This window comes from Castor canadensis, chromosome 7, assembly GCF_047511655.1.
Source record: "Castor canadensis chromosome 7, mCasCan1.hap1v2, whole genome shotgun sequence".
NCBI classification, from domain to species: Eukaryota; Metazoa; Chordata; class Mammalia; order Rodentia; family Castoridae; genus Castor; species Castor canadensis.
In genome coordinates this window covers 38,173,724-38,419,335 of record NC_133392.1, presented here as the reverse complement: position 1 = coordinate 38,419,335, position 245,612 = coordinate 38,173,724, and the positions used below count along the sequence as shown (strand labels likewise).

Genomic DNA, 245,612 nt, shown 5'->3' with positions numbered 1-245,612 from the left:
GGCTTCGAACCACAATCCTCCTGATCTCTGAGTAGCTAGGATTACAGGCGTGAGCCACCAGTGCCCAGCTTGTGAGATCTTTCTGTAATGTTGCATACACTTGCAGATCTTGTTATGTATTATTCCATTTGCAGATATACTATAATTTATCCATTCTAACATTGCAGGGCATTTGGACAGATTATAATTTAGGGCTTGTAAGGAAAGTGATTATGAAGCGAATCACCTGTAAAAGTAGGTGCACTTGAGAGATAAGTACCCTGTTACTAGGTAACCACCAAAGGACAGCTAGTTATGTAATTAATGGCTGGATTTGCATGCAGAATAGATGTAATAACTTGGCTGGATGCCACTTTTGTCCACATTGGTATAAAACCCACTGCTCTGAGCAGCCTGAGGCTGCGGCTGCTGACAATAGGGACTGGCTGACTGATGACTGCAATGGATGATAAAACATATAAACTCCCTCTTGGCTCCTGTTTGCACTCCAGTCAAAGGACCTGTTTGAAGCAGGGTATTTGACTCACAGGGCTATCTGAATATTGCTACTCTGACAATTCTTACATATGCCTTTTGAACATATGTACTTTCTCTTCTGAGTCAGGGTCTTGCTACGTAGCCCTGGCTAAGCCTGGAACTCTCCATCCTCTTGCTTTCCAAGTGCTAGGATTGCAGGTGTGAAACACCACACCTAGCTTGTATTACATTATTTCTGTTGGAGATCTACCCATAATTCAAAAAGCTGGATCAAAAGATGTACATTCAGCTTTCATACAAGTTTTCCAAAATGGTTGTATACTGTGCAGTACCAGTACTTACCAAGATCTTCCCTAACACCTGATATTTCATGCTCTTAAACTGTTTTCATTCTAGTGGGTATATATTGGAATTGCATTTTGGTTTTAATGACAGATGACAAAAGTGAGCAAAAGGGCCCTTCCCATCTTTTGAAAAGATGCCAGGCACACAAGACAGCTCAGAGACCTTAGGGCCCAAGACTAGCCAAAGGAGTTTTTCTTCCATTTACAGAGTCATTTGGGCCAGGTGTGGTGGCACACACCTGTAATCCCAAGTAATTGGGAGGCAGAGGCAGGAGGATCAAGAATTCAAGACCAGCCTGAGCAAAAGTAGTGGTGAGACCACCTCAAAAACAAAAGAAAAACCAAAGAGCTGGTAAATAGAGTGCTTGCTTACCTAGCATGTGCAAGGACCTGGATTCAGTCCCCAATCCCACAAAAAAGAAAAAAATAATTGGTTTAGGCCTGCAGTGAAGCTAGCAAGTTGAACTGTTTCCCTTAAACTTGAGTCCAAGTCATCTGAACCAAAGGTTTGGGCAGGAAAACAGGAAAAAGATGACTTGACTGGGGAGCCAGAAATAAACCCTGAGCGCGGTGCAGTCACAGCAAAGCCCTCTGTACCTGTATGCAAACACTGCCATCAGACTACAGCTACCATGTAATGGGGCAGCCTGATGACAGCTTTCAGTTACTGGTTCAGTGAACAGCAACACTCCAGCCATTTGTCTGTGGGGTCCCACTTGAATCTCATACTTCATATAAAGGTAATTTTAAATTGAAGACATTTGAGATTCAACATGTGCAGAAAGCAGTTTTTCAGATCTTCCTTTAAATAAAAGCAGGCACTTCTGAGAGAGACTGCTCCAAATTCCCCGATGGGGAAAGTCTTATTGGCCAGAAAGATGAAACCTACTTGGCACCTACATAAAAAAAACCACCCTCAATCCGGGCGCCATTGGCTCACGCCTGTAATTCTTGCTACTTGGGAGACTGAAATCAAGAGGATCAAGGTTCGAGGCTAGCCAGGATATAGTTAGAACAAAATGGACTGGAGATGTGGCTCAAGCGGTAGAGTGTCTGTTTTGCAAGCGAGAAACCCTGAGTTCAAACCGCAGTCCCACCAAAAAACAAAACAAAAACACCCCTTACTCTCACAACTCTACCTGTGGCGCCTCTCCTAAGACCCCAGACCCTGCTTGTCATTCCCGAAGAAATCTTTGATCTTCCCAGATAGGCCCGTACCTCCCCCTCCCTCTCGCTGATTGGGCTGGCTGTGTAGACGCCCATCTCCAATTATGGAGGGTACTTGTTCTGTGCGCCTGCATAGGCATGATGGACACGTTTTTGTCTTTGCTCCTGGTTCATCTTCAGTTAACCCACAGACCTCCATCAGCAAACCTACGTGGGTAAAGGGAAAAGTTTTTCCCACAGACACCCTCTGGCTCTCAGTAGGACCCATCAGTTTGGGTTGCTGTGACTCAGTCTCCTATTTGGTGGAACTGTTCTGAAGTATGGGGGTGTCCGGAAATACCTGGGCCAAGGCCCAGTTCTTCAGCTGAGGGCTCACCGGTATTTGCTGGTGATGGATTTAATCTTCGGGGAAGCAGGTGCCGCTAGATTACGGGCTTTAGCATCTAGCAAGGAGGCGGATTCAAACCTCACGCACAACCAACGCCAGGTACCCCGGCTTTTCTGCCCTAGAGTCACGCTGGTCTCAAAGGCACCTTCGCTTAGCTGCTCCCCTGCACGCCTCGAGGGAGGACCGCAGAACCTGTTTATTAGGGGCGAGTGCGGGGTCCAACTCAGACCAGCCCTCTGAAAACAGGGCTCCATTTGGAGCTCTTTTTATAGGATCAGACTCTGGAGGCCTGGGCATATTTCACTCCCCTCTGGAGGGCGTAAAGGTCTAGCGAGCTCCAAATGCTAATAATCCCCGAGCCGCAGGGTGGCGGCGCTTCAGGGCTGTGTCGCTGCGGGGAGCAGCGTGTGCGGAATTAAACCTCCTCCGCCCAGGCCCCACCGCGGGCCCCGAGCTGCCCGCGCTTGAGGCCAGGTGGGCGCCAAAGGGCGAGCTTACCTGCAAGGGCTGCGGCGAGGAGTAAACGGGCCACCGGGGGGAGGGAGAGGGACTCGCATTGGGGCACCAGCTGCAGGTGGGGTGCAGTACGGAAGGTTGGGGCTGCGAGACCCGTGAGAAACCAAGCCCCAGCGGCCGCCCCAGCCGCGCTCGCCCCGCCCCCGGAGAAGCCCCGCCCCCGGCCGGGCCCCGCCCCGCGCCTCCTTGCGTCCGCGGCAGGTGCGGCGCGAGCCCCAGGTTCCCCCGCAGCGGCCGGGAATTGAGTACCGTCCCCAGACTCCGCCCCAGTCCCACCGCCACCAGTGTCTGGAGTGGGCCGCGGGCACCGGTTGGTTCCGGGAACCACGCGTGATTCATTCCCTTAAAGGACAGGGCGTCTTGGCACGTCCAAATCGAAATGGAGTTTTTAAAGACCCATTTTCTAAAAAAAGAAAAAAATCGTGTAGCCTAGTGCAATTGTGAAAAATGAACAAAGGTGACGATGCTTATTTTCCCGCTAGCTTTTCTGGTTGTAATTGCGAAAATTGATTTTACATAGGCAAAGTCCTGGCAATTAGAGCTAGCAATAAAAACCCCAACTGCACGGGGCTGGGACTTAGCTCAGCCACGGAGAGCGAATTTTTCGCGTGCGTGTGGCCCCGGGTTCCAAACCCAGCACAAAAAAAGGGGGGGGGGGGGAAAAAGGCCAAACCCAACTGCACTTCTAAAGACCTTGCATTGAACACACGTGCACACGAGTCAATTAGCAAATCATTCCGTTTCAAATACACTTGTGTACTTTTTAAAAATGAGAATTACTTGTGTCAGAGAAAAGATGAACTTTGCTCTACTAAATATGCTGTCCAGGCATTTGTTGCACACACACAAAAAAAAAGTAAATCAAGCAACTTGTAATGGTCCCCAGATGCAAACCAGACACGCCAAGCTTATTCCTTAGCAAATGCAAAGGATGACAAGTGTCAGTACTTCATACAACTAGATTTAATAATTGTTATTACAGAAAAAAAGAAGTCCAAACTACAAAGTTGAAGCAGTTGTAAGCAACAGCTGCAGTGAGCTCCAAGTTTAGTCACAGAACTGCAGTTCCATACAAGCAATGAGTCCAAGCCCCAAAGGCAGAAGCTGAGTAGGGTTACTAGCAAAAAACAATCTAAGAGAACAAGTAATAAAAGATACAATACATTTAAAATTAGTTGTTAGTTGAAAAACAAATACAGAGATCTTAGCTGTGAACACTCTAAAAGTTAGGTCCATTGTTTTGACAGCAAAAATACAAATATCTAATGCTTTATACCCCAACAGAACTCTGACCAGGAAAGAAAAAGAGAAGTTATCCTGTGTTAGCACCCGAGTTTTCTACTTGTTGCAGTGAACTCCTTCCACATACAAATTCAAACATCTCTGAATCACAGATCCACTTCTTGACCCATTTTGGGGTATAAAGTCAACAGCATTAATTATAAAATACTCTGTGGTAAGATGGAACACTATTGCAGCTGAGATAGAGAAGTTTGGTTGTAATAAAATTAAAAAAACAGAAAGAAATGTTAGCTGACATACCATACAAACTAGTGAAAAAGCAACAATCTATACAAAGAAGCCAGTTTTAACACAAAGATACTTTTTTTTCACTAATCTGTGACTAATCTTTCATTCAAACCTTGCAAGTAGAGATGTCACAATACTCAAATATTTAGGTAGGAGCTTTACCCAGTTAAATGCCATTTTGTTGCTAATATAATAGATAAAATGAAAACTAGCAGTTATTTGCTAATTGCATAAATGCAGTACATCCTGCATTAGCCCATGCCTCACTAACAAGCTATAAAACACAAGATATAGGCAGAAATCTAAGCATACTCTTTATACCACTAAACAAGAATTTTTCCAATTGCTTTTCTTCTGTTCCTAATCATTTATTTGTAGTTAATGTAAAATTCCAACCAGTAGTACCCAATTTGAGTTAAATTTTACATCACAACTTGATCTAATCTATATATTATTTACAAAACTGAATACACAGAGCGTACCCAAGAGCCAACTCCGGACACGTTTCTCTGAGTTGTTGATAAACCTCACCTCCGCAGCAAGGGAACCGGAAGAAGCCACCAACGACCAGGGGAAACACACCACCTATCTAGAGCAAGTCATTGGATGTTCTGCTTACGCAACACCAGTTTTGCAGTTGTATGTTTCTGCTTTAATTTTAGGTGCCATTGCAACAACGTGCCTTAAGCGCAGTTTCAAGGTGAGGTGGGGGCTGGAAAAGCAGCAGTAGGAGGGCAGATAGATCATGCAAGGGGAGCCCAATGCATTGCCACAGAAGAAGCAAACAAGGGGCGTCACACCAGGGAACAGGCAGGGGTGTGGAGAAAGATGCAGCCTGACACACAGTGTCCATATCCAGTGGTGACACCTGAGGGTGCTTCCTCAGTGCTGCCAGCCAACCCCTTGTAGTAAAGGGACACTGGCGAGGCACTGTGGTTGAAGTCCATGCTACATAAAGGTGGTGTCTTCTCAGCGGCTTTCTTTGACTCACAGATGTGACCACTGTGTGCAGGTAAGAGATTCAGAGGGAAAGGCACCACCTCACACGTGGACAGCAATTGGTGGCAGATACAGATACACACACACACACACACACACACACACACACGCACACGCACACGCGCGCGCGCACACACACACACACACACGCACACGCACACGACATAATGAGGAGTTAGAGGAAAAGCATTGTTGACCTGGCTAGGTTTAAACCCAGTAGCACTCAAGAGCAGTGACTTTGTTATCAGGGCCACAGACTTGGCTGCACCTGGTGTTGTATAAATCCACTGTGACATCCCTAGAGACCTGTACTGTGACATCCCTAGTCTTACACTAAACCACTGGAATAAAGGAAAAGGCTTGTCAAAATGTCACATGTTCTGCTCATTCTGTCATTTTATTACCCAACTGTCCATTACATCTCCAATCACTTTACATAAGCAACCATGTTCATCGTTGTCACACTACTGTAAACCACATCGGCAAGTTAATACATAAAGCTTTGCATTTCAAAAAACTAGACACTTTAGTAACAATATTACAAAGGTTTTAGCTTCAAAAATAACTGAAAATGAAAAAAATAAACTTTTAAAGAATTAGCATCATAAAATTAATTTATTCCAAGTAAAAATACAAAATAATATTATGACATTGACCAGATATGAAAGTCCCTCCCAGAAACAACTCTATTAATGATTGAGAAAGCACTCCTTAAAGAAAATACGAAATAAAATGAAAAATATGTAAATATGTTTAATTTTTTTCTTAGCAAAAAATCTTTCTAAAAATAACAATGAAAATTTGTCTCAGTACAAAGGCTACATTACTATTGAAAAAATACCAGCATGAAGAAAAGGTACATATTTGACAGTAGAAAAATGATTTCAGTGAATCACAATGTCTAAAGTTCGCAATGAAAATAAATCTGCAATAAAGATTTATGCCTTTTTTCTTTTCTTTTTTTCTATTTTTTATACAAACAGTACAAACAGTATTGCACATAACAACAAATAGTCGAGGTTAGGTTATAGCCTTCAAAAAATCGACTAGTTCAAGTGTCACATCAAGGAAAGGCCACAGCAGGACCTGTGTTACCCGGGGCTTCCCAGTCAAGCTGCAGGTCACAACACCTCTGTGTTTTAAAAAATAATGTTTTTGAAGGACCCTCTCTTTTAATATAACATTAAGAACTTGGGGGACACACTTATTTACAAAACAAAAGGGAACATGTTATAATTTAATAAACTAAAAAAGTTCTCTTTAAAAAAATACAAACAGAAGAACTCTTTCACAATCCTGGTCAGTCGTGCACAATCAACGCTTGATTATAAATATACAAATGAAGGGAAAATAGTTTCCACCATCTACTCACAACTCTCAGCACCAAGTAGAGTTTAGTTTTTAACCTAGTCTTCACGACAATGTTTTTTTGATTTTTTTTCTTTTTTGCCTTCACTTTAGCTTTATGCTACACAATCTTCCAGCTTTTTATTATTTTTTTTAAATCTCAGTGTTATCTTAGTACATGAAAGAGGGGTGCTTCTTCAAAAAGTTTTGCTTCTTTCACATAATTAGGTAGATTTCTGTAGGTTAGATATGATCTTTAATATTATAGTTATAAAGCTCTAACTTCTTCATTTTCAAAAAACACAAATAAGCATGAAAAAAATAAAGTTACCCATCTGTTAAATCATTTTCTTGCAGAATTAAATTAATATATATTTTTCTGAATAAACTTACTTAGAAAATATCATTTTCTTTCCTATATTTCAAAATTGAGGTATTGCAAAAGATCATGTCAGTCAGAAAGCATGCCTTTTTCCTTAAAAACAAATAAACAAAAAATCTTCAGCCAACTTGAAAACAGTCTAGAATACAAAAAGCAGTAGTGCATAACAAAATTTCTTGTACAGATGAAAAAAACCCACAAACATAGAAAAAAACCTGAACAACAAACAAAACCACACCTGGGCTGGAAAAAGTAATTATTACCAAAAAGCCCAGAGGTAAGTTCAAAAGGGGAGGGTTCTAATAAGCATTTTTAATCCAGTAAAAAACTATTTTGTTTTTCCTTTTTGAAAACAAACTATAGATTGAGAGCCAGTAATTGCAACTAAATACTGGAGGAAAAATCAAAACAAAACCAAGCAATACTAACTTCAGACAGTACAAGGACATCACAGCACATAAAACACAGCAACTTCAATCTATTCTGCAGTGTCATATCCAGTCAGATTGTCCCCAGAATTCCAAAACATAGGAAGAAGATTTGAAAAGATTTACGTAGTCTCACAATCATTGTGTGTGTTTATATATTACTATCTGCAGCCCAAGAGTGAATGCTAAAAAAATGTCCACGGTAGTGCTAGCAGGGATTAATTGAATTCAAGCTTTACAGGATAAATCCAGGGAATTAAATAGCAAATTTCTCACCCAGACAACCAACTTTGCCCAGGCCATCTTATTTTGTACAGACATTTCTTTAGCATCACCATTATACAACTTCTTAAAGACGTGCCTAGATCATCAGTCTGACAACTTATCTCTAGATACTGTATATATTCTTAGTGTTTGTAAGCTAAAATGAGCTCTTTGGTTTTCTGGACAAGGTCTGAAGCTATGTAAAATGGTGCAAGCACTAGGAGATTGTAACTAAGAGCTCATGTGTTACTTAGTAATATACCAGTTATGAACTGTCAAGTTCATTAATGTCTGACACAGAGGCTTTAAACAGTTAAGTTTTTGATCACAGTTAGACATAATCACTTTACTATATAAAATAAATTGCACAATATATAACAGAGCACCGCAAAGTACTTCATCTACCATCCACAAATTTGCTTTGAGAATATCCTACACCTAGGTTTGAGACTGGTTGTAATATAGGTCACTCTGCGATGGGCTCTTCCCATTCAGAAGCATTCAGCTTACTGAGGCATGCCTTCCTCTGCTCCATTACCAAATCTTTGAATGGAAAAAAAAATCCTCTTTTAAAAAAATGAGTATTTTATAGCTTATATAGATTCTTAATTTGTGCATTGTGGGAAGGTTGTATACTAGACATTGGATATAAAATTTATTGCATGCAGCAACCTGATTAAGTAAACATGCAGTCAGAAATAGTGGCCTTCCACGGAAGCTTTCTAAAGTTTATTCTCATCTCCTTTCGGCAGCTGACTCTATCCCTAAATCACAAAGGTGTGTTGGTGGGTATTTGTTTTTGTTTTTAAGTGATACCTTAGCCTGAATAGAGTATTATGGTATTGACAATACCATTTTAATAGCAGCAAAAGCTATTGCAGCATAAATTTACTTAATACTAAAAGATCTAACCAAAATCCTCAGCAGAACAAAAATGAAACGTGAAGGGAAACTAAAGATGCAGCTTATGAGGTATGCTTACAAATGAAAATGGAGAGCAAGTAAAGGCTTATTTTCATCAAGGGTCACCCTTATTCCAAATGACCCCAACTAATGTTGCTGAATGGTGAGGACCTTGCTACATCTGCCACCTACTCAGGAGCATCACCTTTGGTAAGTCTTGTCCTAGGGCAACTCTCCAAGTTTCTGAAAATAAGTGCATGCTCCAGTTTAAAAACAATCAGAACAGCAATACAACAAACAAAAAAAAGTCACAGACATCAACCCGATGGCCACTGGTGAGAATGGCAGTCTACATATTGTCAAGAGTGACAAATTAGGTGTAAGAAATTAAGGTACCAAGCAGACAAGGTGTCAATCAAAGTGCAAATCAGTACCGTTATACACTCTGCAATTTTGCATTATACTGGACACTGAGTTCAGTAATATGACTGTAAATAATAATAGTAATAATAATAATAGTAATAATAAAAAGACCCATTTCTTCTTTAAAAATCGAGAACGAATGCACAGATTTCCAGAACACTGTAAGCCCTGAGGCAGTGCCCTCTCTTTCCCTCCTTGTTATCTACTGCAGTACTTGTGGCTGGGTTGGCCCTCGGCTCAGCTCCAGCGGAACGGGACATGACGAGGGCGGTCGCCTCCCTCCTTCACCAGCGGTTTGTGGAACTCGCGCCCGGCGCGGGAATGTATGCTCGCCCAGCAGTATTCGCAGTAATACTGCAGACAGGTGACGTTGGCACAGAAGAATGGGGCAAACTTCCCACCGCAGCGCGTGCCCTGGCACTCATCACACATCTGATCATCCAGCACATATGGCTTCACTTCCACCTGGACCCAAAGAGGAGAGATGGGGAAAGAACGGTTTAGCAACGCTTTCTCGTCTTTCTTCTTTTTGAGTTTACAGTAAGCTTGACGGTATGACTCGGTCAGATGAGATGAACTCTGCTAATCGGATGGTAGTTAGGAGGAGGAGCCTGGGAATCAGTTCTGAGCTGTGGTTCCATGCGCTCGGCCTGACTAATTGGAAAAGAGGAGAACTCTTTCACACACCTACTCATGTGAAACAGGTGCAGCAGCTCACATGACGGGGTGCTGGTGGGATAAGAGAGCAGCACATGAGCTGAATCCTGAGGCTGGACAATGTCTGACAATGAGGGACAAACAACATTTCAGAGAGAGGAACCGGTAAGAGGAAGGCCCACAGCAGGACAGGGCAGGGCACCGGTTTGGGGGGCTGTGTGGGCTGGAACCAAGCCTGGGGGAAGAGTCACACAGAGGGGAAGAGGTTGGAAAGGTGGGCTGAAGGGAAACACAGACTGTGAGAGTCTGGGCTTCACAATTTGAAGATTGAGGCTTTCAAAAACCCAACATGGGGCCTGGAGGTGTGGCTCAAGTGGTAGAGCACCTGCCTAGGAGGTGCAAGGTCAGGAGTTCAAACCCCAGGACCACAAAAAAAAAAAAAAAAAGCAAAAGCTCAGTACTCCAATACCCTAGAGAACACTGGGTGAGGCGATGGGGAGGCTGCTGAGATGTTACAATCCACTGTCATTAATAGGCTTTTTTTTTTTTTTTTTTGGACTTTCTCTATTGCCTTAATCTCTTCCAAGACTAGAAGTTTCAATAGAGAGTTTCTTATCATAGCTCTTTAGGGAGCATCTAAAAATCTAAAGGAGGACTGGAGGCATGGCTCAAGTGGTAGAGTACCTTCTTTGCAAGCATGAAACCCTGAGTTCAAACCCCAGTCCCACAAAAAAAGAAAACAAAACAAAGGTGGAGAACAAAATTACCACAATTTGACCTCAAGCCTTTCTTCAAGAGCCTCAGAGAAGAAACACCGTTATTAAACTTGATTTCCTCCTCTTAAGTGGTAGAAAAGAGCACAAACATGAGAAGGCTGGCCAAGTCCCTCCCACCATCTCTGGAGTCGCTCTGGGGAAGAGCAGCCCCTGTAGCTGAAGCCCAGCTCTCCTGGCCTTGTGAGATGTGTAACTGTGGGGCGGACCATTCAGCCAGCCTCTCCATGCAGGCAGGAGGTCCCGGAAAGGCATGAGTCAGGGCTCACCAGAGGGCATGGAGGGTGGAACGCAGGTGAGGGCAATGGGGCCAGACACTGTACTTTCCTGCTTCTCTTCCTCTTCTGAAGACCCTTTTAAGTCTGCTCCTCTAGTTTTACCTCTGCTGTGAGCTCCGGGTCCACAGGTCTATTTACTAGGCAGACATTTCTACTTAGAAGACCCTCCTGACAAGGCTTGTATCTGCTCCTGGCTACCCAGGGGGAAAATGTCTTCACTCTTCCTTTCTCCTCTCTCCCCATGCTCAACCTGAGAAGCTAGCAAGTGGGTTTCATCTCTGCAGTGGCTTAAGGCAACCTGTCTGGGTTCAAATCTAAGCAACATTAGTATCTGTATAGGCAAATTTCTCAGCCACTCTGAGCCTCTTTCCTCATCTGTACACTGGGGGAAAGAAGACTTCTACTTTCTAGGGTCCCGATAAAGAGCAAGTGGATTCAATCATAAAAAGCATTGCCTAGTATACCATAAGCACTAAGCAGAGCTGTTATTCCTACTGACTGCTTCCTCTGACACCACAGCTTGTGTCTGGACGTGTTCAGTATCAGTGACCTCTAACCTGGTCAAGTTCCAGGTCTTCTCTGGTTCAATACATCCATGTTGATATGTCATTAATCTGCTTCCATAATGTCCCTCTCCTGGCCAAAAGCCACTCAAATTCTCCATTGCCCACAGGAATGAGTTCAGCTGCCGTAATACAACAGCACATTCCTTCTCTGTGATGAAATACAAGCCAGTCTTCACAATTTGCTCACTCTCTCCCCCAATGACTTGCCAACTCAAAGTAATGGGCCTCAGTTTTCACTTGTACTTTCTTCCAACTTAAATGTCCTCCTTACCTTTCCTGCAGTCCACTGCAAAGTCTCATGCCCAGTCTGAGGCCCAGTCTTTCCTTTTTATTTCCTCACATAAAACTATTAATTTTAAAGAGAACAATTCAGTGGAATTTCATACATTCTAGACAACAAGCTGACATGCCATGACAGCTAGTGTTCCCAATGCTGGGTAATAAGTGTGTCAATCAATAAAGACAAGAGCATTTCTAAAAACTCTTTCTGGTCAGTAGGAGAAATTCAACCCAAGTTCACTATTTTTTTAAATGAATTTCTGAGGCTTGAGAGAATCTGGGGGAATAGGTCACCTCAAATAAGAATGATGAATGACTACGACAGCCCCACTTAAACAGTACATCCGGGACCCTCAGAGCTTTAGCAGGAGCGCGTTTAGAATCAGGACGAGCCAAAGCTTGAACTCATGCCTGGCGCTTGAAGAGCCACAAACTGAGCGTTCAGAGTAAACCGAGGGACCTCAGCAACAGTGCGTCACGCCACGAAACGGCGAGGGAGAGGGCAGTGTTTAATACTTGATGTTTCAACATTATTTAAAGAAAAAGTGCTCTTAAAAGTGAAGGGTTGGGTATACACGTCCCTGTTTCCAGATTTGGCCCTAGTAGGTCATTACCTGTCACCTGGAGCAAAAGGGCTTCTGGAAAAACCCATTTAATTTAATTTGGAGTGCTCAAAGCTTTTAAACATAATTTCTCATAATCTTCTTGGCATGTGTCCTAAGAGTACACCTGTCCAGGCTAAAAACCACAGCCGCCACCTTAACAGTGCCACTACATACCAAGTCTGTCCAGTAGCCAAAGCAGGTCCTCTACCAGCAGACAACACTAAAAATGTCTAAACACACAGGTTTAGTTTTTCAACTGCCTATGAGGTAGGAATCCTACTGTTTAGAAACATCCGACAGATGCCTGTGAAATTAAAGTACCAATGTGAAAATAGCTTTTCCTTAGCAACAAAGTTATCCACGACCTTTCAGATATAGCGAATTCACAGTAATTTTAGAAATGACCTGGGGTCAATTTTCTTTAATCTGTAGGGGAAATGATTTAGATTTTGTTTTATTTAGCTTTACACAGGAATGGGCCTTACACTATTTTTCATATTCTGATGACCTAAGGGATAAAAGATTTAAAATTATCCTTATGCTTTTCCATAATTCAGAACTTATTACTACATGGCAGGGTTCTGTGTCAATACCTTTGCTGTGTGTTTACAGAGTGCAGAGACCTAACTATGAGGCTCTGTTTGGTACTTTATTATATTTTTAACTTTTTTAACATATTATTGTACTGGGGGTACATTGTGACATTTACAAAAGTTCTTACAAAATATCTAAGTAAGATATATCATTCTCCTGTTTGGCACTGTAAGATAATTTTTTTCATGAAATGCAGAGGGTCAGTCAACAGAATCTCACATGGTGTACAGGTTTACCCCCTAGTCTGGATTCTCTACCCTCTTTGGGAATAGAGCTGGAGGTATGGATATGAACCAGCCCACAACCAATGACTAGCAGCAAAAGAATGTATCATGTAGAGAACAAAAGGCAAGAAAATTATTGTTGGTGAATGGTGTAACTGTCATGGCATCAACTCTCAGGGTACACAGAAGCAAAGCACCCTGAATGTGTCACAACTCACAGGTCTATTTCTCCACCCTATGAGGGGGTTGTACCAGTTCTTCCAAGTAAGAATAAGAACTTACCAAGAAATTGCTAACTGACTGATACCACCTGACCTCTAAGGCTTTAGCCTGAATGTTCTACTGAGATAACTACTTAGAAAACATAAATAAACCACCTCTATGCTCAAATATGAGCAAGAAAGATTTTTTTTTTGACAGTATTGGAGTTTGAACTTAGGCAGAGCTTTGCGTTTGTAAGGCAAGCATTCTACATCTTGAGCCATGCCTCCAGCCAGTTTTTGCTTTTTTGAGAATGGGTGTCTCTACTGCCCAACTTGGCCTGGAACTTGTGAACCCCCTGCTTCAGCCTCCAGAGTAGCTAGTATTAGAGGACCTTACCATTATGCACGGCAAGAAGAATATTTTAACCACTCTAAAAGAATTTTCATATCAAAAGTGATCACAGTTCTAAAGGAGAGAGATGAAAAGATAGAACAAGGCAGAAGAAACCAGGGCTCACAACTAGGAAGGAAAGTCATCATGAAAAGTTTCCTTCACTCTGTTCAAAGATCTTTCTTTTGTTTGATGACTCAAATTCCCCTTCAAAAAAAAAAAAAAAGCTATTTTTAGTCAAAGGCTCTGACCACCAGTGTTTTAAAATAAGCCTATGTAGGATTAGTTCAAAAGATGTTTGACTCAATCCTGGGTATTGATTTATTCCAACGGATCAAGCCACACTAGGCAGAGGCAAGGTACGGTCTGGGTTTCAGGAGTCCCAGAATAAGGCTGGGAGCAGAAGCAGTCTGGGAACAGGTCATCAGAGCTGACTCCTTTTGCTACTGAGTCATCTAATATATTCAAACTGTGGCTGAGGAGGGGCAAAGTTAACATCAACACTTCTGTTAGTATGCTTGCTGAGCCATCTTCATTTTCATTCAGGCAAAAAATACAGTGCCTTTGGTAGTATTCAGCAGATTCAGGCCCAACATGTTTCCAGTAAAGAGAGGGGGAAAAGATTAAATACGGGAAATACTTAAGGTGTTTGCAAAGAGAAGTGCAATGGGCAACAGCTCATTAAATGGAAACTATTTAAAGCAAATGTTATATACTAGGGCTTAGATTGGCACAACGTTCTTTAAATAAAAATGTAAGAACACCCAACTTGGCTAACTGAAAGTCAGTCAGTCTGATTCTCTCTGGTCCTCTTATTAAGCAAAGACAGAGTCAAGGGAACATTATTTGTCCAAACTTATTTTTACTTTTTTTTTGGTTGTACTGGGGTTTGAATTCAAAGCCTCACGCTTGCCAGGCAGATGCTCTAACACTTGAGCCACACCCCAGAACCTACTTTTCCTTTTTATATAGAGACATTTTAAATGCCAGTCTAGAAAGATGCAACAGGTAATCTCAAATAAGCAAAAGATAAAGAATTCTAAATAGCCAAATGCAGAGGCTCAAGCCTGTAATCCTGGCTACTTGGGAGGTAGAGAGCTGGGGGATCGCGGTTCAGCCTAGTCTAGGCAAAGTGTTTGCAAGATGCCCTCTCATGCAATGACTGGGTGCAGTGGTGGGTGCTCCTCATCCCACAAACAGGAGGACCATGGACCCGGCTGGTCCGGGCATAAAGTAAGACCCTATCTAAAAAATAACCAATGAAAAAAGGGCTGAAGGCATGGTTCAAGTGGTAGAGCAGCTGCCCAGCAAATGCAAGGTCCTGAGTTCAAACCCCAGAACTGCACAAAAAGAAAAGAAAAAAAAAAAAGGGAGTATACAGCTGCTGTTTTTTTGTCTCCCTCCAAATCCTCTGTAGATACAAAGATACGGTAGATAAATAGGACACACTTAGAAAAAGGAACTGAGGAAGAGAAAAACAACTGATTAAATTGCATGTGTCTAGCCAGGTGCCATGCTTATAACTGTAGCTACTTGGGAGGCTAAGACTGGGAGGATTGAGATTTCAGGATAGCCTTAGCAAACAGTTAGTGAGACTCCATCTCTAAAATGGACCAGTGGTGTAGTTCAAGCACGAAGCCCTGAGTTCAAATCTAGTCCCACAAAAGAAAAAAAAAACTGCACACTTCTCTCATGCAATTTGAGCAGAAAAGGAGGAAAAGATGAACACATAGTGTTTTCCCAACTGAGTTCCCTAGAACATTATTCCCAAGACATGACACATTCTACAAGAGCTCTATAAACAAAAACTTTGTGAAAACTTGTATAGTTTTCTTCTTAGATCTTTACAATGAAGATTAGCATGTAAAAGATTCTAATATGTTCTAGAGTAAAACAGGTCTACCTTTCTTTAAGCAAGCATTTTTAAACCCATCTGACTCAGAAACAGCTTTTTAAAAATAAAGTAACTATTAAAACACCCCAGAGACTCATGTTTTATGGAGCACAGTTTAGGAAACGGTGGTTTAGGGAAATTAATTCTAGGGACAGATTCCTGTGTAGGACAAACCTGCCCTCTGAGCTCCTCTTCCTATTTAAAAAGCTCAAATCAAACTGGGTATGGTGGCATGCACCTGTAATTCCAGCTGGGAGGGGAAGGATTCCAATTTTAAAATCAGTCTGACTACATAGTTTGAGACTTGCCTGGGCTATACAACAAGAACTTGTCCCAAAAATACATAAAAAATAAAAAATCATCAACCTCCCATCTTGGTTGAAATATTTAACGCCCTCCCTCCATCACCTGAAATTCAAATTAGATTGTCTTTAATAAACATCTTTCAGAAGAACCCAAATATTAATCATCCATAATATTATCAGTCCTACTATATATTGACAAAGTACTTTATAGTTTTCAAAAGCACTGTCACTTAGACACACACACACACACACCCTTCCTTCAGGCTATATAATAAGTGGTACAGTCCAGAACCCAGACTGGCTGATTCTACACTAGTATCCTTTCTTCTAGTGAAAAAGGTTCTATGAGCTGAAATGGGAGAGTGTAAGTGCATAATGCACTTGAAGTTATATAAACTTAACTTACAGATTTGTAGGAGACAACATGATCAAGTTGTGCTAAACAATAGTTGGGGTGGACTGAGGTTTTTATAAACAAATCATTCATGTCAATGTAATCATGTTTTTGCTGGACTAAGGAAGATTCAGCTGATTCTTACCCTTTACGTATTTTCTTACTACCATAGAGCAGATGGTAGAAAAATGGTCATGTAAAAAGATAACGCATTTTTCATACTACAAAAATGTTTCATGCATAAGTTACCTAGACTTGAGTAATAAAGAAAACTAGACTTAGCAGACATTTCCCATCTTAAGCATTCATTTGGGATCACTTCTAAAAACACCACTGAAATGAACAAAACTAGAACAGGTGCCATTTTTTGCTCTTGTCATATTAAATATTTTAAACTGAGGCCTGGCATCGTGGCTCATGCCTGTAATTCCAGCCACTTAGGAGAACATCGGAGGAGGATCACAGTCTGAGGCTTACTTCAGGCAAAAAAACTTGAGAACCTACCTGAAAAATAAACCAAAAAAGGGCTGAGGGTGTGGCTCAAGTGGTAAATCACTTTCCTGGAAAGTACAAGGCCCTGAGTTCAAACTCCAGTACCAGTTTGTTTTTTTTTAAACTGTTCCAGTTCTTCACAAAAACACTATTCAAAAGAATAAAAGTAAATTTTAACCTGAACTTCTATTCCATTTCAGGTTCAAAATCTTTTCATCATCAGAGAAAAGACATTGGTAAAAACACTTCTTTATAGACAAGACAGGAAAAAAAAAACCTTCAATCCTTTAAATGGAAAAATGTGTACCCCTGGTGCTTGCATCTATAAAAGGAACTTTAAAATCTCTCCACATGTGTCTTGGCTAACATTCAAACAGTATATTGGTAGATTGGCACCAATGTTAATTTTTTTTAGTGCCGTCTTCAACTATTTCATTATTGAGGACTGAGTATGAGTCAACTGTTAAGCCTTGGATATACTGCTAGGCACAAATGAACTAGGCCAGGCTCAGCAATAATATCAATTAACATCTGAATAGCCTAAGTCCCCAAAGCACTTCATCAGTCATTTTTTTTAAAATGTGAGGAACACAGACTCATGTCCTTACTACCTCAAGACAATGAATGGAGTCTCTAAAAGGTTAAGGACCTTGCTTATTGTCACAGCACGACTGAGAAAGGAGTCAGGAGTTGACTCATTTCCACATTCTCAAGCCACTACTCTTTTTTCGCTATCACAATGACTCTTTGGAGAGTGGAGATAGCGATGGGCATGGGATATATTCCTTCTTACATGTGTATGGTCACGCCCATACGTGCCCCACCATACTAGTGCTCTAGAGCACCTCTGATACCCATCACTGCCTCATGCACACTGAGGAACACGAACTGCTGGGCTGAGTATCACAAAACCTTGATATTGTCAACATAGGAACAAATTACAACTGGTTAATAACTAATGAATGAGATTCATAAAAGTCTTTTTCTTTTTGGTGGTACTGGAGTTGAACTCAGGGGGCTCCCCTTGCTACCACTTGAGCCATACCTGCAGCCATTTTGCTTTAGCTTATTTTTTCAGATAGAGATCTGTTTGCCTGGGGCCAGCATCTGATGGAGATAATCCTACCTGGGATCACAGGTCTTTGCCCTCATATTTGACTTACTTGTTGAGATAGGAGCTTGCTAACTTTTTGCCCAGGCTGGCCTTGAACCGTGATCCTCCTGATCTCCACCTCCCAAGTAGCTGGCGAGCCACACTGTAATTGGCTTAATGTAAGTCTTAACTGATTTTTCTTCAAGATGTTAATTTTTTTTCTTGGAAGTAAAAACTGAGATATTAATTGTATGTTTCATTTATAGTAACAATTTTCCATAGCAAGGGCCACTATGACACTAAAAATGTCATGTATTTTCACTAAATGTTATAATCTGTTGGAGTTGCATCGGTTCACACTAACTTCAGAAAGGTTTTACATCAGGACAATGTAAAAGTAAAAAGCAGAATCATAACTGCAAAAAGCACAGAAAACTTTCAAACTCATTTTGTTAGTATCTAAAATGACCTAGAGACATACTAGAAAATCCTCATAGATGTGCCTTTCAAGTATATGCTCATGAAAAGTTATTTGAAATATTGAAACATATAAAATTCAACGAGAGACCTATGAGCTCAGGAATTCTTAACCTAAGTTTGTGAGAAAAGGATTCCTGGACAAAGTGAGTTTGAAGAAACATCAGACCCTGGATGAACAGCATGGTTTAGGAAGGGAGTCTCCTGGGCAGAAGGAGCTCCTTCCTTATTTGATAGGGATCTTGATAAAGTCTCCAAACATCTACGATCTTCCCTACTGCAAAATAAAGGGTGCTGGATCAGGCCATGCCTAAGGGTAAGTCTAGGTTTGGTGAACATTTTTAATACACTTAACAGCCAAACCTAGTAAGTACTCTCAGCTAAGTAGAAAGGAAAAACTGCAAAGTGCCATCTGGTGGACAGATGAATATGAAATGCCAAGAGATGGTAGAAAAGGATTTCTTGTCTGGGCCACCTCTCAAACCACCAGCATTCATCTAATAAATCCCTCATTCGTTCATACAAACATAAGTAATCAATGTGTTTCCATTATGTGTCATATTTGGAGTATATAGGAACTAATCTGAAAGACATGCATTCATTGCCTTCATAGATTGTATAGTCTACCAGAGTAAATTAACAGTAAGCAAAGCCTTATTTCATTACAGTGGAATTTAATGCCACAAAGGAATAGTAGATAGTAATACGATGATCTACAGGATTAGTGCACACTCCAATGAAGAAAAGATTCCTGAAACTATTCTGATGAAGCTGAGACCTGAAGGAAAAGCAAGTATTAGCCAGGTAATAGTAGGGACAATGACCCTGAGAAGTAAAGAACAAAGCCAGTTGTGGTTGGCTCAAGATAAGGAAGGAAGAAGGAAAACCGAGGCAGACATGCATAGCGCATGAAGGGTCATTTAGGCAAGTTTGAGGATTTTTCCATATTTTTCTTAGCACATTCTATTTTCTTATCCTCCCCTTTAAAAAATCTTCCTTGCAATTTCAAAAACTGGGTTTCACTATGACTTTTTCATATATGCAAACAATGTATTTTGCTCATGGGGGGGCGGGATATGATCAACGTTTAAGGATTTTCACCTTTATCTAAAAGGCAGCAGAACATAATCAAAAGGTTTAAAGGTAAGGGTGACTTGCTTCAAGTCATGATTTTAAAAGGCACTCTGATTGCTTTGTAAGGGATGGATGTGGGATAAAGCTGAACGGGGGAAACCAGTAGAGAAGCCACTCTGGATGTCCAGGTGAGAGAGGACTAGATGTCCAATACCTTTGCCAGCCTTCCGTGGCTGCTTCTATTCCTTGCTCACCCATGTATCACCCTAATTTATTCAATAGAGTGACTACTGTGTGCCAAGCATTCCCATTTAGACTCATGGGCACAAGTGGCAGAGTCAGTACCATGGCAGTTCTGTAAGGAATTACCAGTAGAAGCCCATTCCACCTCTGTTAGTTCCTTCTATGGCTAGACAGGCCATAGCAATAAGTCATGATGTACAGATTCATCAACTCATTCAACAAGGGAGACCCTAAACATAGTTATGGCAAGATTCAGAAGTTTATCCTAACAGTTTGGGCTACTTTGTTTCTCTGACTTTGAAGGGCACAGGTTAAGTAAGTAGAATCCTCTCCCTATAATGAGCTGAGTGAATACAGAGGATAAATACAGGGGGAAGGGCACTTCCCCTACTGTTGTTATTGTGCAATTGATCCTCTTATTGCACACTTGAAGGCTGTGCATTAAAATACCTCTGTTCTGGGCTGAGATGTAGCTTGGTGGTACAGCGCTTGCCTAGCATGAGTGAGGCCCTGGGTTTGATCCCAGCACCGAAAAAGAAAAGACAAAAAAAAAAAAAAACAAAAAACCTCTGTTCTAAAACTGTATGGTGGTGACAGCTGTATGATTATGTAAGTATGTTAAAACATTTAATTGTATACTTTAAATGGGTGACTTGTATGACATATGAGTACCATATAACAACTCAATGAAGCTGTTACCAGCAAACTACTTCTTTCTTAATGATCATATTAATGAATAAGTGAAGTGACAGTAAAGTGTGCAATAAATGCTGTATTAACTGACATAGCCATATTGACCAGCCAACAAATCCCTAACAGTGATAAGAAATAAAATCTATAAAGCTTATATTTTCACCACAAGCTCCTCCATCTAAAAGCTAAGCAACACTAATATTAAATATATATATATATATATATATATTTAATATATAAACTCTCAAAAAGAGATGTCTTTTTTGAACAAAGTTGGTTGGATACAAAAGAGGTGAGGAAAATACTGAAGTTAATTTCTTCTTTATGTTCCTCCACTGATTACACAGGAAACCTGACAGCACACATCTCAAATAGGCCTTAGACTTCCATGATTCCAGACACTCAATGAACTGTCTGACCAGATGGCCAGGTATTGCTGCTCTATAGGGGGCCTCTCCCACTCTTCTCATGGGGTAAACTGTAAAAGGATAAAGGCTACAACAGAAAATAAGTGGCCCTTAAAATGCCATGGATAATTGTAAAAGTTCACTGGCTCTACTGAATCTATATTTATAATGTTACAGACAGCAAAGGGGGCTCTTTTCAGAAGAAAGGTAGTAAAGGTTGATAGTGCTTAAAATAGTCAAGGTCTTGGCTGAAAGGCAACTGGAGGCTCACATGAGAAGGAATGACAGTATGATTACAGCATCTTAGAATTTGCAATAGCAAAGAAAAAGTATTATGGGCAAAAGCAGATATAAGCCCTGGACTTTAAGCACATTAAGTTTCAAAATCTTCACTATGAAGACCATTGCTGGGGATGAGACAGATGCCACACCTCTCTGTGTGGGCACTGCAGGCTTAAGAGGCGGCTTACTGCTAGAAAAGATGAAGCCTGGTTTACTTTCCTGGTGAGAACCAGGAAAGGAGTTGAACCTTTATCATCTCTCTGAGACACCATTAATTCAAAGACTGTGTCAAAATTAGTCATTTTAACTAAAAAATAAACCACTACCACTTACTCTCAAGGAGTCTGTAAAATATTTATACTAAGCACTGGCTTTTGTAATTTGATCAGACACATATCTTAATGAAAACATGATCTTGCTGAATATGAAAAATTCACCAACAATTGAAATTTTCACTTTCTAAAAAACTTGTCTGCTACACAAAATTAGTGAGGGCATACATACTAACTTTATTAATTCCAATCCAGTCTATGCCTCAAGAACATCCTTTACTTGGAAGCAATAATAGTCACAGTAAATTGCATAGTCATGTATTCAAACTTGATGGTATTCTCCTACTTGCTCTTTTAATCTATTAATATAGGTTCCAGATTACTCCTATCACCACCCATTCCTCCAAATATCCAAATTGTGAAAAAAGCTAGAATTTAAGGGATTTAAACCCATGTCTACCTGCAAAACCAATGGAGCACACCAACTCTCTCAACTCTATCTCATGTCCCCTCTTTAGAGCAAAGGTTGTACACTCAATACCTATAAAGGCCAGGCAAATAGCATCTCTGAGCAAAATGGCAGTTAGTGTACATACACACATTTCATAGTTTCATGAGTGAAACTATGGGGAGCTGGAGAGGAGACTGAAGGAAAGAGGAACAGCAACTGTTTTTGGTTCCGATGATTGCTATGTGTGTTGTTGCAATCTTAAGAAACCAGATGCTTAAAATTTAATATATGTTCCTGAACATATACATGTGAATCCAAGTTAGTTTGTCTTTAGCGCACTCTGTAGGTCAAACAGGTCACTAGCTCTCAATCTTTGTTAAGGTATTGTTAGCATCTTTTGAACAGAAACTCATTTGATATGCTAAATTCTGCAGATTTATTTTCGTTAAGTGTTACATCACTCTTGGGATAACTGAAGCAGAAGGTTCATTAATACCAAGGGTGCTCTGTTTTTGAAGTAGCCCAAATGGACTCATGAACTAATGTCATGCAAGGCAGAGTTACTCACTTATGATCACAAGGTGCTTTTCTTCCCAGGGGCTCACAAAACAAAATTCTTTTCTTTCCCATAACAATTCTATCCTGAGTGGTTTCTTACCCGTTTGTCAATGTCATTGTGTTGAAGCTGCACAAAGCGAGCGCTGATGGCTGCAATGTAACTCTGCTGATTAGAGAATGCCACACGGCCAGCACCTTTGGGGTACTTCAGCTCTGGGTCTGTGTCAATGCCAGCATAGCAAACACCACCATACAAACGGTCCATAATCATTGCCAATTCAACTGCAAGAAAATAAACAGGGATTGGGATAAATACTTGGTAGGTACTCTTGCCTTGCCTGGGAGAAAGGAAGATCATACAATGTAATTAAGAAAAGCATCATGAAGAAGGTATACATTAGTGTTGTTACTCATAGGATGCTTTAAAATAAAATGAAAAAAAAAAATTTGCACACATCACAACCAGAACTTAAAGCAGTAGTATAAAAGAAATGATCTATGAGTAATTCCCCTGTTCTAATTTTTAACTGTTTAGCCCAATGGAATGGGCCCTTAGTAGGCAAAGCATTTCATTATGCTCTAACAAGTTATTAAGAGACAATTCAGCTAGGCATGGTGGCTCATGCCTGTAATTCTAGCTACTCAGGAGACAGAGATGAGGAAAATTACAGTTTGAGGCCAGCCCGAGACCCTATATCAAAAATACCCAACACAAAAAAGGGCTGGCAGAGTGGCTCAAGTAGCAGAGTGCCTGCTAGTAAGTGTGAGGCCCTGAGTTCAAACCCCAGTACTGGGAAAAAAACAGAGAGAGAGAGCACAAAAAGAAAAAAGAAACAGTTCTAGGGCTGGAGAGTGGCTCAAGTTGTAGAGCATCTGGCTTGCAAGTGCAAGGCCCTGAGTTTAAACTCCAGTACTGCAAAAACCAAACAAAACCAACAACAACAAAACACTTCCCTTTAGTGACCTCTGACTGAAATCAATTACTAAAGTCACATTGTTATATTAGGATTAAGCTATAGAAAGAATCAACTTCTTGTTTTATCTGGATATAAGGTATATAGATTTAAAGTAAACCTCTATTAATAAAAAATATTTTTAAAAGTATATTCTATCTCAACTGAGAAATTGCCATACTCACCTCTCCCACAGAACACTAGTACTGATAACGACAGCAATGGACATACAATGTGCCAGGAGGTACTAAGCTACTACATGTGCAGTTAAAAGCACACCCATCCTGCACCTTGCTATAGGTCCACAGGTCTGCACTCCTTGCCATGTTTCTTGCCTTTATATTGGTATATTTGCAAAATGCTTGTAGATAAGGCATCTGGAAGTCAGACTATTCCAAAGGTCTAATATTAAAAAATTGTTCCCACCATCAAAGTACCATGTAGAGACTTTAGCACTTACCTGCTTTGCAAATTGCCTGAAGGTAACTGTTTACTTGAAACTGGATAACACCTCCTCCAGCTACAGCCATTCCTTTCAGGCCATAGTACAAAACCAAAAGATTCAGCTCTACCCTTGGGAAGTGGCCCAAACACCCATTTTCCTCCAACACCTACATATGGTATTTGGAAAGGAAAAGACAGGGAAGATAGACAATGACCTGCACCATAGCTGGTGAGCAAACACTATCACCCAGAGAACTCCACAGGAATCTGTATCTGGGAGAAGGAAAGCACCACAGCCTCATGGGTCGGGGAAAAGTTCTGCAGTTGAAGGGCTGAATGGTATTAGAATACACCTCCCCACCCCCCAAATTTATACAAGGAGAAGGAAAGTCAAGTATTGCTGGTACCTCTAACATAAAACTGCAGAGGTGGTAAGAAAAACTGTTGTCATAAAACACTCTTTTTTTACTTAACTTTGAAATTGTTTTCTATACCAGATTGCCTAATATTGGTGATTATTTCTAAGAACCTATTTTTAATAGGAAGAATAACTCTTAACCAACAGGTAGTTTTTTTTTTAATGGTACTGAGGTTTGAACTCAGGGCCTATGTCTTCAGCCACTCCACCAATTCTTTTTGTGTGTAGTATGAGTGTGTGAAGAGTTTTGAGATTGGGCCTTGCAAACTATTGGTCCGGGCTGGCTTCGAGCCATGATCTTCCTGATCTCTGCCTCCCGAGTAGCTAGGATTACAGACGTGAGCCACCGGTGCCCAGTTCTATTAGGTAATTTTCAAGGGAGAAAATAGCTAGCAATAACTAGCCCAAGAGTAAGTGCTGTAAGTAAGACAGAGGAGCAGAAAGCCAGCCCAATTATCCCATTATAGTCAGAATTACTGAGTCACATAAACCAAGAGAGCATACTGTTTAGAGCCAAGTGGACTCTACTGCTGTCTTGGGGCAGGACCCAGGAATCCCATTCTTTCAAACAGTGCAACAAGAATTGTGCCCATAACCTGAATACCAAAGTTCAGTTGTTCCTCATACTTCATCCCCAACAACCTCTGATGGCTTAAGCTTCTCCTCATATAGTTAATGTTATTCCCATAACAGAGAACAAGAATCAGAAGGGAGAACTAATTGTTAATTGCAGTCATTAATGAATTTCTCTTATTAGTCACATGGGTTTAGTAAAGTAAGTGATCTCAGGGCCCTAGAAACTAAATACTAATTTTCCAAAGACCAGGTTTCCTCCGGGATAGAAAAAAAGAGGGAACACTTCCTAAGCCTGGTGAGTGGCCAGGAAAAGAATGCTGGCAAAGGATCAAATGGCACATGTCTTCCACAAAAGGAAGGAGATGAGAAAGCATCTGATTTTGAAAGAAAGTACACCAGCTGTAAGCTTTAAGCTTCAGTTGAGGAGGAGTAAACTGTAACCACAGGTTCTTCTACACCACAGTGGTCTCCAAAGGAAACTTAGGATTCTAATGAAGGTGCCCTCCAGAGCACAAGCATGCAATCACTGTGTGCTCTATCTGCTGGAAAATCATCTTCATGATTCAATGATGAGAACGAGACTTGACATTGCTGGCACGCAAGGACTTTTGATAGGAAGGAGAAATCTTCACTCACTTATGATTTTATGAAATTGAATATAAATAAATATTTTCATTTATGAGCTTAGATACAGTCATTTTCTTGGCCACTAGAAAATCTGCAGACATTTGAGCCAATAATGCTTCATTCAAGGGAAGGGCAATTTGCTGAGAAGCTGGCAGAAACCAAGGTGACTAAAGGAGTTGTTTAGAGGAGATGAAGAAATTTTCCTATCTCTCTGCCTTAATCTCTATTTTAACTACATAAGTCTAATATTATGATCACCTTTGGGATAAAGTAAATAGCAGCCAAAAAAACCTACTGTTTATATTTGGTCTTTATTCAACCAGTAAGTACCATGGAACATACTTCCTGTAGGCTGAACTAGGTTAAAACACCAGAGGACTGCCATGTAAGTGCTAACCAGAGTTTCTAGTTATGGAGAAAGAACAACCACTTTTTCAATAAATAATCCCCTTTTCAATAAAATATTATAAAAACAGCACTGAAAAAAACAACTAACTTAATCCACCCACTATGTATAGGTGACCAAAAGAAACACAGAGTAAACCTTTCACAAGTCCTATAAATTTCCAATCTGAGATTTCAAATTTTGTAGAAGATATAAAATTATTGACAAATGTCAGAATGTACAGCTACTTACAGAGACTAGGTTTTAAATGGTTCTTTAACATGAGTATCATTAGTTAATATATTTCCCTTCCTCTGACAGGAAGAAGTAGAGATAAGAACAGAGGCTACCATTTTGACTTCTTGAAGGATGGATAGAAAAACAGAAAAGCAGTAAATGTCTGGCAAGAGTCAACTAAAATCTTCATGAGTTCATACACATCTTGTGATCTCAACCCTGCTCACGAAATCTGAGTCCTGGATGAAGGACATATCTTACTGGGAATGTGGTAAAGCTACCCACTAAGCCTATGCCAGTCAGTCTCATTCTACACCACCCTCTGTAGAGGGAAGGGACAGAGTAGTTCCCAGGAGCACGTACCCCAAGGAAGACAAGGGCACCAGAGCAGGGCATACAGGTAAAGAAGTCTGGAGTTCACACAACTGATAGGTAAAGAGTTTACAAGGAAGTCAGGATGCTCCAAACCACTTTTTTCCCCGCTTCCTATCCAGACATAGTTCTCTGGGTCTGTCTGGTCACCACAGGGTGTGAAATTGACAGATCTGGTAGTCACACCCAAGGGTATTCTGTACTATGGACAAGATGCTCTGTACTCCTAAACTAACTCAAGTTGTCTCACAAACAACACTACTATGAGTCTAATCCCATGCTAGCTCATTGTGCCACAGATTGGAGAGTATCGCTGCATGAATCATGCATCATCCCCACAAATTCTCATTTGTAGTGACTATGCCTCTGAAGTTGAATCTGAACCCCAACTATGGTTCCTTGGATTTTCTCATTCTTCACGGAAATGTGAAAAGGACCTTAATTCACCAGAAGGGAAGCTATGATTCCACAACTCTTCTCTACCTTAGGGTTCTGTTCTATTATTTAATTATATTTCAATGCCAAACCTTAAGGCACTGTGCAAATATGGGATACTGAGAGCCAAATGGGGTGGCAAAGGAGCAAGGATTTTTGAGGGAAATATCAACACATTCATGTTTACACATTCTAAACTACAAATCTAGAAGTCCCATTTCTTCTCTTCAGAAATAAGGACAAAATAGGGGGAAAAAAGGGCACCACAGGATGACAAAGAAACCTTAATGGTGGACTTCCTAGGTTTCCCACAATTGCTGAGTTGGATTACAAAGGCCATTCACACATGTGCTTCCATTCTTTATCAAATGTTGGGAAGTTAAGAATATTTTTAAATAGATGGTATAAACATCCAAGAGTGAGACTGATAGTGTTTAACTTAATTAAATCATACCAAGATGACTGTTGTTCTTTAGACAATAGCCCAGATCTCAGCTTGATAAAGCAGCTTCTTTCTGTTCAAAAAAACCCTAAACTCAAAGTAAGAAGATCTAAGAAAGAATCCTGTTCATTTAACTTACTGGACCAGTTACTCCATCTGAAGTCTGCCTCCTTCTCTTTAAAATGCAAAGTCTATTGTCTACAATCAAAAGGGCTTTCATAAAGGTTAAACATAAACGAGAGCTCTATGTACATTGCCCAGTACAGAGTGGCACTCAAATGTTTAGTTTTGTCCAGGAGTTTATCTACGCCCCCCCCCATCACTACTAATAAATCTTTGCTTAACATGAAGTTGACCTGGTTTCTGTTCTATAAGGACCAATTCATCCCAATCTTACTTTGGCTGTATGCTAATGTTTCTCAATCTGTCACTGATATGGCAAAGTTTGACAGCAGCTGTGGGTAATCGGTTTGTTTGTTTGTTTGTTTTTGCGGTGGCAAGGAGGGCAAGGTAGAACAAAAATACATACCAACATTAGAAGGCCTTAGCCCTAAAGGCAATGCAGTTAATCAAGCTAGTAGGTCAAATCATTTTCATGAAATATTCATTTGGGACATTTCACAGTGAACTTGGGACTGGGTAAAAAGCTTCTACTGTTGAGAAACTTGATATAGCATGATATTTGGCCTGCTACCACTTCACAGAACAAAAAAGGATATGTTTATAATACTCCTATTTCCTAAATTACAAATCAGGATACAATTTCCAATTCATGTGAACCAGAATGTTTATACATAATGTCTAAAATAAATCCTAGAAATATTCAGGATAGATGTTCTCACATATATAAATATGATATATATCACTCAATATTTCTATCTCAGAAGTTTTTGCCTCCCAGGGCTGGGGGTGCGGCTCTGTAATAGAGTGCTTGCCTAACATGCATAGTGTCCTGGGTTAAATTCCCAGCACCAAAAAAAAAAAAAAAAAAAAAAGTTTTCACCTCCAACAGAAAAGCCATCCTCATAACAGTCACAGCAAGGGAGGAGAAGGCAAAGAAAATTAAAGAAAAAAGGAAAGAATTATCAGAGCAACAGTTAGGAAAGCCAGAAGAACCAAAAATGAATGAGCAAATGGTAGGCTCCAGGGATTCAGGAGAGCAATCTCTCAAGATTGATTTGTTCTTCAGGGCCTTCTCTGATAATTGCAAGAAGGAAGTAGTGAAGTGGAAGACCACTTTACATGCCTCTAATTAAAGAAAAAGAATGAGGCTTTTCAAGCCTGATCAAGGCTATGAGTGGATGAATCCCAAAGCTTAGTCACTGAGGCAGTTCTCTGACCTGATGACTAAAGCAAGAAGATGGGGTCAGAGAACCATGTTAATAAACCAGGGTAGCACATGAGGGCCAGACATTTCATCCTTTACTTTTGCTCAATGTTCTCCACCTATGCCCCAAGTCTGGCACTTATTTAATATTAGAATGAAGAAATAAGCATTTGGGGGGAGGTTCTAATGCCATAAGGATATGTAACAAGGCAACTTCTTGGACATTCAGGAAGAATTATTGCTCATATATTGAAATGAAAAATGGCAACATTCTCTTATGTTCCCAGGTGGTAGCAGACACAGAGGCAGACAAACTGTCCATTTCCCTGTATTGACTCTCTAAAGAGCATGCAAATTTGAGCCAAATGGTGGCATGCTGAGTTTACCTACAGCCTTTCCTGGCAAGGGATGAGTGAGGTGGGAGTATATACAGAGAAATCCGAACCTAAGAAACAACAGACTTTAGGCAAATCATACTTGACTAGTTACTGTCACTTATGCAAGTGACAGGAGGAAGGGACAACAAACAACAGGAATGTATATTATTTGACATAGACCATAATCAAGTGATAAGAAAGCTCATCTAGATCTAGATTTTTTCCGTTGACAGTTTCCCATTTTCAGGTTAATTTTTCTACGTCTGTGATTTTTTTTTTTTCCCAAACTGGAATTTTAAAAAGGAAAGATTGTCAAGGGGCAAGAAGAGACAATTTAACAAGCAACAGCCCAAACGCAGTCAGGACAATATTGTATAAAACAGATTGTTTTGTTTCTTTATAGAGATGACTGTGAAAATTCCAAGATACTAATGTAGATTATCTAGTCACCTAGAAACTAGCTACACTTATGAAAAGTGCTGGCAAGGGGGGATATTTCCATTAGACTAAGTGATTTCAGATTACTACCTACATCACTACAAAAACAAAAAAAAATTAAGTAAAAAATCTTAGTTAAAAAAAAGAACTTCAAAACTTATAAGAAATTCTCTCTAGGCAAAGAATAAAATGTCATTTCTGACTAGACAGCTGAATACAATTCCCATCTATTTGCAGCATCTTGCAGATACAGAACATTAAAGAGTATAATTTTGTGTTTTGAGTTTTCTTTTGGTGTTAATGTGATTATAGAGCAAATATGAAAAATGGATCACCATTGGATTAATAGAGGAAAAATGATATAGTGGCCCTTATCTACCCTTCCAAATCATTACAACAGTAAAAATAAAGGATGAATGATACAAAAGGGAAGTTAGTTTATAAACTGGAGTTTCTTAAGACTTAAAAATAGATGAGAAGTTAAATCCAATTCTGTTACATTATAATTGTGGAACTTTTTCTTTAGATTTTTTTCATATTTCCATCTAGGAAAAAAGTGAAGGGGGCTAGAATACTAAAACAAATTTGTGCTTGTAATTAGTTGCAAAAACAAATAGTAAGAATACCAGCAATGAGTTTTCACTCGTAGAATACATATGCAGTTAAAAGAATAGCAAGGAGGATTTTTCTCCCCTCCATAACACCCCCACTTGCAATTTCTTTTTTAAAAGCAGAAGTTTAACTTAGAAACAAAGAGCTACATTCACTACATTGTTCTCATTTGAATTAGCCCTTCCTAGACCTCATCCTCTGACTGCAGAAAAAAGGAGATGTCCCTGCTGCTTTGCTTTCTTTCTTCTGGCATGGTTTTCCATTAGGATGAAAATAAGATCCAACGATATTTGACTTTGTGAAATAGTGTAAAATTATAAACTCCATAGTCATAATATTTTTAAATTCTTCAAAATGGAATATGAGTATCTTTTTTGTTTTTTCAGACAAGGTCTCACTATGTAGCCCAGGGTGAGCCTGGAACTCTGATATTCTTGCATGAGTCTCCCTGAGTTGCGGGCATTATAAGAATAAGTGACTAAGCCCATCTTATGACTGTATCTGTATATTTAACCTAAAGTTATATTTCAAGTGTACACTGGAACTGGAATTTGAATAAATATATTGGAAATGTCGAGACACTTCCAGAATTAAGAAGTCACTAAAGTCATACAGCCAAATAACTGTAGATTACCTTTTATAATTGTTTTCATAGCTTGATTTTGTTGATCTCTGATTTTTCTTTCATTTTTTTTAGGTAGAACTAACACTTGCTTACAAATAACACAGAGGTAATGTATTTTTGCAATACAATGGCAATAGTAACCTTATATATTTTTTCTTTAAAAAAAAACCCTCATTAATTCTAAGTGCTTTAAATATTTTGTTTTTAGAGAAATAATTTTATCACATGCTACTGGCAGTAACAAAGATCATTAGGAGGATGATCCCCAGCTGCTTAGACTTGTCTTTATTTAAATACTGAAGCCATGAATGCAGCATCACTTCAAATTCTAGTCAATTTTGATTCTGCCCAATCTCAGCAACACAATTATTTCATCACTGGAAAAGAACTTAAAAAAAAAAAAAAAAAAAGGAAACTTTTATAAAGTCATAATAAAAATTCCCAACATGTAACTCGTTTCTTGAGTCCATGAGAGAAAATAGGAATAGGTGTCACTTGGGAAGAGTTAAGTTTGGTCCTCTGGGGTCAATTTCCAGGAGTGGCTTGGCTCATCACTAAGCAGGCACACAGCTTCACTGAGCAGATTTCTGATGGGGTGAATTTTTTTCGTCATATATAGTAATGCTGACTGGCATAAGAATGCATATTGTGGCAGTGGGGAGAAATGAACCAAGCCTTGTATGCACATATGAATAATAAAAGAAAAATGAAAAAAAAAAAAAGAATGCATATTGTCAAAGGGATTGTTGGGTTTTTTAAATATGTCATTAAGTAGGAAAGCACTAAATAGAGTTTATCCTTTCAACATAATGGCTTAATGAACTTCACCCTTGCACCGTAAGAAAACACAGCATTTTGGGAAAAAATACTTAATTGTGAAAAAGCCAATTCAGTGAAAATGACATGACAGCCTTCTTTTTGGAGATTGTGTATTGCTGACTGGAAACCTAGAACACATTTAAAACTAAACACATTGAGAATTTTGTTGTTGGTGGTTTTGTTGTTGTGGTGTTACTATTTCCACTCACCAGCTCGAAGGGGTCGTGGAACTCCCCCAACAAAGATAGTTTTTCTGGGGTCCAAAGGCTGAGAACCATCCATTACAAAGTCACTGTCACTTAGGTTCCATGGTCGAATTTGCACCTGAAAAAAAGTTGTTTACTTGGTCCTTACTTCATTTCCATCAACCCCAAATGAGAATAAGATGACTAAAGACAAACCCACTGATTGTGCATTTCACAATATACAAGACCCAAACAAAATCCAATTAGTTAATGCAATCTGCCTTAAGTGTCTTTCCACAGAACTCTTGGGGAAGCTACTCTAACTCTAGACATATACTATGAAATCTTCCCCATAAAACCACCTAAGATTTTTGTTTTTAAAGGCAGTGTTTTACAGGCAGATTCTGGGTTTTGGATCATATTCATTTTAAAATATCATAGACTGTTTAAAACCCATCACAGTATACCATTTAGTTTTTTAGGAGCCACCTAAGGAAGGGAACAGAAACACCAGGAATATTTTCTAAGAATTTTCTGTGTGTCTGGATTGTCAATTCCATTACTCCCCCCAAATTAAAATATTTAATCTTTCAGCAATATGATTTAACACAGATTAACACTCATTAAGTTAGAAAAGAATTACCAAAGATATCAAATACTGAAGCATATAGCACATCATCTAATTTTAGTCTGATTTTCCTAAATGAGGTTGGTTAAATAAAGGAAAGCCTGGAAAGAAGTAAAATTTTAAAGAACAGAAAAAGAAACCTCCAGGTACATTTCTTTCTACTAGGTAATTTTTCCTTAACTAGTGCTTAAATAGGACTTTGACTTGCTGCCCACAGTTTATACAGAAAAAAAGGTACTTTATCAGTTTAATTTTAAAACATATTCCTTTTAATTATAACTCAATTACAAAGAATAGTTTAAAACAAAACAAAACAAAAAACTAAACCAACAAAACCAAAAACCTCTCTGACCCCAAGAGATGAGGATGGCACTGCCTGAAAACCAACCAGTCAGGCAGGTGAGTGGCCATGTGCTTTGGGAACCAGCTGTGTGCAGAAGGGGGACCTGCTATCTATCCTTAAGGAACATGCCTGTCCTCCTTCCCCTCCCAGATTGAAACAGGAAACAAAACAGCTCAATTTTCATTTTCTTAGCAAAGGCAGAATTCTTCATTTTCCCATTGCTCAAGTACCAGCACTTAACACAAGAAAGCACATAAGATATTTTCTTCTGTGGCTTAGCTCATTACACACAGGAGTATTCCCACTTGCAATGCCAGCACTTCTGCCAATCCACACTTTCAAAACACTTTCATACTTTCTACTCTGAAACCTGTGTGGTCATTAGAAACAGTCTGCAATTCCTTAAGATTTCTATTAAATTCACTCCCCTGCTCCCAGTTTTGCCTTCTATGACACTGTGGCCCTCATCAGTCAGCCAAAAGCCACAAAATCTTATTTTCTTCTATAGATTCTGAAAACTTGGACTTATTTGCAATTCTGTTAACACTCAAGCATTTGCCCTGTCCTTTTTGCTCAAAAAAGAAAATCCAGTTCTTTTCTTATAAAATTTGATCTTGTTTGGCCACATCACACCAAATCATCCTTCACACAACAGCAGATTTACTAATACCATAAAGCACCACTTTTAAGTGCCTTCATGAGGGACCATTACTAACTTTTATTTAAAAATACAATAATTTCCTGATACCGTAAGAATGAAGATTCTACTGTCACAAATTAAAGAAAAAGGCAGCTTTAACCAGCTTCAATGATTAGGTGATTCTAATCATTACATTGACTTTAGTCATGGATCACTTTTGTCCCCCCTTAGGATGGAAGTGGGGTCTCTCACTATGTTGTCCAAGCTGGTTTTGAACTCCTAGACTCAAACAGTCTCCAGACATAGATATGAGCCACTGCACCTAGTTGGCCATGTATGGATCACTTTGTTTCAAAAATGAAAACATTTCCTGTGTAGTATCCATAGTGATCTGGTTTCAAAAGTACAGAAAACATAACCTCTGTATAGTTATAGACTCAAAAGTAGTTTGCAGAGATCTCAAACATTCCTGTTGAGAGCTTTCCTCATTGCCTTTTCTCCCCCCATCATGCCCTCCATCCCCACTTCATCACATCACACACAACCCATTCCTTTCCCCTATTCTTGGCATTACAGATTAGGTAAAAATACAGGAAGAGGGCTCAAGACGCAGTGCTGATTAACCCTATTCAGAAAATCCACACTTCCCAGCTGCTACCAGAAAACAGCTGCTCAGAGCTGCACCTCTGCAGAATTAAAGAAATGTCAACACAGGCCAACATCAGCACACTTCACACACTAAGCAAAAGTAATGTTGTGGTACTGTTTGTACCAAGAACTTCCACTCACACTTTGGTGTCACTCTAAAATATAAGCTCACTTTCACACACAGCATATTTCTTCATCTTCTTCATTTTATTTATTCTTGGACCTCAGAGCCTGACTCTGACGTTCTCTTTGTGGATGTACACTTTGGATATATATTTTTTTCTGGGCCTGATTTATTCACACACACACATACACACATGTCTTTATTCAATTATATCATACTTCATAAGCTGACTCAAATATTTTGTGGAAAGGGGTAGAGTATAAATAAAACAACTGTTTGTTGTTGCTGTTTTGAGATAGGGTCTTGTTATGAAGCCCAGGTCAGTTTTGAACTTGAAATCTTCCCACCTCAACTTCCATTTTTTTTTTAATTTATTTATATGTGCATACAGTATTTGGGTCATTTCTCCCCCCTTCCCCCCTCCCGCCCCCTCACTCTCCCCCCCACCCTCTCGATACCCAGCAGAAACTAATAAGCCCTTATCTCTAATTTTGTTGAAGAGAGACTATAAGCAATAATAGGAAGGAACAAGGGTTTTTGCTAGTTGAGATAAGGGTAGCTATACAGGGAGTTGACTCCCATTGATTTCCTGTGCATGTGTATTACCTTCTAGGTTAATTCTTCTTGATCTAACCTTTTCTCTAGTTCCTGGTTCCCTTCTCCTATTGGCCTCAATTGCTTTTAAGGTATCTGCTTTAGTTTCTTTGCGTTGAGGGCAACAAATGCTATCTAGTTTTTTAGGTGTCTTACCTATCCTCATACCTACCTTGTGTGCCCTCCCTTTATCATGTGATCAAAGTCCAATCCCCTTGTTGTGTTTGCCCTTGTTCTAATGTCCGCATATGAGGGAGAACATATGATTTTTGGTCTTTTGGGCCAGGCTAACCTCACTCAGAATCATGTTCTCCAATTCCATCCATTTACCAGTGAATTATAACATTTTGTCTTCTTCATGGCTGCATAAAATTCCATTGTGTATAAATACCACATTTTCTTAATCCATTCGTCAGCAGTGGGGCATCTTGGCTGTTTCCGTAACTTGGCTATTGTAAATAGTACTGCAATAAACATGGGTGTGCAGGTGCCTCTGGAGTAACCTGTGTCACAGTCTTTTGGGTATATCCCCAAGAGTGGTATTGCTGGACCAAATGGTAGATCAATGTTTATCTTTTTAAGTAGCCTCCAAATTTTTTTCCAGAGTGGTTGTACTAGTTTACATTCCCACCAACAGTGTAAGAGGGTTCCTTTTTCCCCGCATCCTCGCCAACACCTGTTGTTGGTGGTGTTACTGATGATGGCTATTCTAACAGGGGTGAGGTGGAATCTTAGTGTGGTTTTAATTTGCATTTCCTTTATTGCTAGAGATGGTGAGCATTTTTTCATGTGTTTTTTGGCCATTTGAATTTTTTCTTTTGAGAAAGTTCTGTTTAGTTCACTTGCCCATTTCTTTATTGGTTCATTAGTTTCGGGAGAATTTAGTTTTTTAAGTTCCCTATATATTCTGGTTATCAGTCCTTTGATGTATAGTTGGCAAATATTTTCTCCCACTCTGTGGGTGTTCTCTTCAGTTTAGAGACCATTTCTTTTGTTGAGAAGAAGCTTTTAGTTTTATGAAGTCCCATTTATCTATGCTATCTCTTAGTTGCTGTGCTTCTGGGGTTTCATTGAGAAAGTTCTTACCTATACCTACTAACTCCAGAGTATTTCCTACTCTTTCCTGTATCAACTTTAGAGTTTGTGGTCTGATATTAAGATCCTTGATCCATTTTGAGTTAATATTGGTATAGGGTGATATACATGGATCTAGTTTCAGTTTTTTGCAGACTGCTAACCAGTTTTCCCAGCAGTTCTTGTTGAAGAGGCTGTCTTTTTGCCATCGTATATTTTTAGCACCTTTGTCAAAGACAAGTTGGTTATAGTGTGTGGCTTCATATCTGGGTCCTCTATTCTGTTCCACTGGTCTTCATGTCTGTTTTTGTGCCAGTACCATGCTGTTTTTATCGTTATTGCTTTGTAATATAGTTTGAAGTCGGGTATCGCGATACCTCCAGCATTGTTCTTTTGACTGAGTATTGCCTTGGCTATTCGTGGCCTCTTGTGTTTCCATATAAATTTAACGGTAGATTTTTTCAATCTCTTTAGTGAATGTCATTGGAATTTTGATGGGAATTGCATTAAGCATGAAGATTACTTTTGGGAGTATAGACATTTTTACTATGTTGATTCTACCAATCCATGAGCATGGGAGATCTCTCCACTTTCTATAGTCTTCCTCAATCTCTTTCTTCAGAAGTTTATAGTTTTCCTTGTAGACCACCTCAACTTCCTGAGTGGTGGAATTACAGACATGTACCACCACATCCAGAACTGCTTTTTAATTATCTTTGCTTAATAATTATTTTTGAGAATGGAGAAAATTAGAACTCTATCCTAATTCAATACAAATTTCCATGGCAATAGCAGTTTTACATATATAGGTATAACATTGTGTGTGTGTGTGTGTGTGTGTGTGTGTGTGAGAGAGAGAGAGAGAGAGAGACAAAGAGAGAAAGACTCATCCAATATGTTGCGAAAGAGGCTATATTCTAAAGAGAAAAGGCCTCTGCACCTAGAGGACAAGTGTAGGGATATCATGCAGAAATAGTGAAGAGTTCCTTAAATGAACATGACATGAGTCTAGCACTCCTTGGAGTAACCAATCACATTTGCTTGTAAAAGTGACTCTAGGAAGAGGTACTGCAAAATCATTTGGGAAGCATCAGCCCTTTGGCCATACCATGTCCTTATAGCAGTCAAATGCTATAGGGCTGGACAGGTAGCATAAATGTGTCAGGCCACCAGGACAACTGTTAGTAAGTGGGGGGAGATACTGTACAGGCTAAATAAGTGCTAAATCTATCTTGTGAACTCTAGTCCATGATCTTTGGCTTGAAAGATTTAGTACCACACAGCTCACAATGGAATGTTTTCTCCCATAAGCACTTATAAGAGAAAAATACAAAAATAGTTCTTCTTTTTAAGTTTCTTTTTCAGTATATATTTCTATGGAAGGTCTCCTGAGGACCATGAAACCTACTTTTCGCTGAATTATTTGTCTTCTAAATTCTTATTCTCTAAATCATTAATCTATTTTATGTAACTGCCTATTTCCAAAAGTAAGATGTTTTAAGGATCTGGACAAAAAAATTCAAGCACAAAGCTTGCTGATATAAGTGAACTAACTCATACCACAGTGACTTTAACATAGGCCTTCAAGAAATCTACAAAAATGTATCACTGATAAAAGTCAACAGTTATTAGTGAAAACACTCACTTCCCTTTACAAGGTTTCCCAGTGTGTGCAGGTCCACGGGGTGGCGTGCCACACAAACAGAATTTAGCAAAAGCTTTTACATTATCTTTTCTTGGAGCTTCTCAACATGCACTGATCTATCTAAGATGAAGGAATTCTATAGGCTAGAAGCTTTTTAACCTAGCATTTCTGAAATTATTTCCATGGAATTTATTTTTGCCTAATACCTATAAATGTCCATATTTTGGATAATACTTCCCTATTACATTTTGTCCTTCAGGTATATCAAAATCTGGCATAATAAGGCAATGAGTAATTGAATGGAATGTTGCAGAAACTTCATGCCAGCCTATACTTTTTCTTCATTTAATTCCCGTTACTCTGACACAACTGCTTCCATAGTAAATTTTAGTAAATTTAATATTAGTAAATTACTAAATTTAAACATTAGATTGCTATCCAAAGAACTGAAAGTTTTCTGGCTAAGCTGCATAAAATGTTACCAAACAAGTACCTTTCAATAAAGAATAACCTATCTAATTAAAGATCTATATAAAAACTGAAGTTTCATCCTACTTAAAACTAGGAAAAAATATTAAGAAATGCAATATGGATCACTTATTTAAACAGAAAGGTATATGATAACAACTCTTACTAATAAGATTTTACTGAAAACTTACAAAGGCCTCCAAGTTAAAATTTTAAAATGTACTTTTGTTGTATCTTTAATTATAGGATAAGAGAAAACACAGGTTTAATAAGAACAAGGCTCTAGAATTCCCTCAGTTTAGACCACAAGTTAGTATTTAGATATTCATCTACCAATAATAATTTTGTCTTGTGCTCATTTTGAACATCTTACCCTATATTTCATCCTTGCCAAGTTCCCCCTCCTTAGATTATAAATATCCATCAATGAATATTCCACTACATAGTGTCTTCATTTTCAGTTATTAGTGAAAACACTCATTCTAATTCTTGTTTTTCCCAAGGCAATTCTAAGAGGTAAACTGTTCAAAATCAACAAGTACAATCTGATGATCAGCCCAAGTACCTTAGCCAGGACTCCCCAGCCCTTTAGCTATTTGTCCTCTTTCCCATAAAGTACATGGTTCAGAGCTCAGATACCGTGTTTGTGCACACACGTGTATACACACACACACACACACTTTTCTTCAAACTCCTACTCAGGCTCTTCAGGAAAAAGTCTCTATTTTTCTCTCCCTAATCCCACAATCCTTTCATCCTACATGAATCAGAAAAACAATACTGCAGAACCATCAGGATGCCTCTCCCGAACAAGCAGCAACATCCCAGCTCATTCTGATAGCCAGGATGAGTCAGCTAAACCCAGGTCTGCTGACATACACTGCAATAGTTCAGTCGTAGCAATGAACTCAGACCCACCCCAGCTGTCAGCAATTCTATTTTAAGCATCACAGACCTCACAGAATGACTAGTGTGTCCAGCAGTATCAGAAATAAACTAATCTGTGGTTTATGAGGCATCTTTATCTTTTCCATGGTATAAGGACTTGTTTTTATTATTAACCACCAATACCAACCACAACTAACAACAGTAATATTTGTGGTTTGGACTCCAAAGCACATTCAAATTTGGCATCTCATTTTGACCTAATTTTTACCTCATTGCCAATTTCCAGGGAGAAGTAGAGAGAAAGGAACCCAATAAATGAACCAGGGAGAAGTAGAGAGAAAGGAACCCAATAAACTCCAAAGCACATTCAAATTTGGCATCTCATTTTGACCTAATTTTTACCTCATTGCCAATTTCCAGGGAGAAGTAGAGAGAAAGGAACCCAATAAATAAATGATTGCCAATCTCCTGGGAGAAGTAGAGAGAAAGGAACCCAATAAATGATCAGAGTATTTGGCCTTGATAAGAGTTCTGAATCCTGGATAGCTCTGGGGCCACAAGGCAAAAAGCTCAAATATAAGTAGGCCACAGAGAACCTCATCAAAAGAGCCAGGATTCTTTCTAGAAAGGCAGCCAAAAGTAATTCTGGAAAATTCTCTCATGTTCTCCCAGGATCTGCCAAGTCCACCGTCTGGTTTAGGAAACAGTCCTGGTACCAAAAGGAAACCCCTGCTATCTGCACGGAGCTGCACAGCCTACCTGACGCAAGGCTTACAGCCACTTTGGGACCTTCAACAACTGATGATCAGTTCAAGCACAGAACTCTGTGTAGTGTTGCATAAGGGCCCACTGCAGAAATGAACCATGCATAAACCGAAATGGTTCATATGTTCTTGCACTCTGCTTGCATTAGTAAAGCCATTATCAATTAAATGCTATAGCCAGAAGACTCAAGTCAGCACTTTCTCTGCAAAGGCTTTTCCAATTGTGTCAGGAACATCTACCACTCTCCCCATGGACCACTCCCACACTTCAACTACCCCCTGTGATACTCCATCAGAGTGTCTGCAGCTCCTTAGTTCATTCACCTCTTTCCCGCCATTGGACTCAGGGATCCTCTAAGGCTGAGATCATATATCTTCTGCATGGGTCCCAGTTGCCCAGTACAGTGCCCAAATCCTAGTGAATGCTCTGTGCAGGTTTGGTGAATGAACAAAGGCCTACCTCTGGCACAATGGGTCCATAAAAACATTTCCAGCAGCTTTGTTTTTCATTTATTTCTTTTCTTTTTTGAGACAGGGTCTTGCCACATAGCCCGGTCTCTTCTTGAACTTGATTTCCCTGCTTCAGTATGGAATTATAGGTATGCATCACCACTACCAGCTAAGCAGCTGCCCTTCTATAGCTCCCAGATCACTTGATTCACTCCCTTGCAACACACCTTTCAGAGGCATGGAAATACAGGGTGCTGGTTACCAGTGGGCACCCCAGGACTGGGTTTAATTGGCACATATTTCTGATGCCAACCAGGTAACCAACTCAGTGGTCAGAATTACCTAATATTCATTATCACTTCTAATGCTTTCACATCTCTTATAAAGCATAAGTATAACAGCTGACACATTTGAAAGGAGAAACTGCTAGCACTTTTGAACATTTACATGTATGACTATGCTATGCATTTTACACACAGTCACACTTAAACCTCACAACTGCATGCCGTAACACCATGTTAGACATAAGGAAGCTAAGGATCAGAAGAGTGAAGTCATCTCAGGACTGAAATCCAACTTATCTGACCCAAAGTCCATATATACTCTTTCCTTTATAATAATGCTATGTACCCACAAGGCTCCCTGTGCTCCAGGCTACTGGCTGCCAGTCACAGCTTCCCAATGGGCTGAAAATGCATTCTTACTAGTAAGTGATTAGCTTCCCTCTAAACTCATTTTTGCCTATCTCCAATACACTAAGAAATGGCCAGTAGTATGTGACTCAGTGGTAAAGTACTTGCCTAAATGCCCAAGGTCCTGGGTTCAATACCCAAGCAGCCAAAAATGGCCAACAGACTCTTCTTACATCTATGAATAGGTCTAAGAAGTTTTGAGCAGTTAGAAAAACTCAAGAAAAATGATTTAACAATGAAACTGGCACTATATTTGGCTATTTTAAGATTGCCTCAAGCAATCTTGTATCCTAGCCACACAATTCTAGTATCTACATACATGTATAGTTTTCAGCACCATGGTACTAGAACAGAATAGTGTTACTGGCATGTTGATTACTAAAATTTTTGAGAGGAAAGCACACAGGAAAATTTCAAGTAACCTAAGTTTTTCCTGACACGTAGTCTAGTCTTTGAGAGCGAATAGACTATCTAATAGAATAATCCCATAGAAATCTGTACAAGTATATTCTCCAAGGCTGGCATGTAAAATGCTAGGTTAAACAATATAACACAAATTTACATATTGCAAGACTCTCAGAACATTTCCCAAATGTTTATTAAAGGAGAAAATGGATATAAGAGGCATAAAATATTTAATAAATTCCACTTGTTGTTATGAGACAAAAGTCTTTTTATCTACGACCCCTTCAAAACACTAGTTTTTGATGGGACAAGTATTCCTCAGAACACACTTTGGTAAACACTAAATATGATCCCATAAGGGTTAGCATTGGCTATTTTGCCCACTAGCTTCCATTTAGCACGTTGGAACTCAACATCATTTTGACTTCCCTTGAAAAAGGATATAGCTCCAGAGACTCATTCTGGACCCATTTGCAAATTCAGAGACTAAGAGCAAAAAAAAAAAAAAAAAAAAAAGGATTTATTATGAATAGGAGGTACTTTTTTCATTTTAGAGGAGGAATTCCTTCTATGAAGAAATTACTGTAATGGAAGGTACCCAAAAAATAAATCTTCTTAATTAAGATCAGAAGTGCTAAAGATTTCCTAGGTAGAATATTCCCAACATGATGATATGGTCAAGTCATGATTTTTAAGATGGAAACACAAAACCAGATTTGATTGGGCCAAGATAAAATTATAGTATGTCTTAGGACATAGTAGAAAGAGAATGATATAGTCTTATTAAATATACCACAAGTAAAAGAAAAATTGAGGGCGTCAATCAAAGTGCTTTGTAACTGAGCCTCTACCTATTTTTCCTTAAAAAAAAAAATTGTTTTGAGACAGGTTCTTACTACGTAGCCGAGGATGGTCTCAAACTCATGATCCTCCTGCCTTGGCTCCCAAGTGCTGGGATTATACCTGCACCACTCACCTGACTAACTTAATTTCTATTCTCTTTCATGCATTTATGCTCCAACTAACCTCCTAAATGATTCCATTAATCACACAATTCCCCATTTCTGTGTTTATGTTGTTGCCTCAATTAGTGATCAGCTTTCTTCCTTACACCATACTTATCAATTTTTATTTTTAAGTGGATGACCATGTTACCTGATCAAAAGCCTAAAGAACTAACCTTTATAAGCACACTTCAGTTTAGTAATATAGTTTTAAAACATATAGCAAAATCAATCCATGTTATTTCAGGATACATAGAAATTGTGATTGACTATAAATTTTAAGGAGGAAGCAGAAAACTCCTCTGACACTCCTTTCAAGGTTTTTCCTGTTCCACATCTCTAGCCAAAGTGTCCTAGAAGGTAAGAATCATTGACATCTTTTCAGGATACTCTTTTTTTTTTTTCCAGCTCTTATCTCTACTAGATTGTTCTATCAGCTTGCTATCTTGAATCTTAAGACTCAATCTATTCATACATTCAAAAAGGAGAGTTTCCTTGATGGGAATCTGCCTGCTTCATTGGAAGCACATACACAAAGCTTATATGAGCTATGGAATTCCTCTCGCTGAAGAGGAAAAAAGAAAACAAGTATCTAGACGCTTTGCAACAGCTCCTGTTCCTGCCAATTTCTCTCCCCATTCTTTAGAACTGAAGAGTCAATCAGGCCACAAACACAGTTCCTTCTGCCATCTTTTAGGATGAGATCTATATAGAACATGCTAAGTAGAGTCATGTAGTGGGAGGTAATCGCTGACCAAAAACACCTCCATAATACAACCTAATATCCATTAACTTGGGATTCATTTGAGTTAAAAAACAAACATAGTCCTGAACAAGATGGTTTTGAGGTAACTTTGTTATCAGGCTCTGCATTAAGAAAACAATCTGATTAACTTGATCCACTCAAAGGGAATGGGAGTTTGATTTGAGAGGAAGGGACAGGAAAAACAAAGGGTAGAAAATCTTCAAGATCATTATGGAACATGATGCATTTCTCAGGAAAAGTCCAAGGAGAGTCAGAAAGAATAAACAACCGAATGTGGGTGCTGGAATCCTGAAAGGCAGAGAATGAAAGCTAGCCAATTCAAGACACAGGAGCAAGGAAGAGCCATAGCACAAAAAGTGTGGTGAATAAGCTCCAAAGATTGAACTTGCCTATTTCCAAAGTCCTTACTTATTCCCAAAGGTTCAACCCAGTTCTCAATTTCTGTGGAACCATCCACAATGAGTTGGAATGCATCAGAACCTTGGTAGGAAGGTGTGACCAAATGAGGTTAGGAGTGGTAAATATAGAGCTAAAGCCAAGAAAGAGGTTTTAAAAATGGAGCCAAAAGAACTGGAATTCAAAATGGGATTCAGTTCATTAAAATGACAGGTTTTAGGGATTTTTATACTTTCCATTTTACGTTTTATTCAAAGTATTATGCTGGAAATTCTGAGTATGTCTAGGTCAAAGAAATGTATGTTTGGCAGTCACCATTCAGAATTCACCAAGCTCTAATAAAACTGCTTCACTTGAGCTCAGAAAATGAAAGCTGCAGTTAAGGCAGAATTTTGAAGAAAGAATGAAAGTGAGTTTCCCCATAAATATTTCCAAACTAGATCAGTACACTAATTATTTTCAAAAGTCCTCCAAGTCATGGGTAACACATGTGTTTAGAGGGAAAACACTCAACAGCAATGATGTTATCTCTACACCACCCATGTCTGCAACAATCACAGCTTGCTCCCCTTCAAGAGATGTCCTGTCCAGTGAGGGCCTGTCCTACAAAGCATATTATCTTTTCTCTCTTAGAGAGCCAGTGACATAAACCATCCAAGATACATAAGCCCCATCTGCTCATCTCTATTCTCCTCACCTTAATTTGAGAGCTTCTTTCCTTCTATGTACATAATTAATTCAATGTCTATCACTATCCCTCTATCTTCTTACACATAAAAATATATTTCTAATCATTTCCTATGGTGAATGGCCAATTCCACCTAGTTCACTCCCACTCCCCTCCCACAGATGTGCCAGTGACAGAGGCTCTGTGAGGTTGACCTCTCTGACATTTGATTCTGCCAAATTTGGCACAAACTTTCTAATCTCACACTCCTCCAAAGAGACATAAAGAAGTTATTTCATATTCATGATTTATACAGATGAAATACTGTACACTTACATTATAATCAGTTTTCATTTCTCTCACATCATATGCATTCCCTCCCACAATTTAAATAAACATCAAAATTAACAAAGATTCTTACTCTTTTTCCCACCTACTGTTTTCAACTGTTTCCTTATCCAACGTTGACATTGCTGTTATCAAAATTTGGCAATGGTAGCCAGGCACCAGTGGCTCATACCTGTAATCCCAGTTACTTAGGAGGCAGAGATCAGGAGGATCATGGTTCAAAGCCAGCCTGAGCAAATAGATCAAGAGACCCTATCTTGAAAAAACTCATCACAAAAAAGGGCTGGTAGAGTGGCTTATGACGTAGACCCTGAGTTCAAGCCCCAGTACCCCACTCCCCCGCCAAAAAAGGCAATGGTCCCAGAATTGGAAAATTACAGTGGCACTTGCATACTGGCTAAAATCCATATTTCTTTGTCTGCATTAATTATTCTGTTATGACCCCATATCCTTATTCTTTAATAATTCCTTCTTCTGCCTTAAACATTGCATTCTTCCCATTAATGGTGGCCAAGTACCATTCTTTTACAACCAATTGTGAACCCTTTTCTTAACAGATGTTATCATGAAGCAGAGCTCTAACCTTGCTGTCCTGAATCCTACATCACCATGCAGGACTGACAACAGCATACAGTTACATTTGCACAAGTACTTGGGTTCTACCAAATGCTTTCATATTCATTTTCTTCTCATGTGAGCCTCTCAATAACCCAGAGAAGAGTGATTATTCTTCCCATTTTCCAACTCAGGAAACTACAATTCAACAAGGATTGGATGATTCATTCATAGTCAACCAGATAAGTGATAAGAGGCAAGACTCAAGCAGAAAACTTCTATATCTAACCCCAACTTTTCTTCTCAAAACATTTCTGAGAATATACCTAGCTGCCAAGCAAGCCCATAACTCTAATGCAAGTTTACAGGGGCTGCTCTAAGCCATGTAATACATAGCTTTGATCTCTTGCCCATTCTACATAATTACTTTTCCTCTAGTCCCACTCCTAGCCCCAAGCTTTGACACACAAACTCACCCTCTCCCCGCCCCTTCCAACTTTTTACGGATTCCTACTTTTGCTACATTAACCAAATTCTTTTCTTCTGCTTTGAACATGGTCTTGATTCTTCTAAACAGATACCTCCTTCATTCAATGATTTACTCACTCTGGCTCAGAAGTCTCTTAACCACAAAAATCTGTACAAGCACACATTTGTTTACAGTTTCACATCCATGTCCTTTGTCCTTCTTCATTCCTGCCATGCTGAAATGATCTATTTTAGAATACAAGCTCCTGGCCTAAGAAGCTTCTATTTAGCTAGGTATAGGAATCATCCAGCACAATGCCTTACATTCAAAGGTACATAAACATCAACAGTAATGATACTGTCTAAAATGAATTATTCCTGTACTTGATATGAAATAATAAGAGACCAGCTGTAAAAAACACTATGAGCATTATCTACCTCAATTAAATTTCTGAATAGGAATTAGTGTTCAGGGCTGTAAAGTGGATGAAAAGGACACATTTGTTTACCTATGATCCCAAAAATATAACATGAAGTTCTGAGTACTTTGTTACTGGTTTCCCACCACCACCACCAGTCCAGCTGTACTACACAGCAAGGTCAACCTGAGTAAGGGGATTATAGTTACCAGCATTGCCATTGTTAAGAAGGAGATCAACCATTCCAAGTGGATCTGTGTTCTGGGAAAGCACTAGCTGGTTGTATCTTACTTACTGGTTTATCCTTGATGGTAGGGCTTGACACACAAAGGTACAGTTTTCCATCTTCTTCTAGGCAGGCATCTATCAAAGCTTGCACTGAGCTCTCCTCCTGGAATAGCAGAAAGGCATAGCCTTGGGGAGAACAAAAACAAAAGAGTAGAGGAGAAATCAGTAAACTAAACTCAAAATACCAGTCCAAAAATTATTTGTTGCTTCATTTTGACAGATTCTTACTAAAATCTAAGACACTCAAGTGGGACAAAGAGACTTGAGACCTTCCTGTGCCAGGAACTGTGTTAGGTGCTCACAGACTCTGTAAACTGAACTAGTTGGGTGCTCCAACATAACCTCCTTTACTTCTCATAACTACTGAGGGGAGCAAGTTCAGAATACCTCTATAGAATTTCCACAAAATAGGTTTCTTCATGATTAATGAGGACAGACAGACTTTGCCTAGGCCCAGGTCACAACTAGCAGCCAGGAATAAAAGAGCACTTTGTCCTCCGATTTCCACCAAGCAATTGACTTGACATATGCTACAGTGGGAATACATCTTGAAAACAGTATGACAAGTGAAAGAAACCAGACATAAAACATCATGACCAGAAAAAGGCAAATAAAAAAAAAATAAGCCAGGCATGGTACATGCCTGAAATCCCAGCAGTTGGGAGGCTGAGGCAAGAGGATCAGGAGTTCAAGGTCAGCCTGCACTACACAGAAAGAACTTGTCTCAAAAAAAAAAAAAAAGTCAGACATAGATTAATGATTGCTTACAACTGAGGGGTTGTGGGTAACAGGCACAGATTTGTTCAATCGTTCATTCATGCATTTAATTTATTTATTTGAAACAGGGTCTTACTATGTTGCCCTGGCTAGTCTTGAACTAATGATCTGCACACCCATCCAACTGGCACAGGGTTTCTTTTTGGGATAACAAAAATGTTCTGAAATTGATTGTGATCAAGGATGCCCACTACCCCCACTCCTATTCAACATAGTACTGGAATTCCTAGCCAGAGCAATTAGGCAAGAAGAAGGAATAAAAGGAATACAAATAGATAAAGAAACTGTCAAAATATCCCTATTTGCAGATGACATGATCCTATACCTTAAAGACCCAAAAAACTCTACTCAGAAGCTTCTAGACATCATCAATAGCTATAGCAAGGTAGCAGGATATAAAATCAACATAAAAAAATCATTAGCATTTCTATACACTAACAATGAGCAAACTGAAAAAGAATGTATGAAAACAATTCCATTTACAATAGCCTCAAAAAAAATCAAATACCTAGGTGTAAACCTAACAAAGGATGTGAAAGACCTCTACAAGGAAAACTATAAACTTCTGAAGAAAGAGATTGAGGAAGACTATAGAAAATGGAGAGATCTCCCATGCTCATGGATTGGTAGAATCAACATAGTAAAAATGTCTATACTCCCAAAAGTAATCTACATGTTTAATGCAATTCCCATAAAAATTCCAATGACATTCATTAAAGACATTGAAAAATCTACCATTAAATTTATATGGAAACACAAGAGGCCACAAATAGCCAAGGCAATACTCAGTCAAAAGAACAATGCAGAAGGTATCACAATACCTGACTTCAAACTATATTACAAAGCAATAACAATAAAAACAGCATGGTACTGGCACAAAAACAGACATGAAGACCAGTGGAACAGAATAGAGGATCCAGATATGAAGCCACACAACTATAACCAACTTGTCTTTGACAAAGGTGCTAAAAATATACGATGGAGAGATAGCAGCCTCTTCAACAAAAACTGCTGGGAAAACTGGTTAGCAGTCTGCAAAAAACTGAAACTAGATCCATGTATATCACCCTATACCAATATTAACTCAAAATGGATCAAGGATCTTAATATCAGACCACAAACTCTAAAGTTGATACAGGAAAGAGTAGGAAATACTCTGAAGTTAGTAGGTATAGGTAAGAACTTTCTCAACGAAACCCCAGCAGCACAGCAACTAAGAGATAGCATAGATAAATGGGACCTCATAAAGCTAAAAAGCTTCTGTTCATCAAAAGAAATGGTCTCTAAACTGAAGAGAACACCCACAGAGTGGGAGAAAATATTTGCAAACTATACATCAAAGGACTGATAACCAGAATATATAAGGAACTTAAAAAACTAAATTCTCCCAAAACTAATGAACCAATAAAGAAATGGGCAAATGAACTAAACAGAACTTTCTCAAAAGAAGAAATTCAAATGGCCAAAAAACACATGAAAAAATGCTCACCATCTCTAGCAATAAAGGAAATGCAAATTAAAACCACACTAAGACTCCACCTCACCCCTGTTAAAATGGCCATCATTAGCAACACCACCAACAACAGGTGTTGGTGAGGATGCGGGGAAAAAGGAACCCTCTTACACTGTTGGTGGGAATGTAAACTAGTACAACCATTCTGGAAAAAAAATTTGGAGGCTACTTAAAAAGCTAGACATTGATCTACCATTTGATCCAGCAATACCACTCGTGGCGATATACCCAAAAGACTGTAACACAGGTTACTCCAGAGGCACCTGCACACCCATGTTTATTGCAGCACTATTCACAATAGCCAAGTTATGGAAACAGCCAAGATGCCCCACCACTGACAAATGGATTAAGAAAATGTGGTATCTATACACAATGGAATTTTATGCAGCCATGAAGAAGAACGAAATGTTATCATTCGCTGGTAAATGGATAGAATTGGAGAACATCATTCGAGTGAGGTTAGCCTGGCCCAAAAGACCAAAAATCGTATGTTCTCCCTCATATGCGGACATTAGATCAAGGGCAAACACAACAAAGGGATTGGACTTTGAGCACATGATAAAAGCGAGAGCACACAAGGGAGGGGTGAGGATAGGTAAGACACCTAAAAAATTAGCTAGCATTTGTTGCCCTTAACGCAGAGAAACTAAAGCAGATACCTTAAAAGCAATAGGAAAAGGAGACCAGGAACTAGAGAAAAGGTGAGATCAAAAAGAATTAACCTAGAAGGTAACACACACGCACAGGAAGTTAATGCGAGTCAACTCCCTGTATAGCTATCCTTACCTCAACTAGCAAAAACCCTTATTCGTTCCTATTATGGCTTATACTCTCTCTACAACAAAATTAGAAATAAGGGCAAAATAGTTTCTGCTGGGTATTGAGGGGGTGGGGGCAGGGGGGAGAAATGACCCAAGCCTTGTATGCACATATGAATAATAAAATTAAAAAAAAAGAAATTGATTGTGATGATGGTTTTGTACAAGTCTGTGAACATACAGAAAATCATTCAACTGTACATGCTAAATTGGTAAGCTGTATGGTATGTGAATTATACCTCCACAAAGCTGTATTTTCTTTTTTAAAGCCCAGGATCAGATGGGTATGTTTTTACATGTTACTGCTGCTACTACTGCTGTTTCTCTAAGGGATAATCTCCTGGCAGAATATACAATCTAGAAATGTGAACAGTAGTTGCAGGATTTCCATGGATATAGCTTGTTTTTTTTTTTAATGCAATGTTTTTAATTGATACATAACAGCTACACATTTAGCTACACATTTATAGGGTACAAAGTGATAATTTGATACATGTATACAATGCGTAATTATAAAATCCTGGTAATTAGCACTTCCCTCTTTTTAAACATTTATCACTGTGCTACAAAGCCTCAAACTCTTCTAGTTCTTGATCAAGTACATAGGGCTGAGAATGATACTCAGTGATAAACCATGTGGTTAGCATGCCAGAGGCCCTGGGTTCAATCCCTACCACCAAAAATTAGAATAAAATATATAATAAATTATTGTGAACTATAGTCACCCTACTAACATGGCCAGTTTTATTCAGTTCAATTCAATATGATTTACTGAGTAACTGTTACAAGTGTGACACAACCTATGAAGTATGAGAACCCTAAAATGAGCAAAACCAAGTTTCTGCTGTCAAGAGACTTGTGTAGGAGAATAAGCAGGCATTTAGACAATTAACTCCTCACTGCAAAGCTGGGGGAGATGAGTAGAATTCTGACTTGGGAGAAAAGGCAAAGACTTCAAAGAGAACAACAGATGCTCAGGAGACCAACCTGGCACTTGTGGCACACTGGCATTCATGAATGGCAGCTGAGCAAAAGCCCATGTATCTAACCTCTTCATAACACTGATAGCTTTGCAAAACCTCTCATCTGTCGCCTTGACACCAAGTCTAGCTGCTGACCTCAAAGGAAATCATCATCAATACTGTTCTCCTTTGTGCACCATGTGCCAGAACAGTGTAAATGGTCAAGAAAGATAAGAAGCCCTACATACAGAAGATTCTTACACCCCAGACAAAGATGCTGAATTCATAACCAACTGGCTAAGAAACAAAGTTCTCTGGAATCTGGACAGGTAATAACCTGTCACATAATGACAATGGCAGTGAACAATGGCTATTCTTCTTTAGCCTTTTCTCCAACTCTTCACCCACTATCCAGAGCATTCAAGAAAGCACAGCAGGAAAGATCAGAGTGGCCTGGCCAATACAACAGGCAGAGCAGGAGATACCAACACACAGGAGAAGGCACCAAGATGAATGGGTGGGCAGATAGGTGCAAGAAAGAAACTGCTTAGGTATTAGGACCCAGAGCTGTTTTCTGGGCTTTGTTCCCTAGCTGGATGGGTCAAAGAATTCAGTAGGTAGCTAGGCAGGAAAAATAAAACCTAACTGCAAAAGCAGAAAAAAGAATGTATCATTGCTTCATATCCCCTCTCTTTTGCAAACTATATCAAACTATCACCAACTCCTGGGGAATCTATTTAGAAAATCAGTGTTTTCATTTAACATGAGGACATTAACTCTACTTGCCAAAGAGAATATTACAGATGAATATATCTCTAATATCACAAAAGAGAGATCTCAGCAAGTTCCCTCAAACCTGCCTGAGCAGGTTAAATGGTACAGATCTTCTACCAAGGGGATAAGAAGCATATTGGACATCTTACCCTTAGAGGAGAAACTGTCTGTTTATACATTATGCACAAACATATCAGAAAGACCTGGAAGGCCTCCAGGCTGACTGCACATTTCTTCCAAATCACTGCCCACCTTCTGTCATTCTCAGCATCAAATCCAGTTTTGAGTTGGCCTTGGTGATCAGAGGAAAGGGAGGCTGTCTCCCTATAATGCCTGAGTAGCCACCACAAAAGCATGCATGTTTTCACTTAGGCCCATCTCATAGATAAAAATGTCTACAATGACAGTAGACAGAATTAAAAACTGGGAGTCACAAGTAAATGGCTGTTAAAAATATTATTACTGAGAGAAATATCTACAAATAACTTCACCTTACCCAGGGAATATCCATAATAGGCTACCAACTTCTTTAGGATGGCTGTTTTACAAAAATAATTCTGTGTCAAAACAATAATCTTAACTCCAAGGTTAGAAAGCTGTCACTCTCTGTAATGACAATATTCTGTTAGCACTACAGATAAGAGATGTGGCTAAACGCCACTCTGGGATGAAGCCCAACATTTTCCTTCAACTCTACATTCCATCTGTGGCCTTCCAACCAAAACAAAATTTGCCAACACCAACAAGAATTACCCATACAGAAAACTTTATGATATCTTAGTATAGTGCCTGATACCTCAAGGTCAAGCAGACCCAGAGGACAATAAATAGAAAAAATTTTAAAATCAGGAAGGAAGAATACTTCAAACTTATTTCTCTTTTGATATTGACAAACTTAAAGTGAAAGTAAACAAAGTAGAAAAAGATTCCTTCAAGAATAACAAGATTTGGGCTGGTGGAATGCTCAAGTGGTAGAATGCCTTCCTAGCAAGAATGAAACCCTGAGTTCAAACCCCAGCACCACAAAAAAAGCCATAAGCAGGTGTGGTGGTACACACCTGTAATTTCAGCTGTTTCAGAGGCAGAGGCAGGAAGATCACAAGTCCTTAGTCTGCTTGGGCAAAAACAAAATACAAACAAAGGACTGGGAGCTGTGAGAGGATCCTAGGTTTAATTCATCATACTGGGGGAAAGAAAAAGATTAATGTAGGGCAGAAATTAAATCAGTGATTTACTAAATGGTTAAATTCCATGTGGTATGACACAGACTAGAAGTCAAAAGGTCTGGACTTGGGTACAAGTCCTAACATTTAGTAGTTATGGCAATAACAATTTTTTTTTTTACTTGTTTTGTTGGCTAACATGTGTTGAACCCTGGAGAATGTTCTGTGTGTGCTCTTCGGCTGCTTGGATGCAATGTTTGTACATATCTGTTAGGTCCACAGGTCTACAGTGCTTTCTTATCAGTTTTCTCTCTGGCAATAACAATTAATTGCTAACATTTATTGAGTATTTATTACACATCAAGCATGAATCTACATCTCTTGTATTACCTCATTTTATCTTCACACACGTCTATGAAGTAGACACTATGTTTAATTTTGTTTTACAGTTTGAGAAGTTGCACAAAGCAGTTAAGTAGCTTGCCTGAGGTCATCCATGAATATTAATTGAACATTTCTGAGTCTCAGATCTTTTCTCTATAAAATGAAAAAATGTGTCCAATTATCTTACAAAGATGTAGGTTGACAGATAATATATGTAAGGGTGCTCTGTAAACCAGGGTGTCAAGTAAGTGTTGATCTTTTTTTGCTGCATTTTTAATTTTGTGTATGATATGTAAAACTAAAGTTAAATCGTTGCACATGGTCTCATTATAAAAATCAGAATTTAAATTAATGACATGTACTTTCTACTTTGCATTTACAATGTTTGGTAAAAAAGGGAAGTAACCTAGATACTGAAGAAAGACCCTAATTGAAGTTACTTCCAGGCTGAATATTACCACAAACAATAAAGTGACAGGATATCTGCTTTCGTATATTGTTAGCCATTTCTGCCACGATTGACAGATGTAGTATTATTTGCTGATTTTAATAATTCTTTAAATAAAAGCTGATTATACCTTTGATGAAGCTTCTACTCATCACTTTGATAGCAGTTTCTTCTGTTAGTTTGAAAGGCACTAAAAAAAATTCAAAACTTACCCATTCTCCCTTGCACTCTGAGCCAATAATAGATAGCAGGATTATAAAACTCCTCCCAGTTTCACAAATGGTGACCCGAGGAGAAAGGGCTTTAGAGATGTGGTAAGCTTGGGAGGCCCTTAGCTCAGAGCCAGTCTGTGGGAGGAGGTGTGAGATGTGGAGGAAACAGGAGGAACTCCTGGCCACCGTCACCATCACAACACTGGGTTACAGGCAGAATGGATGGCAGGAAATTCCTTGCTTTCCTATGAGTGCCAAATAGTTTGAAGGAACAAGAGTAGAATAGTGAGGGCGTTTTAGACAAGCATGGACTGACCAATGCAATTTTCTTGGCAGAAAAGGAACAGGAAGGTCAGGGAAGGGGCTTAATTAGGATAATTCCATTTTATTTGGCTAGGTTTTGGAAGGGTAAATTTAATTAAAAGAATTTTTCTTTTAATACCTGAGAACACATTAAGAATAACAACCTCTAACATGTTCTTGGTTACCTTTCAAAAACAAAGCTTCCTGAGCTCTTTAAATACATAAATTTTCATGTTATAACTTTCTACTATTTGATCCCTAGAATAAGTAGCAATCACTACACCAAGTTTACTACCACACTATCGTGTACTTAGTGTTCACAGTGTTCCAGGTACTTTGTGAACAAACATATTACATCTGTCAGTTCATTACATCCTCACAGTAACTCTATGAGATAAATACACACCATTTTATAGATGAGGAAACTTAAGAGGCTAAAGGGATTTCTCAGATTAAAACCTAAGCCAGATCCCAGAGTCCTCATTCTTATTCATTAGTTTATACTGGCAAGATAAAAATTTCATTATCACTAATAAGGACTTGCTTTTCAAACATGCTTCCAATAGTGATAAGTACACAGTGTTTCAGTAGCAGTAATTCACTTATGCTTTCATCTAAATACTTTAAATCCTAGATATAACTGCTCCAAATCCCACAAAAATTATATTAAGTAGAGTTGAAATGATGAATTTCAAAATAATCAGGGGAAAGTTAGGTTTCATTTTATTTGGGTCAACCAAAATTTTATATTGAGCCAATATTTATATTGTTTTCAATGTATTTTTTAGTTGTACATTTAAAATTATGACTCTTTAAGCCATTAAAGAGCATATCTCATTAAATTAAAGCTTTGAGGAAATAAAATACCACCATCACAGTAATAATGGACTTAGGCAAGAATCTTATTGTATTTTGTATTCTTGGTACTCAGGATTGAACCCAGGGCCTTGTGTGTTTCAAGCACAGGTTCTACCACTGAGTTATATCCCTAGCCCAGGAATCTTAGATAGATTCTCAAACCACTGGGTAAACTTAGGGGAAGGGGAAAAAACAAGATATTCACATAATCTTAAAACTATCACTTCACAGACCAGCATTTGCAAAGAGAGAAAAAGGTACTTTTACAACAAAAGAATCTGGTAGACACTACCTTTGCTAAAGATGAAACTAAACATCAAACTTAAATTGATGCCTTGACCTCCTGTATTGTGAGCTCAAGTGCCATGCATGGTCTATGTAGCATTCCTGAAGATAGTATTTCACCTGAGTCTCATCATGGGGATAATTATAAATTAAAGACTATCCTATAAAATAACTGTTATAGACTGGCAATCCTCAAATGATATACAAAGATTGATTTTGGGTCTGGGATTTAAAAACAAAAAACAATTCTAAATGACATTACTAGAGCAATGTGGCTGTTCCTTGTTCTTGAGAGATACATGCTTAAGTATTTAGGAGTGAAGGGTCTTGATATCTACCCCTATTTTTGTTTTTGTTTTGTTTTTTGTAAGGCTAGGGGTCAAATGCAGGGCCTCACAGGTGCTAGGTAAGTGCTCTTAACACTGAACAATACTCATAGCCCTACAACTTACTCTTACATGGGTCATTGAGAAAAAAAAATTGAAAAGGAGAAACCAAATGTAACAAAAACCTAAACCTAACAATTGGTGAGCCTAAAATAAGGCTACATAGGTGTTCATTGTACTATTCCTACTACTTTTTTGTAGGTTTAAAATTTTTTCAAAATAAAAATTTATGAAAAAAATTAAAATTACAAACATAATGTCTTTTTAGAGAAGAGGATGATATATTCTCCTATTCTATAAAAAGGTGTGTGGGGTTTCTTTTCTTTGTGTTTATTTGCAGTGCTGGGGACTGGGGTGTGCAGTTTTTTGTTTTTTTTTTTTTAAGAGACCGAATAGTTCTGAAAACCAACAAATGCTTTGGGGGATATATATGTTTCAAATAACAACTACAAATGGGAAAATAATTCCAGCTTATGGGGCTGTGCCCTGACTGCTTTCATAAAATGGTGGGAGACCAAGGGATGGCTGGTTTCTGATTGAGACCAGCCCCAAAAGGGCTGGTCCATAACTTGGATAAGCAGAGAGCTCTCTCCTCTCACAAAGGACTAACTCTAACCAATGATCTTTCTAAAGAGACCTGAAGGGTACTTCTACAGCCACAGCTCCTTAGTTCAGACTTTTTTTTCTTGTACAAACAGTCTGTTCAAAACATTCTCTCTGACCTTGGCTTTCAGGTCAGAGGACTTACCTGGTTTGCCTCAGGAGATTTGTCTTTGAATTCAGTTCAAGAGAACCAAAAATATCTGGAAGGTGCAAGGCATGATGCTAGGCACTGAAGCTACAAAGATGACTAACCAAAGAAGAACCCTGCTATAGAAATACTCAGCCTGTAAGTAAATGATTAATAACATGGAAAGTGCTATGTTGGGAGTATGTCCTACAGAACACTAGTAAGAAACAAATGAGATTTATTCAAACATCAAAGAAAACTATAGAGCAAAGGTGATATCTAACCTGGGGTATGGTTACTTCTCTATGAAGAAAGGGTATTTCAAGTTTAGGAAAGAGAACAAGCAACAGCATGGGAAGGCCAAAGTGTTGGCTGACTTGGAGAGCAGTGGGCAGAGTTTATGGGTGAGAGCATAGGACTAGGGGTAAATGAATCAGCACATCACTCCCCACTGCCTACTGCCTAGAGAACACTGTGGGTCTATGAAATAGATCTCTTGTTTATTTTCCTCTTGGATAAGAACACCTGATCTTCAAGATATACTGAATACTACTTACGTGCCCTAGGCACTGCAGGGGAAAATGGACAGGAGCAAATCCTTATGCTCAAGAAATGTATTTGCTAGTAAAAGAAGGTCAGGAGGAATAAGTACATAGAGAACTCTAATCTTGGAACAATATATTAAAAATCCTGAGGATTATTTTTAAAACATATTTCTTAAAAGTTGAGTTTCACAGAAAGATTACATGAATAGAGAAAGTGGGAAAGACTTTCTGTAGGTGGTGGCACAGGGGACAGATCTAAATGGTGAAAACATGGAAAGGGCATTCCAAGGGAAGAAATTAGCCCAAGTTAAAGTGTAGAGATGACTCTGAAAATAAATACTGTCCAGATCCATGGATTCCTAAACACTTCCCTTCGAATTAGAACCAAACATATTTCTTTGGCTATACTTATTACACAGAGCTGAAAGAAACACATTTTGGCTCTAGCCTGTTGTACGTTTTCTTTCTTTCTTTTTTGTGGTACTAGGATCTGAACTCAGGGCCTTCACCTTGAGCCACTCTACCAGCCCCATTTTTGTGAAGGGTTTTTTGAGATAGGGTCTCAAGAACTATTTTCCTGGGCTGGCTTTGAACTGCGATCCTCTTGATCTCTGCCTCGTGAGTAGCTAGGATTATAGGCGTGAGCCACCAGCATCCAGCTCTGTTGTATGTTTTCTATTTCACTAATAATTGCTTCTTTATGGGCTTGTTGTTGATGAGCAGTGGTGGGGGTAGTTGGTAATGAACAACAAGCAAGTTGGCTGAGTAGAAACACTTTAGAGATGAAAACAGACAATCTACTTCCTGTGTTCTTAGTAAAGTTCTGCAGTCCAGGGCAGTGATTTGGAGATTTGGGCTTAAAATCTGATTCATTTATGTAATCACACATTCCCTATATAAAGAAGTTCTTGTGAAGTTTGCCCATCTGTCAGTTCTAGTCACAGTCAGTTCTAAAAAGCACCTGACCAAGGAAAACTGAGACTACACAGGGGATGTAGAAGGGAACTGGTCAAACCAGTTGGACAATTTTATTATTACCAAGCATTACATTTTTAGGAGGGGGAGGATTAGCATTATTGAACACTTAATAAACCTAAATCCTGAGTTGGTGCTTACAGGCACTGTCTCAGTTAATCCTTTTAACAGCCTAATCAGGAGTATTAACTCAGGTGAGTAAACAGGCTCAGAGATTAAGTTACTTACTCAATATCACACTGATAGGAACTATTGGTGCCCAGGTCTAAATCCACAAATTTAGCTCCTGTCCCACTGCTTGTCACTCACCCTCACTCACTTTGACAACTGATGAGTTTTACTTTACACCAGGAGATGCTTTTCTACAGACAGATGGAACTGTAATCCAGCCCTGTTCATACTCTGCCTGAGCTTTGGTGGTCTAATTTCTTCTCCTCTCTGGGCTTTAGCACTCTGATCAGTTCTTGCTACTGCCACCAGTGCATTTTCTCTGTGTCAGTTTCCCCATCTTAACACTGAAGTCATCCATTCTGTGTGAAAGATAACCCATGTCAGCTGTCAGCTTTCAGGACTCTCATCAGATCCTTCCAGCTAGCTTCCCATTTCTTTCTTTCTTTTTTATTTTTTAATTAAATCAGTGATACTGAGTGTCATTTCATTTCACGCTCAATTAACTTTTTATTTTCACTTTTAATGTTCTTCAGTATTATGGACTGAACCTTGGATTCCTTTCTTATCCTTACATAAACAGTCCTATTAACTGATTGTGGTGCTATGGAGCAAACCCAAAGCATCATACTTGCTAAGCAAGTGCTCTGTCACTGAGCTGCATTCCAGCTCCAGCTTCCCTTTTCTAATTCTTTCACTTGATACATCCTTTCTTTCACACACTTGCTCATAGCCTATCTAATTCCTGCTGGCAAGTCCTGAACAAAAACTAAAACATCTTCTTTGCCTCAGCCTGCCAAATTTGCATTTCATTTCAGTTTCTGAAATCTACTCTCTTTCAAAGAAGTCCCTAATCAAGAGTAGTTACAGTTTCTCTGAACAAAATAAGCACCTGCCTTTACCCAGCACCTCTGCTTGGGTACAGCACAGTATGTACTGCTGTGACCTTGTGGTACCAGCTGTTTCTGCTATTTATGTAGCTGCTCAAGCTTTGTCCTGTGGCCTGTATATCCCCAACACTTTCTCCTTTCTGTATAATTACTTAAACTACAAATGCTTTGCAAAGACTAACTTTACAACTCATCTTCAATACAATGCTGAAAAGGTGGGTGTTTAATACAAGTTTAAATAGAGTATAGGAAGATTTTAAAAGCAAAAATAGATGCTGCTCCATATGTCAAAACAGAACAAGACAAAAAGCCCACCCTTGTTATTATTTCCATGTTTTTACAAGAAAATCCTCCCTTGGAATAAAAACTGAAACAGAGCAAAATATTCAAACATTTTTAATTCATAACTAAAAAAAAGAGAAAAGAATATTACTCAAAAGATTACAAACTACAAAAGGTTAAGTACATGCTAAAATCCCTTGGCCCATCAGTTTATGTAACTTGGAAGGTAGAAAAACTTGGAATCTGAGCCTAAAACAACACTGACTTATTTCTACTCAAATTATACTACATGGGAAAAAGATGTGAAGCTTGAAAACTTTCCTTTCTAGAGCCAGAATTAGATGAACTGAAGGAAAATGAAATAGATGCTACACTCCAGCCCACTCCAGCTACACAATGACTTGGTTTTTCCCATTTGAAGTAGAATCCCCATTCTTGTCCCTCAACAGTATCTCTTTAACTGGCTGGCTCAAGGTCAATCTGAATCCCACGTGTCCTGTCTTATGCCAGGTTTGCAAACCATGCTAGTATTATATAAACTTCCACAATTGCATGATGGTCACAGGACCAGAAGGCAAGCCAGCCTGGCCAGTAAGGAGGAAATACATGATCACCAGCTGAAACAGTCACTCAGAAGTACATCCTTTTCTGAAAGTGGGAGGGAATCATCAGCACATACAGTCTGTATCACTCTTGTGTACAGAGGAATGACTGTTTCTATTCCTGTTGACCTGCCTGAACCTGGTTCCTGGGGACCAGACTGCCAAAATTAACACTAGCTGCCCAAGTAAGCTGAGGAGGGCAGCCTTCTTCATTCCACTGAAAGCATGGTTGACTTCTGAAGACAATGTCGGAGCCACATGGCCAATCTCCTACCCAACATCTGCAGCTTGCTATTGTTCTTTGCTCTGCCCGGAGGCCTCTGCCAACAGTAGTAGTGCAGCTATGCTCACTGCCCAGGAGTTGCCAGCTCCTCTCCCTGCCCTCACATGCTCTGTCCCCACACAGCAGGTGAGATTATAGTAGGATCAGGAGCAGCTGCTTAGTGCAGAATCAGGGATAGAAGACACAGGGTGGCGAGACATTTTTTTTAGTAGCTCCAGTAACAGTAACTTTGCACATATGATATTCTCCTAGGAGACAATGAGGGAGATTATGCTAATTGCATCTATCATTAAGTTTGTTGTCCCTAACTTTTTGTCCTAGCTGCCACGTTCACACACACGCCTTCCTTTAGTCAAGGAAGTGAAACTTTTTTTTTTTTTTTAAATTAAACAGTCAAGGAACCCAGAGCTCTATCATTAGGATGACCTGTGTTATAGCTGGGCACTGAAAGATAAACTGGACCAATCAGGTTCCTTCTCTCTGAAATTCAACTAGAAATAGGGAAATAATTTGAGCTGAATCATGGTAATGGCGGAACATTATTGTGCTCAAATCTCTGCAGCCTGCCACCCTGGTACAACCTCCATGGCACAGTTCCTGTCCTTGGGCTCCCCTTGTCACTCATTAATCACATCTGATTTGACATGGCACAAGAGAACCTCTGATCCTTACAGCCAAAGAAATCAACTACAAAGCAGTTCATCCGGGTCCAGAAATGGTGAGGTATCACCAAAGAGGCAGAACCTCATAGTTGAGATGTGGCTAAAAGGCAGTTCAGTGGGGGCCTGGCACAAGTGGTAGAGTGCCTATTTAGCAAGTGTCAGGACCCCAGTTTCAAAAAAAAAGAGGAGAAGAAGAAAGTTCAGACCCACAGCCCCAGTTTAATCCATCTCTTTAGAAATACTCCAGCTATGTTAGCGTGACAAACAGAATTCAAGGATTCAGGAAAAAGACAAGGACCATTTTGATTTTTGAGTAGCTATGAAAAAATACTGTGTGTCATATAGTTTACATAATTCCAGACTTATAACCTATAGCATAATTTATCAGATTATATAGCTTCAGTCTACCTTCCTTTGCTGATATACACCAACAAAAACAAATTAAAAAATCACCTCCTTTATTTACCAGGTAAATCTAAAAGCTGTGTACACTTATGAAAAAGACATTTCCTGTGTTAAAGATTTGATTAGAGTAAGATGATCTGTAAGGACCTTTCCAGCTCTAAAATTTGGTAGGTTTTACTCTCTGAGCAAGTAATGAGCTTGTTCATCATTTGTAAAGCTACAATTCATTCATTCAATGAGTATCTGAGAGTTGCTGATTCAGGTATATGAGATACTCGGTATATATACAGCAGTGAACTGAACATTAAAAAAACACCCTAGTCTCATTAAACTTACATTCTGGTCTGGGTAACAAACAGAAAAACACATGTAATTTTTTTAAGGTGATGATAAGTACTTTAAAGAAAAAGAAAATGAGGGTAAAAAGGAAATACAATGAGGGTAAGAGGAATAGAGGAAAAGAGGATAGAGGGGCTGCTATTGTAGGTAAAGAAGTCAGGAAAGATTTTTCTGTGATGACATTTGAGCAGAAGTCTAAGGGAAGAAAGGGAGTGCTCCATTCAGAAATCTGGGGGAAGAGAGTTTCAGACAAAAGGAAATACTGTACCACTACTGTAAGAGGCCTTAGTTGCCCTTTTCAAGGAATTGCAGAGTCAAGTGGGGTGGAACATGCTTATTATCCAAGCACTCAGGAGGCTGAGGCAGGAGGATCACAAGCTCAAGACTTGGCCTAGGCTACATGAGACTATCTCCAAAAGGGGGAAAATAAGAAAAGGAATAGCAAAAAAGTCAGTGCAGCCAAAGTGAGTAAGAGAGAGAATGATAGATAGAAATGTTAGAAAACACCCAAGCTTCAGAGATGAGACCTGAGAAAAAAAGATTTAAACGTTTCTAGTACAAGACTGATACCAATGTGGTCCCTGGTTTCTGCAGGGGTCTATTATATGCCAAACACTGAAGTAAAAAGGTAAGTTCACAGCTGCAATGTACCACATATCTGACTTGGAACTAAGCTTAAAAAAAAGAAAAAAACTTGCTACAGATGACCAAATTAGCATAAACTTCACAAAGAAATTGCCTTAGCAAGTCATGTGATAGCAAATTCAAAATCATTGAGAGTCTTCTTTTTTAACTCCAGTTAAGTAGCTTCTAATTTAGAGTAAAGAAAATAACCTGAAAGAAAAGGCCATATACATTCTGAAGGTACAGGTCAAGTGGTAGAGTGCTTGCCTAGCAAGTGCAAGGCCTTGAATTCAAATTCCAGTACCACAAAAAAAAAAAATGAAAAAGGCCATGTGCATTAACCGAAGTATATATATAGCCTAGATGACAAGTAAGCAAATAAACTGGAGCACAAGAATAGGTTAGGCAGCCTCTGAAAATACGAAATTTATATAGAAACTTGAGGGGAAAGGAGGAGGAAAGGTGAATTCAAAATTCTCTCTCTGCTACCATTATACCCCACCACACACACACAAATATGTATATGAATAAAGACTAGGAGGAAAAAGAAGAGAGATGATGGTTGGTTCTGCTGGGCAGGCAGCATTAGTCTTATTGTTCATAAAGTAACACTTGTTCAATGAAAACCAGATTACTTTGTTCTGGTCCTACTGCTTCATTACATTATTAAGGCCTAGAGTCAGGATAACAGAAATTCCTAGGATCTAGTATTTAAGAAGAAGGCCATGATAACCTCTATACCATGATCTTAATAGCTCTGCAATATCCTTTGGGCTGACTAGTCATTCTTGAATCTTCTTTCACAACCACAGACTCCACTGCAAGCCTTCTTCTTCCTCTTAGTTACTAACGAAACTTACTTATATCTGATCTTCATTTTCTTCTCCTTTCTTCCTAAAAAGATGAATCTCAAGAGATCACTACAGATTGTATCACTAGAGTATTACCTGTTTTGACAATGTGAACCAAGAATCTAAAAAAATGACTTCATTTGTCTAAACATTTCTGTTTCTAGAAGTTTATCTGAAGGAAATAATCAGAGAAAGGGACAAAGACCAACTTGAAAAATAGGTATGAGAACACATTTTAGGTTTGCAATAAGCCTAGAAATAACCTAAATGTTCAACCACATAGGGTTTCTTATGTGAGCTATGATACATCAGGCAGCTATTAAAGTGACATTGTGGAAGAGTAAGTAGTTAAGGACCTGGGAGAAAAATCATGACATACTTTAAGCTTCAAAAAGCAGGATAAAACACTGTATATACAATATATAACCAATTTTGGTTTCATAAGAGCTTTGAGAAAAAAAAGGCTGGAAAGATCAAAATGTAAAGAAATTATTAGCACTGGTCAGGTGGCCGATTTTTTTTTTTTTTAATTTTTAAAAGAACATGCTCTGATCTTAAACTCAAAAGTAAATGTCGCTAAGGAGAGAAAAAAAAAAAAAAGACAACAACAACAAGATGACTCTCAAGAGGTATATAATCCAACCCGGTCTCTGCTACTAAATTCCCTGATCATAATTCCAACTGTCCATTAGGAAGTTCCTCTTAGATCAGATAAGGACATATCAAATTCTACATCAAATCATCACTACATCAAAGTGGTTTTCCCTCTACTGACTCTCCTACACTCAACAGTGCCATGAATTGCCCACTCAGTGGACAACCCCATCATCAAATCTATCACCATCGTGATCCACACCATCACTAAAGACCTTTCTCCCCCCATTCTACTAATAGCTCACTGCTAATACCCTAGGTCTTCACAACTTCTTATGACCTTGACTACAGAAATCTAAATGGTTTCTCTGACCCTGACTAAAAAAATTAAAAAAAAAAAAAAAAAACTAAAACCAAAACCAAACCAAACATGGAAAAAAAAAAAAAAAAAAGCCTTCAACTGATACCTGGGCACTATGCAGAATACACCTTGCAACTTGTTATTTAATCTCATAACAAGCCATTCTTATTATCTGCATTTAGATGAAACAGATTCAGGAATATTAATAATTGGTCCAAGGATACAGATATGGCAAAATGTGGATCAGGAATTCCACTTAGGCAGTTAATGACAGAATCTGGATTTTTTGGGGGGAGGGTAGGGTTCGGGGGTGGCAGTACTTGGTTTTGAACTCAGGAATTTGTACTTACTTAGGAAGGTACAGACCATCAGAGCTTGTATACTTTTTTTTTCTTTTTTTTATTATATTCATATGTACATACAATGTTTGGGTCATTTCTCCCCCCTTCCTGCTCCTTCCCCTATCTCCCCAACCCCTCGCTACCAGGCAGAAACTATTTTGCCCTTATCTCTAGTTTTGTTGAAGAGAGAGTATAAGCAATAATAGGAAGGACCAAGGGTTTTTGCTAGTTGAGATAAGGATAGCTATACAAGGAGTTGAGAGTCTGTATTCTTGATGCTGGTTACACATCAAGTGTTAGGCCTGGCAGTCAGGCTTCCACAATACCCAGCCTTAATTACAGACTATCTGGAAGCTGGATCATGTCTGTAATCCTAGCTATTTGGGAGGCTGGGATGGGTAGGGTCACAGTGCAAAGCCAGCCTGGGCAAAACATCCACAAATCCCATCTTCCCCAACAACTGGGTGGCATGTACCTATCATCCCAAGCAATTTGGGGGTCTGAGATTGGGAGGATCCTGGCTCCAGAACAGTCTGGGCAAAAAAGTTTGTGAGACCCCATCTTAATGGAAAAAAGGTAAACATAGTGGTACATGCCTATCATCCCAGCAAAAGTGGGAAGCTTAAAATAGGAGGATTGCAGTTCAGGCTAGCCTAGGCAAAAAGTAAAAAGCCCTATTTCCAAAATATCCAGAGAAAAAGGGCTGGAGGAGAAGCTTAAGTAGCAGAGCATGTGCCTCGCAAGCACATGCCCTGAATTCAAACCCTAGTACCACCAAAAATAAATTAACAAATAAAAAGACTGTCTTGAACATGCCTACCTCTGGGTTGTTCTTATTCCTAAATGAGACTAGTACAATTAAGAACCATGGGCACTAGTGGCTCACGCCTGTAATCCTAGCTACTCAGGAAGCAGAGATCAGGAGGATTGCAATTCAAAACTAGCTCAGGCAAATAGTTTGTGAGACTCTACCTTGAAAAAACCATACTAGTATCAACTCAAAATGGATCAAGCACCTAAATATCAGACCTGAAACTCTGAGGTTACTAAAGGAAGGAGCAGGAAACACTCTGGAACTAATAGGTGTAGGTAAGGACTTCCTCAATACAACCCCAGCAGCCCAGCAACTAAGAGAAAGGATGGACAAATGGGACTTCATAAAATTAAAAAGCTTCTGCACAACAAAAGCAATGGTCTCTCAACTAAACAGACCACCCACAGAGTGGGAGAAAATATTTGCCAGCTATACATCAGACAAAGGACTGATAACCAGAATATACAGGGAACTTAAGAAACTAAACTCTCCTAAAATCAATGAACTAATTAAAAAATGGGCAACTGAACTGAATAGAACTTTTTCAAAAGAAGAAATTCAATGGCCAAAAAACACATGAAAAAATGCTCACCATCTCTGGCCATAAAGGAAATGCAAACCAAAACTACTCTAAGATTCTACCTCACCCCTGTTAGAATAGCCATCATCAAAAACATCACTAACAACAGGTGTTGGCGAGGATGTGGGGAAAAAGGAACCCTAATCGACTGCTGGTGTGAATGCGAGCTGGTGCAAACACTCTGGAAAAAATTTTGGAGACTTCTTAAAAATCTAAACATAGACCCACCATATGATCTAGCAATCCCACTCCTAGGGATATACCCAAAGAAATACAACACAGATTACTCCAGAGGCACCTGCACACCCATGTTTATTGCAGCGTTATTCACAATAGCCAAGTTATGGAAACAACCAAGATGCCCCACTATTGATGAATGGATCAAGAAAATGTGGTACTTGTACACAATGGAATTTTACTCAGCCATGAAGAAGAATGAAATCTTACCATTTACAGGTAAATGGATGGAACTACAGAACATCATTCTGAGTGAGGTTAGCCAAGCTCAGAAGACCAAAAATCTTATGTTCTCCCTCATATGCGGACTTTAGATTTAGGGCAAATACAGTAATGTGGTTGGACTTGGATCACATGATAAGGGGAGAGCACATTTGGGTGATATAGAAATAGGTAGAAAACCCAAAACATGAAAGCGCTTGATGTCCCTACTCCAGAGGAGCTCATACAGAAACCTTAAAGCAATAGAGGTTATCATGAGAAGGGGATCAGTAACCAGGGTAAAGATCAGTTAGAGACGAATCAACATGGGTCATAACACACGTGTCCACGAAAGCAATGCTAGGAATATTTCTGTATAGCTATCCTCAACTCAACTAGCAAAAATACTTTGTCTTCCTTATTATGCTTGTCTCTTTTCTTCAACAAAACTAGTGATAAAGGCAGAACAGGACCTGCCTGGAACTGAGGGAGGAAGGGGGGATAGGGTGGGGGAGGGGGGCAGGGGGGAGAAATGACCCAATTTCTGCATGTATGCACATGTGAATAAAAGAACAAAAAATAAATAAATAAATAAAAATTCTTTCAGGGACTAAAAAAATAAAATAAAAAAGGTGAATCCCAATGTAACCATGGACCTGGGTGATAACGATGATGCGTCCATGAAGGTTAATCAACTGTAACAAATGCACCTCTCTGTGGAGGGGTGGAGGGCATTCATAACAAGAGAAGATGTACCTACGGGAAGGGAAGGGGGGTACATGAAAGATATCTACACCTTCTCCTGAACTGTTTTATGGACCTAAAACTGCTATAAAAAATAAAGCCTACTGACAAATATATACAATAAATACACACACAAAAAAAATAAAGAAAAAACCCATCACAAAAAAGGGTTGGTGGAGTGGCTCAAGGTGTAAGCCTTGAGTTCAAACCCCAGTATGGAAGAAAAAAAAAAAAAAGAACCGTGGGCTCTAGGGTTAGTCTATTTTGGCTCAAATCCTAGTCCTACCATGACCTTGGACAAATCACCCTGTTCTAAACCTATTTCTGGGAAAATGGGAATAAACAAAATTGGAATAATAATGATGCCTCTCTGTGGCATTGGGAAAATTAAACGAGATTAAGCACAGAAAATAGTCACCCGTTCATTGCCTGGGTCTCAAAAAACCCCCAGTAAACATCAGCAGCTTAAATATTATGATTTCAGCTCCTCTGTTTTCCACCTTTCTTTTTCCTACCTATCTCTGAAGATCAAGGTTTTACACAGCCCAATAGTACTCTTCTGGATGTCTATTTTTCACTCCCTTGCTATTAACCATAAATTGACCTATATAATTATTATTACTATTATTAATTATTATTATTTTGTGGTATTGGGGTATGAACTCAGGGCCTCAAGCTTGCTAGGGACTTTACCACTTGAGCCACTCTACCAGCCCTGACCTCTATTTTAATAAAAATTATATCATTCATAATCTTTGCCATATGCAGGAGCTCCAGAGGAATTTTACTCATTTTTATCTTTATCACAACCTCTGAAGTAGGTAATGAAACTAAGGCACAGAAAGGCTAAACTACCTACTGAAGGTCATACAGCTAACAAGTGGGGGAACCTAGCAAGTCTATTTTAGGTCTCTTTGGGAAAACTGCAGCCTTCTCAAATCAAGAATGTGTCTTCAGGGGGTGGGGGCGGGGGGGAGAAATGACCCAAGCCTTTTTTTTTTTTTTTTTTTTTTCTTCTTTTGAACAACTTTGGAAATGGATTTGACAGTACATAATCAGTTCTACTAACCAAAGCTTTATTTGAAAATTTATTTTGTACAAATTGAATTATATAATGCTTGAAATACTTTAAGTCACTTTATAAGCAAAATGCATAGCACTTGTTTATACTGTAAAGTATATGTAAAATGCTTTTATTAATTTGAGAATAAACATAGTTACTAAAAAAAAAAAAAAAAAAGAATGTGTCTTCTCTAAGTCGCCCACAAGTCCAAACAGACACTTCCACAGACTAACACACAACAAATATTTGATGACCTGGCATTCCCAATGCTGCATGACCATTTGCATCATGACCCAAGCCCTCTCTGTGTGCATATATTCTGCTCCTTCACCATCCATTTTCAACATCTTTAAATTTCTTGTATCCATGCCATAGGAAAGATAATGACACTGATTAGAATTTCTGTATGACTCACAGTACACTATGGGATTTGGTTCATGCCTTAACCTTTGGAAGAATCTATCCAGGAGTCATAATTTCAACTCTACTATTACTAACTACAAATCATTACTTCTCATATTAAGAAGTAAATGCAGAAACCACAAAGCTAAGACTTTGTTTCAATTTTATCAATAGCTCTTTCAAAGTATTTTACACTGGTACTTCTATTTGACCTACCTCCATTCTCTCTTCACCCCAAATACAAACACCACAAATACTTTCATGCCTACCAGGGCAATAGATCAAGTTAGGGAAATTTTTTAAGAATTCTGTTTCTTCAAGGTCCTTCCACTTGTATCACTTTCTCCTACCTCACAACATTCAATCATCATTCATTTCTTTGAAGGCACTGACACCTCTTTCACACTCGTTTCCACATATAGTCTTCTGCTTGGAACTTGCTTCCTTCCCTGTACTTTATAGCTAACCCCTCAATTTTAAGTGCCATTTTCTCAGCAACTCTTTGCATACCCCCAATCTAAATGGATGCCCCTTTTAGAGTCTCTACAGCACTCTTTATTTTTCCTTTAGGGCACTTATCACAGTCTGTGATCATATTTGTTTTTGTGACTATTTGATTAACTGCTTATATTTATCTCCTCCAGGAATATAATCTTGTGGGGTCTGGGACCACATCATAAAGACAGACATTCTGACTTCCACACATTCCATGTTCTTGGTGGTGCTCTGGAGAGCACCAAGAGTTCACTGGCTTCTGTCCACAGACAAACTGCTCCTGGAGACTCTGCATATCCAGAGGGCCTTGGTGGCAGTGCTGCAGTGAGCCCCACTGTATCACTTCCCACTCTGCTGGCCCAACAACAGCAGATGTGCCTGGCCACTGTTTCTCTACGTGGATTTTAAACACTTCACAATCCACTGAAAAGGGTAATGGTTTTAGAAACCCTGCTTCAAAACTATACAGGTAAACCTGCTGAATGAATGGATGACTCTGACTTTTTCACTATATACTTTCTAACAGATAGGCCAAAGGGCTCACAGTTCATGTTTTTTTCTTTATGTACACAGAAGCCAAAAACGCACAGGACCAACCTAGTAACCTAAGGAACAGTACAATCAGCAAAAGGTAGCATTATTAGGAAGGCATTAAACGGTTTGAGGTGAACAACTTAGATGTTCCAACATTATAAATGATGGATAAGAATTCTCAAAGTTACTTTAGTCTCGGAATAATACCAAATTTCTTTAGGTTCTCCCAAAATAGGTCAACCTTCAGACTTTAGCTGAGAGCAAAACACAACAGGGTCCAATTGTCTAATAATTATTTCTCCTCTCTGACCTCAATCACCAAAAAGACAATCTGCTCTCAGAGGACACAAGCTTGAAAACCAGAATCAGGAATACTTTCTATTTGGCCTCTCACAGGTCCATCTCAACACTTAATCTCAGCTAGGAAATTAGGGCACCAGCACTAATGCCCTACAGTTAGTCTTATGTTATTATGCTGTTATAGTGGAGTATTTCCAAAAGCCATGAGGTTGTTGTAGGGTTGTTAAACTCTGTAGTACTCAGACCAATCCTAACATTTCTCTTCAATACCCAGTAATAAACTTAAGATGTTATAAATGTAACATATATACAGAGAAGGTAGGCAAGAATGGTGACCCAGAAACCATTGGATATAAAGTGTGACTCAAAGAAGCAAAAATATTTACTTTGGAAAAAAACTGAAAGTACTAAGGGATAAATGTCACAATGATGACTTAGTCTGTAATGCTTTATAAAACTCCACTGGACCAACAAAGTTTGCAGGCATTCGTTTCACATGACAGAGAAAAGTACTTAGATGGGTGTGGTGGCCCACATGTGCCTGCAATCCCAGCACTTGGGAGGCTGAGACCCAACGATCTCAAGGCCAACCTGCACTACATTCATAGTGAATTTCCAGATCAGCCTTGGCTACTTAGTGAGACCACGTCTCAAAAAAACCCACCCCCCCAAAAAACAAACAAATAAATAAGAAAGGAAGGGAGGAAGGGAGGGAAAAGAAAATCAACAAGGACGCATAGACTTCCTCTGAAACTGCCTATCTTCTCAACTGGATGCTTCAGAAGCTGAGTAATTTCATGGGATATTTCACAACAGGAGTCAACAAGTCTGTAAAGGAATCTGTGGGCCACATATAACCCTTTAAAAATATTAAAACTATCCTTAGCTCAAGCCCATGCCAAAATGGGTCATTTTCTGGCTCTGAAGGAATGCTATCTAATAGAACTGAGTCACATATGCAATTTAAAATAGTACCTATATTTTAAAAGAAACAGGTATGGTTAATTATATTTTATTTGATCTAATATAAACAAAACTGCTAATGAAATCTTCTACATTAACAACAAAACCCAAATCTTTGAAATCACTATACATTTTACACTTAACACCATATGTGGATTTAAACTAGTTACAGTTCAAGTGCTCAATTAGCTACAGGTGGCTCCCAAGAAACTTGAACATTCAGTTGAGACACGTAACAGGTTAATTCTAGCAATTTAAACTAACAAGGGGAAAATAGACTAACCAGTAAACAGTACTGCCACCAACGGCCAGCTACTTGGGAAAGATACACCTAGGTTACTTTGTGCCTTACTCCAATATAAATTCCAGACCAAAACAAGATGTCAATGTATAAAGAAAAATAATAAAAGCAACAGAAAAAAACGTGTAAAGCTTTTTTTTTTTCCTCTTGCAGTGGAAAAACCATTTAAAGCATGTAACAAATCTCAGAAAGCATAAAGAAAAAGACCAGTAAATTTACTTACATAAAAATTAGTGGTGGCACTGCAAAAAAAACATTAAACAGGGTAGAAAAGTAAGTAACAAATGGGAGGGAATATTTCCAATGTAGGTCAAAGTGCTCTTAAAACCTTAGTAATAAAAAGAAGCCTTTGCAAAAAAGACAAATACCCCAAAATAAATTGGACAAAGTAATATTTAACAAGATAAGAAAATCAATTGACCATAAGGGAAAATAAATGAAAAAGTGTTATTTTAACCATCAAATTGGTAAAAATTAAAAAGGAGTAATTTCCCTAGGCCATCAATAAACCTGTGTTTTGCAAACTGAGTACTACTAACAGAAACATAAATGTGTATGAATCCTCTTAGGAGCAGCTTGGCAATCTATATAAATAATCTCACTTCTAAGAAATTCACCCTGAAAGGTAATTACAAAAAGGCAGGAGGTGAGGGTGTAGTTTAGTGGCAGAACACTTGCCTTGATGTGCATAGGGCCTTGAGTTCAATCACAAGCACTTGGGGGAAAAAAGGGATCAAAAGATAAACAAGGATATTCACTGAAGCATGATTTATGAGAGAAAGCAACTTAAATACCATCAACAGGACTGATTAAATAAACTAAATTCATTAAGGGTAGCACAGATTTGTTATAGAAAGATGTTAACATTTCAGGGAAGTACAGGTTATAAAATAGCATGTATAATGTAATCCGCTTATATAAAATCTTAAATTTCACATAAATGTGTGTATTCACAAAGAGGATATTTAGCAAAATGTACACAGTGATCATCTCTCCCAGAGATAGATTTGGTATCATTTTCTTTGGACATGAGTATATACATGTCTATCTTCCTTTTTGTTTTCACAATGATTATCTGACCCCTTTTATGCCAGAGTTTCTTTTTTTTTTTTGCAGTACTAGGATTTGAACACAGGGCCTTACACTTGCTAGGCAAGTGCTCTACCATGAGCCATGCTCCCATCCCTGCCAAAATAATTTTTATAATCTTCTCAGCATGGTGATTTTTTTTGCAATTATTCCTTAGAAATAACTTTTATATATATCATTTTATAGAATGTATTATATGTCCCATGAGTGGTAAATGTATTCACTCACTCAAAAAAAACTGATACATCAAATACTGATTATCATTAAAAACATCTTTTACACTCATATTTATATAGTATAAGTATATATGCCACGAGGTCGTAAACACATTCTTTTACTGAAATAATCAGCATGATGGTTTTTATATTTTTGGATTAATATAAAATTAATTTTCTAATGTAAAAATTTTCTGAGCCGGGCATGGTAGTACAGATCTATAATCCCAACCAGTGGAAGGTGAGGCAGGAGGATCACAAATTAAGAGGCCAACCTTTAGATCAAAAAGAATTAACCTAGAAGGTAACACCCACGCACAGGAAATCAATGTGAGTCAATGCCCTGTATAGCTATCCTTATCTCAACCAGCAAAAACCCTTGTTCCTTCCTATTATTGCTTATACTCTCTCTACAACAAAATTAGAAATAAGGGCAAAATAGTTTCTGCTGGGTATTGGGGGGTGGGCAGAGGGAGGGGGTGGAGTGGGTGGTAAGGGAGGGGGTGGGGGCAGGGGGGAGAAATGAACCAAGCCTTGTATGCACATATGAATAATAAAAGAAAAATGAAAAAAAAAAAAAGAGGCCAACCTTGTATCTTACATAGCAAAACTATCTCAAAAAATGTTTTTTTCTAAGAGAATTAACAAAAGAATGTTCAGAGCAAACAAACAGCCCTCTACTTGGTAAGCAACTTTTTTCCCTGGTTATAGAATAGGGAGAAGTATAAGTAACAAAGAAACCTAACAAACCAGATATAAAAGGAAAACACTAGCTCTCCTCAGGTTAAACTTTAATTCTGTACAAGGCACTGGAAGGACAAATATTTTGACTTCCTCTTCTTATGGGGAGTATTGCTATAAAATAATACATCAAAAAATCATCCAGGTATCCCTGAAATCTAGTACATAATATAAACACAGAACAAAATGCTCTTAAATCCTAAACACTCTTCTGTGTAAACCTAGGAACACACCCAGATTGAGTGCCAGAGCAAAGTTCCCTGGACTCTGCAGAGATGAGGAACTATGAACAGACAAATAGTATCTTTTCATCCTCTCATAAATTATCTAAAGGCCTTTCCAAAAGTAAGAGAAAGATCATGTGAAAAAGCTTTTGCTTGAGTACCCTCTACTCCAAATAGGCTAAGTCACTTGACAGACAGATGTGGATAAAGACAATTTCACTAGATTTGCCAAGTCTGGGGCTTGTAAGATTTATAAAACCACAGGGCTAGGAAACACAAATAACATTGAAACAATCTTTGCCACTGTTGACATTCCTCAAAACCCTAAACCATTTCTGTCAAAAGACAAAAAGTTAATAAAAGGCATATACGTAACAGATTCACAGCATCACAGAGTCAGTGAAATGGGACCATGAACCAATCAGTGTGCCTGGAGGAAGAGCCTCATAATATCCAAATGGCCATCAGTGTTTAAATGTTTTCCTACTGAAGGAAAAAAGGCAACAGCTATTTCAGGAACTACAGACTGCCTTACACTGAACATCTTCACCAGCAGGCATGAGACGTTTTAAGTCATTACCTTTAGGAGGAAAGTACGACTTGCTTTCTGCCTTGTGAGGCCAGTCGACCACGAGAGGTCCAAACCTGCGAAAGCTGGCAGTGATCTCATCTATAGAACAGAAGGAACGATGGCAAAAGGGAAAAAACTGCAGTCAGAAGAGCACAAAACATGTCTTTTTATTTAAAAATTGGTTTTAGGGATATTTTCTAAAGTGCTTTTACAGAAGTTAAATGGACAAAGTGAAATACCATTGCATGGGTGTGCATTTGGTTATTCACTTTTAACCAGGGCAAAGCGTGCTTGTAACTATAATTCGTTTCCTTAAACTTGACATAAAGAATTTGTAAGAAAAATCTGGTATTAGCTAAGATCAACTCTGTGAAATAAAAAGGAGAATAAAAATAGGAATGTTTTCTGTTTTTAGAAAAAAGGCAAAGGTACTGAAAGTATTTGAAATACAGTTTCATTTATATGGAATCGCTAGATTATTATATGACTCTTGATGAGAAGTGAGGCAATAGAAGGTAACTATCTGACAATAAGAAAATGTTCAAAACCCAATGGTCTCTGTCTCTCGTATTTATACAACACACTTTGTGAGGTATAAAATGTATCAAAAATTGTAAGGACTGGGAATGGTGGCTCACATCTGTAATCCCAAGTACTGGGGAGACAGAAATAGGATTATGGCTTGAGACCAGCCCATGCAAAAAGTTCACAAGTTCCTCGGATCACTGTCCAAGTTGGCCCCAGTAAAAATGCAAGACCCTATTAAAAAAATAACTAAACCCAGGTGCCAGCGGCTCACGCTTGTAATCCCAGCTACTCAGGAGGCAGGGATCAGGAGGATTGTGGTTAGAAGCCAGCCTGGGCAAATAGTTCAAGAGACCCTCTCTCAAAAATACCCATCACAAAAAGGGTTGGCAGGTGGCTCAAGGAGAAGGCTCTAAGTTCAAGCCCAGATAAATAAATAGATCATAAAAGGTCTGGGGGTATTGCGTACAACTTTAACGTAGTAAGTCTAAGATAAAACTATTTTTAGAGATTTTTCTCCTCTCATCATGAAAAGATGGCAAAACGAGTCTGTTTTTAATATTTCCATAGCAGATCCAAACCTATTGGAATTAGAGTTGTTTTTTTCCTTTAAGTTGACTTTGTCATAATTTCATTTCATTCATACATTCAACAAACATTTATTGCCAACCTATGATGTGCTAAAATCAATACTTTAACTGGCTTTAGGCATACATGAAAACTCACTTTTCTTTTGGACTGGTAATATCTCAAAAACACTATTAAGAAAAATTCTAGTTTGTGTTCATTCTTTTAAAGGTTAAGAGGAAGAATGTGTTCTTCCTAAATAGATGTGTGTATTAAACCCTGAGGGTGCAGTGGGCACGTACAAAGGCTCTGTGGTCAGGCTGACTGAGTTTTAACTGCCTGTATAGATTCTCTGTGTACAAAACAGAGATGGTAGGATGTACCTCATAAAACAGTTATTAGGATTAAATGAGATAATGCACTATGAAGTACTCAGCATAATATTAGTCTTACAGTAAGAGTTTCAAAAGCATTAGCTCTCATTATTTTAAAATATACCAAAATGAGAAGCTTCTAGGAGACTAGTGCATTGCCAAACAGGAACAATAAGCCTGAAGTACGTGATTTATCACTTTCTCAATATTCAGATATTCTCCCCCACACACATTAAGATAGAGCTGACTTGGACAACAAGCACAAACCCTGCTTTTGTAAAGTCATTAATGAAATCATAGTACCTTCATCGATGTCAGGAGGAAGACCTCCAACAAACACCTTTCTAGAGTAGCGTTCTACTCGTTCCCCATTTTGACAGCGAGTGGGAGAACTTAGGCCAGATGACAAAGCCTGATCACCATGGCTATCGTCCAAGAAGGCGTCTTCAAATGGAAAGAGAGAAGATCGACCTGAAATAAATACAGGAGTTTCTATAATTAGAATGACTTTCCTGCACAATTAATGTTGTATTAGAATCTCACAGTACAGAGTGAAGTATACAAAAATATGTCCTTTGCTGGGGCTTTTCCAACAGAATCCACAACTAAAGATGACCAGAGCTAGACAAGTTTACACCATAATTTCTGTGCAGAGATATATATATAGCACTGAGAAAACTGGATTGATATCTAAGGAAGAAGCCACAAAATTATAGCTGTTTCTGTGCTAAAAAGTCACCACACTTTAGCATACAGGCTCTAACACAGGTGCTCAGAGTATATTCAGTTATTTTTCATTTCTTCAGGCATTTCTTAAAATATGTAGAAAAAGTAAAATCTTATTCAAAGAAATCTTATGTGCTTTTTTTTTTCCCAATACTGACTTTATTATTTATTTTGGGGGGGACACTGTACTGGGGTTTGAATTCAGGGCCTCATGCTTGCTAAGCAGTTGCTGTACCACTTCAGTCACTTCATCAGTCCTCTTATCTGTTCTTGTTGGTGACCTCAGAGGTTCAGTTCTGAAGACTAGCCCTGAAAGCCAAGGGAGTGTTAAACTGATGGCCGAGTTTAATAACCTCTAACAGGTACAGGACTAAAGATCAAGTTTCCCCTGTCATCCTAAGCTTCTCCAATTTGAAAATAAATACGGGTGACAATAGGAGGAAAAGCAAGTAAATGAAAACAAATTAATTAACTTGTGGAGTATAGATGTAGATATGGTTATGACATCTTAACCCTTTAATCTAGGCTGCATTTTACATTGTTCAAAAATACATGAAAAGAACTACCATATTAATTTATTGTTAGTTCTATAGCTAAAGAAAATTTATCACGCAAAGGCACCCATCCACTCCACAAAACTACCAGAACAATAACTGAGTTAGTCTGTTAATAAATATAACACAATAATGTGTGGAATCAAGACCATAAAAAAAAACAAAAACAAAAAACTGACATGAGTGTAAAATGGAATGTTTGGAGGTGGGAACCAGTAGAAGGGAGATAGCAAAAGGACAGGGTTAAGTGGGGATGAAAAGGATCAAAATACCTTACATGCATATATGAAAATAGAATAATGAAACCTGTTAAAATTGTCTCTAAAGGAGGGGTATGGGATAAAGAGTAATAGAGGAGGTGAATATAATCAAAGTCCATTATATGCATGCAGAGAAATATTATAATGAAATGTCTATACACTAATTTAAAAAAGAAAGGAAGAGTATATATATATATATATATATATATATATATATATATATATACACACACACACACACACACACATACCACACACCCGTATACACTTATAAGCACATATTATAGTGAATTCCTGTTATTAGCAGAAGCTGTGCTCCACAGTCATTGTGAGCACTGACTTACTGACCACTGAGCTGTTGCTTCCAGAGTTAATGCAGGGTTACATTTCTGTGAAACTCTGGTCACATTTTTACAGTATCACTGAAAGATCAATACTATTTAAATATACCATATTTATTTTTTATTCATTAATACTCAATGTTATACATCTTACATATAACACTGTACATCTTTTTTTTCTGGGGGCAGGGTAGGATGGTACTGGAGTTTAAACTCAGGGCCTAGTGCTTGCTAGACAGACCCTTTACCACTTGAGTCACTCATCTAGCCCTTTTTGCTTTAGTTATTTTTCTTAATAGGATTTCTCATGTTTTTGCCCAGGCTCGCCTAAACCACTATCCTCCTATTTACACCTCTTCTAGCTGGGACTAGAAGCATACATTACCCATGCCTGGCTTGTTGGGTGAGAGGGGTACAGCTAACATTTTTGTCCAGGGTGGCCTTGAACTAGGATCCTTCAGATCTCCACTTCTCTAGAAGTATATAACAACAATTTAAGGTATTTAAAGCCATTGAAGGGCTGGGCATGTAGTGTACACTGTAATCAAAGCTATTTAGAAGGCACAGGTGAGAGGATCACAGAGACCAGTGCAGGCAAAAAGTTAGTGAGATCTTATCTCAATAAATAAGCTGGGTTTGGTGGTGTGCATCTGTAATCCCAGCTACACTAGAGGCATAGGTAGGAGGATAATGGCTCAAAGCTGGCTGCTGGCAAAAATGTGAGGCCCTATTCAAACATTAACTAAAGCAAAAAGGGGTTGGGGACATTATTCAAGTAGGAGAGCACATGTATCACAAGCATGAGGCTCTGAGTTCAAACCCAGCACCACCAAAAAAACCAAAGAACCCCACCTTATTTAATATGTTGTTAATTCATTAACATTGAATTTCTGGCCCACAGTACTACATAGCCACACAACCTCCCATGAGGAACACTATATCCTCCTTGTGCTTAGGAACTATGAACAGCTCTCCAGCACTATAGTTAGGGTTCATTTTAACTCTGAAATCCCTAACAAACAGAACAAAAATGCAAAAAAAAAAAAAAAAAGATACTAAATAGACCATGACAAGGACTCTTGCTGAAAGCTGAAGTGGAGGCAGACTATACCCTTATTAAATATGAACTGAGAAACGTTCATATTTTGTCACTTTTTGCACATGTCCGTGACTAACCATGAACGTGGCATGGAGAATTGATTAATTGATTTGAGGGTTATAAATAAATTTAAGCAAGTAGGTGAATTCATAAATACAGAATCTGCCAAAAATGAGAATTACCTGAATATTTAGTGATATGTGTTAAAAATATAGACAAACCCAAAATAATACAGTAAGTCAAGAATGATGTTCTTCAAAGTTTCAAAGTACCTCATTCTAATTCCTATTTGATGAAATTTAATTCCCTTCAATACTTTATATATTTAGATTTTAATAAAAAATACCATATTTTTTATTTAAAAACAAAAACCCTCACCCCAAAATAATGCCATTTAGCACTACAAAATAAAATCTAAGTTTAAAACAGGCTGGTTGGGTTGGCTCACACCTGCAATCTCAGTTACTCAAGAGGTAGGAGGATTGCAGCTTGTGGCCAGCCCAGTGAAAAAAGTAAAATCCTATCTCAATCAATAAGCTGTGCTAGGAGGCCATAGATAGAAGGCCCACTGCTTGAGGCCAGCCCAGGCAAAAACACGACACTGGGGGTATGGTTCAAGTGGCAAAGGACCCATCTAGCAAGCACCAGGCCCTGAGTTCATAAATAAATAAAATAAAAACCAAAAAAAATCCAAATTATTTTCTGCTTGAAACTGTGACTTTCCGATAAAACATTCCACTAGGGTTCCACTCTAAAAATAAACTATCATGAGCACTGTAAGTTTTGAGGAGAAAAAGAAAAGAAAAATTTCCCTCTCAAATAAATTCATGTATTCTTCAAAGAAAAAAAATATCTTCCCCATTTAGTCTATCTTGTCTTTATTTCCCTGAAACCTAGGTTTTATGCCACAATAGCCATCTCTTTCAAACAGAATATAAATAGACATTTCTGTCACACACATACAAAAACAGCTGCTAATACAACTTTATTTAATGAATAACTTGGTGGTACAGATATTATTTTCATGTCAGGAATTAAATTAGAGGACTGGTGGGGGGGTGAGAAAGAATCAAAGAATTTTTTTTTTCTTTTTTGGCAGCACTGGGGTTTGAACTCAGGGTCTCATGATTGCTAGGCAGGCACTCTACCACTTGAACCACACTCTACCAGTCCACAAAGAATTTTCTTTCAGCAATTTTCAGCTTAGCTACAAAAAAAAAAACAGAACAAATTTGACACCTTATGCCACCTATCATTTTGTAGTCTGGCAAGACTACAAAAATTAGTAGTATTGCAAGAACAAACAATAGGCAGTAAATTCTCATCCCTTGATGTTTGTTTTGATCACTGAGGGTAAAAGAAATAGGTCTGTAGCAACTCCAGGCAAAATGAGCTTCCTGAGCTTCCAGAGCCATTCTTCAACAGCAGGCAGTTCCACCTTTTACGTGTGGTCCATGCTCAGTGACTCTCACGCCTGCTCAGGGGCAGGTTCATGTCCAAATCAGCCTTTCCCACAGAATGCTCCTATTCCCACCCTCCTTCAGCACTGGTAACCTGAGATGCTCAGAAAACAAAAGCTGGGGGAGATAAAAGTGGGAAACTAAACAATTTAGGAAAATACTCTTCCCAGAGATTCCAATCCACATTAGAAAATATAAGCTGTTCTACAGTACAGAAACAGTAACTTATACCAACACTGCCCAGATTTAAGTGAAGGAAGTCTTTAGTACAAAATTCAGTGGAAAATGCTTAAAGAAGGAATCACGGTCTGATGAGGGAGATGAGCAAGTACACAAATAAATATAAAACAGCTAAATACTAAAAGAAGTCAGGTGACACAAGAGCACAATTTAGTGCTGTCCTAGAAATGGGGAGAAAGACCTATAGAATGATTTCATGGGAGGGCAGTTGTCAGCAGAATCATGGGCCGGTGAGAGTTCTGAGTACAGGAAAAGAATCCACAGAGAAAATACCTTCAAAACAGCTCTTGATCTTTCCCTCCAAATAAGTTCCTCTCCAGCATTCCCTAAAATCTCATTAATAAGGACTATTATCCCCACCCAATTCAATCAAGAAATCTAGGAGTCATCCTTGACGTCTCATTCATACTTCATCGTCAAATCCAATTCTCACTAAGTAATGCCAACTCAAGCTCCAAAATAATTACTTGACTTCCTCCCTATCTCCAGGCCTAACATGCTGGTCCAGACCACCATATCTCTCCCTGGACTCAGTCTGGGTACATGCATATAGCCTTTGCAGTCCTTCTCAACACAACAGTCAAAGCCACTGTTTCAAACATTAATCTGAATATGTAACCACACTACCCTCTTCAAAAGCTCTCAACAACCTTTCTTCTACATCAGTTGCTGCCTCATCCACTTGCTCACTAACCTCCAATCGCACAGGCTTCCCATGTATTTCCTGATTACACTGCCTTTGCCACAGGTGTTCCTTTCCTCTTACCCTTAAACAAACACTCCTTTCTCAAATCCCTAGTTTCCTAATTAACTCCTAATTCTTCAGGTTACAGCTGAAGTCACTTCCAAAGAAGGAACTTTCCCTGAGCTTTTAGATTACGTGCGGTATACTCTTTTAATCCAGGAGAGCAGCCGGTACTCCCTCCTAACATTTTCCCCAGTTACCACTTTACCATTATGTGAGTTTTTCCTGAGTATCTTTTCCCAGCCACATTAAATAGTAAGATACATTAGAATACGGACCAATTCAATCTTCCTCTCCATTGTATTCACTTGCCCTAATTAGAGTATATTAATGAAACTCAAAAATGTTAATTGTGAGGCAATATCCACAGAAGGAAAACAGTATTGCAAAGATAATGCCATTAGAAGCATATGCTCAAACACAATATGTGGGTTTGAGAATGCAAGAAAGGTGACCAGAGACATGTCCTAGAAAATGGAGACCTTTCCTACTGCTTCTACTTGCTCAAGCATTGCCTTCTATACTTTATATAACAAAAACAACAAGAAAATCCCACTTTCCCAATTCAGTATTTCATTCCAATAGTGGCTTTTTGTGAACTACACTCATTCCCTAGAGACTATGACACTCCCATCAACTCCATCTTCTGTCCAGACGATGCCAGGATGAACTTCTCTGAGGTACCTCTGACCATGTTATATCTGAAATCCTACAATAGCTCTTATCACCTCCACCAGCAATTTGAACCCAGGGAGAGATGCACTGGTTGAAGAAATCCATGACCATTCAGATGAGAGATGAGAAAGTCTAAACCAGAGCAGAGAAGGAGTAGAAGCAGATGTCCAAAACATTCTTGAACAAATAAAACCTCCTTTTTCATGGCTAACATAACCACAGCTTCTCCAGAGTATTTTGGCAAAGAAAATAAAAAGCAAGAGTTGTAAAACTATGGATAATTTTCAAAATCAGTTATGGATAGTTAAGACATTTCCCAAGGTTTTAAAACCAAACCTCTGTCCTAGTACTTAAGAATATATAGACCTTGGCAATAAAGATGCCCTTGGAAATGAAACTGCTAATTGTTAACATATAAATGATGTTTCTCTAACTATGAATAGGAACTAAGAATGTAAGGCCTCAGGAGCCCAGTCCCCAAATCTACTAATCTGAATCTGGAGAAAAAGCTTGAAAATCTGCACTTTTTGCAGATTTCCTCAGAGATTCCTATGCTCAAGTTTAAGAACCACTGAAATGAATATTCTGTCTGCAGCAGGCAGCCACTGAAAGAGATTATATGAAGTATATGGAGCCTTGAGAAACTTCCAAGTTCAATCAAGTTAATAAGGATTGGGAGGCAAAAATCTATAATCCATGTTTATTATAATATGACTGCCTGAAGTACTGGTAGAATAAAAGATCTGCAGAAAGCATTTAAAAGACTGAACTGAAGACAGAAGTGGTATCACACTCCTAGAGACTGAGGCAGGAGGATCATGAGTTCAAGGCTGGCCTAGGCTATATAGCCAGACCCTGCCTCAAAAAAAACAGAATGGGGGTTTGTAGTTGTAATTCAGTGGTAGAGTGCTTTCCTACTATGCATGAGGCACTGGGTTCAATCCTTGCTACTGCAAAAAAAAAGACAGTATCTGTAGATTAAGAACCAGTAGTGAAGACCAACAAGAGACAGGAGGATTTTTATCATACTAAGTAGGATGACTCCTTTGTGGGACAGAATGGTTTCATAGCTTGAAAACCATCTATTTATCAATCTTTAATTATAACCCCCTGAAGGACTATTCTGTTAATGGATTTGGCACTTTGCTAATTGTGAAGGAGTGACTCTTGAATCAGTAGACAATCAGCCACTGATTGTATTTCCATATACATCCATCTCCATAAGTTAACACATGGGTGTTAAGTTGTCCAGTGAACCCTTGTGAGGCTGCTACTCATGTTATTTATTTGGTTGACATAAATCCATCCTCAAAACAAATCATCCCAAGGAAGACTGCTAAAATTTTAGTTCCTGGACATGCATTCTTAATAACTGAAACTTTAAGAAGCTGTACATAAACTGTGTCCCAGAAGAAGTTCCACTTCACTGACGGGCACCTCTCTGACATAGTTCTTTTCTTTCAGGAAAACATTCTCCAAAACCAAAATGTTTTAAATAAGCCACATTACCTATAAATCTGCCTTAGAACCTCAAGATACTTTCACAGAAAATATTTATACTCAATTTATATATTATATATATGTATTACACATATATATTGAATATATGTATTTCAAGAGGAGAGAGGCATCTCAGGTGCTGTAACTTGGCCACTTGGCATGGTCTGGTTCTCTGATACCTACTTTCAATTGCTACTCAGGATTTAGGTTTTAGTCCAGTAATTGGACTAGTAATCTTTGAATGAGGCAATGACTTAAAACTAAAGGCACCTTGAAAGAAAAGTGCCAAATAGAAGGCTTGTGAAATGCTAGTTAAGCAAAGGAAGACTTGTCCAAGACACTCCCTGTCTGCAAGGCTCCCTGTCCTGCACACAATGGGAGAGCAAAAGCCCATCGGCTCTGCTACGCTGCCAAATATGCTCAGGCCTCACCTCTGAGCTCTGGCTAACTCCCATTATGACTCCACCAGCCTCCGGCTACTTCTGGCCCAACACTTCCATCCCAAGCCTGACTTTTCAATGTAGTTCTTCAAGCAGTTCAGTAATCAGTCACTTTGTGGGTTTAAGAAAAAGAGATTGATTATAAGACATGATTTCCCCTATACCCCCAAAAATCACTCCATGGAAGCCAACATAGGTTTCAGCCTAATCTCCTCTGTGAGCTATGAACTAGATGAAAGGCTTTCACACTTCTGGAGATAACAGACTTCCTTTTATTACACAGAAATTTGTTGTTGGGTTTTTGTTTTTCATTTGTTTTTTTGGGGGAGGGTTGTGGGGGCACAGTGCTAGAACTTGAACCCAGGGCCTTTTGCTTGCTAGGCAGACACTCTCCCACTTGAGCCAGGCCTCCAGACCATCTGAGTTGAGGCCATGTCTCACTATATAGTTTGAGACCAGGCTGGCCTCAAACTTGAGATCCTCCTGCCTCTACTGCCTGAGTGCTAGGATTACAGGCATGAACCACCATGCCTGGCTCAGAAATTTTCTATAATAAAAGCAGACCTTACTTCATATTAAAATGTGACACATATTAAGGCATCACAAACCCAATGTGTTTGTAAGTGAATTCTTGATATCTAAACTTATTTTCTCCCATTATAATATGTGGCATCACCATTCACACATTTGCACAACCCAGGACCTGAACATTATTTTTTTAGTTTTCCTCCTTATTTGCCGCATTTAATCCATTAATATTGTATCACCTGTTAAATCCTACTGTTTTGTCTTCTCTAGAATATATCTTTAATTCATTCACTTCCCTCCAACCTCACTACCATCATTATTCTAACTTCCATTATTTCTTGCCTAGACTGATATCTCCTAATTAGGCAACACACTTCTCTTCCCCCACCTCTCCAAACAGCAGCCAGAGAGCTGTTTTATGTAAATTCAATCCCTTCACCTTGCTTTAAAGCGTCAAAGATTTCCTCTTGTACTTGGAGCAAGCTCAAAATCTTCCAGCAGCTAAAGCTAGCAAGATCACATTCTCTGTCTTCGTCCAAACTCCTTTAAGACACCCACCAAGTTCCAGCCATTCTAAAGTGAGTGTCCCTTCTTGCCTCAAGCCTTCTTTAAAAAAAAATAAATAACAGCTTTCTTGAAGCATGATTCACATGTCATACAATACATCCATTTAACCTAGGTCCCCCAAACCTCTCAATCCATAGGAAAGTATTTTCCTATTCTTTTTGTCTCAGTATTTTCCTATTCTGCACGGTACATAAAAATAAAATCATACAATATGTGACCTTCTGTGACTGGCTTCTTTCACTTAGCATAATGTTTTCAAGGTTTATCTATGTTGAAGCTTTTATCACTACTTTGTCTCAAGCCTTTTACATATGCAGTTCCTTTCCCCTCCCCCTTTTAAAATAGTTGTTATGTCTATAATTTCCTTTAAAACATTCTAAGGAGAGAATACAAGAATCAATACTGGCAAAGACGCTGATAATCACTGAAGCTAAGTGATAGGTACTAGTCCAGATTTGTGTATGTTTCAAAATTTCCACGATTAAAAAGAAATTAAGGGGACGAGTGATGGCCATACCTGTGATTCTAGCACTCAGAAGGCAGGGGGAAGAGGATCATGAGATTGGGGTCAGCCTAGGCTATACTGAGTTTGAGGTGAGCCTGAGCTACATAGTGAGACCCTGTCTCAAATTAAAAAAATTTTTTTAAATTAAGAAAGCTATCTCTCTATCCTTTGAGCATCTTTTTTTTTTTTAAGCTTCACTTTAAATATCACCTCTTTAGCAGTGACCTCCCTACCTTAAAGGGAATCCTCCACTCTTCCCTAGTACTTATCTCAACCTTTTTTTTTTTTTGGTTGTATTGGGATTTAACTCAGGGCCACATGCTTGCTAAGCAGGCACTCTACCACTTGAGCATCTCAACCAGCCCTTTTTTGTGTTGGGTATTTTTGTAAGAGGGTCTCCCAAACAATTTGCCAGGGCTGGCTTTGAACCTTGATTCTCCTGATATCTGCCCCCTGAGTAGCTAGGATTATAGGCATAACCCACCAATGCCTGACTTATCTCAACTTTCAAGAATAAAAATATTTGTTTCGTTTATTCATTGTCTGACACTGAGTAAGGTGAGAGACCATGTCTGGAGTCTAGTACAATGTAGACATGCAAACACCTAATGCACATTTTTTCTTTGCAGTGCTGGGGATTAAACCCAGGGCCTCACACATGCTAGGCAAGTACCTACCACTGAGCTGCAAAGTTCATTACTTGCATCGTGAAGCCCTTTTTCAAAAGACTGGTGTATCTGTGTCCAAGAGTCTCACCCTCAGTTTCAAAAGCCATTCATCAAGACAGCATAGAGCATTCCACTGCCAACTACTTCTCTCCAGTTGGTCCCATGCATACAACCACGGACATATGCTGTAAGCATCTGGTCGTGCCAGTCTCACTCCAAGCTTTCTTCTAAGTTGAATCACTTAGAATGCCTTGCTTCTCACTACTCTTCCATTTTCCAAATAGTTCCTGAAATTCTCTTTACTCACGAAGCTCTTCTAGATTTATCAGGAAAGGTATAAAATTCTCCTGGTCTAATTCTTGGTGACAGCATTCAAAACTTTCACATATATTCTAATTACTTCCTAGTCCTAAAAAAATGTACCAACATGTGTATGTAACACACAGAACATGAGTTATAGCTAAAGTTCTATTCTTAATCATAAAGTAACATACAGCACTGTTTACTTTTTAGACTTTTTTGAGCAAGTCTAGATGTTAATTGAAGAAAGAGATGAAGAATCTCTTCCATGAATAAATGAGCAAGAGGCATCTGTCAGTTCATCAAAATTATACTATGCAGAGTGGGCCCACATAAGTGTATGTGAGGGAAGAGAGTGGTAGATATGAGGTACACTTGCCCAATCCCATATGGCTATATCGTGATACTGAAGGATGACGGTCTTTCTCCTTTTTCAGCTTTGGGGATGAAAGACTAAATGATAGCATGAACTAAACATTTCGCCTGCCACTACTTATCATTCAGTCTTTCAGTGTTTCTTTCCTCTATCCCCCTCATTCCCTTCTTAATCTACAACTACCAAACTGCAGACTTATGGATAGCAGGCATCAAGTCATTCTAGGCACTACTTAGTATATAGCATTTGATACAAAGAAATCATAGCATCTGAAAATGATAAAGTCAAACTTTAAAAACAGATATGGAGAAGGCAATATGAAAAAAGAGCAATTTTTCAGGAGGTTAGAAACTACAGGTGATTTTATATTCTTTATGTTTAACATCTGACATGTCATTAGTTATAAAAATTAAGTAATTTTTAAAATAAAATTTTTATTAGAATATATTCTATATGGGGGGGGATTTGTAGTGATAATTTTGATTAGACTTATATTATACACTAATAATGTAACACTAGTTACATCTGCCCCATTGTCTCTCCCCCTCAGCCCTCTCCCCATCCCACTTAAAGCAATTGCAAGAGGTTTCTTAGTTCTGTTTCATACAGGCATATGAAATCCATCTACCCTATTCCATTACCTTAATCTCCTTCCTTCACCCTCCCCCTTCCCAATCATTTTTTTTTTTAAGAGACAGGATCTTGCTTTGTTGCTCATGGGGGTAGGGGGGCAGGAGTTGACTACCTCAAGCAATCCTCCTGCCTCACCACTGTGCCTAGCTAATAAAATAATTTTCTTAAAAAATATGATACCAAACCTCTGTTCTGCAGAGAAATGATGATATTATTTCAAAATGATCCTAACCAATAGGCATTTAATAAGGGCTAACTGTACCTGGGGCAAAATGTTAAGCACAAGAGGCAACTGTTCTCAAAGAACTTATCTCTGGTTGAAGAATCAGGGCATACAGAAAAGACAGGAAGAATGTAAGGCATCAGAAGTAGGGAAAACACTGTCTGCAAGGTCACTGTACAGGCTTCCTAAAATGGATGAGACTAGAATTTGGCCTGAACTAGTGAAATAAGATTAGTTCTTAAGATGTAGATGAGGATGGATGGTCAATACTTGGAAAGCACATAGAGTAGAGGAGGATGAGGTGGGGGAAAACTGGACATGAAGAAGCTGGTGAAACTGGAAGGGACCAGATCATGAAAAACCTGAGCAGAGAATGAGGATGACATGGACAGTTGTGTTTCAGAAACATGAGGAGGCAGAAAAGAATACAGTACACATGAGAAGGACAAGACCTGAGGAACTATAGGGGAAATCCTCACAAGATCTGGTGACTGATTACTACAAGGAGAGGAGAGAAGAGGAAAGGCCAGCCAGACCCTGCTCTCTACTCTCCAGATAGTCTCTATTTTTCATTTAAAATGGTTCATTGCCTATTCCATCCTGGCAGTGATCATATTTCCAGCAATTTGAAAGAAAGTATGGTATAAAATAGTGTTAATAATATTTCTAGGCTTTAACTTCTTAAATTTTAAAATAAGGCAAGACTGGGGATGAAGCTCAGTGGTAGAACAACTGCCTAGAATGTAGGAAGTTCTAAATTCAATCTCTAGCACAGCAAAGAATAACAAGAAGAAGAAGAAAGACAAAAAATTTATTGGACAAGACTGGTTTTATTACCTCATAATTTACAAATGAGGTAACCAGATCTAAGCAATAAGGCAGTGATTATAACCTAGGTATTTCCCTACTGTAGGCTTCCCCTAGCTATTTTGTAACATTATTTGAAAAAATTACAGATGTGGGAATGCTTTAGAGAAGTGATAGCATTATATAAATAAATGTTTTATTATTTTGTTTAGGTGTTACTAGGAGAGAATGCAGATATTACAGGGACTAAAGTGATTTTGAGGTACCTCTTTAAGAAAAAGAACACAAAAACTACAGGTGAACAGTTTGGAAGGGGCCCATTCAAGTGATGGCCCCTGAAAATTTAAGCTTAATTTAGTTTTAGGATAAATTTGCCTTTGGATGTAACAGAAAAAAAAAGTCATCAGCCAACCTAGTAAGATCAGTAATTGCAATGCAACCCCGTACAATTAATATATGTTAATTTTTTTATACTAGGGTTTGAACTCAAGGCTTTGCACTTGCTAGGGAAGTGATCAACTGCTTGAGCCACATCTCCAGCCCTTTTTGCTCTGGTTATTTTGGAGACAAGGTCTCATTTTTGCCCAGGCTGCCCTAGACAATGAGCCTTCTATTTTAGCTTCCTGCTGTCATTAAGATAATAGGCATGTGCTACCACCCCCATGGGGTCTCACTTTTTGCTGGGCTGACCTTCAACCATGATTGTTCTGATCTCAGCCTCCTAAGAAACTGGGATTACAGCTGTGAGCCACTGGTGCCTGGAGAAATATGCTAATTTAAAGAAAAAAAAGCATTGCCTTCCAAAACCAAGCCTCTACCTTCTAAATCACATAAAAAGAACATAGTGGATACAGAGCAAAAAAATACGTACACTTCGCCTTTACTTCCTCACGCTCATTCACAATAAGCCATACAACAAAAATTCCAAGGTAGAAATAATCTTTGCCATATTAGTATTAAAAGAACAAATTACCAACAAACAGCAAAAAAGCAATTACAATGAAAGTAGTAAGAATTACTTTGCTAAAATAATGAAAGTAGAACATCATACCATACAGTAATTGTTTTACACACACAGATATAAACACACACATACACCACACACTCATATTTACTCACAATGATGGCAAGCAAAAGATCTCATTTAAAAAAAAATTTACCTCGTCTCCGCCCATAGCTCCTGGCTGCATGTAAACACAGAAGAAAACCATGGGTATTTGTATCAAAATGGTGAATTTAGAAATAAAAAAATATTCACACAAACCTTTCTATTATTGAAATTATTAATCTGAAGATACTGTTCAACTTGACTGCAAACATATTATATTTAAAAAAAAAACCCTTTGTGAAATTACATGCTAAATCACAATGTTAAAGAGAAATTCAACTAGATGTCGCAGCCACTGGAACAGATACAATGGGTATTTAAGTGTCACAAGTCTTACAAGGATTTACATTGGGGCCAATTATCAATATTAAATATAGATAAGAATTTCTTTTTAAAAATCAGATTTATAAATCTTAATTTGTACTTTATATTACCACCAGACATCACTCAGGAAAAAAATTCATTCTAAATAACTAAAAACTGTGGCATATGGTAGGCAGTCTAAATTTCTCACTACCCACACATACACACACACACACACACACACACACACAACCCCTCTTTCATAAATTCCCCTGAAAATGTATAGAAATTTTAAATAGTTAGTTTTGCTTTACAGAATGTGTTTTTGGAAAGGTTTCAGTGATGTTTCTCTTATTGTCTCCATTTACCTTCCATACCATATCACAAATAAGAGAAAACACTATCTTTTACATCCATAAAATGAACTAAAATAGTAGATAGGGATTAAGATTATGGGTCCATCCTAGGCTATACTTAAAAACAGAGTACTGTGAAGATTTTCTTCTTCAAAACTCCAGGCCTACAGAATGCATTGTTGCAATGTTTACTACAGAGTTGGCTGCAGCATCATATATCACTAGGAGACTCTGTTACCTACAATGATTTTCAGAGTGCAAAATCTCTCAAATTTATTATTTCAAGTTCTATAAAAATAAATGAAAACTCCCTTTAGTCTACACTTTGAAGTGTGAAAAGTCACAAAATTAGTTCCTGAAAAAGGAGGATAACTTGGAGTCACATTTGTAGTATAAGATAGTAAGCAGTGAAGAAAACTATTTCTTCCCTAAGAAAAGTACCCAGACTTTCCAACTGGATTGCTAAAGTAACACTTGGTCAATCTCATCTTCTACTGCTTTCCGCTTTAGTTCCAACATCAAACTTGCCCTTAGCTACACACCTTTAACCTCTTCATTTTCCCACTATTCAATTAGTAAAAAAGGATTATACAGTTTAAGCCCTATTTTCCCCAATTACTCATTCCTCTCTTACAACACTCAATGAAAAAATCCTCTTCTGAATTTACCTAGCCATTACTGTTTATGTCATTTACAAAGGGGATGAATTCCAAAAAAAAACGCTTGATTCATTCAAATAATATGGGTGAATTAATACTAATAGATAACACTTAAAAAAAGAGAGAAGTTTTGACATCCCACCACTTCGTTGTCCCTTTCTCCTATCCCCAGTGATGTCATGTTGCCTGACAGCTCACTAAAAATCTGTATTTAAAGAGGGGGTAAAATCTATATGAATTACTCCTATCTTTCCCAAACAACAAATTCCCCCCCCCTTTTTTTTTTCATTGTCTCTGATTTCTGCCCAGATACTCAAGGAAAAAGAATATGCTGCAATACTAAGATACATATGACTTGACTCATTGGATTTGAGTACCTTACCTAAAGGATAAATGAGAGTGCTGCTCACTCAAGTCTTTGCCAAACATTCAGGCAATACAGAACACAAAGTAAATAGAACCAGACAGGTTTGAAGGTGGGGAGCGGCATCCTAAACTGAAAAGAGGGGAAGGACTACAAAAAGACATACTTGGGAGCTTTATTCAAAGTTTCCTTTAAAGTTCTTAATTTTTATAGATTCTTTTTGTTTTCCATTTCTGAACAAAAGCTGTAAGTTGGTTCATGACAGCCTGGGACTCTGATATCATAGAGGCAGGATAGCATATGAAAGAGGTAATCAATTTAAGTACTGATCTGAAATGCTTAGATTTGTTTTCATCATTCATTATTGAATTTAATTATGTGTACATTGTTCCTGATTTCAGGGTTTGATCTATGATCTCTATGAGGATTAATGCAGTGGCTAAAACTTAATTTGAACTGCCAGGAACACTTCCAAATTCTTCACACATATTAATATCCTTTAATACACCATACAATTTTATGGCATAAGTATTCTTTTTTTTTTTTATTCATTTATTCACATCTGTATACATTGTTTGGGCCACTTCTTCCCCCTCCCCCCTCCCCTCTCTCTCCCCCCACTCCCTCCTCGCTTCCAGGCAGAACCTGTTCTGTCCTTGTCTCTATTCTTGTTGAAGAGAAAACATAAGCAATAATAAGAAAGACAAAGCGTTTTTGCTAGTTGAGTTAAGGATAGCTATACAGAGAGATTCCTAGCATTGCTTCCATGTACAAATGTGTTACAACCCAAATTGATTCATCTCTGACCTTTTCACAAGTTCCTGATCCCCTTTTCATATGGACCTCTGTCACTTTAAGGCTTCTGTATTAGATGGCATAAGTATTCTTATTAGCTTTTTCTCTTGAAGAAAATGGGACACAAAAGGATTAAATATCTTAGCTACTTGGGAGGAGAATGGCAATTGGAAGCCAGATCCCATCTCCAAAATAACCAAAACAAAATGGACTGCAAGTGTGGCTGAAGTGGTAGAGCACTTGCTTTGTTAAGTTTGAAGGCCTGAGTTCAAACCTCAGTCCCATCAAAAAAAAAAGATGGGGGGGGGTGTAAATATCTTGTCCAAAATCACACAGGTAGGGAGTGACGGATTTGGATATAAATCTAAGAAGTCTGGCTCCAAAGTCTGCCATTCTGGCACCATGCAGTACTGTTAAATTCCTAGGGGACGAGGTCCATATCTTATACTCCTGGTTAATATCCTCTAATAACCTGGCAGGATGCTCTATACTGTGTTGGTGCTCAACAAATACAGCTTGTTAGTCGACTACAAACTAAAAAGACAGAGTAGAAAAATGATGGTCAATAGAATGATGTAGGCCAACACTAATGGCAGTTTAAAATTTGATCGAACTGCTTATATGAAGACTGCTGCAAATAGTCTAGAATCAAACTCTTCCCTTAAAGGTAATGAACACCGAGAAGAGAAATTTAGAAGTACAAAAGTAGTACTGTTGCCTGGGAATAAATATGAATGTGACTGGATATATAAACTTAACATGAGCCAACACAAAACGATCTCACAGAAAAACAAAATATAGGAGTAATGTGACTAAGTCATCTTTGACATACACTATGCTAAGATGGATTTATACCAGATATAACAAGATACAATATTCCTTCTAAGTTCTATCTATTTCCTCCAAGAAAACTTTTTTTTGGTGGTACTAGGATTTGAACTCAGGGCTTTGCACTTGCTAGGCAAGCACTCTACCATGTGAGCCACACCCTCAGCCCCAAGAACTTTTATTCTTTTTTTTTCTTTTTATGTTTTATCATTTAAGAAATTTTATTCTTAATTATCAATTATCAACATCCTTAAGGATAAAATTCTTTTACTGACTGAATTTAGTGTTCAATTAAAATTACATACAAATAATCTTGAGAAGTCACCTTTGGCTAGAGATGGTAACTAAAGGATATATTAAAGCATGCAGGGCTTCAGGGCTGTTGATAATGTTTTGGTCTTGATTGGGTATTGGCTATATGGCTGTGCTCAATTATAATACATTGAAATATAAGTATTTATTAAACATACTTATGATTTGTACTGCTTAGCATGTATGTTACACTAGAATAGTTATAAACAAAACACAATAAATATTTTGATTAGCTAATGGTTATAAAATTAATACAGAAAATGTAAAGTGCTAACACTTTTGTACCTTTTAAATTATAAATCTGAATAATCAAACGTTGACAAAAGCTGGCATAGTGACTCACTCCTATAATCCTAGCTAGTCAGGAGGCAGAGATTAGGAGGATTACTATTTAAGACCAGCTGGGGCAAAAAGTCTGTGAAACCCCATCTCAACCAATTAAAAGAAAAGTAGGTACTGTGTGCATGTCTGTTATTCCAGCTATACAGGAAGTATAAATAGGAAGATCACAGTCAGGCTGGCCTGGCCATAAAAGTGACACCCTATTCCAAAAATAATGAAATCAAAAAGGGTTGATGGTATAACTCAAGTGGTAGAGCACCTGCCTGACAAGTGTAAGGCCCTGAGTTTAAACCCCAGTACTGCCAAAAAGAAAAAGAAAAAAAAAAAGTGACCCCAATTTTTATTCTATCAGAATAAATTTAAAAAGGCATATGCATTATAGAGTAGAAAATCCTAGAGTTATTCCAAAACTAGTTTCTGTGGTCAGTGCACACAGTGAGCGGCATTCTCGTGTTAACAGGCTGGTGCTTGTTGGGCTTATGAGGCAACACTAAGACGGGTCATCTACTCCTCCTCAAGACTTGGCCTGTACTAGGTTTTACATACTTTTTTTGTTTTTGGTTGTACAGGGTTTGAACTCATGGCTTCACACTTGCTAGGCAAGTGCAGCACTAGGTTTTAAATGGCTGTACTCTTATACACCTGATTTCCTGAGGCAGGGCATGCTACAATGTGTTTTTTTGTTTTTTCTTGTGAAGACTTTGTTTGTAGAGCACATTAGGTTCACAGAAGAACTGAAAGGAGGTTTTCCATACGCTCAATACCCAGCTCATGCCTGTTCTTCCCCATTACCAACACCCCTCACCAAAGAGGTATACTTGTCACAACTGATAAACCTTATGTTGATATTTACTGAGGTATAATTGGCATTATGAGATATTTAGAGGTGCATCTTGAAATTTAAATCATTTAAAAGATCAAACTCTGAAATTTTTAAAAAGATAACTACAAGTGTAATGAACATTATAAACAGGAGGTCCAGGCTAAACAGCCTGCACAAGTGAAGAAAACAAACAGGGAGGTCCACAGGGAACAGGAAGTAAGTTTTCCTGCATCTTTATTACTGGGGTGAAAAGACACATTAGGAATTTCTTCCAAAATTCAATAAAGTCAGTCAAAATGACTTCAAACCTAATTTATTTACAATGTGAAAAAATATATATAACTTTTCTTAACAAGTACTTAAAGCAAAAGGTATCACGCTCAATCTGGAGTAAGAAGACTCTGTTCCTGGTTTTTGGTTCTATCACATCACCCACCCTGATCAATTTACATAGTTTTGTTTGTTTTGGTTTAATTTTTTTGAGGGGGACAGGGTCTCACTAATTAACCCAGACTGGCCTGAAATGCTCAATTCTCCTCCCTAGTGTTGGGATTTCAGGCATGTACCACCATGCCAGGATAACATAGCCTCTTGAATCTCAGTTTCTCCTATTTGTAAAATGAGAAGGTCAAAACAAACAACAATCTCCTGGGTCTCTTACCATGTTCATGTACAGCATCCATCCAAAACAGCTTCAAAGTTGAGTATTTTAAAGTATCATATCTCTCTCATTACTATTTTTTACTTTTAATTAGTCATCGTTTACAGTGTATTCATATCACAACTGTATATTAGTTTTTCTTCTAAATCTGTTCAGATAGAAAGAGCAACACTGGATCTTGTCTTAAAAAATTTTTAAATCTCAAAGATGTCTTCAGTCTGAGAATCTCAAAATAATTCCTTCACTATTTTTATTACACAGCTAAAAAAATTATTTACTTATATCCACTTGCAGGGAGCAAAATTAACAATGTGCTCTTCAATATTTGGAAAATTCCATTTGGAATTCTAGCAAAGCTAGCTCTCTTTCCAATCTGGCATAAACGCATCATGTGCTTGGCTCCCCCTCTGCCACTTCCTCTCAGCTGAGTCTCTCCCCAAGGAGCTCACACTCAGCAGAGCTTGAAAGGGAGTGGGGAGAGGAAGCTCTGCAGTCACACAGGAGTCAGCCCAAAACAAACATTCATACCAATATCCTTTCAAAACATTTCCTCTTTTCATTCAACAAATGCACTGGCAGTACTCAGTTCAAAGAGAAATAGAAGCAAAACCTTCCAAAATATTTCCAAGGCATTAGTAAGTGGGAAAATGTAGAAGATGGCATAAAGTTCCTAACTTCAGGTATAAGATATGTTTAACAATCAATGACCTTCTCAAGTAGGACAATGTCTTTTTTGTTGTTTTATTATTGTTGTTTTCTGGTGCTGGGAATCAAACCCTGGGCCTTGTGCATGTGTTCTACCATTGAGCTACATCCAGCTTCTTTTGTTTTCTTAAAGACATTAAAATTTTAAGTCCTCAAATAGTCCACGTTTTATTCTAGGACTGTTAAATTTAAAAATGTTTTTTGACACTTTGATAAGGAAGTTCGAGGTAAATAATCATCTCTCCCTGTCAGAGTGGAAGTTGCATTTCAGATTTCCTAATCAGGTCTTATAACATAGAATAGATTCTAATTACAACTTGAAAGACCTCAGAAAGAAATGGCACAAAAACTTTTACTTACTTTTTTCTAATTTTTTTTTTTTTGGGTGGTAATGGGATCTGAACTCAGGGTCTTGCACTTGCTAGGCAGGTGCTTTACCACTTGAGCCACTCCAGCAATCCAAAACCTTTAATTTAAATAATACTGAAGCCAGACATTGAGAAGCTGAGATCGGGAGGACTGCAGTTCAAGGTCAGCTCATGCAAGACTCCATCTCCAAAATAACCAGAGCAAAATGGACTGGAGGTATGGCTCAAGCAGTAAAACGCCTGCTTCGCAAGTATGAAGCCCTGAATTCAAATTCTAGTCCCACCAAAATAATAGTAATAATAATAATAACAATGCTTTGTTACTTATAAAACTACTGTCTGCAAAAAAAAAAAAAAAAATTCTGTGGTAGTATCTTCTCTGAAGAAGAAAAGTATCTTCACTTCCCAAATGTATCAGTAATAATATTTTGCCTGTGCCTTACCTCATCCAAACCTTACAAAAACAATGAGGTAATTATAGTTATATCATAACTGCCCATGTGTAGATTTTTAAACTAAGGCTAGGGAGATTCAGAGACTTGCTCAACTAGATGCCCTCCTTATCATATGGATGTAGAACAGTTCACCAATTTTGTAGGTGGGGAAGGAACATTTGGATTATTTACCTTTTGGGCTATCATAAACCATGCTGCCATCAACATTTACATACATGTCTTTGTGTGCACAAATGCTTTCATTCTTTCTCTTGGACAGACTCCTAGGAAAACTCTTGCATCATAGGATAGATTTGTTTATAATTTTTTAAGAAACTGACAAACCATTTTCCAAAGTGGCCATACCATTTTACATTCTAATAAGCAATATAAGGCACTTTTTAACGTGCCAACATCACAAGAGATGTAATAACTGGGAAGGGGCTATAGGCCTCAGACAAGATACATATTTCAAGTTCAGGTGACAGGTAGAAATTATCCAAAGTGAAAGTTTCGCACACAGAAACAGATAGGACCGTATCCCAGTACAAACACTATAGTCTACAAGATGATTTACAAGTGTGCTCTCTGAAATTCCATCAAGAAAGCAACTATCTAAATAAAACCAATGTAAGATAAATTCATATTTTGGGACTCTAACATGCAAAGAAAGGGAGATCTTAAAAAGGCAGCAATAAAGCTGATGCAAGCTACCATAAGAGCAGCTCACATTTTACCTAAAGTTAGGCACTCTGATAATTTTGTAAGATTCATGGATAGCCACTTTAATGATCATTATTTCCATTTTACAGGTGGAAATATCTGTAGGCAAAGAGGAGTTAAGAATGTAATCCTAAAGGAACTCAGCTTGTAAGGGGTGAAATCAGCTCTGCCTGATTCTGGACAATGCTTTGCAACACTATGCTAATAGACTGTTCCTCAGATTTCACTGCCTTCCAGCTGGCTTGGAAGACAGGTCCCTGGAACTAACCTTCTTATATTTGCTTGTTTTCCTCAGCCTATTTTTCTACTTGGAAAAAGTGAAGCTGATTAGTAAAAGAAATAAAGTGGATATACTGGCAGTGATCTCTCTTAGAGTAAAGTGGTAAGAGGCATTCTGGTTTTGAACATTAATTTGACCACTAATTTCATTCACTTGAATCCAACAGTTAGAGACACCAATATCCTTTTTTAAGGAAAAATATCAGTGGAAAAAATATCACTGAATCAAGGCATTAATACTATTTAGCAATCTTATACTCACAGTATAAAAACAAAAACACAAGCTACTATTAGTATTAGAAAAAGCTAGCTGAAAGGACTACTACTATATATGTAGTTAGAAGCACTGAGTAACTCCCTTCCTTTTCCAGTAAGAAAATTAAAATGTATTGCTGCAAATTGCTAATGTTTTAGGTGTAAGGGTGAAGATGAAAAAGCTATGGCCAGAATTATTAGAAAAGTTAAGAAAAAAAGTATATTAGCTGTTTTAGTGGAAAGAGCACATTGTTTCAGAACTAACCTTACTTTGGAAATACTGGACAAGTATCAGGTCTTACTGATGGATTAGCGTTCCCCGTCTATCCTTTTATATTCTACAACACTTGTGGACTCAATATTTTTAGGAAAGACCACAATTTGTGTGTCTTAGGTTCCAGCCCGAAAGCTGGCCTGCTAATTCTTACTAGATTCATAGTCTCAAACAGGAAAAAACAGTGTGTTTTTGGCTTTATGGAAACCATGCCAGTATTCCCATACCCTAAAGGTCTACAGTTTTACTGCTAATTCCACAGTTAGTATCCTACTATACTTTCCTAAACTTTCTTTTATATCTGCTAGATGACTTCAGCAATGGTGATTTTCAGTGAAAAGTCTATCTGGGAGATATGCACTAGGAATATCCCAGTACCGCAAGCAAAAAAAAAGCTGGGAAAGTAGTACTGACAGTGAGTACATGGTTATCTCCAGTAAAGATTTACGTTTTTGTGAGCCAAGGAAGTAGAAAAAGAATGGAAGGTTTTTGGTAAATGGTAGCTTCGTGTGGAGAATTAGAAATCATGGATTTGCATAGTAAAAAGGGGTAAGAAAGAAGCAACTACAGTTAACTTTTGTTTCCTTTTCATAAAAGTTTTAAGCACTGCCTCAAATCTCTGTAGTCTTCTTTTTTTTTTTTTTGAGACAGGGTTATACCGTACAACCCCAGCTGGCCTCAAACTCATAATCCTCCTGCCTTGGCTTCCAGAATGCTGGGATTATAGGCATGATCATCACACCCAGCTTCTCCTTAATTTTCTTAGTTAGTCCCTTCTGACCTGAAAATATAGTTCAACTTTAATCTAACAATAATCAAGAATTCTGAATTAATAAAATTTTCAAGATCTATGACTTTATCTCAATTATTCTTATATGAAGGTTGAGGGAAAGGAAAGAGAGACAAGAACAATAACTGCTGGGCCAATAAATGGAAGGCAGAAAAAGGAAGACAAAAAATATGAAGCACATGTGCTACCTACCTGTTACTAAACGAGCAGGGCTCAACTATACAAAAGGAAGTACTTTATCATAGACAATTTGTTGAAGTGGGCACCTCCCACAAGTGCCTCCAGAGGAGGATCATGATCACCTCAAATTAGAGCCAACTTTGAAAGGAATAAAAATGGCAAAAGCAGAAGCATTTGAAGATTAAAAGGTACTCTCCTATCTGCCATCAAGTTGCAACTATGTACAGTTCCTCATTTGATACAGGTTATCAACAAAATGACTCTTCTGGTACTTTGTTAAAAAATAACACAGAAGTCTTTATTCCCATTTCCTGGATGGGAACAGGAAATATTTCTTCATTTTCCCCCACTTCTCCCTACTTTATCCTGTTATATTAAAATTAATCCTCACTGAAACTTAAAAAAAAATCACAGCATATACATGCTGAAATCAGTCATTAAGATTACCTAATTTGTTCCCTTCTATCAGAGATGAGGGAATTGAGGCTAAAAGGGGATTTAAGCAACATTAGCAAAGTAGAAACTTCTTCAAATGAAATCTCTTATTTAAAAGCAGAGAACCCAGCACTTGGAGCCTGAAGCAGGAGGGCAAGTTTGAAGCTACCCTGGGCTACATAGCAAGTCCCAGGCTAGCTTGGACTACGCAGCAAGACCCTGTCTTAAGAAACCTAAACAAGGGCTAGGGGTGTGGCTCAAGTAGTAGAGTGCCTGCCTGGCAAGCACAAGGCCCTGAGTTCAAACCCCAGTTCAACAACAACAATGATAATAACAATAATAACAACCTAAACAAATAGAAGCAGTGGATTAAAATCAAATCAAAGACAATCAAAACTTTCATTTTTTTACAGTCACAAACTATTCCTCTTCCAGAGGAAGACTCACATCATGTCAAATTAGATGATTTCTCAAGATACACACTAATTACTTCAAGCAAAGAACACTACCTTACTATTCTTTTATATTCAGCTCTAAATCCCTTTATCCAACTGAAGTCTTTCCATAATTATTGCTGAAACTCAGCAAGGTAAGCATGTTTATAAGTTCGCATCTCACTACAAAAAAACTAGAAGTAGCATAATCTGTGAAGCGATCTTTGTCTTAGAAAATAGGAAATGAGAGGCATATACTATGGGATTTTTAATTGTCCTCACAACCTTCCCAAATGGAATACTAGCAATACAGAGAAAATGCACATCATGGATTAGGACCTGTATCATCAAGCACTGCTAGTGGTCCTCAGCCACGCTCCTTGGTAAGCAGGCTGCCTGTCAGAAGCAAGGAAATGTGAAATAATATTCTGGAGTTTGACCACAACCCTAGATTTACCCAACAAGTCTCCCACTTGTATCAAGAGTCAGCTTGTACAGTCTACTATCACTCCCTTGACAGAGGAGAAAATTTTAGTCCTGAGAGATTCAACGACCTGTATAGGTCCTTCTGACAAACAATTTCTGTCTAGACTGTCATTCTGCAAAGTTATTTGGTCTATATATACTAGGAAAGAGAGTTGACGCTGGCCAGGTATTTCTTCCAGTATTAATTAATGCAATGACTTTGCATTAATTAGCTTTTTCTTGCTATAGAACTTAACCTAACAATTACTGACAAAACCATTTCTAGCATGCAAAGATGTTAACACTGTATCACACAAATATCACTAATGGAAGACCCTGAATGTTCATCTGAAGTCACCTGTCAGCTATCTACCACAATGAGGAAATTGTGAGTAACATATACATTGTTGATTTATTCATTCACATTATCTACCCTACTCCTTTTCCTCTTTCCCTCATCTCCTTCCTTCATTATCCCACTCTAATTGTACAGAGCAGGAGTTGCAAACATTTTCTGTGAAGGGCCAGACAAAAGCCAGAGCTTTGTGTGCTCTGCCTTTGTAGCATAATGGCACACAGATAACCAATAAATGGATAGTTGTAGCGATGTTCCCATAAAACATTATTTACAAAAGCAGGCATTAGGCCTGTTTGCAGTGGCTGTTGTTTGCACACGCTGGTTATAGAGCAGCAATTTTTAATCTGTAGTTTATATCAGAATCACCTCTAGAACTTATAAATACAAAATTCTGGGCCCCTCTTTACAGCTTCTCATTCAGTGGTCTGGTGAAGGGCCTGAAACTTTGCATTTTTACTGACTTCCCAAGTGATGCTGACACTCCTAGTCTAGGGAGCACACTTTTGAGAACTGCTGATATAGAATAATGGTCTATACTAGTCAATGAAAGGTTGAAATGTAATGAAAAGTTAATTACAAAAAATGGAAACTATATCTTGCAAACTTGACTGCTAATTTTACAGAATATTTTACATGAAGACTTACTGTTAAGTGCCATAATGTTATCTGTTCCCGGATGATGGAAATTTATACCCATGCGTCCTAGAAAATAAAATAATTTAATTTTAAGCACAGAAAAAAGCACAAAAAACATTTCAAAAATCATTTCAAAGATATTACAAAATATAAACATTACAAAAAGCTAGAACAGATTAACTTATAGCAATGCTATCAAAGGCCAAAGCATTTACAATAATTTTTAAATCAAGTCATAAAACACATATATGAACAAGTCTTAAAGCCAAAGTCTCAACACAAAAGACAACAAAACAAAAAAGAAGCTTCCATTATAATAGTCTGAAATTTACACATCTCCCACATTCTGATTTAAACATGCCAATTTTCTGATTAAGCATTTTATTTATACAATCACTCACAATGCCCTTCAAAATTCAAGCAGCAAAATTTTTTTTAAAAAAGTTCAAATAAGCATATAAACCTGAAGCACAGAGAAAATAAAAAGATGCAGACTTCATAATGGCTCAAAAATGCAACATAATTATCAGAATGGCAAACTAAAGAAAGATGGTAAAATTTATATAACAGATACAGTGGAGGAAATGGCTTAAAAACCTAGAGTTCTTATGCTGCCTATACCACTAACTAGTCTTATGGCCTTGGGCACAATGCTAATCTCTAGATCTTTATCTTTATGTTTATAACAAGAGTTACAAACCTCTGCCCACACTGACTGGGTTCCTGTTTTTGTATATCTCTAAGAATCATTTTTACTTTTCTTTGTTTGTTTGTTTTGCAAGGACAGAGGTTAGATCTCAGGACCTTGAGCTTACCATGCAGGCACTCTACTATTTGACCCACGCCCCTAGCTCCATTTTTACATTTTTAAAGAGTTGCAAAACAAAACAAAAACAAAGAATATGTGACAGAGGCAATGTGGCCTGTAAAGCCTAAAATATTTACCCTAGAGATCTTCATGAAGTTTAGTAGTCCCTTGTCTATAAAATGGTAAACTGGATGGATTAGAGGCATGTCTCAAGTGGTAGAGCACCTGCCAAGCAAGTACTAACTTCAAACCCCAGACCACTCCACCTCCCCTCCCCCCCAAAAAAAAGATAAGTTGGAATCAGATGTTTCCAATGATGGGATAAGACTGAAAATGTAGACATTTGATGTTTTGTTTTTCTTTTTTTTTTATTTATTTATTGTTGTGCTGGGGGTACATTGTGACATTTACAAAAGTTCTTATAATATATCAAATACATCATAGCTGAATTCACCCCCTCTATCATTCTCTTTTATCCTATCTCCCCCTATTCCTAGAATAGTTTCAACAGGTCTCATTTTCTCATTTACATACACATGATGCTTTTTATTAATTATCGGAGACAAAGAGGTAGAGGTATCAAAAGAAAAATTAAACAGAGTCTGCTAAAAAATGTTCTTAATATAAGTTTTTGCGATCAATTCCTTCAAGAGTTACTGAAATAATAACTATTGTATAAAGCTAATATTTATGCACTTGGCTCTGCAAGGTTTTCAAGCCCAAATTATGTCCATGTTATCGTGAGATTCTCAGAAACAAGTCTTTTAAATAATAAATGCCAATTGTATTTAGCGCAAGAACGGTAGAAAAAGCTAGAGTTGAGGTAAAAGTGATTCGTTTTATATACAATTGCCAAGGGGTCGGTCATCATTTGGTAGTAAACTCTGCTATTGAGGACAATGATCAGCACTGTCAAGCTCTTCTGATCCACAAGAAAAGTATCATAGTCTGATCCACAAGAAAAGTATCATAGTGGACAGAACAAAGCAACTGCCTCAAAGAAAAAGGAGAAACTATGAATTCCTAGACAAATCATGTCTTTGTCTAACCAAGTTAATTTCTTAAAGACCACCATGTCAAGATAATCTGTGAAAAGTCATTTCACATTAAGAGTTAGTAAAGGGGCTGGGAGTAGATATCAATGGTACAGCTCTTGTCTAGCATGCATGAGGCCCTGGGCTTGAATCCCAGTACTATGGGGAAAAAAGTGAAAAAACCAAAACCCTCAAAAGTCTATCACTTGTATTGGTGTATAGGTGTGTGAGCATGTGTGTGTGTGTGTCGGGGGTGGGCGGTTAACCTATCATCAATAATTTATAGATTCTGATTAAACTGTTCTAATTTTACCATTAAGTATTATAAGGACTTCAGTAAAAATTATTTTTAGTTTTTATTATTTTTAAATCTTATTATGACAAAGATATTGTACCTGTCTCTGGTTTTGTGAACACAATTTTGCTATCATTTATAATATATTAAAATTCTTTTTCAGAATATATAATAAAATTTTCTATAGAAAAATGATGCCTGTTTTATTTTTAAGTATCTCATAGATTTTTCATATTTACTAGAAGCTGATTATTAAGGCATTCCAAAGAACAGCATATTGTTAAAAGATACATTTAATGTATCTATCTATGGAATTGCTCCATATGCCTTACTATGTTTTCATAATTCCTAAGTCATTTTAGAATGTCTGATGAGTGCTATCTCCTATCATCAGTTTGATCAGAAGAAATTATAGAAAAGTTTGTCACTAGAACGAGGCTTTGACTCGGAAGAGAGAACTTACATTCTGGTTTCAATTAGCTATATTAATGTTCTCTCCTTCAGTATCTCCAGACAATCAAGACCTTATTTGGACTTCTACCAGAAAATACTAACACCCATGAAAACTCATGTGATTTGCTCTAAACTAGCTTCATTATATTCTGGGGTATTCAAACTTTACAGTAAAGAGACAGTCACTGAAAATGTACTTCAAAAATCAATGAAGACTTCAAAATCACTACCCATTTAGAATTTAAGGATGTAAGAAGATCTCTTCAATCTTTGACCAAGGAATATTCAGAGAAAGGTGTGGTTCCTAAAAAAGATGATGGTCCCTAATATTATTAGAATAAATAAAGGGTTATCAAGGAAATTAAGGAAGCCCAAATTTAGGTAATCCTCATTCAACCTCTTTTTCCTGTCTATATTTGTGGTAAAAAATTATGTAGTTTACAGCCACTGCATCAGTAAGAAATTTTGTGTTTCTGGAAGTATCGATCTTCCCAAACTTAAAAGGATATTATCCATTTTGTCCTCCAGAATTTGAACACAGCTACATGGATCCTTTTGACCCTTTTTATAAGGTGTTAGAAACTTTCAGCTTGTAAAGATAAAACTGAAAGAAAGGTTAGTTATCTTCTAATTTACTATTCTCTATCCTATACTGATTACTTCCAATTCAATCTTTCTTAAGGAGCCTTAGGCGGTGTTTTGCAGATGGAAGGCATCACTAATTGCTGAGAAGCAAGAGTACTTTTGACCTTTCTGGTATTCCTGTCTTCAATGGATCTCTGGATAAAAATTAAGATTTTATAAGAAACTCTGGGCCAATGAACCAGTGATCTAAATATAATCTAATATTGTTCTCTAACTAAATGCATTTTTAAAAATAAAATCATGATTTCTTTAAGCTAGTTTCTTTACCACAACAAAAATTAATGTGTAGATAATACAGTGCAATATGTTTTCACTGTAGAAAAATTAGACAATATGGAGAAATGAAGATCATAGTTAGCATTTTGACTTACGCTTTTCCAGTGTAGGGAATGCGCACATGTGAGGTTTCTTTCCTATGACTGGAATAACTGGATAATTTTTTCCTTTTTTTTTTTTTATAACTTTTTTCTTAATGTGTTGTGCATCTTAAATTTTACACTTATTAAGGGATCTTGGAGGAGAAAGAAAATACATAACAGCAAGAGAAAACCCACTGCCAAATTCAGATGAGGCCATTTCTTTTTTCTTCCTTTTGTCCAACAAATATTGCTGTTTAATCAGCTGTGAAAATAGAATCAAGTGTGTGACATCTGGTGATTTTTGTTAACGCAGTCTGGTGCTGCCAGTGTGACATTTTGTCACCTGTCTATGGTCTGCTATTTTTAAGTTGCTCTTGTCAGCTGGTTATCTTTTAAGTATAGTATAAAATATAAGGTTTCAAAAACTGGAAGGCATAGTTGGTATTACTAAGTTAAATGGTGCAGTGGAAATTTGAGATTGTGACCCACTTTACCCACTGCATAGGACCTAAAAGATAAGGATTAGAAAGGATGGAGAGAAAGACTGGAGAATAGGGTTACATACGGTTATTTAGACTATAAAAGAAAATCACAGCTTCATAAGTAAAATTCACATTCATATTTCAAAATCTAGTTATAAAAATGACTTTGCTGTTACTCAGATTTACAGTCCAAATAAACCTATACTTCTGTGTCCCAAATAAAAATTGGAATATTTAATCATTGTAAAGTAATTATGAAAGTCATTTTATCTCTTTAGCAGTATGTACCTTCCTCTAAGCACCCTGTTTGCTTTAAAAAGTCTAGTACTTCAGAGAGCTCCACAGAACAGAATGTTGGTGCTGTGTTCCAGAAAGGTTATAAAGTAAAATGCATATTCTACTGGATTTTATTTCTCTCCAATTTTATCTATAAAATTGGAGAGGCATTTCTTTAGAAAAAACATTCATAATGGACTAGGGGTGTGGCTCAAGAGAAAAGAGTACTTGACTACCAGCAAAGGCCCTGAGTTAAATCCCCAATACTACAAACAAGAAAAAGTATTCATAAGGTATAATAATATGTTAAAAAAAAGCTCAATAAAATTTTTTTCATCCTTTAAGGAAATGATACAATCTTGCTACTATAATATTCTACATATGTTCCAAACAACCAATAAGCTCACAGCATGTGACCTGAGGACAATTCCTAGTTTCTTCACATCCCAGTGTTAGATTATTTTGGGTGACTTTCTTTTTTTTCTTGAAATAGAGGTCTATGTCCCCCATGCTGTTCTAAATTTGTGGGCCCAAGTGATCCTCCTGCCACAGCTGGGACTACAGATACGTATCACTGTGCCGGCCTCCGTAAATTATTAAATCCTTTGAGCCTCTGTTTTCTCACTTAGGACTGCATTTCAGACCATTTAAATAAGAATTTCTGAAGGTAGTTGTTATTGAAAGTTACTCCAGACATAATCTTTTTCTTTTATAACTGTCAGATGATTAAAATACTGTATTTAAAGTCAAGCGAGGTTGATATGTGCTTGTAGTCTCAACTACTCAGGAAGCTGAGGCAGGAAACCTAGGGGCTCAAGAGCAACCAAGCAGAATGATATCCCTGCTCCCTAAACACAAACAAAGAGACGGAACAGAAGAAGGTATCGACAATCACTTCTTGGTAACACAGAACAATTTATAGTTTCTTTTTTCAAGGTGGTAGGGGAGTGAACTGGGGGTTTAAGCATGCTAGGCAAACTATCTCTGAGCTACGTCCCCAACCCACAGTAGCTATTAGCTTTTATACAGAACAAACTGGTATGGGCTGAAGGGAGGTAAAAGAAATGAAACTGAGCAATGATTCAAGCAAAAGAAACAGTGTGCTTTTTTGGAACATCAAGAAAATGAAGTACATGTTTCTAAAATAAGGGTACCTAAAGAGCCCCCCAAAAGGAGGTCAATATTGTGAAAGCCTCTGTAATACTTAATTTAAACTATGATGAATAGAGAAAAATGTCTCTATAACAACAAAGGGGTGGCATTCATCCTTTGCAAGTTTCTGTCAATTTAAATGTGTTAAAGCACTATTACCAGAAATAAGCTATTTTTCCCTCAGACTTTCAGTGTACCTTTGAAAAACAAGTCCTTCAATATCAGTTCTCAACTGACACCTGCTCTTTTCATTTTTCAAATCTCAGTTCCATGAATGATGAAGGAAGAGAAAATTCAAATATATAAAAGTGCTTCATAGGTACTACCTCAAATTGGCCAGACCTGTTCTTCTCTTGTAAGAGAAAGATTGCACAGGATGAAGGAAATGTGACCTCTTCCTTGTTTTTACCTAGATACCCTCTATACAGTGCTTTTCCAACCACATGGGATCTTGCTTCCCTATAATCACATACTCTATCCATTGCACTGCAGTTGGTATTTCCTTATATATTGTAGAGTGGGAGAAATATGACTGATCAAACCTAATGACCAAGGGTTTTCAAGACAGAGGACAGCCTTATACTAGAAGGAGAAAGGGGTGAGTATCTTTTTCGCTATCTCCTATCCTACCTCTCCCAACACCAGAAAGAACTCTTCATAGCTATGACCAGAGTTGGATTTCCAGAGATCAGTCCCTTCCACCTAGGTACCATTCCTCCCTCAGCTAACCCAAGGATCTTTATACTTAGAAAAGAAATGGCAGTTTTCATAAGTTCATCATCATCAAACCCTTTCTCTTCTCTTTAAGGCATTCTCTCAAAAGAACAAAAGGAAAGTACACATAAGACACGGTAAAAGAACTTATTCTATTACTCTGTTTTTGCCAAGAACTGTGGTTTGAAACCTTTAAAAGGCCAAAGTACTAGTCCTTTTTTTTTATTTATTTAAATAATATTTCCATATATAATCAGTGCTGCAAAATAAGGTCTTTTGTTTCTTTTGTTTTGTTTTTCAGTGCTGAGGTTCAGACCTAAGGCTTTATGTAACCTAGTCAAGTGTTCTACCATTGAACTTCAACCCCAACCCACAGAAGGCATTCTTCAGATTGCTGTGAAGAAAGCTCAACTCAACTTTTACTCTATATTATTTATATCATGGGGGAGAAGGTCTCCTTGAAGCTGACCCAATATAAGTGTAAACGTAACTGAAAAACCATTAAAGCTTATTTACTTTACTAAAACAGAAGTTTTGTTATTTCCTGAACTTCCTATTCTGTCATCTTTCCTAATTACCCCTTTCATTTCTTGAATCAAAAGAACAGTTGAATAAAGGGATTTTTGTTTGCCTAATATATAAATTTCTTGGATGAACTATTACTATGAACATACTTTCACCACGTTTATGTTTTTTGTTTTGTTTTCTTTTTTGTTTGCAGTACTGAAGTTGAACTCAGGGCCTCTCGCTTGCTAAGCAGGCAATCTACCACTTGAGCCACTCCACCAATCTCTTTAAATACAACTTGAAGTACTTTATTCTTCATCAATTAGATATTCCCATTCATTACGTTATTCAAATACCTAATTTTAGAACACCAAAACACTTAGGATTTTTTTTTTTTTCTCCAAGCGATTTTTTAAAGTGACAGAGCTGGGCTCGGTGGCTCAAGCCTGTAATACTATCTACTGAGGAGGCCAAGATCAGGAGGACAGTAGTTTGAGGGCAACCCATAAAAGTCCACGAGGCCCTCTCTCAACCAATGGCTGGGTGTAGTGATGTGCGCCGGTCATCCCAGCTATGCCAGGAAGCACATATGGGAGAATCATGGTCCTGGCCCAGCCGGGCATAAAGCGAGAGCTAGCGCAAAAATAACCAACACCAAAAGAACAGACAGAGTGGCTCATGTAGTAGAGCACGAGACTGGCAAGCGGAAGGCCACTGAGTTCAACCACCAGAACCACAAAAAAAAAAAAAAGGACAGAATATTTACACTTCAATAATCACTACTTATCTATGAAGAATACAAAATTTTGACAACTTGTATCTAGAAGCTTCCAACGTTTAGTTCTAGCTTGGTCAGCAAGAAGTAAATCTCTACTAATTAAGAACATTTAATTTATTATAGTGGCCACGCGGTAGGCACATCACAACCACTTCCAGCAAAAAAATCAGATATCTGAGTGGTTCTAATACAAGGGACTTTATCTGATCTTTACAGCACTCTATGAAGTGTTTTATTTTAACGATGAGAATACTGAGACTTTGAAGAAGGTAATATGCAGGGGCAGATCTAGAATTCACACCCAGGTTGGACTGTCTACAAAGTCAGAAAAGCTAAGTCGAAATTTCATCTACTACACAGAAAATATACAAGATTTATAAGGATGTTAATAAAAATAATCTTTGTTATTTCTTAGTAATGAATCTCAGGTGGGCTTTTTAGCCTTCCTTTTTGTCCTTTGATATATTATTTGAAGTTCTTACAATGAGCAAGAATGTGTTTTTTTCTGAAGAAAAGAAGAAGTTGGTGGGGGGGGGGAGCACCAAGACAAAAAAACCCTTTGTTCTTATATTTTGAGACCCTCAAGATAGTATTCCCATATTCAAGAGGGTTAAGAAGATACTGGGCTGGTGGATACTAAGGTAGGAAGGTAAGAAGGAATAGAAGGAAGTGTTTCTTGACAAACCCACACAGAAGCCACATGGTAGGTAACCCAGTCTATCATGCTTCTCTTAAAGCGCAATCTACCAAGGTATTTATGTCTTTGTCCTGAAGACCCTCACTATGAATTTATCTTGAGGAAAAGCTATGTATGTATCAGAACTCATTCATGGCAGCATTACCTATAAAAAGAAAAAACTGAAAACAACCAAAAAGTCCAAAGTTAAGTCCTATCAATACGTTATGAAACTCAGAGAGAACCAGAGATAATGATAATTATATGGAAATAGAAAAATAAAGGGCGCACCATCACAATGTTTCTTGTATTTTTTTTAGTTACCTTTTTGTTCAATTTTCTCCATTTTAAAGCTAAAAATAACTTAAAGTATTTTCTTTAAGGAGAAGTGATGTCACTGACCACAGGAAGTAGTCTATAGGAAGAAATCACTGTGGGTAGTATGATGAACTGAGAAGTAACAACCATTTTGTGGCTATAAAAAAGTACATACTAAATGCCTTACAACTTATAAGGACAGCAGGTTTTTATAAATGAAACCTCATATTTGGTGCTAAGGAAACCTATATAAAGATAGCTGGACCTGCAATTTTTAAAAAAAGGCCATCTCAAATGGAATAAAGGTAATTTATATTACCCCATAGTGAGGTACCCACCTTACACTGTGCCAGTACCACACTTGAGGCATACGAGCTTCTGCTTTACCAATAAATACAAGATACTGGGAAAGTTATTTGTAGACTATAATCTAAGATCCTTTCATAACCTTTTACTGCAAGAAGAAAAGAATACCGACCAAGATAAAACAGATATGTATAAAGAACAAGAATAGAGTATTTTAGTATAATTAAGATAGGCTTACAGCTATTCATGATAAAGAAGAAAAACAAATACAGTGTCAGAAGATTCTAAAAATACAAAAATTCTGTAAATATTGTTTTTTTAACTTCATTGTCAGTTCGAAGTGAAATATGCTTTAAACTACCATGCACCTAATCTTTAACTGAAGAAACATGTGATAACAGTGACTAAATAGAACAATGAATAAATAAGGGGTTTTTCCACTGGTTGTGAAGACCTTAAAATCTACCTTTTCTCAAAATTCTTTATTTTCTTTACAGTCTATTTTAACTACTGCTTTTCACTGGAGAATGGATAAAGCAGAAGAAAAACATGAGTATGACAAGAAAATGATGAAATGGATTTCTGATGTGTCTTGAAGAAATGAGTATAAGATGTTCGTAGTCATATCCTACATTAGGGCCTAGAGAGAACCAGAAGGAATCAAATTTCTCACAATTCCAGAAGACAAATGATTTACATAAGATGGGCATCTACGTGGTAACTCTTCACAGTTTTCAGATATTTAGGTACTAACCCAGAGTGGATATTTCTACAGGTAATTTGTATTTCAGTATTTAAAATATCTTTGAATATCTAAAAAAGTCTTATAATCCATAAAAATAACTATCTGTAATGATGAATGCAACATCAACATCTATTCTGAATTTATATGTGCAATACTGGGAAGTCCTAATATTGTTAACCTTGGGACTTTCTGCCTAATGCATAACTCAAAATATTTACATACTTCACGGCATTTTCCTGTGTTTTAGCCTCAGACTACGAAAAGGATAAGTGACTGCTCTTAGGTCTTTGTTGTGATACTTCTTATAGTAGGGAAGTGATTTTACGATAACAAAAGGAAACCCTTTTATATGAAGCTTTCTGAAGTAGTTTTTAGAGGTAGATTTACTAACTCTCATACTTCCTTGCAGTATACCTGGACTTAAATGAATTATCCAGATTCAGCTGAGGATTCCAAATGCGCAGCCCCCAGAGATTTAAAATCTGGTTTCTAGTTTCATGCCATAACCATGATCTCAGCTACCTAAAACATGCTTCGTCCAGACTTTACTGATTAAATCAATCAACCTTGATTATTATGGGTAGCTGAACCCAGGTTAAAAAAGAAAATCAACTTTAAATACATTCCACAAGGCTTTACAGAAGCAAAACAAACAAAAAACAAAAAAAAAAAAAATCACAATTATTAAAAAGCTGATTTTTGCTTAAAACACCAAGCAAGGAATTGACATATGAATATTCCTAACCTGCAAAATGATTCCTCCACATTATATCAGCGAAACTCATTGGTGGGCCACTGGGAGGGTAGTGTTTACCTTTCAGAGGCTCATGATCAGTCCTTATCATATCCATTAAGGAGTTCTCCAACGAGTGCAAGTTAAAAGTGTCATAGGGCCTACTCCGGTCCTAAAATAAAAATATAGAACAAGACAATAAATAAAATTACTCTATAAAATTAATATATTATTTGTTTCCTGCGGCAGACTGATAATATGAATGAAAGTTACAGACAGTTCTAATAGCACAAAGTCATTCTTTTCAGTAAGAACAATGATTTGACACCATTAAGTTTAGGACAAGTTTCCATAATTCCATCCTTTCTCTTAATAGTCTATAATGTAAATGCCCCACTGTTTCAGACTGACTTTCTCTCAAATGGTCTAAAAAATAAATTGAAAAGAGTCAAGTGAACTGGCTTTGCCCTCTCCCTTCCACCTATTGCTTCCACTGTCAAGTGAATAGATTTCTCATCTTCCAGGATTAAAAACTCCCATCTACAAACAGAATTGCTTTTCTGAAAAATCAAAAGATGATGGGAATTTCAAGGTAACTGTAATGAATATCTTTAATATTTACCCTCCATCCTTCCACATGATACTGTTTAAAAATAAAAATAAAAATGGGGTGGGAGAGGGATGGCAGCATGGCTCAAGTGGTAGAGCACCTGCCTAGCAAGCTCAAGGCCCTGAGTTTAAACCCCAGCACTGCAAAAATGAAGAAAAAAAGATAAACATACATCTCAGTAAAATCAATCTCCAGTTATGAGATTATTTTCAGCACTTCCAATGGCCAACACTCATCAGTTATCTGTCTCTACCCTTGGACAGGAAAGAGACATGTAATATTTTCTTTAGTTCTCCAATTTTGGTTTCTATATAATTAAGGAAAGTCTTTTCTTTCTGCAGATAGATTGTTTTGCTTTGAGTCCACTTTATCAGTGGAAACTCTAATTAGTTAAGGAATAAAGCTGAATTTCTAGAAATGCAGGTTTATCTGTCCCCATAAGAAGCATTATATTCTTTGTCCAAAGAAAAAGCCAGAAATAAAGAAGTATGCTGAGGAGGAGGCAAAATAGCAACCTACTCCTGGTACTGACAATACCAGAATGAGTATTTAAGAACCTATAATCACAATGCACTTCTAACTATTGCCCTGTAGACATGAGGCCACTTCAGAACAGGCTGTCAAGGGAAGGGAATGGTAAGAAAAGGCTGTTTGTCTGGGTGTGGTGATGCATACCTGTAATCCCAGCACTCAGAAGCTGAGGCAGAGGACTGAAAATTTGATGCCAGCCTGGGTTACATACCAAGATGGTGTCTCACTCTACCTTACCCCTCCAAAAAAGCCTGTTTGATGGCATCCAAAAATCTTTCTAGTCAGGTCAGTCTATTTTCTCATTTAATTCTTGATATAATGTTACAAGGTAGGTAACAATATACCAATTTACATAAGGAAGGTGAGGTTTAGAGATAATTAAAACCCAGATCTAAACCCAAAGCCAATACTAAACAGTATAAAAATCTGTCCAAAGAAGTTGACCCCGCCTGGTGGAGTGGCTCAAGTGGTAGCATGCCTGCCAAGCAGGGTCAGGCCCTGGGTTAAAACCCTAGTATCACTTAAAAAAAAAAAAAAAGAAAGAAAGAGGAAAGTTGACCCAATCCATGAGGCAGTAAATGAAAACTTCTATAGAAGAATAGTATTGCATCTAATTACTGATGAAATGACATTCTTGGCAAGGTGGTAGTGAGTTCTTGTCACAAGAGGGTATCAGAGATTAGATGGCTACTGTCAGGAAGGTGATGGGGGAGGGGTTCATGTATCAAAATTGAATTGGTCCTCAAACCAGTCAAATTGTCAAAATCACATGTAGTTCTAGTTAAAACACAAGTTCCTGGGCTCCAGCTAAAACTCACTTACTCGTAAATTTAAAAGAAAGAATGATCAGGCATATATGTTGGCCCACACATAGTAATCCCAGCTACCTAGAAGGCAGAGATAGGAGAATCCCAAGGCCAGTCCCCAAGGGCAAAAAGCAAAACTCTACATGAAAAACAAACTAAAGTAAAATGGGATAGGGGAGTGGTTCAAATGGTAGAGTGCTTACTTAGTAAGAGCAAGACCCTGAGTTTAAATCCCAGTACCACCAAAAAGGGGGAAAAAAAAAAAGACAAAAGAAATGTTCCAGATGATTACTGAGAGCCACTAGACTAGACGATTCTTCAAGTTAAGATTTTACACTCATAATTCTGTTCAGTAAACTCAGGCATTAAAGTGAGTTCAGGGACTATAAGGACAGCAGAAAGCAATATACAAGCCTAGCCACTTTGCAGAGGGTCAGCTATGAAGTTTTCTGATGGTGCCTGAGAAAGGCAGTTGGTAGCTTTGCTTTTCAGTTTTGTTTGTTTTGTTTTGGTGGAACTGGGGATTATTTTCAAATTCTGGCTCTCCTTCTTACTAGTATGTCATTTTGAAGAAGTTTGTAAGCATTGGTTTTGTTAATTTATAAAGTGGGAATGATAATTCTCTCTTTCTGGTTATTTTCAGTACTAAATGACAGAATGTATAACAAGGAATCTGCACCATGGTACCTACTCTAATAGCAGGAAGTATACAAAAAGTCTTCTGTGATGCCACATCAGAGTACCAGACCACTGATTTTAACACATAGAGGGGTGGGGGCATGGCTCAAGCAGTAGAGTGCTAGCCAGGTGCAAGTGGCTCATGACTGTAATCTTAGCTACGTGGGAGGCAGAGATCAGAAAGACTGCAGTTCAAGGCCAGCCTGGGCAAAAAGTAAGACCCTATCTCAAAAATTTCCACCACAAAAGAAAAGGCTGGCAGAGTCACTCAGGTGGTACAGCACCTGCCTAGCAAGCACAAGGCCCTGAGTTCAAATCTCAATACAGTAAAAATAAATAAACAAATAAGTAAAAGCAGTAGAGTGCCTGCCTAGCCAGTGCTAGGCTCTGAGTTCAAACCCCAGTACCTAAAAAATAAATTTAAAAAAAACCCTAGACGTTTATGGATATTAACCTAAAAAGGTTCACAAATGCTGAACAAATAAAAACATACAACAGGTGAATGTGAAAGGCATGACAGAATTTGCAGAAGTTTCTTAATTGAACTTCACTACTCTAAAAGAGAATTATTTTCTCATTAAAATTCTAGTCGCGCCTCATCAATCTATTTGCTGCATGCCATGCATTCTTTTTAGTAAACAATGCTGAAATAACTGATTAACCAGAAAGCCAGCAAGAAATAGAACAAGGAGGACAGAAAAACAGGAAAGTTTGTAATGAAATTCAATGGAAATTATGCATAGAGAAAACCAAGCTACAATTTATCAATCACAAAAGTCACAAATGCCAATTTGCCTGTTGACTCTCTTTTCATAAGTTTTGTTCCCTACTCAAGGAAAAAGGAAAATACCTTTTTGTTTGTTTGCTTTTAACAAACTAATACTAGGAAGTATTAGAATATCCATAATGTCTGGTAACTGACTTTTATTCTTTAAAGATAGCCAAATGACAAATATTACCAGTTAGTTCTATACAGAAGCAGCTTGCCCCCAATGCATAAGCCTTGCCCTCTTTCTTCCCCTAGCTTGACTTAATAAATTTATCAAATATTTTAAACTACCTCAAAATGAAAGGTAACTTTTGTTCCCTTCTTATAAATTAAGCAAGTAAGTCTTGAGCAGATTATTACAGGGATAGTGAGTGACAGAGTTGGGGCTGGAATTCAGTCAAATTTAGATGTGCTCTTAAGGAACTTCATGGTACTGGCTACCCTGTCTTCCTCCTATTCTCTTTTACAAAGAGCACCCCCCCCAACTCCTTTAACCTAATCCTACCCAATCCGGAGAGGCCTCTTTGACCTAGCCCTGCCAACCAGGTAACCTGACACTTACTTGCTCTTGGTCAATTACCCTCCTTCAAGTGACAACTAGTTAACCTCAAGGAGCAGTTTTTGATCTACACCACAGTACAGCCCCAGCTATATGCCACCTGCCCCATTCCATTTATAGACCTTGTTCTTGGGAAAAGAGTCCAGGACCCTTTTACCTTTCTGGCTTATATTCAGGCATTTCCTCTCCTAGAGACTCGAAGTAGAAGGTAACAGGGGCCAACACCACCAGAAGAAACAAAAAGCTCTGGAACTAAATGATAAAATAGCTGTGGTGATTCTAATATGCTAGAGTAAGTGATCTCAGTCATGACTTTTAGCCATGACTTTGATCCTTATCACCACTCCACAAGGTAGGTATTCTCTCAGTATCACAGAGGCAAAATTGAAGCTCACAGTGATTATATAACTGCTCGAAGTCACAAAGCAGTCAGAAATCAGGATGCAAACCCACCTGTGATGCTCACATTCGTGCCAGTAACGTCCCAATGTTTCTACACTAAGTTGTGGGGCGCCCATGAACACTGAGAACTCAGTTGGGAAGAAACAGACACAGAGAGTACCAAAAATTAAAAGGTGGGTAGATAAAGGGCTAGGAAAGGATAAATGTGGTCATAATTCAGAAAAACAAAAAAGAGGAATTCTGGAAGAAAGGGGTTTTTTTGTTATCATATGATGTCAACATATGTGGATGAAACAGTTTAAAGTTAAATACATCTAACACATAAGAGAGGACTACCTTTTATTCAATATGTTATTTGAAAAGCTATTTATACTATAAACAGACAGTAATATATGCCTTATCTCTTTTCTCTCTCTCTTTCTGTGTGTGTGTGTGTGTGTGTGTGTGTGTGTGTGTGTACTGGGGTTTGAACTCAGGGCTAGCCCAGGCTGTCCTTAAATTCATGATGCCTCAACCTCCCAAGTGCTGGGATTACAGACGTCCACTAGCATGCCCAGTTTGGTCTTACCTTGGACACTTATTACATGATTAATAGATGAACTTACTCTTCTCAAACACACACACAGAATACTACAAAAAAGCCAAAGTCTCCAATCCTGCTTTCTCAAACTTTGGATCATTAAAACATCTGGCACGTCCTCTTGCAAATGTTTCAAAATACAGTTGGCCCTCCCTATCTGTGGATTCGGCATCCATGGATTCAAAAATATAGAGTAAAAATATTTGAAAAGAACTCCATCTGTATTTTCTTATTATTATTCCCTAAACAACACTGTATAACAACTATTTACATAGCATTTACATTTCATTAGACATTGTAAATAATCTAGAGATGATTTAAAGTATTCAGCAGGGGGGCTGGCAGAGAGGTTCAAGTGATAAAGCACCTGCTTAGCAAGCATAAGACCCTGAGTTTAAACTCCAGTGCCATCAAACAAGAAAAGAAAAACCTTTCTTGGGTTGGTGGAGTGGTTTAAGTGGTAAGAGCACTTAAGCATGAGGCCCTGAGTTTAAACCCCCAGTGCTGCCAAAAAGATAAAAACAATAATAATAATATCCACAGAAAATATATTCTGTTCTTAGATAGATGCCGTGGCTCAAACCTGTAATCCTAGCTACTTGGGAAGCAAAGACTGAGAGGATCCTGGCTCAAGGCCAGCCCCCAGCAAAAAGTTCACAAGATCCCATATCAGCTTATTGGTTGACATGGTGGCACATGCCTGTCATCCCAAGCACACAGAAAGTGTAAATAGGAAGATAGAGGTTTAGGCTGGCCTGTGTATAAAGCAAGACTCTACTGGAAAAATATCTAAAGCATAAACAGCCAGGGGCATGGCTCAAGGGGTAGAGTGCCTGCCTACCAAGTGTGAAGCCCTGAGTTCAAACCCCAGTACCACCCCCCAAAATTACATATATATATATATATATATAAAGTATATATATAATATATACTACTGTAAATTATTTTTTTCTCTAAACTCAAAAGCATATGTTCTATGTGTTCTACTGTGCTTCTAAGATATCTCTTTTAACAGATTATGTTCTTGCCTTTCCTGTCTACCCCCAATCATAGATCCATTTTTCCAATGAAGTCAATACATAGTAACTATATTAAAAGAACGAAGTAATCATTCCAGTGTACATTCTATAAAATAACTCTGACTTTCTCATCCGTGCACAATGGATCCCCGACCCTGATTTCTATTAAGGACATCACTAAAATAAGAATCCATGTATGTTGTCAGCCCTGAGTAAAACACAAGAGAGGTAATACATCTAAAAGTCCAACTTCAAGTGATTTCAAGCACAGAAATCTGCTTAGGAAATTCATACAGAACACTTAATAATGAATGAATACTAATTGGGGGTAGCAAACAATTAGATAAGTAGCAACGTAAAATTTCTAAGTATGACAAAGTAGAAGTCTAGGAATTTGTATTTCTAAACCAATTACTGCTGTTTCTTGTCATAACCTGTCAAAAACATGAAGTTTCTGTACAAAACTGAATATTACTGAAATGGTAAGCAGTCTGGCCCTAACTTTAAAACCTCTTCCAAATAAAGGAAAGCTTAACCTTATTAACATGAGAGGAAAGGCAGAAAAAACTTTTCAAATGTAGTTTCTTCTCAAGTTTAAAGTCCTCAGTCTAGGGCACATTTAACCACCACCAATGAGACTCTTATATTTGCAATACTGTGGAAAAGGTGAATCCGTACTCTCCTGCACTCACTCAGGGGCAAGTGAATACTCCCTTCATCTAACTTAAAGTCCTTATAAAGCTGAAGCCTTTCTTCTTTTTTTGTCCTGAGGGAAAAAAAATACCTGCTATGAATTTTACTATCTGTAAAATTGTTAAATGCTGTCTTGGATGCAACAAATTCTCAAGAACCCTCAGTAGAGCCTGGGATAAGATCAGAGCCTACACAGAAAAGAAGAATTCCTCAAAACTTTTTCTTCTTGAGAATGACTAATGCTAATTACTTTCATCACATTCCATTTTTCTTGCTGAATAACAGCAAGCCAAGCTAAACAAGGTTCTAGAAAGGTTTAAAAGACCAAGAGGTGAGGAGAGAAATGACCCAAACATTGTATGCACATATGAATAAAAGAAAAAAAAAAACAAAAAAAAAACCAAGAGGAGAGCTTCACGTGCTGAGGGATGCTCAAAAATTAGAAAAATTAGATAGCATGACTCAGCCTGGAGCACATTTCTGCCTAGTCTTCTGCTCCCCCTGAAGTTCCTTCACAGCTCTCTCCATTGCTTTTGGCCAGGCAGGTAGATAAAAGGCTCAGAATATCAGACACAGGGAAACATGGCTCTTGGACTCCTTTATTCACCTAATAAGGTTAGATCCTGCAGGAAGAATTCAAGAAGGCTCAACTGTACAAAAAGTACAAATGTCTACTGCTACTGCTGCTGCTGCTGCTGACTGTGGTAAACAGCTCATAGTCAAGAAGTAGGTATGTGGGCTGGTGGAGTGGCTCAAGCGCTAGAGCACCTGCCTAGCAAGCACAAGGCCCAGAGTACAAAGCCCAGAACCACCAAAACAAAAAAAGTGATCAGAGGTTGGGAGTATGGCTCAAGTGCTAGTGTACCTGCCTAGCAAGTATGAAGCCCTGAGTTCAAACCCCAGGACCCCCCCCCAAAAAATAATAATAAATAAATAAATAAATAAAAAGAATGATCAAGCCATTGCATTTCTGTAAATCCAACAGGCCAGTCTAGGTTCCACAGTGAGATCCTACCTCAAAAAAAAAGGTGATTATAAAAGTTCAGGGTATTGCTCAGTTGTATTTTGCTTACTTAGCATATATGAGGCCCTAGGTTCAATCTCCAACACTCCAAAAAAAAAAAAAAGATTCCACAGTTCAGTGTACTAGATAGAAGGCAGAAATGAGCCAGACCTAAGGATACATAAAGGGAAAAAGTGACTACGATAGACAGAGGCTTCAAGCTGGTGGAATGGCCCAGTGGTACAGCACCTGCTTAGCAAGTGCAAGGCCCTGAGTTCAAACCCCAGTACTGCCAAAAAAAAATCAAAATCAGAGACAGGCTTTAAAGAAATACGAAAACTAAAGTTGTGCCTTTCCTTGGTGATTGTGCACATGTGATTTTGAAAGTAATTAGCTGATGTTATTGCAAATCACCAGGCTGTTAGCCAGCAGAATGTTATCCCGAGCAGCTTAGGAGGCAGAATGATGCAAAGGGAGCTTGACCTTTGCTACCAAAACCTATCTTAGAATATTATGCAAAAGTCATGGAGTTCTTCATATTCTTTTCTTTGTACTGATCGTAGACATCAAAATCCTTCTACAACACAGGCAACATTCAGATACAATTAGACATTCCTTCTCCATCCCAACATTCTCACTCCAAGCAATTAGCACTAACATAATACTACTGTAACTGTTTGCTTGTTTTTGGGACTAGGGTTTGAACTGAGGGCTTCACACTTGCAACAAAGGTACCCTACCGATTGTGCCATGCCTCCAGTCCACTTTGCTCTTTTTGGAGATGGAGTCTCATTATTTGCTCAGGCTAGCCTCGAACCATGATCCTCCTGATCTCAGCCTCCCAAGTAGCTAGGATTACAGGTGTAAGCCACTGGCACCTGGTTTCTTTAAGACAGTGTCTCACTCTGTTGCCCAGGCTAGAATCCTGGGCTCAAGCAATCCTTCCACCTCAGTCTCCCAAGTAGCTGGGGCTACAGGTATTTCTAATTACTGGTTTATATACCTGCCCCTCCTCAATAAACTGTAAGTCCCATGTGAACAGAGATATGTCTTATTTCTCTGTATTCCCATTCCTAGCAGAGCCTGGCGCATAATAGATATTCAGCAATTTCTGGCTTCATGTTTAAATTGTTGTTCTGATTCTTTCATTTTCCAAGATTTTCCCTTACAACTAATAAAGAACTACATACTTATTATAATAGCTAAAAATATGTTGATTATCATGAAGAAAGCCAGAGCTCTCATAAATTGATAGTGGGAATGAAAAATGGTACAGCCACTTTTGAAAAGCAGTTTGACAGTTTCTTACAATCTAAGTATATGCTTAAGCTAAGTACAACCTAGCAGTCTATCCTAAATATTTACCCAAGATAAATAAAAGTACATATCCATACAAAACCTGTACATGGATGTTTACAGTAACCTTGTGAAGTTTTTCCAAAAAGCAGAAACTATCCAAATGGCCATACACTGGTAAACAGATTGTGGTATAACCATATAATGGTATATTATTCATCAAAAGAAATGATACAAGCTATAACGTGGATGAACCTTGAAAACAGTAAACATGAAACAAGCCAGTCACAAAGAATCACATACTACATGATTCCATTTATATAAAGTGTCTAAAATAGGCAAATTATCCACAGAGACAGAAAGAATACTGGTCACTGGCTAGGACAAGGGTTATCAGGAGCAAAATGGGAATTAACACCAATGTGGATGGGTCTGCTTTTTCTTTGTGATTATTAAATACTCCAGAATTGAATAATGATTGAGATACAGTTTTCTAAATACACTTAAACCTACTGCATTCTGAACTTTAAATAGACGAACTTTGGAGGAGGTGAGGAGAAAAAAAAAGATAAACTTCATGTATGTGAATTATACCTTGAAAAACCTATTATTAAAAAAAACAAAGGTCAGCCAGACATGGTGGTACCTTCTGGTAATCCCAGTACTCAGGAGGCTAAGGAGGAGGGTCATTGAGTTTGAGACCAGCCTGGGCTACATAGTAAATTCATACATAGTGACAAACTACCTCAAACAACAACAAAAAAGGAATTATAACACTACCTACAAATCATCTACAGACTTTAGGTAGGTACATACCACTTGATAACTTTTCTGAGCTATGACTCAGGGAAGGCAAAGGCAAAGTCTTGACTCTAGCTGTTCTGTTCAGGAGCATGAAAGGACCCAAGATTTAAACCTAAAGCAGACGGCAATAAAATTCCAAAGGCAACCCTACTGCTAGTCAAATTACTAATGTCATCCATCTTACTACGTGTCATTTACATGTCTAAGGATATCTTTAGTTCTCCTCCAGGAACCTAAAAGCATAACCATATTATGTACAAACAGCTTCCTGTCGTGTCTCCCATGGCTTCCAATGAGGTTTTGTTTGTTAGTCTCAGAGAATAATGTTCTATAGTGATGTCCTTCAGTGGCTAGCTCAGCCCATTTATGAGCTCCAGAATCTACCTCAAAGCATCACAGGAACATTAATGATACCTTTATGTCTACCCCACTGCTGTTCATTTCAACTACTGTTTGCCTCCAGTGGTTGGATAAGCTGTGCAGCAGAATTCGCAGATTCTTCAGAATCTGACAGGGGCCGCGACGTGAACGCTTCTGCTGTGGCCCCCTGTTATCCTCTTGAATTCAGAACCTGAGCAGCTGCCTTTATGCAAATGGCCCTGTGGCAATAAAACCAATAAACTGACAACATTGCCATCTTGGTTTAGCTGTCTTCTAGGGTCTTCACTCCTTTCAGAAACCAACAGATGATAGCCTGTCCAGTGTACACACAGATTAAGAGTCACTCCCTCGCCACCACTGGAGAAGTCACCAATGTACATGCGAGCATGTTTCAGTTATGGCTTTTTTTTCTTGGTGGTACTGGGGTTTGAACTCAGGCCTCATACTTATGAGGCAGGCACTCTACCATTGAGCCGATCCTCCAGTCATGTGAGCATGTCTTAAACCAAGGAACCTATCAGAACCAAAGAAATTCACTCAAAATTGATGAACAGGATTAGAGAAACAGAGCACATAACCTATTTCTCAGTTTCCAACCTCTCTCTTCTAGAGAAAGGTAAAGGGTAAAAAAAACAAAAATCCTACATCTAATCCAGATAAAATGAGACTTAAGATAAAACAAGACAAATAAAAATGGCTCAAGTAACAAAAAAATAATAATAGGATAGTATGTCAAAAGCCAAAACTTATTATTATTATTTCTTTTTTGGTGGCACTGGGGTTTGAACTGCTAGGCAGGGGTTCTTACTGCTTGAGCCACTTCACCAGCCCAAAAGCCAAAACTGTCTTAACCAGCTTTAGTATTTTTTAATTTGAACAGGCTGATTCCTTATCTGCCTACATGCACAACTCATTCCTGACATAAAATCATGCTGGTTTATTTTTAAAAGCTACTAATGTGCCCCTGGGAAAGGGAAATTGATGTGTATATGATTTGGATAATAGGCCTGTAGAACTGATTAAGTTATAGCTACCATGTAACACATAATTAATATATTCCAGACCCTATGGTGAGTACCTGATGAAATAGATATTATAATCTCTCACTTACAAATAAAGAAAGTAAATATCAAATTCAGGCCTTAATACAAATCAGGTATCCCTGAACAAGGCTACCTACACAAAAATTGTTATGTAAGCATTCTAGGAAGGAAAGAACATTTATAAACCTTTTACGTAATATCCCACACTTAAATGTTACCCCAATTAAGAGATGAACATGTTAAAGCATCTAAAAAGCAAAGCATCTTCATTTATTAAAGTATTTGGTATTTGGAAGTTTCCAAACTTTACTTTAAAATAAAGTTCTATCATTCTAGTAATGATATTTTAAGACAGTTTAAAGATCATAAAGTAAAATACAATAAAATTAAGGGAGGTTTAGTCATAATTTCCAAAATTCCACATCACAGAGTAGTTTTTAAAAGAAGATTATTTTCAAATGTTAGTGCTAACAAAATTTTGCCAAGTGTGCTGAGGACTGTTTTACTCTTTCTTCATTTATTTCAACATGTTTATTGGGAACTAACATTCCAAGCACGAAAGATTTAAAAAAAATAAATAAATGAGGCATAGTCTCTTGACTACAAGAAGCCATCTATCTATTTAACAGATAATTATTACCGAATGACACAGTATGTGCTGGGAATCATGGGAACACAGGAGAAGTCAAAAAAGGCTTCCAGGAAAGGAAGGCTAGAGGCCAGGATATGTCTAACTTCCTCCAAGAAGAGAATCTTCAAAGGGTAAATAGACTATAGGTTGTAAATAGATAACACTTGTTTGTAAATAGCAACTTATTTCTATGTAAATATACATTTACCAAATCCCTAAAAATTATTAACATTAAGGACATACTTTAGGAAACTCTTTCTCTAGGATAGTATTTGTGTATTAATAGTCTACCACAAAGGAGTTTGATTTTATGCTGGGTGCCAGTGGCTGATATCTGTAATCCTAGCTACTCAAAAGGCAGTGATCAGGAGGATCTCGGTTCAAGGTCAGCTTGGCAAAAAGTGAGACTCTGTCTCAAAAATATCCAACACATACAAATAAAGGGCTGATGGAATGACTCAAGTGGTAGAGTACCTGCCTAGCAAGCAGAAGGCCCTGAGTTCAAACCCCAATACCATTAAAAAAAAAAAAAAAGTTTGATTTTACTTTAAAGACCTTTTTTTGGTGTGGCCTTAAATCTTCCACCTGGTATTCAAATTTGAGATTTAAACGGAGCAATGTAGCCATCATCTGTTTTGCTAGGTACTCAATCTCCAGTCAATTCAGACTAAAAACAAAACACTTTCCTTCCATTGCCTTTTATACACAGTGTACTTTCAGCTCATAGAGTGTTTTCACACATACCTTTGCTCTTCTGAACCGCAGTTAAGATTTTCTTCTGGGCATTACTTATCCCACTTAAATATATCCCAGAACTTTTATTTTATTAAACCAACAACAGGGCTATCAGAAACTCTTGGAATTAAATAATAGCAGAATTGATCAATATTGGCTATGTGCAGAGTATTATTTTAAGCAATGTACCTGTTTCATTGCATTTTTCCTCACAAAAACTTATAGAAGTGAATACTATTATTATCTTCAGTTTACAAATGAGAAAACTGAGGCACAAAGGTATCACATAGAAAGCACTCAGTAGGGGGGAGAAATAACCCAAGCATTGTATGCACATATGAATAATAAAACAATAAAAAAAAAATAAAATAAAATAAAAAAAGAAAGCACTCAGTAGCAGAGCATTTGCCCAGCATTGGGGAGGCCCTGCAAAAGGATTTGATCACCAGCACTGAAAACAACAACAGCAAAAAGCTAAAGATATTTAACCAGATACGGAAGTGCACACCATAATCCCAGCACAAGCAGAGGCAGGAAGATCTTAATTTCAAGGTTGAACTTGGCTACATAGTAAGTTTCGAGGTCAACCTAGACTACAAGGCAAGACCCTATATCAAAAAACAAAAACAAGCTGGGTACAATGGCTCACACTACTCTGGAGGCAAAGACCAAGGAGATCATGGTTGGAGGCCAAACTCTGACAAAAAGTTCACAAGACCCCATCTCAACTAATAAAAATCTGGGCATGGAGGCACACACCAGCTCTATGTAGGAGGCTTAAATAGAAGGATAGTAGTCCATGCTGACTCGGGAAAAAAAATGTGAGACCTTATTCTCAAAATAACAAAAGCAAAAAGGGATGGCGACCTGGCTCAAGTGGTAACAAGTGCAAGATCCCCAATTCAAACCTAAGTACCACACACACACACACACAAAAAACCAAAACCCAAAAGCCTCTGAGCCAGGATTTAAATCCAGGCAATTCAGAGCCTTAAAACCACTCTGGACCTTTGTCTCTGGGTTGAGAATCATTCCTAGACAGCACTCCTAATTTCTGTTATTGTCTAACCATTACCTTTCCTCTCATTCTGGAGAAAAGGCTATATGTCCATGTGGGAAAAAAATGTACCTTCTTATGTTGTTGTTTTTTATTGATTAAGCTTGAATTCCACAGGAACAAAGTAAAATAAAAACATGAATAATTCCAAAACATTTTTTAAAACAATCTTTTTCCCATTCCTAAAAAATCTTATGTTTATTTCAATTTACATGTCAACCCCTATTTTGGGGAAGCATTCACTAAAGTGAAAAGCCTGAAGTGATGCTCTGCTTTAGAAAAGTAATTAAAGTATGACCTCCTTTTAAAGTGCAGCTGTCTAAAGTTTATTAAAGTGGTTTCAATTCACAAAAATGAATTATATTTCCCAAATGTGATGGATGCATTTACTGCCCCAAAAGAGATACCAATGTAAAAAAATTATCTAGATGAATGTAAGTATGTAAGCATAAAATTCATATTTAAGAATAAATACATAAGCCGGGCACTGGTAGCTCATGCCTATAATCCTAGCTACTCAGGAGGCAGAGATCAGGAGCACTGAGATTCAAAGTCAGCTTGGGCAAATAGTTCTCGAAATTCTATCTTGAAAAAAACCCATCACGAAAAAAGGGCTGCTAGAATGGCTCAAGGTGTAGGCCCTGAGTCCAAGCCCCAGTACCACAAAAAAAAAAAACAAAAAAAATAAATACATATACAATACTCTTTCTGGACCAAACTATCACTAGACCATATTAAAACTTTCTGGACGCAGAGGAAAAACAAGCAAAAAGACTGGCAGTATTATGATTATCTTCCTTCTCTAAGTCTATCGGTATGTACAATATTTCAAAAGCAAAGACTCAAAAGATTTGATGAAGGAAAAAGGAGAGAAAAGCCAAGAAAAATGAAAAGGAAAAACCAGAAAGAACTTTCTATTTATACAACTGTACACACAAAATAATCAATCTTCTCACTGGAATGACCAGTGGTAGCCAGCCTGCTGGTGCTGCAATTAGATAAAAGTAAAAAGACCTATCTCACAATACACTAAAAACTCAAATTTAATGGACAGGTTACTTAACCTCCATGTGACTCAACCTACTCATATGAAAAATGTGGATTAACAGTAATACTTATTGCAATAGATGTTATGAGATACATGTGAAGGTTGCCACACGCCATGGTGTGAAGTTTACATTGAGCTTCCATTATTTTCATACTAAAGTAGTAACAGACTAAGGTAAAGGCATGATTTATAGGCAGCAAATGGTGGAATTATCAAAGAAGGAAGTAGCAAATAAGTTGGGTTTAGCTTAATGAAACTGAATGTATATAAAAATTTGGCAACAATTATTTGGAAATAATGGAGGATAAGAAAAATGTTGGAGACCAAAAGAGGGAAAATACACACAGACACACATACTACATACTTTCACCACTGAACCATCAGTAGTCCCTTGGAAAACCTGAAAGCATGAACTCCAATGACTATATAGTATTATTAAAAATACTTTTCAGCCTGGGTGCTGGTGGCTTATGCCTGTAATCCTAGCTACTCAAGAGGCAGAGATCAGGAGGATCGAGGTTCAGACCCAGGGCAAATGGTTCACAAGACCCTATCTTGAAAAGAACAATCAAAGAGAAGGGCTGGTGAAGTGGCTTAGGGTATAAGCCCTGAGTTCAAACTCCATTACTAGGGGGAAAAAAAAAAACAACTTTTCATTTGAGCTAGATGCTGGTGGCTTATGCATATAATCCTAGCTACTTGGGAGGCTGACAGCAAGAGGATCACAGTTCAAAAGTCCAGCCTGAGCTGGTGAGACGCCATCTCCAAAATAACTATAGCAAAGTGGAGTAGAGTGTGGTTCAAACCATAGAGCACCTGCTTTGCAAATGCAAAGCCCTGAGCTCAAACCTCAGTCCTTCCAAAAAAACACAAAAAAACAAAAAACCCTTTTCATTTGAATAATAATGCTATGATTTTGGTGACAACTCATCTATGTGACTTTTTGGGGGTGCTAGGTATCAAACCCTACATGTAGCTCTTTCCACTGAGCTACAACCTCAGCCTGACAACTAATCTTTATAAAAATAATTTCATTTAAAATGTAGACATAAAACCCAAAGACTTCCGGCCATAGTAGCTCATACCTGCAATTCTACCACTCTGGAGACTGAGGCTGGAGGAATGAGTTCAAGACCAGCCTGGACTACAAAGAGAGACCCTGTCTCAAACAAAATAAAACAAAAACCTCACAGACAATATCTGTGAATATCTTCAAGGATAACAAACCAGAATATATGTAAAATGTTTTTGTCAGCAGTAAAGAAAACAACAGAGAGAACTAATTTTTAAAAAGCCAGGCCTATTATAACCTCAGCACTCAGGAAGCTGAGCCAGGAGGATCTTGAATTTGAGGCCAGCTTGGGCTACAATAGTGAAACCCTGTCTCAAAACACAAAAACTTAAACAAACAAACACACAGTGGCAGTACTTAATCATTTTAAGTGGCATGCACTTAATCATTTTGGACAATTTTTGTTGTTAGTGCCAAAATACTCTATAACTTTAGAAAATTTGATGAAACATTCTAAGCAAAAGCTTAGTTGGGTAGTCTATCAAGTAAGTATCCAAGAAAACTCTTATGCTGTTTGTAAACAATAGATTATGTCTCTATATGCAATGTGTATTAGTAACATCATGATAATGGAAACAAACACAAATTTATTCATCAAACTGAGAAATGAAAGGGAAACCACATGTTACAAAGCTATACTTTGACTTGTAGTACTGACAAACTGCCAAATCATGACATGAAACGTGATCTAAGTTCAAATTGTTCTGTATGCTCTAAATTAAAACTATACACTTTCCATTATGGTAGTCACTATCCACATGTGGCTACCGAGCACTTAAAATGCTGCTACAACAAAGTGACATGTGTTACAGGTATAAAATACATGCTGGATTTTGAAGGCTTAGTACAAAAAATGTAAAATATCTCATTTTTATATTTACATACTGAAATAATACTATTTTGGATACAGCAGATTAAATAAAATATATTATTATTTTACTAAGCCTGGGCTACCTAGCAAAGCTCTATCTCAAAAAAAATTAATTTTACTTTTTTTTTTTTTAACTTTTTAATTATTATAGTTGAGACAGGGTCTCACTGTGTTGCCTAGACTGGTCTCAAACTCATGGGCTCAAGCAATCCTCCAACCTCAGCCTCCAGAGTAGCTGGATCTATAGGTAACACCACAGTGCTGGCTCTTTACTTTTTAAATGTGTTACTAGAAATTTTTTAATTGTCTGTGGTCTATAGTCTATTTCTTTAGGCAGTGCTATCACAGATTTGACATAAATCTGCTTGAATTCCTATGTTCCAAAGTTAAGACCACAGACTATTCCAGCAACTAGGTCAGTTTACAAATTTAACCAATCCCTGTCCCAGTTTTGTTTATTAATAACTTCTACCCTAAAACCACTTTATGCCCCAAACCTTACTTAAGTGCACTAACTTCTTCCACCCCCAAGATACTCCTGAGACTCAGTCAAGCTCAGTAAGCTTCAAAAAGTCATCTCTGTACAATTAACAGGCTTCCCTAGTGATCTCCGCATGGGGCTTTGAAAAAAGTCAATGAATTAGAGTCATAAAATGAAGTTAAGTTGGGATGAGGGTACATTCAACCTTAGCAAACAGAAACCATAAAGTTCAGTTAGAAAAAAGTAATTTACACATAGTTGTCTGTCTAGTGATTTAAATTATCTAAATTAAAATCCATACTTGTGGGGCTGGAGGTGTGGCTCAAGTGGGAGAGCACCTGCTTTGCAAACATGAGGACCTGAGTTCAAACTCCAGTCCCACAAAAAAAAAAAAAATCCATACTTGTAGCAATCTACCTTATTCTGAAAGAGCAAGCCCTGTGGGCACTAAGGTTCCTGGTATAACAGAATAGGAGAATGCAAGTTTATAACTGCAAATTTAGAACAACAGGTAATATATATCAACCTCATTGATATATAAACAAATATGCTCTAAGTATATTTTTTAAATACACTTATTTTTATGATTTGAAACCCTTCATCTCATTAGGTCTTTAAAGCATAAGTAGATAGGATTTCAGGTAAGACAAAACAAACATGGCCATTTCTATTACTTTTTCTTTAGCCTCAGAACTCAGTGGAACACCATGCTTTTTTGTTTGTTTGTTTTGTATTTTCACAGTACTTGGGTTTGAACTCAGGGTCTTGAGCCTTCTAGGCAGGCACTCTACCACTTGAGGCACACCTCTAGCTCCTGGAACACCATTTTAAAGCCAAACAGCTGGGGTAAATCTCCTAGTCTACAGCTGACTATAATGAGGCAAACTAGCTGAAGTCCATCAAGTCCCCCAGCACAGAATAAATTACACTCTGCCATTTTTGACTCCAACCAATGGCCACATTTAAACTCCAGAATTATAGAAACATGGGCCATATTTATGAAAAGCTGTTATGGTTTCAATATGAAATGTTCTCCACAGGTTCATGTATTGAAGGCTTGATCCTCAGCTGGTGCACTATTTTGGGAGGTTCTGGAAACTTTAGGAGATGGGGCCTAGCTAGAGAAAGTAGGTTATTGAGGGTACGTCCTTTGGGGGAATAAATCTTGTCCTGGCTCCTTCTCTGTCCCCCTCTTTATGCTTCCTGGCCACCATGAGGTGAGCAACTTTGCTCCACCACACACTCTTGCTGCCATGATGTTCGCCTTACCACAGTGATGGAGCAAGCTGACCACAGAACCTCTGAAACCATAAGCCAAAATAAATCTTTCTTTTTAAATTGTTCTCCCAGGTATCAGTCACATCAATCAAAAGTCTGACTAACAAAAAAACTAAATTTATCCCCCAAATCACTAAAAAGAAAGTCTTAAAAGAGACTCAATTTTCAACTTTTTGCCATTGAACACATATTAATCTCAAGCAACACACAAATATTTTCACTTACGCCAAAACAGACATCCATTCTACCTTCTATGGTCTAAATGGCCCCCAAATTTGTGTGTTAAAACTTAAGCCCCACTGTGGTAGTATTAAGAGATGGGGCCTTTTCAGAAGTGATCAATAGACTAGTGTGTCTTTTATAAAAGGACAAGAGGGAACTGGTTTAGGACCTCTGTGCCCATCTGTCCCTTCTGCCATGTGAGCACATAGCATCCATCCCCTCTAGACGATGCAGCAACTATCCTTCTTGGAAACAGACAGAAGCCCTCACCAGAAACCAAACCTTCCACCTTGATCTTGGACATTTCAGCCTCCTGAACTCTGAGGAAATAAATTTCTATTACAAATTACCCAGACTGTAGTATTTTGTTATAGCAGCACAAATGTACTGACACAACTCAAACTTTCGCTTCAACTTTCGAAATGTTCCCAACATTAATAAGTATTAAAAATATTTTTTAAAGCCAGGTGTGTCAGGACATACATTTAATTCCAGCATGAGGGAGGCTGAGGCAGGAGGATTACAAGTTCCAGGCCAGCCTTGGCTACAGAGTAAGACTGTCTGAAGAGACAAATTTAATGTTTAAACATATTATGTACCTTATAGCTATTGAATTCAAACTCCAGTTAAGAGCATTGCCATATATAACACACACAGGAATCTCTACTATGTTTTTGGACTTGTGCTAGGTATAGTTGATGGCACAAATGATCTAAATTCTGTCTTTAGGAGCTAACGCACATGAATCAAAACATGAATGCAAGTACCAGATTGTGTGGTGTGTTAAGTTGCCATTAATAGACAAGCAGGAGCTAAAAAATACATGATAAAAGAATTTTGCACAAGCAGCCAGGCACCAAGCTGAGATTGGGAGGATGGAGGTTCAAGGCCAGTGGGGACAAATACTTTCTGACACCCCATCTCTAAAATAACCAGAACAAAGTGAACTGGAGGTATGGTTCAAGCAGTAGTTCCTGCTTTGCAAGGGTTGAAGCCCTGAATTCAAACCTCTGTCCCACAAAAAAAAAAAAAAATTTGCACAGCATAGATGATTTCTACTATAGCTCTCTCTACAGAACACACTTTTTCCACATAGATTGTCTTTTTACAGTAATGAATTCTGTGAGAAGTCATCAGGCCAGACTATTATATGCCAGGTAAATTATGCTGAACACAGTTTTTCTTTCTTTGATGGTTTAAAACAAACATCATGTCTTAGGCATCATGAATATTATGATCATGCCACAGGAGATTAAAAGGTTGGATTTTGAACTTGCTTATGATACTCTCTAAAAGAAATTTCTTCTGTTCAGTTTTATTTTACTCTCTCCCTAAGAAATTTAATATAAATCCCTGATGCCAGCTTGCCTGCCTATAGCTTCCCTGCAAAAAAGAAAGAAAGAAAAACAGGAATATAGAATGAGCAATTACTTGACTTCCTGGACAGTATAAAATGGCTGAGTTTTTGAATATTTAATTATTGTAACAAAAGCTGCAGCATCCTTTTACCTAGCTTTGTCCTCTTTTCTGAATCCTCTTCACTGTCTCTCAGCGTCCTTTGATGTCTCAGTATTCAATATGCTCTCCATTATTTATGTCCCTTTAACAGAATGTGTCACCTCAATCCCCTTGTCTACCACACCCTCCATTATATCACACAATGTGAAGGAATGCGTTCCCTATTGAGATTTTCCTCCTTTTCTTCCTCACCACAGGCCTTGAATTTTTGACATTACACTATAATTTCCTACAGGTCTTTTCTAATGTTCACATTTTAAGTTCAGATTCTTCTAAACCTAAATCAGAATGTCAAATATTCCATTATACTTTAAAATGAAAATCTTGTGTTAGCCCTGCATGATTCACTTGCCTTAAAACACTTACTCAGGAATACCATTTCATATTCTTGGCCACACCAGAATTGATAGGTGAAATAGAAAAATCTATATTGCCCAATAGGTGGAAAGTAGGCAGTAAGATCCAAGATATTAAATCTTTTTCTGATGTGCTCATGTCTTTGGAATGCTGGGGATCAGAGATCAAAGTATGATAAAAATCTATGTATTGGCCCCAAATCTGTTAAAATACTAAATTCATAATGCCTTTGAAAGTAGAATTTAAGATTTGCTATTCACCTAAAATTTAACTTTGCAGCCTGAAATAGTAGTATAATTTGTCTTTATTCTCTTAAAATCAATGCAAAGGTTAATTTGACAAACATTGCAAAATAATATATTTCATCAGCATTGTAAAATGGTTCAAAGTATTTAGATTGCGGTTTTTTTCATAGTATTGGTTAACTAGGTTCAACTATTTTGATAAGGTCATTACATAGATTTAAATAATAATTTTTTTTTGTTCCTAGATTTTTTTTTCCCTTTGAATTAGCACTACAGCAATGTAGTGATTGAAAGAGGTTCATGTTATAAAATAAGGGCCAGGTGTGGTGGCAGACACACACCTATAATCCTAGCACTAGGGAGGCTAAAACAGGAGTATCTCAAGTTTGAGGCCACTTGTGTTACATGAAAGAAAGAAAAAGGAAGGAAGGAAAGAAGAAAAGGAGAGAGAGAAAGAAGAGAAGAGAAGAGAGAGAGAGAAAGAGAACGAAAGAAAGAAAGAAAGAGAAAAAGAGAAAGAGGTGGGGTCTTTGGGGAAATAATTTAGTCAGGAGGCCTCTTTCCTCAAGAATGGGATTACTGCCCTTATAAAAGTGATGGAAGGGACTGTGTTTGTGCCTTCCACCACATGAGGACACAGTAAGAGGTACCATCTATCAAGCAAAGAGACAGCCTTCACCAGATATGGATCTATGGTATCTTGACCTTTGACTTTCCAGCCTCCAGAATTATGAAAAATAATATTTCTATTATTTATAAACCACCCAATCTAAGATATTTTTGTTCTAACAGTCCACGGGGACTAATACATTCACTTAACTGACTTTCCAGACCAACCCAGGAGTTCCATTTTTCCTATAAAAACTGTCCATAGCACACTCAACACCCATGACTAATAAGTCCAGAAATTTCTGTCCCACCAAATGAACTGTAAGGTTACCTTGAGCTGGTGAGGGTTTGCCCTCAACACTTTTTAATGCCACTATTACAATTATGCAATTGTGTTCATTCTTTCTCTCTCTTTGCCAATTAAATGATAAGTAATGTGACTGGTTTAGAAAAGGCTAGATGAGAGAGAAATCAAGTCCAATTTATTTAGAAAAAAGCTCTCAGGCAAGCATTCTCAGCTATGAAGAAAGAGAAAGAACCTTTTTTTGAGATGCATGAGTTTTACAAATCTTTTACAGGTTTATTGAGAACAATGTAGCAGTGCTTTTACTCACTATCTGTGGCTCTTAATCATTTTTGAGTTATGGAGCCCTGTGAAAATTTAATGAATGTTAGAGCTACCTCTCTACCAAGAAATAGGAACAAATTCACAACAGACAGTTCAGGTGGCTCCTATAACTTTTCCTCACCTCCTTACCAACTCACCAAAGCTCAGCAATTTATGGCTCTACAGATCCCAAGCTTCACAGCATTTCATCATGTTCACACCATTAAAAACTAAGAGTTGTATTAGTGCAGCAGAACTAAACGCCATAAGATCCAGTCTCTCCTTTGCTAAGATTTATTAATGACAGCTCATAGTAGCTAATAATATCCACTGACCTCTTAAGTGAGTTTATGCAACTTAAGGATGCCAGGTTTCATCTCTTTTATTATCTGTGATCCTCCCATATGACTGACTGGTTAGCAAATCTTTATAGTTCTTTGCAATGCCAGGCTGTAAGTAGTCATAAACAAGATGACTAATCAGCTAACACGTACTCGAATTCTCAGGGTACAATAAAAAACAAAATCAGGCTAGAGACAGAAAAAGCTCTTGACTTAGAATAGTAGTTATCTCTTCTCTTAGATCTAGTAATCTAATAAGTAGTCCATGAAGCAATCTGTCCTAATAAGATTTTCCTTCTCATGCATTAAAAATCACACAAAAGCATTGGTACGTAAGAGATGTCAAGTCACTTGTTCAAATATTCCAAACAATATAACTTTCCCTTCTTAAACTCCTTCACTCTAAAATCCATCTGGTTTATGTGCCATGAAAATTCTCATCTGTGGCTGTTAAGCACTTTCGCCCGTAGATCATTCTTCCCAGCTATCTAAACCGAAATCATCATAGACTCCTCCCTCTCCTTTATTCCCTAAGTCCAAATGAACCAGAGGTCCTTCCAGCTGGCTTAATTATTTCTGGAATCTGTCCCTTCCTTTCAATCACCTTATATCCTCACAATTAAACTGATTTCCCACCTGTGTTTGGATCCTGACACTCTATATCCTAGAGCAATCTTTCTGAAACAAAGATGTGATCACTCATCAACTTAAAAACCTTATAGTGGCTATGTTTCTCAGATTAAAAATCTCTCATGAGGGGCTGGGAGATAACTCAGTGGTTAAGTGCTTGCTAGCATACATGAGGCCCTGAGTTCAATCCCAGTACTGTTAAAAAAAAAAAAAAAAAAAAAAACTCTCATTGACTCAGATGAGTCAGGCATGGTGGTACATGCCTATAATACCAGCTACTTGGGAGGCAAAGGCAGGAGGATCAAGAATTTGAGGCCAAAGTTAGCAAAGTTAGCAAGACTGTCTCAAAACCAAAGACAAAACTAAGGAGGTGGGGATGTGATTCAAATGAGAGTGCTTGCCTAGGATGCTAGAGGTTCTAGTTCAATCCCCAGTACTACCACACACACACACACACAAAAATCCTTTAATGTGGGGTTAGGATAGAGCATGTGTTTTAGCATGCATAAGGCCCTGAGCTCAATTCACAGCAACACACACACAAAGAGACAGAGACAGAGACACAGACACATACAAATTCTATGCTGTCCTACTTGAGAAAGTACAAGACAGAGAATGCCAGAATGCCCTGTCCCCACTTCTCCAGCCTTGTCTCTCTCTCTTTTTTTTTTTTTTTTTTTTTTGGTGGGATTGAGGTTTGAACTCAGGTTCATGCTCACAAAGCAGGTGCTCTACCACTTCAGTCACATGTCCAGTCCTCCACCCTCATCTCTCACTTGCCTCTCTGCTCCTGGTCCTCTCTCAGCATGCCATGTTATTTCTTACCTGTGCAACTGCCTGTTCCCTCTGCTTAGCAAAAGAATCTTTGCTGCAATCCCTACCCTATTCCTTGGTTTGCCTACATAAGCCTACTCATTCAGCTCTAAATTAAATACTAAGATGCCCAAGGATATTTATGACAGTACTATAATTAATGGTTAGAAACTTAAGCAAAGCCCTGGGTTCAATCAAAAACAAACAAACCCCACACACACAAAATAAAACAATCCTTTAAATATGGAAACATTCTGGTAAATTCTAATGGATTTCTATAGTTAAATATTATGTAATCATCCAAAGTGTTTAATGATATAAAATGCTTAAAAAGTCATAAATGTATATATACAGTATGATCTCTACTATGTAAAGTACATTACACATATACATAAAATTGTAAGAGGTAACAGGCAGAAAATACACTAAAATGTTAAGAGTGCTTATCTCTCGGTAACAAAAATGACCAACAGTTTTTTCCCCTGCAAGTTACAGTGAATTAAAGTCAGAAAAACTTTGAAAACATTTTAAACTATAAAGACCTTTCTGAAGGTTTCCCAACCACACACACACAAATTTAATCATTCCTTCCTCTGATTCAAGTGTACATTCTCTTTCTTGGGCATATCACTTTATTTTAAGTCTTACTGTCCCATATTTTAATACAAGTCAGGTTGCTGTCTGAGGACAAGATATGACTCAGCTTTATCCCTATGTCAGACCCCTGATCAGGCAGGCAAATGTTTTAAAACTAAATTACTCTTACGTTTCAACGTACATGCAAATTGACAAAGAAGTGCATAATCAATCATCTGTAAATGAGAAACTATTGCCTAATTTATCATTGCCTAAAATATCTCAGGTACTGTCACAGACTTTGGGGATACTTCAAAACAAGATAAACCAAGCCTGGTGCTGGTGGCTCATATCTGTAGTCCTAGCTACTCAGGAGGCAGAAACAGGAGGATAGAGGTTCAAAGTTAGCCCCAGGCAAATAGTTCGTGAGACCCCCCATCTCAAAAAAAAGCCCTTAACAACAACAGAAAAAGAAGGTGGGGGTGGTAGAGTTGCTCAAGGGGTAGTACCTGAGATAAGATCTGTGAAGAAGAGATCTGGAGAAAGTTCAATGCTAAAGGTCTATTGGAAGTTCAGCAGTTGGAGAACTGAAGAACTGGATTTGAAGTCAAAAGACCTAAATTTACATTCCTGCCTATTATCTTACAAATTAAGTAACATCTTCTGAGCCTTATTTAGGGTAATAATCCCTAATTCACAAGAATACTTAAGGATTAAATAAAATCATGTATGTGAAAAAAGGTGAGGCCAGTACTTGGCATTCTGGTCCTCTGTATTTGTGTTAGCTGTGTCTGTTTGGAGACAAACTTCAAAAATAATATAATACCCCAAAGCTAGACTATACAGATTATGATGTTGAGCAAAGATGACAAAGTAAACGTAATGTAAGTTCCATCTCTTTGATCAGGGAATTCTAGTACACTTTTGCAATTAACAAAAAATACACCTAAACTATCCTTCTTAACTATTTATCTGACCTTAGGATTCCACTAGAAGTTACAACTGCTTTAAACAATAATGTGGTAAAGACTTGAATAGCCTACCCGTAACATCAAATGTAAACACAAAAACAGATTTATAATAAAGGATCCAAAACTCATCTCTCAGCTTTTCCCCATTATCTCATAAACTTTACTGGTCTTCACTATTGTTAATCCTCCATGTATCTAAGTTGTATTCCTCTGGTCCAAAAGTGGAAAGAAAATTTTCCACCAGAATGTAAAAGAGAGGTGCTTCTGGGTACATTCACTTCTTGCCTCCTTGGACTCCTGGAGTTTAAGTAGGGGGTTAACTTGTCAAATGGCTAAGATGTTTCCTCTGAAACATTCCCATCAGGAATCAGCTTCTAACCTTACTACATCTTTTTTTTTTTTTTTCACTTTACGACATTTTTAAGATAGAAAATCTTTTACGCTTTATGTTTCTGCTTTCCAGTCTCACATGCTAGAATGAATGACTTGGCTGATTAGGCCTACTATAATCTGCTCTTTGTTAACCTCTTAAACCAAAGAATTTTCTTCTTAATATTTCTAAGTTTTGTTATCAGAGTTATCCTGACCCTGAATTCTACTGAGTTCTATTATTAATAACTTGACTTTGAAGTCAGGAACAAACCAGAACACCATGACGGCTCATTCTTTAAAAGAATGAACTGATCAACAACGAAGAGAAAAAACGAAGAATTTAACTTATAAGATATAAGCTAGTGATCCTATCTAATGGCTGCCATAGCCTTTTATGTCAAAACAAAACCCTGCCTATGGGACTAGAGGTGTGACTCAAGGGTAGAGCAAATATGAAGTACTACAAGGCCCTGGCTTCTATCCTAGCACCAAAAAACCCCCAAAGAACTTGACTTACTTCTTAGCATATCAAACCTACAAATACAGTCTCAGTCCAGAAACTAGGGTGTGTCCATAAGGTCTGGAAACACAGATAATATTTTCTATTTTTACATACTGTATACTTCATAGATACCTTAAAGAAAAATATTAGAATGGAGAAACTGTCTCAAAAATGTTAAATATACAGTACATTACAGAGAAAAAGACAAAACTTTAACAATTTGGGGTTACCATTTTCATTCATTTAATGAAGACACACTGTCAGGGATTCTGGACGCTGGTTTACACAGTAGCACTGACCATTTAATTAGCTGTATTAAGCTACGGAAGATGAGGAGATTACTTTTCCCCCCAGTATTTGATCATGGCCTTGAAACGACTTTGAATGCTTGAGGAATGGAGCTGACTGTGTGATACTCTTGTACATACATAACAAACGTAATGTTTCCTTCCCAGTATCATCGCTGCAAACAACCTAAAGCCTGTCCTGTGCCCATCTCTGTTTTTCTCCTCTGAGATCTACCAAGAGGGATTTATATCATTTATTATTTCTGAAAATTATGTAATTGTGCCTCTGGATAGAAAAAAGTAGACCTTATTCCAACATGCTAAGTTACTGTAGTATTTTAACTCACTAGACTTTGCTATTTCAAGTTAAGTCAAAATGCAAATATTAGAATGGTTTCACATTAAGAAGTTTACATGCCCAGCACCTGTAAGGAACACTAAAGGATGTGAAAACTGAATATAGAAAAAACAAACTACAACAGTTGAAATAGGGCTTTGAACTCCACAGAACAAGCTACCCTCAAGGTTATGTGAACCATCTGTGGAAACTTTTGTGGGTCTGGCCAACACTGAAAGCACAACAGCCTCTTCAGGAAAGCCCCTTGAATGTCTGACTATATTTTCTCAACTATCAAGTTCCAAACTTGGGGCTCTATCCTGAATTCTACCTCTGACAAACACACTGACTAGGGCAGAGAGACAGGCAAAGCGTCCTGGGAATGGTAGCAAGGAGCTTTAAATTAAGTCTTGCTATCTCCAAAACTACCAAAATCAACATGGCAATCAGGAAATACAGAGTTTAGGCATTTCTCCCATCACTGAGTAAAATGTTCACATCAAGGAAAATTCTTATACTTGCATTGGTAAGTTGGCCACACACAGAACATATAGTCACAAATTTATACCATTTTTGTGACATCTTCAATCTACACTCCCTAGCTTCAAAGCACCATGATTGGCTTTCTAAAATAAGCGGACACCATAATATACAAAGTACCTTTCAGTATTCTCCATCCCTGCTAGACTCATCGTTTTAGACCCTCTCCACTTCCAGATTGTCATCTACTAGTCTTTTACTCTGGACTACTGAATATCAACAGTTCCCCTACTAAACCCTAACTCTTTAGACTGTAATTACAAGAGTCAGGCAGATATCCAAGAGCCATAACAGAACTCCTATAATATCTAATTTTCATAACACTTTGTCACATCCTCTCACAAAGGAAACTAGAAGGGAGGGGCTCTCTCTCTCTTCCCTCCCTCCTCTCCCTCTCTTTCCATTTTTATATATGTGGAAAAAGAGTCACTGGACAAATGACTTGTCCCTGATCAACAGTGACAGAATTAATGTTTTGACAATGGACCATGTATTCTTTATTCCAGATTTCATGGGTCATTCATTACCATATGCTTCCTCAGTAATTCCTCAGTAAAATCCATACAGCTTAATCAAACTTTTCATATTGCAGTAAACAAAGCATAATCTTTTGATACTTAACGATTGAATACCAAAAAACTCACCTGAGCCATGATAACCAGTTCCAACACCTTAAGCAACCCTTGAAAGACAACAAAAATGGGCTAACCAAAGGAGAAAGCTATGTTAAGTAGAAAATTGAGTCAGAAGACATTATCTAAAAAACACTACAATTCAGTGAGTTTTTATAAACTCACTGCAAGGTCATGAAGAGTTTACACAAGGCTGACTACTTTTCAACCTTGCAATTTTGAAATACACAGTGTAAATTATTAGATTGATGTTTTCAGTAGCATAGAAAATGTAATATTTCCTAACCAACCCCTTTTAAATAGAATATAGATAATGTGGCTTTGCTGGTATTCACATCATAGTAAGTTCTGTAACAGTTTGTGGGATTGTGTGTACTGTATGTGGTTTTGCATTAGATCAGTAGCTGAGGAACCAACTAGAGAAGAGTCTTCAGTTTAAATCCACATCATACTTCCCTTATTCAAAAGCAAGCATAAATTACATAATGTATATTGTTTCCTGAAAAGATTAAAAAAAAAAACACAGGAGCACAAACTAGTTGATACTGATGTCCAATAAAAATTTGTGAGTGTGCATATTTATTTTTTGATACCTTTCTTTTGGTGGTGGTGCTGAAGCTCAAACCTGGGGTCTCACTCATGCAGCACAAGCACCCTACCACTGAACTACATTCCCAGCCCTTTAATATCATTTTTACTAACATAAATTCATGTAAGAAATTCTCTGTAATAGATAACGAAACAGCAAACTTAACATTTAAGTAGACACAGACCAAAATTGCTTTTTACTTGGAGGAAGATTTGGAAGGGAAAGGATAAAGGCAGAGATGCAGACAGAAAACAGGAAATAATTTGAATTTTTTCTAGAAATATAATAATCAAAACTACATAAATTAAGTAAGTAAACCAGCTGGGAAAATGTTGACAATTATTGAATATAAGTGGCGGTGTACACACACTGTACTTTTCTTCCTCCATTTCTATAAATACAAAAAAATTGGAGCGGGGGCAGTTTAGGGGCTTGAACTTACGGATTTGCGCTTGCTAAGCAGGCACTCTACCACTTGAGTCATGCCTACAATTCTAAATACAAAAGAATTTGAAACCAAGGCCTCACATAAGGTCAAGTACAGAGTCAGTTAACTGATGTCCTAGAGATGATACAACTGAACATTTAAGAGGCACCAGCTCTGGAGGAAGAATACCTGGGTTCAAATCCAACTTTGCCACAGTAGTTTCATAATCTTGAGCAATAGCATAAATGTAATGACCCTGAATTTGACCCTGATAACAGACCACTACCTCAAAGGAGTTCCAATGAGAAACCACATGTGAAGTGCTTAACACAGGATCTGGCCCATAGGTAAATATTGAATTACCACTTTATTATAGGGACCAGATGCTCTGATTCTGAGCATACTATCAGACAGGAAAAAAGAATAAACAATATTATATTAAGGTTTGGGGATATTTAGATTGCATTGTAATTACATGCTGGTTAGCCTATTATAACTAAAAAAACAGAAAAAAGAATGACATCACACCAAATTTTGGGATAATGAAGATTGCACCGTATGAAAAATTGGTGATCCATACTGTACTAAGGTTATGCTGAGCCTGTGGTCACCATTACAGTAACAGTCATCCTAATATCATGGGTCACGCATTACGCTGAGTATTTTACAGTTTCTCATTAGAACTCATGAGAAGTAGGAACTATTATCATTTCCATTTTACAGATAAAGAAACTGAGGATCAGCATGTTCACAAAATTGTCTCAAGATTATAAAGCTAATAACTAATAGAGGTGAAATTTAAAAGTAGGCATTCTGTCACCAAAGCCTACTTCTGACAAAACCACCCACCCAAACTCAGGCAATTCACTTTACACATTGAGACTTTTATTTCCTACTCTGCAAAATGAATACAGTAGTCTTAAATATATGCTTGTAAAAGTCTCTTCTAAGCTTCTTTGAGCAATAATCCAATTTAAACCCAAATTTACTACATATATAAAATATCTACTCTAGTCCTCTAGGCTTCCCTGTTTCATAATAGAGAATAAAATATATGTGTAATTCTCCCAGTGGAATGTCTTACTGTTCTGGACCTCTGTTGGTGGGAATAGTGAGAGGTATCTCACCAAAAGGCCATCAGCCAGATAGATAACCTCACTAAAACAGAGCATGGTGTTGTATGCCTATAATCCCAGAACTCAGGAGGTAAAGGCAAGAGAATCACAAGTTTGAGAACTTCCTGGGCTATATAACAAGACTGTTTCAAAACACCTCAACTTAAAGATAATAATTCATTGTTATATAATATTTGCCAAAATAAATGATTTTTTTTCTGGTACTAGGGTTTGAACTTGTACTTACTTGGCAGGCACTTAAGCACTTGAGCCATGCCCCCAGCTCCAAATGTTTTAAAAAAAAGTTTTCAGAAATGTTTAAGACCTTTTCTCCCCCTTTTAGAAAAATGGAATTTTGTGTATGTGCTGGGTACTGAACCTAGGACCTTCTATATGGTAGGCACCCACTCTACCACTGAGCTATACCAAGCAAAATGACTTAACTGCACAAATGTACAACTCTGCACATAACTCAAGGTGTTCTGTTTTTGCATTTAAAACATACTTGACATAGTTATCAACACAAAACAAGTTATACAGAATTCCAAGCCAAGCACAACCAAGTTATTCCTCAAGCTCTAATTATTTTTTATTACTTATTTTATTTAATTTTTTGATGGGATTGGGGTTTGAACTCAGGCTTTCATGCTTTCGGAGCAGGCACTCACGAAGCAGGTGCTCTACTGCTTGAACCACACCTCCAGTCTATTTTGCTTTGGTTATTTTTTTGGAGATGGGGGTCTTGAGAACTATTTGCCTGGGCTACAAATCTCAGCCTCCCAAGTAGCTAGGATTATAGGAGTAAGTCATTGGAGACTGGCGTAATTTATTTTTTATTTTTTGGTGGTACTGATGTTTCAGCCCAGGGCCTCAAACTTGCTAGGCAGGTGCTCTACCACTTGTGCTATGCCCTGGCCCTATTTGTTTTTTAAAAGATAGGTAGGGTTTTGCTATGTTGCCCAGGCCAGCAATTCTCCTACCTCAGCCTCCCTAGTAGCTGGGACTACAGAAATACACCATCCAGCCTGTCTCCTCTGGCTCTAATATTGCTTTGAAACCTTAAAGATCCATTTTAAATAACAAACAGAAGTGAGGTCTACTGGGGGTGTAAGTCTTCCTGACCTAATAAATAGTGTTCAATTTTCAAGCAATCTCTCCTGTTTTATCCTTTTTTTTTTTTTTTTTTTTTTTTTTTGGTAGTACTGGGGTTTCATCTCAGGACTCAGGCTTGCTATGGCAGGAGCTCCTACCACTTGGGCCACACCTCCAGCCCCACTTTGAGCACTTTTGCCTACTCAATAGCACCACCATGGATGAAACCCACTAGAGAGAAAACTCAGTCCACTGTGTTTGGTTCTTACTAGCATCATTAACCAATGGTTTGCTGAGAAACAATCGGCAGTCCCCATCTACTAGTCAACATCAGGACTGGTGAAATTTTGTGGATTTGATTTCTTTCCAATCCTCTTTTCAGAAGAAAACCAATCAAAAACTAGTTGTATTCAATAACACTAGGTTATAGTCCCAGCTACTCAGGAGGCTGGGGTGGGAGGACTATTTGAGCCTAGGAGTTCAAAACCAGTCTGTGCAATATAGCAAGACTCCATTTCAAAAACAACAGTCCTATAATCCCAACCACTTGGAAGATGGAGATTGGGAGGATCACAGTTTGAGGCCACCCCTCACAGAAAATTAGCAAGACCCCATCTCAATAAGGTGGTTGTGGCATCTGTGATCCCAGTTATGTGGAAGGCCTTTGATAGGAGGATCACAGTTTGAGGCTGCTGAGGCAAAAATGGGAGACTCTACATTAAAAATAACTAAAGCAAAAAAGGGATGGGGGTGTGGCTCAAGTGGTAGGGCACCTGCCTACCAAGTGTGACGCCCTGAGCTCAAACCCCAATACCACCAAAAAAAGGGGGGGAGGGGAGGAAGGAAGGAAGAAAAAAAAAAAACTGGTGTATTCAGATTAAACTCCCAGAAAAAAAGATAACTAGATCTGTCTATACATACCATCAGCCATTCAGTACAAACTTAAGAATTTAGGTTATCTTCTAAGATTGGATTTGGGTAGGGAGTCTCAGAATAAAAAGAGGAACTGTTAAAAACAGATGGGCTCTCCTGCAAATACAGCCTCCCCTGCCCTACTTTCCTCCTATCTTCCTACCACAGTTAATCCCATCTTGCAGGGTCTCAAAAATGTTATTAAAATAAGCAAACTTTAGAAAAATGGGAAGAAATACACCTTAGTATTTCAACGCTTCCATTCCTGAAGGGACTCCTGTGAAAATTTCATAAGATCCTCTTCTCTTCATTTTCCTATACTGAATTTTGAGGTTTCATAGACTTTCTTGAACTTTTAAAAACAAAAATCCTTCCTCTAGCCCTGAGTCTTGTTCTTAATAACCCCATCTCCTCCTTCATAGAGGGACATCATCCCAAACATCTGAAATGTAAAAAGCAATAAAATGAAAACTCCAACTGAACCTGACACTTTACCTTTGTCAAATTGTTAGTTCTGCCATCTTTCAATACTGCACAAAGGATTTTTCTTTCTTTTTAAGAGACAGGGTCTCACTATGTAACCCAGGCTGGTCTCAAACTGACAATCCTCCAGGCACACACCACCACGCCCAGCTTCTCTTTCTTTTTTAACTGAGCCTAAATGCTTACAGATAAATCAATGCATATGTGAAGGATAAGTGCAAAAGCCCTTAGTGAACACACACACACACACACACACACACCCTCACCACCCTTTTCTATCCCAAGATGTCCAAGACACTGCCAACTGCTATAGCTGTAGACTGGATCAGAAAACAAGAACAGAAATAAGGCCACTGTCCAGTCTTTTTTGCCTGGGGCACTTCCTGGATTTTTCTTTCCATTTAATACCATGATACAAGACTCATTTTTCATTAAAGATGCAAGACTTTCACTTTGCCCAGTTTCAAATGGTGTAATTGATATCCATTGTCTTCTTAAATAACCCAACTCGGTGAAGGACACTGCAGCTTTAAATATTTCAGTGCTAGCTAGCAAATAAGACTCCATTGCAATATGGCTCTGAAGGTCGTGTCCTATTGTCTCTTTCCTCTCCAAAAACCAGTTTCAAAAGCCTTCTTTTAGGTAACATGGGACTGGCTGCCCCCAGAATTTCCACTCTTTCACTTCAGTCCCTTAACGATTCCGGGTGTTTATTGGAATCTCACACTCATCATTTTCCCAGCAGGGGCAATATGCTGATTGTTATTAATGATTCCAGAACCTTAGTGAGACATCAACACATGTGTTCACATTAGTTTAATTGAGCATATGCAACTATTTGAAATGGAACCACTCAAGGCTGTTAACCTCTTTAAGAGTAAAGCCTGGGTGGTTTGGGTGTGGATGGCTATCAGGCGGCACCCCTGAGCCTAGGATTGCATAACCTGAAATGTGTAGCTACTTAAAACGATAGGAATCTCAGCCTACTCATCCTGGGACTAGGCCGGCACCTTGCCATACACTTGCAGCTTTATTGTCAAAGAAGGTCAAAATGAGAAGCACAAACACAGTGAAAGAAAATAAATGAAGACCCTTTTCTACCTTGACAGGGGACATAAATACAATTCCCCAAGCAGTCACAATGTTCCCCCAAACTCATCCTTTCTCCTCCTCCTACCACCCGGAGTGGAACAGCCCCAGAGCACTGGTAGCTTGGGGGTTGGGGGTTGGGGGTTGGGGGTGGGGGTGGGGGTGGGGTGGCTGGACATTGCTGCCCTTTTGAAATAAAAACGGGTGGAAGGATTAAAGAGCAAGAAGGACCAGAAGCGGGGTGGCAGGATGGCGTGCGCAGGTGCACCCAGGCATTACCTGAAATGGCAACAGATTGTTACCATTATCGGTCCGGAAAGCGTTATCCTCCATCCAGGACTTGGAGGTGAGCGGGGCCGCACGAGGGAACTTGGGCGGCGCGATCACATTGCTGGAGAAGGGCTTTTTGAGTGGCGAGATGGGGTTAAGCGGGGAGGGTACCCCCACGCCCACACCCACGCCCACACCCACCGCCCGGCGAGGGTCCCGGCCCGCCTGCAGGCCGCCCCACGGGTTGGACGGTGCACTCCAGGCGGCGTTCACGCTCTGGTGCGTGTTCCAGCTGGACGAGGCCGATGAGGCGGCGGCGGCCGCAGCCGCAGCCGCGACAGCCGAGGACGAGGACGGCTTGCTGGTCATGATGGGCTGGTGGCCGTAGGCGGCCGCGCTCCTCTGCGCGTAGGGCGCCTGGCTAGGGCTAGCGGGCGAGCGGCGCTGCTGCGGGGGCTGCGCCTGCGGGGGCTGCGCCGGCTGCGCTGGCTGCGGCGCGGGCGGCGGCTGCTGGTGGTGCTGGGTCTGCGCCAGGCCAATCTGCGGGGAGAAGGTGCCTCCAAAGACTGGGTTGACGTGGTGGGGGAAGTTCTGGAAGAGCATGGTCCCGTTGACTGGGGTGATCCCCTGGAAGAAGCTGTCCTCCACCGCGTTCGTCGTGCCCGTGGACCAGGTGCTGCCGAAGGACGGCGACAGCGACGCGCCCGGAGCCGTGGGCTCCTGCGGCGGCGGCGGCTGCTGAGGGGGCTGATGGAAACTCAAGCCGGGCAGGAGCGGCGATTCCATCTGCATCTTGTCCGTGCCGTTGGGAGCCGGCGGCGCCGCTGCAGGGCTGAGGGCCGGCACTGCGCTGCTGTCCTCGGGCTTGGGGGTCTCTGAGGAGAGGGGCGTGGACGGGGCTTCGGCTGCGCTGGGCTCGGGCTGGGGCTGCTGCTGCTGCCGCTGCTGTTGCTGAGGCTGGGGCTGGGTTTTGCTTTTGTCCATCAGTAAATCATCCTGCATGGTTTGCGCAGCTGAAACGGGAAAAGAGAGAGATGCGTTATTGTCAATGTGATCATTAATGCCCCTCACAGAGCGGGCGGGTGTTTTACTTGCGAAAATCCAGTGCCACCGCCACTAGCCAATTGCGAGGCAAATCCATAATCTCCCATTTAGAAGAACAGGTCGGGCGGGGGGAGGGGGGCTCAAGCCAGAGCTCTAAAAACACTGTGAGAGCGTCTTCACCCTTTCGGATGTCTTGGTTCCTTTTCTGTATTAGTAAGAGATGTGCTTATAAGACAGAAAGACAGCAATTTCGCCACGTCTCTTTTTCCCTTCACCGGAACTCAGCGCGTTTACCCTGCAATGAGAAACTGATTCTGGTTCCTGTTTTTTCCCAAGCACCACCCTCCCCCAGTTATTTGCATACGTCAATAAATACTGCTGCGTCCTTCAGCAAGGTTAAAAAGACACTGCTCACGACCCTTTCTCCCCCTTCCCCGGGATCGAGCACTTAAAAAACAAACAAAAAAAAAGCAGCCTACTTATCCCTCTTGATTAGCAAACTGCCTTCTTGCCTTGGATAATTGTTTCATTTGGCTGCAGCGAACCACGAGGGAGAAAGTCTTTGGCATTTGTTAGAAGGACTCAGCTGCACAATCATTCTCTGGACTCTCAGTAGCTGCAGCTACTCCATTTTGTTAGGAGACATTTTAATTCTAAGACAGGTTTTTTAAAAGGTGAACACCTACTAACACGTTTGGAAGTACTTGCTTCTTGTTACTCTGAGGATTATGGTTTTCTGCTTATTCTCCAATTTTCTTGTCTCCAATACTGCCGCACAAGAGATTTCTTGGCTTCTCAGTGATTCAGGTCTCAACAGGAGCCTGAATATTTCTGTGCAGAGTGGAGAAATGATTCTGGTTGGATTCGAGGTGAGAGGGAGGGGGAGGGGGGAAAGCGGGAGGGGGGAGCTGTGAGCTGGAGCGGGGGCGGGGCTTTAAAAATGTATCTGAGATTTAAGTAGATAGAAGATAATTCTGGGGTTGCCAGATTTTCATTTCTGAATCCTCCTGCTGTTGCCTTGGTCACAAGACTTTGGCAAATTTAGAATCCATTCTTTTATTACTAGCATTAGCAGTGAAAGACTATGGTTTGACGACCCTGAATTACCATATGCTAGCAAAAGTGTTAAAAATAGAGGAGTACAAAGTTCCAAATTCTCATACATTGTAATTATAGTGCATTGCCATCACTGCTTCATTTAGCCATATAAGGAGTGTATGGTATTTTCCATTTCGCATAGAAAGGCTATATTCACCTCTGTCATATAGCCTGTTTTCCTATTCAAGGATGAAAATAGAATCACTCAAAGCCAGATTTTTATACATGTATTTATCACTGAGCTTGTCCCTTAGAACATGTTAATTGCTTTAAATACAAGAATATTATAGGGCTGAGACCCTGAAAATAAATATTTTGAAACGTTAAAGGAGCAGATGACCAAACATACAATTATTTTTAGATGATGATTCAGTACAATTGCAACAAAGTTATTAATATATTTAATACAGGTAATTAACTCATATCCTGGAGAAGCAAGCATCTTTCTCAGGACATTTGTGAAAGGGCATTCAGATACACACAGCAGCTCTGCCTTTGGATATCCTCATGGTAATAACTGTTGTAAAATGGAGATAGTATTGCTCCTATTACACAAAAGATGTCAGACCAAGAAATTAGATTAAAAGTAGTTCTGTTTTAGGAAAAACTATGATTAAAATGTTTAATAGATATTTTTCATTTCAAAGTTTCATGCACAAACAAAATAGTGGACTCAAGGAAATGCTTCATGACTACCGTACTCTCCTTTCTATTTCTTACACCCCTGCTTCTCCTCTTCCTATTCCCCTGGAAAAACAAAAAAAACAAAAAAACCCTGCCAATAAAACATACATCACATCACGAATTTCCAGCTCTACCAATAAAACCTACTTAAGATTGCTTTTATGTTCCTCAATCCCTTGATCTAAAACAATGGCTTTGATCAGTATTATAAAATACAACACAAAAAGGCAAATGAACCTTGGATTCAGACAGCACAAAGTTCTATTATTGCCAAAGAAGATGGTCATAGAAAGAGACATTTTTATACTTGGTTTAAGCAGTGCTGCAGTAAGCCATTATAATTCTGAGATTTGAGTTGCTTCCAGTGAGCCAGAATTGTCTTTACAATAGCTATATCATCATGGCTGAAATATGCATTTGATTATAATTTTAATATCACCCAGCTTTTCTTGTTGCTTGCATTCAATGCTTTTTGTTAATACTTTTAATTTAAACTACATGCTGGTAGTGGAAAAATTAATACTGTGTTATAGCAAAGACGCTAAAAAGTAAGCTGGACTCAATATTTTACAATGGCTGTAATAAATATATTCATTGAATTTTAAAATGTTTTAGCAGGAACACTCATTTTTTTTCTCAACATTCCTTAAAGATATATATTTCACTTTCTGCATAAATTCACTTGGTCAAGGTCAAGACCCACCTTTAATAAATAAGACCTTTTAAACAAAAAGTAAGCCATGGATTAAGATAAAATTCACAAAGTTAATATGCATTATCTCTCAATAACTGCCTGTATGGTTTGTTTGATTTGAAGTTTTTTGGTTTTTTGGGGTTTTTTTGCTATTAACAGCAAAGTCTGAGAAATAGATACCTCTTTCCCCTCCCCCACCACGCACACAATAGATCGTCTTTTACATGCATTAACCCAATTTCAAGTTACAAATTCGTAGTAGCAGTTACCTTTGAGTGTCCAGTTTTTAAAGATCGATAAAATTTTAAAGTGTACAGTATTTATTTTCTTCTTTCAGGTTGATTATGTGACCGCTCTGGCAAAAGCACTTTGACAACTGTAAGAAGAGAGGGCATGCGCACACAGGGAACTGTGGGGGCTGAAGTCCTTCATGAGGTACTCTGCTCGATTTAAGTAGTTCAGCCAGGAAAGGAGGAAGCCTCGCAAACACAGACTTCAAGGGAAAGACGTTGTGCCCAGATTACGTTACAACTCCTAACCAACCTAAGTCAGGAGTTGTTGAAATGAAAAGGAGGAAAAATAAACTGGTTTGTCAACTTCATTTAGGAAGCCAGGTTACAAGAGAAACTGCACAGACTAAATAGACCCAGCAGAGCTACCTTAAATTGTATTATAATGGTAATGACTGTGCAGCCAGCAATAGGAACCCTACCTGAGAGAAAGAGATTGGGGTGAGGAGGAATGGGCAAAGGAAGGAGAACTACTGGGGAATGATAAACACTTAAAATCTGAACTTACTTAAAAGAAACACTTTTAATATGGAATGAAAAATACCTTAATATTAAATGTGGAGTAACCTTGGAGGCGTGGTATTTTTACACACAAATTTCTGACCCCCTAGCCACCAAGATATCTTTGTATTTGAATTTTCAATGAAAAAGCAAATCACTTATTGTAAGATTCTACCTGTTAACTCATTGTTTTTACTTCCACTATTTATACAATGACTAATCAAATAAAATTCAGTTCTTTCATATTAAAATATTTGGTGAAATATAATAAATAACTTTGATATATTTATTTTATTTTATTATTCATATGTGCATACATAACTTTGATATATTTAGTGTTTAACTGCATTGGACAGTGACTTCTTTGAGACAAAAGGAAGATACAGCTTCTATTTACAAAAAAAATGTTAGTGTCTAATTTTTCCCATTTTAACTTCTTGATTCCAAGGCTGGAATTTCACAACGTATTAACATCAACTGTTTTTATGTACATCTTCTGAGAGTAAGAGCCAGTTTGCTCATGTAGGCAGAAGATAATATTTCTTGTGGGATCTGGTTCAGTGCCATTCACCCAAGGGGTTCAGAGTAAATGTCAGTTGATGACTAGGCTGATTGAACTTGGAACTGAAAATGTTAAGCATCATTTAAAACTGTCTTAATTTCCTATTTCCCTTCTTCACCAAGTAGAATTAAAGTATTAACAGGGAACACTAATTTGCCCCATGTAGTAGTCTTTATGTCTAGAAATTCCTAAAAGGCAGGAGGGGCATTATTTAAGAAGAAAAGAGGCCAGGTGTGCTGGTACGTGCCTGTAATACCAACAATCAGGAGGCTGAAGCAGGAGGATAATGAGTTCGAGACCAGCCTGGACTACACAGTGAGACCCTGCCTCAAAAAAAAAAAAAAGAAAGAATCAGGGCTGGGTATGTAGCACCATGGTAAAGTACTTCTCTAATGTGTACAAGGCCCTGGATTCGATTCCCACCATCCCCTCCCCCACAAAGAGGAAGAAAAGAATTTTTCATTAACTTGCCAAAAACTCTGTAAAATAACTAAATGCTTACTTATTCCTGCTGTACTTTTAGCTTATACTCCCAATTTTCTCTCCTTTTTTTTAAAACCCTCCTAAAGAAAATCTGACTTCTGCCCAGGAGCTGTGTTTAACCTTTGCATTCTGCAAGGATCAATTTATGCTAACCTTATTCCCAAACACTTTGCTAACTTACCAAACTTGTACTACATTTTCAAGTACTCTAAGGAAAAAGAGAAATTCCCTCTTTAAATCCTTAGAACTTTAAGAAATGATGTTTTAATCACTTGAAATTAGTATGCTAAGATTGTATCAGTAAAGTAGAAAAAATTTTAAGTAATTTAGGTGTGCTTGAAATGGTTCCCTTGAACATTTATTAATTCACCTGACCCTAAGTGCAGATCTACTAATAATTCTCATAATGGAGAAAAGATAAACTCTGGTCCTGATCCTTGATAAATGATAATTAGCAATGCCCACACTTAATGGAATTTTATTGTATTTGAAAATGAACTAAGCCCTATTCTTCCTTTCCTAAAATGAACACTCAAATTTAAAAAGAAAATAACTCAAACAGAAATTTGAAGGTACAAATACATTCCAAGCAAACAACAAATTATAGGAGGACCCTCAACATGGACAAAGTTCTTCTCTTCTGAAACACTGTTTTGTATTTAACCAGAAAGAAGACACTTTTCAGGTCACAGAGCTTTACTATAAACCCCTTTTGAGTGGTCACTAAAGGCTGTAAAAATAGACTTTGCAGAATTAACTCACTGAAATATTCATGGGTCAAATACATCTTTCCTGGGCTTCCGTCCTTTTTCTCTCCTTACTTGCTTATAAGCACCTTGCATGGTACTTATAAGTCTGGGTAGTTTGTGGTTGTTCCATATGTATGCTTTTGGTTTTTTTGTTTTTTTGAGACAGGGAGTTGCTCTGTAGCCCAGGCTGGCCTCAAACACAATCCACTGATCTAAGCCTTCCAATTTCTGGGATTACAAGCATGTACCAACATTCCTGGCTTAACATATACTTCTTGAATACATGGATAGATAAATGAATGGATTGATAGATGGTAGTTTTTTTATTATCTAAAAAAGCCATGGTTTGAGTATTAAATTATACTTCATTTAGGACAATTAGTCTTCCATCAGCTACAAAAATGGATATAGAAGGGAATGGTATAAAAAATAAAAACATTTTAGCCTTTATGATGTTCAGTAGGATGAAGATTATTTGATTTATCCTCATGAAATAACAATCATTAAACAATAATTGAACAGGGAACTTTGTTCCCAGCTAAGAGTTTGCTATCTAATAAAGGTATTCACCCTACCCCTCTATAGAATCTGCTTCTCCAAGGTTGCAACAGCCACTTTGAGCTAAGGCCAAGGGATGTTTTGTTGGTCTATCTTCCTTGATCTTGGAGCAACATTATATAGCTGACCACATTTTCTGATCATATCCCTTTGCCTCCTTTCTTGGTTTTCTCACATTTGGGTTACACAGGGGTTCACCTCTCTCTCTCTCTCAATCTCCCACCACCATCCTTTGCTGACTGACTTTAAATACCTGAGTTTCTTGTTGGTCCATTTCAGGCCCACTTCCCTAATCTCACCCTATGTGAATGGCTTTCCCAACTGTAAGGAAAGGACAAAACCTATTTTATTGGTCTGGAGGAGTGGCTCAAATGGTAACAGTGCCTGCCTTGCAAGCATGAGGCCCTGAATTCAAACTCCAGTAGTGCCAAAAAAGACAAAAACAAAAACAAAACCCATCTTATTGATGGCTATATTCCCACCACCTCTCATTGTGCCTAGCACATAATAAATGGTATTACTCAAAGGGTAGTTTTTATTCTCTAAAATTGTAGTTCATTTAGTGAGACTGAGTTTCTTTTGGTTTGTTGTTATTTTTGCAACACTATGGTTTAAACTCAGGGCCTCATGCTTGCAAGACATGCACTTTTACCACTTGAGCCACTCTCCCACGTATAGTTCATTTACATTTAGAAGGGCAACTACTCTTCTATCAGCTGTAAGAGTAGATATGAATGGGAATGGTATAAAAGAGAAAAATATAAATTGAATTAAAGTTATAATTACATGCAAAGGGCCAATAATGCCAAGGTAATTTAACTGATAAAAAAAACCTAGAAGACTTATACCACCAAGTGACTGTGTGGTTATTGGCATAAGGATAAGCAAAGACAAATGAAACAAAATTTAAAGTCTAGAAACAAATTGAGGGCTGTGGATGTAGCTCAGTGGCAGAGTACCACCACGCATGTGCAAGTCCCTGGGTCCAATTCCCAGCATAGCAAAAATAAATAAATAAAGACAGAAAAAACAGATGCACAATCTGTGGTCACAAAAGTGATGAAAACAGTAACACTACGGTGGTGAAGGATGGTCTTTTCGAGAGGGTATTGGAAGACAGGGTATCCATATGGGAAACAAGTCCTTATACTTACAACAAATAAAAATCTATTCCAGATTGATTGGAAGCCTAAATGTAGAAGGTAAACAATAAAGCCTTTAAAAGAAAACTTAGGAGAATATCTTCCAACATTAGGGTAAACAACAATTTCTTTTTTGTTTATTTGATTTATTTTGATGCAGGGTATTGAACTCAGAGCATCCTTCATAGTAAGCAAGTGCTCTTCCATGGATCTATACCCCTAGTCTCAACAATTTCTTAAGCCGGTCACAAAAGCAATAACAATAAACGAATTTTTTAATAAATTGGACTAATTAAGACTATCTAGCCAGGAATGGTGGCACATGCCTGTTATCCCAGCTATTCTAGAGGTGAGGATCATAATGTTTGCAGTTCAAGGCCAGCCTGAACAAAAATTTAACCCTATCTCAGCCAACAAACCAGGCATGAACATGTCATCCCAGCTACAAAGGAGTAACAGGTAGGAGGATAGGAATTTGAGGCTGGCCCCAGGAAAATTGCATCCAAAAAATAAACTGAAAGTAAAAAGAGCTAGGGGCATGGCTCAAGTGGTGGAGCACCTGTGTAGCAAGCAGGATGTCCTGAGTTCAAATGCCAGTTCTGCAATTAAAAAAGAAAAGAAAAAAATCTTTTTTCCCCATGAGCACTTGGGAGGCTGAGGCAGGAGAATGGAGTATTCCAGGCCAGCTTGGACTACATAAAAGACCCTATCTCCAAAACAAACAATAATAAAAATCCTTACCAAATGACAAGATTGTAGTGAAAATTCATAGAATGGGAGAAAATATATGGAATATGTATTTTTTCAAACAAAACTTGTAACCAGAATATATATAAAAGAGTCTTCCAAATCAGTAAGAGTAGACATCCCAAAGGAAAATAGGCAAGAGGCCTCAACCAAAGATATTCAAATGGCCAAAATAAATATGACAAGGTATTCTACCTCACTAATCATGGAAGAAAGACAAACTAAAATTAGAATGTTTTTTATAGAGAAATAGTGATTGGCAGGGGAGATAAAAGGTAACTTAAATGTCGGGCACTGGTAGCTCATGCCTGTAAATCCTAGCTACTCAAGAGGGCAGAGATCAGGAGGATTGAGGTTCAAGCCAATCGGGGCAAATAGTTCACGAGACCCTATCTCGAAAAAAAATCCATCACAAAAAAGGGCTGGTAGAATGTCTCAAGGTGTAGGCCCTAAGTTCAAACCCCAGAACCACAAAAAAAAGGGGAGGGGGAGAAATGTAAGGGATACCAGTAATACTATCTTTTGAGTTGTATATGCCTACACTGATGTGTTCACTTTAAAAATTCAGAAAACAGGACACTCAGTCACCTGCTTCCTGTATACAGCTTCCCCCAGTTTCTCCCTTGGCAATGTTATAGTTATGGAGTTTAACCACTATCCATTTCCAGATTTTTGCGGGAAGAGGATGGGACTGAGGTTTGAACTCAGAGCATTGCGTTTGCAAAGCAGCCACTCTACTACTTTGAGCCCACTTCCAACCCATCTTGTTCTGGTTATTTTGGAGATGGCATCTTACCAACTATCTGCCCAGGCTGACCTTGAACTGTAATCTTCCTGAATATCAAATCTTTTTTGCTAAACTACAAGCACCTATTAAATGAACAACTTCTCTAGGATCCTACAATACACCTCTTCTCCCACAAATGTGCTTGTGCCATCATTCTTGGTTGGCTTATTCTATTTAATGGCACCAACATCTATGTAGTCACTCAGGTTAGAAATGTGTAACATTCTGTCCTTTCCCTTCTCCCTCACTGAGACACAAGTCTAAGTGGTCATGAATACTTATTGATTCTGCCTCCTACATTTCTGATTGCATTCTCTCTTCTTCATTCACAGATAGTGTAACACTCCCCCCGCACTATGACTTTAATATCTCTTATTTAGTACCCTTCACAAATATGGCCTCCATACCAAATCCTGAGTAATCTTTCAAATACCATTCCTAAAAGCTCTTTACCATATTATGGCCTTCATGAAACTCTATCCCCTTATAGAAAGGATAAAAATACAAACTTCATTTTACCATCATGTCTCTTTTGCCTGAAATACCTTTCTACCTCCCCCACCCCAACACATCCCCAAGTGGTACTGGTGATTGAACTCAGGGACTAGGGCCTAGTACTTGCTAGACCTCCACACCCCTTTCTACCTCTTGATGATATGTTCTATTCACGCATTAGAACCCACGTCAAATTTTGGAAGCTTTACCTATGTAAGCAGAATAGCCCATTCTCTTCTTTATACAGCTTTGTAATACATATTTCTAGTACAATATTCTTCATGTTTTAGTGTAATATTTTATTTTTTTAGTGGTACTGGGGTTTGAACTCAGGGCTTTACTCTTGCTACTCAGGCATTCTACCACTTAAGCTACTCCGCCAGGCCTTTTTTGTGTTGAGTATTTTTAAGATCCTCCTTGATCCTCTTGGTCTCTGCCTCATGAATAGCTAGGATTACAGGCATGATCCAATGGCAGCAGCTTTAGTGTAATTTTTTTGTTTACATGTCTGTCTTTCCTAAAATAGCTCCAAGGCTGGGATATGATGGTTGTAACACAGATACTGGGCCTGAAACAAAGATGCTGGACCAAATTGAAAAATAAGGCTATCTTTTGGCCCAATCTATAGAGGCTGACAGCATTTAAAAAATTTTTATTTATTTTATTTACTTATTTATTGAGGCAAGGTCTCCCCTATGTAGCCCAGGTTGCTCTTTTCTTAGCCTCCTGAGTGCTGAGATTACAGATGTGGACCACTACACCCAGACTGACTGTACTTTTCTAAATTAACATTAGATGAAGAGAAATTCATTAAATGAATTTCAAAAACACTATGTTTAATGAGACTATCTTTAACGAAGATAATCCATACTAAAATGTGGTATAATTAATTTACCCTTTCTCTCATTGCAGGATGTTTGTTTTCAGATTTTCATTATTTTCCAAACTCATTGTTTCCTTGTGCCATATTTCTAAAGAAGAAATTACTCAATTGGAAGGCAAAACATAAGGGTCTTTGATACTTATTAACAAATCATTTAAGAAAGGTTGAAGCACTTAATACTTCCACTAGAGATGAGTTTTAAAACATGAAAACCATGAATAGTATACAGAGCAAAGGATAATATAGTTCCTGTTCTGATAACTAAACCATATAGAAAGGTCTTTACTCTTCTGACATACCAAATAGATTAAGTCCCTTTCAGCATCCTAATATACTTATTATTCTGTCATTCTTCTTTATCACTGTCACATGATGATGAAACAGTGAAGATAAATTTATCTACACTGATTAGCTGGAGATTCCCTTCTATGATACATGTGTCATAGGAGAAAAGATGAACAGCTTCACTTATGTTCTGTTTCTAGACTTCAATTTTAACTAATTTCAAAACTAATATATACGTGTATATTCCTGTATATATGTTCATCTTTCTCCCAAATATTTTATTTTTTTTCTGGTACTGGGCTTGAACTCAGGGCCTTGCATATCCTAGACAAGGGCTCTACCACTGAATTATACCCCTACTGCTTGTTGTGTTCATTTTGAGTCTCAAAAATGCTCAACATATCAGATATTCTTATATAAAGTTTGCATGCATCAAAACATTTGTGAAGATGCAGCTGAGCACTAGTGGCTCAAGCCTGTAATCCCAGCTACTCAGGAGACAGAGATCAGGATAATCACAGCTCGAAGCCACCCCATCACAAAAAAGGGGTGGTGAGGTGAGTGCTGGTGGCTCATGCCTATAATCCCAGCTACTCAAGAGGCAGAGATCAGGAGGATTGAGGTTCAAAGCCAGCCAGGGCAAATATATTGCAAGACTCTATCTTGAAAAAAACCATTGACAGAAAAGGGCTGGTGGAGTGACCCAAGGTGCAGGCCCTGAGTTCAAGCCCCAGTACCACAAAAAAAAAAAAAAAAATGAAGATGCTAGGGGTATAGCTCAGTGATAGAGTACTTGTCTAGCATGCCCAAGACCCATCCCCGGCACTACAAAAAAAAAAAATCTGTGGGCTGGTGGAGTGGCTCAAGTGGTAGAGTACCTGCCTAGCAAGTGTGAGTTCAAGCCCCAGTATCACACACACACAAAAAAAAGGAAATATGAAAAGAAAATCTGTGAACTTACACTGACATATAAATTTCTACTCATTAAAAAAAAATGCCTCATGCTTATTTTTAAATTTTATCCAATGCAAGTTAAGTCCTCCTCATCACAATGTCCTCTCTTTTACAGTTTCTTTCTTTTTTCTTTTTTTCGCCACGGGGTCTTGCTATGTAGCTCAGGTTGGCTTCAGACTCTTCATTTTTCCGTCTCAGCTTCCCAAGTGCTGAGGTTACAGATGTACACCATCACGCCTAGATACAGGACTATTTTTTTGGGGTTTTTTTTTTTTTTTTTTTTTTTTGAGATAGGGTCTCAAGCCAGCCTGGGGTTGCTTTAACAGTGATCCTCCTGATCTCTGTCTCTGAAGTAGCTAGGATTACAGGTATAAACCACAGGCGCCCAGCTCAGACTATTTTTAATATAGCATACCTCCCCATTCAGTTAACTATGGTTTGTTCATTTTCTTACCCTCATTATGGTAACTCTGTTATAAGAACCCTCTGGAGACTGCAAAAACTACAGAGGTTTTTTTTTAGAAAACATAGTTAAGCTTTATATGGGTCATTTCTTCAACCCCTATAGTGTCATTTTATATTTTAAGTTATTGCAACTCACATATATATTTGTTAATTTAAATTTATAAATATATGTTTCCACCCACAAATATAATATATATATATATTATGTGAAAGACCATGTGTTCTTTCACAAGACTACAGAGATGTAAACTCTACCTAGTTCATGTTTTAAATTATTCAAATTTCCTGACCGTTCCAACCTTTTATTTTAAATGCTGTTCAAAAAAGTTGTTCTCACAACATTAGAACCAAGAGGCACCTATCAAGGACCAGGCTTTAGAGGGAGTATCAGCTTTCAGTCTCTATTCCCAATATTATACCTGGGATTTTGAGAATTTTCCCAAGAGCTCTCCAGCTATCTGTTAGATAGCTCCACATACAAGCTTCATCATTCACCATTCGCATTATCTATAGGATGAATCAACATTTATCCTAGTATTTATAGGGCTCTCTATAATCCTAACTATGTTTTCAGATAGTATTATCTTCACTTCTTCAGGCAAATGGGTTTACTCATGATCCTGAACCTTGCTGATGTTATGGGCCCCATATGAAATGCCTTCCAGATCCTGTTTATCCTAATCTCTTCTTTCTTAAAGCCAAGCTCAAATGCTAGTTTCCTAACAGTAGCATATATTTACACTACATACTTAATTGCTTTTTATTTCTGTTTACCTTTTCTGATATAATTATGTTAACTCCCAAACTATAACTCTAAGCTTCTTGAGGACAGGCACTGCAATTTATTTTTAGTTCCTTAGGGTCAGATAAAATATTTTGTCTAGAGCTTAATAATAGTAGCAGCTAACATTTATTCTAGGTCCTTTCCACTTTTAATTCATTTAATCCATACAATAAACTTATGCGGTAAATACTATTATTGTCCTTGGTAGCTGGTGACCAAATGAAAACTTAGGTGATATACCCACCCACAGTCACAAAGCTAGTGGCAGAACTAAGGGCCTAATTTCAGATTTGACTCCAAAGATGTCTTTTGGTTAGTGACTCGTAGATGCAGGTCCTCTTCTACTTGATCCATGTAGCCCTGGACATAGCTTGGGCTTCAAAGGTATAGAAAGAGGTCACACTGCAGTTCAGCAGCTTCTCTTACAATGACCTTTGCCTGAAAACCAGAGACAAACTTTAACTAAAGAATTCCAAATTCCACCTATGGGCAAATCACTAACATTCAAGGATGTCCTAAAATCAGCTGTCTTCAAGGAGATGACTTATCAAAAGAACTGATCTTAGGAACTGGAGGAGTGGTTCAGGTGGTAGAACACCTGCCTAGCAAGCGTGAGGCCCTGAGTTCAAACCCCAGTACTGAAAAAAAAAAAAAAAAAAAAAGAACTGATTTTAGTTTTCACAGAGCAAGGCTAATTTAAGCCTGAGATAATGGAGGAAAACTTTCTTTGTCACAATCCCTGCTTTAGCAGCCAGCAATTAACAGATTCTATACAGAATGATGAGTCATAGGGATCATCACAAGGGGAAGGGCAAAGTCAGTATGTATATCCAGGTAGCCTTTGGATCCTTGTATTTGAAACCAAGTACTGTTTGTATAATAGTGCTTTACCTTCACTGAGGGAATTAGATTTCTCCAAACTCCTTCACTTTTATTATCTCACTTGATTGTTCACAGCTGGTGCAGTGAATAGATAGCACAGACAGAGCTCCTACCTTCATTTCTCCAGATTGTACAGTGCACCAGCACCAGAAGGCTCCCCATGGAGGACAGCAGGCTGAAATGTAGCCCATACTCTTCTCACCAAGCTCATGAAACTTAGTATCTGCTAAGAGCTGCATCTGATTGAAGGAACAATTTTTTCCAAAGTTCCACAACAGGTGATTGCTGGGATATCCAACAGTGGGAAACCCAGGCTTACAAATGTTGTAAGACACTGTTAATAAGTGGTAGATCTGGGACTGGGGTATAGTTCAGTGTAGAGCATTTCCCTAGCATGTGGGAGGCCCTGGGTTCAATCTCCAGCATGGGGGAAAGAGGGGAATGTCCAGGATTCGATTAGATTAGAATTCAACCCTTCCAATTCACTAGTCAGAATGTCTTTTTAAATGATTTATACTAGAAGTCATCCAATGGTTCAATTTAATGTAGGTGATCTCTGTTTTCTAATGTTGCAGACTAGCATCCTGAGCTTGTGGCTTTAACCAGTCAAATCAAAATACAGAGGGTTTGTTGTTGTTGCTCTTATTTTTTTTGTTTTTTGGGAAGCTCTGAAGTCACAGCTGTTCTATTCCTAAAAAAGGCAAGAAATAGATTATATGTGGCAAATGTCCCAAGAGAGGATACTTGAGATGGTATCCTACCACTTTGAGAAAAACAAATTAGACCACCAACCCCAATGCTAATGGATCATGACATCACCACAGGAGGGGAGGTCAGCATTATTTATATTATAGGAGGTGATGTGTGGAAAAGGCCATGAGATATAAAAACCTAATTATCTACATATATATTAACACTAGCACTTCTGAGCTGCCTTGGTTCTGAGTGATAACAATAACAAATATTCAGATGTGGTGGCACACCATGGTATTCCCAGCTCCTAGAGAAGCTGAAGCAGGAGGACTGCTTGAGCCCAGGAGTTCAAGGCCACCCTGAGTAACATGAGACCTCAAAAAAAAAAAAATTAGTTGTCATCACATGTACATGATATCTGACATAGCTAATAATTTCACACAACCCTAAGAGATCTATACTTTCATTATCCCCATTTTACAGATGAAGACATGGTGGCTAAAATAACTTTCTCTAGGTTATAATGTAAACAAGCCAGGATTCAAACTCAGGCAATCTGACTCTAAAGACCATGTTCTCAGATTCTCAGTCTCTGTTTCCTCTAGAATAAAATGAAGAGAACATTAACAACTGCACTATCTAAATAACCAGAATTAATGTATATGAAAGCATTTTTAATAAACTTTAAGCAATAGAGGTAAATGTATGAAATCTAAAGGTAATACTGATATGCAGTTGGGCTACCTGGAAATTCTACACCCAAGTATAGGTTCTTTGTCTCTTCCTACTTAACATCAGGATGCAAAAGTTGCGTTAGCCCCATGCTTCTTCTAGAGGAATACTGATCTTGTTATCCAGATTTACTCTTTTTTTCTTCTTGCTTGGTGGTACTAGTGTTTGAACTCAGGGATTCATGCTTGCTAGGCAGGTGCTTTACTGCTTGAACCATGCCTCCTGCCCTTTCTCTTCTGATTATTTTGGAGAAAGAGTCTTGCTTTTTGCCCAGGGTAGCCTGGACCTTGATCTAACTATTTTAAGCTTCCCACTGTAGCTAGGATAACAGGCGTGGGCTACCATGCCCAGCTTTTTTTCTGTTGAGATGGTGTATCATGAACATTTTTTGCCTGGGCTGGCATAGAATCACAATCCTCCCAAGTTTGGCCTCCTATGTAGCTGGGGTGACTGGCACACACTACTGCACCCTTGGTTGAAATTCAGGTCTTGAGACTTTTTACTCATGCTGTCCTCTTACAGAGAACTTCTGATCTCAGCCTCCCAACTAGTTAGGATTACAAGTGTGAGCTACCAGCACCCAGAGCACTGTCCAGATTTCTTATCCCACCTCTTCCTATATCCTGTTTCCTACTTATGAAAGCAGAATATACAGTTAAACATGGTCTTACACTGCCAAAGGATGCAGATTTTTGTTGCTTATTAGTTTTAAAGTTTTGTGTATTGAGAGAATTTGTTCATTATCTGGTAAGGATGATGTTCATACTAACTAGTATGTCTGATCACTTTGTCTATGTCAGCATCCAGGTAAGAACTTTTTATGTCTTAGGAATTAATCCTCATAATAATCCTAAAATATGAAGCTATCATTCATTTCATTTTTCAGATAAGGAAACCCAGTCTTATAAATGATAAATAATACTACCTAGTGGGTAAATAATCTCAGGTCTGTTTTTATTCCAAAGCTTAACTCTTTTTTTATTTTTTGGTAGTACTGAGGTTTGAACTCAGGGCCTCATGCTTGCTAGGAGGGTTCTCTACCACTTGAGCCACTCCACCAGCTCTTTTTTGTGTTGGGTATTTTGAGTCTCACCAACTACTTGCCCGGACTGGCTTTGAACAAAGAGCCTCCTGATCTCTGCACCTCCTGAGTAGCTAGGATTACAGGCGTGAACCACAAGCACCCAGCTCAAAGCTAAACTCTTATCCCTCACCTATTACCATACCCAGGCACAACCTACAGAGCTAACAACAGTGTCTACATTTTCATAACAATCACACTTCTGCCTCTGGCTGCTTCTTCCTTCGGTGACCATATTTTTTCCTATTTAAATGTTAAGGCCAGCAGGCTATAGTGGTACACACTTATAATTCCAGCTGAAGATGGAGCTTTCAAGGCCAACCTGGGCTGTATATTGAGACCCTGTCTCAAAAAAACAAAACAAACAAAACAAAAGGTTAAAGCATATGGTTTTACAATTTGAAATAAATGAACCCTAGTGGTTGTTGGACCTTTACCTTTCTTTCCCCAGGTCAGAATACCAAGAACAAGCCTAGTAATGTTGTTCCCAGTTTCTCTTTTGAAACCAGGCCTGGCTCTCATTATTTCAGAGTTAAGTCCATCTCTCAATGAGAAGCCTCCACTTGAAAGCCTTACAGCCTCTTACTAAAACCTCAATTAGCCTTATCCTTCTAAAAAATTCCTCTCTCAAAAAGATGAAAGGAAGAAAAGTTTTCTCTTAAAAACAGAAGGCCTTATGGTATCCCTTTGAAACATCCCATCTCAGCATCCCTGGCTTCAAGCAGGCAGACAGGGGAGGAAGAAAAAGAGAAGTGTATCTGTTCTCTTAAGGGAGATGTATTGTTTTGTCTCTCTTTTTTAAAGTGGTTCCTTTCTAAAGTCAGTTTGTACTGTAGGTCCTCCTAGAGAACACAAAAAGAAAGCACAAGCTCTAAACTTCATATGCAGAAATAATCTGCAAATTCATTCATTCAACACATTGAGCATTAGGCTCCCAACACTCATTCTTCCGCCTCTCTTCCATCTACATGCATGATAGAGAACTCTAAAGTAGTAAATAAGAAAGACAACATCCAATGAAAACATTATGTTCTCAAGTATGAAAATGGAAAAATAAGATATGTTGAAACTTTTCCAGGAATGGGGGAAGGGGGAGATAATGGAGCAAGATGGAGGGGGCAAATTCAACTATGATATATTATAAGAACTTTTGTAAATGTCACAATGTACCCCCAGTACAACAATAGCATGGTAATAAAAACAACAAAAAAACAAGATCTTCTCACAAGGAAGAAAAGGAAAAAACTGATTGCTAAAAAAACTAAAATAAAATATCAGACAGATGTATTACAAAGAAAAAAAGGGGGATATGATTAAGAGAATCAGGTAGGGTATTTCCATTAAATGGTCATGAAAGGCTTTTTCAATGAGGCTGGGAGTATAGCCCAGAGGCACAGTGTGGTTTAGCATGTGCAAGGCCCTGATTCAATCCCTAGCACAAACAAACAAACAATAAATAAATAAATAAATAAATATGAGGTGAGGCATGTGCAAGGCCCTGATTCAATCCCCAGCATAAGTAAATAAATAAGCAAGCAAGCCGGCACCAGTGGCTCACACCTCTAATCCTAGCTACTCAGGAGGCACAGATCAGGAGACTGAAGTTTGAAGCCAGCCCTGGCAAACAGTATGTGAGATCCTATCAAACCCCAGTACCTCAAAAACAAAAATAAATAAGTAAATATAAGGTGATGCTGGAATTAAAAGGAGCATCCATGTAAAGACTAATGGTGAAGGATGCAAAGGGAGCAACTAATGTCAAGATCCTAATGCAAGAAAAACACCTTTAGAACTAAGGTTGGCAACTTCTCCTACAGAGTCATATACATAGGAAATATTTTAGGCTTTGCAAGCAACATAAGGTCTCTAATTGCACAGTCATCCTTTCTGTTGTTATTGTTCTTGTTTTACAACCCTTTAAAATATAAAAATCATTCTTCCCTGGCACTATAAAAATAGGCCTCCAGTAAAATTTAGCCCCTGCCTTAGTTTTCATACACACACACAAAACACACCCCTTATAGAAATATCCAATCCACTGCAGCTAAAGAACAAGTGAGTGACAGGACAAAACAGGAGCCACATCATGTAGGAAACTTTTAGGCTGTTAAGAGTTCAGGGTGTTTTTAAGTGTGATGGGAATTCCCTGGAGAAGTTTGAGCAGAGGCAAGACATGATCTGATTTATGTTTTAAAAAGATTGGCTTGGCTCTGTGTGAGGAACAAACTGTGGAGAGGCTAAGAGTGGAAACAGAGACACTAGGTTAGGAAGCTGGCTATTATATCATCCAGGCAGGAGGGAATGTGGAGACAGGGAAGGAAAGAACAGAACAAAAATTGAAGAGAACACCTTTAGTGAAAGTTGTCTATCACAGATGAACAAAATCATGGAAGAATTCTTTTTTTTTTTTTTTAGTCATGGGATTTGAACTCAGGGCCTACACCTTGAGCTACTACACCAGCCCTATTTTGTGATAGGTTTTTTCGAGATAGGGTCTTGTGAACTATTTGCCCAGGCTGGCCTCAAACCTCAATCTTCCTGATCCCTGCCTCCTGAGTAGCTAGGATTACAGGTGTGGGCCAGTGCCCAACTTCAAGAAGGATTCTTGAAATTTTATTTTAAAAATAAAAAAAAAAAGGTGAACTAGAGGTGTAGCTAAAGCAGTAGAGTGCCTGCTTTGCAAGTGTGAAGCCCTGAGTTCAAACCCCAGTGCCATCAAAAATAAAACAATAAAATAAAAAGTAGTTTAAAGAGTTTAGGCTGAACTATAAACAGTATTAAGTTTGATTTGTAGGAAAATCTTGGTTGATTTTTTTTTTGATCCTTGAGTTTGAGCTCAGGACTTATGGTTTATTAGGCAGGTACTCCATCATGTGAGTCACACCTCCAGTCCTTTTTGCTGTGATTATTTTGGAGATAGGATCTCACTTTTTGCCCAGGTGGGCCTAGACTATGATCATCCTATCTTATGCTTCCTGATGTAGATGGGATGACAAGTGTAGGCCACCATGCCCTGCTTTTATTTCTTTTTAGATGGAGTCTTGCAAACTTTTTTGCCCAGGCTGCCTAGAACAGCAATTCTCTCAATCTTAGCCTCCCAAGGTGCTTGGCTCCTTGGTTAATTGAGTTTTTGATATAAAGACATTTCGCTTTCAGGAAGATGATATTTTTCCCCCTCTCTCTTTTATTCTGGTTTTGTTCCTTTCTAAATGCACAATAAAATATGCTCAAAATGTTCCTCTAATTTCAGAGTGCATTTAGTAAACCAAAAAAATCTGCTCTTTTAAAATCTGAGAAACTTCAGACTTCCTTGACAACACACCTTACTCTCTCAAAGTTTTCAGGATACGCAAATAAGGTCTCACAATAACCAAACTCATTTTCTTGTTTCGTCTTTGATAAAAATACTACCAAGAATTTTGGAAAGTTCATTAAGTTGCCTAGAAACTAAGTTCAAAAACTCCCTCCATTCAAAAATCCAGAACAAAAACAAAAAAAGTTCATCAAGTACATATTTAACTTGGGCATTTTTGAGAATATTTATTAAGATATTGTTTAAAAAGGTTTTTTGTTTTTTGAGGTTTTTTTTTGTTTGTTTGTTTTTTTCTGGTAGTCCTGGGGTTTGAACTCAGGGCCTTGCACTTGCTAGGCAGATGCTTTACCACTTGAGCCACGCCCCCAGCCCTTTTTGCTTTAGTTTTTTAATAAGTTCTTGCCATTTATGCCCAGGCTGACCTGGACCTTGTCCTCATATTTATACTACCTGCACAGCTGGAAAAACAAGCGTGTGCCACCAAACCCAGCTTTTTATTAGATGAGATGAGTACTTGTGAACTTTTTGCCCAGGCTGGCCTCTCAATCCTTAAGTAGCTGGAATTACTACTGCACCCAGCTAAAAGTTTTTTTTACAAAAAGAATAGAAAACAACACAAAGAAGTTCCAATAATACCAACCATTAGGGATAAGAAGATTAAATTAAATGGAGAGTTTCACAGGTTGAGTTTCTTGAAAACACATTGAGACCAAGATTTTTAGGCAAGTGATTTACTGGGAAGGGCATAATTAAGGAAATGCGGAAGTTAGAAACAGTCAGAGACAGATATTGGCCCCTGGTATGGTTGCAAGTGAGTATTCAGTTGATCCTGTGATGAGCTCTGGAGCTAGAATGGGCCCTCAAAGTTTGTTCTCAAAAGAGGCAAGGAAGCTGGGCCTTCAGTCACTGGCTGTTGGCCTGGGAGCATAACCTTAGGTGAGGCAGCCTCTACATCCTTAGGCAATGCCTAAAGAAAATAAGGGGGAAAGCGGGAGCCGAGAGTGCAGCTCAGTACTAGAGTGTATACTTAGCATCCACAATGCCCTAGGTTCAATCTCCAGCATCATTTAAAAGAAAAAAAGAAAGTTCATGCCATCAACTCCTAAAATGCCTAGTAGCCATGAACAAGAGATATGAACTGGATCTCTACAGTATCTTCTACAGAAGGATACTCAATCTCAGTTGTATTGCTTTTTTTTTATCATAAAAGTAATATTTTACCATGGGCGTAGTGTTTTATTAAAATTGTGAATTTTAATATACTAATATACTAACTAGCATGCTAATCAGTAATTTCTTTAAAATACTAATTTATGGGACTGGGACTGTTCAGAAAACCAAAGGCTGCATGTTTTCTCTCATATGTGGAATATAGACCTAATAAAAATACAAGCAATATTATGAAAAACAGGTCATGCTAAGAGGAGGTCACATGTGAGAGGGGGAGGGTAAAAGAAGGAAGTTAAGAAGGTGAATATGGTTGATGTACTTCAGTACAAGAATGAATACAGAATTTTTAAACCTGTTCATTTACCATAAGAAGGGGACTAAGATAGAAAGGAGAAAAATAGAGGAGAGATGAACCAATTCAGGTTTTAACACATATATACATGGAAATGCCAACAAGGAAACTCCCTGTATAACTATCTTGTTTAAGACAGCTATCTTAAACAAACAAAAATGTCATTTTTTTTTTCTTTAACAAAAATGGAGAACAGGGTGCAACAGGTCCTATCTGGGGGTGTGTGGTACCAGTAGAAGGGAGGAAGGTGTGGGGAAAGGGTATAGGAAGGTGCTAATATTGTGTACACATGTATGTAAATGGAAAAATGAGACCTGTTGAAACTATTCCAGGTATGGTTGAGGGGGAATAAAGGAGAATGATGAAGGGGGTGAATTCAAGTATGCTACAATGTACCTTCAGCACAACAATAAGTGAGGGAAAAAAAAAAAGGTTGTTCAAAATCAAGCTAGAGAATATGGGACAGAAGCTACATGTGTCCTGCAAAGCCTACAGTATTTAAATAAGTGTTTCTTTAGGCCCTTTACAGACAAGGTTTGCCAAGTCCTGAGAGCCTCTTATGTTGTTTACTAGAGCTTAATGACAGACTTACACCAGGAAGGCTATTTGATATTCTAACCAGAAAAAACAAACAAAACTATACAACCTAAGCACTTTTCGTTGGTGACAATGTAAAGAACCCTACTAAGGCAGGGCTTAAAGTGTGAGTGCAATAAACACCAAGTTCAAGACACAGATTATGGGTGGAGAAAGAGAACTGGGGAGACAGGGAGGGAGTAAACAGGACCCTCCACCTATAGTGATTGGGTTTTTTTCTTAATCTGAGTGTGGATACTCAAATGTTTGTTACAGCATCACTTATAACTTTGTATAAACCCGGAATATTTTGTAGGAAACAAAATGAAACAAATCAAAGGAAATAAAAGCACACAGAAATTGTAATATTACCTAGCTTTATTAAACAAACAAAATAACTTAAAAACTTGAATTTGTTGAATGTACTATCAATTAAAAAGAAACCTTTATGGCCAGATGTGGGCCACACCTGTGATCCCAGCTACTGGGGGAGTGGAGATGGGGAGGATCTCTGTCGGAGGCCAGAAAGAGTAAAAAGTTAGCAAGACTCCCATCTTAATCAATATGCCCACAGTGGCTTGCACCAGTAATTGCAGCTACCCAGGAAGCCACAGGCAGGAGGATCTTGGTCCAAGGCCAGCCTCTGACAAAAACGTGAGACCCTATCTGAAAAATAACCAAAACAAAAAAGGACTGAGGCCATGGCTCAAGTAGTAGAGTGCCTGCCTAGCAAGCACTGAGGCCCTAAATTCAAACCCTAGTACTGTCAAAATTTTTTTAAAAAGCGAAGGCTCCACTCAAGTGGTAGAGTGCCTGCCTAGCAAATGTGAGGCCCAGAGTTCAAAACCCAGTACCACAAAAAGGAAAAAAGAGAGAGCCGGGCACATGTGGCTCTGTAATCCTAGCTACTCAGAAGGCAGAGATCAGGAGGATTGTGGCTCGAAGCCAGCCCAGGCAAAAAGTTCACAAGACCCTATCTCGAAAAAAAACCTTCACAAAAATAGGACTGGTGGAGTGGCTCAAGGTGAAGGCTCTGAGTTCAAGCCCCAGTACCGCAAAAAAAAAAAAGAAAGAAAAAAGGAAGGAGGGAGGGGACGAAAGAAGGGAGGAAAGGGAGGAAGGAAAGAATCTTCAAAATAAGTAACTATTGACCTATTGTAGTGATTCCTAGCTACTCTGGAGGCCGGCAAGGGCAAAAAGTACAGGAGACCCCATCTCAACCAATGGCCGGTCACAGTGGTGTGTGGCTGCATCCCAGCTATACCTAGGAGGATGGCAATCTAGCATAAAGTGGACCTATCTCTAAAATCAAGGGGCAGAGGGCCTGCTTAGCAAAAGCAAGGACCTGAGTTCAACTTTCAGTACCACAAAAAAAAAAAAAAGGAAAGTATTAATAAAACAAAAGGCCCAGAGTGCAGCTAGTGTCACTGGCTAGATAAGTCTAACACCAAATTTCCTCTCTGGCACCTAGTTTAAAAACCTGGCCATCATCTTTGATATATACACTTCAAGTCATACAACCTAAAAAGTTTGTTGATGCAGGCTTTTTTAAAATAGCCTTTTAATTTAGAATACTTTTGGATTCGCAGTTGCTATTGCAACTTTTAACAACAGCAACAAAAACAGGCACACAAAGTACACATACACTAATACACTGTGGAGAGCCCCTAAAAAGTTGAACAAATCAATCACTAATTAAGCAGCAGTTTCAACAGTATGTCTTCCTCTACTAGCTCATTTTTTTTCTTTATTCATTTATTCATTTGTGCATGCATTGTTTCGGCCATTTCTTCCCCATCCCCCATCCCTCCCTCTTCCCCCCCAACCCCCTTGCTTCCAGGCAGAACCTATTCTGCTCTTTTCTCCAATTTTGTTGAAGAGTAGGGATAGCTATACAGAGAGATTCCTAGCATTGCTTCCATGCACAAGTATAATTACAACCCGAACTCGTTCATCTCTACGAGACCTCTTCACTACTTCCCAGTCACCTTCCCACATTGACCTCTTGTCGTTTTAAGGTTATTGTATTAGCTCCTCTGCAGTGGGCACATCGAACACTTTCAAGTTTTGGGTTTCCTCCCTTTCCCTATTCCTCCTGTATGTGTTCTCCCCTTAGTGTGTGACCCAAGTCTAATAACATTACTGCATTTGTTTTAGATCTAAAGTCCGCATATGAGGGAGAACATATGATTTTTAGTTTTCTGAGCCAGAGTAACTTTGCTTAAGATGATGTTCTCCAGTACCATCCATTTACTTGTGAATGATAAGATTTCATTTTTCTTCATGGCTGAGTAAAATTCCATTGTGTATAAATACCACATTTTCTTAATCCATTCATCTCTACTAGCTCATTTTTAAATTGAGAAGTAGGGTGTGGGGTAGTAAGCACCAGTATTCTCAGCTACCAGGGAGACTGAGGCAGGAAGCTCACTTGAGCCCAGGAGTTCGTGGCCAGGCTGGACGAGATAGTGAGAACCTCCATCTCTTTAAAAAAAAAAAAATTATGGGGGTCCTGGGTATGTGGCTCAAATGGAAGATGCTTGCCTATAGGCGCTGAGTTCAATTCCCAGTACCAAAAAAAAAAAAAAAAATCTGAGAAGTTACTTGGAAATCAGGAAAGAGTTGAACACCACCCACACACCCTCCTCCCAAAAATTCTGTCCTTTGGTCTATGAACAATGACAGATAAAGAGAAATCAACTTGCAGCAGATACCTACAATAACTAGTTTTGTTCTTCATGAATGCCCTATGTTAAAATTCAGGAATGTTTATGTGTTTAGCAGAGGTGAATAAGATAGCACATCTAGAAGAGTTAAAGAGAACTAGAACTAGGGATTGATTACTTTGAGGTGATGGAGATGAAACTCCAAGCACTAAACCTTCTGTAAAGTACGCAGCCTTATTCCCAAACAAACAAATTGTAGGGAGTAGCATATGCAAGTGACACCCCAATATTTGTTGATATTAGTTAAAAAAAATAAGAAAGTAATTTTCAGTAAAGAATGATGATCAAGACAAGAGGTGTGGCTCAAGTATTAGAGCACCTCCTTTGCAAGCATGAAGCCCTGAGTTTGAATCCCAGTTCCACCAAAAAAAAAAAAAAATCAAATTTTTCTTGTGAACAGCAGCTTTAACTCTAGTCTCTAATACAAACATCCTTCTTTCTCCTCACAAACAGACCCTAATCTACCTCTCACAGCAACTGGTACCATTCTTATCCAGCAGAATACAGGGAACCAAGACCCAGACAGCTTTGATCCCCTTGGGGAAGGCAAACAAATTCCTATGTTGAAAAAAACCCATCACAAAAAGGGCTGGTGGAGTGGCTCAAGGTGTAGGGCCCTGAGTTTAAAAGGGCACCCAGCACCAAAAAAAAAAAAACCTGCTGGAAAAGTGACTAACGCCATTTCAACTTTTATCCAACTAGTGATTAAACTTGAGTCTTTTTTTTTTTTTCATTTTTCTTTTATTATTCATATGTGCATACAAGGCTTGGTTCATTTCTCCCCCCTGCCCCCACCCCCTCCCTTACCACCCACTCCACCCCCTCCCGCTCCCCTCCCTCAATACCCAGCAGAAACTATTTTGCCCTTATCTCTAATTTTGTTGTAGAGAGAGTATAAGCAATAATAGGAAGGAACAAGGGGTTTTGCTGGTTGAGATAAGGATAGCTATACAGGGCATTGACTCACATTGATTTCCTGTGCATGGGTGTTACCTTCTAGGTTAATTCTTTTTGATCTAATCTTTTCTCTAGTACCTGTTCCCCTTTTCCTATTGGCCTCAGTTGCTTTAAGGTATCTGCTTTAGTTTCTCTGCGTTAAGGGCAACAAATGCTAGCTAGTTTTTTAGGTGTCTTATCTATCCTAACCCCTCCCTTGTGTGCTCTCGCTTTTATCATGTGCTCATAGTTCAATCCCCTTGTTGTGTTTGCCCTTGATCTAATGTCCACATATGAGGGAGAACATACGATTTTTGGTTTTTTGAGCCAGGCTAACCTCACTCAGAATGATGTTCTCCAATTCCATCCATTTACCAGGGAATGATAACATTTCGTTCTTCTTCATGGCTGCATAAAATTCCATTGTGTATAGATACCACATTTTCTTAATCCATTCGTCAGTGCTGGGGCATCTTGGCTGTTTCCATAACTTGGCTATTGTGAATAGTGCCGCAATAAACATGGATGTGCAGGTGCCTCTGGAGTAACAGTCTTTTGGGTATATCCCCAAGAGTGGTATTGCTGGATCAAATGGTAGATCGATGTCCAGCTTTTTAAGTAGCCTCCAAATTTTTTTCCAGAGTGGTTGTACTAGTCTACATTCCCACCAACAGTGTAAGAGGGTTCCTTTTTCCCCACATCCTCGCCAACACCTGTTGTTGGTGGTGTTGCTGATGATGGCTATTCTAACTGGGGTGAGGTGGAATCTTAGTGTGGTTTTAATTTGCATTTCCTTTATTGCTAGAGATGGTGAGCATTTTTTCATGTGTTTTCTGGCCATTTGAATTTCTTCTTTTGAGAAAGTTCTGTTTAGTTCACATGCCCATTTCTTTATTGGTTCATTAGTTTTGGGAGAATTTAGTTTTTTAAGTTCCCTATATATTCTGGTTATCAGTCCTTTGTCTGATGTATAATTGGCAAATATTTTCTCCCACTCTGTGGGTGTTCTCTTCAGTTTAGAGACCATTTCTTTTGATGAACAGAAGCTTTTTAGTTTTATGAGGTCCCATTTATCTATGCTATCTCTTAGTTGCTGTGCTGCTGGGGTTTCATTGAGAAAGTTCTTACCTATACCTACTAACTCCAGAGTATTTCCTACTCTTTCTTGTATCAACTTAAGAGTTTGGGGTCTGATATTAAGATCCTTGATCCATTTTGAGTTAATCTTGGTATAGGGTGATATACATGGATCTAGTTTGAGTCTTTTTTTTTTTTTAAGTTTTTTGAGATAGGGTCTTGCTATGTAGCCCTGGCTGGCCTTGAACTCATAATCCTCCTTCATCAGCCTTCCCAGTGCTGGATTCATAGGCATGTACCACCATACCTGGCAAATATCTTTTTTTTTTTTTTTCAGTATTGGGGATTGGACCTAGCGCTTTGTGTGTACTAGGCAACTACTGTACTACTGAGCCACACCCCTAACTCTCTTTAAGTCTTTTTTCAAGAGATAGAGGTCTTACTATATGGTCCAGGCTGACCTTAAACTCCAGGGCTCAAGCAATCCACCTGACTCAGCCTTCTGAACAGTGAGGACTATAAGCCTGTGACACTGCACCCAGCTTGAGACTTGAGTTACTTTTGACCCTTTCTTCTCTCTTATCAAATGCTGTGCTTCCTATTATAGGACAGAAACGGACCCATCTATCCTTTTCTGCCACCACCACCAGTTCTGGCACCCACCTCCATCTCCTCAAACCTAAAGTGTTCCCAGTCTCCAGTTTGTTACTGGGGGTGGGAGAATGCTCACAGTATGCCTTAGATTCATTCTTCAAATAGTCTTTGAAAGTCCATGCAAAGCACTATGGAAATAACATTGAGAAAGGAATCATACATCTCTATCTTTTAAGATGAACATTCATTTCTGAGTGAGAGAGATGTTAATTAGTGCCATGATAATCTTAGAGCAATTGTGATGAAAGAAACTGCTATGAAAAAATAGCAGACTTGTGAAGCTATATGATGATGGAACTTGCTGTAGTTGGTGAGGGAGGGGTTTTCTGGAGTAAAATGAGCCTTAAAAAGCAAAGGATAAAGTGCAAAGGAAATATGTTCCATGCAAAGGGAATTCTATACTTCTTTCTACCTTCGGGTTCTAAAGGAGGAGAAGGTCTAGTGCATTCAAGTTACTAAAGAAGAAAGCCAGCAGCTAGGTGGTAGAGCACAGAATACAACTGAGAAGGAGGGGTAGAAGAGGAGGGAACCTGATAAGGTGTGCAAGGGTAATACAAGGACATTAAAAGTGACTTTTTTTTTTTTTACTTTTTAAAAGAACTTTTCATTTTTAAATAATTTCAGAATTTTAAAAATATACAAAAATGAATTCTCCCATGCTTGTCAACCATGTTCTCCAAATGTTAACTTATGACAGTATAATAATGAAAGCCAGGAAATTAACATCCATTCAATACTATTATCTAATTTGCTGACCTTATTTTACCAAATGACCCATTAATATCCCTTCCAAAATTATAATCTTGGATCACATATTACACTTAGTTGTCAAGTCTCCTTAGCCTTCTTTAACTGGGACAGTTCCTCAGTCTGTCTTTCATGACCTTAGCACTTTTTTTTTCTTTTTTTTTTTTTGGTGAAAGTTTGGTCTTAACCTTAACATCCTGCCTAGCCTCCTGAGAGTGGGACTACAGGTATGTACTACCACATCCAGAACCTTGGCACCTTTGAAGAGTAGTAGCTAGTAATTTGGTAGAATGTGCCTCAGTTTTGATTCATTTGATGTTTCCTCATGATTAAATTTAGGTCATAGGATTTTGGCAATAATACCACAGAAGTGATGTTGTAACTTTCTTATTATATCATATCATAAGGAACATGATATGGATTTGTCCCATCATGATGATTCAACTTTGACCACTTGGTTAAGATAGTGTGCACTAAATTTAGCCCCCATAAAAATAGCTAGTATTTTTTCCCTTTTACTTACAAATCTTTGGATACTTTCTGACTATGTAAATATTCTGTTTCTTAACATTCATCCACTAATTTTAACATTCCTTAATGATTTTTATTTGCACCATTATTCTTGTTAGTTATTCTATACTTGTTCTGACTTACTCATTTATTTTTATCAGTACAGACTCATTAATTCATATTTATTTTATAGGTTATAATCCATTTCTATTCTTATTTATTATGTTGTTCAAAATGTCCCTGGTTTGGCCATTGGAGTCCCTTCAAGTTGGCTTGTGGGTCTTTTTGACACACCCCCATTATTTTGTGAACACTTCCCTTTCTGGAACCACAGATGTTCAAGGCTCAGGCACTTTTCCTGCCCAAATCTAGACACAGCAATTCTTCCAAAGAGCCCTTTCCCCCTTTATTGGAAATAGTGCTGGACATATTCACTGGTTCTGAGATGTCATTGCTTAACACAGTCTCAGCATATAATGCTAGAAAGTATATGCATGAACAAGCGTGTGTGTAACTATGTCTGTAATTATAATTCATGAGTTTATGCTGAACCTCCAATTCTAACCCAACATCACAAGGTTCATTCTTACCTTAGAATTGTCTGTCTATAAACTGATGTGGTAGCACATGTCTGTAATTCCAACACTTAGGAATATATACCAAGGCATGGGATTTCTGGGTACTCAATGTTTAACATTTGAGGAACTCCCAGACTGTTTATGAAAGCAACTGCCCCATTCTACCTTCCCGTCAATAATGCATGAGGACTGTGATTCTTTTTTTTTCAGTGCTCAGGATCAAGCTCCAAGCCCTACATGTACTAGGCAAGTACTTTACTACTCCAATCTCTCCCCATCCTTGCTACTACTTGTTATTATCCATTTTAGGATGGTCAGCCAATACAAATGGAGAAATGTCTATTTAAATTCTTAATTGGATTTTTTATTATTGAATTGTAGTAATTGATCATATAGTACCTTTTCAGATACATGATTTCCAAAATTTTTCTACCATTCTGAGAGATGTCTTTTTACCTTTTTTTTTTTTTGGGTGGCACTAGGGCTTGAACTCAGGGCCTCACACTTGCTAGGCAGGCGCTCTACCACTTCAGCCATTCCACCAGCTCTCTTTTGTGTTGGGTATTTTTGAGATATGGTCAGTCTCACAACCATTTGCCCACGCTAGTCTTGAACTGTAATTCTCCTGATCTCTGCCTCCTCAGTAGCTAGGATTACAGGCATGAGCCACCAGCACCTGTCTACCCTTATGCTTTTCACTTTCTTGATACCATACTCCTGTTATGGTTTAATATCTGAAGTATGCCCCAAAGGCTCATGTGTTGAAAGCTAAGTCCCCAGGCTGGTGGAGCCAATCACTGAGAGGAGAATTGGATCATGAGAGCACAAACTTCATCAGTGGGCTAATCCATTGATGAGTTCATACTAAATGAGCTATATAGGGCTTGGTTGGAGGAAATAAATCACTAGTGAGGAGGTGGGGACTGTGTCTTTGAAGAGTACATCTTGCTGAGAGCCAATGGCTCATACCTATAATCCTAGCTATTTGGAAGGTTGAAATTGGGAGGATCACAGGTTGAAGCCAGCTTGGGCAAATAGTTCGGAGACCCCATATCCAAGATAACCATAGCAAAATGGACTGGAGGTGTGGCTCAAGCAAGTAGAGCACCTGCTTTACAACTGTGAAGCCCTGACCATGATGTGGTGAGCAGCTCTGCTCTATCATACCCTTCTGCCATGATGATCTGCTTCATTGCAGACCCAGAAACAATGTAACCAGCTGTTACTGACTGTTATATCTAAGGAAACACAGTCTAGGACTGCAGGTGTGGCTCAAGCAGTTGAGGGCCTGCTTTACAAGTGTAAAGCCCTGAGTTCAGACCCTGTAACTGCCAAAAAAAAAAAAAAAGAAAAGTTAAGGAAACAGTCTAAGCCCAGGTCGTGAAGATTTGTGCCTTTGTTTCTTCTAAGACTGTTATAGTTTTACCTCTTACATTTTGGTCTTTGGTTCATTTTTAACTACTATTTGTTCATGGTGTGAGGTAGGAGCCCAGCACCATTTTTTTGCATGTGGATATCCAGCTATGCCAGCATATTTGTTGGAAATGCTATTCTTTTTCTCATTTGGTTGTTTTGGTAGCTTGCTGATACCAACTAACTATAATATGCGGGCTTATTTATAGATTCTTAATCCTGTTCCATTGATAAATGTCTACTCTTATGCAGCTACTAATACACTGTCTCGATTACTTGAGCTTTTTAGTGTGTTTTAAAACCAAGAAGTATGAAACTAGAGATATAGCTCGGTGGTAGAATGCTTGCTTAGCATGTGTGAAGCCCTGTATTCACTAAAGAAATTGTGCATCCAGCACTATAAAGAAATAAATTAAATTAAATCAGGAAGTATGATTCTTTGTTCAAGAAAATTTTTGGTGGTACTGAGATTTGAAACTCAGGGCCTCTTGCTTGTTAGCTAGAAGCTCTCACTTGAGCCATACACTCAGCCCTCATACTTTGTTCTTTTACAAGATTCTTTTGGCTATTCTGGGTCAACAAAACTTGCATATGAACTGTAGGATCAGTTTGTCACTTTCTACAAAAATGGGATTTTGATAGTAATTCACTTAATATATAGATCAGTTTAGAGAATATTACCATCTTAAAAATAATGTCTTCTGATGAACTTAAGGTTCTTTCCAATTACTTAGATCTTTAATTTCTTATAACAATTACTTATTTCATGTACTTTTTGTTAAATCTATTCCTTAACATCTTTTTTCTTTCCCTCCCCTCCCCTCCCCTCCCCTTCCATCCCCTCCCCTCCCCTCCTCTCCCCTTCCCTCCCCTCCCCTCCCCTCCCCTTCCCTTCTCTTCTCTTCTTTCTTTCCCAGGGCCTTGAGCATGCTGGGCAGGTGCTCTACCACTAAGCTACATACCCAACCTATGTTATTCCTTTTGATGTTTTCAGGAATCAGATTGTTTTTTCTTACTTTCATTTCTGGATTGTTCATGACTAACATACAGAAATACAATATATTTTTGTAAATTGATCTTATATTGTGAAACCTTGCTAATCTCATTTATTACTAATTGTTTTTCTCTTTTAAAATTTTTTGAGACAACATCTTACTGTATAGCCCAGGCTGACTTCAAACTCAATTCTCCTTCTGTATAATTCTCCCTCTCCTCAGTGCTGGGATAAGAGCTGTTCACCATCACACCCAGCTAACAGTAATTATGAGTTTTGTAAATAGAAGATTATTTCATTTGCAAATAAAGATGGTTGTACTGCTTCCTTTCCAACCTGGGTGCCTTTCATTTCTTTTCTTGCCTAATTGGCCTGGCTGCAACCTCCAGCACAATGTTGAGAACATACATCCTTGACTTATCTCTGATCCTAGTGTGGAAGCATTCCATTTTCACCATTAGGTATGATCTTGGTGACAGATTTTTTTTTTAACCTGTACTTATCAAAATAAAAAAAGAACTCTTCTATTCCTAGCTGAGTGCTTTTTTTCCTCTCTCTTATAAGCAAGCTGGGATTGGAAATATCACATCAATAAGCCCCTTGGCTTTTGCTTCATAGAGCACAAAATGTTTAATGCTTGCTTTTTGAAACATTCTCAAAATGTTGCTTGATTTTCCTTATTTTTTTTAGAAAATTATCTTCCTATTTCTTTGAGTTTTGGGTACTTCACAATGGTTGCAGTCTGTATTGTTCTTTAAAGTCTACCTTTCATAGCCAGACATGGTGGTACAAGCCTATAATCCCAGCACTCAGGAGGAGAGGCAGGAGCATAGAAAGTTCAATGCCAGCCTTAGCTACAGAGTGACACCCTGTCTCAAAAAGAATTTTGAAAAATATATTATCTTCCCCCTTTGAAATTCACTTCCATTTTTCCTTCACAGTGCACCAGGGCATGTCTATTTATAACACTTCATATTTTAGGTTCATTATCATCTTCATTCCATCTCAACAGAAAATCTATCCATCATTGTGAACAGGAGCCACTGTTCATTTCTGTGAAGCTTTGAAATCAACAAAGTTTTGGGGTAATAGTAAACATTGAAAGTCAAGTTGTAAGAGCAATAGCTCTGAATCAGTTTGGAGTCACAGACCTTCCCCAGACAGGAAAAAAAACAAAACAAAACACAGTAAATATACACATAAAATCAGAACCTAGATGCTGAGGAGGTAGCAAACTGGGAGAACATAAGTGAAGCCCTGAGTTCAAACACAAAACAAACAAACAATAAGTATATGATGAGCAGGGCACTGTGGCTCACGCCTGTAATCCTAGCTACTTGGGAGGTTGAGATCAGGAGGACTGAGGTTCAAAGCCAAGCCAGGCAAATAGTTTGAGAGACCCCATGTCCAAAATAACCAGAGCAAAATGGTGTGGTTCAAGTGGTACAGTGCCTGCTTTGCAAGCATGAAGCCCTGAGTTCAAACCCCAGTCCACCAAAGAAAAGCATATGCTGAAAATGCAGCCAGTTCAACTTGCCATCTTTTTTTTGTGTGTGTGGTACTGGGATTTAAACTCAGTGCCTACACCTTGAGCCATTCCACCCTTTTGAGTGTGTGTGTCTGTGTGTGTGTGTGTGTGATGGCTTTTTTTGAGATAGGGTCTCGTGAACTATTTGCCCCGGCTGGCTTCCAACTGTGATCCTCCTGATCTCTGCCTCCTGAGTAGCTAGGATTATAGGCATGAGCCACTACACCTGGCTTCAACTTGCATCTTAAGTACATAAGAGTTTCCTCTGAAACAACTATCATACTTTGTTTTTTGTTTTTTAAGAGACAGTGTCTCACTATATTGCCCAGTCTGACCTCAAACTCCTATGTTCAAGCAATCCTCCTGCTTCAGGCTCCCAAGCAACTGGGACTACAGCTGGGTACTACTGTGTTCCACTATCATACTTTGGATGCAGAAGAGTGATGTCAAGACTTATTAAAATGGCTATTTTTTACTGCTTAATCATGAACATTAAGTGAAACTGATTTTTTTGTTTGGTTTTTGTTTTTTTATGGCATGCACATGGTAGTGAATATATGACCATTAGTACTGTTTGATGCCAATGCCTTGAATGGTGCTAAGGTGCAAGAAATTTTTATATACCATTACATGTGCTATCAATGTAAAGGTTGATGCAGTGAAAATGCAAATACTGTTTCCTGTTGCAAAAATAGTCTTGACCTCACATGCTCCCTGAAAAAGGTCTCAGAAAGCTCTAGGGTCTATAAGGCCACACTTTGAGAACTGCAGCTCTATGAAATCCATGTTTGTTTAAAAAGGAAAATAATTCTTCATATATACAATTTCTCATAAAATTGCTACTCCAGGAACAAGCTATGGAAAGGAAGATGTGATACATTATCTTGTGATTTTGTTTCTTACCCTTAACACACCACTGAATATTCCAGGGACACATAACCTAAAGAGAGGAATTTAAGCAAGGATAATGAAAAGTAATGAGTTTGCGTTCTTATTTATAAGAATGCAAATTGATCAGTGAAGATTATTTGTAAAATTCTTTATCTTCTGTAAATATCTATGCCATTAGAGTGTGGATGGATGGATAGTTGGACAGACAGACAGACAGACAGGATCCTATTCCCTGGGATATAAACAAAGATAGACAGTTTTTAAACTATCCTCTATAAGTGGCCAGTGAAGCCTCTGCCTAAAATTAAGAAAACAAATCAAGCCAGGCACTGGTGGCTCATGCCTATAAATTCTAGCTACTTGGGAGGCTGAGGAGGCCAGCCAGGGCAAACAATTTGCAAGACCCCATCTCCAAAATAATTAGAGCAAAATGGACTGGAGGTATGGCTCAAGCAGTAGAGGACCTGCTTTGCAAGTTCGAAGTCCTGAGTTAAAACCCAAGCCCCACCTCCCCTTCACAAAAAAAGAAAGAAAACAAGTCAATTTAAAGTAATCCTGTAGATATGAAGCCAGTACAGTATGTACTGGGAACTAAAGTCTCTCCATAAATGTCATTAGATCATCTACAAATCTTCAAGGATAGTGGGCAAGCTAAGCATCATGGTAAATGCTTATAATTACAACACTTGGGAAGTGGAGGCAGGAGGATCACAAGTTTGACAAAAGCCTGGGCTATACAGTGGGATCCACTCTCAAAATAACACAAACAGAATAAAACAAAACAAAACAAAAAAGACCTAGCAATTACATTAAAGCAAATTTCTGAAAATGGCCAAGTTAGTAAGACCTAGCCAGGCCAAACTCATCTCTGTTTCCAATCCACCCTGCATACTACCTTTACTGCAAAACTTTTAGCAATAACAATTTAATAGCTAATACCAACTGAGCTCTGAACCATATACCTGGCCTTCTAACTGAACAACTGGAATGAGTTTTCTCATTTAATCCTCCCAGGAACCCAGTGAGGTAAGAGTTGTAATTCTTCCCTGGAGATGAGGAAGCTGAGATTCTATAGCCTGTCCAAAGCTGCAGAGCTGCTTTTTGAACAGCAATGCTAAGATTCAAAGCTATGCTTGAGTTGCTGTGCCCAGCCACTGTAGCACCTTTGCAGAGATTCTTAAACCTTAGTCCAATAATCATTTAGGGAACTTGTTAGCTGAGCCAGTAAATCCCGGCAATCAGGTGGATCTTGAGTTTCAAACCAGTCTAGGCTACATAGATAGTTTGAGGGTAGCCAGAGCTATAAGATGACATCCTGTATCCAAAAAAAAATCTTGTTAAAGATAGTTAGTCTGACATTGTGGTTCGTGCCTGTAATCCCAGTACTCAGTAGGCAGCAGGATCTCTAGTTCTGAGCCAGCCTGTACCACATAGTGAGACCCTGTCTCAAAATAAAAATGAAAGCAAAAAAGAAGTTAATTAGGTACTGCTATAAGGCACACATCAGAATTTCCAGGATTCTCTGTGTCACAAAAATTAATTAACTTCCTATTTCCTATAGAACAGGTCTGTTTTCATATGCCCTTTTCCTCCCCTAGCAGTTTCCATCTCTCCTAGGGGCAACATTCCTTAAATTGACTTAAAAAAGATGCTTTCTTCATAGTCTGTCACTCACTGATCTTTTTGGTTCCAATGTGCCTCAAGATCCTTCTTTGGGCTAGAGGTGTGGCTCAAGTAGTACAACATCGGTCTAGCAAGTGGAAGCCCAGAGTTCAAACCCCAGTATCACCAAAAAAAAAAAAAAAAAAAAGATCTGTCTTTGTTTCAGTTTTTCCTGTTCATCACAAGGGCTTTTCTTCACAGGGGCATTTGCATATGCTATTCTTTGGCCTGGGATGCTCTTTCTACTTCCATTTCTCTACTTATTGCCTACTCTTCTTCAGGCCTTAGTATATTAAACACTTCCTCCAGGGCAACTTTTCCTGACCTCCCTGACTAGGTCAAATCCATAATTATAATTTCTCATAACACTGTGTACCACATTTGCAATTTAACATTTATTTATGATTCTCTCTCCCATTAGAATCTGTGAGGCAGACTGTACTTGGCTTTGCTCATCACTATATCCCCAGTGCCTAAATATTTGTTAAGTGAATTGACAGATTCAAGATCTTTTAACTATTCTCTACTTAATCAGACAACCATACTTTCCAGTTATATAACAGATATCTACAGTTCCAGTCACAGAAGTTAACTCCTCTGTTTACATCTTTTCATCCTTATCCAGACCCAAGATATTCATTCTCTACCTCTTCAATTACACAGTTCCTTCCCTTGTTAGAAGAAGGGTCAGTGCAGGCTGGGCACTGGTGGCTCACGCTTGTTATCCGCTTGTTATCCTAGCTACTCAGGAGGCAGAGATCAGGAGAATCACAGTTTGAAGCCAGCCCAGGCAACTAGTTCAAGACCCTATCTCAAAAATACCCAACCAAACAGGGCTGACAGAGTAACTCAAGTGGTAGAGAACCTGCTTAGCAAGCGTGAGGCCCTGAGTTCAAACCCTAGTACACTATCTCTCTCTTTCTCTCATACACACACTCACACACACACACACACACACACACACACACACACAAACAGAAGGAGGTTCAGCCCAGACCCCTTTTTCACAAAGTTCTGTCTTACATGCCAGCCCATGATAGTCTTGAACTTTGATGTTGGCTTTTATTTCTATGCCATTCATTCAACACTCTCTCATATGCTGCCGTATTATCTACTTCATAGGGAAGCACCTTGTTTTATTTTCCTAACTACAAACATTTTCAGGACTCACACAGGGTAATTACAGCTTAACTTGCTCTAGGGTACCCATGCACAGCATAAATTCTCTGGGAACATCTGCTAAAGGACTTAATGAAGAACTTTCTGTGGCCTGCAATAAGGATTCATTGCAGTTTGTCAACAAATTTGGTAAATGACAGTTCTGCTTGGAGGGCCCCTTAATGTTTTACCATTTCTCTATGAAATACTTTTAGGGCCCCTTTTGGTAGACAGTTCAGAACAAGTGTGATGGAAGAGCATTAAAGTAATACATATTTTAAATTTCTTGACATATTTAGAATAGTTCATAATCAAGTATTTCTAAATCTATTACAGTATATTAAAATATTTCATAACTCTTTAGGGTAAATCTTCCCTATCAGTTCTTGTCCTTGTCCTCTGAAACTGGGAAATCTTTACATATTTTCAGTATGTTAACTTCTATTAAAAAATCTCTTAAGGAAAAAAAAGTTAGCTATAGTCCTACTGCTTATTCCCTTGGCTGAAATCATTTACCATAAACTTTTAACCTTATATAAAATGTAAGAGTGCACTTCATTTTTTAAATTCATACTAAGTTCTAAGTAATTAAGATATTTTTCCTTCAAAATCAGAGATTAATTATAATTTCAACTATTTTGAGTCCTGCAGAAAAATGCAAGTCATGGAAAACAAAGTTGACAGACAATAGTGAAACTCAGGCTACAGGTGTTACCCATTTCAAACACAAAGACAAATTCATTTCATAAGTTTTATCAATCATGAGTTTTACCAATATGGATAAAACAAAGTTTGACAATAAATAATTTATCAGTTATGTTTATCTTTCTTTAGATAATTTGCTTATGAACATTTTATATAGAAATCATTATTCTTTTTTTTCCCCAGTACTGGGGCTTGAACGCAGGACCTACACCTCGAGTCACTCCACCAGCCCCTTTTTTATGATGAGTTTCTTCGACATAGGGTCTTGCAAACTATTTGCCCAGCTGGCTTCCAACTGTAATCCTCCTGTTCTCCTTCTCCTGGATTAGCTAGGAGTAGCTCCTGAGTAGCTAGGATGACAGGTGTGACCCACCAGTGCCTGGCCTAGAACACACTATTCCTTTTTTTTTGCAGCACTGGGGCTTGAACTCAGGGCCAACACCTTGAGCCACTACACCAGCCCTTCTTTGTGATGGGTATTTTCAAGACAGGGTCTTGAGAACTATTTGTCCAGGCTGGCTTCAAACTGTGATCCTCCTGATCTCTGCCTTCTGAGTAGCAAGGATTACAGACATGAGCCACCAGCCCCCCGCCTCATTATTCTTTTTACAGCTTTATAGAAATGTAATTTGGTACATGAATTCACCCATTTAATTTATTTTATTTATTTTGAGAGAGGGTCTCACCATGTTGTTCAGGCTAGGCTCAAACTTCTTGGCTAAAGCAATCCTCCTGCTTCAGCCTCCTGAGTAGCTGGGACTACAGGTGCCTGGCACTGATCAGTACTCACCCATTTTATTATCATTATTATTATTTTTGAAACAGGGTCTAACAACATAGCCCAGGCTAACCTTGAACTCATAATTCTCCTGCCTCAGCCTTCCAAGTGCTGGGACTGTAGGTGTGCATCACCACTCCTGGTTCACCCATTATAAATGTATGACTCAATGCAGTTTTTTGGATATAGTTATAGAGTTGTGCCACCATGACAAAAATCTCCTTCTTTTTAACCCTTTGTGATACAATTCACAAAATTATGTAAATACTGCCTCAATCTAATTCTAGGACCCTTTTTATCACCCTAAAAAGGAAACTCATACTCAGCAGTCTTTACTCATTTCTAACCCCTCCAGCCCTATACAGCCCTAATCTACTTTTTGTCTCTATTGATTTGCCTGTTTCTGAAATGTCATAAATGGAATGTGGTCTTAGTGACTGGCTCCTTTCTCCTAGCATGTTTTTGAGGTTTTTCTATGTTATAGCATTATCAGAACTTCTTTCCTTGTCATAACCTTGTAATACCCTATTGTATGGATATACCCTATGCAGCTTATCCATTAATCAGTTGGTAGATATTTGGGTTGTTCCCACTTTTTTGGATATTAGGAATAATGCTGCTATAAACATTCACAAACAAATCTTTGTGTAGAGAGCTTTTTTTTTTTTTTTTTGATGGTACTAGGGTTTAAACTCAGGGCCTGATGCTTGCTAGACAGGCACTCTAACACTTGAGTAACTCCACCAGCCCAGACAGTGTTTTCATTTCTCTTGGAAGATGCAAAATTGCTAAGTTGGGGCAAATCATTCTTATGTAAATAACAGAAACTTTTTTTTTAGTGCTAGTGAACTAATCTGGGGCTGTGTGCATGTGAGGCAAGCGCTCTATCACTGAGTGCCCCAATAACGGAATTTCTTTTCTACTTCAAAGTTTTCGAAACAGCCAGGAAAATGACTTTTCATAAAAATGCAAATATATAACCCCATTTTTTGGTAATAAAGTCAATCTGCACAAGGCTTTGCTATGAACAGAAGTGTATCATGTTTTCCAACTTAGGGTCAAATAGAAATCCTAAGATGAGATAAGAACTCCTTTTGGTATAAATCATAAAGCTAAATGGAGTTTGCACTAATCTAATAGATAACAGTATGATAAAACTATGTTTTTAATCAGCATGTCTATATCCAACTCCTGTGACTGACAATTTCTTAAGAGATAAGTAGACAGTAGAGGAAAGCTTACACAGTACAAGGAGGAAAAAATTAAGATATTAAATACCTCATGGCAGAGCACCTGCTTTGTGAAGCTCAAGTTCAAACCGAAATCCCACCAAAAAAATAAAATTAAATACCCTGATTGAGCTAAATAGTTATTTTTCCTCCCCTAGAGTGGGCCTGTTTCTCATTTCATTCTCATTTCATAAGAAAAAAGGTGAGTTAATTATAATATCCCAAAGCCTTTCACAAAAGCATATTTCAGAAACTGGAGGCCAAAAAAACTTCTGGTCACGTTAATTTTATTTAATAAATATAAATATATTTACCCTGGCAAAACACACGCTAGTTCAAATAAGTGCTGGTTGTTTTAAAAAATACATAAAAAATCTTTAAAAACACATTTGCATCTAAAGAAAACTCAAACATCTTGCAGGAGACAGTAAGCATCATCCAGGAAAACCCATCAAGCATCCTACCAATCAGAGACAGCACCAGAGACCATCCCAGGTCGTCCAAATTCTCATTTGTTTACAATACGAACAACCCTTTCCTCCCGCCCAGGCCACCCCTAGGGTGCCAATGATTTGTGACTGGTCCCCTCTAATCAGCTGCCGAGGGGTGTCAAGGAGACAAGAAATGGTTAACAGTGACCTGCTGCGGAAAGGGAGCGCACAACCCTGACAGCCTACAGCTGAGTAAGCAAGGGCTATTTATTCACGACTACGTTCCATGGGCGAGCCCAAGGAAAACTCACTGACGGCACTAGAGTCGCCTGTCCCCCGCCAGCCCAATCCCAACCCTAAACACACGCGGGGTGGAAACTGTCGGGTCGGGGAAGCCCCTCCCCACCCACCCTCAAGCGTAACTCCCCTAAAACGGGCTCTGACGCCGGACAGACTAGGACCAAGCGATTGGGGACAGGGTGGGGGCAGGGAAGAGAGGGCATCCCCCCGCCGCCACTGCCCGACGCGACGCCACAGACAGGGTTGGGCTTGGCTTAGCGACCCTGACGAGAAATGGCCCTCAGCCTCCACCCGTCACCTGACTCAGTCCCACCTGAGAGCAAGAGAATGGAAACGGGCGGGGAGTGCTGACCTTGTTGCTACTGACAGTGGAGCGGCGCATCCCGCTGCTTCCCGGAAAGCGGCTCGAAGGACATTTTTTTTTTCCCCCCTGGAAGAAGGAAACCCGAGGGCGCCGGGCGGGAGGGCGGCAGGCTGGCGGGCGCGGCGGCGGCGGTGGTCCGGGCGGGCTATGCAGCCTCTAGCGGGGACGGTCCGAGGACTACATCTCCCAGGCTGCTCTGGGCCGCCCTGCGTCGTGACCCCGGCGCGCACGGAGGCGGCGACTCTTACCTCACAGAGGTAACTCCTCGGCCGGCAGCAGCTCGGCGCCCGCGGTCCATGGACCGGAACCCCGGGCCGACGGGCAGGAACCCGGGCCGCGATCGCCGCCTCTCCGCCCCAGGCTCCTCCTCCTCGCTCCCCACCGCCTCGTCCCGACGCCCGCTGGCCGCGCACCGCCGCCGCCGGCCTCGCGGAGCCGCTTGGGGAGGCTGGGTGGCGGGTTCGCGGCTGCCGCGGGACTGAGGCCTACTCGGCCACTTCTCAGTGCTATTGTCCCTGGGCCTGGCCCTGAAGCGGGTCTGTGGGGGAGGGCCCAGTGCGCTGGCACCAGGGAAGATGCCGGACCAAGCCCTACAGCAGATGCTGGACAGGTACGGGAGGCGTTGGGGCGAGGGGTGGAACGGGAGCCGCAGCGACCTTCGCCCTGGCCCTGCCCGCGCCGGGCCTCGAGGCCAGGAGAGCGGAGCCCGGGCGCCGGGAAGAGTTCCACGCGCGGGGGGACCCGGAGGTGCAGACTTTGGACTCGGTGCCTGGGGGAGGGCCCAGTGGGCGACTTGGGTCCTGGACTTAAAAACTTAGTTACGAATGGCGTCTGGTCTTGCTGGACACCGTTTTGAAGTGCTCGTGTTTACCTCTAGATTAGTTTCTTTTTCCTACCTTCCCCTCTCCCATCCATATTATTAAGTGCTCGTCGTGATGTCCCTGGGAAGAAGAACTAGATCGTCTATCGGGGCAGTGACTCCCCTACCCCTTAAAATTTTCACCCTCTTTCCAAAAACCAATGATAAGCATTCTTTTGAAAGCCTGATGGTCTGATTTTATTTCTCCTCCCAACCCCCATCCTGTCCCCACCCCCTAACTGTTAAGGTCAGAGTATCCGCCGGGGACCCCTTAACGGTCACACCAGAGTAGAGGTTATGGAAAGCAGCCACGTGAACCCTTACCACACTTGACGATCGTTGAGTCCACTGAAAGTTTCGGCTTGGACTGGGGGCTGCTTGCCCATTTCTGGGGGGCTCCAGTCGGTGAAACACTAGTTGAGGTCGGCTGCACCGCCCTCTGCTGTTCAAATTCTAGTCGGTGGGCTCTACCATGAGTTTTTGGAGACTAAATCCATTTTTCCCTAGCCAGTTCTTGCCTCCTCTTGTAACCAGTTGTATTCATAATACTATAGTTGCTCACAAGGTTCAGTACACATCACTGGCCACCCTGTTCATTCTTTTCATTCTGAGTGAAGATCCAGCTGTAGGATGTTAAATGTTAAACTGGGTCAGTGGCACCCAGAACTCAGATCACTCAAGAGTAGTAGTACTGCTTCTCCCACAGCGAAAGGCATTTTCTTTGGAGCTTAGAATTTTGAGACAAATCTAAGTTGATAGAAATCATGTTACTGACTTTTTAGTTGGGGTAGTCAACCATTCTGACAGCTGTTTTGTTTAAACTGAACCATCACTACCCCCTTTTTTTGGTGGGGGGGATGAGGTCTTGCTGTGTTGCCTCCCTCCTCAGACCTGGGATTTACAGGCATGTGACAGTGTGCCTGGCTTTCCACCCCTTTTAATATATGTCATTTACAAGCTCCTGGAAGGAAAATCTTACTCATTGTGGTTTACCTTTAATCCTAGAACAGAGCCTAGGATCTGTTCAGAAAATATTTGTTATATGAATTAATTCATGCATTGGTCAGTTTCACTAGTTGTCTATGTATCTGATCATTTCCTAAAATTTCCTTTCATTATAGTTTTGCATACTGTCAAGTCATGACATACTAAAATATGTCCAGAGAAGACCATCTGCCACTGTCAGTTCAGATTAAATGAGACCCTGTTCTGGTGTAGGGTTTTTTGTAAAGAAAAATATTTGTTTCTCTGAGGGCCTTCCACTTTTGCTTGGTAACTTTTTAGAAAAAAAGCTGTCTTGACTTTTATACACTCTAGAGTTTTCCATAAGAGTAAAAGGAAGCCAAGAGTGCTGGTGAGACATTTAAACTTTTTTTTTTTTTTTGGCAGTGCTGAGTTTTGAACTCAGGACCTCACACTTGCTAGTCTCATGCTTTACCAGTTGAGCCACACTGCCAGCTCTTTTGTTCTGTGTGTTTTTGAGCTGGGGTAGCCCAGACTGACCTGGAACTCAGTCATCCTGCCTCTTCCTAGTGCTACTAGGATTATAAATTTGCACTACCACACCCAGTTTAAAGGTAGATTTTTAACATGACTTTCAAAGACCTTTATTGCCTAGGTCAGTAATTAACAACCTAACACGACATTAGAATCACCTGAGGAACATTTTTTTAACTGATTTCATTTATATGTGGAATCCTGTAGAGTCGACCTCACAGTAACATGGAGTGGTTATCAGAAGCTGAGAGGGTTGGGGAGACAAAAGGTCAGAAGACACAAAATTTTACTTGTCAAATAAAAACATAAATTCCCTTAGTTGGCTAATCAGGTCACAAATAAGCTTTCCTTTTTCCTTGGAGATTGAAATTCAATTAATTGGTACCTAGTGTGATACTGATGACACAATGTAAATCATATATAGCCTTTTTTTTTTTAACCTTTGATTATTGAATGTTTGGCAAGCATTTCTTTTGTTTCAAAAAGAAACTCAAATTAGAGTTAGTACAATAATTCTGACTCAACCAAAGTACATTGTCAAAGAACTCTATTCCTTTTCACAATTCCATAGACTGGCAGTGATTCATAGCATTTGCACACATATTCTTAATGTTTTTAACTGCTTTTCATAGAGTCTGCTTTGGAAAGTTGAGTATAGTATTTTCATTATGTGTGCAAAACTAAGCAATAAGTGAAACATTCCTCTTTTAAAATTTCAGTAAGTCTGGTTTTTTTTTTGGATTTTTGACACAATTGAACAGACCAAACTGTTGTAGTAGAGACTTTTTTAATCTCACTGATTATGTTTGTTAACAGAAAATTTTAAAATGTATGGCTAGATGTGCCTATGTGTTTGTGTATGTGTATATACATATATATATATCCATTAATCAATAGCACTTGTAATTCCTTTTAGATAAAATGTAATCTATGTATTAATAGGGCAACATAAGTCTTATGTTCCAAAAGCCATAAGCCATAACTAATTTTTATTAGTTAATTTACTATATTAAGTCTTATGTTCTATAGGCAATTGTTTGCTTACTTGAAAACTTTCATTTTAAAAACATCTTAAAATCTTTCCCCTTAACTGAAAAAATGCTTTTTGCCATCTTTCCACTAAACAGAGGTTTTTTTTGTTTTGTTTTGTTTTTTTTGGTGGATATGGGGTTTGAACTCAGGGCTTCATGCTTGCAAAGCAGGAGCTCTACCGCCTGAGCCACACTTGCAGTCCATTTTACTCCGGTTATTTTGGAGATGGGTCTCATGAACTATTTGCCCAGGCTTCCTTTAAACTGGGATCGTCCTAATCTCAGCCTCCCAAGTAGCTTGGATTCTAGGCATGAGCCACCTGTGCCTAGCAATAGCTTCCTTTTTTGTGCAAGAAACTGAACTGTTTTCCAATTGACCAAAACCATAAGCTTAGATCTTGTAATAAATCATTTAAAAACATTTCTGGATATTCTGATTTGCAGTGATTAAATTCACATAAGTTGTTTGACTCTTGAGGAAACTTCTTACCAAGTTTACTATGGATTGATAATATCCCTTAGTATTGTCTAATTTACTATCCTTAAAGCTTGATATACAATAAGCAGTTTATTCTTGTTCTGTAGCAAATTACATTTGGTATTAAGAATTTGATCTATACTTTATTCCATTCTCTCAATTTCTTCTGTTTGCTGTTCCAATAGGACTAGCTTCTGCATCTCCATACAATTCTGTATCAATAATATACCTTCTTTTTCTTCTTTTTTGTTTTGTTTGAGACAGGGCCTCACTAAATTTCCCAGAAATATTCTGAGACATTGAGAAAGGGTGGAATCAGAGAAGAATATGGGATATCCTCTAAAGGGATGCTATTTTATGGCCATTAGAAATCTTGTGGATGAAAAATATTTTTTTTAAGGTGGGATTTTTTTTTTTTTTGAAGCAGGGTCTTACTATATAGCCAAGGCTGGCCTCAGCCTGCCTCAGCCTGTCTCAGTCTCCAGAGTGCTGGGATTGCAGGCATGCACCACCATACTTTTAAAAAAATATTTTTTTTGTTTAGGTGCTGGTGGCTCACGACTATAATCCTAGCTACTTTGGAGGCTGCAGGCTGAGATTGGGAGGATCAAGGTTTAAGGCCAGCCCAGACAAGTAGTTCTTGAGACTCCATTTCCAAAATAACCAGAGCAAAATGGACTATAGATGTGGCTCAAGCAGTAAAGCGCCTGCTTTTCAAGTGCAAAGCCCTGAGTTCAAACTAAAGTCCTACCCAAAAAAAAGTTTTTTCAGTTTATTAATCTTCTTGTGAATAATTTGTATAATTACCAGGGATAAAGTCATCAAAGAATTTTTGCCCAACACAGTGGGTTATAATTTGATAAGTACAAAGCCAAATACAAGTGTAGCCAAAAAATAAGAGTGTATTACTGGGGTTTTCGCTGGGGTACTCGGTCCTTGTGTTCCCTAGGGAGATTTCAAGCCAGATATTAAATGTAGTAAAAACAATAGCAAAGTTTATTATATAGTGTAGTAAGAATACATTTTTCAAGACAGCGTTGGGTTTTTTCTTTGTTTTTATCGATTGCATCTCATTATAAACACTACCACAATCCATCTGTGACAAACTTTTACTCCCGTGGTTTTATCCTTATCTGCCTGTTTCCATTTTGGAGTGATTCTTTACTTTTAGACAGTGTCCTCTTAATTTATTTTCTTACATCTCTTCATGCCCTACGATGTTCTATCAGTTGTATCTCAGGTAAACCCTATCAGTCCTTCTGTGACATACTTTTATCTTCTGATTTTACCTTTACCTGCCTGTTTCCATTTTGGAATAATCCTTTCTGTTGGACAAAACCTTACTTATATATAAAAATCTTCTCTAAAAATGTTCTCTCTTTTTTTTCCTGCTTATAGAAATTTATTAAATTGAGACATGTTTAATCTGCTATCCCAGAGCATCCCAGCCGCCTCTCACAGGGTGAACTGCACGCTTTCTGCTGCCATATATCCACACGTGACCTTGAAGTTTTCAGGATAGCAATGGGTCTGTTTGCACTCTTCCAATTGTGAATTCTGCTGTATAGTTCAAGCTCGTCTTGAACTCATGACCTCCTGCCTCTGCATCCCAAGTAGATGAAACTGTGGTGAATTCCAACACACCCGGCTTCAATCTCGAATTCTTTCTGTTTTGGTTTTTGGTGGGACTAGGGATTGAACTCAGGGCTTCGGGCTTGCAATCTTGAATTCTTAACCCTTTCCTTAAAACTGCTCTGTGCATGATCATCAAACTGAGTCTTCAGACCCCAGCAAGCAATTCAGGTAAAAATACACAACCAGCTGTAAAAACAAATTTAAAGGGGTTGGAGATGTAGTTCAGTGGTTGAGTGTTTGCCTAGCATGCCTGAGGCCCTGGGTTTGATCCCCAGTACTGGAAAAAAAAAACAAAAGTTAAATAAAAACTGATCCAAGAAGGGTGCATGTGGCTCAGGTCTGTAAGCTTAGCTACTTGGGTGGCTGAGATCAAGAGGATGGCAGTTCAAGGTCAACCTGAACAAAAAAAAAATTGCAAGACCCCATTTCAATGAAGGGGAAGATGAGGACAGGAAGTGAGCATGGCTGTACATACCTGCCATCCCAGCAACAGTGGAAAGACTGTGGTCCAGATCAGCTGGGCAAAAAGCAATACCCTATCACCAAAATAACCAGAGCAAAATAATTGGAAGTGTGGCTCAAGCAGTAGAGCTCCTGACTAGCAAGCACAAAGTCCTAAGTTTAAATCACAGTACTCCCCACCCACCCCCCAAATAAATCAATAAACAAACAAAAAAACATGTGGAGACAATTCAGATGCCACAGTTTCAAGTTCTGGCTATCTAGTGCCAGTGTACCCATGGCAAGACTGTCTTGCTCTTTTGTATTAGTTCTCATCCCTCTTTGGCACATGACTGTCCACAAGATGCCATTAAAAGTCACATCGTGTCCATGCTCAGCACTGTTCTTTACGCAAGCCTACTCCTAACCCAGAAAAGTGCTCTCCTTTATAACCTTTTTTGTTTCTCTCCATCTCCTACTTATTTTTTTACCTTTTTTGTCATTATTCTTGTTTTAACCTAAACCATATTCATGACAGAAATAAAACAAAGATCACTTTGTCCACACAAAGCTGCAGGTCTTATGAAAACTTTGCTGCTGCTTAGATTTTTAAAAGGATGCCTTTACACAATTTTTTCCTTGGATGTAGGTGAGTTTAAGAGATACAGAATGTAACATTCTAGTTAGGGCTGGATAAGATAACAAAACTTCCAAAGACCTTGAACAGCAAAACCCTCTTAGTACAAGCAAGAAGGCAGAAGGGAGAGAAAATATACAAAGAGCCCAAAGTCTTCTACATATTAATCTTGTAGTTACAGTTTAGGATACAAAAGGCAAATTGATGGGTTAATATTCCATCTCCCAGACACTGGAGAAAGGAGTAAATCTGTATTGTTTTGCAAGTTTTACAAGATAATAGTCCAGAATGAGAAGTAAAACTGAATGCCCCCTCCCCTTACAAAGGAATCAGATGATTTACCAGAATCAGAGAAAAATAAACTCACCCGCTCCTGTGTAGGGATCTCCTCAAGTCTCCTGGCTTGGCTTGCCAAAATATGTCACCAGATCCAGATCACTCGGTCTCATCAGAGAAAGAATTTAGTGACAAACACAGAGGAGACCTAAGCAGGAGCAGGTTTTTTAACACAAAGCTAAAGCAAAGCAAAAATATACTCTAGATGGGAGAGTGGGCAGGCTCAAGAGAGAGTACTGCCCTAGAGGTCCCAAGACCTCAAGCTTTTATTGTGTTCTGTAGACATGAAGGTAGTCAGCCCTGGAAAACTGTCATTAACTCCTCCCACATGTTGGGTGGGGAAGTTTTTGGCTTTGGATGGTCAGACTGAGGCTGTGGGTCAGCAAGCCATTCCTTTAACTTCAGCAGTCAAAGATGTGATTCTTCATCTACACCTAAGACACCTTTCTCAGCTATCACATTTCTTATGCCCTGCCTAGTCTCTATACCAAGTGGATATTTATTACCTGAATCAGGTAAGGAGCACACTAGAGATATTTCCAAAACAGTTCTCTCCTGAGGAGCATTTCAAAATTCTGATGGATGCTTAAGCCCTGCCCAGGACCAATGAAATCAAATTTCTGGAGTATAAGGCCTGTTTATCTATATTTTCAGAAGCCTTCTCAATGTTTCTGGTATGAGTGAAAAAAATCTACCTAAACTCCAAGTTATTATTTCATGATAAGAGCTGGTATGTCTTAGTGAGAATATCTTGGACTTTAAAGATGGAAATCTTTGAGTTTTTGAGGCAGGGTCTGACTATGTTGCTTAAGCTGGCAACAAACTCACTATGTAGCCCAGGCTGTTATGTTTTGGGGTGTTTTTTTTTGGCCATACTGAGGTTTGAAATCAGGGCCTACACCTTGAGCCACTCCACCAGCCCGTTTTTGTAATGGGTTTTTTCAAGATAGGGTCTTACAAACTGTTTATTCGGGCTGGCTTTGAACCTTGTTCCTTTTGATCTCTGCCTCCTGAGTAGCTAGGATTACAGGTATGAGTCACCAGTGCCCTGACACCTAGGCTGGTTTTGAACTCTCCATCCTCCTGCCTCTGACTCCCAAGTACTAGGATTACTGTGTCACCATATCCAGCTCTGGTTTTCCAGTTCCTTTTAATACTGTAATCCAAGATAAACACCTGTAATTTGAGAATACCAAGATAAACTCACTGAAAAGCTTTTTCTAGATAACTATATCTTAGTGAATTTATGTACTACTAAGAAAGTTTTATTAATAAGTCTCCCCTTCCCCACTTTTCTCTACGTGTTTTTTTAAAAATCAGATAAATCATGGTTGTGTCACAAATGGGCCTTATAAAGTGAGGTTGTCTGTTATTTTTTTCCCAACCAGTTTGTAACATCTAGCTTTATTTTACTAAAACCTTTCTGCTCCAACCACATTGGCTGATGAGTATATACTTGTTTCTATCTTTAACCTTGCTTATGCTGCTTTACTTATTGCAAATACTCTTTATTTCCAATCTTGCATCATCTGTAGTTATCTCCTTTTCATGCTATTATTTTCATCATCACATTTCTGTGTTATGGTTTCTGATGACTTTTCTTGGCACTTAATGTTTTTATTTGATGCTTGTATGCACTAGACTATAAATTCTGTAAGGGTAATTTATTGTGGCATCAAGTAAATGTATTTAGTTGGTTCTCACATTGTTTTAGGAGAAGAGCTTGAATAATCTTAGATTTAAGGCAACCCAGCCATGTTTATTCTTTATACTGTTTGTAAATTTTACTGTTAAGGATTCTAGGGCTAGAGATGTGGCTCATGGTAGATCAACTGCTTTGCAAGTGCAAAGCCCTAAATTAAAACTCTGGTTTCACAAAAAAAAAGGATTATAGAACTGGGTGTGGTGGGTACATGCCAGTAATCCCAGCACTTGGAAGGCTAAGGCAGGAGGCCCTTGAATTTGAGGCCAGTTTATGCTACATAGCAACTTGTAGGCCAGTCTACATTCTCAGAATGTTTTGAAAAAATAAAATAATACATAGGATTAGAAATTAAACCAATTATATTGAAATACAACTATCAAAAATACAGTATTTTTTAGTTGGTCTAATAACCAACTTCAAATTAGTAATGGGCTGTTAATGCGCAGCTATAAAATAATATGAAATTTTCTGATTGCTACATTTACTAATTTCTAATTCCTGTACTCCTAACATTACATCCTTACATAGAAGAAAAAGCTAAATTTTATTTAGCTTTACTTTAGCCAAAAAAAAAAAAATGTAATTTTTTTCCCTACCAAATTTACCAACCCCTTCTAAATTTTTCATAAACTCCAGATTAAGAACCCCTTCCTTCACAAGGTGAACATTTCATCATTATATATCTAACAAGTGATGAGCAGGGATTTGAACACAGGCAGTCTGTCTCCAAAGCCCAGGTTCTTCAACCACCTAGAATCCTGAAAATAAAAAATTAATTTTTTTCTTGGGAAAAAAAATCTTAGGCATTTCCTACTGATAAATTTAACAACCAAATAATATAAAAATTTTAATACAGTGAGTGTAAAATGGAATTTAATGTCTAAATTATGGTAAGTTGAGATTTACAAAAAGAAGAAAGGCTAGAGCAAAGTCTTTCAGACTTCAGTTATCAGGATCATCTGAAGGCTTGTTAAAACTTTTACACACCCACAGCATTTCTTATTCTGTCGATCTGAGCTGGGGCCTGAAAACTGGATTGCTAGCAAGTTCCAGGTAATGTTTGTGGATCATCAAGCACTGAGTTCTCAGACAGTTAAACGATTGGAAAAACGGAAGGCAAAAAGCCTTAAAGAGAAACTCTTATGTTTGGTCAGAAATTATAAACTCTTTTTTCCTTGAGGGTGGACAGGGTAGACTTTGAAAGGTTTTTAGTTTCACTGTTTATGCTTTGTTTTTTTTAGGTGAAGGGCCTCTGGAAAGCTAGGTAAGGCTCTACCTTTGAGCTACACCCTTCCTCCCCACCAGCCCTTGTCCTCTGAAATGGAAAGAGGTCAATTATTCTTACCTTTACAAGGTATTAAAATTGCTAGGCAGTGCTTCATCATTTGAACCACACCTCCATCCCTTTTTACTTGAGGTTATTATTCAGATAGGGTCTCACACTTTTTGCCCGGGAATACTCAATGATCTTCCTATGCCTACTGCTGAGGTGGCAATACAGGAGTGCCCCACCATACCAGCTTATTTGTTTAGATGGGAGTCTCCCTAATGTTCTGGGGGTTTGGTCTCAAACCATGATTCTCCCAAGTAGCTGGATTTTTTATTTTATTTTTGAGACTGGGTCTTGCTGTATAACCCAGGCTGGACCTAGTACTCACTATCCTCCTGCTTCATCCTCTCAGGTGTTGGTATTACAGATGTGCACTGCCACAGCTGGCTACCAAGATAAAAAAATTTTATTTTTATAGAAGAAAAAAAAGATAAGGCATTTTAGGACAGCAGAACAAGGACAATGAAACAGAATGAGGGCTCAGACAGCTTAGCTTCATGGGTCAGGGGTCAGAGTGCTAAAGAAACTACCTACCTCCTAATTCTGCCTAAGTCCTATGAAATCTGACTGAATTTTAAAACTAAATAAAATGAGTTTTGGATTTTGACTTTATTCCCTGTTCTAATGGAAGGATTTTGATTGGCGCACACATTGGAATTCATGTTCCACCAGGACTGGAGACCTCATCCTTCCGTAGCACCTGTCTCTGTGGGCTTTCTGACAGAGCTATAGTTCTATAGAAACCACTTACCTAATTAAGTGCAAAATGCACAGGCAGTAACAGACTTCAATTAGACATTGTTCCACTTCTTCAGGCAAACATTAACAGAGGCAGAGAGGAGACAGTGGTCTCACTGAGTTAAACTATTTGCCCTAATGGAAATCAGTGTCAAAACTTGTTTTAGAGGGGAAAATAATTTTAAAATCCATATTAAAAAACTTCTTTTAATTGGGTGGAAAGAAAGAATTACAACCTAATTCCACAAGTAAAAGTTAGATTTCATGAATTATCTTTAAGGGATTTTTTTTTTTTTGGTGGGGGGACAGTACTAGGGTTTGAATTCAAGGCCTCACGCTTGCTAGGCAGGCACTCTACCACTTGAGCCACTCTGCCAGCCATGAAGTACCTTTAAAAGAAAAGTGAGTTTTCATTTTTTAAAAGACGGAATCCTGCTATATTGCCCAGACTATCCTCGCCTCAAACTCTTGGACTCAAATTATCCTCCAATCTGAGCCCCAAGTAGCTGGAACTATAACTGTGTGTACTGTGCCCACTTGAACAAAAATTTTTTTTACATAACTATGTAATAGAATTTTTTAATAAGCATTTCAGACTTGAAGCCTTTAGATTTGAAATATAGGGCTGGGGGTGTGGCTCAAATGGCAGAGCGCCTGCCTAGCAAGGCCCTGAGTTCAAACCCCAATATCATCACTACAAAAAAAAAAAAAAGATTTGAGATGTGATAAGTATAATTTAATTCCAGAGAAAGGAGAACTAGTCATACCTATAATGGAAATTTATCATATCACTGTCCTAAAGTTATTCATCCCCTTCTCTTATCCTCTTTGGATTTTTATGTTTGTTTGTTGGGCTGGAGATTGAACCCAGAGCCTTGCCCATGCTAGCTAAGTTCTCTCTCTGAGCTATATTCTTAGCCCGTGTTTATTAAACAGTGTCATGCTATGTAGTCCGAACTAGCCTTGAACTCCATCTTCTTGCCTTCACCTCCCAAGTGTTAGAGTTTGTATGTTTTTGGTAGGACTGAGGTTTTGAACTTGGGGGCCAAGTGTTGGGAGGTGGGTGTTTGTTTGTTTGCTTGTTTTGGTGGTGGTGGTAATGGGGTTTGAACTTAAGGTAGAGAACTATTTGATCTGGTTGGCCTCAAACCAAGATCCTCCTGATCTCTGCCTCCTGAGTAGCCAGGACTACAGGCAAGAGCCACTGATTCCCAGCCTCCTTTGTACTTAAAAAAAAATTGTTTAGTATTCTTTTTCTCTTCTTATAGTCATACTTTATCAGGAAGAGAAATGGGTGAGTTCTCCCCTACCCCCTTAGTTTAAAATTGAATTAGCTGGTGATGTGGTTCAGTGGTAGATCGATCGCTTACCTAGTATGTGTGAGGCCCTAAGTTCCATCCCCAGCACCACAAAAAAAGGTGGAGGGGAAAAAATTGAAACAATATGTAAAATCAACGTGTAATACTTTGTTTTTCCATGTTCAAGATGTTGGTGTTGAAATGGGAAGAGCACTTGATTCCACATATTCTGTGCCTCAAAAAAGCTACTCAAGGGTTGTCTCTTTATACTTTGATTCCCTAGCAAGTATGCAGAATTACCAGAAGGATGGAGGAAGTTACACTAAAACAAACTTCATGAAACATAGGACTCTGAGCCGGGCACCAGTGGCTCATGCCTGTAATCCTAGCTACTCAGGTGGCAGACATCCAGAGGATTATGGTTCAAAAACAGCTCCAGGCAGAGAGTTAAAGAGACCCTATCTCTAAAAACACCATCACAAAAAAGGGCTGGTGAAGTGGTTTAAGGTGTAGGCCCTGAATTCAAGCCCCAGTACTGGGAGAAAAAAAAAAAAAAAAGATTCTGAAGAGGAAGATGAAGTAATGCAAAAATGAAGAAACCGTTATATTGGAATATATTGGTTGTTATTTGTTTCCTTAGTCTTTTAACATAGGGCAGAGGTTCTATAATAAAACACAGTAGGTTTATTCATCCCATTAAGCTGGGATCCTAAAATGTCATTTTTCTCTATTTTACAGAAGTTGCTGGGTGTGTTTTGCCACTGATGAAGATGATAGAACAGCTGAGTGGGTGAGACCATGCAGGTGCAGAGGATCTACCAAATGGGTTCACCAAGCTTGTCTGCAGCGCTGGGTGGATGAAAAACAAAGAGGAAACAGTACAGCCCGAGTGGCGTGTCCTCAGTGCAATGCTGAATACTTGATAGTTTTTCCAAAGTTGGGTAAGAAGCTTTAAAAACAACGCAGATGTGTTTAATGTCACCATACATAACTCTGATTTCAAATTTATTTTTCAATGACCCATCTCTTTGCCTTTTGTGATTTCTGTATTCCTTTCCAGCAATTTATAATATCCTTAATATATGCCCAGATCTGTCCATTTGTCTTTATATTAACTGTTTTCATTTGGTTGAAAAAAGAAAGGACTTGCATACCTATGTGGACATAATCAAAGAACAAAGCTATATATAATAAAAAAGCAGACTTAAAAAGTCTCTTTCTCTGGAGATGGTGTAGAAGAAAGGAGGCAGTATGTGGTCTTTCTTTTTTGTTTTTGTTTTTGTTTTTTGTTTCTTTGGTTTATTTATTCATATGTGTATATATTGTTCAGGCCATTTCAGTATGTGGTCTTTCTAATACTTCTTTTTAATTCTTCTGCTAAGGAAGAATGTCCTACTTTTGTAGGGACATTAAAAGTTAAGTTCATCTTTGGAGTCCAATTTATATGGTTGTCTTTCCTGAAAACTGTTAGGCCCTTTTCTGGGAATTGGCAGGCAAGGAATACCCAAGGGACTTTAAGAATGGGGCTAGGGTGGAAAAAGTACACCCACTTGAAGAAGCTGTGTAAGGCTAATATTTAGTGAACCTATTCCATTGCAGCATACGTTTCTGAGCTGGTGTATTCTCTTTGATGTTCACATCATGCTAGTTGTTATATCACCCTTGGCTATAACAAAGGTATAGGAAGGCAGTTTGGGTTCTTGGACAGCAAAGGAAATAATAACTTTGAAGGGGCATGGAATTCATTTAAAAAAAAGGAGAAATTATTATATATTGTTTTTGTAGGTGCTGTACATACTGATACCAGACCCATTTTTTTTAATGGTATATAAATGGCAATAATGAAGTGTTTTTCTAATGCAAGAAGATAATAAGGCAAACACAATTTTTGTAATTGGTTTTTCTCTAGCATAATGCATAGGAAGAAATGATTGCTTCATATGAAAGGTATAGTGGAGAAAGTGGTATCCTCAGATATTTGGAATTTGTGTACCACATGACGGGTCTTCATGCACACCACTCATCCCAGCTTGGGGATTGAAACCAAGGCCTCAAGCATGCTAAGCAAGTGCTCTACCTTTGAAGCCATACCCCCGCTGATTTTAGGATAACCTAAAATATTTTCATCATAAGATTAAAACAATGTTTTAAAATAATTTAAGCATTAGAAAAAGCAGGGCTGTTGGAATGGCTCAAGTGGTAGAGCATCTGCCTAGCAAGTGTGAGGCCCTGAGTTTAAACCCCAGTACTGCCCAAAAGGCAAAGCAAATATTGCTGCAGTCTTTCACCACATTGGTGTCTGGTTTGCAAAGTCAAAGTTAAGGTTTTATACTTAACTGTTTTGTGTTTATTTTTACTTGTACTAAATTAGATAAACCCATACTTTTTACTTCTTTCCTGGCATAATATGCTGAAGATACCTGCTCTAGGGCTGCATTTTGAATTATATTGAGAATTTCCTATGCAGTCCTTACCACTGTCTCAAGAGGAAACCATGTGTGAATTTCGTTTTAGAGAGTATGCTGCTTCCTTGCTGCATAGGTAGCGTTCTGGCCATACCAATCCCAGTATACCTTTGCAGGTCAAGGTTCAAAAATAGTTGTTGGTTCAAAGAAAATCCCTTCTTGACTGCATGGTTCTTCCATTGATGATCTGAATAAAAAGTCGCCTATTTTCTTTATTTGCATATTATCCACGGGTATGCTAAAGGTTGATTAATACTCTGTACACTAGTTGTTTCAAGCAGCCATAAAACAAATACTTAAGAGCATACATCTGTATGTAGTTGTTCTTTCTTGCTATATAACATATATATAGTGTCCAGTTGTATTGTCTGGTTGAATTTTGCCAGTAGATTGTTTTGTTTCTCTGAGCATATTGGTCATTGATTTTTGCCACTGACAGTACTTAATTCTTCAGTTAAAAAGAAGCTGAAGTGCCTTTGACTGTTATTTTGATCCTTGCTCTTAATGATAATTTATAATGGAGACTGTCTGATTTACTGGACTGGTTGGAAATGATGTAAACACTTCAATGGTTTCTTGTCCCTATTTGTATATGTAATGTATATGTAATATAATGTAGTAAAATATAATGGAAGCAATGGTGTCACTAGTATGGACTAATAACTCTTAATTCACTACTCACAGCCCATTCCAAGATCACAGTCTTCATTCAAAGATTATACTGTTAATCATTTATGACATTGTGAGTTAAATGTAATTTTCATTTCTCCCTTTTGATGAACATTTTGAGCTATTGATTTATTGATTGAAATAGTCCTTTTTAAAATATCCTTATTAAGCCTTTGTTGACCCTTGAAATGAAACAGCCATTAAGAGCCTAAAATAATTTCTTTGAAAACTAGTGTTTTCAAATTTGTGAAATGTTCACAATCAAAAGCATCACTTTTTCCTCCAATTGTCTATAGACCAACTAATAAATTGCCAGATACTGCAATTAATCCCCACACAACACTTGAGAAACACTGGCTGGAAAAAGAAATAGAAGGCTGAAGAAAAGATGCAGGAGGAATGAGTAATGGTTCATATTTATGAGGATCTCGGTGTGGCAGGTTTTAGTTTTAATATAGATTTAGTTTCTAGCTGGCTAGCTGGCCAGCTCTGCTTTTCTGAGACATGATGGCAGAAATGAATGGGTGGTGTTAAGGGTGTGTTCTTCATTGTTGATAGGAAACTTACTGTGCTTAGTTATGAAAACCTTAGAAACTCATCAGACTTTCAACTTTCTCACTTTTTGCCACCTACCCCATTTTAAGGTTCGCTTTTTTTTTCCAGTGAGTTAGGCCAGTGTATGTATGTACCTACTTAAAAGCCTTGCTACTCAAAGTATGATCTGAGGACCACCAACATTGGTATCATTTGAGAGTTGGTAAAATGCAGTAATCCTTCACTCTCCACCTGTTTTACTGAATTGAAATCTGTATTTTAATGAGGCCCTTAGGTGATTTCTATGTACAATAAATTTGAGAATCATTACTTTAAAACATGAAGGGAATTTCAGTTGAGAAATGCTGTCCTCCATTAAAAACACTGCTGTCTTATGTTTTAATTAGTGATAATTGGTGGTGATGATTATCTTATTAAACCTTAAAAAATTTTTTCAATGAAGTCTTTCTGGTTAGAAGAGTTTGGCATGCGCTGTTTGGTTTTGGTTTGATTTACTTATACTTTTTATTCCCCACTGAGGATTGGCTTCCTTTTGTACAACAAAGACTTCAAATCCTGGTTAAACTTAAAGCAAATGGGATGGGCATGGTGGTTCTTACCTCTAATCCCAGCCACTCAGGAGGCTGAGGCAGGAGGATCATAAGTTCTAGGACAACCTGAGCTACATAGCAAGACTCTGTCTCAAAAATAAATAAATAAATCTTATTATCCTTACCCTTCTGTAATTTTTAACCTATAATTTCCTCAGCTTTTTTTTTTTTTTTTTTTTTTTTAGGCAGTTTGGGATTTGAGCTCAGGACCTTGCTATTGCTAGGCAGGCACTCTGCCAATTGAGCCATGCCCCTAGTATTTCCTTAACATTTAGTTTATATCATACTATTGTACATTTGTTAATTTTGCCTTGTAGTTTTTCAGTTATTTAATAATATATATTTTTATTACTTGTCTCTAACTAGATTATAGCTTCCTTGGAGGTGGTGACTATAATGTGTTAAATATTAGTTACATTTATTTTAATGCATAGTAAATTGTGTATAGATTAGGTACCTAGTAAATACTTAATAGTTGACCTTATGGCATACAAGTTACTCTTGTAAAAAAATCTAAGCTTTCCCTTGGCACAAACTATAGAATCCTAAAGAACTACTATGGTGACTTTTAGTTATTAATTATGATAGTGTGAAATAAAGATAAGTAGATATAACTGATATGTATCCAGGGTCAAAGCAGTTGAAACCATGTGGTACTTAGGATTTTTTTTTTTAATCAATTACTGTTTGTTTGGTTATTTAAAAAACTAAGAACATATCCCTCAACCTACAAGTAAGAAAAGTCAAAGATGAAACTTCCATAAGCTCTTAGACCTAGTGTTCAGTGTTTAAAACAGTGAAGAATGCTAGAGAAAGAGTTCCTCTTTACTACCCTATTAAGAGTCCCACATACTTTATTTTGTACTGGAGTTTGAACTCAGGGCCTCATATTTGCTAGGCAGACATTTTACCATTTGAGCCATGCCCCCAGCCCATTCCCATACCAGTTTTATTTTTTTTTGTGGTACTGGGGTTTGAACTTAGGGCCTATATCTTGAGCCACTCCAGAAGCCCTTTTTTGTCTTAGGTATTTTCGAGATAGGATCTCGTGGCATTAATTGCCCAGGGCTGGCTTCGAACTGCGACCCTCCTGCTCTCTGCCTCCTGAGTAGCTAGGATTACAGGTATGAGCTACCAGCGCCTGGCTTCCCATATATTTTTAACTCTTAGTTGAGTTGTTTGTTGTCTCCAATAAAATCCATTTTTGTCTTGGGGCTGCATAATTATTCCATTTGAAAAAAAAAAAGCCTCCATTTTAATAAGCAGATTGAGTCAAATACTCACCATAGTAGAGTGCGGAAGCTAAGTCTTGTACTATTATACCCATTGCCCTGAGGAACAGACCAAAGTGCCCTGACATCCAGCCAAGTACCATGTGCTAAGATAGCTGTGGCCTAGAGGGTCCTTGAGAGTCATGCCAATCATCATCCAGAAGCATTTTTTAAGCACCTATCTGTACATGGTTCTATCCTAGGCACTGTACAAAACAGACATGGCCCCTGCCCCTTGGGACTTTTCAGTCTAAGATGATGCTGACATGGACAGACATAAAGGATATTGAGACAACTGAACAAACATTGAACAAGAACATAAAGTAATAACATTATGCACAAGCAAAGGGGTAAGTGCATTTTGTGGGGTAGTATGTAAAGGAAGCCTCATGGGTTAGGAACAGGGTGGGGTAATGAACCTCTACCTAGTTAGGTTAGTTCTCACTGAGAAATTGGGTTTGTATACAGACTTAATACAGAGGCAGGACATTCCAGGTACTGGGGAAAAAAAAAGACTTAGAGCGAGGAAAGAAGTTTAAGACTCTTATTGCTGGACTCTACATGGTCTCAAAAATCCGTCATTTTGGATGGCGCTGGAAGTGAGATTGGTGTTTTAATTTAGCAAATTGGCATTAGGGTTGGGTCTGGGTCAGAACCAGTTTAGTGCAAAGCAGACAAACAAAACCTAGGAACTTACCATGGCTTCTGAGAGCAGTCTGTTTTGCTTGTTAAACCTCCCTGGCAAACTATTGACCACTTAACAAAAAACCTTGGAGTTCAAGGGAGTTGTTATCTTCTCAGAAACTTACAGGAGGTTGTCTTGTGACACACTTGATTATGCTCATCACGTCTTGTTCTGAGTTGGAGACCAGCACTCTGAAAAGGTGTAGACATTACATTGGCTGTACTGTTTTTTGGCAGCACTGGTGTTTGAACTCAAGGCCTTGCATTTACTAGGCAGGCACTCTATCACTTGAGCCATGCCTCTAATCCAGTTGTAGGTATTTTTGAAGATAGCTTTGTAACTCAGAAAAGGCCCTGAGAGATGTGTGCTGTGTTTTGTTTTTGGTAGGACTAGGGTTTGAACTAAGGCCTTTGCACTTGTTAAGCAGGACTCTACCGCTTGAGCCACATTATAAGCAAGCGTCTTGCAGACGTTGAATGTTTAAGACCAGCATGCCCTTCAGTCATGGATTTCTTAAATTCCAAGTGTACCATTTTTCTTTTTGTTTTTGGTGTGTGGTATTTATGGTTTAGTTTTGTTTTTGTTTTGAGCCAGTCTCTGTGTTGCCCAGACTGGCCTCACCTAAGCATTCCTCCTACCTCAGTCTCCCAAGTACCTTGGGACTACAGGTGTATTGCTACTGCATCCAACCCAAGATGTATCTTTAGCAGCCATGTATGTATATAGAGACTTGAATTTGCTATTTGGGTTTTGTTGTTGTTGCTTATGAAACTGAGCTTCAACTCAGGGCTTCATGCTTGCCGAACAGGCATTCTGCCACTTGATCCACATCCCCAGTCTATTTTGATCTGGTTATTATGGAGATGGGGGTCTCTGAAACTCTCCCAGGGCTGGCCTTGAACTCTGATCCTCCAGGTCTCAGCCTCCCAAATAGTTAAGATACAGGCGAGAGCCACTGCACCCAGCTGTTTGTTTTGCTTTGCAGGGCAGGGAATTAAACCCAGGACTATCTGCATGGTAGGCCAGCTCTCTACCACTGAGCTTTATTACTAGACTTTATGTCTTGTTTTGTTTGTTTGTTTTTCTTATTAGTTCTGGGGTTTCAGCTGAGGACTTTGTGTGCTCTACCATTGGAGCTATCCCTTTTTCTCTGATTATTTTGAAGATAGGGTCTCACTTTTGTCAGGTTGGACTGGACCACAATCCTGTTTCAGGCTTCTTGCTATAGTTGGGATGATAGGCAGCTAGGATTAAAGGTATGAGCCACAGGCACCTGGGTAGCCCTTGGTTTTTTGAGAGAGGCTCTTGCAGTGTAGCCCAGGCTGACTTCCAACTTGAGATCCTGCTGCCTCAGCCTCCTGAGTGCTGTACTTACAGATGTGTACTACCATGCCATGCTGGACTTGAATTTGAACCATAGCAGTAGCATGCTACTTTTGCAATGTCTGCTAGGCTAGACAAAGCTATTACTTCTTTTGGATAGACATGAACTTAAGAGTTTCCTCCGAAGTTTTCAGTTCAGTTTTTGCTATTGTTTAAAAATGAGATCCTGCTGTGTGTAGCACAGACTGGCCTGGAATTCACAATATAGCAAAGATTGGCTCCAGAACTCATGATCCTCTTGCTGAAGCCTCTCCAGTGTTGGGATTGCAGTCATGTACCACCATGCCCAGCTCAGCTCACTTTTTTTTTTCCAGTACTGGGATTTGAACTCAGGGCCTACACCTTGAGCCACTCCAACAGGCCGTTTCGTCAAGATATGGTCTCGAAAACTATTTGCCTGGACTGGCTTCGCTATCCTCCTGGTCTCTGCTTCCTGAGTAGCTAAGATTATAGGCATGAACCACCAACACCCAGCTCAGCTCACTTTTTGATATCAGTCAAATCTGAAATGTAAAAATTTGAATCTACCAAAGATATAGTTGTTGTCTTTCAAATGTTTCTTTATTCTTCAAGAGACTTCACATAGACTTCCTTTTAATTGCAAGCTTTTCTACTGCCCTTTAAATTATTAGGTTTTCAAAATTCCTATTTATATAAAGCTTTTTCAATTGGCATCCATTGTATAACTATAGTACTTTTTTGTTTTTGTTTGGCAGTTCTGGGGTTTGAATTTAGTACGTACGTTTGCTAAGCAGGTACTGTTAAGCCACACCTCAGCCCTGTGTATATATGCAATGCTGTTGAAAACATAAGTGGTGTGGCCCATCAAAGCATTAAAAATTCAATAATGATGGCTGGTTGAGTGACTCGGCTGGTAGAGTGCCTGCCTAGCAAGTGTGAGGCCCTGAGTTCAAGCCTCAGTGCCGCCAAAAAAAAAAAAAAAATTCAATAATGAGTGCTGTGGATTGTAGCTCACTGGTAGAGTGTTTACCTAGCATGGACAAGGCCCTTAGTTCAGACTCAGGCACTACAAAACAAACAAACATAATACCTTTTTAAAATATTGAAACTTTTGTGCTCTTCAGTAGTTAACTGTGTGGTACATTTTTTCATACTTCTTCCTTTTATTAGAATGGAGATTCTCAAGGGCTCAGGTTTTGCCTTTCCCTACTCCTTGTATCTCTTTCTGTTGTAATCGAACAATACAAAGACTCTAGCAAATATGGCTGTTTTTCTAAGATTATGACTAAATCATGGGATAGTAGCATATAAATTTCCTTATAAGAAGAGTATGAGTTAGGGACTGTCATCCAGAGGATTTCAGTGATTGTGCTTACCAAATAATTTACCTAGATAATCTGTATCTGTCAGAAATTCCTCCCTGACTGACCGTTAATTCTAATGGTACGTGTAACACTAAACATTTATTCTTCCTTATTTATTAAACTAATCTTGGATTGGTCTGTCTGGAAGTGCCTTGAAAAATTTAGACAACATAAAGTTAAGACAAAAGACAAGAGTTTTGTCACAAAAGCTAAAATTGGGTGCTACAAAATTCAGCCTGTCTTTTCATTTTACCTGGGACATATTTTGCATATAATCCAAGGGGGGGCTAGAAAATTTCTGAAAGGAAGAATAGCAATATTTTTCTTGTATAGAAGAGTTCACACTCAATGGTTCAGTTAAAAAAAATGTTGAGCTCATTTTGCTAGAATCTTCTGTGGCCTTATGAAAAAAAACAATTCAAACATCTAGATCCTCATTGTTCATAACAGATGAAAATAGTAGTGATAGGTTTGTTTTAGGAATTATATTTTTATCCAAATATTTGACTTTTTTAGGAATTACATCACTCCATTAGTATAGTTCAGTTACCATAAGTATGCCTCAAAAGAGAACTCAACAAATACTTGAGTATCACACGAACTTGGGATACACCAATAAAACCAAAAAGATCATTTTCCCTTTAGAGCTTATATTTTAATGCAGTAGTCAGCAAACCTTTCTGTAAAGAACTATGTAATCTGGGCGCCAGTCGCTCACACCTTTAATCCTCGCTACTCAAGAGGCAGAGATCAAGAAGATCACTTTGAAACCAGCCCGGGTAAATAGTTCATGAGACCCTATCTCGAAAAAAACCCATCACAAAAAAAGGGGTGGGGAGCTGGCGGAGTGGCTGAAGGTGAACACCCTGAGTTCAAGCCCAGTACCACAAAAAAAAGAAGAAAAAGTGTAGTAAATATTTTAGACTTTGCCTGTGGTCATGTTCTTTGCATGTGGCAAAAGTATGTACAAAAACAGTCAACTGGCTAGATTTGGCCCATAAGACAGTTTCCCAACCCTTGTTCTAGTAAGTGGAAATAGATATAATAATTAAGTTAAAAGTGTGTTAAGTGATAAGGGCCTTAGGAAAAAACAGGAATAGATCAAATTAATCAAATAGGGAGTATCTTGAATTAGGGGAGGGGTTGGCCGAGTGGGCCTCATTGAGGTCAAGAAGAAGAACCAGCAAAAGAGACTGAAAAGTGGATGCTAAGATGGCAGAAAGGTGATGTTCTGGAAATGCAATGGAGAACAATACATTGGGAAGAAAAGGTGTCAGATACTGCTGATAGGCCAAATAAGAAGACTAAGAGCAGACCATTGAATTTAAGGGTGTGTGTGTGTGTGTGTGTGTGTTTGCAGTACTGGGGTTTGAACTCAGGGCTTTGCAGCTTTGCACTTGCTAGGCTACCACCTGAGCCATGCCTGCAGCCCCAAGGAATATGGAGCTCGTCCACATGGCAGTTTTTGTGGAGTATCCTCAAGAGAGAATTAAAGGAGAGTTATGGACAATTCTTCTTGACTTAATTTTCTTATGAGGGGAAGAAATGGGAGTAGTGACATAAGAAGGATCAAAAGATGATTTCAGTTTTTTTGGCTTTTTTAAGATAGAGGAAATAATACCATGTTTGTTTGATGGAAATATGCCAGTGAAGAGTAGGGGCAGGAATGATGTAAGAGAATGGGAGACAATTGCTGGAACTGACTTTGAGCTGTTGATGGAATGGGATCTCATCTACAAGTGAAGCAATTGTCTTCTTCAGATACATGCAGTGCAGAACATGTGCTAAAGAGGGTCTGTAGATTTCTTTTGTGGCTTCAATTTTTGATTAAAGAATTACCAATAAAGAATATAAAAGTTAAGATGCAGGGCTCTTATTATATACTCATGATCTTTAATTTCAATATCAGTATTCGAGGGATCTTTGGTGACCCATTAAGATGACTTTTATTGTGCCTTCTAATGGAGTTATAAACTTAACCTAGCAGATTTTTGTGTTTTGAGAGTTAAACCCTGTATTAGAAGATTAAATATGATATGTATGATACCTGTTGCATAGCATCTAGTGTCATGTACTCAGGAAATGCTGTTCTTAGAGAATGTAGAGTCAGTAGAAATTAAATTAGGCTTTACATCTTTGGTCCCAAAAGATCTTTATCATTGTTTTAAATGTTATGTTAAATTTAGAGCTTGACAATGATAGTAAATATGCTACGTTTAAATCACAGGTCCTTCAAGATCTTGCCATTGTTCTCTTTACTTCACAGTATGGTCTTTTTATACAGTGAACACTGATATCAATGAGAGCTTTGATCAAGGATTTTAAAAGATGCATTGTTCCTCTATGTTTAATTATTTTACTATCAAATTACCATGTTAATTTCTTTGTACAATGAAGATAACTGCTTTTTGTGTTTAGCATTCTCTAGACCGTAAGCCCCTAGAAGGTAGGTAATGATTTGTGTATTTCTAAGAAAATGTCTGAAATAATAATTGGTATGTAGAGGGTGTTCAGCAAGCACAGCAGTTACTAAATCAAGAAGTTTTGTATTGGTTAAACTTAGATATCCAGTTCTTTAGCATTGCTTTGAACAAGCCTGATAATCTTACTTTTCTGGAGAAGTCTGAAGCTAAATTATATTGGGTTTAATGGCAGTTAGTATAATACCTCCAAAATAGTATGCACATAATAGAAGTATAATTGGCACATACAGCTATTGGAATATGATAAAAACTGGCATAATCATATAAAGAAACTTGTTAGAGAATAATAGTCAACTAAATAAAGCACATTGAAAATCAAAGTAAAATAAATTGACTTTATGTAACTAAAAGAAAATAACCTCGATTACCTTTCCACACTGTACCACCATACACAGAGAAGGGATATTCTTAACAAGTACTACAGAATTTAATGGTTGCCAGGAACATGTTTGAAAAGAGCAAGCTAAAATGGCCCATTTGCGGTAACCGGTGAGATCAAGAGATGGAAGGGGAGGACTATTTCCTTTATAAGAAGCAGCTGTATTTAAGGCTCTAATTATAGTTTCAGTGATGAAGATAAAAGTTTGAACAGGCTATTTCCTATAATTTAAGGCGTAATATTGAGCCATTCATGCAAATGACTGAGAAATTCTAACCTATTCAAAGCTGAGATCCCATCAAATTTATAACTGTTTCTAAAGCCTCAGAACATCCAACTTCATAAAAGTACTTCGGATCTTAGAAAATATTGAACAAGTCATTTAAAAAACCACCTTGTGTTGAAACTTTGTTTTCTTTGTATTATAGGTCCAGTTGTTTACGTCTTGGATCTTGCAGATAGACTGATCTCAAAAGCTTGTCCTTTTGCTGCAGCAGGAATAATGGTTGGCTCTATCTATTGGACAGCTGTGACTTACGGAGCAGTGACAGTGATGCAGGTTCACTATTTTACTGTATTCAGTGATGCTACTTTTGATTATAGGAATTTTTAGTTTATTATTTTGAGTAAGTAATGATATTATCATAGTTAACAATAGAAGAATATTTTATAAAAAGCTATCTAATGTAAAGTCTTCTACTACTGTCCCTTGTTTGTCCAGGTCCCTTCTCACGTTCCCAGGTAGCCACTCTTGTTACTTTCATATATATCCTTCCCGACTGACTTTATGAATTACAAGAAAGAAAAAAAAACCTGTTTTTCCTCCCCCACCTTTTTTTTCCCCCAAAACGGAAGCACACTATAGCTACAACTCTTTTCATAGTGAATCTTGGATATTCACATAAGTAAGAAAAAGTGTAACAATGTACTACCCAGTCTCTTGTTGATGGACAGTAATTGTTGAAGATTAAAGAAGATTAGATTTCAAGATTTAGCTCTTGACTCCTTTTTTTTGTTGTTTTTGTTTGAACTTGGGGCCTGATGCTTGCTAGGCAGGTGCTCTTAATCTTGAGCAGCTGTGTTGGATATTTTTGAGGTAGGGTCTTGAGAACTATTTGCCTGGCCAGGCTTCTAACTGTGATTAGGATTACAGGCATGAGCCTCTGGCAGCCGGCTTGACTCCTCTTTTTGATACTTTTTGTTTTAGACACAGGATTTTGTGATGTAGCTCAGTCTGGTCTAGAACCCACTTACAATCCTTCTGCCTCAGCCTTCTGAGACCTGGGGATTACAGGCATGTACCACCATCCCCAGCTAGTTGACTGTTTTTCTTAAATGATCTATTATGACTTTACACTCAGCATTATTGAGTTAACTTCTCTTTACTTCAATTTGAAACCTAAATTTATTCCCCATAATTTCTCTTTATCTTTGACTCCTACTATCTACTCAATTTACATGTTACTCTTCCTGTTTCATCCCCACAATTCAGTGTACTGACCAGAATTTTTCCATTTTGACAGTTCTTGCATCAGTGGCTTCCTTTGTATAGTCTTGTGGCACTGGGGTTTGAACTCAGGGCCTGATGCTTGCTAGGCAGGTGCTCTTACCACTTGAGCCACTCTGCCAGCCCCTTTTTTGTGATGGGTTTTTTCAAGATCAGGTCTCAAAAACTATTTGTCCAGGACTGGCTTCAAACAACAATCTTCCTAATCGCTGCCTTCGGAGTAGCTAGGATTACAGGTGTGAGCCACCAGTGCCCAGCTCCTTTCTACAGTCTTACCACCTGACTTCTTGTTACTCCCCTATCACAGTCTGGCTGACTAAAGAAGCTTCTTGGTTCTGACATCATTGTCTTTTATTTATCTGTCTTTGCAAATGAGTCTTCCTGAAATACCTTCCACTTAACATCTTCCACTGTCTTAAGTAGTAGTTTTCAAGAACAGCATCTTGATTGATGTGTATCATGAGTAACTCAGTAGTAGTTAACACACTTAGTTTTGTAGACAATATAATTTGCTTTTGTGTAATATAAATCAGAGTGTACATAGAAAACAAAGGCATGGAGGGAGTTATATCTCATATTCTAGAAATTGCAGTTGCCTCTTTAGTGAGTAGTCTTTATGATTGTTGCATTAATAGTCAGGGTGAGACAAAATTTATTGAGGCTTCTTCATAAAATGTTGATGGCACCCAAAAAGTCTGGATATAGACATGAATTTATCAAAAATAGTAAACCATCATTTGTCATAATTATATTCCTGTAAAGGAAGGAATGGCTTGAAAAAGAATGCAGGGTCCTCTGCATTCATACTTTATGCTTCATTCTGTTTTGAGACTCATAGAGCTTTCTCCTCCAGCTGTGTTTTGTTTTTTGGGGGTTTTTTTGGTGGTACTGGGGTTTGAACTCAGAGCCTCACACCTACTACATAGGTTCTCTCCCACTTGAGTCACTGAGCCAGCCCCCTCCAATCCATTCTTGTTTAGTTTACCTCTGCCCTTTGGCTATGTCATCCTCCCTGCCTACTATCTGCCCTTCCAGTCATTTCTTTCTTTATCCAAATCTAAAACCTTCCTTTGATGCTTAGCTACTTTTTCCCCTATGAAAGTTATCAAGCAGCTCCTTCCCACATGCTGACCAAGTGACTTTTGGGTTTTGTTTGTTTGTTTGTTCTGGGAGGAAGTCGGGAACAGTACTGGGGTTTGAACTGAGGGCCTTGTGCAAGCATTCTACCACTTGAACCATATGCCCCAGTCAACATTTCTTTTTTGTTTTTGTTTTTTTTAAACGGTCTGCTGTTTGACCCAGAATAGACCTCGAACTCACAATCCTTCCTTTTCCTTTATCTTCCCAAGTGCTGAACTGGGATTATAAATGTGCCACCACACTCAGCTCACCAAGTGACATTTCTCATATAGATTACCTATTTAACTTTGATTACACTTAGTCCTTATTTTAGAAGGTAATTTCCGTCAAAGTATAGTCTGTTTTATACTTCTCTGTTCCCCCTCATTGCATCTTCATAGAAACTAACACACAGAGGCTTTCATAAATACTGTGCAGATTTTATTTTGCTTTGTGCTTCTTTTATTTTTAAGACAGGGTCTTACTGTGTAGCCCAGGCTGGTCTCGAACTTCTGATCCAGCCTCACTGCTGGAATTACAAGCTTGCACTGCCACACCCAGTGATACTGGTAGGAGTTTTTCTGGTTTTTGTTTTGATATGAGCAGTTCTAATAATATCCGTACATCATCACATCAGGGAAGTTCAGGATGACTGACTAGGACTGACAAAGACATATCATCTTAGGTTAGATTATCCATTATTTGATGCACAAATATAATACAGATACATATTTTTGCAGCTAAGGAAACAGGCCCTCTGAGATTGATTTTTCTTAAGATCTTATTGGCCAAAAAAAAGTGAAATTGCTCTTTGAGGAAGAGTTCTTAGGCTGGCACAATGCAGGAAAAAAAAAAGAAAAGGAATTTTAATAGTTAATGGGGCCAATAAAGACTCAAACATAGATTATATTCTCTGAAAAGGACTGCCAGCTGGGCATTTTGAACCATATTGGTATGATTTAATAAAAAACTTAACCATTGAGCCCAGCTCAGGAGGTAGGGCGTGTTATAAAACACAAGTAAATTGGGAACTTAATCCCCATGTTCAGGGCAAGGTTTAAAATGAAATAGCTGCAGAGCAGTTACAGTAATATAAATGTCATGGAGTGCAGAAGACTACAGAAACATTTTAACTCAGTATGTTAGTGTTAACCATTTGGAAATCAGATGTACTGCCTCATTTGAAAAGATTTTTTTTTTTAATTCTAGCATGAGAGACCTTGATTGTGACAGTAGATAGGTACTGTTGTATAATTTAAAAGTATTGGCAGGTGACTTTTTTCCTGAGAGAGAGAGAGTGTGTGTGTGTGTGTGTGTGTGTGTGTTTGAATATGCCATAATTTATTTCAAATATATGTCAGCATAATTTATTAGCTCATCTGTGTCTACCTAAATCAGCATAATTTTTTGATAACAACTGGATTTAGGATTTGCTTTTATGTGTGTATAATAGGCAGGCAGGCAGTACTGGGGTTTGAACACAGGGCCTTATACTTGGACGTGCCCTACCACTTAAGCCACATAGCCAGTGTTTTTTTGCTTTACCTTTTGTGCTTTGCTATGGGCTGGCCTCTGACTGTGATCCTCCTATCTATAACTCCTACATAGCTAGGATTGCAAGATTGGTTTTCCTCCCACATAGCTGGGATTATAGGCATGTGGGGTTTTTTTTGTTGTTTTGGGGGGTTGTTGTTTTTGGTTGGGGGAGACAGCATCTTGATAGAAGATATCCCATGCTGGCCTGCAATTTGCAGTTCTCCTGCCTTCACCTCCAGAATGCTGGGATTATAGGCGTGGGTCACCAGTACCCTGTTCGGAATTTGCATTTTCATATTTTGAGTTTTCACTCAAATATGGTTCTTTTACACCTCTGGAGTGCAAGTAAATTAGATTAAGGTGTTAGATCACTGGGTGTTTGTGTTTTGCTTTTTGCCATTAATTCGATCTCCTCTAGGGAACAGTCTTTAGCTATGGGAAATTTGAATGAGACCCTTTACTTGCTTTTTTTTTTTCTCTCTTAAACATTTGTGTTTTATGCTGTAACTTCTCTCCCCCGACATTTTTCTTTAAGTTTCTCTTTCTTTGCAATGGGGTCTCAATACATTGCTAGAGCTGGTCTCCCACCTTAGCTTCCAAAATGACTTGTACTACACACAGGTGTGTGCCACCAACCCCCAACTCTCCACTTGAATTTTTATTAAAAAGCCTGTGTGAGAGTGAAGTCCTCCTGCCCGGTCCCAGAACTGAGTCTTTTAAGCACCAATACATTAAATCCTTGAGAGAGTTTTGTTCAATAGACACTATTATTTGTTCCTGCCTTACTAGTTTAGAGAGTTTCTACATCCACTGTCATGAAGAAGGAAGCAGCATGAGGACTCCTGACTTTAAGCTATTGCAGAGGGAGCTGGAGTATTTTATCCTGGGACAGCGGAACCTGAATCTCCAGCCTAGTTCCCACTTTTATTTTTCTTTTTAAGGTACTAGGATTTGAACTCAGGGCCTCATGAGTGCTATGCATGTGCTCTACCACTTGAGCTGTGCCTCAGCCCCTTTAGTTCTCTTTTGCTCTAGTGTGAATACAACCCCCAAAAGCATTTTCTTTTTCTTTTCATCTTTTGTGACAGGCTTTCACTATGTTGCTCAGGCTGATGTTGAACTCCCAAGTACCTGGCACCGTAGGCATATCCCACCACACCCAGGCCTTGCACGTACAACGTACCCTCAGCCCCACAAGTGAGTTTTAGAAGTCAGGGCCTCACTTTCCCAGATTGCCTCAACCTCCTCCCAAGTGTTGGGAATTACTTGGCAGTAGTTTCCTCTTTTTTTTTTTTTTTTTTTTTTGTTTCCTGTTGTTTTATTCTGGTTCTTTTTTTTTTTCATATGTGCATACAATGTTTGGGTCATTTCTCACCCCCTCTTCCACCCCCTCCGTTACCCCCCCACCCACCCCCTCCCTCTGCCCCCAACCCCCTCAATACCCAGCAGAAACTATTTTGCCCTTATCTCCAATTTTGTTGAAGAGAGAGTATAAGCAATAATAGGACGGACCAAGGGTTTTTGCTAGTTGAGATAAGGATAGCTATATGGGGAGTTGACTCACATTGATTTCCTGTGCATGTGTGTTACCAGTAGTTTCCTCTTGAAGGTCAGTGCCACCACTTGGCTGTCTGACCTCAACTCCTAAAAGGAAGAGCAAGAAGGACCTAGAATAATATCCCAGGCCTACAATGTAACCAGATCAAGTAAGAGGAATAGAAGCAAAAACCAGAGGTCCCCTCTCCTCCATTGAAGTGTAGTGAATGTGAGCCCCATCTCAAAAAAACCCAAAAAACTGAAATGTAATCAATATGGTCAGCCATTTTTAAAGCTTTATTTATTCTGTTGTAACTTAAAAACTGTTTTTTCCTTGAATAGATTGTGATATTTCTTATAAATAAATCAGGACTCATATCTTTCCAGCTTAGTTTTTTATTTAAATGCCCTTTGCTTCACAGGTTGTAGGCCATAAAGAAGGACTGGATGTTATGGAGAGAGCTGATCCTTTATTCCTTTTAATTGGACTTCCCACTATTCCTGTCATGCTGATATTGGGCAAGATGATTCGCTGGGAGGACTATGTGCTTAGACTATGGCGCAAATACTCAAATAAACTACAAATTCTGAACAGTATCTTTCCAGGTGAGGACCTAAATTATGGTTCTAAAGTACATGTGCAATTGACATGCTTTTTTTAGAAATGGTTGAAGATACTTTTCAGCTATTCTTAGGTATTAGCACTGACATGGCATTTTTTCTCTCTAGGCATTGGTTGTCCTGTTCCTCGAATTCCAGCTGAAGCTAATCCTTTAGCAGATCATGTCTCTGCTACCCGAATTTTGTGTGGAGCCCTTGTCTTTCCTACTATTGCGACAATAGTTGGTAAACTGATGTTCAGTAGTGTTAACTCTAATTTACAAAGGACAATCTTGGTAAGATGGCTTTAATATTACTTTTTCAAGTGGCATACAAAGGAAGATGAACTGTATTTGTTTTTTAAAAGGACAGGACTATATAAATACTTAGTTTGTGCTTCCTACATGTTATTTGGTCCTACTGTCATCCACCTGCTTGAGGGAAATAAAAATGGAAGGAGCCACTGCAGCAGCTGTGGCCTTCTAGAGCTATTCTATAGGTAATTTCTCTTCTGTGATATGTACAAGTCATCACACCCTCCCTCTTACCCACTGGACTATGGTAAAGAGCTTCTGCTGGTTTGAGTCCTAAATAGTGAAACGTAAAGAAAATTTCCTAACTTCTCTGCCTGTAGAATGGGAGTGGTAGCTGTGTCAGAATAATTATGAGGATTAAATGAGATAAATACTAGGATATAAAACACATTGTGTTGTTTACTATCATTCCCACCTCCCATCTCTGGTGGCAGTCTGCACATAGTGCTCTGGCATTCCTTTCTATATAAGAATGGATGTAAAGCTAAGTGTAGGGAAGATTACTCAGACAGACTAACAGAGACCCAATCTCTGTCACGTTAGTTGTAGTGCCCACCTCTCTCCCTATCTCACCCCCTAGTAGAATAGAGTATGTTTCACTTGCAGTTATCTGAATTAGTTAAGCATCAAAGCCTGTGTCTTTTGTGATCTAAGCAAAATTCTTTTTATTATGCTTCTCTCAACCTGCATTATAAAAAGCTAATTTTCCTTTTGTTTTAGGGTGGAATTGCTTTTGTTGCCATAAAAGGAGCATTTAAGGTTTACTTCAAACAGCAGCAATATTTACGTCAGGCACATCGCAAAATTCTAAATTATCCAGAGCAAGAAGAAGCATAAAACTGTGACTTCTGGTTGTTCTGCAGTCCTCTCATCCTTATGAGTCTGTTGTGTTGTTTTGATTCCATCATTAATGCACTAGTGGAGACTTGTGATAAGCTGCTGCTCCTATATTTTTAAGAAATATAATAAAGCACTTAGGGAAGGGAAATCCTCTCAGTAATCACGGAACCTAAGGATGATTTGTTTTCATTGTTTTGTATGTACTTCTTTTATGGCAGTCATCTGAAATATTATCTTAGCATGGTAAATCTGGGTTGGTTCATATTTTCTCCAAATGACTAGAAGATCAAACTGTACAAATATTAAAAAAATGCACATGCTGTTTTATTCTAATGCCTCTTTTGTACATGTTCATGTTCAGTGTTTTCTTAGAAACAGCAACTCAATGAAGGTACTATGAGGATTTTTTTTCTCACTGGCATAATTTGATTACTTGCTAAACAAGAGCATATGTTAATATGAGGAAATGTAAATTAAATTAGTTATGAATAAATAACAAACCAAAAATGTATGTGAACATTCAAATGATTATCTGAACAAATGAGATTTTGTTGTCTTTTGCTTAACCTATGTGATGTCCTCAAAAATGTGTAGGGTAAAAGTTCACAGGGCTTCCAGATCACTTTTTCACTATTAAATTTTATTTATACAATGTTGACACCTCATAGTTCATATGTAATTTTGACTCGTGTAGTCTTGATTACTGTTTCCTCTGGGGGTGTGTGTGTGTGTGTGTGTGTGTGTGTGTGAGAGAGAGAGAGAGAGAGAGAGAGAGAGAGAGAGAGAATGATCTCTTGAGTAAGGTTTTTAATTCCATATTTCTAGAAATTAGAGCTGCCAGTTTATAGTATGAGCAGAGAACAATTTGCAAAAAAAGAAAAAAAATAAAGTAAATTTATTCTCATTAATTGATTCAGTTCTTCAGATACTTGTCACTCCCTCCTCTTTGCCTAGGCGCTGTGCCGGGTGCCATGGGATTTAGTAGACAAAACAGACTTGGTTCCTGCTCTTACAGAGTTTGCAATCTCCTTTCAGGTGGTAGAAAACCAGCAGTAAGTAAACCAAGGTGAGGCCTTGAGTTCTTTGCTTTTATATCAGTCAGTGAGACAATTAGGAAAACAAGAAGTCTTGAGTAAATATTGAGATCATTTTTTGGATAAGTTAGTTTATTATAGAAAACCAATAATATTTTTAGATTTTAATTGCTTGTCATATTGATGAGGCTAGCACCTTCATAATCATTCAACTAGTTTTGTATTCATTTTCCAAAAGTAGTTATTTAAGCCATTTTCAGTAGGTGGTTATTTTAATATTCAGCTATCTGAATGGTCTTTCAGTTATTTTCATTAATACTAAATTTTCTAAAGATAGTTACAAAAACCTTATTTATTTTTTTCACAATAGCTAATGCATGACAATAGTAAATGTTTCCCATACTGATGCGTGGCTACTCTAGGAGTGCAGCAAATGTAGATTGATCAATGTTAGGTTGAAACACTGTATGTTAATTTTAGTAATTAAAGATTTGTCTATAGTATGAATGTCTTAATTTTGAGTTATATGGCTTTATGTGAACGGCTGTTGAATATTCAAAATTGTAATTATTCAGGGAGGAAGGGAAAACTTGACTAAGTGAGCCTTATTAAGAACACTGCTACTGTTCTGAAGGGAAATAGGAATTCTGTGAAAATATGTTGGCTTTTCTTTAATTTCCAGTATGAAAAAGATATACTGAATAGACATTTCCTGTATAATTTTATTAGAACAGCTTGTAGGCAGCCTTTATTAAATATGCAAGCACAGTTTCCCCATTTACTACTTTAATCCCCAAGATGGGGTGTAGCTACTTGGGTTTATGGCATCAAGGCCCATGGGGGCCAGGGAAATAACTCTGTAATCTTTTGGGGGCAGGAGGGAGGGGCTTCCATATGTGTTGGGAGGGAACTATAAGTGCCTGGGAACCAGAGTGACCTCTGGCTCTGCAAGTGAACACTTCTAAACCTAAAGAACTTTAGCTCAAGACATACCAAGTGCCGGTCTCTGGGTGGGTGCCTGCCCTACCATGAAGCAGCAAAAGAGCATGGCCAACTAAAGTTGGATGGACCTGCATTCACATCCTATTTCTGTTTTTAATAACTGTGACCTTGGCCAACTGACTTAACATTTCTCAGCCACAGTTCTCTCCATCTCTGAAATACGAGTAATAGTTAGAAGACTATTTTTAGGATTAACTGAGAAATTAAAGGAACACAGAGGTACTTTAAGCTCAAAATAGGTCCTGAAGAATAGTAGTTGTTTCTTAATTGTTATAGTTTGCACTCTAGAACAACAGAATAAAGAGACAAAAAGGCAGTAGGGGACAAAGATGATGTAGAGATGGATGAGTGTTTTTCATAATGCTTTTCTGTTATTTCTAGAAACTAATGTTTTAAGCCTCTTACAAAATTCAATGACAGCTAGTAGAATTCTATTTATTACAGAAGTTAACTTATCTCCATGTAAGTGGCTGAAAATATTGTTCATGATTACATAATTATCAAATGACTGTGAAGAATATAAAATTAAACTTAGTGACTTTAATTAGTCACTGCCTTGCTAATTCTGCTGTAATTTTTTTAAATGTCTTGTTTTTAATATAGAAGACTATCTCAATACTGGCTGGATTAGACTGAATAAAGAATTTTTATGTTCTCTAGGTGTACTTTGTCTGTTGAACACATCCCTAAATTCATAAATTCTGTATCTATGTACCAAATTTTTAAGTCACAGTTACCAAGATTCTAGTGAAACTTACTTATGTAAAAGTAATCAGAATAACCATAGAGGAATTTGTCTTCATTTTGTAATCAGCCTAGCCTAAATTCCAAATATGTTCTGATGGTGTATCCCTTCATGCCACCCTTGGACCCCTGGAACTGAGTTTGATTAGATAGTCAACTAGACAAGATCTGCCGGTGTCTCACATGGTATCTTACAGTAGTCAAGAGAGGTGAGAACACAAATGGCTTCCTCTGAGGTCCCAGAAACTTATGTTTCTGAAGATGAAGATTAGAATCTTCTAGAATGAATAAATCAAAGATCCTTGCATCCATGGGATATGCATTAATTGTATTAGTTTACCCCCATCTTAAGAGACAGACTAATAGGAGAAGCCTAGAATTGAACTGTCATGTGTGTTCTGACAATTAGTTGTAGGGCAAGTTACCTCTTAGAACCTCACTTTCCTCATTAATAAAATGGAGATTATAAAACCTATCTCCTGGGTTGTTTATGAGGATTAAGTGAGGAAACATTCTAGGACAGTTTAACGTACAAGAAACTAAATCTGTACCCATTTAAGGAAATAGATTTTGAGTTATATGTTCTTGGGTCCATTGAAGTCAAAGTTGGTAGTTCTGCTACCTGCCACTCCCTCCCGAGCACATTGAAAATGGTAATGTCTTCTTTAATTGCCTTCCAGAGCAAAGGAAGGGGCATGCAGAAGCCTTGTGGGCAAGCATAAAGCTTTAACCTTTTTTTTTTTTTTGTAGTACTGGGACTTGAACTCAGGACCTACACCTTGAGCCACTCCACCAGTGCTTTTTTGTGAAGGGTTTTTTCGAGATAGGGTTTCTCAAACTATTTGCCTGGGCTGGCTGCAAAGAGCCCAGAGTAGCTGAGCTCCTGAATAGCTAGGATTATAGCTGTGAGCCACCAGTGCCTGGCTGAAGCATTTTGCTGATAAGGGCACATCCAGGCTACTCTGTATCTAAAGCATAGCTGCTCTAGTAGGTGTTTCTTGACCACCTCCATGCCCCAGGTAGTAAGCTAAGTCCTGGAGTAAAATGGTGAATAAGCCTGCTTTGAGAGATTTAAAGTCATAAGAGCACCTAACCTATCCTACTTGGAATTAGGATATTACGGTCACAATAGGACATAGGATTGAGGTTCCAGGCCAGCCCCAGGGAAATAGTTCAAGGAGACCCCATTTCCAAAATAACCAGAGCAAAACAGCCTGGAGATGTAGCTCAAGCGGCATAAGGCCTGCCTTGCAAACGTGAAGCCCTGGGTTCAAACCCCGCCAGTCCCACAAAAAAAAAGTAAGATCCATAAGGGTAAGATTTTTGTTTTGTTTTCTTTCCTCTTAAACTTTTTATTTATTCCAGTACTAATGCGTATGTGGTTTGATCTTAGGGCCTCACGTTTGCTAGGCAGGCGCTCTTTACCCTTTGAGCCACTCCATCATCCTTTTTTTTTTTGTGATGGGCTTTTTCTGAGATAGGATGTCTGGATCCTCGTGATCTCTGCCTCCCCAGTAGCTGGGATTACAGGTTTGAACCACTGGAGCCATGCTCAGAATATTTAGTTTAATGCTAGGGTGTTTTATTTTGTTTTTTGTATGCTGAGATTTTGTACAATTAACCTTCTGTCACTTTAGGGGAGAGCACAGTGCTGGGATTCAAACCCAGGGTCTCAGGCATGCTAAGCAAGTGCTCTGCCATTGAGCTACATACCCACCCTGCAGGTATTTTTTCCCCTTGGTTTTGGGTTTTGAAACAGGGGGTCTCATTTTGTAACCCAGGCTGGCCTGGAACTTTGTTTTGTTTTGTTTTGTTTTGTTTTTGCAGTACAGTAGTTTGAACTGAGCGCCTTGTGCATGCTAGGCAGGTGCTCTATAATTTGAGCCATATCTCCAGCCTCTAGCCCAGAACTGCCTCCATTACCTGAGTCCTGGGATTGTAGGCATGTGCCATGAATTTTAAAAACACTTTACAGTAAGTAATTATGAAGGATACAGCATTAACCAGGAAGCCTGTTAAATCAGTTGTCTGGCCTCTTCAAAATGCTAACATTTCTCTTAACACCTGGAACCAGCATGAACAGCAAACACCAGCTCACTAGCTCCTCCAGGACATCTTTAGTGAAAGCCCTTCAAGGAGAGTCAGTGAGGCACAGTGAGCATTTTTCTGCACTCTGATTATCCATACAGAGAAATCAGCTTAGTAATCAGAATCTGCTTGGTGGCTCAGACTGCAAGTGCAAGTCAGAACTCTGTGCTGGGGTGGAGGGTCTCTGTGGTTAGCCAGTCACTGTCTCCTGGGACAGGCCACACACTGTAGAGTGAAAATCTCCTGGCATGCCCTCTTCTCATCAGTGAACTGCTTCACCCAGGTAAGGATTTATTGAACTACTACGATAAGCCAACTAAATGTCAGAATTTAAGTTAAGTGCATCATAATGAAAGACTGCAGCAACAAAAAGGAAAGAGGGGAGGTATAACTTAGAGGTAGAGCACTTGCCTAGTGTGCAAGTGCTTGAGTTTGAGTCTCAACAGCACATGCACATACATACCCCCCCACACACCCACGCTCAGGAATGAAAGTTATATGCTAATATGAAGACATTTCTAATATATACTGTTAAAGAGGAAAAATAAAGATGTAGAACAATGCTTATAGTATATTATCACTAAAGGAAAATGAACAAACATAGTGTTTATGCCTTAAAAAATATCTTCACTGGGCTGCAGGTGGCTCAAGGCTGTAATCCTAACTACTTGGGAAGCTGAGATCAGGAGGCTTGTGGTTGGAGGACAGCCTGGGCAAATAGTTCATGAGACCCCCCCCATCTCCAAGATAATCAGAGCAAAATGAACTGGAGGTGTGGTTAAAGCAGTAGAATGCTTGCTTTGGAAGCTCAAAGCCCAGAGTTCAAACCCCAGCTCTCCCACACACACACACACACACACACACACAAAAAAGGGAGTGAATAAACTGCCAAACTGCAGAAAGACATGGAGGAACCGTAAATGCACATTGCTAAGTAACAGAAGCCAGTTTGAAAAGGCTGTATGATTCCAAGTACATAACATTCTGGAAAAGACAAAACTACGAAGACAATAAAAAGATCAGTTTCCAGGGGCAGAGGGTGGGCTATAATACATAGATGAACAAGGTTTTTCGGGCAGGCCCATGCCAGTGGCTCACGCCTGTAACCTAGCTACTCAGGAGGCAGAGATCAGAAGGATTGTGGTTCAAAGCCAGCTCAGGCAAATTGTTCTCAAGACAGTATCTCAAAAAACCCTTCACCAAAAAAAAAAAAAAAAAAAAAAAAATTCAGGCAGTAAAACTATTGTGTGTGGAACTGTAATGGTAGATATGACTGCATTTGTGAAAATCCATACACCTGTGCAGCACAAAAAATGAGCTGTAGTGTAAGGTTCAGACTTGAGCCAGTGTGTGTAATGCAATGTGTAATAACATAACAACAAATTGTAACAAATACCACTAATGCAAGGAGTTGGTGATAAACTCTTGGGGGCAGGAATGCAGGAACTGTTTATACTATTCACCAATTTTTCTGTAAAGCTACAACTTCTAAAAATAGCCTATAAATTGAAAACATGGAAGTGTTACATTTTCACATTAAAATTGCATTTAGTTAAATGCAGAATAGAAAGTCACAACTCATTACAGAGTTTTTTTTTTTTTTTCTGGCTATGCAAGTCTTCATGCTTGCTATGCAGGCGTTCTTCACTTAAGCCACTCCACCAGCCCAAAGGACTTTTTGACCTCAATGATACACTTTTTTTTTTTCAACCGTACTCTGGTTTGGATTCAGGTCTTACATCTTGAACCACTTCAACAGCCTTTTTTTGTGATGGTTTTTTCAAGATAGGGTCTCACGAACTGTTTGCCGGGGATGGTTTCAAGCCATGATGCTCCTGATCTCTGCCTCCTGAGTAGCTAGGATTACAGGCATGCCTGCCCAGTTGATAAATATTTTTAAATCCTTTTTCCCTTTCAGCTCTTTGAGACAGGGTACCACTATGTAGCCTGTGCTGGCCTCCTGATGCTCCTGCCTCAGCCTCTTGAGTGCTGGGATTATAGCTGTGTACAACCACACACAGCCTCATTTCTTTCACATGCAAATTTCTTTAAATCAATGAAAGACTAAAACCCCAATATTTTAAATAGTCAAAAGATGTGACCAATTTACAATAAGCATGGAACTAAAACATACAAAAAGTTGTTAAGAAATATCCAAATGTGAGTTAATGCCCTGTATAGCTATCCTTATCTCAACAAGCAAAAACCCTTGTTCCTTTCTATTATTGCTTATACTCTCTCTACAACAAAATTAGAAATAAGGGCAAAATAGTTTCTGCTGGGTATTGAGGGGTGGAGGGGAGAGGGAGGGGGTGGAGTGGGTGGTAAGGGAGGGAGTGGGGGCAGGGGGGAGCAATGACCCAAGCCTTGTATGCACATATAAATAATAAAAGAAAAAAATATATATATATATAAAAAAAAAGAAATATCCAAGCCACTCACTGGTGGCTCATGACTGTAATCCCAAGGGCCCCTTCATAGTAACTGAGGGCCTGAGTTCAAACCCTAGTATGGGCATAAAAAGAAAGAAAGAACCAAATTAAAATTAGAATGAAATACAATTTTTTACCTATCATTGTCAAATGCAACTCTTGAGCAGCACCTACTGCATGCCCAGTGTTGTGTGTGAACCGGTCTGTACTCACAGCCTGAGTCCATTTGGAAAGTGTGAAGGTCAGCTGTGGGATTAGGACCCAAGGAATTTGGAGCCTTCTCATACCATCTGCTCATGTGACAAAGAGGCCTCCTCACACTTTCTCCTCTCTTCTCAAATCTCCAGCACTGCCTCACCAGGCCTCACTGATGAGTGAGCTAATGAGCTCTTGCTCTCTCCCTCACTGAGAAACTAGACCTAGTCATAAGAAAGCCCGTGAGTGCCCTCAAATTCCTCAAAACCACCTACACCTGTGTGTTTCTACAGGCTTCATCTGCTTCCCCTCTGGACACACTGTGAGTGTTGCTACATGAAGCCATTTTCTCAGTCCCTCTCGTCCTGCATCAGAAATATTTTAACAATGAAGCCTGTTGAAATTATTTTACAGAAGCGGAGAGGGAGAATGATGGAAGGGATAAACCTAACCAAGATACATTGTAAACGTGGAAAGGTGACAGTGAAACCCCCTGTACAACTAATATATGCTATAAAATGGTAAAAAAAAAAAATTGCCTTTCAAAGCATCACACAAACACACCCCTTCTATCTTTAATAAACACTTTTAACCCACCTTCCACTCCAGGCACTTACTTCTCCCTCTCCTTTCTGCAAAGCTCTTTAGAAGAATAGTTAACACCTTCTCTTGTTCACGTTTACATTTTTAAAAATCATATGCCATAAAATTCACCATTTTCACAGTTTTATGGTTCAGTGGTTCATACTGAAGATTTATTCTGTGCTGCTATAACACAATACCTGAGATTGGGTAATTTATAAACCTGGAATTACAAGTGTGTACCACCACTCCCAGTTCCACCATTCTTTTGTTTTTGTTTTCTGAGACTGAATCTCACTGTGTGGCTCTTGCTCACCTCCAACTCATGATCCCGTCCAGCAAGCCCAGTGTGTGGCTCCATCATTTTCTTTTTTTAGTGAAAGTATTAGTAAAATTTATTAGGAAAGGAATAAACTTTCAATAGACTGAAAGTAGGTAGAGTGAAAATGAGAACAATTATTTTACCCTGGTACCAGTTTGCATTGAGATGGAAGGGGCTAGGATGGGCCTACAGATTTATATTTACCAGCTGTTCCTGGGTCCACCTGGCCCTTACAGTCTGATTTCTAGGTCTGGGCTTTTGTTAAGTCAAAAAGATTTATTCTCTCAGGAACCGATGTTGACCCACCTTATGGTGAGTGATTCAAAAATATTTTGTGACATCCCATGACCTTGGCGGGCTATTTTGATCCTAACAGAGGCTGTTAAGTGTTTTGCTTTCAGGGATATTGAGAATCCCGTATTATAGGTTTTCTTTGCATACTGGTTGTTGCTCATGGCTAACTGCTACCTAACACTCCCCATACAAGGACTAGAGACCTGGAAATCTTTTTTTTTTTTAATTCATATGTGCATACAATGTTTGGGTCATTTCTCCCCCCTCCCTTACTACCTACCCCACCCCCTCCTTCTCCCCCCCACCCCCTCAATACCTGGCAGAAACTATTTTGCCCTTATCTCTAATTTTGTTGAAGAGAGAGTATAAGAAATAATAGGAAGGACCAAGGGTTTTTGCTAGTTGAGATAAGGATAGCTATATAGGGAGTTTACTTGCATTGCTTTCCTGTACATGTGTGTTACCTTCTAAGTTAATTCTTCTCAAACTAACCTTTTCTCTAGTTCCTGGTCCCCTTCTCCTATTGGCCTCAGTTGCTTTTAAGGTATCTGCTTTAGTTTCTCTGCATTGAGGGCAAAAAATGCTATCTAGTTTTTTAGTTGAGACCAGGAAATCTTTTAAGGAATGGGATGTCGATGTCAGTCTGGCTGTTTCTTGCCGGCTTGGGACATAGGCCCAGGTCAGAAGTCTCTTGTCCTTGCTCTTTTTCTATGGGGACAGCTGGGATCCATTGGAGATTGTAACTAGCTGTAGTTGTTTTTAAGGAGAAGGAGCAATTCTCAGAGTTTAGTAGGCATAGACCTGTATCGTTTGTAGTTTTATAGCCTGGAGATAAGAGGAAACAAACTTGCTTAAGACATTAATCTAAGACTTAGCTAAGAAGTGTGTGGATTTCCTAGAGCTATAGAAGTATCGGGTGACAGAAAGACAAGGCTGAAAGTTTTGGGCCAGTTGGAAGGTAGACAGGCATGGGCATCAGATAATGATGCTTATCAAGCACTTCTTTTCAGCCTCTTGGCTTTAGTTGCTTTTGGATGGGCAGGGCACAAGTGACTCCATTCAGAATGACAATTTCCCCTCTGTCTGGACAGTTTTCTTCTGTTTGTCTCTGAATGGTCCCTAGTCACCAGGAAATGTTCCCCATTGGTCTGATTTGATCCCAGGGAGAGGAGTGACCAGCAGATCATGTCAGAGTCAGTGCCAATAAGACCCATTTTGCTAAATTTAAGCAACAAAGAGGTTTAGAAGGAGTGGTTCCTAGGCTGGGCTTACCTGCACTCCATGACGTTTTCCCCACTGCAATTAGGAACACCAGGACACAAGCCTCCAAAGACGCTAGCATCATTAATAATTTTAATTTAGAGGGCACCAGCTTGGTAAAGAGTTTCTCTAAGCTTTGTATTTTAGAAGGCTCATCTACTTGGGGAACAGAAATGCAATGAACATACAAGGGATCTAGCAACAATTAACATCACAGATACACAGATATCATATATACATAAATTTAGTTTTTTTCCTTCAGAGTGTAAAATAAAAAGTCTTTCCTTTAAGCCAGTTTCTTGCAAATATTAATAAGTGCAGAACAATATTCTTAAGATAGCCTTGTTATAGAGAATTGGGTATTAGTTCTATATCAGTATATTAAATCTTTCAGGAAAGCCTTACATAACTCTTAAATTTCAGTCAACTTGATCACACACAAACTTTTGATAAGTTCTATCTTTTACATACCTAAAACCCACTCATACTCTGCACTTTTTCTGAGAGTTCTGGGTTTTGTCCTATCCTGATTCTCCATTTTAGGACAATTCTGTAGGACAAAGTTCACTTTACAAAATCCTTTCTTATTCCAAAGAATTTCTCTTTCCCTTTAGCTTTGTTTTTCAAAATAGACCTTCATCCTTCCTATATCTTTCATACTTTCTGATTCATTTCTATCTCTTCTTTTTAATTTGTATGTTGAAATTAGACGACACTGTTTGTTTTTTCAATAAAAACTCTTAGCAGCCTTGCACTTGCATGAAGAAGGAGGCAAGGCTCTGCCCCATGGTGTACAGTGCCTTTCCACAACACTGGGGAAAAAGCTTGATCTTGAGTCTCACCTGCATATTCCTACCATTTCTCAGAGTCCTCTGGATAATGACTAAGGAGCCAAACCATGCAGAAAACAAAAGAGAAACAGGAAGAAAGCAACCAAACTGCTTTATAAAATAATAATTTACAAAAGCATTTTGGTTAATATATCCATACATTGTAAGAAATGATTAAGGTCTTTTACCCAGCCAGGCTCTGGTGACTCTTGTCTGTAATCCTAATACTCGGGAGGCAGAAATTGGGGCAAACAGTTCTCGAAATCTTACATTGAAAAATCCCATCACAAAAAAGGGCTGGTGAAGTGGCTCAATGTGTAGGTCTTGAGTTCAAACTCCAGTACCGCCCCCCAAAAAAAAATACATTTATCCGAACAACCAAATCTCGAGATCCCTATTGCCATTTGAGTTTTAAAATGGTTACATTTTTCTTTTAGACAATTCTCCTAAGAGTTAATTCCTGAGGGTCTGCATTTAAGTTAGAGCTGATTGAGATAAGATAGCCAATTTTAAGAGTGACAGGTTTTATATATTAGTTTTATAATAGTTTAAGAACCATCCCACACATGTTTACACATACATACACACACAAAAGTTTTAAATTAGGCATTCCAAGACTGATGCATAAAATGAAAAAAAAAAAAAAAGAAATTGGCCCAATTAGTTTTCTGGAATTCCAGTTTTTGCCCAATGCTTGATAGACTAATGCACACATACAACTATACTAAGTCAGAACACTCTAGACCTTTTAGCCACAGTTTAATGACAATTCTCTCTAGGGGATAGCAGGCTGGCACAAACCTCATGTCTGCCATCTCAGCATCATCACGGCAGAGATAGCCACTGTGGTGTTGGGTTACTGGAGAGGCATGGAAGCCCCCTCAGGGCAGTGGCTTTTCCATGACCATAAAGTTTTCCCATAGGGATTTCGGATGGGACATAAAGCCATGTTACATACAACATACAAGCACAAAACACACATGATAAGTGAGGCCCTTGGTTCATTCCCCAGTACCACATAAAAAGAAGGATCCCATGCATTTCTTATCAACTCTCTTTACGAAGGCAAAATGCCTTTTATACAATGTGTATTTATGTCACTTTCTCCTTATAAAATTACCATACTCCTCTCATAACATTTTTGACATTACAGAATATGTAATACAGAAAACAAAAGTCAATCTATTCCCTAGCCCCAGAAATGACAACAGTTAATAGTTTAAAGAATAGTCTTCATTTTCTTCTATAGAATTTTAGAAATTGCTTTTCTTTATTTCCTAAATATTGTCTGCTTCTTGCAAAAAAATAAACTTCAGCTGCTACAGAAGCATATCAAATTTAAAGTGATATTCTCCCCCTTCCACATTTTATTATTTTATTTACTTATTTACTTACTTCCTTATTGTGGTTCTGAAGACTGAACTCAGAACCTTGAGCCATGCCCCTAGCCCTTTTGTTTTAATTCCCTTTTTGAGATAGAGTCTTGCTAACTTTGCCTTAGCTGCCTTCAAACTCAAGATCCTCCTGCCTCCATCTCCTGAGTAGCTGGGATTATAAGCATGTGCCACCATTCCCAGTCCACGGTTTTATAGCTAATTTGGTGTATGCCTTCCACATTCTATCCTAATTTGGTATATACCTTTCTTTCTAGACCTTTTTCTACATAGAAACAAAGACATCAATGTGACCTTTTGGTTATTGTGCTTTTAAACACATAAATGAGACTATACTATACTATATATACATTATGCTGTAGTACACTTGGTTCACCAACAATCTTTTTTTTTTCTTTTATTATTCATATGTGCATACAAGGCTTGGTTCATTTCTCCCCCCTGCCCCCACCCCCTCCCTTACCACCCACTCTGCCCCCCCCTCCCCCCCCCAATACCCAGCAGAAACTATTTTGCCCTTATTTCTAATTTTGTTGTAGAGAGAGTATCAGCAATAATGGGAAGGAACAAGGGTTTTTGCTGGTTGAGATAAGGATAGCTATACAGGGCATTGACTCACATTGATTTCCTGTGTGTGGGTGTTACCTTCTAGGTTAATTCTTCTTGAACTAACCTTTTCTCTAGTACCTGTTCCCCTTTTCCTATTGGCCTCGGTTGCTTTTAAGGTATCTGCTTTAGTTTCTCTGTGTTGAGGGCAACAAATGCTAGCTAATTTTTTAGGTGTCTTACCTATCCTCACCCCTCCCTTGTGTGCTCTCGCTTTTATCATGTGCTCAAAGTCCAATCCCCTTTCACCAACAATCTTTTTGGGGGCTTTTTTCTACTCATGTAGATTCTTTGCTATTGAAAAGCTGCAGAGTATTTGACGAGATACACCAGTCCTATTTACCCAATTTGGCTGGGGATGTGATTCAAATGGTAGAGGTTTTGCCTGGCATGTGAGAGGCCTGGGTTCATCCCCCAATACTACAAAAAAGCCTGGCATGGTGGCACACTGACATAATATCTGTAACTCAGGAGGCAGAGACAGGAGGATTGTGAACTCGAGGCCAGTCTGGGCAAAGGTAAAGGGGAGATCCTGTCTCAAAAATAAAATTAAAACAAAAAGGGGTGGGGCATAACTCAAGTGGTAGAGTACTTCCCTAACATGTACAAGGCCCTGGCTTCAATCCCTTTTATAGTAAAACAACAACGAAAATTCCGTTTTGGTTTCCTTGTTTCATTCTCTCTATTACAACATTATACCAATCACCCTCTCACAATACCTTACATGCTTGTGCAAGAATTTCTCAAGTCCAGTGCAGTGACCATCAGAATAGACTCTAGAGTTAAACCACAGAGGATGAAAATGGCAACTCCCACTCCACCACTATAGAACCTCGAACGAGGTTCTTACATCATAGGATGCATATAACAAATGATAGAGAACATATAAAATGCTTAGCTCATTGCCTGGTACACTAAGTACTCATAAGTAGTCCCTATTATAGTAATTATCACTTCTCAAGAAAGCAAAACCAGGATCAACTGAGGAGACAGTAACTAGTTATGAGAAATTATATCATTATCACTTAAAGCCAATGAATCTACTAGACAGGTCAATTAATGAAAATTCATTTTAGTATATGAAAGTTTTTATATTAAGCTAGTTTCTCAAGAAAATCCAAATAAGCCAGGCGCTGGTGGCTCAGGCTTGTAATCTTAGCTGCTCAGGAGGCAGAGATCAGGAGGATCACCATTCAAAGCCAGACCAGGCAAAATAGTTTGCAAGACCCTGTCTTGAAAATACCCATTACACACACACAAAAAGGACTGGTGGAGTGGCTCAAAGTGAAAACCCTGAGTTCAAACTCCAGCACTGCAAAAAAACCCAGGGCTTCTGGCATGCTAGGCAAGTGCTCTACCACGAACTATGCTCCCAGCCCTAAGCTGAAAGTTGGGGGGTGGAGGATGGGGGTGTTTTTGTTTTTGTTTTTGATTTTTGAGACAGAGTCACTATGTAACCCAGGCTGGCCTCAAACTTGCCATTTACCCCAGGTTAGCCTCAAATTCATGGTCTCCTGCCTCACTCTCCCAAGTGCTGGGATTATAGAAGTGCTCTACCATGTCCAGCTGGCTAAACATTTCAATAGCTTCACTTGCTCTTGTATTCTCACATTTTCACCTGATCCTAAGCAGAGGTGGAGGCAGGGCAGAGCCATGAGTGTTCATGCTTGGCCTCCACTTAGGACCTTGTAAGGACTGGCTGCCCCTCAAGGCAGGGCCTGTGTCCTGGTCCTTTAATATGAGTATCTTCTCACTAGGGATTACTTACTTCCTCTCTGTCTTTCTCTGTCTCTCTCTCTTTTGGAAAGTGGTTCCAGGGCCTTACACTTGCTAGGCAGGCACTCTCTTACTTGAGCCACTCCATCAGCCCTCTTTCTTTTTTTTTTTTTTTTAAGTACTGAGGTTTGAACTCAGGGCTTTGCGTTTGCAAAGCATATACTCTAGCACTTGAGAACACTCCAGTCCAACTGTCTCTCTTTTATAGCTTGGGAAACTGAAGCTCAGAGATATGTCATTTAGCCTTTCTGGTTTATGTCCTCAGAAATCAAGACAGGCTGCTGGAATGAAGGAGGGAGGGATTAGGCAGGGATGTTGGTTGCTGGCAGGGCAAAAGGACTGGCTAGGGAGAGGCCCAGACCAGAAATTGATAACATCCCCTGGGTACCAAGGGGCAAATCAAAAACCCCATCTAAGAATAGGAAGGTCTGACCTGAACTTTGCCAGGGTTTTCAGTACTCTGCACAGGGCAGAAGCATGTGCCAGAAAAGGGCTTGAGCAAGGAAACAGGTTGTGGCATTGGGAGCCTGGAACCTGGGAACTTGCTAAACATGCAGCAGACTTTGAGCCCCATCCTGGACTTACCGAGTTAGGACGGGATCTTCATTGTAACAGATGCCCCAGATCTGTCCAGAGCCTCAGGAATCCCTAATCCCTGACCTACTTCCCCCTTGGGAAAAAGCTGGTGTTCCTCAACAGGAAATAAGAGGTGCTGCTCACAGAGGAAGAGGAATGGACTCCAGGAGAGGCCAGAAAAAGTAGCTGTGTCGTCTCCTGGACTACAATCCCTGTTAGCAGCAGGGACAGGCTTTACCCCTCAAGGTTGAATTTCTCAGAAGCTGCCACTGTCCTGCCAATCTGAGAGGAGCTTCTTCTGTGAAATCCTTGATCTTTCTAAACTGCTGAGCTCTGGAAACCTTTCTCTCCCCTCTTACATAACTCCGAGACAATGGTGGGATGTTAAGCCAGCAGCTGCTTTCCTTTTTCTCAGTGTGCCTCTCACAGAGACCAGCTATTGACGTATAGCTATATTAAAGGTATGATTAAAGGTTTGTGAGGCCTTGAATCCAGGCACCCAGGGACAAAGCACTGGCTTTGACAGCACAAAAGTTCTGAGATGGAAGAAAGGGTGACACAAACTCTGGAATTGCCAAGATAGGTAGCTCTGGTTTCCTTCATGTGGCCTTACCTCGACAGGGGCCTTTCACAGGAACGCCCTCTGAGGTCTTCTGCCCTCCTGGAGCCCTGCCTCACCCAGGCTCTTAGACTGACAAGGGCTCCTGGCCTGCTGTCCTTGGTGCTGAATCATCTTTCTGCCTTGGGGCTGTAGTTCACAAATGCATTGCACATCAGAATCAATAGGGAAGTGTCATAAAGTATTGATTGTAGCTGGGAGTCATTGGTAGCTCATGCTTGTAATCCCAGCTACTTAGGAAGCTGAGGTCAAGAGGATCAAGGTTTGAGGCCAGCTTGGGCAAAAAGTTCATGATGGAACCCACCCACCCACCCCTGGCAAACCTCAACCCATAGCGGGGCATGGTAGCACCTGCCTGTCATCCCAGCTATAATGGTTAAGCATAAAATAGGAAAGGCATGGTCCAGGCCAACCTGGGCACAAAGCAGGACCCTATCTCAAAAATAACCAGAGGAAAAAGGACTGGAGGAGTGTCTCAAGAGGCAGAGCACCCACATTCAAACCCCAGCACCCCCCAAAAAATATACTGATTGCAAAGCCTTGCTCCCAGATAGTCTGTCTCAGTGGTCTGTGCATTTTTTAAACAGCAGAGACCAAGATGTATGTGACAGCCAGCCCATGGGTTACAGCCTGTCAATCACGCTGCTGTGGCAGGCTTATTGCTTCTAGGCCCGTGAGGTGCCCATCTGCTGACTGTTTTGTTGCTGTTCCCTGCTTAGCATCCATTCTTTAGTCTTTGGAAAATACACCCTGGTTCTTCTTAGAAGAGTCACCCTCCACACTCTCAAATTTAGGTTGCCAGGAGGTATAAGGATGCCTCTAGCCAACGGTGGCAGTATTCCCTACGATTCAAACACTTGGGAGGCTAAAGGCAGGAGGATTGTGAATCTGAGGCCAGCCTGGGTAACACAACGGCCCTGTCTCAAATCAACCAACTGACCAAACAAACAAACAGAATGATTCTAATTTGGAGACTGTTTTCAAGTAATCTGTTCCCAAGGATGAAACCTTGACCAACCTTGCCCTAAAAATCACTTTACTGAAGAACAGGAACATGGTTGGGTCCACTGAGGCCCAGCAGGACCGGTGGCAATACACACCACAGTACACCTTGGTGTCCAAAATTGTCACCAAGGTCTTAGCAGATTTTCTTCATTCTGTTTTCTACCTCAATAAAAGTGTTCTGCTTTTATTCTGTCCTTGACTCTGTGATCTGTGCTGCACGGTTCCCATGGTTAATCTCGCCATAGTTTTGTTTCTAACATTTGCAATGCTTCTCCTCTCTGAGAAGCCAGGGTGAGGCAACCTCCCCCTCTACACGTGCTCAAGGTTAGTGCTCTCCTGTAGCTCCACTGTGAACATCTATGATTTCTACATTTGCAGTAGTATTTGCCCTGTAACAAAAATACTGAAAGATCAAAGGTCTTCATGACTGAAGGGAACAACTCCCAGGGGTATAGTTCTAGAACATCGTATTTCCCTGAGCAGGAGGTACATTTGGGAAGCATGACAAAATGCCTGTATCCTCTTCCATGTGACTGCAGCAGAGAGAAAGTTATTATTAGGCACTGAATTGGATCAGTGTTGGTATGACAAGAAAACAGAGGTTGCAGGACAGAGGGAATTAGAAATGCAGGATTCAGATGACAGACTTCTGGAGAGATCTGAACAGCCAGTATAAAACATGAAAGGAAGCTATTTTTAGGGACATGAGATCGGATGGCAGGACCACCAGATTCAGGCATCTGGAAGTGGTCACTGGGGAAAGATTTGAGCTGGGCATGGTGACTGTGCCTATAATCCTAGCTACTCAGGAGGTGCAGATGGGGAGGATCTCCATTTGAGGCCAGCCCCAGCAAAAAAGTTCAAGAGACTCACATCACAACCAATAAAAATCTGAATGTGGTGGTGCATGCCTGTCATCCCAGCTGCACAGGAAGTATAAATAGGAGGATTGTGGTTCAGACTCGCTGAGCATAAACACAAGTTGCTATTGAAAAAGCAACAAAGGGATGGCAGAGTGGCTGAAGTGGCAGAGCAACTGCCCGGCAAGTGTGAGGCCTTGGGTTCAAACCACAGTACTGAAAAAAAAAAGACTTAAAAGCAACAGTGTTCAGCAGCTGTGGTGTTTGAATTCCTGTCAAGAGATATGTAACTTTTGATAAACTCGGGGTGGACGGGTGTCCCTGACTTAGATGCAAAATCCAGGAAAGAATCTGTTTTGGGGTTTTTTTTTTTATCTTCTCCTTTTCTTTCTTCTTTTCCTCCTCTCCCTTCCCTTTTTCCTTCTCTTCTCCTCCTTTTTTTTTTTTGAGACAGACTTTTATTACGCAGCCCATGCTGGTCTCAAACTTGCAATCCTTCTACCTCAGCCTCCCTGGTGCTGAGATTTACAGGCATATGCTACTATACCTAGCAGATTTGTCCCTTCTTGAACTAAGGTTGCACCTCAAATGCAGTGCAAAGTCATTAGATCAATGATCACCATATTACACTGACCCTTTAAAATATCGTAGTTGACAGTCAAGAGGAGAGACGGAGCATATAGTGGGCCTGGGGGCTCACTGTGATCTGATTCTGGGAAGTGATCTAAGAATGTTCACCTAGAATCATTTATCAAACTATACATCGGTGTATAGTTCATAGTAAAATAGAAAAAAAAAGACATCCAGTACAGACAGAGAAGTATTCTGAGTCATTGAGAAAGAATGGAATCAGAAGAAGATGCAACACCCTTTAAGGGGGTTGTTACTATATTATTGTGATTATTAATTATTAATGGATTTATTAGAAATCTTGTGGATGAAAAACATTTTTTTTTAGAGAGGATTTTTTTTGAGACAGGGTCTCATCACGTAGTTCAGGCTGATCTCAAATAACGATCTTCTGCCTCAGCCTCCAGAGTGTTGGGATTATAGGTGTGTGTCACCCAACTAAAAGAAAGTCAAATCCACTGATATGTTTCTCTTGGATTTCCCAGCCTTCAGAACTGTGAGAATTAAATTTCTATTGTTTGTAAGTCACCTAGTTTATGGTATTTTGTACTAGCAACCTAAAAAATCTGACAAAGGATAATCATGGACACAAATGAGCATGTAAATGTATTATAGGCCGGGAGCCAGTGGCTCATGCCTGTAATCCAAGTTACTTGGGAGGCTGAGATCAGGAGGATTGCGATTCAAAGCCAGCCTAGGCAAATAATTTGAGAGACCCTATCTTGAAAATACTCAAAACAAAAAAGGGGCTGACTGAGCGGCTCAAGTGGTAGGGCACCTGCCTAGCAAGCATGAAGACCTGAGTTCAAATCCCAGTACCACCAAAAAAAATGTATTATATAAACAGAATATTTTCATAAAGTATCCCTCCACAAGAGACTTATTGATTGCAAAGGAAAAAACAGTAAACTTTACATTGGCAAAATCTGCCAGATGCTACCTTAACTACGGTACAAAGATAACATGACCAGTAATGTGACATGTCAAGACATATGCCTCCTGATAGGACACAAGGAGAAGGGCACAGCATCACTTCTGTAGTAGTTCTTTTCCAAAATGTACAACCTGAATTTAACCAGGAGGAAATGTCATGTAAACCCAGCTGAGAGACATTCTATAAACTACTGAACAGTGTTCTTCAAAAGTGTCAGGGTCATGAGAGACAAAAGAAGACTCAGGATTCCTCCTACACTGGAAGAAATGAAGGAGACATGAAACTAATGGCAATGTGTGAGGTAGGATTTGATCCTGGGCCAGAAAAATAGCATTAGTGAGACAACTGAAAACATTTGAGTAAGGTCGGGAGACTGCTTGATAGCGTGTGACAATACTGAGTCGCTAAGTTTGGGGAGTCATCTCTTGGCTCTGTATGATGTTAACATGTAGGGAAGTTGTGGAAAGAGTATACAGGAATTACTTGGACTACTTGTGCAGTGTTATTTTTAAGCCTGATGTGATTTCAAAATTCAAAATTAACAAGCTTGAAAAAGAACATGAGAGCTCATTAGCATTGACATAAATAATCAAAATATATTACTTCAGTGAAAAAAAAAAAACCAAGGAGAAAGCTACTTGTAGTAGTGTGTTACCCTGTGTGTAAGATAGGGGAACACACAATTACACACTCTTGAATTTTCATGAGATCTGTCTCAAAGAAAGTGCAAATGAGTCTAGTGGTTCCCCTTGGGATGAGGAGCGACTGCAAGAACAACTTACTCATAACCATTTTCCTTCTTTTGGTATTTCAGATTTTTAAATAACATGCATGTATTAGCTTTAAAATACCATTTAACAGCCAGGCACGCACTTGTAATCCCAGCACTTGGTAAGTCTGAAGCCAGCCTGGGCTATATACTCAGACCTAATCTCAAAAGAAAAAAAAAAATTCATTAAATTACCCAAATCTGTGTGTCTTGTGGAATCTGAATTCATTTCACCAAAGCTCCCAAGGGCAGGATAGGCCCTTCTCTAGCCTGTCCTCAGCCGCTTTGTCCTCAACCTTCATTCCTATTCTCCAAGCTGAGAACATGTGTCAGCCAGTGCAACTAGACTTCTTCCCAAACCCATATTCCCATGGAAACTGAAGAGCAAGAAGCCAAAAAAGAGAAGCACTGGAGGAAAGAATATTGAGTGACTGATTGATTATTTGAAACTCGTTACGTCACTAACTTCCACTTGTCTTCCATCAATGCTTAACTCATGGCAAATGAGTAACTCAAGTCAGCCATTAAAGAGCAAGACTTATTTCTAAAATAAAATAAGAAGGCCTCTTTAGTGCTAGGCAAGGTCTGCAGAACTAGGACTGATACAAAAATATAAAGTCGGTTTCATCCTCTTAAATCTTGCTGGTAGGAGTAAAGCTTTTTGAGAGAAGTTGGACTACAGGGATTCAAAACTAAAATGACCAAAGTGGGACATTAACTATAGCAGTATCAAGATGTAGGCAAATTCTCTCTTCCAAAAAAATGAGAATAAATGTGGATGAAAGTGCCTGGGCTCTGGAGATCAACCAAGGGCACACAACCAACCAGAAGGTGTTCATTCATTCAGAAGGAAAGGCTGACACTTGGGTAAGAGCAGAAGGAAGGACAGGAACACCAGGAACAGGGGTGCGCTCTTTTTGCTGGGACTGTATCTACCCCACATTCTGCTTGGCAGAATTTTGCCAGGGCAGGATTAAAGTAGAACGCTTGCTTAATTTGGAATGGGGAGTGAAAAGCACAAGGTTGTTAGCATCATCAGCGAAACTGAACATAGAAACCTGCAACTGGGGCCTGAGGCTGTGGCCCGGTGGAGACCAGTCAGTCAAAAACTTAATAGGAAGAGTCTGGTGAAGACAGAGCCAGAGAAGTTCTAGACGAGCTCTTCAGGAGTTTCTGGCTGACTACGAAATCACACGTGTGCAGGACAGCACAGAGGGCTCAGAGGAATGTGAAAACCAAGGCAAACTTGACAACTGCCTGACCTCTGAGTGCCCAGCTCAGCCAGCTGGCTGAGGAGGGTGAAAGTATTGCAGGCTCCAGGCTTTTAAATGCAACCTTTACCCAAGTAATAGCTAACCACTAAGCTCTGCAGATGCAAGGAAAATATTGAAAGAAGCCAGAGGAGCAAAGGTAGGCATCACATCCAATTTCTCAGAAATCACATGCCACTGGAGAGCGGTGGATGAGGCTTTCAATAAAGGAGAATGCTTAGGGACATGACCCAGTCCCCAGTTTTGAAGCTCTTGACTTCATCAGGAGGAAGAATTTCAAGACAACTCACAAGGTGGAAGGTGAGCAATGATTTTATTAGCGCAGTACAGACAAAGCAGCAGGAAGTAGAGGGAAAGAGAAATGCACATCAAGAGCTTGGAGAGTGGGTGCTAGACACATAATCTGTGGTTCTTTCATCGGGACTATTTATATTAGCTCAGGTAGGTTCCTCCGGGTAAGAGGAACCATGTGTTAGGCATCTGGTAACTTTCAATCATTCTGCAGTTGCAGTGTTTTGCTATCACTCAAACATGGGGACACTGAGTCTGAGACGATCTTACTAATCAAAGGGTCTTGTGATGTGGGTGCCTGTGTCTGGAGTCTGACGTCGTAGACCACTCAGCCACCTGAAACAAGTAAATCTAGAAACAGGGACATTTCACAAGAAATGAAAGGCAAGCCGAGCGCCAGTGACTCAAGCCTGTAATCCTAGCTACTCAGGAAGCAGAGATCAGGAGGAACGTGGTTTGAAGCCAGCCCCAGCAAATAGTTCACGAGACCCTATCTCAAAAAATCCTTCACAAAAATAGGGTTGGTGAGGGTTGGTGGAGTGGCTCAAGTGGTAAAACACCTGCCTAGCAAGTGTGAGGTCCTGAGTTCAAACCCCAGTGCTGCCAAAAAAACAACAAAAATAGGGCTGGTGGAGTGGCAAGGTGAAGGTCCTGAGTTCAAACCCTCGTACAGCAAAAAAAAATTTTTTTTAGTGAAAAGCTAAATACACCAAGAGATCTAACAATTATATTTATGTGCCTAATCATAAAGACCAAAATATATGAAAAAAACCTTGAAAGAATTGAAATAAGAAAAGGAACTAGATAGAAATAAAGGATAAAGAACACCCTAACAATTCCACAACATGCCACCCAATTGACAGCTGACATAATTCTTTTCAAAGGATAAAAACATATTCCAGGATATACAGACATTAAATATGTGCATATATAGGTGTATATATATAGAGATAGATAGATGTATATATATATATATATATAGAGAGAGAGATGTATATATATATCAAGTCTTAATAAATATTAAAGGATGAAAATCACACAGAGCATGTTTTCTGACCACAATGTAATTAAATTCTAAATTAAAAACACTAGGAAACTTAAGATTTCCACAAATACTTGAAAATTAAACAACACACTTGTAATAACACATAGGTCAAAGAAAAAAATCACAAAGGAAAGGTTTTGGAAGGGTCCTCACATCTGTACAAGTCTCACTGTCTCAGCAAGATTAAATAACTTGCCTCCTGGCTAGAGAGCAGTTGACGGGATCTCTCACAGAGGTCTGCCCAGCCCAGGGACCAGTGCCGTAAACACCCCTCTACAGCTGTGGTTGAATGTTGTGTTCTCCCAAGATTCTTAGGTTGTCATCTGAATTCCCAATGTACCAGCGTTAGGACTTGGGGCCGTTGAGAGGTTCTTAGGTCATGAGGGTGGAGCCCTCACGAATGGGATTAGTGCCCTTGTAAGAAGAGACACCAGTGCTGCTCCCTCTCTGTTCCCTGCCATGCAGAAGTACATTGAGAGGAAGGCTACCTGTAAACCAGGAAGGGGGCCCCCAACAACCACAAGATCTGCTTTCAGAACTCAGAAATAAATATTTTGTCATTTCAGTGACTCTGTTGATGATATTTTTGTTTTAGCAGACTAAACAGACTAAGGCATTTACAGAAGGTCAGGTCTGAATATGTGACTAAAAATCCTACAGTTCTTTCCATTTCTACCCTCTACAGATTGACTTTTTTTTTTCATCATGGGGTTTGAACTCAGGGCTGTGTGCTTGCAAGGCAGGTTCTCTACCACTTGGGCCATTCCACCACCCCTAGGTTGACTTATTAATGACACAAAAAAATCTGTGTGAGGGCTCAGGAACCTCTGCTTTCCATAGAAATTCATTTTTTTTCCAAGAAGAAAGCTAGAAATGACAGAAAAGAATGTAATCTCATATTTAATTTAATGTTCCAATTTGCAATTCATAATATTATTCCATTGCAGCCTATCATTCAAAATGTCTCCTAATCAGGGATGAGTTATTATTTAACTAGGCGTTTAAGCCACACTTCGGAAGGGCTCATTCATAATACATCATATAATTCCAGAGACAAGAATGTGGGTCACCCTGGCATTTCCTTGTCCTGCTTTTTACTGCACTTACTTCCAAAGCCAGCGTGCTGAGAGCTGGCACTAAATGTCCTCAGTCCAAAAAGGAATCATAGGCTCACATTAGGCACAATTACAGATCTTGGCTCCTAACCCCTTGGTTTTCAGATGAAGATACGGAGGCATAGAAAAGAGCTAATTGCAGTTTCTCGCTTCAGACCTAACACTGCATCCAGCACCTTATGGTTGCAGCCCTGGTCCTGGGACTATTTTATTGTGTAGGAAAAAAAGCAAATTGAGATGATGTGGGGGAGGGGAAGACATGGAGACAGACCTCCATCTTCCCTCCACAGGAAGAGTTGCACAATCATGCTGGCACCTTCCCAATCCTCTCCTCACCAAACGCACCAGAAAAGCAGAGGAAAGAATCTGGTGAGGACTCCCTCAGCCCCTCGTGTGAGTGTGAACACACACTCAGGACAGCATGAAAACCAACCCTGGCCTTTATCTCCCCTTACAGTTTTTTGGCAGTACTGGGTTTGAACTGAGGGCCTTGAGCTGGCTAGGCAGGTGCTCCACCACTTGAACCACTCCTCCAGCTCATTTTGCTTTAGGTTACTTTTCAGATAGGATCACATCTCTTTTTTTCCAGGCTGCCTGGACATAGGTAGGATCCTCCTACCTATGCCTCTTGTGTACCTGGGTTACAGGTGTGAATCACCATGCCTAACTTGTTTGTTGAGATGGGGTGGGGCGGGGGGTCTCATTAACTTTGCCTAGGCTGGCCTCAAGCCACGATCTTCCTGATCTCCACCTGCCAGGTAGTTTGGGAGTACTGGCAAGAGGTACCATGCTCCACCTTTGCCCTAGACAGCAACATTTCAAGTGCTCGTTCAAATTCTTTAGCAACTATCATTCTGAGGACATCATTCCGCCCGTTGCTGGACATAGATCTGAAGAAATTGCTCAGAGGTCATTTGATTTCTGTTCTGCTTGCTCCATGGTACGGGGACAGTTTCATCTACCACCATGCAAAGCCTGGCCCAGAGAGTCTATTCAAACCAGGAACCACGTGTAGCCTCCAGGGAATCTGCCCATAGCACCTGCAGACTCCAGGTTTTGTTAAAGACGGAGAAGTTTTTACCCACATGTTTGTGCCTCAGAGGGTGGCACAGCCAACCAGTATGGCAGAAGGGTAGGTTTATTTGCATTCCATTATGTAACAATAGGGAGCACCCCCATCCCCAAAGTCAGCTAGCTCTATTCCCACGACACATTCAGGTAAAGATTCAGACACGAGCACTTCACGTAAATCCTGTTCATTGTATGAGCCCTGCCTTCCCGTACTCGCCCGTCCAGCCATAGCTCTGCTCAGGACTTGACCAACAGGGTTTGGAATCACAGTGTGTGAGGCTCCCGGTGTCACAAAGTCTCAGGAAGAGGTCCTCTGACCGTGAACAGCACGTGACATTGCGTCTACAGCTGGGGCTAGGGCTTCTCATTGCCATCTTCACCTTGAGGCTTTCCAGAGTCTTCCAAACCAAGGTGAACAAAGTAGATCGGTATAGCACCCTTTGGGGAGGACCAGTGGGCTCCCCAATGATTTACCCATCCTCTTTTTTGTTGTTGTGTTTTTTGTTATTTTGAGACCTAGTCTCACTAAGTAGTCCAGGCTGCCCTAGAACTTGTAATTCTCCCGCCTCAGCCTCCCAAGTGCTGGGACTACAGGTGTGCACCACTCTGCCCAGCTACTCTTACCCAACTTTTAAAGTGCTCCATTAAGATTTTTGTTTATTCCCCTTGATGTCCATTCTATTTCTCTCATTTCTTAATAACCATTTTAAAACTCTCACCCTGCGGGATGAGCCCCTTGACTTTTCATTTCTCTTTCCTTCTTTTTCCAGTGTTCATCGCTCTCCATTGTTTCAGCACAACTTTTCCCTTTGGATGTGGTTCTGAGGTTAGTGGCTGCAGCTCAGCCTGACCAGGTGGTCAGGTGTCAGGAACTGTCCTAACACCCCCCCTTCTTTTCACTTAGCTAGTACAAGTTACAGGGATTGTATAATTTGCTTTTTTGTCACCTCACATTTCCTTAATGTGTTTAGTGAACCGGCTCCTTGGGGGTTTGGCTCATCACTTCTAAATTGCACTAGTAGTTTTTACCTCCAGTAACTGATCACAACAAAGCCACCATTTCATACCACGGATGACTCTAGGATTAGGCAGGACTGGCAGGTTTACCTATTCCTGCTGTCTCGGCTTTCCTCTTACCAAGCCATACTTGAGGAGTCAGAGACATTTTAAGGAATCCCATTTGTCTTAACACTACCCAGAGAGCGCCAAATCTCCAGGTTGGACAGTACAGTTCTCTAGAGGCTTTTTTTTTTTTCCAATGCTGAGCCTGTACCTTGAGTCATTCCACCAGCCCTTTTTTGTGATAATATTTTTTTCAAGATAGAGTCTCCAACTGTGATCCTCCTGATCTCTGCCTCCTGAGTAGCTGCTAGGTGTGAGCCACTGGCACTGGCACCCTCTGACACCACCTGCAAGGAGACAGGGGTCAACTCCAAGGTAGAGGGCACAGTCTCAGGACTGCCCTCACTTCTGACCCAACTGCAAGTTTAAGTGCTTTCCCAAACCACCTTCGGGCTCAATAGTTCACCACAGTCATAAAGCAGACTGTGAGAGGATTTCAGAGTGATAAAAATTTTAAAGTTTGGGGGTGGGTGGGCAAAGGCGTGACCCTCCATGTTGTAGAATAAAGGCCTGAAGTTTATTGCCAAAAAAAACAGAGATCACCAAAGTAATCACAAGACTCTTTGAAAGCTGTTATATTCACAGTTCCATTTTATTTCAGGGAAAATGGACACATTGAAATTAACCAAAGGAAGAGACTGGCTCAAGTGGCAAAGTACCTGCCTAGCAAGTGTGAGGCCCTGAGTTTAATCCCCAGTACTGTCCCAAAACAGAAGAGAACCAAATTTAGCCAAAGGAAGAGATACATGAAGAAGAGTTTGCAAGGGTTCCAAAAGCAAAGTTTTTATTGTCTTCCCAATATCTATGGTGACAATATGTAACAGTATTGTTAACCAGGGAAAGTTATCTGAGCTCCTCTGTCCAGAGTTTTTATTGGAGCTTCATTAGGGTCTGAGTGATGGATTTTTTGTCTAGATTGTTGAACTCAGTCTTCAGCCCCAACTCCACTGTCTAGAGGTCAGGTGGATATCACCTGGCCTAGGGCCCTCCCATGAGTCACCCCCTTAGCATAAACATCAGGTGTGGACTGAAGGAATGGAAAACAAAGATTTCCTTATCACTCAAGAAATTCCAAGGGTTTAAGAGGTTACCTTCCAGGAACCAGGGACAAAGGCCAGACCTCTGGGCAAGGCAAAATTCTTTCCTATACACCTTTTATCTGCTTATCCCTTACAAAAGCACTGACAATGAAAAATAAAAACAGTCACACTAAAGCTGGGTGCTGGTGGCACACACCTGAAATCCTAGATACTCAGGAGGCAGAGATCAGGAGGATAGTGGATTGAAAACAGCCCTGGGCAAATAGTTTGGAAGACCCTATCTTGAAAAATCCCAACACAGAAACAGGATTGGTGGAGTGGCTCAAGTGGTAGAGTGTCTAGGTAGCAAGTGTGAGCCTCAGTATCACCAAAAAAAAAAAAGGTCATGTTAAAAAAAAGTACGTTAGACACTGTACACATATTTTGTCTTAATTTTTGCAACAATCCTGCAAAGTTGAAAGTTTCACAGTAAAAAGTTTTTTTGTTTGGTTTGTTTTGTTTTTGAAGAAAGTGGTAGATAGGAATAGCAGATAAGATAAGGAAGGGGTATCATGAGGGCAGATAGGCAGATCAGGGATCACCTCACCCAGGTGACACTGGGAGCAAAGATTGAAGGTAGTGAGAGAAGGACTATGTGTATATACACAAGAGAATGTCCCCGGAAGAGATAGGTGCCAGTGCACAGCCCAAGGGGAGGTGAGTGTGCCTGTAACAATCAAGCAACAAGAAGTCTAATGGCCAGAAAGTATGATCAAAGGGTAGGAGATGGCAGGTGCCGTGGCTCATGCCTGTAATCCCAACTACTGAGGAGGCAGAGATAGAGGATCACAGTTCAAGGCCAGCCTGGACAAAAAGTTAGTGAGAACCCATCTCAATCAATAAGCTGGATATAGTGGTATGGGGGCACCTGTTATACCAGCTACAAAGGAGGCTGAAGGTAGGATTGAGGTCCAGGCTGTTCCCAGACAAATAAGCAAGACCATACCTGAAAAATAAAGCAAAAAGGGCTGGGAGCACAGCTCATGTGATAGAGTGTCTGCCCAGCAACCTGAGTTCAAACTCCAATCCAACCAAAAATGAGAAAAAAAGAAAATTAGCAGGAAATGCATGTGGGGCCATATCCAACATATATGAAGAATACATCTAAGTCAATAAGAAAAATCAAATTAAAAAAATGCAGGCCATTCAATTAAGATGTGAAGAGGCACTTCACAGAGAAGGCAATGCCCACCAGGCCTCTGGGAAGGGCACGGTGAAGCCACAATGCACTGCACACTCTCAGAAGGTGAGCACTTAAAAGACAGACGATGTCACATGTTAGGAAAGAACTCTCATCTACCGCCAAGGGCTGGGCGAGCTGGCACAAAACTTAACATGCAGCCTACGAGGCAGCGAGTCCTCCCCTCCATTTCTATACTCAATAGAAAAGCATGTACATGCTTACCAAAAAATCAGAATGAGACTGTTTAGAACTGGGCTGCAGGTGTGGCTCAAGCGGTTGAGCACTTGCTTTGCAAGTGCGAAGCCCTGAGTTCAAACCCCAGTCCCACCCCCAAAAAACAATGTTCAAAACTCAGCTTAACACTGAGACCCACCGAGTGCTCAAAAACAGTAAAATGGATAAACAAATTGTTATAGTCACACAGTTGGCAGTTAGAATAATAAACAATATAGACAAATGCCAAAAACGTGAGCATGGTGGATTCAATACCATCTGAGTCCATTTATGTAACATTTTTTAAAAAAGCAAAAGTAACTGTGCTGTCAAGTCAGAACAGTGGTTACTACTGGGAAAGAGTGACGGGGCGGGGAGTCCTGAGGCTCTGTAAAGTCCTGTTGCTTGGTTCTGCTGCTAGTTACACGGATGAGCTCAATTTGTACATAGTCTCCAAACTGTGTGCTGACGGTTGCGATTTTCTGTATTAAAAAAAGATGAAAGGGAAAAAATCATGAAGGGTGGGCATATTGTCCCCTCCCTTGAGGTACAGTGACAGACCCAGTACCTGGGCGCCCCATGCCATGCTCAGGAAGAGGGACATGGAGTAAAATGAATTTGGGGCTTTAAAAGGAAAGAGTAGAAGACAAGCTTACTCAGCTCACTCTACTTTTTTTTTTTTTCTTTTTTAAGATAGGTCTCACCATGTCGCTCAGGCTAGCCTCAAACTCCTGGGCTCAAATGACCTTCCTGCCTCAGCCCCCAGTAGCTGGAACTCTAGACACTCACCACTGCGCCTGGCTTTATTCAAAGACACTGGAACTGACACAGCAAGTTCTCTGGCTCTCGGAAGGGAGGAATCCACTCTAAAGAAACTGGGAAAAACTACAAATCCCCTCCCTCCAAAAAAAAGGGTTGAAAGGATCTTTCCTTTGGTGTTACAGATGCTATTAATGGACCTCAGAGCTTAGAGAAAGAGTGCAGTATTTTAAGCGTAGCTGTTATGAGTTCTGTAAAAGCCAAACATTGTGATACCTTTTGAAACTAGAAATGGAAAGGCCACTAAAGCATTCTACAGTTTATAATTTCTAATAAGATAAATATTGATAACTACAACCCACATGAACAAAAAACGCTTTGGGGTCCTCAATAATTTTTTTTATGAGTAAAGGGTTCCTGAAAAAAACACTGTGCGTTATTCCCGGCCTGGTCATTAGATTTATATTTGTCTAGGACCTCACGTGAAGCCGT

The 245,612-nt window shown here is 38.8% G+C and overlaps 2 protein-coding genes and 1 non-coding gene across 11 annotated transcripts; 2 read left to right on the top strand and 1 right to left on the bottom strand.

The window, feature by feature from the left end:
- Positions 1 to 5,795: 5,795 nt before the first annotated feature.
- Positions 5,796 to 185,162, bottom strand: Cpeb3 (cytoplasmic polyadenylation element binding protein 3). Of its 8 annotated transcripts, none has more exons than XM_074078776.1 (11): positions 185,026 to 185,162; positions 144,102 to 145,105; positions 110,222 to 110,381; positions 99,938 to 99,994; positions 88,202 to 88,225; positions 74,698 to 74,865; positions 72,938 to 73,027; positions 45,927 to 46,045; positions 31,670 to 31,784; positions 22,474 to 22,655; positions 5,796 to 9,633 (listed from the first exon to the last, which is right to left on the bottom strand). In XM_074078776.1, the coding sequence occupies exons 2-11, from the start codon at positions 145,092 to 145,094 to the stop codon at positions 9,406 to 9,408; spliced, it is 2,136 nt and encodes a 711-aa protein (XP_073934877.1). In that variant the 5' UTR covers positions 145,095 to 145,105; positions 185,026 to 185,162; the 3' UTR covers positions 5,796 to 9,405. The 8 variants fall into 8 exon arrangements, with proteins under 8 accessions (XP_073934877.1, XP_073934874.1, XP_020012896.2 ...); XM_074078773.1 differs by lacking the exon at positions 185,026 to 185,162 and adding an exon at positions 184,766 to 184,903; XM_020157307.2 differs by lacking the exon at positions 185,026 to 185,162 and adding an exon at positions 147,882 to 148,584 and having other exon boundaries at positions 110,291 to 110,381.
- On the top strand, positions 184,238 to 218,710 carry Marchf5 (membrane associated ring-CH-type finger 5). Of its 2 annotated transcripts, XM_074078778.1 has the most exons (7): positions 184,238 to 184,365; positions 197,501 to 197,703; positions 202,516 to 202,662; positions 208,996 to 209,126; positions 214,688 to 214,871; positions 214,995 to 215,161; positions 215,900 to 218,710. In XM_074078778.1, the coding sequence occupies exons 3-7, from the start codon at positions 202,647 to 202,649 to the stop codon at positions 216,014 to 216,016; spliced, it is 615 nt and encodes a 204-aa protein (XP_073934879.1). In that variant the 5' UTR covers positions 184,238 to 184,365; positions 197,501 to 197,703; positions 202,516 to 202,646; the 3' UTR covers positions 216,017 to 218,710. The 2 variants fall into 2 exon arrangements, with proteins under 2 accessions (XP_073934879.1, XP_020021792.1); XM_020166203.2 differs by lacking the exons at positions 184,238 to 184,365; positions 202,516 to 202,662 and adding an exon at positions 185,154 to 185,387.
- A 7,976-nt stretch (positions 218,711 to 226,686) lies between these two features.
- On the top strand, positions 226,687 to 226,885 carry LOC141425276 (small nucleolar RNA SNORA73 family). Its single transcript, XR_012450347.1, has one exon. It is a non-coding gene; the product is annotated as a small nucleolar RNA SNORA73 family (small nucleolar RNA).
- The last annotated feature ends 18,727 nt before the right edge of the window (positions 226,886 to 245,612 follow it).

What these genes read in the sequence shown, in the direction of transcription:
- Cpeb3 (XM_074078776.1), bottom strand. Translation starts at nt 145,094, where the DNA reads ATGCAGGATGATTTACTGATGGACAAAAGCAAAACCCAGCCCCAGCCT. An exon ending in GAGCTATGGGCGGAGACGAG is followed by an intron (nt 74,866 to 88,201) that starts GTAAATTTTTTT and finishes TATTTATTTCAG; the next exon opens with GTCGATCTTCTCTCTTTCCA. An exon ending in GTCGTACTTTCCTCCTAAAG is followed by an intron (nt 46,046 to 72,937) that starts GTAATGACTTAA and finishes GTTCTCCCCAAG; the next exon opens with GCTATGCCTTTCTGCTATTC.
- Marchf5 (XM_020166203.2), top strand. Translation starts at nt 185,353, where the DNA reads ATGCCGGACCAAGCCCTACAGCAGATGCTGGACAG. An exon ending in CTACAGCAGATGCTGGACAG is followed by an intron (nt 185,388 to 197,500) that starts GTACGGGAGGCG and finishes TCTATTTTACAG; the next exon opens with AAGTTGCTGGGTGTGTTTTG. An exon ending in GATAGTTTTTCCAAAGTTGG is followed by an intron (nt 197,704 to 208,995) that starts GTAAGAAGCTTT and finishes TTTGTATTATAG; the next exon opens with GTCCAGTTGTTTACGTCTTG.